Source organism: Podarcis filfolensis, assembly GCF_964270895.1.
Source record: "Podarcis filfolensis genome assembly, chromosome: 17".
Lineage (NCBI taxonomy): Eukaryota > Metazoa > Chordata > Lepidosauria > Squamata > Lacertidae > Podarcis > Podarcis filfolensis.
In genome coordinates, this window is record NC_139621.1 from 34,366,494 (window position 1) to 34,619,753 (window position 253,260).

General features: G+C 45.9%; 2 protein-coding genes and 2 long non-coding RNA genes across 6 annotated transcripts; 2 read left to right on the forward strand and 2 right to left on the reverse strand.

Moving 5' to 3' along the window:
* The first annotated feature begins 1,405 nt into the window (after nt 1–1,405).
* On the forward strand, nt 1,406–15,639 carry LOC310752703 (perilipin-3-like). Of its 3 annotated transcripts, XM_083593620.1 has the most exons (8): nt 1,406–1,942; nt 4,996–5,077; nt 6,899–7,085; nt 7,896–7,972; nt 8,996–9,281; nt 10,800–11,002; nt 12,445–12,570; nt 14,537–15,639. In XM_083593620.1, the coding sequence occupies exons 2-8, from the start codon at nt 5,012–5,014 to the stop codon at nt 14,975–14,977; spliced, it is 1,386 nt and encodes a 461-aa protein (XP_083449746.1). In that variant the 5' UTR covers nt 1,406–1,942; nt 4,996–5,011; the 3' UTR covers nt 14,978–15,639. The 3 variants fall into 3 exon arrangements, with proteins under 3 accessions (XP_083449746.1, XP_083449744.1, XP_083449745.1); XM_083593618.1 differs by lacking the exon at nt 1,406–1,942 and having other exon boundaries at nt 4,862–5,077; XM_083593619.1 differs by lacking the exon at nt 1,406–1,942 and having other exon boundaries at nt 4,862–5,077; nt 7,899–7,972.
* Nucleotides 15,640–30,471: 14,832 nt separating this feature from the next.
* On the reverse strand, nt 30,472–183,701 carry SHB (SH2 domain containing adaptor protein B). The gene is given in 8 exon segments (XM_083593587.1): nt 30,472–35,949; nt 70,139–70,258; nt 72,082–72,256; nt 87,029–87,244; nt 126,460–126,577; nt 182,596–183,129; nt 183,131–183,166; nt 183,169–183,701. Coding segments are annotated over 8 exon segments (1,503 nt in total). The 5' UTR covers nt 183,289–183,701; the 3' UTR covers nt 30,472–35,765.
* Nucleotides 178,271–179,677, forward strand: LOC310753148. The gene is made up of 2 exons (XR_014543232.1): nt 178,271–178,321; nt 179,482–179,677. It is a non-coding gene; the product is annotated as an uncharacterized lncRNA (long non-coding RNA).
* A 45,919-nt stretch (nt 183,702–229,620) lies between the features above and the next one.
* On the reverse strand, nt 229,621–232,058 carry LOC310753047. Its single transcript, XR_014543113.1, has 2 exons — nt 231,905–232,058; nt 229,621–229,910 (listed from the first exon to the last, which is right to left on the reverse strand). It is a non-coding gene; the product is annotated as an uncharacterized lncRNA (long non-coding RNA).
* Nucleotides 232,059–253,260: the final 21,202 nt, after the last annotated feature.

Genomic DNA, 253,260 nt, shown 5'->3' on the forward strand with positions numbered 1-253,260 from the left:
GCATCTTCAAAATTCACATGATAGCACTGTGATCACACTGGTGATGTCACAGCACACACTAATGAGGTCATAGTTACTGTATCCAGACATCAGAAAGGCGACAGCTCAGTAAGCCCATATATGTTTGGAAATCATCTGGTTTCAATTTTTCGTGCTGGAAAACTATGTAATTCAAAATGAGGATACAGAAATATTGACAATTTGAACACTGCAAAAACTAAAATACTTTCGCGCAAATAAATACTGCTTGTTTAAATGTGACAGAAATGAGAGAGATGTTATTTCATGAGCAGTAGTTCTAGTGGGACACGGGTGGCGCTGTGGGTTAAACCACAGAGCCTGGGACTTGCCAATCAGAAGGTCGGCGGTTCAAATCCCCACGACAGGGTGAGCTCCCGTTGCTCGGTCCCAGCTCCTGCCAACCTAGCAGTTCGAAAGCACATCAAAGTGCAAGTAGATAAATAGGTACCGCTCTGGTGGGAAAGTAAACGGCATTTCCGTGCGCTGCTCTGGTTCACCAGAAGCGGCTTAGTCATGCTGGCCACATGACCCGGAAGCTGTATGCCGGCTCCCTCGGCCAATAAAGCAAGATGAGCGCCCCAACCCCAGAGTCGTCCGCGACTGGACCTAATGGTCAGGGGTCCCTTTACCTTTACTTTTAGTTGTTCTAGTATGGGGTATGTTTTTGCTGGTGCTCCTCAGCAGGTACCGCAAACACTCAGCTTTATTTTTATTACTTTTTATTTACAAAGGCAAGCCTTCAGCCTTCCTAGAAAGGGCTTCATATGCCAGCTGCGCCATTTCCTTCATTCGGTGTGGAAATTTTATTTTCAGTATAAACAGGACTCTGTTTTTGAACATGTACACACACCACTTTTAATTTTTCTCCCGGGTGTGGAGGTGAGGAAAATGGATAACTGGGACATTCCGGGATCAAATCAGAAACTGGGATGACTTCTGTAACTCTGGGACTGGAAAATTGGACACTTGGAGGGTATGGGACTGAGCTATAAGTTGTATGGAGTTCTGTATAACTTCCCATCTCCCTTTAAGGGGGGGGGGGGCTAATGCTGCAATCAGGCATAGATAGAAAGCAGGTGGGAAGGGGTGGTTAACCCTTTTCCTGCTGCCAGTTTCAACTCCTTGTTTGATGGGAGATATTTACTTGGGAGTAAGCACGCGGGTGGCGCTGTGGATTAAACCACAGAGCCTAGGACTTGCCAATCAGAAGGTCGGCGGTTCGAATCCCCGTGACGGGGTGAGCTCCCGTTGCTCGGTCCCTGCTCCTGCCAACCTAGCAGTTCAAAAGCACGTCAAAGTGCAAGTAGATAAATAGGTACCACTGTGGCGGGAAGGTAAACGGCATTTCCGCACACTGCTCTGGTTTGCCAGAAGCGGCTTAGTCATGCTGGCCACATGACCCGGAAGTTGTACGCCGGCTCCCTCGGCCAATAAAGCGAGATGAGCGCCGCAACCCCAGAGTCGGTCACGACTGGACCTAATGGTATGGGGTCCCTTTACCTTTAAGCACCAATGAATTTACTTCTGAGTAAACAATACACAGAGTTGGGCTGCATGACTGCACATTTACTTGGCAGTAAGTTCCACTGAACTCAGTCTTACTTCTGAGTAAACAGTGCATAGGACTGAGCTTTCCCTTCACCAGTGCCCAATGGATGCAAAGGGTAGTGCGAGACAGTGTCAAATTTCTGAGTCATCAGTTGCCAGGCAGAAAATGACCCATCACAGAGTCAACCCACCCTCTTTCTCAAGAAGAGCCACCGATCTACACAACCCCATATTTGCTGTGGTGGGGCAATTCTGATTGCTTTCTTGAGCTGTCACTCAACCATGGTCTGCCTTTGGATGACATCATCACAGGTATATAAAGAAGAGCTCTGCAAGAGAATGTTTGGAAGGTGTGTCAGTGTGGTATTTTGTGGTAAGTTAACATGTTTGTATGTTGTCTTTTGGAGTCCTTAACTAGTTTTTGTGATTCTGCAGCAGGGAAAACCAGGTTGTTGTTGTTTTAATTGAATACATGTTTAAGGCTGGCTGCTAAAATGGCATTAATTCTATAGAAGTTAGAATGCCACACCGTGGGGCTGGATGGCTAGGGAAGCAAGTTATTACTAGGGTGTGGCAACCTTTATGTGTACAATATTAAACACTGCATGCAATTACTTAGTTTTAGCCTGAGGCTGTGCCTCTCCACTTTCCATTCATGCCCTCTGCAGCAGTTAACAGGTGACTGTGTTTCCCCCATGCTATGGAAACCTTGTTTGTTATTTCAGCCTGCTCATATACAGTGCTGGATTTAATTATAAGCTAAACAAGCTATCGCTTAGGGCCCCACTCTCTTGGCCCCCCCCAAAAAAAATTTAAAGGAAAAAAACTGGATGTACATTTCCAGAATATAAGATAAAAATAAAATAAAACCTACTGTATTTTTTGCTCTATAAGACTCACTTTTTCCCTCCTAAAAAGTAAGGGGAAATGTGTGTGTGCGTCTTATGGAGCGAATGCAGGCTGCGCAGCTATCCCAGAAGCCAGAACAGCAAGAGGGATTGCTGCTTTCACTGCGCAGCGATCCCTCTTGCTGTTCTGGCTTCTGAGATTCAGAATTTTTCCCCCCTTGTTTTCTTCCTCCAAAAACTAGATGCGTCTTGTGGTCTGGTGCGTCTTATAGAGCGAAAAATACGGCACATACAGCGACAGTGTTTTGTGTTGTGTAGGCTCCTATGATGCAGCCTGCTAGCCTGCTCCCTAAAATATCACTGGTTTGCTCATTTCTATATATAGGGTGCCCACATTCTGCATGTGCAAATGGCTTTAGATGCCTTTTAGGTCCATAAATTACCATATAGCACATATTCAACACAAAAAACAGTGACAATAAAGGGCCCCATTGCCTTCAGTAGCACAGGGCCTCATCAAACCTAAATCCGGCCCTGCTCATATAAAGTACAGCTGCAGGAGTCAGCTGAAAAGCTGGCAACCTTTCTTGAGACCTCTGGGCAGAGAGGAAACACCACTTGTCACACTTTGCTAGGAGCTCAATACTCCACCCCATTTGCTTGCTTGCCATTTTGCAAGGCTTTAAAGGTAAAGGGACCCCTGACCATTAGGTCCAGCCGTGACCGACTCTGGGGTTGCAATACTCATCTCGTTTAACCCACAGTGCAAGGCTTTAGTTGACCCCAAATAAAGGCATTGCACAACTGTGGGTTTTGGAGCCTCTCCCCTCTTCCTGCCTCCTCTCCTTTTTATGGGCCCATATGGCTGCTTATACTAACTTTTTAAAGGGTCTGTGACAAGCAAATGCATAACGCTACCATGGCCAGGAAGCTTTGAGTGCCACCAGGTGTACACTTAGAGGAACTGCAGCAAATCCTAGGTTTGCCTCTGCTTTATGCAACATGGCATTTTTAAAAAAATCATAGAATCGGAAGGGACCCCAAGGGTCATCTAGTCCAACCCTCTGCAATCCAGGAATTGGAGGCCAAAATATCTCTGAGCTAGGCTTTACTAACTTGTTTTGCAGGGGGAAAACCACATTGCAAGTACTGTGATTGTGCTCATATTTTGAGTAGGTATTTAATTAAAGCCATATTGCCTTTAATTTAAAGATGGGATAAAAATTCAACAAACCTAAGCTGGGGGGGGGGGGGGAAATCAAACCCTAGATGCGTTTTTACTCTCAGTATATGCGTTTTTACTCTCAGATTGAATGTATTGCCCTCGGCTGTATATATGGGACGATTCCAATGGATTGCACACGAAAAACGCTTATGTCCCTATGGAGATGGCAGTGCCGAATCCGTACTTTATAAAGACTTGAGGAATGAGATTATCACCCCTCTTTTATTGTCCATTCTGGGTCGCCCAACCACTGCCACAGTGTCCTTTCCCTTGGCAGATCCAGATGAGCAGGTGACAGCAAAGGTTGCAAGGTTTTTAGCTGGGGCGATCAGAATAAGATCCACTATTTGACTATTGATTCAAAACCCTAAGATGTATTTTATATAATTGACTTTTTATTTCTATTCTTGTTTTATTGCTATGGCCGATGGCTGGCGCAAATAAAGATTCATTCATTCATTCTTTCAAAATCAAACTCTCCCCAACTCCTGCAGTAAGAAGTTCCAAACACCCCACACTCAGACTAAGGTGAGTTTAAATTGTGGGTTCTCAGTTACAACCGTGAAAGTAGGGAATCATAGAATCGGAGAGGACCACGAGGGTCATCTAGTCCAACCCGTTGCAATGCAGGAAACTTTTGCCCAACGTGTGGCTTGAACCCACAGCCTTGAGATTCAGAGTCTTCTGCTCTACCGACTGAGCTATGAAGACTTCCTTCTCAGTCACAGTGAGCCAGTTGTGGGGTCCTTTGTCCAGCAAAGCCCAAACAATTCTTTTCTCTACAGAAGATTTGGAGAAAAAGAGTTAAGGGCAGTTAACTCTTCTGGGAATAAAACAAATGGAGCTATTGTACTTCTTCTTTCTTTTTTAGATTTCTTGCATGCTTTATAGGTAATGCTTTATGGGAAATTATTTTGCATGGCGTATATCTTTTAATTGCTTCGGGAGTCCCACCCGATACAGCTTATGCACAATACACTTAAAGCTGCGTTTAAATTTTGGGAGCTGTAGTTTACCTTTCACAGAGCAATGAGTCCCTGCACCCTTAAGAAACCATAGTTTTCAGCAGTGCTTTTTTCTGGGTGTGTGTGTGTGCAGGGGTATGCATACCCCTAAACATTTTGTGAATCTTTGCACTTTTGTTCATTTACTGTATTTATTTCCCCCGATTTGAACTATAAAATGGTGATTTTCTTGAATCAAAATGAGAGTGCCCCAAGCATCTTCTTTAAGAAAAAAAGCACTGGTTTTCAAGAAATATTTGGAGGAAATGATGTGCTTTGAATATATGGCATGGACACACCCAGTCTAAGAGATGATAGGTATCGTTGGTCTTGCCTGTTCTTTCCAGAGTGACTTAGTTTATGCCATGGCATCGGAAAACAAAGACATGGCAGCAGCTGCTTCTGACCCCAAGAACAATGAAGATCAGCAGGTGAGTAGTTCTTGGTGATGGTCATTTGATGGGAGAAACCATTGATGCTCCGAGTTGAGCTCCAAAGCAGACATGTCATTCTACAGTACACAGTGGCGTAGCGTGGGGGGTGCAGGGGGGGCCGGCCGCACCGGGCGCAACATCTGGGGGGGCGTGCTCGCACTCGCAGCTCTCTGCCCCTACCTGGCTCACTCACTCTCTCTCACTGCAGTGCTGGCTGTGCGAATCCGATCCGAGCCGCCGGGTCGCCGCCCACTGTGGAGGGGGTGGGTGCCAGGCGTGCGGTGCAGAGAGAGGGCGAGGGACTATCTGGGGGAGGGACAGTGCAGCGGCCGCCCAGCGCAGCGCTGAGCGCGGGAGAGAACCACACCAGACCAGCCCAGGCAGCAGCAAGAAGAAGCTGGCAGCGGCGGCAGGTTAGGGGTTAGGGGGCGCAAATTACTTGCCTTGCCCCGGGTTAGGGGGCGCAAATTACTTGCCTTGCCCTGGGTTAGGGGGCGCAAATTACTTGCCTTGCCCCGGGTGCTGACAACCCACGCTACGCCGCTGACAGTACATAGAACACTCCTCCCTCTGCCTTAGGAAGGCTTTTGCCTTTAGTCTGCTGAGTGGAGTAGCAACACAGCACAAGTTGTTGCATATCTTAATATTGTGCAGTTTGAAGTAGCTGGGGGGGGGGAACTGACTCCTTTTGGAAGGAGTCATTGTCCAGGCCCATAAAATATTATCCAAACTTTACTAGCATAACCCTTTTAAAAACCGAACATAAGCGTTAAAGATACCCCTCCAAATATCCATACAATACCTTGTGCTTTCCAGCGCAGGCTCAGCATCTTAGAAAATATGGAATATAGTCGTACCTTGGTTCTTGAACGCCTTGGTACTCGTACGTTTTGGCTCCTGAACACCGCAAACCCAGAAGTAAGTGTTCCGGTCTGCGAACATTTTTCGGAAGCCGGATGTCCGATGCAGCTTTCGCTTGAGTGCAGGAAGTTCCTGTAGCCAATCGGAAGCCATGCCTTGGTTTTTGAACCGTTTTGGAAGTTGAATGGATTAAGTTCGGGAACCAAGGAACCACTGTAATCCAAACAGACCTATAAACAAAGGTCTCTCTTTAACAGCATCCAATTCCCTGGTGCTGTTTTCCTTGAGAGTTTCATTTACATCTTCTGTTCTCTGTTGGGTTCAGAGAAACAATATCAGCCACCACCCTTTGAAGATGGCAGATTTGCAATTTAACACCTTTGCACCTGATCTAATGTTACAATAGTTTAGAGCAGGCTTCCTCAATCTCAGCCCACCAGATGTTTTTGGCCTACAACTCCCATGATCCCTAGCTAGCAGGACCAGTGGTCAGGGATGATGGGAATTGTAGTCTCAAAACCTCTGGAGGGCTGAGTTTGAGGAAGCCTGGTTTAGAGTAACAGAAGACATTCAACAAATATTAACCCATTGAGAAGTTCAGTGTCCTTTTGAAAACAACTGTGGAAAACCCCCAACGTTAGCCATTTTCCATTTTAAACCTTCATTAATACACACGCATCTTTCATTTCTGTGTGAATTAAAGCAATTATACTTAACACAGATGAGTCAGACAAGAACTGGCTAGATTCTGCCTTAGCAACAACATCTAGAGGACCAAGGCTTCTTCATTCCTAATCTGCAGAGTTTCGTTCCCTTAAACCCATGTATTCCCAGTTCTGCTGGCCAGTCACATATCAAGAGAGGGGTTGGTTTCAAATGGAGTCTTTGTTGACTGCCCCCTGGCCTTGGGTTGCTGACACCGGTTGCCTTGTCTGCTTCACGTTCCTTTGCTTCTAGAACCTGGTGAGCAGAGTGGCCTCGGTTTCCCTGAGTGCTGCTTGCGAAATGGTCTCCACCACATACTCTTCAATCAAAGAGAACATTCCGGTCTTCAAATCTTTCTGTGATGTGGCCGAGACAGGGATGAGGACAATTGCTTCGGCCACAGTCAGCAGGGTGCAGCCTCTTTTCAGCAAGCCCCAGAGTGAGTAAATGGCCGGCTCTGTGGGATGGGGAGAGAAATTCAATTCTGTTCCCATTTAAAGGCAAACTACCGTAACCATTTTTTGCGTTTTCCGAAACAATGCCTGAACTGAAACACAGCCGTCTTTCAAAATTGCTGTGTATCCAAATTTTGCAGTGCAGCTCCCCAGATGTGTGTCCAAAAGTGTATATTATGTGGTAAAGCATGCATATAAATGCATATATTAGTGCGAGCGACATCCCAAAATATAGAGAAATTGCTTTGCAACCATGTGTATGTTAGGCAAAAGTAGTAGGAGAAATTTGCCCAGCGATGCTGATGGATTTTTTATGAGAACTTTTTAAAAATAAGATAAAAAACTGATGTGGAAATGTAGGGAATTGATCTTAAGATTTGAAGAAAAATGTGAAACTGCAAAAACCCCAAATGAATATATTCACCTATCCCTACCCTTTGTGGAGTGTTTTCCAGTGTCCCCATAAGTTCATGGTGGTGGTAGTAAGTTCCACACAGAGAAAAGGAGTGGAAATTAGCTTGCAAAAATCTAATGACCACATGAAATTTTACCTTCTGTTGCAGAACAATATTAAATGGTCAGTGAAACATCACAAAACAAATGTCATTGTCAGTATATATAGCACATTTTCCACAGGGAAACTCATGCTCAAAGCAGTTCACACAAAGATCTAAAACAATAACTGTACATAACATATAAGACGTAATAGGAGCATCTATTGTTGTTGGTGCAACTGTCTAAAATTGCACTGTGCCAACGATAACTATTTAATATCTATTTTTTAAAAAATCCAGCAGCAGATGTGCAGAACAGCCGAGATCTGGACAAAGTGGAGGAAAAGGAATTGATAGTTCAAGGACCAGCTGATCAGGTAACCACTGTCCAGACTTCAACTGGTCCCTATTATGAATTTGTCCATCTGATAATGGGGTGGTCCTGATGGCTAGGAGGTTAACAAAAGAACATGAATAGTCTTTGGAGGCTGGAAGACTCTCACTAGGTGATGACCTTCAGCTAGCTTAGGAACCTGTGGCTCTCCAGAGGTTGGCTGGGCTACAGATCCCATAATCCCGGTCCACTGGCCATATTGGCTGGGGCTGGTGTGTGCTGGAATTTAGCCGTGTCTGGCAGTGTCTTAGGTTCCCCATCCCTGAGTCAGCAGGAGATGTTGTTAAGCAACCTCAAGCTGGAGGAGAAGAGCTGTAAGTTAAGCAGTACTCAATGGAGAGGCTTTAGGCTTCACCTAGCTTCTAGGAATCTGATGCAGACGTCCATCTGTTTCTGCTGGGCTCTGGTTGCCTGATGTTTATTTACAGATGTGCACCGGGACGCGGGTGGCGTTGTGGTCTAAACCACTGAGCTTCTTGGGCTTGTCGATCAGAAGGTCGGCGGTTCGAATCCCCACGACGGGGTGAGCTCCCGTTGCTCGGTCCCTGCTCCTGCCAACCTAGCAGTTCGAAAGCATGCCAAAAGTGCAAGTTGATAAATAGGTACCGCTCTGATGGGAAGGTAAACGGCGTTTCCGTGCGCTGCTCTGGTTTGCCAGAAGCGGCTTAGTCATGCTGGCCATATGATCCAGAAGCTGTACGCTGGCTCTCTTGGCCAATAAAGCGAGATGAGCGCCGCAACCCCAGAGTCGGCCACGACTGGACCTAATGGTCAGGGGCCCCTTTACCTTTTTACTTGAAGTCTCCCATGTATTCTTTGCCAAAAAACTGAATCCTGTAACACTTTCCCCAAATACCTTCCTGCTCGGATGTAGGACGCATGCAACATGGTCCATCTTTGAAGGCTAATCTGTGGGCGGCAGATGAATACGGAAAGTTTTAAGAGCTACTTTTGTGAACAAGTTTTGCTAGGTTGCCCTGATGCTGACTGCTTCTCCCCTCCCTAGGGGAGCCCAGATAAAAAGGAGACGGCGTCATCTACGGAGACAGTTGCAACAGCAGCGGTTTGCCCAGCAGCTGCCGAATCAAAGGACGTGGTCCCCGGCATGCTGGACCTGGTTAAAGATGCTGTCCGAGGGAGTGTTGAGATGACCACGTCTGCGCTAACCAGTGGCATGAACACTGTGATGGGCTCCAGCATAGGCCAGATGGCCTCCAGTGCCGTTGAGGCTGTGATGGGGAAGTCTGAGGAGATGGTGGACCACTACCTCCCAATGTCTGATGAGGAGCTAGGTCAGTCGATGCTTGTCTGTTAGCCGCCTCTACCTGCGCACGAGTGGTCTGCGCCATGCTCATGCATGCACATGGTGTTATTTAGTATCTTCTAAGCACAGTTGTAGAATTGACGCGGGTGGCACTGTGGGTTAAACCACAGAGCCTAGGACTTGTCGATTGGAAGGTCGGCGGTTCGAATCCCCGCGATGGGGTGAGCTCCTGTTGCTCGGTCCTTGCTCCTGCCCACCTAGCAGTTCAAAAGCACGTCAAAGTGCAAGTAGATAAATAGGTAAACGAGAAGGTAAACTGCGTTTCCGTGCACTGCTCTGGTTCACTAGAAGTGGCTTAGTCATGCTGGCCACATAACCCGGAAGCTGTACGCTAGCTCCCTCAGCCAATAAAGCGAGATGAGCGCCGCAACCCCAGAGTCAGTCACGACTGGACCTAATGGTCAGGGGTCCCTTTACCTTTACCTTTAAGCACAGTTGAAGAGAGAACTAGGCTGAACCAGCCACACAATGTCCACTGCAGTGCAGATTCCTATTGCAAGCTCCCCCACAATCTGAAAACTAAAATTCTCCATCTGTGCAATCCACATTCTGTACTAAAACAGAATTGAGCAAATGTGTGCATTGTTCTGTGACTTTCCTGCTGTTCTCCAGCTTTGCTTAATTCGGGGTGGGAGAGCTCTTTGGAAGCCAGAGGGAGGCGTGGTAGCAAATGTCAATAGGCCTTGCCTTGGGAGGAAATGGGTAATCAAGCTCATTCTTGTTACAGATAGGTAGCTGTGTTGGTCTGCCATAGTCAAAACAAAAAAAAAATTTTTTTCTTCCAGTAGCACCTTAAAGACCAACTAAGTTAGTTCTTGGTATGAGCTTTCGTGTGCATGCACGTGTATCTGAAGAAGTGTGCATGCACACGAAAGCTCATACCAAGAACTAACTTAGTTGGTCTTTAAGGTGCTACTGGAAGAAAAAAAAATTTTTTTTGTTCAAGCTCATTCTTGTAATCTCAGTCTATCTGAAAAGTTCAGAATGTGAAGAGGTTTGAGCTAGTTGCTCCTGCTCATACCGCATGGCTCTCACCAGCCTCTCCAGAGTTCCTATACCAACAACCTAGGAACTTTTACCACTTTGTAAGTAAACTAAGTTTTGCTGCCTGTGCAACTATTCCAAAGCACCTGAATCTGACCTTTTGAGAGTTTGTAAGTAAACCATTTTTAACTTGCCAAAGGTCTGTCCCTATGCTGGGGGAAGAGGGAAACTTTGGAAAGAAGCTTTTAATGGGCATATTGGAACTCACTTTGAAGGACATATTTTAAAGCTTTAACAGTCTAGATTACTTTACCTTGCTGCATATTTTGTGACTTTATATCTCTGCTGGGGTTCTCCCACCCAAAAGTACATGCCCCAAACTTGGATCTTGGTATCCAGGAATTCCAGGATGCATATGTATATTTGCACCGACAATATTTAGGGCGTTCTGCATATTTCCAGGGCTTGCTAAGTTCTAAAGTGTGTAATGCCTTCCTTTCAGCTACTCTTGCAGCTGCTGTGGAGGAGACAGAGACCTCCTCTTCCATTGAGAAGCAAAGGCAGCAGCGGAGCTACTATGTGCGCCTGGGTTCCCTCTCCAACAGGGTGCGCCAGAGAGCCTACCAGCACACCCTGGGCAAGCTGCGCCAAACCAGGCAGAAGATGCAGGAGACTCTGTCCCAGCTCCAGCAAGCAATGGACTTGGTATAAGCACTTTTCTAGTCTCTGGTAGTGCTTGCTCTAGGTCAACCTTCTCTAACCTCTGCTGTTGCAGACTGCAACTCCCACCAGAGCCACCTGGCATGGCTGCATGATACAGAGGCTGCTAGTTGTGCTGGTTGATGGGAGCTGTAGTCCAAAACAGCCCCAGGTTGACAAAGGCAACTCTGGGGTGGTTGTTTTTTTTTGGAAAAATGTGCTGGGTTCAGTTGCACAATGCACATACCTATAGCTCAGGGTTGTGAATTCCAGATGTGATGTCCACCAGCCTTGATAACGTAAAAGAGGACAGTGCAACTTTAATAATAATAATTTAATAATGATAATTTATTATTTCAACCCTGCCCATCTGGCTGGGCTTCCCCAGCCACTCTGGGCAGCTTCCAACAAAGATTAAAAGTACATTAAAATGTCACACATCAAAAACTTCCCTAAATATACTTAAATCACTAACTGACCATTGAAGCTGAAGGGGGTGTGTCTGTTTGTTCAGATGTGGTGCCCCTGAACACCGATGTTGTGGGACAAACTGGGTGAAGGGTGGCAACTTTCAGGTCCTGCTCTTGAGCTTTCCAGAGGGGCTGGATCTACACGGACCTGTTTAACATTATTAGAACGATATTAGATATATCATTCTAAAACGTCACAGGGCATACTTGTAAATCAAAGTGGTTTTCTTAGCTTGTTCCCCCCCCCCCCCCGTCAAAACGCTGCTGGTAGATCAGCAGCACCCTCTGGTGTCACATTTTAATAATGCTTTAAGAACATTAAATGCGGTACACCTGATGTCCACCTGCATTACTATAATCCTTCCCTAGGTAAAGGTAAAGGGACCCCTGACCATTAGGTCCAGTTGTGACTGACTCTGGGGTTGCAGCGCTCATCTCGCTTTATTGGCCGAGGGAGCTGGCGTACAGCTTCCAGGTCATGTGGCCAGCATGACTAAGCGAACCAGAGCAGCGCATGGAAATGCCCTTTACCTTCCCGCCGGAGCGGTACCTATTTATCTGCTTGCACTTTGATGTGCTTTTGAGCTGCTAGGTTGGCAGGAGCAGGGACCGAGCAACAGGAGCTCACCCCGTCACGGGGATTCGAACCGCTGACCTTCTGATCGGCAAGTCCTAGGCTCTGTGGTTTAACCCACAGCGTCCCTTCCCTAACCCCTCCTTAATGTTAAAAACCATGTGTGTCAATCCACCTGGGTGCCGGTTGCCTGATCAGCAAGGCACGCCATGTTCTGTTGCCAAAGCAGACTGGTTCATTTTATTTGTGTGGCAAAAGTACCTCCCAAAATGTGAGATGTGATTGTCCTTGGGAGAGTCAGTCCCACTGAGCTTCATTTGAGAGACTTTCTGCTTTTTACTGTTTCGCTTGGAAGTATCTCTCTTTTCTAAATGTTCTTAATGTTCTCGCTGCTAATTTCCTAGATTGCATTTGCCAGACACACAGACCAGAAAGATCAAGGCGGGCAGGAGGAACTGCGGCAGAAGTGGTTGGAGTGGAGCAAGGATCAGTTGGGACAGAGCTATTCCACTGGAGAGAACCCAGCAGAGGTATGTTGTGTTCTTGGCTTCCTCGATGCATTTCCCAGAGAAGGGCCCATTGGGACACAGGATGGCTTGCTCTCGTGACAAAGCTCAGCAGACCATAGCCTGGATGGGGCGCCCTGCTAAGTAAATCATGGTAGCATAGCTGTCAACTTACAGATTTGAAAATAAGGGACCAGCAGCCTCGAAAATAAGGGATCAGCAGCCAAAATAAGGGATTTTCCAGGCACAGGTATGTTCAGCTTCTGAGCCCCTCCAAGCCAAAGGCAGAAAGCTGAGCCAGCAGCCAAATGAAGCCTTAAGCGGTGGTTCCCACAGCGCAGCAACCCAGCAAAGGGGATGCAGCAAGGGAAGCCACCGTCACCTCTCCGCTGGGAAGCGCTGAGCAAAGGCGAGTCCCCAGGCAATGAGGCCGATTTGATCGGCACAAGGCATGCAAGCTCCACCCCCCAGTTGTTCTTAGACTCCTTATTGGGTGAGCAATGCAGCCAAGCAACACAGTTGGAACCTCCCTCCTCCCTGGCTGGCAGGGAGGGAGGGAGAGGAGCTGCTTCCTTTGAAACCCGGGAAATTTAAGGGACATCATCAATAAGTGACAGCAGCAGGACACAGCGCTGGGATAAGGGACTGTCCCGCCAAATAAGGGTCGGTTGACAGCTATGTGGTAGCTAAAGGGAGATCAGGATGAATAACAATAGTCTCATATTGTTTGGGTTTTGGAGAGCGTGCCTGAATCACAGGTAGGGCAAGAGCCACAAAAATAAAACACAAAACTACAATATGGTCTGAACGGAGGATAATCAAACTTTCAGCACCAGTTTTAAGTGGAAGTTAAAGTTTCTGCTTACTTTATGATTTGTGTGGATGGGCAAAAGTGAGTGAAGTTCAGAAAAAGACAAGAACTGAAGACTTCCATTGCAGAAGACTGACCAATCTCTGCTCTGTGCCATATCCAAACCCCATTGCCTGATGCATCTGCTGAAGGTTTGCCATCCCTGTCTTAACTACAATTAATCCAGAATGTGGCCATATAACACTGGTCCTGAAAGACCTAAATTGGCTCCCAGGACGTTTCTGAGCACAATTCAAAGTGTTGGTGCTGACCTTTAAAGCCCTAAACAGCCCCGGCCCAGTATACCTGAAGGAGCGTCTCCACCCCCTTACTCAGCCTGGACACTGAGGTCCAGCTCCAAGGGCCTTCTGGCAGTTCTCTCATTGTGAGAAGTGAGGTTACAGGGAACCAGGCAGAAGGCCTTCTCAGTAGTGGTGCCTGCATTGTGGAGCACCCTCCCACCAGATGTCAAGGAAATAAACAACTCTTTATCTTTTAGAAGACATTTGAAGGCAGCCCTGTTTAGGGAAGTTTTTAATGTTTGATGTTTTATTGTGTTTTTAACATTCTGTTAAGGGATGTGGGCGCTGTGGTTTAAACCACAGAGCCTAGAACTTGCCAATCAGAAGGTCGGCGGTTCGAATCCCCACGACAGGGTGAGCTCCCGTTGCTCGGTCCCTGCTCCTGCCAACCTAGCAGTTCGAAATCATAAAGTGCAAGTAGATAAATAGGTACCGCTCCAGCGGGAAGGTAAACGGCGTTTCCGTGCGCTGCTCTGGTTCGCCAGAAGCGGCTTAGTCATGCTGGCCACATGACCCGGAAGCTGTACACCGGCTCCCTCGGCCAATAAAGCGAGATGAGCGCCACAACCCCAGAGTCGGTCACGACTGGACCTAATGGTCAGGGGTCCCCGTTTACCCCCCCTTAATATTCTGTTGGGAGCCACCCAGGGTGGCTGGGGAAACTTAGCCAGATGGGCGGGGTATGAATTCTTCTTCTTCTTCTTCTTCTTCTTCTTCTTCTTCTTCTTCTTCTTCTTCTTCTTCTTCTTCTTCTTCTTCTTCGTTGTTGTTGTTGTTGTTGTTGTTTTGTTACTACTACTACTACTATTATTACTAACACCTCTCTCTTTCTCTCCAGCAGATGGAATCCCAGGCTCTAGGCATGTCCCGCAACATTGCCCAGCAGATTCAGGCTGCCTGCCAGAGCCTCCTGGCCAACATGCAGGGTCTCCCTGCAGCCCTCCAAGAAAAGGTGCAGCAAGCTTACAGCTACATGGAGGAGCTACAGGCTGCTTTTTCCAGTGCCAAGTCATTCCAGGAGCTTCCTAGTGGCCTTTTGATGCAGCGCCAGGAAACAATGGGCAAAATCTGGCAGGCTGGGGATGAGGTCCTGGAGTACGTGATGCAGTCCACTCCCCTGAACTGGATTGTGGGGCCCTTCTCCCCAGAAGAGGTCTCTCCTCCTGAACCTTTGGCCGAATCCCAAGCAGCAGAGGTGCCTCCATCTGTGAAGGAATTGGAGGTAGATGTCCAAAGGATGGAAGTTCCTGGATCCAGTGCTTTGAACAATCAAGCCTAACCTGCAATCTGCAGCCAGGTTGCTTCAGTTTTTCCCAGTACACAGAGCTCAGCAATGCTTCATGTTGTTGAGGCCTCTTTGTTGCAGAACTTGCTAACTAAAATGTGAAGCAGTGCAGTTTTCTTAGCAGCTTGTAGGTGACAAAAACTGTACCTCCAAAGCAGTTTGGTCCATCTCCTATGGCAGTGCCAAGCTGACCTCTATAGAGGCTGTTCAATGCAGTTTCTCAGCAAAGCACCAAACCAATCTCAACAGGGCACAAATGAATGGATGCTACCTGACTAAGGACTGGTTCAGGGTCACTTCTCCTACTTGAATTAATATCTAGAAAAGGATGCATCTAGACCGGTGTTTCCCAAACTTGGGCCTCCAGCTGTTTTGGGACTACAATTCCCATCATCCCTGACCACTTGTCCTGCTAGCTGGGGATGATGGGAGTCGTAGTCTGAAAACAGCTGGAGACCCAAGTTTGGGGAACACTGATCTAGACGTTAACAGCAAACAACAGGTTAGCATCTAGTTTCAGCCCAGGACTTCTTTAGCTGGTGTTGACTAGGACTTCCCTATGCCTCATAAAATTTATGGTGATCTGTTATCTTTCAAGCTTCTTGACCACTGAACAAGAGCAAACACTTCATGTCAAAGATAAAGTAAACCAATTTGCATCTCAAACTGTGGCTCTGGATTTTTTCTTCCCTGTCAGAGAAATGCCTTGGCACTGCTGCTTAAGATCTGGCTTTTGGTACTAGAATATAAGGGACGTGGGTGGCGCTGTGGTCTAAACCACTGAGCCTCTTGGGCTTGCTGATTGGAAGGTCGGTGGTTCGAATCCCTGTGCCGGGGTGAGCTCCCGTTGCTCTGTCCCAGCTCCTGCCAACCTAGCAGCTCAAAAGCACACCAGTGCAAGTAGATAAATAGGTACCGCTCTGGCGGGAAGGTAAACGGCATTTCCATGCGCTCTGGCTTCCGTCATGGTGTCCCGTTGTGCCAGAAGCAGTTTACGCATGCTGGCTGCATGACACGGAAAGCTGTCTGTGGCCAAACGCCAGCTCCCTCAGCCTAAAAGCAATATAAGCGCTGCAACCTCATAGTTGCCTTTGACTGGACTTAACCATCCAGGGGTCCTTTACCTTTACTAGATTACAGTGGTACCTTGGGTTACATACGCTTCAGGTTACATACGCTTCAGGTTACACACTCCGATAACCCAGAAATAGTGCTTCAGGTTAAGAACTTTGCTTCAGGATGAGAACAGAAATTGTGCTCCAGCGGCGCAGCAGCAGCAGGAGGCCCCATTAGCTAAAGTGGTGCTTCAGGTTAAGAACAGTTTCAGGTTAAGTACGGACCTCCGGAACGAATTAAGTACTTAACCCAAGGTACCACTGTATAAAGATAACACAGTAGACATGAAATACGCATGCAAATAGAACATCTCTCCACTTCTACGTAAAAACAGAATGTGACAAACTGTGGCACATTGTTTAAATAGGAATGCAGCCACTGGGAAGCAAAAGTAGCAACTTCTGCTTACGTTTGGCATGATAAATATGTAATTTAAGTAGAATATGATCCATAAACAGCCCTTAACCTCAGCTGTCAACAAATATCTGTTTTCTCTGAAAGACTAATTAAGAACGTGGTGCTTCCCAGATCTATTTTGTCTTTCCCAGCACCAGAGAAGCGACTTGTAAAAATGATGACTGTCCTCTTACAGAGCTTCAACCTCTATTCTTGGACATGGGTTTTCTTTGTACATGCACTTTGTAATAAATCTAGAAAACATCCAGTCATACGCAGCAAGGGTGAAGGCCGAGCTTCTTCCCATCTTTGTATTTACCATAAAAAACACCAGGGAGCAGTAAGGCCTTTTCCCCTCTTGTGATGCATACTCAGTCATTTAACAGTTGGTACATTTTCCATGTTAAGTAAGGTAAAGGTACCCCTGCCTGTATGGGCCAGTCGTGTCCGACTCTAGGGTTGTGCGCCCATCTCACTTAAGAGGCCGGGGGCCAGCGCTGTCCGGAGACACTTCCAGGTCACGTGGCCAGCGTGATGAAGCTGCTCTGGCGAGCCGGCACCAGCGCAGCACACGGAAACGCCGTTTACCTTCCCGCTAGAAAGCGGTACCTATTTATCTACTTGCACTTAAGGGTGCTTTCGAACTGCTAGGTGGGCAGGAGCTGGGACCGAACGACGGGAGCTCACCCTGCTGCGGGGATTCGAACCGCCGACCATGCGATCGGCAAGCCCTAGGCGCTGAGGATTTACCCACAGCGCCACCCGCGCCCCTTGTTAAGTAAAGCCTCTATCAATATTTCACCCCAAAATTCCAATGGACAAAAGCAAGGAATTGCAAGCTAAGGAATGGTTCAGACAATTATCAGTTCTATTTTTGACTGTGGTTAAACTGTCCAAGCCAATACTTTCGTTGTGCATTAATTCAGAATAGCTGCCATATTAGTTTACAGTGCCAAAAAAAGGTGGGGTAAATCTCTTGATTTTTCTGTGCTTTAAAGAACTGCACAATTGAGGTTGCTAACTTGTTTTTCAACTGGTTTTATATCCTGAGAGCAGCCTGCTGCTGAGATTTAACCCATGAAGCTTTCCCTTACCCTGGAGGAAGCTTGCTTTAATTTCTCATTTCCAATATGAAACAGTTCTGATAAAAAATGATCAGGCCTATGTTCAGCTGAGTTTTTAAAAAAAGTAAGCTAAGATAGAGTAAACCTGTTGCATCGTCTGGTGTTCTGCACAAGATGACTCAATGGATTACCTAGATCCCTTGTTCCAAAACAAACACAGTCCAAAATGTTCTGGCATGTCTCTCTAAGCTTGCAAAATGAAGGTTCATACGGCAAACATACAAATATTTGGTATAAGTTATTTGCTCCAGTGCCCTGCTGAGACGGTTCGGACCATTTCCCCTTTCTTCCTGGTGGTTGGCATCCATTTGTCTCGAGAGACAATGGAGTGCACCTCCAGGGGTGAAGTCAAACCACTTCGATAGCAGCACCAAAGTGACCTTCCTGGGGTGAAAGCCTGGGCAGTGTGTATGGAGGCCCTGAAGTGCCCAGGCAACAAGACCCTCCTCTTGGTCTTGCTGGTGTGCTCCAAAGGAAAGCAGAGCAAAATGTTTGGCACCAGCTTAGCTGCAGGAGTTGCTGGAAGGAGGCATACAAGGTAATATCCAGCCATCTTAGGGGCTCCACTCTGGATTTGTGTAGGGTTTACTCCTTAGCCTTTTCTCCAGAAGATATCCTGCAGGGCAGCTGAGGTTTAGGACCAGAGTTTTCCTTCTCCTAGATTGGCTACCTTCCCAGGTAGACAAGGCTCATCTGCCCCTCACTTCCTTCCACAGCACGTCCAGAAACCGCCTGTGATGGCCTGGGAATCCGATTCAGAGGCTGAACCGGAGGAATCCCAGCCTGCACAGGAGTCCCCGCCTCCAGGGCCGGCTGAACTGGGGCAGGGCCTTGATTCTGAAGCTCCTGCACCTGTGCCGGATCCTCAGGAGCAGGCACCAGGTGAATCCACTCTGGCTCCAGAGGTGATTGAGGACTCAGTGCCTACAGGTGAGTCTCCCCCTGGGCCCAGTAACCCTTCAGCCTCTCCTGAACTGCAGAGGCTCAGGGCAGAGAGGCGAAGGGAACTGGTTTCTCCCAGGAGGAGTGCTCGCCTTAAGGCCAGGAGAGGCGGGTCTCCTGGGGGCCGGGACCACCCCTGGCCTCAGAGAAGATAAAGGCCAGTCAGCCCGGTCCCAGGTTGCGGGAGCAACGTCGTTGTTGAGTACCTGTTCCTGCCCGGACCCAGACCTGACCCTCCAGTGTTCCTGTCCCTGCCTGGCTTCCTGCTTCGAACCTCGCCCCGCTCCTTGTGAACTGTTTCCAGGCTAGTGACCCAGGACCGGACTCTGACTACGCCAACGGTGACCTTCCCCCCGGGACCAGCACACCGCCTTCTTGACCGTTGGACCCACTATTGGTCTCATCCGGTCAATCTGCCAGAGCCTGTCTTCACATGCAGGGAAAGACCCTAACTCACTGAGGGGTTGAGACCCATCAGCTACCCTCACCTGGTTTAGCTGGACAGTTCAAGCCATTCTCAAGGTGTGGCTGCTGACACATGTTGGCAGCTTCTAGGAGCCACAGGTGAGAAGTGAGTGCAGGCTCCCTTCAAACTTAACAACAAGAACTCACCGACAGCATATTAATCAATAGCTAAAAAAAGGTACAGTGGTACCTCTGGTTACGTACTTAATTCGTTCTGGAGGTCTGTTCTTAACCTGAAACTGTTCTTAACCCGAAGCACCACTTTAGCTATTGGGGCCTCCTGCTGCTGCCGCACCGCCGGAGCCCGATTTCTGTTCTTATCCTGAAGCAAAGTTCTTAACCTGAAGCACTATTTCTGGGTTAGCGGAGGGTGTAACCTGAAGCGTCCGTAACCTGAAGCGTATAAGTGTAACCTGAGGTACCACTGTATAAGTTTCACCACCCTCCCTGCTTTATTCCTTCCCGACCTTACACTGAATACTACACTAATGTCTCATATCTAATGTAACTGATCTGTAGGAAAGACAGTGCAACCTGGAAAAAAAAGATAATGCACGTAATTTGGTAAACCATGAAAATCTTTAATAAAAATTGTTCTTGTATGAAGTTTCCTTTGGTTGCAATAATGCTGAATGGCCGCAAGAGGACACCACAGTGTAACTGCTTTTTGGGGAGAAATACACTCAGGAGCATGGCAGGGTTAAGAAACTATGTGGATAGGAGGTGTCAGAGTAATGGAGAGGGGTCGCTGGGGTCAAACGGCGTGGTGTGGCACTGCGTGTTAATAAATCTCCCTCATGCATTTGCGAGGCAATGGCTGTTTGCCTGCTGGAAGGTTTTTTAACATAAAGGAAAGCGGCAGTAGCAGCAGCAGCTGTGCCAAAGATGGATATGTGGCCAATTCAGAGTTATGCAATGAAGTCCCCTGCCCCACCTTGCCCAAAGAGGATTTCCTACCAATAAATGCCAGAAAGGAGAAAACACCAGGCTCAAGATTGCTTGTTTGCCTGAGGGTCATTTCACACAGGGACGCGGGTGGCGCTGTGGGTTAAACCACCGAGCCTAGGACTTGCCGATCAGAAGGTTGGCGGTTCGAATCCCCGCGACGGGGTGAGCTCCCGTTGCTCGGTCCCTGCTCCTGCCAACCTAGCAATTCGAAAGAACAGTGCAAGTAGATAAATAGGTACCGCTCCAGTGGGAAGGTAAACGGCGTTTCCGTGCGCTGCTCTGGTTCGCCAGAAGCGGCTTAGTCATGCTGGCCACATGACCTGAAAGCTGTACACCGGCTCCCTCGGCCAATAAAGCGAGATGAGCGGCACAACCCCAGAGTCGGCCACGACTGGACCTAATGGTCAGGGGTCCCCTTACCTTTACCCTACATTTCACACTCCTTGAATCTGGGTACAAAGCGTCATTTGAACTGACGGCAGGATGGATGTGCAGCCGAATCACCTGCTCGTATTTTAGCTGCCTGGGTTTCTCAGCCCTTGACCCAGAAGCAAAGGAACACAATCTCTTTCCTGATCGCTGCTTCGTTGTTGACTGTAGGGAGATCTGTGCATCTTAATGCAGCTCTCTCATTCGGATGATGCCTGGCTTTCTGTTCTCCTTCTTTGTTAGCAAACAATTGCCTGCCCTGCTGGATGCGTTATTATACTTGCCCTGTGACTGGTTAGATTTCTGTTTGAAGGAGTGCTATACCAACTGCACTGGCTCCTGGTGGAGTACAGGGTCAGGTTTAAGGTGCTGGTTTTGACCTTTAAAGCCCTATGCGGCCTAGGACCCACATACCTACGTGACCACCTCTCCTGGTATGCCCCGCGGAGGACCTTAAGGTCCACAAATGACAACACCTTGGAGGTCCCAAGTCTCAAGGTGGTTAGACTGGTCTCAACTAGGGCCAGGGCCTTTTCAGTACTGGCCCCGACTTGGTGGAACGCTCTGTCACAAGAGACTAGGGCCCTGCGGGACTTGACATCTTTCTGCAGGGCCTGCAAGACAGAGCTGTTCTGCCTGGCCTTCGGTTTGGACTCAGTCTGACCCTTATGTTTCCCTCCCCTTATGGTTTTGATCTATGGGCTATTATTAAAATGAGGCTGCATTTAAAATTGTATTTTTAACCTGTATTTTAAATGGTTCCCGCGCCCATTATGTTTTTATTGTAATTTTACTCATGTTAGCCACCCTGAGCCTGGCTAATAATAATAATAATAATAATAATAATAATAATAATAATAATCTGTAAGGCTCACTAGAACCTTCTCTGGCTGATAGGTGGTTAAACTGTGATGTCCTCTGGGCTTGCCCCACAATTGGGGGGCTGGTACTGCTCAAAGTGCTCACTAGGGTTATAACTTTTTTTACAACGTCATGTTCCTGAGGCTTAGTTAGATGAACATTTGCCTAAAAACAAATCTTTTGGAAAAATGGTCACCCCGAAATCAATAAATTGATTTTTGTATATGTAACTGTATAATGTATTATGTAATATGCACAGTAGATACAGTGGTACCTCGGGTTACAGACGCTTCAGGTTACAGACGCTTCAGGTTACAGACTCCGCTAACAAAGAAATAGTACCTCGGGTTAAGAACTTTGCTTCAGGATGAGAACAGAAATTGCATGGCGGCGGCACAACAGCGGCGGGAGGCCCCATTAGCTAAAGTGGTACCTCAGGTTAAGAACAGTTTCAGGTTAAGAACGGACCTCCAGAACAAATTAAGTTCTTAACCCAAGGTACCACTGTACAGGAAAAAATAGAGCTTGCAAATTTTCTATTGTTTAGAATAAATCAAGGTTGCAGTTTGTTTTTGTTTCTGCTCAAGCACCATAAAGTCCCCGCATCACTTTGATTGCGCATTCTGCGCACTAATTATTCTTGGTATCTGGAGCGTGGAGGGCTCCTGCTTACAGTGATTCTCCAACACAGTTTTAGGAAGTTCCAGAGAGCTGTAAAAGTTCTAAACAGCTCCATGAAGCTTTTTTAAAAAAATGCTAATACTTATGAGTAATAACAGTACATATATGGTGATTCCAAGCTTTCATTTCGAGGTGAGCATTTTTCACAACTGAGAAGAATTATTCCCTTTTTCAGTGTTTCTAAGCAAAAGTTCATCCCTTTATGATACAGGAAATCTTTTTTTTTTTTAAGTTAAAAAGTTATAACCCTAGTGCTCATGCATAGCTGTCAACTTACAGATTTGAAAATAAGGGACCAGCAGCCTTGGAAATAAGGGATCAGCAGCCAAAATAAGGGATTTTCCGAGCACAGGTATGTTCAACTTCTGAGCCCCTCCGAGCCAAAGGCAGAAAACCCAGCCAGCAGCCAAACGAAGCCTCAAGCGGTGGTTCCCACAGTGCAGCAACCCGGCAAAGGGGATGCAGCAAGGGAAACCACCGTCACCTCTCCGCTGGGAAGCGCTGAGCAAAGGCGAGTCCCCAGGCAACGAGGCCGATTTGATCGGCACAAAGCATGCAAGCTCCACCCCCCAGTTGTTCTCAGACTCCTTATTGGGTGAGCAACGCAGCCAAGCAACACAGTTGGAGCCTCCCTCCTCCCTGGCCGGCAGGCAGGGAGGGAGAGGAGCTGCTTCCTTTGAAACCTGGGAAATTTAAGGGACATCATCAATAAGGGACAGCAGCGGGACACGGAGCTGGGATAAGGGACTTTCCCGCCAAATAAGGGACGGTTGACAGCTATGTGCTCATATTGCAGGCAGAGGTGAGGGTGAAAGATCTGTCATGTTCTGGACCTTGACTATTTTTTTTTAAAGCATTATAGTAAGAGGATCACCTTCCAGACAGTGACTAGGAAGGAGATTGATTTCAATGGTGCTGTTTTCAGCTTCTCCACTGGCACTATAATACACTACATTTTTAACTGCATTCTTCAACTGCGGTGCCATGTAGCAAAGAGAGCTGGAAAGCATAGGAGGCCGATGCGAGGAACCTGCCGAGCTTCTGCGCAATTTCTCCAACTTTGTCTTTACAATATGATCGCGCTGCTTCTCTGCCTCATTTCCTGCTCTTAGTGGCCCTGCTCCAGGTCCAGCTACATGTAAACAAGGTGTTAGTATGCAATTAGTTGTGCAAGACCGTAGGTGGGGAAGCACATTTTGAAAGCACATTGGAACATGCATCCCTTTCAAGGACACGGGGGCGGAAGAAGGAATGTGCATTTGGATGTGTATCTGAATCCAAAGCAGATTTCTGCTTGTCGTTCCCAGTAAGTTATCCACACCTGAAAGCCTGCCTAGGCCTGCAGCTCTCCTTAGCTTGATCAGGGTATACATATTTAAGGGCACGTTAATTTCATGGTAAAAATAAAATAAGCAAAATGCATCTCCAGCAATTTGACCTTCAGGTTCTTTCTTGGGTTGCCTTATTGTAAGCTTGCTCTCTGTATTTTATAAGTTTTGTCTAGACTTTGTATTCACTGTCTCCATCTTCCAAAAAAAGTCCTCTTGTATAGTCTCTAGATCAGACGGATACACTCTCAGTTTTGTTGATTATTACTCAGGTTCCATGGATCTGTGACACTCAAGAGTCTTTTAAAAACTGGCAAAACCAAACTCTTTTTTTGTCTCCCCAGCTTCAGTTCAGTTTGTGCTTCGCTTCAGCTCTCTCTCAATGCTGGTGGAAACCCAGCACAATGACCTACCATTTCAAGGTGCTAAACCCAAAGCCTTACATGACTTGGGACCTAAATACTTGAAAGAGCATCTTTACAACTACCATATGACCTAAAATCTTCATTCTGGGGGAAGCTGTCCTTCTTGGGGTTCCATAGATAGGAGCAGCATGAAGAGTGTGGGTCTGAAACAGGGCTTGCTTGGTGGTGGCACCTTGGCTCTGGATTTCCCTGGAGAGAGAAATCAGGCAGTCCCCTTCTTCACTTGTGTACATGCAATGACTTTCTTCTTCTTGTAGGCCTGTGTTTCTCAAACTTGAGTCTCCCACTGTTTTTGGACTACAACTCCCATCATTTCTAGCTAGCAGGAGCAGTGGTCAGGGGTGATGGGAATTGTAGTCCAAAACAGCGGGAGACCCAAGTTTGGGAAACATGGATGTAGCCTTTGGGATGGTAGTTTTGTGACTCTTTTGCTGCTTTCATTGCTGTCTGCAATGTTTTATAGGGCTGTTTAGTTTCCATGTAATTGTGTTATTGCAAGTTATCCTTCTCTTTTATCAATGTGTAAATAAGTAAGTAAGTACAGTGGTACCTCAGTTTTCAAACGTAATCTGTTCCGGAAGACCGTTCAGGTTTCAAAACATTTGAAAACCAAAGCATTGACTTACGGAAAACTCAATACAGAAGCCGCGTAGCATGTTTGACTTCCAAAAAGCGTTCAAAAACTGAAGCATTTACTTCTGGGTTTTTGGTGTTCGAAAACTGAAACGTTCAACTTCCGAGATGTTCGAAAACCGAGGTACCACAGTAAGTATGTAAATAAATAAATATTCAGTGCCTTCTGCTAGCCTAACTAAAATGTCCTTGGGTGTTCCCCTGCTCTGTTCTTGCTTCTCTCATCTGTATACTTGAAAGATTAGGAAATAGTTGCTGCTAGTCACCCTGTCACTCTCAATCCAGGGCAATAGCGCTATAAAATACGTTGGTCCTAAATGCTGTAACAACTCCTGTACAATGCCCTACGATCAATGCGTCCTTGCAATCACACAGGAGAGAATGGCTGGGAAACAACCATATTTAAGCTCTTATCCCTGCTCTTCTTCCTCATCCTGTTTCCCAAAGTGTTTCTCCAAAGGGACATGCTGTTGGAGGGATTCATCTCTGCCTCGCTCCCCTGTTCCCATAACAAAATGAAATTATAATTGGAATAGGACTAATTTCCTAGCCTCTCTCTTCCTTCAATGGCAGTGAAAACAAGTGCCAATTAAATATGAAAAATACCAACTGCCATCATGAATATTAATTCATAGCTCACGGTGATATATGTAGCATTCCTAGTCTGGGACTCCCAGCTGTTAATTTGGGAAATCGCTCCATGCATGTCAAGCAAATCTCATGAAAATGGAACAGACGATGAAGTGGGGTCCTTCTGTGGGGAAGACCTGCGGCAAAACAAATGAAGGGGGCCAAAGGATGGGCCCTTTCTAAGGAGGCTATGGGGGGCAGGTTGGCCCAGGCCCACACCTTTGTTGTTTAGTTGTGTCCGACTCTTCGTGACCCCCTGGACCAGAGCACGCCAGGCATTCCTGTCTTCCACTGCCTCTTGCAGTTTGGTCAAACTCATGCTGGTAGCTTCAAGAACACTGCCCAACCATCTCGTCCTCTGTCATCCCCTTCTCCTTGTGCCCTCCATCTTTCCCAACTTCAGGGTCTTTTCCAGGGAGTCTTCTCTTCTCATGAGGTGGCCAAAGTATTGGAGCCTCAGCTTCAGGATCTGTCCTTCCAGTGAGCACTCAGGGCTGATTTCCTTCAGAATGGAGAGGTTTGATCTTCTTGCAGTCCATGGGACTCTCAAGAGTCTCCTCCAGCACCATAATTCAAAAGCATCAATTCTTCGGCGATCAGCCTTCTTTATGGTCCAGTTCTCACTTCCATACATCACTACTGGGAAAACCATAGCTTTTACTATAGGGACCTTTGTTGGCAAGGTGATGTCTCTGCTTTTTAAGATGCTGTCTACGTTTGTCATTGCTTTTCTCCCAAGAGGCAGACGTCTTTTAATTTCGTGGCTGCTGTCACCATCTGCAGTGATCATGGAGCCCAAGAAAGTAAAATCTCTCACTGCCTCCACACCTAGAGGGGGCCAATACTGGAATTATTGCATTGTTGGGAGGAGAAGGTAACTACTGACTTGAGCTCTATAAACCTAATGGGGGAAAATGGCAAAATAAACTCTGCTATAGGGTGGTGGTGTCCTTTTGGCACAACAGCATGAGCAAGTATAAAGGCAGCCACCCCATCAGAAGCAGGATTTGAGGGTAACAGCCTTCTCCCTATGCCATGACATCACAGCAGCTCACCCAATGGCTGGGCAGACCTCATTTATTTCAGATTTTCATTATTTTCTTTCTGAGCTTCTGTGCTATTCTTGGGCCAAGTGGTTATTTCTCCTGCAGCTCTCTAGTGTTTGCCACCTCACTGGAAGTACAGTCGTACCTCAGGTTACAGATGCATCAGTTTACAGACGCTTCAGGTTACAGATGCCGCTAACCCAGAAATAGTACCTCGGGTTAAGAACTTTGCTTCAGGATGAGAACAGAAATTGCGCAGCAGCAGCACGGTGGCAACGGGAGGCCCCATTAGCTAAAGTGGTGCTTCAGGTTAAGAACAGATTCAGGTTAAGAACGGACCTCTGGAATGAATTACCGGTAAGTTATTAACCTGAGGTACCACTGTACAACCAAGAGCTCTGATCCTGCAAGGTATATCATTGTCCCTAAGGCGTTATTTGCGCATGCAGTCAGTGCAGCTGTCGATCGCTACCTCTGAGTGGTGATGCTCACCCAGACCCAACTGAAATGGTTGGCTTCATCTTTGGATGAAGCTGCTCAGCTCCAACTGGGTTAACCATTCTATACATGAATCATAGAATTGTAGAGTTGGATGGGACACTGAGGGTCATCTAGTCTGACCCCCCTGCAATGCAGGAATCTGAACATGTGGTCCCCCATCCCATTTGAAACCAGACCAGACCCTGCTTAGCTTTGCAATTGTGCTAGCAGTTATATTGCTATAGTTATAATGTGACTCATTTACCCAGGACTACAAATATTCCTGCCCACCTAGCAGTTCCTGCCCACCTAGCAGTTCGAAAGCACCCCTAAGTGCAAGTAAATAAATAGGTACCGCTTTATAGCGGGAAGGCAAACGGCGTTTCCGTGTGCTGCGCTGGTGCTGGCTCACCAGAGCAGCTTCGTCACGCTGGCCACATGACCCGGAAGTGTCTTCGGACGGCGCCGGCTCCCGGCCTCTTAAGTGAGATGAGCGCACAACCCTAGAGTCTGTCAAGACTGGCCCGTACGGGCAGGGGTACCTTTACCTTTACCTTTACAACTATTAGGGTTTATTAAGGCAGCAGAGTCAAGTAATGCAAAAGACCTAAAATCTTTCTACAGGGAAGCAAATTCCCTTCTTAATAATGCATAAATTTATATCCTATATTTTTAATCCCATTACATACATCATTCCCATTCTCATTGCTGTAGCGTTTCTAGCGCTATTTGAACGCAAAATTTTAGGCTATATACAACTCTGAAAAGGTCCAAACACAGTAGGGCCTTTCGGCATTTTACAACCAATTGCTGATGGAGTAAAACTATTTATTAAAGAACCCATTCGCCCAACATATGCATCCCCTATATTATTTATCCTGGCACCAACTTTAGCCCGTTTACTAGCCCTCATAATATGAACTCCAAGACACTATCCTAGCAGCTCACCTACATGGCAGATTGTGCTCTACTTTTACAAAAACCGATGGCCTATTTTCATACACTATGATGTTTTGAAAAGGGTACAAAGCAAACTAATCTGTGTTCTGCAATGCCTAAAGGTAGGGGCATTTCTATGATGTGTCAGCCTTTGGGGAATTGGTTTCCTCCCCCCCATGGCAGGAGATAAGAAGATCAAAGAAAGGAACGGCTTACCAGTTAGAAACTTTAATAATAACAGCGAGAGAACAAACACATCTCCTAGAAATGGCAGTGCTCCCAGTTAAGGGTTCCACCCCACTCCGGCCCTATTAAACTACATCACTCCTACGTCTTGCAATCTGAGCTCGTCCCCTCTGTGCTTTGTGTGCTTTCTGTTCTGCCACTTTCTCAGCTCTTCTTGACCTTGGGGAGAGCGAAGGAATGTTGTCCAGAGACTGTGAGTCTGTTAACCCTCTTTCTTCCAGTGTTTCTTCTCCTAGCTGTTCCCATCCAATATTACCCACCTTCTGCCTTCTGAACTATGCCCCTCTGCAAACCACTGTTCTAAATCTATACTGTCCCACTGCTCCTGGGAAGATTCAGGATCCGGATCCAGAGCAGGGGGAAGGGGGAGGCTCCCACCATTCCTCGTCAATGCAGCCCTCCTCAGAGAGGTCCGTGACACTATGTGCTTAAAAAAAAGAAAATAAACAGTAGCAAACTTTCTTCTAAAAAACGTGACAATAAAAATAGAATTATGCAGCCCACATAAACAACACAAATTTGCATGATATCTTCATTTGCATTATTTATTTGGATTCAATTAGTTGTGGGAACAGGCAAAGATCTATACGGTGTAATGAAGCCAGCCTCTAACGATTGGAAATTTGCTTTAACAACTTCACCGGCTTCTGATGTTTCTCCAGCCATTGCCCACACAGTTTTAAGAATATCTTAAAGGACTAGAAACTTGCTTTTCTGCAGTGCATGGACTACTTAGTAACTTTTGTGGCCCCTAGCAGTGTGGCAAGCATAAACACAGCCTTGCCTAAGGATACAGTCTCATGAAGTAGGTTTGTCTTGCATCAGAACAGGTGGTATATTCTGGAGGAAGGCTGAGTGCTTTGAGTGGAAGGGCAGCCATCCTGGGCAGTGAGAACACCGTGTCCTGTCAGAGGTCAGGGTGATTCAGCAAGCAAGAAATACAGCCTGCAATTACCCTACCCATCTGGATTTTCCACCTTGCTTGTGGAAATGTTAGCCTACAATAGTCTTAATAGGCTTAGTTTTCAGCTCAGTGTAGAATTCGGTTTTAGGTTATAAAGGGCAGCATATAAACCAGTGCTTGGAATGGACTACAGTGGTATCTTGGTTGTTGAACTTAATCCGTTCCAGGAGTCTGTTAGACTCCCAAAACCATTTGAAAACCAAGGCACGGCTTCCGATTGGCTGCAGGAGCTTCCTGCACTCAAGCGGAAGCCGCGTCGGACGTTCGGCTTCCGAAAAATGTTCGCAAACCGGAGCACTTACTTCCGAGTTTGTGGCATTCAGGTCCAATTTGTTTGGGAGCCAAGCTGTTCAAGAACCAAGGTACCACTGCAGTTTGGTTTAACAAAATTCGCTGAATTAGTTCAAAAATCTCTAAACTGCATCTGAAAGTAGTTTCCATTATTGCTGAGTTAACTGAATGTGAATTGTGTTCATTTTGGGGACCATTTCTACTGCAACTTCAAATAGATTCTCTTACTTGTTTTTCCCCCTATTTAAATTTACAGGCCCAAAGTATCTAAATATCACAATGGTTGGGCCAAAGAAACAAATCACATCCCACTGTGTGTGCGTTTTGATGTTTTCTTCATCTTAAGTATATTTACAGCTTTTTTTCTTTATTATTCTCTGGAATTTGGTCAACCCAGTCACTCCGTGAAATTATCCTTAAATAGAGGGCTCTGGAACTGGACCTCTGTCTGAAAATGTTCATTGCAGAACCGGCAAAGTTCCAAGACTTGTAACAATTGCAATATTGGGCAAATAAAGACCCAAATTTACCTATTTCATTATCTGAACCCAGTATTTTTTACTTTTCAGGTAAAAACTAGCAATTTTAGTGACTTGAAATTTGTACACTTAAGAGCAGAATCCTACACACGTTGAGGGAGTTCATTCTCTTTCTATCCTGGTTAGTATCATTGTTTCCCTGGAAGCTACTATCTTCCTTGCTTCCCAAATTACTCACATATTTGATACCACCCAATGAAGGTTCACCTAGGGAACAGGACGACATCACGACGTGGCGTGACCAATCAGGTTGGGATGTAACAAGGTCATTGCGTAGTTTCAGAGAGGGAAGGAAGGAGAAAGCGAGGGCAATTTCAGTGAGTAAGCAATCGTTTTCTCAGGAGCGTGCCAAAAATCGTTGAAAAGGAGAGGCAGCTTTTGGCAGTGCCAAAAATTATTGCAAAAAAAAGAGTAAGTGGCAGTTTCGGCAGAGTCCTGGTTGCGCATAATTGTCAAGAACTGAATGTATCCCTTCATCCCCAAGGCAGGATGGGAGAAATGACCTGCATGTTTAGGAATTTCAACCACAGCCGAAGTTTCTTCAACCCAAACAACACAGTGTTGCAGGAGATGGTCTTCTGGGCTTTTCTGGCTGATGTATTATCCCCAGCTTTTAATACTGGGAACTTTCCTAGCTTAATGCCATCCCATTTTCTCCCCAGAAGGTGCTAATTGACTTGCCAAGCATTTGGATATAATTAGTCGATGCAGTTTGCTTGTCGAAAGCTATTGTATTGGGATGAGCAGCAGAGAGAAAACAAGCAACTCTCTCCGGCAAGCTATTGAATAGGGCTGAGCTGCCTGGCACAGATTCCATTAAACAAAACCCACAGCCTAATTCTCATTTCCACTGCCATTGGCTGACACAACAGCCTTACAAAAGCCAGGGCACCTCGCAATGGATTGTTCTGTGGTGGAATAATAGTCTCAATTGTTTGCTGCTCCAGAAAATATGAATACACTCTGACAGGGAGGAAACTGCTACAATGAGAGGAAGAAAAGGGAGAGGTTTATAATTTTTATTTAAAATAAACTTTTTAATGGACTACACAGGCACGGTTGCTGCTCAATCTCTCGACCAGAAGCAATGGCGCAAATAACTGTGACATTGTTTTGTGTGGGTTTCTTTTTTCTAAAGAGGAAAACTTTGAAAACCAGAGGAGACGGGGAATAAGCATCACACAATCACTTAAATAAAACAAGAGACAATATTACAGTGCAAAAGAACAGACAGGCTCTGTTTATGCTGCAGCTGTGCTGCACCTCTGAGAAATCCTGTTAAAAAATAAATTAAAAACACTTTCTAAAGCCCATTGCGTTCCCTTTAATTGGGATTTATACAGCTGTGCACACTCACAAACACACAATCACACACCTTAGTTTATACGCATGCGTGTGCCATTAATTTGGAAAAGGCCGACACATGCTAAAGTCCATGGGAAGACTCTTGTAAGGCCCTCGGACAGGAGGCTGCAAGTTAACACGTAACACTTTTCACCTGTGCGAAACACATTGAGAGACTGCAGGGGCAGACATAAGCCACACAATATTAAGGACAGTCTCCCGGTTAATACCCTGTGAAGTTTCACTGCAATAGATGGAAAAGAGAAATCAGATCTATGGCTAAAATAGCCCCACATTCAAAGCTAGCATGGGGTGGGGTGAGGGGGGGATGCAGAGTAAACCAGCTGACAGCTCACGAGTCCTAAAATAATTGTCTGCCAGGATGACAGCAGGCTCCCATGTTGAGAAGTGTGGTTTGCTTTGGCTGACTTGGAAAGATGGCGTACTGGGACTTAGGGTCGTGTCCTGTGACAGAAGCACCACCCACATCAACCTCCTCCTGCAAGAAGGTGGAAGTTGCTCAAATTTCCACATGCAGAGTTCTTCCTGATTCCTCCACAGCAAATGTAAAAAAAGAGTGATATTATGTGCAGCTTGCATCAAGCACTAAATACTCTGGACTAACAGCATGGTTGTGGCGCCTAGGGAAGTTTGAGGACTTTGATCTTTTGTGAATTCTGATCTGAAGGGACCCGATTCTCACATCCCAGACTTAAATTATACTTCCAAATCAGAACGTTGTTCCTCGCTTTCCACTTGCCTAGATTTTCCAACGCAGTTCTTTGCTCCAAATGATAAAAATAAAATCCAGCTTTAGAACCTAAGTATTTTTACATGAACTGTATGTAGTTGAGGAGGGCTAAGCAACATACACCAACATGTAATCCAGTCACGGTTGTGGAAACCACCACTCTGGATCGAGTGTCTGTCTCATGGAGTCTATTCTCCTTGGGTCAGTTTAAACATTAAGTCATTTGAGGTGGTACGGTCCTTCCAGATTTGAAACATGAGGAATCTGGAAGCACCTGGTATTAAAAAAAAAAATAGCCATCTTAGAAAAACAACTAGGTCAGAACTCTTCTCAGAGAGATGGTAAGCTTTGATGTGCGACATAATTTTCATACCAATATATGAGGTGGCATAATTACATCCATCTCAAGGGTCCCTGAGGCAGCTGTGGGAAGCTCTTTTGCTGATGGTGCAGAGAGCTTAGCTGGTTTGTTCTGGTTTCTGTACATGGGTTCAAACTCGCTCTTCTTTGCAAGAAAAAATGATAGCATATTTGAGTAGCAGCTGAAACCTCTTGAGGGACTCACTGATGATGAGCTGGTTGAGAGCTTACCTGGAGCTGCTTCTGGGATAGATGGCATGAAGGGCATCAAATCAATGCTGCGGAAAAATACATCTACTTGGTTTCAACCAGAAAGTAATGTTAGAAAAGATTAGTCCAACATCTTGTTCTCAGAATGGCCATCCAGAGGCCTATGGGATGCTCACAAACAGGACAAGAATCTCTCATATCGTACGACTGAAAGCATATTATTGCTGCGAAGAGATGCTCAACTGCTAGTGGTTGGTGCTCGGGAATAACTCTTCTTGAGATCAGAAAAGGTGTGGAAGGAGCAGATTATGAAGCATCAAAAACCATCAAGAAACAAGAACCATGTGACAGAGCTCTGAAGATGGGACCCTAAGCTCTGTTCTGCAATGGAAACATCTCCATGTGAATTGCTACTCCAAAGTATTAAGAGATGCACATACATCACTCATGAAAAGCCACAGGATATTTCCACTCAATGCCATCCGTGGCCAAGTGACCCCCAAGTGAGTTCTCCTTTTGTTGCTTGGGTAAATTCTGTTGTTTTCTGTTGAGGCTTTGAAGGTCCAAGAGCTATAGTTGCAATGACGTTCTCCTGACTATCAGAGGCACACAAGTGGTAATTGTTCTGCTGTACCCAGTGGCTGCAAGCAATTGTCACTGTGAAAATGCTCCACAACCAATCTTCACAGCTAAAGAACTGAGCTGGGGCTTGGCTGTGTAAATAATCCTGTTGGTAGTTGAATACAATCACTGGTGAATCAACAGGCGCTACACCGGTCAAAAATGTCAACAGAGGACTATGGAGCAAGTATTTCTAAGCTCAGTGGTGGGCACCCTTGTAGCTCAGTGGTAGGGCATTTTCTTTGGGGTTCGGACCCCAGAATCTTCAAGCAGGGTTGGGAGAGACCAGTTTCTGAAATCATGGGCCATTGCTGCAAGTTAGCATAGACCAGTGTTCTTCAGTCTTGGATCCTGAGATGCTAGAATACAACTCCCATCAACCTCAGCCCGCTTAGCTAATGGTCATGGATGATGTGAGATCTGGGAACCCAAGGGTTGCAGGACACTGGTGCACACTGAGCTAGATGGATCAACTGATTGGACTCGGTATAAGGCAACTTCCTGATATTCTCAGATAGCGGTAGTCTAGCAATGCACCACAGAACATAGCCCACCTTTGAAGTCTTGGTGGTGCCTTCTGGCCAATTGGACTGGGGAACATGCAGCAGGGGCAACACTAGAGGCACAGAGAGGAATATAGGCTGGACTCTATGCCATAGCCAGGCCCACCAGCACTCTTGCTCCTGGCAAGGTATACTGCAACATCCTCGTCTAGCACCCGGGTCACAAGTTGGCAACAGATGATTAATGCAACAGTGAGCATCTCTGAGTCAACTGTAAAGGACTAGGGCACATGCTATGAAGGGAGGAGGGACTGTAAAGAAGATAAAAAAAGGGAAAACTGGTTGTTTTTATGCTTTTTTTTAAAAAAGGATTATTTTACTCCATTTAGGGAGAAAACCCCACAATATTTGTAAAAAAACCCAAACGACAACAGACAGACACTTGGCATGCACAGTTAGTTTGAACATTTCCATTTAGATTATCGGCAGCTGATTCCACAGACACTTTTACAGAGGTTTATTTTTTTGTCCTCAAAACAGGTAAAAACAGAACCTTGGAATTAATACCAGCTTGGAAACTGGTCCATACGGGGCTAAAATGAACTAGCCAACAAGAGACACCATGTATATGACTTCTCTTTTCACATTTGTACAGTACAACGAAGCAGTATTTTACATAAGTGTAGAATTAATGAGTATTCCATTAACACTTTCAAACCAGCACAAAAATGAAGGGAAGTTGTATGCTTGAAAGAGTCCAGTTGTGTGTGTGTTGTTTTTTTTTAAAAATGGGCCAATTTCACATCCATGTTGAAAGTCTGAAAAGAGAGAAAACGGCAAGTCTCTCAACTTGGATCTCCAATGGAGAAATGCACAGTGCTATGGGAAGGGTTAATGCAGTGGACCAGCCTCAAGGTTTGTTGCAAAGCCCATATTATTGGAGCAATGTGGACACAGGGAAACATGGGGCTTGAGGCTGAAGATGGCAGCCCAGCCCAGCCTTGAGTTTCAGTTCCATTACCCCATGACCCAACCCCAATGTGTGGTGCACATTCACCCCCTCTGATCTGCTTCACTGGCTGCTGTTGCCATGAAAACACACACCCTTGGGATCTCAGGGTAAGCAACAATGGTGTCAGAAAGGTAGAGGGAATAATCTGACCAGGGGCTGCTGCTTTGTGCTGTGGCCCTGGCCTTTTCTTGTTAAGTTCTGCTCTTAAGTTACAGCTAAGCAGTCGTCCTGTTCAACAGGCACAGAGAATATACTGGATGGGGAAGGGACCTAGGCTTTAAAGATGAGGTAGAAAGCCAACTGCACTTGCACTGTGGACAAGAGCTTTTCCAATTGCTTACGAAGGCAGAAGAGGAGCAGTAACAACAAGACACATTTTGCGCATGTGCATAACAGGATAGCCCCAGTTGTACGACTGCGAGTCGGAAAACAGCCCCAATTTATATTACGCTACATGATGAACTTGCACATCTCAGCTGGAGAAGCAGAATCATGTTCTTCAAGCGCTTTCCCCCACACCACCCCTGAGACGGAAGAGAATCCAGCTTGTTGGATATCTAGATGGAAGGCTACTATTGGCTTAGGTGCCATCATCAGCTCAAGGAAGATTGCTCTGCAAAAGCCCTTTTGGGTCCGAAATCTGGTCGTGTAAACATCAACTCCCTCCGTAGTGACCCCACCCTCCCCAGAAACCACTGAACCACCACAGCTCACATTGTACGTACACAACAGAAAACAGAACTCACTGCCTTTAATCTAGAAATCAGCACAGAAAACCCTTAGAGCTTTATTATTGTACCAAAAAAAAGGGGAAGGGGGATAAAAATATATATATATTAAACCACTATTTTAGTACATACCCTATTCATAAATAACTGAACTTTTGTTTGTTTGTTTCCGTTTCGCTGTCGCAAAATTACTCCTCGAGATTTTCAGATCACATCATCATTGTAACAAAACAAAACGAAAGTGAGGCTCTCGTATGTTGAATTAAACTGTGCAGAAAAAACGACGACACAAATTTGGGGTTGGGTGCATAATAAACAGTTCTCAGGCCTTGAGGGTTTGAGGAAGGACAATGGGCCGTTTCTCGCTCAGCCTTCCTGCCACAAGAGTTTGTGTCCATTTTGCAGGTTCTGCTTCGATACGTGGAATATTCTGCACACACGGGCGAGAAGATGTCAAGCTTGCTGATCTCAGGAAAGTTTGAAGGCCATTCTTTGGATTTGGCAACTTTTCCATTGACGTGGGAGAGGGTATTCCTGCATTCCTTTCAAGCGGCTGAACGCCATTTCTTTCTCATATAAATAGAAACCAATATTTCCACACAGGACATGCAAAGTAGTGCAATGATTACTATACAACAGCCCGCTACTGGGAAGGCTGGACTGGACATCTGTCCCAAGAAGCATCGCTGTAGACGGCGCAGGAGCACTTTTGCTGCTGCACCCCTCATCTCCAATCCACAGGAAGGAGGAGCACGGGCCAGAGCGCAAAATTATAAGGTCCGGACAGCGACAGGGTAAAGGAGCGACAAATGTTCGGCTCCTTTTATTGGGAGTTTTTTTGCCGTGTAATAGTGGATCACTTCCGGAACACTGTCAAACGGGGGGCTGTTCTGGCCCAAAATGTATTTCTCTTTGGTTTTCGCCAGCTTCATATGCATAAACCCTTGGTTGCTCCTGCGGAAAGAAAGAAAACCAGAAAACGATTCAGCATGTGAAATCTCTCTCTCTCTCTCTCTCAGCCAGTTTTAGAGAACTCTTAACCAAATTCACGCGCCTGCTTGACAAAACCTTTCCGTGGTTTACAAGAAACAGAAAAATTGTCAATTAAATTGGTTAAAAACAAGTAAATGACAAAATTTAAAGAACAGTTAAAAGGATTTGTAAACTAGATTAAATAGATTAAAGCACATCAATGTGTCTGGATAGCCTTGCCTAAACAGAAATATTTGAAGCAGGTGCTGAAAAGGGGATAGCGAAGTTTCCTGGCCGGGTGTCAAATTTAAGTGCAGAAAATGCAGTTTTGCAGAAAACTGGCTCTGACAATATGAGCCTTGCACCAGATTAATTAACCAGCCAACCAATCCTGATGCAAAGGCAAGGTGGGTGGACTGTTTTAAACCCCCACAGGGATCTGCAGTGAGAGTAATGGGAATGAGTTTCAGGCTGACTGAAACAAGCTGTAGTTGCTAAGATGTTATGGAATGTTTATGGACATTCTAACTCAGAAGATGAGGACACGGGTGGCTCTGTGAGTTAAACCACAGAGCCTAGGACTTGCTCATCGGAAGGTCGGTGGTTCGAATCCCTGCAACAGGGTGAGCTCCCGTTGCTCGGTCCCTGCTCCTGCCCACCTAGCAGTTCGAAAGCACGTCAAAGTGCAAGTAGATAAATAGGTACCGCTCCAGCGGGAAGGTAAACAGCGTTTCTGTGCGCTGCTCTGGTTCACCAGAAGCAGCTTAGTCATGCTGGCCACATGACCCGGAAGCTGTACGCCGGCTCCCTCAGCCAATAAAGCGAGATGAGCGCCGCAACCCCAGAGTCATCCACGACTGGACATAATGGTCAGGGGTCCCTTTACTTTTAACTGAGAAGTCTACTGTCTGCACACAAGGGCTGGAGATAACAGCAGATGAGGCTGTGTGCCATTTGTAGGCATTGATGTGAGAGAAAAAGGAGCAAGGACGGTTGCAGTACTGGACAACCATTAGTGCTTTGTGTGGGAGTGTATGTGTTGTATGTGTGCGAGTGACATATATATGGGTGGCAGTTGCATTATACCCAATCACACAAACCAATGAAGAAGCGAAGATCACCCGTGTTGAAGCAATGATTCTTCAACATCAACTTCATTGGACTGGTCATGTTGTGTGGATGCCTGATTATCGTCTTCCAAAGCAACTACTCTATTCTGAACTCAAAAATGGCAAGCATAATGCTGGTGGTCAACAAAAGAGGTCTAAAGACTTTCTCAAGGCAAATCTTTAAAAAAATGTACAGTGGTACCTCAGGTTAAATACTTAATTCATTCCGGAGTTCTGTACTGAACCTGAAATTGTTCTTAACCTGAAGCACCACTTTAGCTAATGGGGCCTCCTGCTGCTGCCGCGCCGCCGGAGCCCGATTTCTGTTCTTATCCTCAAGCAAAGTTCTTAACCTGAAGCACTATTTTCTGGGTTAGCGGAGTCTGTAACCTGAAGTGTATGTAACCCAAGGTACCACTGTAGTATAAACACCGACAACTGGGAAACACTGGCCTTCAAGAGCTCCAGTTGGAGAACAGCCTTTACCAAAGGTGTCATGGGCTTTGAAGACACTTGAACTCAGGACGCAAGGGAGAAACGTGCTAAGAGGAAGGCACGTTTGGCAAATCCACACCGTGATCAACTCCCGCCCAGAAACGTAAGTCCCCACTGTGGAAGGATGTGTGGATCCAGAATTGGCCTCCACAGTCCCTTACGGACTCATTGTTAAAACCGTGTTTATGGAAGACAATCTTACTCGGCTATGAGTGTTTGCCAAAGAAGAAGAAGATACCTAATCACACAAACTAATGCGAGTCTACAAATGTATACACCTACAGTTAAAAAGACAGTGATCCAACTCAACTAGTGACATTATAAACCAGTCCCACTAGCCACTGGCCCCCTGACTTCTGCATTCGGCTAGTGGCAATTGTTTGTAAGGTCTGAAGAGGCCATTGTACATCAAATACTTGATCCCTCTGTAGGAAAACAAATCATGCTTTAAGTATTATGCCTAAAGAAGGCTTTCGACAGCCCCCATCCCATTCAAAGCACAAAAATCCGAAATATAAAAAAATCTGATGAGAACCCTGGCTGTGTAATTGAAAAGGATCTTCCCATTTTGTGTCAATGGGGCAAAGAGATAGCAGTGAGTCATGCATTCCATTCTGCACCTGAAGAGTATGCAGAGATGCAATTTTAAGTTGAGAATAGTTCCTTTATCCCCTCTGAAATTGCCAAAGAATTTTATTTTTTAAAAAGTGAATGTTTCCTGTGAAAAAGCTGAAGGAAATTTCAGGCTCACATTATTCAGATATTCAGGCAATTTTGCGATGAAATGACCCTTCTCTGTAGAGCAGAAATCACTGCAGGCATTGTAATTATAGCTCTGGCAAGCTTAAAAAATCTTGATTTAAATTTCAATTCTTTACAAGAATGAATCTCTTTTGAAACATAATTGCTCTCTAAACGATTTCCTTTAAGCCAAGGGTGACATCTCTAAATACATTATTATGAGCAGATATATTGTTCTGTGCTTTCAGTTCATTATGTTTTCCCCCCTCTGCTAGTAAATGCTTTAAGAGTCTGCCACTAAATTAATGGGATTGCAGAAATAGGTGCATATTAATTCAAGGCTAGAGTGGAGGGCAGTCTGTTTAGATGCCTTTTCAGGCTTAATGCAAGAACGGGATTTACTGGTGAGAATTTCTTGTCAAGTCTGCAGTTTTACTGATTGCATAGGGGTCTCTAAAAAAGATGTTTGCGATTCATGGGACTATCAAAGACATGCTGCAAATTGCTAGCCAACCAGTAAAAATGCATGAAGGTTAGTAACTGTAATGGATTTATTTGCAGGACTGAGTTTTGAGAGGGAACAACTGAAAATCCTCACATAAGCCTCTATAAAAGCAAGTTTAATGTCTTGCAAGGGCTCAAAGCTGCACTGCGGGGGGGGGGGGGAGTTGTGATTTTTGTTTCTTACTGTGAGGATGAAAATGACATTGAAGGGCCTGGAGGAGGATCTGAGGAGAAAAGCTTGCTCAACATTCAATGCGCAGGATAGGATTACTAATGGCAGAACATTACAGAGACATGGGGCTGCCACAGAAAATGACACTCCCAGACTGATCTGTCCCACACCCTTCTTCAGGTGTCTTTCATTGCCATCACAGTGTGCACCTCCTTGCCATATTATAGTAGGGGTGGAGAAATGAATGCCTTGATGTCACATCACAGGAGAAGTGTTATTAGATGCTAAAGGGTATTAGAACTTGACATAAGAGATGCAGTTTTCACCAGCCATCCCAGCAGTGTCTCCTGCAGCATGCAGGAATCCAACAGAGTGCAACAGGCATTGAAATGACACTCCCTTGAGTTCCCTCTCAGGCCCTCCACGTCCATCTTCAACTCTGCACAAAGAGGCAAAAACTACTATACAGTGGAACCCTGGTTCTCAAACGCAGTTAGCCAGGCAAAGTTTACAATCTTAAGGAGCAACATGAAAAGGCACACTTTTGTTTGGCTACATCACGCTAAACCACTTAAACTTTACAACAGCTGGATCCTTCCACAAAAGCAGTGGACAGCCTGTATTTTAAAGAGATATGCCGAAAGGCAAAAAGCATAGTTAATGATTGACCCAGCAAAGATTAACGGGAAATATCTGGGCGGGTAACTGAATGCTCTGCTAAACTGGAAGACAGCTTTTTGGCCACCAATGACCAGCACAGGTTGGTGTGGGCCATCAGGCTAGCAAAGACTTTTGTAGGCTAGTAAAGGTCTGTATAGTTAAAGCTATGGTTTTCCCAGTAGTGATGTATGGAAGTGAGAGCTGGACCATAAAGAAGGCTGATCAACGAAGAATGGATGCTTTTGAATTATGGTGCTGGAGGAGACTCTTGAGAGTCCCATGGACTGCAAGAAAATCAAACCTATCCATTCTGAAGGAAATCAGCCCTGAGTGCTCACTGGAAGGACAGATCCTGAAGCTGAGGCTCCAATACTTTGGCTGCCTCAAGAGAAGAGAAGACTCCCTGATGTTGGGAAAGATGGAGGGCACAAGGAGAAGGGGACGACAGAGGACGAGATGGTTGGATAGTGTTCTTGAAGCTACCAGCATGAGTTTGACCAAACTGCGGGAGGCAGTGGAAGACAGGAGTGCCTGGCGTGCTCTGGTCCAGGGGGTCATGAAGAGTCGGACACGACTAAACGACTGAACAACAACAACAACAACAACAACAACAACAACAACAACACCACCACCACCACCACCTCTGGTTGTGAAAGGGATCGGACACGACTAAATGACTAAACAACAAGAACAACTTTTGTAGCCTTGCTTGCCTGGCTGAATTAAAGCACAGCCGTTCTCCGGTAAGAGCAGGCTTGAAGAATGAAGTCAGGGTGAGCTATGTGCTTCCCAAATGAACCAGAGCAGTAGCTTAATGATTAACCTGCTGAAAGCACCTATTTGATGCAAGAGCTGTAATGGAGATGTATGTGGGAGAATGCTGGCAGAAAGGAAGCCAAACGTGGCATCCTTGGTGGAGGAAACAAGCTATGTGATGAGATAAGGGCAGAATTGCACAAGGTCTTGGGGGAAGAAAGAGAATGACTAAATAAACTTATGAAATCTCCCCTTGTTTTGGTAATTAAGAGAGTCTGACTAACTGGCAAAGGATGGATGCGGTCTCGTAAATTCCATTGCCATGCACTCGGTGACTCTGGAAATTCCTTTTAAGACGAAGGCAGGACAGGAACTCTGTGATCTTCTGAAATGGTTCTAAGTTCTCAGCCTTGGCCTTCACATACATAGCAGGTGAGATTGTAAAACTGTTCCTGGACAGTTCACCTTACAAATGAGGAACGGTGTGCTTGAATGCTCTCTGCACCAAATTCCTTGCACATAGAAAACCAGTGTCGGGGAGAAGGGTTCTATCCTAGTCTTCTTCCTGAGGTTCTATTTTTCAGTGCGCAGGGAATGTGCATTGGAATATTCAGGCTTGCGATTTCCCGCCTACACTCTAAAGTACAGTGGTACCTCAGGTTACACACGCTTCAGGTTACATACACTTCAGGTTACATACTCCGCTAACCCAAAAATAGTGCTTCAGGTTAAGAACTTTGCTTCAGGATGAGAACAGAAATCGTGCTCTGGCGGCGCGGTGGCAGCAGGAGGCCCCATTAGCTAAAGTGGTGCTTCAGGTTAAGAACAGTTTCAGGTTAAGAATGGACCTCCAGAACGAATTAAGTACTTAACCTGAGGTACCACTGTATTTGGAATTGGCAGGATGAGACATAGGTGAGCAGAGAGGCTTGAAGCGGGGTACAACTAGGAGATGTTGATGCCTAATTTAAAAGGCACATACACTGGAGAGAGTTTTCCCTCAGTCTGTCTTTGTTAACCCCAGAAGCCCAGAAAAATAAAGCTTTCTGTAGCCTAGTTAAAGGGTTTCTCAATACCAGGTATCCGTAAAATTGGTCAGCGAATCCAATGGCAGTCAATAGATCTTTGTGGTGATTGCTTGCCACTAGACCTAAAAACAGAAGGCATAGCCTTCAACCTGCCTTACAAACTGCTCAGAACTACTCATAAAAAGTAGGCTATGATTCCGTCAAGAAGATAGCCAAGATCCAAATAGTACGGGAACCAGCCCTACTAGAAAAATTAACCAACAAACTGAAACTGACACGGGGAAAAATAGAAGAAGACACCTTCATCCCGGTATGGCTCCCCTTTATCACATACACAGCCCAACAAGACAACGACAAAAATCCACCAACAGCATACAAATCAATATGGCTAACCTGATCCAAAACACCCACTCACACATGAAAACAAAGACCATCACAGCCAACTACAAATGAATAACCACACCCTAGGCCAATCCCAACCTCTCTCACCACCAAAGGAATACAAACGAACAACAAAGAACCTGCACAAGCAACGCTGTAAGTAAAATAGAAACATCGCCACCCAATCCCACCCCCACCCATCTTCCCCCCCTTCACCTCTTTCCCCCTTTTCTTCCTAATGTCTCAACAAATGAAACTGATTTGTAAAAATGTTACATGGGGGAAAATACGAGAGAGAGAAAATACAAGAGAGAGAAATTGCAAACACTTTTGTAAATCAAGAAAATATTTAATAAAAAAAAGAAGATAGCCAAGATCTGCATTTTTCTAACATAAGCACAATCAGATGCAATAGGCACCCTGTTAAGCTCTTGCAGCCTTCTCTGTAGCTACTGAATTTTGTACTTGCACCTGACTCTTCCAACCTTAAGCATGGCAATAAAGCTTCAGCTGTTTCCAGGCTATTTCCCTACAAATTATCACAAAATGAAAATAAAGAAATATAACATCAGCAACATTATGTTTCAAGAGCTGATTTATGCATTATGCAGAATGAAATGGTAGAATTTTCTCCTTGTACCACCACTTTAATATGCAGGTGGTGGTCATATCACTTTTTTGTGTGTGCATAGCCTAGGAGGTGCAAGATTATAATTATCTTTTTAATGGAGCAATTGTAATCAGGATCCCATAACGGAAGTGGTACAGTCCAGAATTCGGCCACCTCCATTTATGTATTCTTGTAATGAAGCTCAAGGATTTCTGAAGTGTGCACCTGAAAATGTAATGTGTGAATGTGACGAAACACATTTGCAAACATGTGTTACCGGAGAGGTTTGCTCAGCAGAGAGCTGTGATTGGCCACAGCTCACCCTGTGGTCAACACAAGGGTAGGAAGCGATCCAAAGTCATCCTGTGTCTGGAAGCCAAGTCACATGGTGCGTGGAAGTGTCAGCTATCATATGAGAATCCCCTCACTCGGAAAGCTTATCTTTCTGGGGGAAAGGGACTGTGCTGATGTGAAAAGGCAGCTCTGTCCATGAGTGCTGATTTGCAATTAGATGTCTCGCACAGCCAAACTATCGGACGACCTTAGCAAATGGCCAAGGCGCAGTGAGAGTTAGGTGTATAATATATTAGGAGCTGTTGCCAGAGTCTTTCACTGGAAAGGAGGCTGAGAAGTGGTCTCCCCCAAGTGCTACCTTTTATAAGCCAAAAGCTCCTAAGAGCCCTTAAGGTTAGCCCTTAACTGCCACCAACTTTCCCCTTTGCAATCCCCGGGCGCATGCGATTGGCCAACAGCAATGTCAAACCGGTGTGTCAGTGAAGCCCTGCAGGATGGAATAATGGGGAACAAAGCTCCAGGCAAGGCTTTTGATAAGAGCACAGTGTGCATGTGTGTCATTCCTGGTTCCTTTGATACCCCATGCAGAAGGAGCAAGCCACAATTAGAGGGCCTCCTGAGCAAAGGAACCTGCCCAGTTTAACACTGCCAAGCTGCACAACGCACTACCTTTGGGGAAAAAAAATACAATCCTGTCCCACCAAAACAAGAAGAAAATTGATCACCAAGAGGATTATCAAACATTCTCTGTCTGGCAGACACCCCGTCCCCTTAATGGGAACCACCCCCTTCCTAATAATCAAGGCATTTAATAATACATCACACATCCTTCCAGCTGCCGGGGCATATTGCCTACAGCAGTGTGTTGCTTCCCTAAGACCTCTTACTTTCGGTTGTAATTGCTTAATGCATTTTTCATGAAGAGCACAGGGTAATAGTTATGTTAAATTGCCTCCTTTTTCATGATAAAATGACTTTAAAACACTTGCATGTAACATTTATGCAATTGCAGGCAGTGCAAGTGCCCAGTGATTATGACCCTATTACTTGGAATCCCCGTGCATTGTGTCAGGTTCACTTCATCTTGAAGAAGAAAGGGAGGATTGTCGCTCCCAATCAGAACGAAACTGATTTTTTCTCTACCGAGCTGTATTTCTGAAGCAGCTCCTGCTCAGCTTCATCATGCCCAGAGGCTGCTTTTGACCACCTCAATTTGGCACCCACTGAAATCACAGGCTCTTTGCGTGGAATCGTCAATGGCAGTGGACCGGGGGTCCTAAGCACTGATTTCTTAAGATCGCAGCTAATCCTGCTGGGTTCAAATGGAAGCAAAAGGCACTGAAAGCGCCCCCAAACAGCAAGTGTCTTGTGGAACTGAACACAGTTATTTCCTCGGTTACGGTCCGCTTCAGAAACTGAACAGGAATGTCCATGCATGTTTCTCGGACCATCACCCTGTTGCTTTTGTAGAAATCAACGTCCTTCCCCGGACAGACATGGGAGTTACTGGCAGCTTTTGGGACTGCAAAGGGAAGATGCTTCATGGGATGCTAGACAAGGAAATGCTGCCCAAACCAGCAAGCCTCTAGAACAGCCTTTCTCAACATGTGGGCCCCCCGAGATGTTGTTGAACTACAACTCCCATCACCCCTAGCTAGCAAGGCCAGAGATCGAGAATGATGGGAGTTGTAGTCCAACAACATCTGGGGACCCACAGGTTGAGAAAAAAATCTCTCCTCTCACTCTTCTTGTGGCAATTAGTCAATTCTGCAGGTGTCATTTACCTTCCTATACTCTGTATTACCAGCACCAAGTTTTTTTGGGGGGGACACGAGGGGCCAAGGTCCCCTCCAAATTTTCAATGAAGGGGCCGGGGCTCCTAAAGTTCTTTGGTGGCCATGCACATATGGCACAGAGCATCCGTGTGACATGTCGTCATGGCCCGCTGTGTGTGCAAGTGATGTCAGCATGCCATGGACCTTTTGACACCACGTGCGCATGCCACGCGGATGTGCAGACATCATGCATGCACACTGCAGGGCCTGGACGCACAACGTGGTATGTCACGTGGCCCTGTGGCCCCTCAATCATGGGAGCAAGGCAGAGCAGCAGCTCTCTATTATTGGCTGCCTCATGTGGGGCAGGAAAACCACTTGGGCAAGTCTAGTATGAGAGGGGTGAGAACTGTGTATGGGTTTTTGTTGTTGCAGCGGCCCTGTGACCCCTGGTGTCTCCGAAAATTGTTACACATCACTTGGGAAGACAGGCAAACTAATGCCAGTGTACTGGAAGAAGCAAAGATCACCAGTGTCGAAGCAATGATTCTTCGACATCAACTTCGTTGGACTGGTCATGTTGTTCAGATGCCTATCGTCTTTCAAAGCAACTACTCTATTCCAAACTTAAAAATGGAAAGAGTAAAGCTGGTGGTCAACAAAATAGGTTTAAAGACTCTCTCAAGGCAAATCTAATGTAGTATAAACACCGACAATTAGGAAACATTGGGCTGCAAGGGCTTGAATTGGAGAACAGCCTTTACCAAGGGCATTGAAGATGTTTGAACTCAGGACGAAAGGGAGAAACGTGCTAAGAGGAAGGCATGTTTGGCAAACCCTCACTGTGACCAGCTCCCACCCAGAAACCTATGTCCCCAACTGTGGAAGGACGTGTGGATCCAGAATTGGCCTCCACAGTCACTTACGGACTCACTGTTAAAACCGTGTTCATGGAAGACAATCTTACTTGGCTACGAGTGATCACCAAAGAAGAAGGAGGAGGAGGAGGAGGAGGAGGAGGAGGAGGAGGAGGAGGAGACTGATTGCCAAATAAGAAGCCCCACCCTAAGTGTGAGGGCCTGGAAGACCCTGGTTCAAATTCCACCTCCACTATAAACTCCCAAAGGTGACCTCTCAGTAGCTCACTATTTGCTATGGAGGACAATTATATTACTCTACCTTTCAGGACTGTTTTAAAGTTTACAGAGATCATGTATGTGATGCACCCTGAAAGCCTGAAATGTGCTACTCAAGAGACTATTAGTAGCTGGTAGTAAGTACTGCTGTGAGGGACACCCTTCCTTCTGTCAATAAATTGTCTGGGTAGACTGTCAGTTCCGATCTGTTAAAAACAGCCTGTCTTCTCTAGCAATCCTGACACAGGCCTTGGAACATCTCACACTGCCTAGTCTAAAATGTAGGACCAAAATGCCACAATGGTGAGAACTGATTTCCGTGGCCTGCTTGGTCTTGCTGTTATTCCACGATGACACCCACAGCCGCATTTGGAACACGGTCAAATGATGGATTTCTGTCTTGAGAAAAGAATGATGGAAATCAGGAGGCTATCCTAACTCATTCTCACCCTGTCTTTCTTTCTCTGTTGAAAAAAGACTGACATCTCTATTTGCCCAATCCATTTACTTCCTGGAATTTACAGCTCTCTTCTTGTTTGGTAACGTGCCGTTCTCAGCCGGAGAATGCAGCTGATATTCCCAACAAAACAGCCTCCAGTTAAGTAAATGGCAACGATTTCTCTCTTTCTTTCTTTCTTTCTTTCTTTTAAAAAAGAGAGATCAAGTGAACGTGAGTTTGTTCTCAAAACAGGGTGGAAGAACAAGAAGGATTAAGCTTTCAACAGTAAGTTTTGACAGCTAAGTCATAACTGAAATTTATTTGCCAGATTTTGTAGAACTTATCAGAAAGACAAAAGGTAGTGGCAGCAACACACATGCGCAGGTGTGTACACATCCAAATGTTCTGCATTCTAGATGCTGCATTAACTGTCTGCAAAAGATGATGCCCAGCCAAGGTTTGCTTGCAAACTGAATCCACATGCTTTCCTTTTAGTCGACTCCCAAGTTCATTTAAAACTGTTGCTTGTGTTTCACTGACTAGAGCAAGCGAAGTGATCAAGTCCTGGGCTAGGAAGACCAACAAGCAACCTGTTTCAATATGTAACATAAAGGTTCCTTCCTTCAAAATGAATGCCTGCTTATATGAGCGAAGTCCCCCTTGTGTCAAAAGCAGGAAAGCAAAGGGGAAATGTCCACAGAGACCCTTCGTTGCAACGTAAGAAGAAGAGTGTGGATTTGATATCCCGCTTTATCACCACCCTAAGGAGTCTCAAAGCGGCTAACATTCTCCTTTCCCTTCCTCCCCCACAACAAACACTCTGTGAGGTGAGTGGGGCTAAGAGACTTCAGAGAAGTGTGACTGGCCCAAGGTCACCCAGCAGCTGCATGTGGAGGAGCGGAGACGCGAACCCAGTTCCCCAGATTACGAGTCTACCGCTCTTAACTACTACACCACACTGGCTCTCTACATAGGAGTGGATGGGCATGGGCCTACATGAAATATGTTGAACGGCAATGAAAACTGGGAACCTTGCCAGGGGGAAAGTCCCAGGCTTGTACCTGAGCGTTTATACCTTACAAAGACATCCTTCCAAAGCCATTTTCTGGCTGCATCACTTTCAGAACGTAAGTAGAGGAAAGTCAAGTCAGAAGCAGCCCTCCTGATGATCTCCTCCTAATTGTAGCACCCACAACTGGAAGAGGTAGCAATTCAGAAGATGAAGCTATCATTGTAAGAAGGCGAATGAGAAATAATTATGTTGTTTTTTTGGGTTTTTAAAATCTATGCAAGTGCTTGATGGTTTGATTCTGCTGCCTGGAGTGCTCAACTCATTGATCTGGGGTTGGGTTGGGGGGCACGAGGTTCTTTCCAAGAGCCAAACGTGCAGCAATATTTCATTCCATATCTGACAGCTACTATCTTTGCCGAGCAATTAACACAGTGCCTCTCCTCTGGCTCTGGTTGACATCATGCAGCTCTGTAGCATCACCCCCAACAAGTCAGGAAGCTAAAGCACTAGTGTCAGCTGCTTTTAGTAAGAAAGGGTTTTCCTTTTTTTAATCAGCTGCTTTGAAAAGAGGGACAAAAGATGGAGAAACCTGGTGGACAGCATCAAATGACAGGGCTTTCGGCAGAAAGCCAGCTTGCAGACAGCAGGGGCCCCTGTCACTTCTGCTTAAATGCTAGGTGGACTCAGAATACGGTTTTAAACAAAAGCGCTTCTGATGAGATATTTATTTGGAGAGAGGCGAGGCACACTCGTCTTGAAGTTCAAACAACTACACTGCTTACCGGTGTGTCCAAGCAGACACTGGCTGCAAAACTTTTAAGGCTTTGTGGGGTTATAAAAGTCTGTTGCCAATGGAAGATTCCCCTCCCCACAGGAAAAGGCTGTATGTGAAAACAAGATCAATGCACATTTTTTGCAGGACAGAAATGGGGAACAAGGGCAAGCAAGAATGGAAGCTTAAATTCACACATTTAAGCTTCTGAATGCAGCCTCATTCTCTGGTGTTTCAAGCCTTGTTATGATTTCATTGTCCTCCAAGTCCCAGTGGAGGGAAAGGAGAGTCTGACTCACAGAACCACAGAATTTCAGAGCTGGAAGGGACTCTGTGGATCATCTAATCCAGCCCCCTGCAATGCAGGAATATGCAGCTATCCTACAGGGTTCGAACCTGCAACCTTGGCATTATCAGCGCCATGCGCTAGCCAACTGAGCTATCCATATCATATTTCTTACCATCTTGAGATGCTGAACCAATAAGTCAGACTCACATTCCATTCACAGAAGCCTGGAACTGGAATGTGTTAGAATGTAGGAATTTTAAGAGCAGCCCTGCAGAATCAGACTAAAGCTCCCATCTAATCCAGTATTCTGAGAGGTCAGTCCCTAAGCCTTCCCCAGCAGAAAGACTATGCTCAGTTTCTTGCCTCCAATTGATGCTGCAGACCCTCCAAGTGTCCCTATTTTCCAGGGATGTCCCCGATTAAGAGAAGTTGTCCTGGTTGCTGATTTGATCCCAGAATGTCCCATTCTTCCTTAGGATGTCCCTATTTTCACTGAAGAAACGTTGGAGGGTATGGAGTTATCTGGCCCCCAAGTTGTCTGAAGGAAATCCTGTACAATCAAACCTCGGCTCCCAAATGCCTCCAGTATTGTACATTTTGACTCCTGAATGCCGAAAACCCGGAAGTAAATGCTCCATTTTAAAAAATATTTTTCGGAACCTGAATGTCCCACGCAGCTTCCACTCAGTGCAAGAAGCTCTTGCAATCAATCGAAAGCCGTGCCTTGGTTGTCAAACTTTTTGGAAGTCAAATGGTCTTCTGGAACAGATTACGTTCGACAAGAGAGGTTTGACTGTATAGGAAAGGTTTTTTTAAATGTTTTATTATGTTTTTATATATGCTGAAAGCTGCCCAGAGTGGCTGGGGCAACACAGTCAGATGTGTGGAGTATAAACAGTAAAATTATCATTGTGGAATGGAATGTCCCTATTTTCATCAGAGAAATATTGGAGGGCATGATGCTGTTTTGAAAACAGAGAGGGGAAAGGGCTACAAAGACTCACATTAGGATGTAAGACTTATGCTTAGACGTCCTTGCAACCTTGTGGGTGGTGCTGTGGTCTAAACCACTGAGCCTAGGGCTTGCCAATCAGAGGGTTGGCGGTTCGAATCCTCATGACGGGGGTGAGCTGCCGTTGCTCGGTCCCAGCTCCTGCCAACCTAGCAGTTCGAAAGCACGTCAAAGTGCAAGTAGATAAATAGGTACCACTCCGGCAGGAAGATAAAAGGCGTTTCTGTGCGCTGCTCTGGTTTCGCCAGAAGAGGTTTAGTCATGCTGGCCACATGACCCGGAAAAACTGTCTGCAGACGAACGTCGGCTCCCTCGGCCAGTAAAGCGAGATGAGCACCGCAACCCCAGAGTCGTTTGCGACTGGACTTAATTGTCAGGGCTCCCTTTACCTTTTACCTTGATTGGTTCTTGAGTTACCAGAAACAGAGAAGGAGCACCCCCACCATCAACAACACGGCCAGTTTGCACAGTTCTCTTCACTGCTGCTGAAGGATCAATCTCTCTCTCTTTCGAGACTTTCCCTAACACGATGAATACATCAAACAAGATAAATTTTGCATGAAGCTGGAGGTCAGAGCAGCTTTCGCAACATGGTTTAAACACGGCTGAGCTGCAGCTTTTTCTAAGCCTGTGGGACAGAAGTTCCTTACTGCAGCAAAGCAACATGCATTTGTTGGAGAACACAATTCTGAGCAATGCCTGGCCCCTTTCAAGTTTCTTATGGATATCTGAATTGTGGTTTGGAGGAGAGGAGAAGCTCCTGGACTGTACAGCAAAGAGCTTGTTCACAATGCACTGCAGCCGACCAGTCTTTGCTGGACAGAAGAAACTCCACGTTGGTCAATATTTCACGAGGCCAAGCAGTTTAGCTGTTGGAATACCTCCTTTTTATCTGGAGAAAAGGATCTTCCTGGACCTTGGCCAGAGCTACTGTCCTTGCATTTCTACAAAGTGAAGAAATGCAGTCCCCAGCTGATCTGCAATTTTCATGGACTGCTTTATGCTGGTGCAGAAACTGCATCTGAGGGCTGAATACTCTCAACACGTTTTTTTTTTATTAAATGGTATAAACAGATTTGAAAAAGGGTTGGGGGGTGAGTGTAGTGGGCATCTTTTAAAAGGACAGTGGGAAAGTCCCAATTGCTTCTTCTTCTTAGAATCATACGATTGTAGAGTTGGCAGGGCCCGCAAGAGTCATCTAGTCCATCTTTCTCCTTCTCCTCCTCTATCAGACTGATGCTCAAAGCTCATCACATAAACTAGTTCACTGTCTTCAGGGGTTTCTGCAAACTTTGCTTTGCCAATGCATCAGCTGTTGGGAGGGAGGTCAAATCCATTCAGTGGATTTATTTACTCTCTTGAATGGACCTCCATTTCATTTGTGCTCTGCATACTGATCTCTTGCATTATGCGGCCTTTTGGCCACTCTTTATGAAAAAAGCAAATACTTACCGCTACTATTCCCCCACCCCCATTCTCTGTACTGATGGGATGTAGGTGGCGCTGTGGTCTAAACCACTGAGCCTCTTGGACTTGCCGATCGGAAGGTTGATGGTTCGAATCCCTGCGACGGAGTGAGCTCCCATTGCTCTGTCCCAGCTCCTGCCAACCTAGCAGTTCAAAAGCATACCAGTGCAAGTAGATAAATAGGTACCGCTGCGGCAAGAAGGTAAACAGTGTTTCCATGCGCTCTGGCTTCTGTCACTGTGTTCCGTTGTTCCAGAAGCGGTTTAGTCATGCTGGCCACATGACCCGGAAAGCTGCCTGTGAACAAACGCCGGCTCCCTTGGCCTGAAAGTGAGATGAGCACCGCAACCCCATAGCCACCTTTGACTGGACTTAACCGTCCAGGGATCCTGTAGCTTTCTTTTTACCTTACTGATGGCACATATACTTTACCTACCTAGGTGACCACTTCATGCACTGAGAAAATGGGCTCTAGACCACAAAAGAGTATATACCATAATACCTTTGTTAGTCTTTAACCTGCCAGAAGACTCGGCCTTCTAGATAATGATACTACTACTACTATTACTACTAATCTGTATGACGGGGTGGAGGTGGAAGTTTCCTTGTCCTGTAGCCAGTTAGCTCAGCTGGTTAGTGTGGTGCTGTTAACGCCAAGGTCACAGGTTCGATCCCCATAAGGGCCACCTGCATATTTCTGCATTGCAGGGGGTTAGACTAGATGACCCCAGGAGCCCTTCCAACTCTACAATTCTACGATCCATATTTCTATGAGTTTTTTGGTAAATAGCCCCAAAATATTAAAAAAAATAAAATAAAAACAGAATAAAGAATTTCTACTCTGCTGGAAGAATTTATAGGCTGAAAGGTTGCATGTGCTTCAATTCCAACGTTTATGGTGGGAGTGTCATTCTATAGAGAACTAACTCTAAAATGTGCTTTGCTGGTTATATGGACTGGGCAGACACTGTGCTTTAGAAGAAAATGAAATGTAGTCAGTGTCAGCAACTGTTCCTTGGGGGAGCTACATGCTGAAGCTTCTCAGGGCTATCGAAAGGTCTTCAGCTACTGAACTGAATATGAAGAGTGCTCCTTGTGGAAAGGTGTCTGTGTGTGTGTGTTTACGTTGCGGCTCCAAAGCTTTCTAACCAGACAGAGACTTTATGCAGAATTTCTGCAGAGTGGTTACGTAATTTTGCCTCCAATACTAAAGCGACAGCATGATTTTTTTACTTGCTGAAATATGGATACCACTGCAACTGAAGTATCGGCTGCTCGAATGTTATGTTGACTTTGTCTTATGATGATAATCACAGATTCATAGACTCGTAGGGTTGGAAGGGACCCAAAGCTTCATGTGGTCCAACCCCCTGTGGTGCAGGAATCACAGATGACGAGTCCTGTCCTCACAGTGGTCAAGAAGGTGCCTGTGTGTCAGGAGTCCAGGTTCCCAGCTTGATAACACAGTAAGCGTAGGTAATTAAAAAGGAGGATTTATTCCAAAAACAAACAGATATCCCCGGACTGCTCTAGCAAAGCCTCAGGCATCATTACTCACAATGACCCTTCTGAAGACTCCTTCCGGTGTCTACAGAACATATTGAACTTTCACACCTTACGTCTCTTGTTTTGCTTCCTGTCCAGCAGCCCTCCCATTCGCCGACTGTGTGGACTTATTGGCTCAGCTCCAACCTCTTCCTTTTCAGAGAGGCTGTCTCTGAGTTTATTCGTGCCGTTTAGTGCTTCCTGCGAGCTTTGGCTGTGTTCTAGCCTGCTCTCAGCTACTGTCTTATCAGCTTGCCCATCAAGGTCAGGAAGACCAAGTCTGCAGCTGCTGGCTCTCCCCTGGCTAACACCTATGCCTCTCTGTTCCTAGCTGCTTTCTGCTGTTGGCTGCAAACCTTCGCTTGGAGCTGGCTCATTCCTGACACTGTGGGAAGCCCTCGAGCAGGACCCGAGAGCAACTGCATTTCCCCATCTTCAGCCTTCCAGCAACTAGTATTCAGAACGCTGCTGCCTCCACCACAAACTACAAAGGTGGTACAAAGCCATCATGACTTAGTAGCCATTATCCTCCATTAATTTGTCTACTCTCCTTCCAAAGCCATTCAAATTGGTGTTCTCTACACCTGGTGGGAAAAAATTCCATAGTTTCGTAAATTCTTTCGCCTGTCCTGAATCTTCCAGCGTTCAGTTTCACTGGATGCTAGTCTGAGAGGCTGTCCACTCTTTGTACACCATGCAGAATTTCATATACCTCTATCAAGTCTGCTTTTACTCACCGTTTTTCTAAACGAATAAGCCCCAAATGCTGTACTCCCAGGTGAATCTTTCCCAGATCTATAATGTTGTTCTGAGGGGCATGGCAATATGGGCATAACCAGGATTTATGGGGTTTTTTTGGGGGGGGGGTCACCACCCTCTGTCTGGCTCTGTCTAGCAGATTCGGAATAAAATGTCTCAACAATAGTTCTTCTAAATCACATTCTTTTGACCCCAATCGCTCAGAAATAAATCTGGCAAAATCTTCAGTCATTTGAAAACTAGGAAGTTAAATTTAAAAAATCACAACAGGTAGTACCATCCATGCGGTTTAACGAGTCTGTTTTGCAGAATCGCAAAGAACATGCTCCTTTCCGTCTTATTTTAAAATATCTGAACTAAAACAAGTTTTCTTGGATTTGCTGAAAACCTTTTCAGCACTTCCTCCCCCAAAATCCTCCTTTTCCTCCAATGCAGTTTTTCTGTGCACACAGTAAGCACAGCCCATTTCTACTTTTAGTTAAGTGTTTTTATTTATTTATTTGATTTAGGGTGGCAGCTGCCCCCTGCTCCCTGGCTATGCACATGCTTGGCAAACAGAACTGCACACAATATTCTGAGTGCAGGAGCACCACAGATTTCTTTGAAGGCCAATGGTTGCCTGTCAGCCCCTTTGTTTTTCAAAGGTCATAGTGGAGCCCTTGAAATTCCTGATTCTTCAAATTCAGTCCTATGCCTTAGTTACCTGTAATACTTGACCCTATACCTACTACAAACTAACAATGTCCTTAACTGATTCATTATCCCTCATGGTCCAATGTTTTGCCTTTAGGCGCCTTGCAGGATAAGGTCCTTTCTTTTGCCCTAGTAATGCAATCCCTTGGCTCTGGGTGTCCAAGCGGTTTGGCGAACTGCAGACAAAATCTGGCTTACAAACTGCCTTAACCTGAGGAAAAGGTGCCGGTAGTTTAATGAATAAAAAAGCAGGAAAAGGTAACACACTTAAATGAATTCATATGCAAAGAATTCCTGGCTTCAGCGGCACTTAAGGCAGCTTGAAAAATGCAATTTACAAAGGTCAGCTTCATCTCTTTGTAATTTGGTCTTCAGATAGCAAAATCTCTCAAGGCTGGTATTCTATCAATTTCTTGACAACCCATTTCCACAGGGTGAAATTTTTTCCTCTAAATTAAATCTCCATCTCTGTGCTCCCTAAATGCAATTGATTTATGTACTGATACATAACAAAGCCCTGTGTTTTATTATTTAGACCACACTGTGCCCACATTAATTACAGGTTTCGGCAGTCTGGTTGCCTGAAATACAGTTCCAAATTTTTTTTGCTTTATCTTCAGACTGATTTGTTTTTCAATTTTTAATCAAACGCAAAACAGAAACCACCAGCAGTTTATGAACTGCAGCTATTTCCTATGCTCCTAACAGATTAATGGCTACATCCTCATTGCATGGGTACATTTATGAGAACTGTTTTTTAAATCTTTAAATCAGGCACCCCCAAACTCGGCCCTCCAGATGTTTTGGGACTACAGCTCCCATCATCCCTAGCTAACAGGACCAGTGGTCAGGGATGATGGGAGTTGTAGTCCCAAAACATCTGGAGGGCCGAGTTTAGGGATGCCTGCTTTAAATGGTATCAAGGGACAGGTCAACATTCCTTATATTCTTTCCCTTCCATGGACAGATCCTTGCCAATGAAAGGTAATGCACTGAAATATTAAATTTTGTTTTCCTGAGAAAAGGTCCAAGGCTCAAAGAGGATGGCTTGCTACCTGATAATCCCAAAACCATGTTTGAATAAACAGGGATGGCTGCTTAAAGCAAATAGTTAGGCACCTGCCTGTATTGCCAAGGGGAAAGGAGGATATCGAAGGGAAACCTTCACAAAAGTTAGCAGTTTGCCCAAAGACGTTTAGCCAGTTCATGACTCACAAGTGAACCAAGAAGGCCTTTCTGGCTTGTAAGATCATCGCTAAGCCATTTTATGCTATTCTAACTATAAAGGTAAAGGGACCCCTGACCAGTTGTGACCAACTCTGGGGTTGCGGCACTCATCTTGCTTTATTGGCCGAGGGAGCCGGCGTACAGCTTCCGGGCCATGTGGCCAGCATGACTAAGCCGCTTCTGGCGAACCAGAGCAGCGCACGGAAACGCCGTTTACCTTCCCGCCGGAGCGGTACCTATTTATCTACTTGAACTTTGACGTGCTTTTGAACTGCTAGGTTGGCAGGAGCAGGGACTGAGCAACGGGCGCTCACCCCGTCACGGGGATTCGAACCGCTGACCTTCTGATCGGCAAGTCCTAGGCTCTGTGGTTTAATCCACAGCGCCACCCGCGTCCCTTACACTAACTATATCATGCTCTAAATCTTTAAGTTGCTCCGGGAGTAATGCGGCAAAGGCTTTTAAGATGGAGAGCCAGTAACCTTCAACATGTGTGATGTGGCATAAAAGAATGCTCTGAGAAATAATCTGGCTAAATGAGAGTTCAAGGTATCAGTCCAGAGAGGAGGGTTCCTGTTGCAACTCTGCTTGAGCCACAGCTTTGGAATGACTTCCCTCAATTAAGAAAAGACCATGTAGAGATGGAGGCAGGAGGCTTCTCTGAAAATGAATAATTTAAACTCTTTAAAATTAATCGGTGTTGGCATAAGAGGGCAATGTACCTATTATTTTAGTTCACTAGCAGGCCTCAGCTATATCAGAAGTTTGAGAAACATTTAGGAAAACCCAGCCAGATGGGCAGTGTAGAAAATAATAATAATAATAATAATAATAATAATAATAATAATAATAATAATAATAATTTGCCATGAGCACTTGGTTCAGATTAACCAAAGGAGGCAAGAAAATGAACTTCAATGCTTTGGGTACTGTTTTCTACCCTTTAAAAAATATTGGCTCTGGGAATAGTAATTGGCTTATACCAAGATGTACCCATCAATCTGTTAAGAACATAGAGAAACTTAATTGTTCGTGGGGATACATATTAGCTAAGTGAGCAAGATGAGCTTCTTAGCAAGTCATTGTGCTGTAATAACTAATGGACACACAACTTGGTAGACACGACAAGCCAGTATCTCTGAATAAAGATTCCTCTCACAGGAGTAAAACTACCCACTCTATAAATAACCCTGCCATCTTCAGAGCATATTAATTAAAACATGAAGAGCCATTGCGGGCATTTAACGTCGTTTTCATTACGCGGGTTCCACCATGTAGCATTTATTACTGGTATTCCTATCTGGGTGAAGTAATCTCAACAACAACAAAAACCTATTAGCCCTAGAAGGAATAGCCGCAAAGTGTGACACTTGACTAGACAACACAGAGAGGAAATTCAATAAACTACGCCTTTGGGAACGTGCTCTAATGGACTGCAAGAGCTGACAGGCTGGTGCATTGCTACGACAGGAGCACTGATGGGCTGTTATACTGCTATCTTCAGAAGCTAAAGGGTAGAAACAATGTCTGCTGGATAGCTCAGTTGGTAGAGCATGAGGCTCTTAATCTTAGGGTCCTGGGTTTGCGCCCCACATTGGACAAAAGATTTCTGCACTGCAAGGGGTTGGACTAGATGATTTCGGAGTCCTCTACAATTCTACGGGTCAGATCTGCACTGGAGTAGCCTGGGGAGAGTCCCAGCAGCCAGGTAGGGGAGGATATTTGGCACCCCAGGCCTGAGACACCCCATCTTGTTCTAAATGAATGTTCACACCGAGAGTTCTGGTAGCACAAGGATGGAAGACTGAAGAAACCCCAACTAAAGAATCATGGCAAGAAAAATTGATGGACTATGCAGAACTGGCAAAACTGACATATAAGCTACGGGACAAGGATAACTGTGAATTTAAGGATGAATGGGAACCCTTTACAAAGTATCTGAGGACGCAACAAAGTGAAGTGGACTCCCTGGCAGGTTTTGAATAAACATTCACAAACTTTTTATTGATAATAATCAGCTAAATAGTTTGAGGATCTATACAACTTTGTAACATGCAGAAAACAGCAGCCTCAGAGAAACCAAAGACTGGAACTGAGGGAAGTCGGGGGGTGGGTGGGTTTTGTGTGGGAGGGGGGTAGGGAGGAAAAATGGGGAGAAAAACAAGGATGATATGTTTTTGGATAATATGTCTTGTTATAATTTTGAATAATTTTTTTTAAAAAAAAATAAAAATAAATAAATGAATGTTCACACCTGTCACATTGAGATTGATCCACGGCCCTTGCTACTGCAGTGGATTGCCACAACTTTCTCTACAGCTATTTATAACCCCTTTCCACAGAAAAGTGCTCCAGGCAAAAGACCAAAGACCAGTACAAAACACAGAAACTTGCTTTGGTTTTAAAGCACCCCAAGGCCCTGCTTTCTGGTCTCACGCTGAATGAGAAGTTGTTTGGATAGTGCCAGAGACGGGGACTTTTTTGCAGTGGCACCCAGACTACGACATGCTCTCCCTGGGAAAATCCGGGCAGTCTGCTTTCTTTGTGCATTTAAACACACGTTGGAAGCACTTTCATTCAGGAGGTTCTTTTAAATTTGAATGTGCTGGCAATATCTTTTTTTCATAAAGGCTCTATGCTAGTTTATTATGTTGCATGTTTATTGGTCTAACTCAGGGGTGGATAACACCTGGCCCAATAAAGGCCATATTAAGGAGACTTTATTATATGTATGCTAAGCTTTGCTTTTTTAGGGACGCGGGTGGCGCTGTGGGTAAAACCTCAGCGCCTAAGGCTTGCCGATCGCATGGTTGGCGGTTCGAATCTCCGAGGCGGGGTGAGCTCCCGTCTTTCGGTCCCAGCTCCTGCCCACCTAGCAGTTCGAAAGCACCCCCAGTGCAAGTAGATAAATAGGTACCGCTTTCCGGAACTGCGTTCCGTGTGCTGCGCTGGCTCGCCAGAGCAGCTTCGTCTCACTGGCCACGTGACCCGGAAGTGTCTCCGGACAGCGCTGGCCCCCGGCCTCTTAAGTGAGATGGGCGCACAACCCTAGAGTCAGACACGACTGGCCCGTATGGGCAGGGGTACCTTTACCTTTAGAGCTAGTGTGGTGTAGTGGTTAAGAGCGATGGACTCGTAATCTGGTGAACCGGGTTCGCGTCTCCGCTCCTCCACATGCAGCTGCTGGGTGACCTTGGACCAGTCACACTTCTCTGAAGTCTCTCAGCCCCACTCACCTCACAGAGTGTTTGTTGTGGGGGAGGAAGGGAAAGGAGAATGTTAGCCGCTTTGAGACTCCTTAAAGGGAGTGAAAGGCGGGATATCAAATCCAAACTCTAAGCTTTGCTTTAAGTAGTGATTTTCCCCCTGGGGATACTCAATGGCACCCAGTACCGGCACTTTTCTGTTGTTAAAAAGTGTGGCACTTACTGTAACAACTTCATTGAGTACCGGCACCTATTTTTCTAGAAAAAAAGCACTGGTTATAAGCTATGAAATATGTCATTGTATGCGTGTGCGCATACTGTGGATGGGCAGGAAAGTACATCACTTTAACAAGCAATAGAACTTCCGCTAAGTTTTCTTTCTTCAAAGGAAGGTGTTTTCCCTTGGGTGCTCATGAAAAATTGGGACTGGGCTTTTGAGGTATCATGCGCCCTTCATGATCTTTCCAAATGTTCATCATTACCTTGCAACAAGATTATTCCCTCCCTTGCTAAGTTGCAGATTTTAATGCCAGATATGTCCGTAATGAATACTTCATCCACAAGGGTAGCTTGGTTTCTAATAACAAGCAAACAAATCATTTTTAAAACTACACATGGGTTAAAATAAGATAACGTGAAAGAGCTACTCGACCAAAAACAAATGGAACCCCAAAAAGGTGGGTAGCTAGTAGAAGCTTGAATATAAAGGTCACCGTATTAGCGCCCTGCTAATACACAGGGCCTAAACCACAGAGCCTAGGACTTGCCGATCAGAAGGTCGGCTGTTTGAATCCCCGCGACGGGGTGAGCTCCCGTTGCTCGGTCCCTGCTCCTGCCAACCTAGCAGTTCAAAAGCACGTAGATAAATAGGTACCGCTCCGGCGGGAAGGTAAACGGCGTTTCTGTGTGCTGCTCTGGTTCGCCAGAAGCGGCTTAGTCATGCTGGCCACATGACCCGGAAGCGGCCAATAAAGCGAGATGAGCGCCGCAACCCCAGAGTCGGCTACGATGGACCTAATGGTCAGGGGTCCCTTTACCTTTACTAATACACAGGGTGCAAAATTTGCAGCGCATTTTCTACAACGAGCTGATGATTACTAGCTGAGATGGTTTTACATTAACTGTACAAATTCAGAGGGTAGTTCAATGCATGGCTATAAACCGTAAAAGCTAAAGGGAACCTCCATCTTCAGAGGCACTCTATCCCTGAATACCAGTTGCTGGGGTCAAATAAAAGGGCAGGAGGAGGCGGAGGAGAAAGGACTCCTGTTTTCATGCTCCACTGTTGAGGCACCGGGCACACTTGAAGACAGAACAGTCTGCCCAAGCAAGATGAATGGCAGGGCACGGAGGGGTCATCTCCCTAAATAATCCACACACTGGATGTGTCATGCTGATTACCGGTCTCCAGCAAGTGTCAGGATACGCCTGCCATTTCAAAAGCCGGCTGCAGTAAAACTTTCTATATCCCTTGCCTTTCCTTGACAAAGGAAGTATGTGAGCAACAGATGAAAAGGGAGGAATGATCTTTCGGTTATCATTTAGGAAAATATTCCCTGGCACACCATCTTCCATCTGTGGAATGTGGTCAGGAAGCTCACTCCCTACTCGTCAGCTCTGATTTACTAATTGCCAGAATTATGCTCCTGGCTCCAAGAGGAGGCTAGAGAAGGGCATTTCCCCAAGGCTACGCAGAAGAGCAGCACTAAATCACCCCAGTTTCCTGACCAGAGTTTTAAATAGACACTCCCAGAACAACAGCTCCAACTACAGTGGTACCTCGGGTTACATACGCTTCAGGTTACAGACTCCGCTAACCCAGAAATAGTGCTTCAGGTTAAGAACTTTGCTTCAGGATGAGAACAGAAATTGTGCTCCGGCAGCGCAGCGGCAGCAGGAGGCCCCATTAGCTAAAGTGGTGCTTCAGGTTAAGAACAGTATCAGGTTAAGAATGGACCTCTGGAACAAATTAAGTACTGAACCCGAGGTACCACTGTATTCCCACTGAACAGGTTCAGGCAGTGAGCCAGTGTGGTGTAGTGGTTAAGAGCAGTAGACTTGTAATCTGGTGAACCGGGTTCTCCACACGCAGCTGCTGGGTGACCTTGGGCTAGTCACACTTCTCTGAAGTCTCTCAGCCCCACTCACCTCACAGAGCGTTTGTTGTGGGGGAAGAAGGGAAAGGAGAACGTTAGCTGCTTTGAGACTCCTTCGGGTAATGATAAAGTGAGATATCAAATCCAAACTCTTCTTCTCTTTCTGCCTACGAGTTAGCACTGTTCTTTCACTCGTCGATAGCTCAGTTGGTTATAACGTGGTGCTGATAATGCCAAGGCTGCAGGTTCTATCCCCGTTAGGGGCAGCTGCACATTACTGCATTGCAGGGGGTTGGACTAGATGATCCTCAGGGTCCCGTCCAACTCTAGGATTCTATGATTTATCATGGTGACATGCTGGCAGCCGACTTATACAAGCAAAGCCTTGTCATACAGGCAGCTTGTTGGCACGACCAGGGTAACACCAGACCCAACAAAATCACTTAAGACTGGTGGTCATGCTGCGAAAACAACCAGCAGCGGCACAGCCACAAGTTAAATTTGTGACTCCAACATTACAGTGAGCACCGCAGGGATTTTGTTTTGTTTAGCACAAACCAAGGCTGCTGAAATACTGCTGGAACCAATCCTCATGGCCACTTCTGTAATTCAGTCTTGTGAAGTCCTCTGTCAACCTCCATCTGTCCTGGCCTGAGCACTTGCTCAAATTTACCGTATTTTTTGCTCTATAAGACGCACCAGACGCACCTAGTTTTTGGAGGAGGAAAACAAGAAAAAAAATATTCTGAATCTCAGAAGCCAGAACAGCAAGATAGATCACTGCGCAGTGAAAGCAGCGATCCCTCTTGCTGTTCTAGCTTCTGGGATAGCTGCGCAGCCTGCATTCGCTCCATAAGACGCACACACATTTCCCCTTACTTTTTAGGAGGGAAAAAGTGAGTCTTATAGAGCGAAAAATACGGTACTTTTGGCCGCTTCCTCTTCCTTCCGGAGACCATTTCAGCACCCAGAATCTTTGAATAAATGCTATGCTCACAATAAGGCACATACTGGTCTTCCCATGTCAACATCAGGGCTGGCTCAGCTGCAGCTCAGAGCAGAAGCTCAGGAGATGAGCAGGAAGGTTGGTTCTTTATTCAGAGGGACAAAACACACAGAGAACCCCACAGGCAGGACTAGCCTGATGAAGCAGTTGCTGGAACTGAGGATCTGAGCTTCCCATTTCCTCCAAAGGCTCCTCCCCAGCTGGCTACCTACCCAACAGTCGCAAACTCCTTCGAAGACGGGTTCTCTGTGCTTTTTGTTCTACTGCATGTAACATCCTCCTCGTTCTTGGGGACAGATGATCTGCCGCAGCCTCAGTCTCCTCCTTGGCTTCGCTCTCACTTAAACCTACTGCTTCCTCAGCCTCTGATATGTCCAGCCACTTCCTCCTCCTCTGACCTTTCTTCTGTATCCCGAGACCATAATCCTGGCTCAGAGCCACACCACTCTGATGCTTCTCAGGGGGGTTCCCCAGCTGTAGCCTCCTATTCATTCATCCTTGTCTAGCCACTCCCTGACAGTCTACAGAGTACCATGGAAAAAGAAGCGGTCCTTAGGGCAGGAATGGGGAACCTCAGGCCTGGAGGACCCTCCATGCCTCCTCCCTCTCTCTGGCCCTTAGGACTTTTCTCAGACCACACCCTTTCCCCTAGCCACACCCCCTCTCCAGGCCACACCCTCCCCTGCTCTGCCCTGCCCCCTCTTTTGAATGTAGACTGTGCCTTTGAACTCTGATAATTCTTCTTGCTTGTCCAGAGGGAGGATAGAGGTCCCAGTAGGGGGATGCAGGTTTAGACCACAGTGCCTCTTGGGCTTTCCAATCAGAAGGTCGGCAGTTTGAATCCCCGCAACGGGGTGAGCTCCCGTTGTTCTGTCTCAGCTCCTGCTAACCTAGCAGTTTGAAAGCACACCAGTGCAAGTAGATAAACAGGTACGGCTGCAGCGGGAAGGTAAATGGTGTTTCCATGCGTTCTGGTTTCCATCATGGTGTTCCGTTGTGCCAGAAGCTGTTTAGAAGTGGCCACATGACCCAGAAAGCTGGACAAACACCGGCTCCCTCGGCCTGAAAGTGAGATGAGCGCCACAACCCAATAGTCGCCTTTGGCTGGACTTAACTGTCCAGGGGTCCTTTACCTTTTTCTTTTTTTACTATGGTAGGATTTACATTGGTTGCTCTACGCACTGGCTCCCGAAAAGTATATCTGAAGGAGCGTCTCCACCCCCATTGTTCTACCCGGACACTGAGGTCCAGCACCAAGGGCCTTCTGGTGGTTCCCTCACTGCGAGAAGCCAAGTTACAGGGAAACAGGCAGAGGGCCTTCTTGGTAGTGGCACCCTCCCTGTGGAATGCCCCCCCCACCAGATGTCAAAGAGAACAACAACTACCAGACTTTTAGAAGACATCTGAAGGCAGCCCTGTTTCAGGAAGCTTTTAATGTTTGATGTATTACAGTATTTTAATATTTTTTTGGAAGCCGCCCAGAGTGGCTGGGGAAGCCCAGCCAGATGGGCGGGGTATAAATAATAAATTATTATTATTATTATTATTATTATTATTATTATTAGGCTCTCAGGCTGCTGCAAATGTTTCTCCACTCTTGCTCCAGGGTCTTAGCTTCCCTTCAGAACTAAAAATGGCAGATGCTTCCAGAAGATGACTTTGGCAGAATTCAGCTTAAGCCAGCCTGATGCAGCAAAATGACTGAAGGAAATGCAACTGACCTGCACTATGCAAGGAGGTCAAAGTCAGATAGCTCAGCTGTGCTCCCTGACCTTACTGATGTTAAGTTTATCCTGCGGTTCTATTATCTACCTCATGCACTGCAGACAAAGCGGAATCTTGCAGCTTACCCTTCTTATTTATTACCATGCAGGCTTTTTGTCAGCTTGCAGAGTGTTTTTAATGAAGAAAGCCTTGTTTTCTTGTTCTCTAGGTACCAGAAGCTACAAATCAAGATTTATTGCCATGTGTACATAAACGGAACAGAACGTGTCTACCATTTGGAAGAAGGAGGAGAGCAAAGAAAAGAAAAATCTTTTCTCACTACATAAATCAACACAGAAAGCATGGACTGGACTGTTGAGCAGCACATCTTGAAATTGCCACAGCTGATTCTTCATGCCTAAAGCCAAATAGCAAACTTGTCAGCTGAGGGAGAAAAAAAGGCATTCCAAAGGGAAGTCCGCCACAAACATGACTTGCATTGAAATGACAAAGAACATCTGATTTGAAGCAAGAGAATCTTATTCCAAAAGTTATGTGGTCCTACTAAATTCTGCCATGTTTTTGAGTATCCAAACAAGGCTTTTATTTCATAGTTATCAGTGAGTATTATATATTCGGTGATATTAACATCCTTATGCTATGTTAACTGCTTGGTATCGTCATCTTTTGTCATCTTAACAAATCCCTTATTAAGAATTACTTTCTTTTATTGTTTAGCTTAATGTCCACCTGACAATTCTGGCATTGACAATCACCAGGAATGAGTTGTTCCCTGACTAAGGAGGTACTGAAATGGATTGTTGGACTGGCCAAGATAAGAATGTTCTAGAAATCAGGCCATATCAGATGAGTTTTATTCGATGAACTTTTACACAGTAGTTTACCTGTCTGTTATCTATGTTCACAATTTCAGTTCATGATGCTATACAGTAGCTATGAGCTGTTTTGGCACATAATGGTTGCTGGGGGACAGAGAAAAGAGAGAGAGACCGACAATGCTCTCATTTCTAATTTGCTATAAATCCTGCATTGTGTTGTGAGCATGAAATATGCAACTGCATATGCCACAATGGTTCCACAACATAAACACTATAAATCCCATGATACAATGAGCACGTGCATATAGATCCTCTAAATATTAGTGTATACAGTGGTACCTCAGGTTACATACGCCTCAGGTTACATACGCTTCAGGTTACAGACTCCACTAACCCAGAAATATTACCTCGGGTTAAGAACTTTGCTTCAGGATGAGAACAGAAATCGTGCTCCGGCGGTGCAGCGGCAGCAGGAGGCCCCATTAGCTAAAGTGGTGCTTCAGGTTAAGTACAGTTTCAGGTTAAGAACGGACCTCCGGAACGAATTAAGTACTTAACCCGAGGTACCACTGTATAGCCAGAAATACATTATATACACGTGATTCTGGATCAGCATGGCTTGGATCAGATTTCTCCAGGGAAATTCAGATCAGCAGTTAAGTGCCCTTAACAAAAACGGGGCAGAAGACTGTTGTGCGCTTTTTAAGGAAGTTGCTTTTTCAAAGCTAAGACCTCCTTGCATTTCTGTAGAAGATCTCTCTCGTTACCCTTATGGCCAAAGGATGAATTTATCTCATTTGTGAAGTGAGAAGATCTCAAGGGACGACTATTTACTGTCACGCGACACGGCTTCCTGTGAGATCACACCATTCTGCAAAGTCTTCTCTGTGTGGCTTTATTTTCGCCCTCGTTAAAAATACGACTCAAACTGCCCTTCTTGTTCTCTGAATGCCAGGCTCGTGAAATCACAAGGCATGCTTGTCACGTTCTGTTGTAAAGCTAAGCGACTGTTTGACGAGACCAACAATACTCTGGGGCTAATAAAACAACAGCTCCAAACTAAACTCTTATACGGCCCTTCAGAGAGTCAACGGCACACACTCCAGATGTCATTCATGGCTTTAATGAATCAGGAGGCTAGGCTTTTTCTAGCCTAGTTGCCCTCAAGCTAGAGAGCCAAAAGAAACACTGTGTGGCAAGTGAGGAGAGCACACAGATTTCCCCATTAGCCGAAAGAAACGAGAAGAGACGCAATTCAAATTAATACACTTAATTAGAAAACAACAACAACTCAATTGTCAGAATCTATTATCAGAAATCGACAAAAGACAAACAAAAGGAAGAAAGATAACTCTGCAGGATTTCACGTTTAGCAAATTGCAAACTTCAGTACTGACTCCCTGCTTTTTAAAAGGAGGAATATTTCTGTGTGCGACAAACACCTTTCATTCAAAGCCATAACCCAGAGGTCAACTCAAACCTCCCCGTTTTCTTTACTGCCCCTACAGGCCGACACCACTAGCAGCCTTGTCATGTGCCATCCATGACATGAAGGGCTACTGAAAGTCATTTCTTAAAGAGAGGGGGGGAAACATTCAAAAGATACACCTTTCACTGAGCAAATATGGATACACTGAAAAATCCTGTGGCTCAAATATAAATTTGTGAATTGTTGGTGGAAGCACAGTTGCACCACTATGAGCAAAAAAACGTTTAAACAAACAAAAAAAGCAACTAAGAGCATTTTAGAATGATCGGAGGGCTGCTGAGTTAATGCATATTATTTATCAAGTCTGTATATCAGAATATTTTGCAATTGTACTGCCAGTAAGATCATAATCAGAGCTTAACACTGTTTAAGGAAACTACTGTCTGCAACCCGAAAGGATTGTGTTGGGGGCTGGGGGGGAATGAATACCTGAAAGAATTATGATTACTAATTTATACTGCACATCACGGCGCATGGATTTCTTCAGCATTTCTGAAGAAAGCATGTTCCTGCCTTGAAGAGCTTACAATAGTTTTGACAGTAGGGAGAGAATGGAGGGATGGCAGAAGCAAGGGCAACAAGAGATGAATGCACACGCTTGCAATTAAAATGAACTTAGGAGGCCTCATTTCATTTGAGAATGAAGATGAATGAAGATTAAGGGGTTGTATAACTGGAAACACTCTGCAAAGCAGCCTAAGATACAAGCGGCAAGTGTCACGTCTTATCAGCAATTATCGGCATACGTGCCACGTTGAAAGAGAAACGTCTCTGGAAACCACGCAGATTACCTGGCCTGGGGAGCTTTGTTCACCTGGAACTTCAGGTGTGTGGAAGAAGAATTTATAGAAACACTTGATCTCATCACTATTAGAAGGAATATTCACAATTCCACTGTGTGGTAAGGAGGCCTTTTTGAAACAGCTTTGAGTCAGGAAACAATACTGACCTGTTCAATCCCTAACTTACAACAGAAGACATAATTTTTATAGGTTGAAGCATTGCTATAAAAGTCCATCATTGCAATGGCCCCCTGAGGGCAACCATAATGTATCCTCTGTTGGGTTTTACTCTCTGCAACTCGGTGTTAGAAGTGGGAAGAAAGAGTTTACCCCTACAGAAAAGGTGCCACCAAGGGCAGCTCCAGCTCTTTCTTTTTAAACACACACACACACACACACACACACACACACACACACACACACTGTGTATATGTGAAAGAAAAGCAACAGGGGGAACTCAGATACATTGTTGGGTAGATGTCAAACCTACTTATGCTGATTTAAGATTTTTGGATGGCGAAGATCAGGTGTAACCTGTTCAACTTAGAAGCGGGTGAGAACTTCAACAAAAAGCATGATATTTCCCTGAACCCCATAAAAAGGTAAAAGGTAAAGGATCCCTGGACAATTAAGTCCAGTCAGAGGTGACTATGGGGTTGTGGAGCTCATCTTGCTTCAGGCCAAGGGAATCAGTGTTTGTCCACAAGACAGCTTTCCGGGTCATGTGGCCAGCAGGACTAAACCGCTACTGGCGCATGGAGGACCATGACGAGTGCCAGAGCATATGGAAATGCCAGTTACCTTCCTGCCACAGTGGACCGATTTATCTACTCGCACTTGCATGCTTTCGAACTGCTAAGTTGGCAGAAGCTGAGACAGAGCGCCAGGAGCTCACCCCATCACGGGGATTCGAACTGCCGACCTTCCGATCTAGCACAGTTCAAACCCAAAGCCCTCCAAGATGCAGGAGGAAAAGGCTTCCTCCTCCCCAAACCTGCTGTCCAGAAGTCCTTGTGTGCCTTTTGGAGCAGCCTACCTTGCACAGAGCCTAAGACTTGCTGATCAGAAGGTCGGTGGTTCGAATCCCCACGAGGGGGTGAGCTCCAGTTGCTTGGTCCCAGCTTCTGCCCACCTAGCAGTTCGAAAGCACGTCAAAGTGCAAGTAGATAAATAGGTACCGCTCCAGCGGGAAGGTAAACGGCGTTTACGTGCACTGCTCTGGTTCACCAGAAGCAGCTTAGTCATGCTGGCCACATGACCCAGAAGCTGTACGCCGGCTCCCTCGGCCAGTAAAGCGAGATGAGCGCCGCAACCCCAGAGTCGGTCACGACTGGACCTAATGGTTAGGGGTCCCCTTTACCTTTACACTGCACTCTAAGGCTTCACTGGTCTAAAATACAAGCTAGCTCTTTCCCCACCCAGCTACTAACACACTTCACCCCTCAGTCACCTTTCCTTTCAGCTCTTATTGACATTCCAGTAGCCCGGCAGACTCCCACCCGACATGCCTCGGCGCTATGAAAACCATGCAATAAAACTATCAGAGCGCTTTGTGGTGCGACAGTGGGGAACGTGATGGATTCATTTATGAGCAAAGGTTTCTTCATGTGGTTGATTCTAGAGACATGGACCACCAAAGGAGAGATCTTGTCACACTTCAAGGCACCTCGGAAACTTGGTGGGAAAGGCGGGATTCCTTTTGTTCTAAGCCGAACAACTCAATAATAATAATAAAAGCTTTGCTTTGCTTTGCTTTGTTCTAACAGAGAAGCTATTTTTTTAAAAGAAAGAGTTCATCACTAGCACCACAAACCTGCAGCTGTTTAGCTATGTGGTATTTGGGGGGTGGGGTGGGCGGGTGAGAAACTAAATCAGGCCTGTACAACTTGTGACCCACCCAGTCAACAAGAGCCCACCACCCATGTATGATGCGCCACTCGGTCTCAGTACACGTCCTGGTTCTGCCGTCTGCCTGGAACTGCTAAAACAGACTTGTGAAGCACTCAGAAGTCCGTACATGGCTGGTTGGTTGCATTTGGCTTAGGGAGCTACACGCTGTGCACAGGGCCTGCACTATCTGCTGCAATGCTTTTCAGAAACATATCAGTCTAATTCATACAAACAGTTTAAAACCCAAGGCAGGGCTATAGCGTTTAAGCAAATAAGTCTATGTGACACGGTGGAATCCTTCGCCCCCCAAAGAAACTCCACCATCCCCTGTAAGTGTGAGCATAAACAGCATTCGTTGCGCGTTTAAAAACAAAACGAAAACACCATCCACTGAGAATCAGCATAGCGTCGATTTCCATGAGCGGCTTCAGGGATGCCAAAGCGAAATATTGGGCTGCTGCCCAGTAAGGAGGAAATTTGATCACAGAGGAAGAAGAAGGGTAAACTCAAAACAAATACACCGCACTTTTGTTTCACTCTTCAGCCAAAGAATGACGGAAGCAGACGGCTCAGTAAGATAAACACTGAAAATCTGGGAATGCACGACCAGGAATAAGTCCCTGAATGTGGGGAATCACAGTAAGGGAGCCATCTCAGTAGGGGGAACCCTGGCAGTGCATGCAGGCTTCATGTAAGGCAGAGGAACCATTCAGGTCAATGTGAAGAAATCACAGCTAGCTGGCTGCATTGCATTTCTCTGCAGGAACACCAAAGTCCCTGGGATGCGGTCCAACTCCACATCCCTTGCCCTCTCCCAGCTGCGTCTTGCTTCCCATTTTCACAGTTCCTTGGAAGAGGAGAGGGCAAGCACTGGCAGGTTTGGAAAGGTCAACTCTCCTCAAGGACAAAAGGCTTGGTCCTCAGACCTCCAGTTGCTGAACCTCGATTAAAAAACTACCTGAATGCACAATATATATATATATATATATTAGTACAATTCATGCTTTTTTGCACTCAACATCTTATGGCAGCTATTTTCCCTAAAAACATGAGACCAGGGCCCTGCAGGATCTGATTTCTTTCTGCAGGGCCTGTAAGTCAGAGTTGTTCCACCTGGCCTTTGGCTTGGAGTCAATTTGATTCCTTCCCCCTCTTTCTTTTTCCTTTCTCCTCCTGTGATGAGGCTGCATTTTAATTGTTTAATGTTTTAATGTTGTATTTTAATCTTGTTTTTAAGTTGTATTCATTCAACTTGTTTTTATTATTGGTTGTTAGCTGCCCTGAGCCCGGCCTTGACTGGGGAGGGCGGGGTATAAATACAATATTCATTCATTCATTCATTCATTCATTCATTCATTCATTATTAGCAAAGTCTCAAAGAGTTGAGCCACACAATCCCATGGTACAACCTCCCTAGGACTGTATCACTTCAGATTGCAGGTAGGGAATTTAATGCTGAGTGCTCCTCAATATTAAAACAAAACAAGAACTCCCTGCACACACAGGCCTCCTCTTTGAAAAGCTACTTTTCCAAAACCACCACCACCACCAATATATATTTGTATCATAGCAATATTCATATTTGTATTACGGCATGTAATATTATAGTTGATCTCAATAGTTGAGTATGTCCTAGTTTTCATATCCCTTATTGTTTAGCTTAATGACCACCCTAACAAATCTGGTACAGATGATCACCTGAAATGAGTCATCCCCGGATTAAGGAAGGAATGAAACTGATTATCAAACTGGCTTAGATCTGAATATTCTAAAATTCAGAACAGATTCGATTCGTTTTATTTGATGAACTTTCATATGGTACGTTGCCAGTCTATAGGAGGACTGTTGATGATTTCTACACTTGTTACTATTCTTGTGCCGCCTCATTACAGAATGGTCGGGCCTTGGGGAGAGAAGAGAGAAAGAGAGAAAAACTAGTAAAACAATGGGTTTATTAAATGTTGAGGCGGGTGGGAGGGAGGAACGAAGAGCAGAAACAATTTAATCAGCAGCTAGAAGAGATAAAGTGTATTTTGTTAAAAGGGGCCAGGCAAACACTAAAAAATCTGTGCACGTCCCTGGAGCATTACAACCAAATCTAGTAACTGTCATTCAAAGCCATACAGTCTGATATTTGGAATTCTAAAATTCCTATCGGGCATGGGGTAGGCCATTCTAGTGTCGATGCGAAGGAATGCTTTCTGTTTGCTCTTACTGAACCCAAGAAACCCCCGCTTAAATTAAGTCACACCCATACAGTTTTAAATATATATATATACTTACTTTAATGAAAGTGAATAGTCATGCTTGCTGGTTTGACTATTCCTCACTAGATAGCTACATTCTTTGCACAACCGCAAGAGGTTTTCTGCATCTGTCCGACTGATTGCTCCATGATACCATCTGCAAGAGAAACCAAAAGCCACACAGCAATCAAGCATTCGGGTAAACATGCCTTGAGTTTACAAAACATCTCACAATATAATTGTTCTAGGGTAATGTAAGCGCGGAGGACACAATTCACAAGAAGTTAAGCGCATGGATTTCAGTGGGAGAAGATCTACAACACGTAGGGCAGGCAACTCTGGGGACATTCGTTTTATAGAACTTCCATTCTGAACAGAACGTTGTTTGTGTGTGCGCATCTATCTATTGCAAATGCTAATGCCATATTTTCCAACCCTTTCCTAATACCCATCCTTTCCTTTTTCACTGACCTAGCAAGACTGGGTTTTCTGAAAGCTTTTCACTATAATCCCAAATTCTTCCTGATGATCACAAATAGTTCAGACTACGTATGTAAAGTTTGCATTTTGTCCTCTCAATGTCCAATACTTCTTAAACAAACGTACTATGGCATAATGATTACATACTGTGCCCAGAATCAGTCTTATGTGCTTGTATTCCTGCCCTCCTATTCCTTGATACACTTTTGAAAAGGCAAGAGTCGCATTTTTAAAAAAATTAAAGTTGATTACACTTTGTGTTAGGGCTATTTTTTCTAGAGTGCCGGAACTGAGTTCCAGCGAGTTCCAGCTGAAAAAAGCCCTGCTTTGTGCAATAATGTAGGTGGTCACTGTTGGATGAAATCCTACAGAAGCGGTAAGAGATGCTTATTTCAAAGCCAGAGTGATAACTACAGATTTCAAAGTAGATCTCAAAAAGGGGGTGAGAGACACTTTTGATACCCAGTTGTGCTCTCAATATCCCTTAGGACAGCCTGAGTTGCTCCAAAACAACCCTTTTCATGGCAAACACCAAGGCCCAGATTTAGGTTTGATGGGGCCCTAAGCTGCTGAAGGTAATGGGGCCCTTTATATGTCCAGCTGTCCTTTGTCAACAACAAATTGCTGTTTTTTTGTGTTGAATATATGCTATATGGTAATTTATGGACCTAATAGGTATTTGAACATAACAAAATATGTATTTTATCGAAGTCATTGTTGAACTGAAATACAATTAAGAAGAAGTTTATCTTATATTTTGGAAATGTACATCCAGTTTTTCCCCCTTTAAATTTTTTTTGCCCCCCCCCCAAGAGAGTGGGGCGCTAAGCTATAGCTTGTTTAGCTTATACATGAATCTGGCACTGCAAACTCCAGATGTTCCAAACGCTATTTCCTGTTGCATTTTCTAGGTAACCACCTAAAGCTTGTTTTAAGCATGCACTGATTTATTTAAAATGTGGTATGGCGCTGTGGGTTAAACCACAGAGCCTAGGACTTGCCGACTGGAAGGTCGGCGGTTCGAATCCCCATGACGGGGTGAGCTCCCGTTGCTCGGTCCCTGCTCCTGCCAACCTAGCAGTTCGAAAGCACTTCAAAGTGCAAGTAGATAAATAGGTACCGCTCCGGTGGGAAGGTAAACGGCATTTCCGTGCGCTGCTCTGGTTCGCCAGAAGTGGCTTAGTCATGCTGGCCACATGACTAATGTACGCTGGCTCCCTCGGCCAATAAAGCTAGATGAGCAACCCCAGAGTCGGTCACGACTGGGCCTAATTGTCAGGGGTCCCTTTACCTTTAGGTGACCAGGCAGTTTGTAACGCATACCCTAATTGTTACACCTTTACAGGTCAAGGAGTTGTGATTGCAATGCAAAGCAGACACCGGTGAGAAAGGTCTGTTGTTAATCTGCAATGCAGGCACCATGGCCTTGGACACCTCCTGCAAACAGACTTCTGCTGTTCCCCTCATCCACCTACACAGCAAACCTCCAACTTGACTTACATTTGTTTTTCCAGCGGGATGGTCGGATCCACTCTCTCCCCCAGGATTCCACAGAATTCTGGGCTCCCATGCTTGATAGGTTTGAAGCCTCCCCCTGGTGCTCGGAGCTGTCGACGTCGATCGTTTGAAGATGGGGAAGGTGAAGACTGCCTCATTTCTCCCCCATTGAACTGGGCTGAAAGAAACATTCAGGCAAAGCGATTACCTCCAAATCAACCAACTCCCTGCAGATAGAAGGGCCCCGCAAAATCTTCAGCAGCACCCAGTCCCAAAGGAAGTTCTGATCAGCCGATTCGCTTAAGGAAGCTCATGAGCAGAAACTCTGTGCAAGGGTTTCCACTAGTGTGGTGGGGCTTTCCTCCCCCCCCCCCCCACAAAGGCTCTGGGGATGAAGTGAAGGACACGAGGCAGGAGTTGATAATGCAGGTGAGCTGTGCACAAGCAAGCTGCCAGCTAGCTCTGTAGAGGCTCCTTTTATTGACACAATATGCAAAACCAGGCAGATACATTTTGGGCTGTGACAATAATAATAATAATAATAATAATAATAATAATAATAATAATAATAATTTATTATTTATACCCCGCCCATTTGGCTGAGTTTCTCCAGCCACTCTGGGCGGCTCCCAATCAAGTCTTAAAAACAGTACAGCGTTAAATATTAAAAACTTCCCTGAACAGGGCTGCCTTCAGATGTCTTTTAAAGATAGGATAGCTGCTTATTTCCTTCACATCTGAAGGGAGGGTGTTCCACAGGGTGGGCGCCACTACCGAGAAGGCCCTCTGCCTGGTTCCCTGTAACCTCACTTCTTGCAATGAGGGAACCGCCAGAAGGCCCTCGGCGCTGGATCTCAGGCTGAACGATGTGGGTGGAGACGCTCCTTCAGGTATACAGGACCGAGGCCGTTTAGGGCTTTAAAGGTCAGCACCAACACTTTACACACCTTCCAGTCCTGAGATCGTGGGGTGGTACAAAGTTATTTTGGCACCTGTTTCCACCGCGTCATTTTCCCCTTGCACAATGTATGACGAAGGAGACAAAGGTCACAGACACAAAAGGTCACAGACAGGACACGGAAGACTACTGAGACCGCAAAAGGTTAGACAGAGGGCAAGATGTTCAGACAGCTGTGGCCTTATCTGTGAGGGGGAGTGTGCTCCGCACCCCAAGGTCATGCGGGCAGACAGCCGAGGCTGCCTGCGGGCAGGATGTGCTCCACAACCCAGTGGTCATTCCTACAGAGGGGATTGGGAGAACCCCAGAAAAGTGTGCAGTGGGGAGGAGGGGGGTTATTCCACTTTGCAAACTGCAATGCTCGTCTTCACCATAGGGCAAGGAGGGCGCTCATGGGTGAGCTTCTCCTCTGCACGGTACAGCGTCGAAACAAGACACGAACCATTTCCCTTTGCAATCGCGCCGATTTCATCAGCAGTTGGAATAGACGATTAGGGTGGATAAGCAGATTTGTAAAGACAATGTGGGGGTACACTGATTTGCCTTGCTGCCAACTGCAGGAGGCAAAGCTGGGACAATATTCCCTTGGCTTGTTATTTGTGCTGCAAGCAAGAACAACACCCAGCTTTATTAAACAGAGACAAAGGACATAAATAAGGGACGCGGGTAGTGCTGTGGTCTAAACCACAGAGCCTAGGACTTGCCGATCAGAAGGTTGGCAGTTCGAATCCCCGTGACGGGGTGAGCTCCCGTTGCTCGGTCCCTGCTCCTGCCAACCTAGCAGTTCGAAAGCACGTCAAAGTGCAAGTAGATAAATAGGTACCGCTCTGGCAGGAAGGTAAACGGCGTTTCCGTGCGCTGCTCTGGTTCGCCAGAAGCGGCTTAGTCATGCTGGCCACATGACCCGGAAGCTGTACGCCGGCTCCCTCGGCCAATAAAGCGAGATGAGCGCCGCAACCCCAGAGTCGTCCACGACTGGACCTAATGGTCAGGGGTCTCTTTACCTTTTTTTAAGGACATAACTATGTTACAGATTTACACTAGTTTAACAGCCATTCCCTCTCTGCAGGTTTCAGGTTTAATCACCGTAAGGGACAGCTGCATATTCCTGTGTTGCCAGGGGTCAGACTAGACGATCTCAGGGTCCCTTCCAACTCTATAATTCTATTTAAAAAGGGCTCATTCCCCAACACACAACAATGGTGGACGATAGTTAAGAGTGAGAAGAAATGCCCTAATACCTTAACAAGGGAGATATATATATATATATATATATATATGTGTGTGTGTGTGTGTGTGTGTGTGTGTAAAGAAAACTTATCACATATCTTAGAATGGTATTATGCAGTGCTTTCCCCCCATAAAATTTTTTAGGGGTACTCTCATTTTCCTACTCATATTGAGGCCAGACTTAGAGTCAGAAAATGTTTAGGTGTACGCGTCCCCCCCCCCCCGGAAAAATACACTGGTATTATGGTAAATTATTTTCAGCATACGGACATCAGTTGCTGGAGACAAGACTAGGCATCTTTTTAGAGGCTAAAGCCTTTCCTGTATCTGTAGACTTCTTCTCAATTGCTTTATCATGTGTAAAACTATAAAACAGGGAACAGCAGCCCTAAGTATTTATATTATTTCCTGGCAAATAACAGTAGACTTATTTGACAGAGAAAAAAACAACCTCTATTTCTTTTAGGAAGCTAGACAGACTCCTATAATACTCATCAAACCATATGCCAGAGTTTCTTTACTGAACCGGCAGCTTAGTTTTTGGGAGATTTTTTGGGTGCAGCAGAAGGGAGAATGAAAAGGGATTCACCTCCTGAGTAAAACCACCCCCCTCTTATTACAGATTTACCCTGCTGTTCACAGCAGGAATCTCCCGACTCCTTCCTCACTCTCCCTGCACCCCGCAAGTAGAATTATGGTAAGCTTGGAGGCTTTACTTTTACTTCCATTCCCCCCCTCAACATCTGGATCACCAATGTACCACAAAGCGCTTCAAGGATTAGTACCCTGCTTTGGCTAGTACCAAAGGGACGCGGGTGGTGCTGTGGGTTAAACCACAGAGCCTAGGACTTGCCGATCAGAAGGTCGGCGGTTCTAATCCCCGTAACGGGGTGAGCTCCCGTTGCTTGGTCCCTGCTCCTGCCCATCTAGCAGTTCGGAAGCATGTTAAAATGCAAGTAGATGAATAGGTACCACTCTGGCAGGAAGGTAAACGGCGTTTCTGTGTGCTGCTCTGGTTCACCGGAAGCGGCTGAGTCATGCTGGCCACATGACCCGGAAGCTGTACGCTGGCTCCCTCGGCCAGTAAAACGAGATGAGCGCCGCAACCCCAGAGTCGGTCACGACTGGACCAGGGGTCCCTTTACCTTTACCTGGCTAGTACCACCTCAGAGAGACCCTGCTTTGCCTCTAGCAAGCCACATATCTTTCCAAGACGTCCCACTTCACCTCTGTGGTCATCTGAATCTCATGCACATCCCCAGTGCAGAGAGAGAGAGCTTCAGACCAGCTTGTCACCTTGCAAGCAGAGAGGCTGAAGCGTTGAGGCAAACTGTGTTTGCTTGGTACATATACAGCCTTTAAGGTACAGTCGTACCTCTGGTTAAGAACTTTATTCGTTCTGGAAGTCCGTTCTTAACCTGAAACTGTTCTTAACCTTAGGTACCACTTTAGCTAATGGGGCCTCCTGCTGCCGCTGTGCCACCGGAGCACGATTTATGTTCTCATCCTGAAGCAAAGTTCTTAACCCGAGGTTCTATTTCTGGCTTAGCAGAGTCTGTAACCTGAAGCGTCTGCAACCTGAAGCGTCTGTAACCCGAGGTACCACTGTAAAGGTAAAGGACCCCTGGATGGTTAAGTCCAGTCAAAGGCGACTATGGGGTTGCGGCGTTCATCTCGCTCTCAAGCCAAGGGAGCTGGCGTTTGTCCACAGACAGCTTTCCAGGTCATGTGGCCAGCATGACTAAACCGCTTCTGGTACAATGGAACACAGTGACAGAAGCCAGAGAGCACAGAAATGCCGTTTACCTTCCCACTGCAGTGATACCTATTTATCTACTTGCACTGGCGTGCTTTTGAACTGCTAGGTTGGCAGGAGCTGGGACAGAGCAGGAGGAGCTCACTCTGTCACAGGGATTTGAACCACTGACCTTCTGATCGGCAAGCCCAAGAGGCTCAGTGATTTAGACCACAGCGCCACCTGCGTCCCATTAACCAGATTTAGCCAGCCTTTAACCAGATTTAATATAAATAATGGTAGGCAATCCCATTACAAAGCATAGTTTTACATCCCAGCATGCTGTTTATCCTTTTACCATAGTTATATCATGCCTGCACTGGGTCAGATAAAAGAGACAACATGCAGCCAACAATTAAAAATGGGACACATCTTGCAGTATTGGGACGTACATTTCTGTCTACATCACCCTGTGTGCATGGAGAAAAAAGGCATGCATGTGTTTGCTGTAACATTACAGACTTTTTTTTTTAAGTGTGGGTGCAGAACACATGTAGAGAGTCTTATCAGAGGGGGCCTTTAAATGGCACTGCATGAAAGGTATAATTACAGAATTGGTTCATGAATATTAAATGTGCAAAAGCTCATGGAATCATAATCGAGAAGCAAAGGTGCTGGAAGGAATTAACCAATTTAAATGGTTCATAAAATTTAATTATGTTTCACTTATTTATTCTGCTAAATAAGAAATATCTTTAAGGTTGTTGATCTTTGGTGAGAAACCCGCACATAATCCTTTGAAAGAATATTTGTGTTGAGACAAATCACGTGGCCAAACACCATGGAAGGAACCCAATTCATTTACAACAACCTGCAAGTAATTAAAAGCTGCAAGCAATTAAAAGAAGCCTTATTTAACATGTGAGAAGTCAAACAAGAAACTCTCCTAGGGGTGGGTGTGTAGATGGGAAGGAAATGACACACTGAAATGACAAAATACTGACTTTAACATTTATCAAGCGCAGCATAATTTTTACTGGGAAATTTGGTCCGTCAAATATGGGCTAAGTCCAGAGCACTTTCCACCCAAACCTCAGTTAACCGAGACACACTTTTTAAGATCAAAACTGGAGACACATTCTAAACGGCCTCGGCCCAGTATACCTGAAGGAGCGTCTCCACCCCCATCGTTCTGCCCGGACGCTGAGGTCCAGCGCCGAGGGCCTTCTGGCGGTTCCCTCATTGTGAGAAGCAAAGCTACAGGGAACCAGGCAGAGGGCCTTCTCGGTAGTGGCACCCGCCCTGTGGAACACCCTCCCATCAGATGTCAAGGAGATAAGTTACTATACAACCTTTAGAAGACATCTGAAGGCAGCCTTGTATTGGAAAGTTTCTAATGTCTGATGTTTTATTGTGTGGTCCAGCTCCGAGCGCCTACTGCTGGTTCCCTCACTGCAAGAAGTGAGGTTACAGGGAACCAGGCAGAGGGCCTTCTCGGTAGTGGCGCCCGCCCTGTGGAACGCCCTCCCATCAGATGTCAAAGAGATAAACAACTACCTGACATTCAGAAGACATCTGAAGGCAGCCCTGTTCAGGGAAGTTTTTCATGTGTGACATCTTAGTGTATTTTTGGTCTTTGTGGAAGCCGCGCAGAGTGGCTGGGGAAACCCAGCCAGATGGGCGGGGTACAAATAATAAATTATTATTATTATTCTATTCTTACCTGCTTGTTGCAGCAGCAGGAGGAGACATGTACTTTCACCAGTCTGACTAATCTCTGTCTCTTGGCCTCCCTCCTCCCTGTTGCCTGCTTCCTGATTCTGGACTTCTCTCTGCTAGAGACTCTCCCTTTTCACCAAGCCCTGTTACCTCTTCAGCTTCTGACACCTTCTCTTCCCAGTCTTCTCCCTCTGACCACTTGTTGTCATCCCACCATCACCCTCTGGGCTCTGAGCCTTCATCCCTTGGGGTCTCCCACCTGGTTCCTCCCACCATTCCTCTGTGTCCAACCTGTCAATGACATCTATGGACGCCCCAAGTTCAATCTGAAATATGAGGCTGTGTTATTTTAATGTGCACTACAGTTTAAGTAAAAGGACGTGGGTGGCGCTGTGGTCTAAACCACAGAGCCTAGGGCTTGCCGATCAGAAGGTTGGTGGTTCGAATCCCCACGATGGGGTGAGCTCCTGTTGCTCGGTCCCTGCTCCTGCCAACCTAGGAGTTCGATAGCATGTCAAAGTGCAAGTAGATAAATAGGTACCGCTCCAGCAGGAAGGTAAACGGCATTTCCATGCGCTGTTCTGGTTCGCCAGAAGCAGCTTAGTCATGCTGGCCATGTGACCTGGAAGCTGTACGCCGGCTTCCTCAGCCAGTAAAGTGAGATGAGCGCCGCAACCCCAGAGCTGCTGGCGACTGGACCTAATGGCCCAGTTTACTTTTACAGTTTAAGTGCAGTTTGCTTTCCCCAAATTGCCTAATGTTATGGTGTGGTTTTGCCCCTAACCTATTGTCAGGGAATGGTCTCAAGACGAGGATTGGAGAATGCATTCTATGGCAGACCAGCTACTCTCCGATGGAGAGCAGGAGGGGGAAGAGTCCCTTGTCCACAGCATGTTCAGAAGAAAAGAGAGACAGAAGCTGAACAGCTAAGGGAGGATTCAGGTAGGTAGCCATGTTGGTCTGACGCAGTCGAAATAAATAAAAAAATAGTTCAGTAGCACCTTAGAGACCAACTAAGTATACCCAGAACAAACTTAGTTGGTCTCTCAAGGTGCTATTGAACTTTTTATTTATTTATTTCGAGCTTAGGGAGCAGTTATCCAGTTATGAGATGATGACAAGGGAGCCAGAAGGGAGGGGGCAGCTAGTTGAGACGTCACTTGAGAGTGTGGGTGTCGACATGCAGAGGGCCGGGAGGCCAGCTGGCAAGCCCCAGCTCAGCCGACTCCTTCTCTCGGCCCGTGCTCTGACCTAAATCAGCGACCCGTGCTTCAAAGTCAGGGCACGCTATCAGCAGAGAGAAGTGTGAACACAGAATAGGCATGAGGCTCGTGGAAGCATACTACAACTACAGATTTATTAATCATAAATCAGGACAAAGAAACATGTCGTCTCTCTCTCTCATGTCGTCTCAGAGAGAAGGGGAAAAGCAAAAGCTATACACAATGGAAGTTCCCAGCGTGTGTGGAATGTAAACAGACATGTGACACGTAACAATCCTATGTCTGTTCCTTAAGGTGGAACGGAAATCTCAACAGTGACTGACCACGGACTTGGAGGTCCAAACGTTTCAGAGAGCAAAGGAGGCAGAAGGGGGGGGGGGGAGGAACATCCCATTGGCGTCTTGACTGCTGCGGAAGTCGGATTTAGAGTAGCCAACTGCCCTCCTTGCGGAGAGCTGTATATTTGTGCTTGAAACATGATGCTGTAATAAAAGGACTATAAATCTATCAACTGCTTGTTAATCCTTATCTGTGAAGGGAGAGGAGGACTCTCCATGCCTGACACCTATTAAGAGGGAGACGAGGCAAAAGGTGCAGCAACAGGGAGGTGAACAAGGATGCAAGCCTGATGGTGCCCTATATCCAAGCCCATGGGTTCTGCTGCTCCTGTCCAGGAATGCAACATGTCCCCATGGCCTGTGCCACTTCTGGTACCCAAGCCATAGGTTGGGTACTCTTGGGTTTATTTATTGAAAGCTATTAGAACTCTGGGGAATATATTCTCCGGCTTTTGCAAACAAGCCCATAGCTGTGAGGCCAAGAGATTTCATATATTTTGTTATTCACAGTTCACGAGTATTTTTCAGCACACAAATTTGCCCTCCAGCCGGAGGTGTTTTGCTGTGGTAAGAATCATGCGCTAAATATTCAGGTTGCTGTTTCGGTGTCAGACAGACAACTGAGCTACTGTTTTAGCTTTTCATATACCGCCTACAAAACGGGGGTGGGTGGGTGGGGGGAACATGTCTAGATTGCACATAATCACCACACCTGTGTGGGAAGCAGCAGCAGCAGCTCAGGCATTCACTGAATTTGGAAAACAATCAAAACTAATAACTTCAAAGAAGTTCAAACACGTTTACAGTGCAGTTCCTATGCATCAGAACAAGAATAGCAATCAACCCACGGAGTAGCAGCAGACTTTGAAAAAAACTGTTGCCCACTTTGATGAATACACAACTCATATGAGGATTTTAAAAAACACAGAGACGCACACACGCAGAGGGAGTCTTCCTATAATGAAATCTGTAACAGAGAATACATTCTGAAATACTTCACAATGGGTAGAGGGAGCGGCGCTTTCTTAGATACCCACTGGGCAAAAACCTGCTTTTCCCCACACTGATAATGAGATGTTTTTTGGTAGAGAAACCTTGCATTTTACAATTAACATTTGTACTCCAAGTTATTTCAATATGGTGAGTGGAATCTATGGAAACCTCAATATCTGAAGACTTATTGATGAAGCTGGAAAGAATGGTTGTCACTAGGAAAAGCTTAGCATGACTGACAGACCGGTCATATGTTTGCTGACTTTGATGGAAGCTCCAAAGAGAACCATGGGACTTGCTCCCAAGTAACTGTACAAGCCTGAGATGGCTAATTGCCATTTCTAAAGATTATCCTACTATTTCTTAGGGCCTTGCCTGATGAAAGGCTTGCAGGGAAATGTCTGTCAGAGACTGGTTGGTTTTTACCAAGAGGAGGGAAACATGGCTCGATCTTGTGTGGAGAGTTTGAAAGTAGGCCTGAGGTTCATCTGCTTCCTCTACCCCTATGAAGTCTCTGGGTTTCACAACTGGGGTTAAAAGATACCCCACATTCATATAAATGTTGCACCTTGCAGTTGAAAAATTCATTTCTAGGCCTAGTGAGAGGAGCAGGAGAAAAGTATGTGAGCCCATGCAAGGGAGGAAGGAGGCTGAGGAAGATAATGGCCAAAATGAAGTACTGAGTGGAACTCTAGCTGAAGAATGGCTGGTATGGCTAACAGTAGACTGCATAGCAAAGAGAGGACATCCTTGGGCCACAGGACTAAGACTCCTATCATCCCTAACCACTGGTCATGCTGGCTGCGAGTCAGGCGTCCAGCCACATCTAGAAAGCATCTAGAATCTAGAAATTTGTCACTCCCTGCTGCTGCTGCTGCTGCTGTTGATGTTCATGCTTTTTTATTTTATATGCTAAAGCTGCTTGGATACCTTCTTGAAGTTTAAATAAGCTTTAAGCCTTGGGGCTGGGGAAACGAACCTCAACTTCTAATCCAAGGATAGTCAACTTGGTGCCCTCCAGATGTTCTGCACTACAGAACCATCATCCTTGACCATTGGCCGTGCAAGTGGGGACTGATGGGAGTTGTAGTCCAAAACAGATGGAGGGCTAAGAGAAAAAGATTTGGCTAGATGGGCTGCAAAGGGGTAAAGATTCTGCACTCGTCGTCCACACTCCCCTTCTCAGCCCCCCCCCATAACCCCCCAACTTCTGGGTATCTGTGACAGGTCAAGGTTAAACAGTTTAAACACACACCTGAACTTGCTGCCATCGCATCCAGGTTGATCCTTAAGAGACTGATATTTTGGGGGGAGGGGGTTCATGATTTAAAGAAAAAATCGAGGGAGGGTGCACCTGTGTAGTTTGCAGACCTAGGTACCAGATATTTCTGGGTTAAAGAAGGCAACAACATTTCTAGTCCTGATTCTCTCTGGGTATTGTGGGATCCTCAACTCCCATTACCTCTCAGTGAGCATGGCTAACCATCGAGATGATGGGAGTTTTAATTCAATGTCATCTGAAAAGCCCCACATTGGCTACCCCAGTTTTAGAGCTACATTGCCTTTGTAGATAAAAATAATAATTTAGGTATCATAGCTAACATGGTCCTCCTCCCGTAGCTAGCTGTCTTGACATACAGCAATATTTTAATACCATATCTCCCTTTACTAGACAGCCAGGCCCAACATCCATTTGGGTAGATAAAAAGTGTCTACTCATCAGCAGCCGAAGTTTTCTGTGTGTACATAATTCCTGGCATCATACAAGGATGCCATAATTCATTCAGCTGCCTGGCTTGTCTTCCCAAATAACTTTCAAAGTCTGCTGGCAAGAGGGAGGCACCTCATCTGTTTGCACAAAAGTAGTGACAGTCTTCTGTCCAGCAGTCTAATGAGAATAAATAACCCTACTACTGAGCAAATGCAAACAGCCGAGATCATAAAAGCCTTCTGATCGCCAAAGAGCAAGTAGCAACCTTTTCCTGCAGCTGCTGTTTTGCTCATCATACATGATCAAACCAGGTATGGGGAATCCAAACAGAGGTCTATTCAGATACATACTACCAGCTGGGTACAAACTCCTCAAGGTATTTACTTAAGTCATTAAAATATGAAATTGGCTTTAAGAGCAATTAATGAGTGTCAAGTAATAAGCCCAATGCCTGGTGGAGACTGCACAGCAATAAAGAAAAGTTCCAGCTGGCTGTAGCATGATAAGAGAGGTTTATTCTAGGCCAAGGTATTTTTTTAATCCACTTCAAGTAAAAAGTATCATGGAGTTACATATGGTGCATTTTTTCCCTTCCTACTGGACACAAAATGTGAAACTTAAACTTTTTCTGCCTCAACAGTGTGGTTGTATTTGCACATCTGGTAACCATAAACCAATAACAAACCTTGGCTTATCATTGTGGCTTGTTTGGAGCAGAACAAACCACGATCTCTGGCTTGGATGCAACCCTAAACAAGGGATTGTGGTTTGCTTCTCCCCAGCATGAACTAGGAGGAGCAATATGGGCATGGACAGCTTGTGCATGGCTCATCTCTTACTCTGATCTGCAAACAGGCTTAGTGCGCCAATTTAGACATCACAGCAAGGCATAGTTCAGGAAGTTTAACCATGGCATGTGTGGCGCTTGAACTGATAAACCATAATTTGAGATCAGATAGCAAAGTAGAATCGGGACTCATTTACCTTGATCCTCAACTGCTGAGTGGGAGTTGTGAACCATGGCTTTCCTCATGCATAGGAAACATGGTTTGGCATGATGTCTGAATTGAGCAACTATAAAGTGTAGCTTTTGCATGAGAACTCTTCCTCCCGCACTCAAATATGAAGGGCAGAGGATGAAGGCTTCCTTCTGCCATCTTTCGTGCTCAGCAATATGCCAGACTACAACTCAGCATCCAATGTCCTCTGCTCCTCACATACATAGCATCAAAGAGAATTTTCTGGTAGAATATTTCGGTTGAGGATTTAGGAGTCACTGATCTGTTTTTTAAATTGTCTTCACTTGGATGAGACCCTCTATATTGTGTGTTAAAAACCAAGCTCATTGTATTAATTTATGTCACAGACTGAGCTTGTCCAGTTGGCAGATTAAGACTCCTACATTTTCCCCTAAACTGATGTGGATTTTTTCTGTCTCAGTCTTTGCATTGCACTATATTAAACTATCCAGTCAAAATCTTACGCAACAGTTCACGTCTATTATGCAAACCACACCTCAATCCAGTTTGCTCTCCAAGAAGGCAACATTGAAGCTGCAGAATCGCTTACGAAAAAGGGTGGTTTAGTTTGACTAAAACCAGCGTCACCTGAGCAAAATAAATTCCCCTTCCCTTGTGTAAAACAAGATGGGGGGGGGGGATTACAGGCCCTTCCTTCACTCTAGGTGCTTGAATGTTTGATGAGCCAGTGTGGTGTAGTGGTTAAGAGCGGTGGACTCGTAATCTGGTGAACCGGGTTCGCTTACCTGCTCCTCCACATGCAGCTGCTGGGTGACCTTGGGCTAGTCACACTTCTCTGAAGTCTCTCAGCCTCACTCACCTCACAGAGTGTTTGTTGTGGGGGAGGAAGGGAAAGGAGAATTTTAGCCGCTTTGAGACTCCTTTGGGTAGTGATAAAGCGGGATATCAAATCCAAACTCTTTTTCTTCTTCTTAAAATCTGACAGCAGGTTTGCCTTGAAATTTGGCAGCAGGTTTGTTAGGTGGGGGTATATTTGGTTAATAGCAGCACCCGAGCCTGAAATGTTGGGTGCAAAAACCTAAAATACATGTGTTAGAGGTATTGATTGCTTGCTCAAGAGCAATCAGGCAATATGCTTCAATAGTCTGCTTTAAAGGTTTCTTATTGGTGATAAAAACTGTTAGAATGCAGAGTGCCTCTATTCCGTGGCTGGCTCATTCACTGGCAGAATCTGAGAGTGGGCGGTCCTTAAACCTTCCCTAGCAGAGTAGTTTCTTGACGCCCAGTCTGCGCCTCCCCTCTCGGCGTGGAAGCCTACTGCGCAAGGAAGGCGTGGGTAACGGGGGACCTCTCTCCTCCCCGCTTTGCCCAGGCAAGGTGTCCTGGCACGGCCTTGCCTCCTCCAAGCCCTGCAGCTCCTCTCCACTGGAGGCGTGGTTACTGTCCTCCACTGAGGAGGAGCTGCTTCCCACGATCTTTGGGGGCTCTCTGTAATCCATCCGGCTTTCCCCCTCTCGCCCCTGAGCCAATAGCAGTTCCCTGACAACACGTAAACTAATCTGGTTGAATTTAAAGTTCTCCAATTAGTAAAAAGTTGGTTAATATCTTTTTTCAAACAAACAAACAAACAAACAAACAAACAAAAAACTAGAGGGGGCTCTGGAATGCAACAGGTGAAGTAAGCAACTTCAGTTGGCATGGCATGGCAGGGAAAGGAAAGACAAAGGCAGAATTGGTGTTTGAGTGATGGGAGTAAGAGTTTTTAAGTTGTGGCCCTGATGGTTGTGTGCACACCCATGCGCATACCTGTGTCATCTGGGCTCCACCTCAGGCAGCAAAGTATCTGTAGCCAAGGGCAGATCCATGCCATACATTTAAAACACATCCAACACACATTTAAAGCACATTCCCCCCTTAAAATAATAATAGGAACTGTAGTTTGTTAATGGTACTGGAAATTGTAGATATGTGAGGGGGAAACTACAGTTTGCAGGATTCTTGGGTGGGGGAGCTGTGTGCTTCTAAATGTATTTTGACTGTGCTTTAAATATATGGTGTGGATCTGCCTTGACAATGAACAGACAAAACCCCTGTCAAGTGCTTGGTAAGCGTCCAAGTCTATTTGCCTTCGTTGGCTGAAACGCAGAAAGGTGGGGCTTAGTCTGAAAAATTGGGTTTTCTCTGCCTACCCCCCCAAAAACGGTAGAGATAATTTGTAAAAGAAAACAAACCCAAACCTATAAATTTAGGGAAGAGAATAGGAATACTCCCAGGAGCATCATCTCCCACCCCCTGTCTATGGTTCTTGGTGTTAGCTACACCTGGTTGTTATTCTGTACACAACGGATGGAAGAAGTGTGTTAATTAGGTTTTTCAATTTACGTAGAAAACTAATGAAGCATAAACATACAGTGGAAAAGTGAGGGAGGCATAAATTTGCTTCCCAGCCACAGCCTCACACAGGCAAAAAAGGTACATTGGGGGACGTAGAAGAGCATTTTCTAACACACAGGTTTCTCCTCACTGACTGAAGCCCACTTTAAGTAAAACATTTAAACTCAACACAGGAACAGGCAGATAGGCTAAGGAAACCCCCCCCCCCCGTTCTTTTCTTCTTTTGCAATAGCAGCCACTTGTGCCAGGAATTCAATTAGCGATAAGGAATCATTCCAGCATCCGGTTACACAGTTATGAGTAAGCACAGCATTCATTTTCAGTGAAAGGAAATGGGGTAACATCTCCTGAAGGCTCCAAGCCTGTATTCACGTTCACAGAATGGCAAGTGCCCTCGAGGAACAGCAGAACCCACAGACCTTGCCTGTATTTCGGTCTGCCTCAAACCAGGGAAGAACGGCTGGTTTGAGAAGATGGTTTGTTCCTCACCTCTCCCCAATGGTTACTGGAGCTTTGGCTGTCGGGTTTTGTTTCCAAAGAAAAGGTTCGAAATTTCATAGCAGCTCAAGCCCTGTTTGGCCACAGAGGGACATGGACCAGAAGGCGCAAGCCTTTATGGGCTACAACCTCCTCCTTTTGACATTTCTCAACTATGGCAGTTAAAGTTGGGGTGCCCTGGACCAGGGGTTGCCAGCCTTTCTAGGCCTGTGAGCACATTTGGATTTCTGAACACAGTGCTGCGGGGGCCGATAAACAAACAAACTTTAATATGAATCAACCTGGACCCTGTGATCATCACCTGAGGCCTGTCTTCGTGTGTCTCCACCACATGAGGTCTGGAGGGTAGCAACACAAGAACGGGCCTTTTCTGTGGTGGCTCCCCACTTGTGGAATGCTCTCCCCAAGGTAGCCAATCGGGAGCCGTGGAAGCTCCGTCGGATGTTCAGGTTCCAAAAGAACGTTTGCAAACCGGAACAATCACTCTCGGGTTTGCGCCATTCGGGAGCCAAAACATCCAAGTTCCAGGGCGTTTGACAACCAAGGTACGACTGTATACAAATTTAATCACATGATAATGATAATAAATGATAATAATGGTAATATTATGATGATGATGATGATAATAATAATAATGATATTAAATGATAATAATAAATGATAATAATGGTGCTGGAGGAGACTCTTGAGAGTCCCATGGACTGCAAGAAGATCAAACCTCTCCATTCTGAAGGAAATCAGCCCTGAGTGCTCACTGGAAGGACAGATCGTGAAGCTGAGGCTCCAATACTTTGGCCACCTCATGAGAAGAGAAGACTCCCTGGAAAAGACCCTGATGTTGGGAAAGATGGAGGGCGCAAGGAGAAGGGGACGACAGAGGACGAGATGGTGGGACAGTGTTCTCGAAGCTACCAGCATGAGTTTGACCAAACTGCAGGAGGCAGTGGGAGACAGGAGGGCCTGGCATGCTCTGGTCCATGGGGTCACGAAGAGTTGGACACGACTAAACGACTAAACAACAACAATGATAATAAATAACAGCCTGTCCAGTCAGAAACGTCCAGCGCTCAAAACCACTGAAGCTCCTTTGCCCTGTTCTAAAATGCTCTTTGGTGTGTCTCTTGCAAGACATAAAAGCAGAGCTGAAAAGATTCTCTCCAAAGGGCCTCACCTGCTAAAGCTGGAATAGAGACTTTGTTCCACTCCCACGGCTGGTCGTATTCGTCTGCAGGCCTGTCGTCGTCCTGTGGCAACTTGCTCTCTCTCAAGCGCTGACTCACGACGCTTTCAGAATCCGACTCCACGCCGTTGCCTTCAGGTTCGTAAGGTGTGTCGTACAGCTGGATGTCTTTCTGCTGGGGTTTCACACTGTCTTGCCTCTGGAATTCTATAGGGAGGTAAAGAAATAATTGGGTTAATTTGCTTGCTTACGGCAGCAGGCAAGCAACATGAGGTCAGGGCGTGGGGGAGCCCTACTAGATGGCGGATGAATGCAAACGGCAAAACGGCACAGTGCAGAAATAGGAAGCTGCTAAAAGGTTTTCATATTTAACTTTTCCTCTCAAGCAGAAAAAGACAAGAAACAGATCAATGATTTCAATAACAGTTTACTAGAACACGTGCAACATTTAGTTGTTTCTCCCTCCCTCTCTATTTCGCCAGATGGCAAAATAAATCAACCAAAATAGCAGTGAAGATAAGAAATGTTATCCCAATTAAAGCAAGAATTTAGAGAAAGCACCACCCCACAATTTCATGTACCTTGTTTCATGAACACCTTGTGAGTTGAACATTTTGGTTCCTGGATGCTGCAAACCCAGAAGTGAGTGTTCTGGTTTGAGAACGTTCTTTGGAACCTGAATGCCCGATGTGACTTCCGTGGCTTCTGATTGGCTGCAGGAATTTCCTGCAGCCAATCAGAAGCCGCGCCTTGGTTTCTGAACATTTTGGAAGTCGAACGGATTCCATTCGACTTCTGAGGTACCACTGCATTATGGCATCTCAGGGGCTCAACAATCTCTGTGAACAACACCATCTTATATGAAATCTGGGGCAGAACTTTAATACCCCATTTCTGAAGTCTGCTCATCTTAAGCTTTCATAGAACCCTCCCACCAATTCACGCTTAATCATTATGCGGCTTCATGTTTCTAAAATTCACATATGAAATCAGCTTTAGATGGTCAATATTGGGCTGGCTAAGACAGGATTTGTTGAATGCTGGAAGCTCACGAACTGGAGGTTGAATAAATACTTGAAATTCCTAAGGGCCTGAATCAAACTGTAAGCGGCTTGGGCAACTTCAGGCATGAATTGCAGCCTCTTGCCTTAGAAATCCATAATACGGAAGACTTGTCAAACATTTACCTTAAATCACAAGCTATTTTTATTGTTTGTCAATGAAATCGGAAAGTGGCAGGGCAGGTAGAGTTTCTCTGTCTTTTAGAGAGAAATTGTGAACATTACACCTAACAACAAAAAGAGAAGAGACTTGTTGTTGTTGTTGTTTAGTCATTTAGTCGTGTCCGACTCTTCGTGACCCCATGGACCAGAGCACGCCAGAGCATGTATGGAAGTGAGAGCTGGACCATAAAGAAGGCTGATCGCCGAAGAATTGATTCTTTTGAATTATGGTGCTGGAGGAGACTCTTGAGAGTCCCATGGACTGCAAGAAGATCAAACCTCTCCATTCTGAAGGAAATCAGCCCTGAGTGCTCACTGGAAGGACAGATCGTGAAGCTGAGGCTCCAATACTTTGGCCACCTCATGAGAAGAGAAGACTCCCTGGAAAAGACCCTGATGTTGGGAAAGATGGAGGGCACAAGGAAAAGGGGACGACAGAGGATGAGATGGTTGGATTGTGTTCTCGAAGCTACCAGCATGAGTTTGACCAAACTGCGGGAGGCAGTGGAAGACAGGAGTGCCTGGCGTGCTCTGGTCCATGGGGTCACGAAGAGTCGGACACGACTAAACGACTGAACAACAACAACAACACCACCTCTGGTTGTGAAAGGGATCCGTTCCGGAGGCCCATTCGCAACATGAAAAGAGCGCAACCTGAAGCGCCGCATTTGCGCAAGTGCGCGGTGCAATTTGGTGCTTGTGCGCATGCACGAGCGGCGAAACCCGGAAGTAACCCTTTCTGGTACTTCTGGGTCGCTGCGGGACGTAACCTGAAAGAACGTAACATGAAGCAAACGTAACATGAGGTATTAGCTAAAGCAAACTTACTTCAAGCAATGATCTCACTTTCAGTTTTGCAGCCAACCCTTAACCACGGTTTAGGTATTTACATGCAGTGCTGAACCATGATTAAAGGGGAGAAAAGAAGCACTATGGTTAGGCATTATGTTTCCCATAAGGCCATTGTCTAGGCGTACCAATATTAAAACACCTTTAATTTGTTTTGAGTTTCAATTTTACTCAGCCGTGGTCCATGGAAAGGATTTCCCTGAAAGTGAAATCAAAATACACTTCCCCCTTCACAAACTGTGCTGTAAGAATAGCGCTAACATGATGGACTCTGACAGCTCTGCCTGGACCAGAATACCTAAGTATCAGCTGTACTTAAGAGGCAGAACTGGGGCATTTTCCATCATGAAAGCTGTAATTGCTACTACTGCTTTAAGCTTTAAAATGCAGCTTGGAACGACCAAGGAATCAAACTGTGTGTGCTAACTCTACTAACTTGGGAGCCTAGCTTTGGGGATTACAAGGCCATGAGGAGTATATATATATGAGAGAGAGAGAGAGAGAGAGAGAGAGAGAGAGAGAGAGAGAGAGAGAGAGAAAGAGAGAGAATGACTGGGGGTGGGGAGAAGAGCAATCGAGAGACTATCCTGAACAAAAGGCTTCAGAAAGACCATTCAAGCTCTCTTTGAAGATTACATTATAATGCCCTGGTTTTGTGACTATTAATATTATCCTTTGATCTCTTAATGCCAATGAAAAAAATGCCTTTTTGTTGTAAAATCATGCTTGTTGATATAAGTTCAGCGACAGTACAGCCCCCATCTAATTTTCAGTGTCATATAAAATGTTATTAACAGATAAGAGGGGCTAAAATGGAAAAGTATAAACCCCAGCCAGCACCTCTTATTATATACAGTGGTACCTTGGGTTACATACGCTTCAGGTTACATACGCCTCAGGTTACAGACTCTGCTAACCCAGAAATAGTGCTTCAGGTTAAGAACTTTGCTTCAGGATCAGAACAGAAATCGTGCTCCCGCAGAGCGGCGGCAGCAGGAGGCCCCATTAGCTAAAGTGGTACCTCAGGTTAAGAACAGTTTCAGGTTAAGAACGGACCTCCAGAACGAATTAAGTACTTAACCCGAGGTACCACTGTACAGTGGTACCTCGCAAGACGAATGCCTCGGAAGACGAAAAACTCGCAAGACGAAAGAGTTTTTCGTTTTTTGAGTTGCTTCGCAAGACGATTTTCCCTATGGGCTTGCGTCGCAAGACGAAAACGTCTTGCGAATTTGTTTCCTTTTTCTTAAAACCGCTTGAAGAGGTGCAGTTGCGGCTGACCATGCTTCGCAAGACGAAAAGACTCGCGGAACGAATTAATTTCGTCTTGCGAGGCACCACTGTATAGGCTGCAATCTGATATCCACTAATTTGGGAATAAACACTACTGAACTCAGTGGGGTTTTATTCTGCGTAGACATGTAAATAATTGAACTGTTAATTTTAGTGCTTGTCCCTTGCTGCCCTGCCTTTCACCTCTCCCCCCAATTCCCATCCTTTTCTCAAAGGACAGCAATCTCAAGCAGACCACCCATCTTACTTTACCCTTACAACAACATTGGGAGGAAATTGTGCAGCAAGACACATCTTTCCTAAGGGCATCCTGCAAATTGCATGACTGTGGATTTCAGCCAGAATTCTGTTGGCTGGAGGATAATCTACAAATAGGCCCCGGATCTACAAATAGGGACTGCATGCTCCTTGAAGACACAGACTTGAAGCTGATCTGGCTCAGGTGGTGACAGTCACTGGCATGCCTTTTTATTGGGTTTGAGTGGCATGCCATCCGCACCCCTTCCTGGATAAATTGAGCCTGGCCATGGTCATTCACGATCTTGTGATTTCCAGATTGTACTTTTGCAATGCACTTTACACAGGCCTACTTTAAGCAAGGACGTGGGTGGCGCTGTGGGTTAAACCACAGAGCCTAGGACTTGCCGATCAGAAGGTCGGCAGTTCGAATCCCCGAGATGGGGTGAGCTCCCGTTGCTCGGTCCCTGCTCCTGCCAACCTAGCAGTTCGAAAGCATGTCAAAGTGCAAGTAGATAAATAGGTACCGCTCCGGCGGGAAGGTAAACGGTGTTTCCGCGCACTGCTCTGGTTTGCCAGAAGCGGCTTAGTCATGCTGGCCACATGGCCCGGAAGCTGTACGCCGGCTTCCTCGGCCAATAAAGCGAGATGAGCGCCGCAACCCCAGAGTCGGTCACAACTGGACCTAATGGTCAGGGGTCCCTTTACCTTTACCTTACTGTTAAACTAAACTTCAAAAGGCACAAATTGTCACTGCTAGATTTTTTATAATGATGGACTGTCTGTGCCCAGTACAGTGGTACCTTGGGTTACATACGCTTCAGGTTACATTTGCTTCAGGTTACAGACTCTGCTAACCCAGAAATAGTGCTTCAGGTTAAGAACTTTGCTTCAGGATGAGAACATAAATCGTGCTCCGGTGGCGCGGCGGCAGCAGGAGGCCTCATTAGCTAAAGTGGTGCTTCAGGTTAAGAACAGTTTCAGGTTAAGAACAGACCTCCAGAACGAATTAAGTTCTTAACCCGAGGTACCACTGTATATGTTTATGTATTCTCACAGATTCCCATGGTCTGAAATTCACATTGTTTAAATGTTAAATAAGATAGCTAGTCTTTGTTGGTAGAACCCAAATTTATGACATGCCAAGTCAGATTCTGCCATGTTTCATTTGTGATATGGCAGCAGCTTATGAGATATGTGTACTAGGGTCTGGACGTTTTCCTAAAATGAAATTCTTTGCAAGCTTACTAGGAAGAAAGTCCCAGTTAATTTAAGGGATTTATCCCCCATTTAGTATGCACAGATAGCAATTGTAATTCTCAGAAACTAGTTGCAACAACGTCAGAGTAAATACTCTTGGGTCTGTTTTTTTTAAAATTAAAAAAAAATATTTCATATGAAATCTGGAAGGAACACAGTCCCTACTGCCTTTAAACTAAACCGGGCCGACCCATCCTAGAAATCAGTGAGGATTCTCAAAAGCTGGGTTTAATTTTCGCTGTTAAAAATACACTCAACATACTCATTTAATACAGAAACTGAAGAAGCTATCTTTTGTTAGGCACTGGGGGAAAGAGGGAGCCAGTTTTAGCTTATCATGATTAATCCCTGTCTTTCCAAGCCCTAAGTATGAAGAATGTGAAACAATATGTACCAGAATTTGGAAGGAGTTTAGGAGATCTGGCACGGGAAACTTCTGGCACACTGTCTGGCCACACCAAAAAATAGAAAAACCCCAGGGGAAAAAAGAAAAACAGGACACCCAAGTTGGTTCACCCTCAAGAATAGCCAGGACAACCCTATCTGCTTGTTAAAACTCTGAGAATCAAGTTATATGTGACAGATGTTGTTGTTGTTGTTTAGTCATTTAGTCGTGTCCGACTCTTCGTGACCCCATGGACCAGAGCACGCCAGGCACTCCTGTCTTCCACTGCTTCCCGCAGTTTGGTCAAACTCATGTTTGTAGCTTCGAGAACACTGTCCAACCATCTCGTCCTCTGTCGTCCCCTTCTCCTTGTGCCCTCCATCTTTCCCAGCATCAGGGTCTGTTCCAGGGAGTCTTCTCTTCTCATGAGGTGGCCAAAGTATTGGAGTCTCAGCTTCAGGATCTGTCCTTCCAGTGAGCACTCAGGGCTGATTTCCTTCAGAATGGACATGTTTGATCTTCTTGCAGTCCATGGGACTCTCAAGAGTCTCCTCCAGCACCATAATTCAGAAGCATCAATTCTTCAGCGATCAGCCTTCTTTATGGTTCAGCTCTCACTTCCATACATCCCTACTGGGAAAACCATAGCTTTTACATATGACAGACAGAGAGGTCTGAAGATAGAGCATGGTGAGCCTTTTAAAGGTGGAAATTCCACTTTCTGGGGAGCAAGTAAAAATGGGAAGTGGGAAAGGCACCCACTTTACCTGCTAGCCTCTCTCTTTCCAATCCCTTCCATGGGATCAGCTTCCTCCTCATGGTCAGTAGACTCCCATTACCTATATACGTGTTAGAGTAACATGCAGCTTGGATCGCTCAGTCCTCATAGAAAACCATAGTGCTGGGATTCAATTCATTTCACTCTTTCCCTTTAGCCTATGGGAGCAACAAACCGCGGTCCTCACACTTAACATTGAATGCAACCTAGAAAATATGGTCCGTTTCCATTCAAAACCACGGCAGGTAAGTCAAGAACAAACCATGGCTCAACAGACTGGTTTGCCTGGGGTGAAACAAACCATGATCTCCAGTATGGATGTAATGCTAAGCCAGGTTAGCTGCCTCAGCTTACTAAAAAGAAGGAGTGAAGGAGGAGAGTCCACTGCATTCATGGCAAACCATCTGCCACACAGAGGGTAGTGGGGTTGGAACAAAGATTTGCAGTATACCTGAAGGAGCGTCTCCAGCCCCATTGTTCTGCCCGGACACTGAGGTCCAGCGCCAAGGGCCTTCTGGCGGTTCCCTCACTGCGATAAGCCAAGTTACAGGGAACCAGGCAGAGGGCCTTCTCGGTAGTGGCACCCACCCTGTGGAATGCCCTCCCACCAGATGTCAAAGAGAAAAACAACTACCAGACTTTTAGAAGACATCTGAAGGCAGCCCTGCTTAGGGATGCTTTTAATGTTTAATAGACTATTGTATTTTAATATTCTGTTGGAAGCCGCCAGAGTGGCTGGGGAAACCCAGCCAGATGGGCGGGGTATAAATAATAAATTATTATTATTATTATTATTATTATTATTATTATTATTATTAGCTGGAAATACATCCAGTGGCATCTGATGCTGAAAATGAAATGCATTCTCTCTCAAGGCAACCAAAAAGATGCAGCAAGGAAAGGTTAATTCAGAAGACGGGAGGTAACTGGGCTCTTCCACCCCACTTGACCAAGCTAGGCTGTAGAGTTAGATGCCACAGTACAAACTACTGAGATAATGTGTTGGCATTTCAGAATGCTGGATTCAATTCAGCTCTGCTCCACAGGCCTTTAAGTCCCCCTGGGGATTAAGGGACAGAGATGAAAGGTTATGCAGTTGCTCCAGGACCCAGAAGCGACTAAACAGCTGTTAGAATGTGGCTTAGAGGGTTGGTGCCTCCTCGCTGTGCCAACTCCCCCAAAAGTCCTATGGGTAGAATACCTGTGCTTTGGAGGAAATGGGAAGGGGGCCCTCTGGGAGCAGTAACTCTGGCTGTTTGCCCAGACTTCTGAGTCACCGGGGACTGGGCTCTCTTGAGAAATAGATCAACTTTGATCACCCTTTGCTTGCTTAAATTTGTCGTAACCAAGCTTGGTAACTGGCTGAGGGCCCAGACGACAGCTGGGAACTGACATGCAGTATACTCAGCCTCTCTCATGGCCCCATCTCTGCCAACCGGCATTGGGAGGGCTGTTCCACAAAACACAGAGACACCCATGCATATATATTTTTTGCATCTGCAAAGGTTTCCAGCACCATAAAAGTGATCTACTTCACAAGGTCTGGGAGAGCTTTGAACTGCAGAAATTCTACAGAGACAACCATGAAGAGTCTGTCTCAGCACGCTCAGATTTCTTCCTATAAACTTAAAAATGTAAGACTGTCATCATGCAGCCCCCATTGAAGGAACTGTTGTGCTCTTCACAATCCTGGATTTGTATGAAGTCAGGGCAGGGTTGCCCAGCAATGGGAGTATACTATAGTTATGGTCCTAATGAAAGGGACCAGAAAGCAACTTTTATGTGACAGCTATGATCACAATGCCTCATATTTGCTTGTGTTGATCCTGTGCCTGCTACTTTTGTGCCTTCCATTTCTTCCAGCAATCAGTTCATAGCTGTCAACTTACAGATTTGAAAATAAGGGACCAGCGGCCTCAATAATAAGGGATCAGCAGCCAAAATAAGGGATTTTAGTCAACCAGCAGCCAAACGAAGCCTCAAGCAGTGGTTCCCACAGCGCAGCAACCCGGCAAAGGGGATGCAGCAAGGAAAACCACTGTCACCTCTCCGCTGGGAGGCGCTGAGCAAAGGCGAGTCCCTCGGCAACGCGGCTGATTTGATCAGCACAAGGCATGCAAGCTCCACCCCCCAGTTGTTCTCAGACTCCTTATTGGGTGAGCAATGCAGCCAAGCAACACAGTTGGAGCCTCCCTCCTCCCTGGCTGGCAGGGAGGGAGGGAGGGAGAGGAGCTGCTTCCTTTGAAACCTGGGAAATTTAAGGGACATCATCAATAAGGGACAGCAGCGGGACACGGCGCTGGGATATGGACTTTCCCGCCAAATAAGGGACGGTTGACAGCTATGAATCAGTTGCCATTCCTTGATTTGTAGCTGCGGCCTTCCCACTGACAATACATAGGCTGAAAGATCTCTAGGACAGGAACCTGTCTTACTGACTTGTGTTTCTTTGCAAAGTGCCCTATAATGAATATATCCTGGTTCCAAATACTCCTCCCTACCATGGCATGACCAAGAAACAGAACCCAGGTTGTTTTGCATGGAATGCACATTTTCAGGTGCTTTCAAATATGCATGCAAACAGATGCATGCTAACAGCTTATTTATTCGTCTTGGGTTGGGGCACTGTTGAGGGGGTTTTGTTGGAGGGGGTACTGTTGCTGTTGATACTAATTTTTTGGTATCTTTATTTTGGATTTACGTGGAAATTGTTCAGTTTGGTTGTATACTTTTTGAAGTTTTGTTTATTATTTATAACTGCTTGTATGTTTGTAGTTATGTGGGGGTTTTTATACGTTGTAAGCCACCTCGAGCAGAGTTTTAACTTTGGAAAGGCGGCATACAAATAAAATGATTGATCGGTTGACTCCAAATAGGAGGCATCTTGATTTTGCAATGGCCAGGATTTGCCATGGTCCAGGAATGGATTTAAGCCCCATTCCCAGCTTCTATTTTGTGGTTCATCTCAGGTGCCCAAATGCCATGGGCCAGTGGCGGACCTTGGCACCTCAAATTTCAGCAGTGCCCTGTGCAACGCCAAAATCTGCTACCCCCCAGCTGTTGGTCCATCTAGATCAGGGGTAGGTAAACTAAGGCCCGGGGGCCAGATGCAGCCCAATCACCTTCTCAATCTGGCCCACGGATGGTCCAGGAATCAGCATGTTTTTACATGAGTAGAAAGTGTCCTATTATTTAAAATGCACCTCTGAGTTATTTGTGGGCCTGCCTGGTGTTTTTACATGAGTAGACCGCGTCCTTTTATTCAAAATGCATCTCTGGGTTATTTGTGGGGCATAGGAATTCATTCATATTTTTTTTTTTCAAAATATAGTCCGGCCCACCACATGGTCTGAGGGACGGTGGACCCTGCTGAAAAAGTTTGCTGACCCCTGGTCTAGATGAGCACTGCCTACACTGGCTTTGCAGGGTTGCAGGCATCTCCCAGCCCTGCCTGGAAGTGTCTGAAGATTCACTCCAATCTGTTTTACGAAGCTCTCTTCCTCTGTGTACATTCTGCCCCGTGATAACAGTAGTCATTTTGCTAGTAAACAGTAAGAGCCCCACTCTCCGCCTCTCCCAAAGTCTGGCTCTTCACAGCTGTGTGTGTAAAAGAAAAAAAAACCCTGCAGCCTCTTTGACAGCAATGCAGGCACGCAAGCAAGCACCCAGCGCAGAACCGAGTGCGTGGGAAGGTTTGCATGCCTCACTGATATAGGGTAATTAAATACAGACATACATTAACCAGCAGGCTAATCAACTGTGCCATGACAAATCTGGCCTGATTCAACCCTGTGTCAAACTCCAAGGAGTGCTGACCCAAATAGATCGGCAATAAAGAAGACAAATGGATTCGCACATTTTGTCCTCAGATTCAAACCTGGAGCCTTACTGCTTGCTACCTGCTCTCTTACTGTGATGATTCGGTCAACCTTCTGTATTTTTTTGTTTGGTTTTAGAAAATCCATGTTAACCGAGCTTTTGTTTAACCTGATCTGACAGTGCTGATAACATGCTGGAAATTAAAGCTTCTGTGCAGCAGAAGTTTCTGAACAGCTCGCCAATGAAATCAATTTCTAGCTGGAGCACAACCGACTGCTATTTATGCTTGCCTGTTTTTAAAGGGCTACGATATAGCAATGGGGGGGGTGCAATAGCAGCTATGGGCATTGTACTTTAACATGCATTTGTGAACACTGGCTACTTTATGATGTTCTGTGGCTGCGCAGAGGGGTTCGTGTGACTGTATATTGCTGAGACCCTTTGAGGGATAAGGTGTCTCTCGTGCGTCATTCCTCATAAACGCATTAGCTGCCAACCCCAGAGATCTGGCTATTCATAGGCTATTCTCACACCTACAGAACTCCCAAATACACCTATAGCTAATTCCTGATGGTAGAAACTGGACTGGCCGGTTTCACAGACGGTGTGCAAAGCTTGCCTGTTGCAATGTTGGATCCAAGTGCTGGGGTGTCGTCCCCCCCACATGTGGATGAATGGAAGTCCGTCACAGATATGGGAGAACGTGGAGGGGGAGGGCGGTAGTGCGATGGCTAAACCAGGTGACCCCCCCCCCCCCGTTTGGGATACCTTAGTGTCTGGAAGAAGAGCAAATTCTGTCCATTCTCAACATGTGCTAGACTGCAGCTTATTTACCATATTTTTTGCTCTATAAGACTCACTTTTTCCCTCCTAAAAGTAAGAGGAAATGTGTGTGCATCTTATGGAGCGAATGCAGGCTGCGCAGCTATCCCAGAAGCCAGATCAGCGAGAGGGATTGCTGCTTTCACTGCACAGCGATCCCTCTTACTGTTCTGGCTTCTGAGATTCAGAATATTTTTTTTTCTTGTTTTTCTCCTCCAAAAACTTGGTGCGTCTTGTGGTCTGTTGCGTCTTATAGAGCGAAAAATACGGTGCTTTGTCGCTGCAGGTCGACCACTTGTGACACCTTGCCCATCCATGAGGCAAGGTGAGGCGACCGCCTCAGGTGGCAGGACCCATGGGGGCAGCAGGTCCAGATGTATATCCTTCTCCCCCACCACAAAATTATTTGGATCACAAATAATCCCTGTGTCTTTCATGTTACCCGTTCAATTTACCTTTTCAAAAAGTCTTCCTAACAAACTTCCCCCCCACCCCAGCAACAAGAGACAGAGACCCAACTAACCAATCGATGCTCTGACGCTTGCAGATGTTTGTGGAAGAGTTGCATTTTGTACCCGGAGTATTAATTAAACCAATAAGCAGCTAAGGAGGAAAGGCAGCAGCAACGCTTTTCAGACTGTGTGCTGGTGTGCACTAGTTTGGTGTGAGGCATTCATTAATTTCAAACTCCTAAGAGCCCCAAACACCCACCAACAAAGGCGACACCCGCTTGGTGTCAATGTGTTTTAATGCTTCAACCTTGCCTTCTCCCACTCACTTTTCGCTCTGCCATGCGGATGACTGGATCATCCCATCACTCCTGATGTAGAGACTCAGCAGAATGATCTGCCCTCTGAAGAGGCTGTCCGTTGCTTCTCTGCATGAAGCACTTATCTGTGATTGCCGCTTTTCTTTTTAATTTTTTTAAAATTAAATTTTCTAATTTACATTTCAAAATATTCATTTAAACAACCTTAAATCCATGACTTCCCTTCTTCTCTTGCCATGGTTCATTTTGCATACCATACATCTCTGCATATTTTACATGAACTAAGCCATTCAGTAATCCATTGTAACATCCATCAAAACTTATTTACACTGTTGAATTTATCTTAAGGCTACCAGCGTTTTTAAATAAACACAATTTTCACCCATATATTCAGTAAACATTTTCCAGTCTTCTTTAAACATACATTCTTCTTGTTCTCTTATTCTATATGTTAAATCTGCAAGCTGCATGTATTCCATCAGTTTAAGTTGCCATTCTTCTTTGGTTGGGACCTCGCTCGTTTTCCATTATTGGGCTAACAAAACATGGGCCGCAGTAGTAGCATACATAAATAAATAGTCTTTTTTGACCCCTGGGAATTTTCCTCTGAATTACCTCCAACAAAAGGACTCTGGGTTTTTTTAAAAAGGTACTTTTAAACATTTTTGTGATTGCCGCAGACACAGAACAGCGGCTCGCAGAGACACAAAGGGAATGGGGGCTTCATTGTGGGTATGCAATTCTTACTCTGTTGTGTTCTAAATGTAAGCAGTGTGTTTGTGTGTAAGACTAAAATGTAACTATTATTATTATTTAATTCAGAAAAATGTGCCTAAGCTTGGGAAACTCTGTTCACAGATGAACCAAGCCAGACGGTAATTATTATCATTTTTTAAAAAAGGAAGAGAGTTATTTCATTAAGAGGGGCTGCAGGTTATTCCGGACTCCAATGTTGCATCTCAAGGACGTAGGAGAAGCTTTCCTTGAGGGGAAAGCTACAGTCCTCAAAGAGAACTGCTGTTGAAGAATTAGTCATAGCATTACAGAAGCCAGCAACAGCTGGCAAGGGAAGGTTGACAGAAGTCTGACTGAAGCCCACTGGCGACAGATTCCTGTTGTGTTCTTCTTACTTCCCTGCCATGACTTTCCCCAGTTCCCTGAGATTTCCCTTCTGCCCAGAGGTTTGCTCTGCAAATGGTTATGCTTAAAGTCCTGGCCTAAAGCATGGTACACACACAAAGATGGATTCAAGCATTTTGACACACAGATTGGCGTCAACTCAGGTTATGTTTTCTGACAAACGAACAGGAACACAGGGAGCTACCTTATACCTAAATCAGATCACTGGTCTTAGCCTAGAGCTCAGAATTATCTACAGCAGCACTTCCAAACATAGCTGCCAAGCGTCCCTTATTTGGCGGGACAGTCCCTTATCCCAGCACCGTGTCCCACTGCTGTCCCTTATTGATGATGTCCCTTAAATTTCCCGAGTTTCAAAGGAAGCAGCTCCTCTCCCTCCCTCCTTGCCGGCCAGGGAGGAGGGAGGCTCCAACTGTGTTGCTTGGCTGCATTGCTCACCCAATAAGAAGTCTAAGAACAACTGGGGGTGGAGCTTGCATGCCTTGTGCTGATCAAATCGGCTGTGTTGCCTGGGGACTCGCCTTTGCTCAGCGCTTCCCAGCAGAGAGGTGACGGTGGTTTTCCTTGAGGCTTGAGGCTTCGTTTGGCTACTGGCTGGGCTTTCTGCCTTTGGCTCGGAGGGGCTCAGAAGTTGAACATACCTGTGCTTGGAAAATCCCTTATTTTGGCTTCTGATCCTTTATTTTCGAGGCTACTGGTCCCTTATTTTCAAATCTGCAAGTTGACAGCTATGCTTCCAAACTTCCCTCCACCCATGGACCACATGAAAACTGCTGAGGGTCTTGGTGGACTACTTCTTCTGTCTGTTGCGGCAATTGCAATGCACTGTGCTAGATTTTTAATTGCATTTTTTACAAACACGCTGCCGACTACCTGGTTGAAGCTCCTGGGCTGCTGGTGATCTGTGGACCACAGGTTGTACCACTGAGCAATGGCCTTTCCCCCTCAAAATGCTTTTCGGTGTCTATTTGCTCTATCCTGGCATATTATGCAATTTGCTGTAGCCCTATGTACGCACATACACCACAGCCTAGGGACTCATTTTCACTTCCAGGGATCACATCAACCATATCACTGGCTTTATTAGCAATTTCTGAGCCTTTCCTGCCCAGAAAGCATATTTAATTATCTGCAGAGTAGATTTCCCTTGCTAATATCCACATTTCATGTAAAGGGTAGCCAGAACAGGCATGAGCTCTGTAACCTCCTATTTAGGGTAGCAGGTCATCTGGAGCAACAAGCAAATATTGCATGAAGGTTCAGTCCATCAAAGAGGAAGATTCCTCTTTACATACCACTCCCCACTCCTTTAAAATTAACTCCTGGCTACCAAAGGCAAGTACAGAGGCAATTCTGGTTCTCTCTTATGTGAGATTAAGAGACTGGGAGCTGTAGGATCATGTAGTCCCCCCCCCAACTTAGTTCCTCCCTCTCTCCTACTTTAATCACAGTTAAGAAATACTGGCCAGTCCCTATTTTCCAGGGACAGTCCTGGGTTTACAGAAGCCACCCCAGTTTCTGATTTGATCCTGGTCCCACTTTTCCTTAGGACATCCCTATTTTCATTGGAGAAATGTTGGAGGGTATGGAGTTATGTGATCCCTGAGCCAAAGAGATAAATACAACCTTTAGAATACAGCCCTGTATAGGGAAGGATTTTTTAAAAAAATGTTTTATGTCTTATTATGTTTTTCTGTATCTTGGAAGCTGTCCAGAGTGGCTGGGGCAACCCAGTCAGATGGGTGGGGTATAAATACCCCATCCACCGCCATCGTTCTGCCCGGACGCTGAGGTCCAGCACCAAGGGCCTTCTGGCAGTTCCCTCATTGTGAGAAGCAAAGCTACAGGGAACCAGACAGAGGGCCTTCTCGGTAGTGGCGCCCACCCTGTGGAACGCCCTCCCATCAGATGTCAAAGAGATAAACAACTAAACAACTACCTGACATTCAGAAGACATCTTAAGGCAGCCCTGTTCAGGGAAGTTTTTAATGTATGACATATTAGTGTATTTTTGGTCTTTGTGGAAGCCGCCCAGAGTGGCTGGGGAAACCTAGCCAGATGGGCAGGGTAGAAATAATAAATTATTGTTGTTGTTGTTGTTGTTGTTGTTGAATAGGATGTCCCTGTTTCAAACTGGTTTTCCAGATAGGAATCCTAGCTAAGTCTTACCCCAGTTAAAACACCAGTGTGGAAGGACCCTAAAAGCAGAGTTAAAGCAGCAAGGGGAAAGTCTCCTCTCAAGGAGAGCAGAAAGCATGTGAGCCACGGATGGCTCTGAATCTTTTAGCCTCCATGGAGGAGCCAGTGTTATGTCTACATTGTCAGTGATGCAGGAGTGTCCAACCACGCAAATCAATTCACCAAGAGCAAGCTTGGTGGATCACACCAGCTAGCACACAGCATACCACAAGAGTATAACAAAGCTCGATTTGTGATAATGTTCTTAGCGGATGCACTCTCAAAGGGCCTTTTCAGGAGGCAGAAAATATTCCTGCTGGATTACTTAGATAAGAGTCACTTCCCTGTACAAAAGGCTGGGGTGTTTTGTTCATTTCCTTAGCTGGAGAACTTGGCTCACCTTCTCCTGAGGAATATAAAGGAAAGCTGGTTTGCAGTGGAAATTATGTGACAGTATTTCCTACAGTCTTCGGGGAGGAAACCATCTCTAAGGATTAAAAAAAAGAGGCCCTGTGTAACCACTTGGTACTGGCCCAAGCACACAATGAGTGAACAGTGTAGAGGGGTTCAAAGTACAATACATATCACATGTCTCAAGAGCTGGGTTAATATTAAAGAGAGTGCATGGACCAAAAAACTACTTCTGAGCACATAATGTATACATTACATACAAGCTACTCATTACTTCATTCTGGAAGCTTGGCATAGTTAGACAAGTCCAGCATTCAACAATAATATCTTTAAGCTTCTAGTCCTTTTATTTATCACTTGCTATTCCATCTCGGGAAGCGGGTGGTGCTGTGGGTTAAACCACAGAGCCTAGGACCTGTCGATCAGAAGGTCGGCGGTTCGAATCCCCGTGACAGGGTGAGCGCCCGTTGCTCGGTCCCAGCTCCTGCCAACCTAACAGTTCGAAAGCACGTCAAGTGCAAGTAGATAAATAGGTACTGCTCCGGCGGGAAGGTAAACGCGTTTCCGTGCGCTGCTCTGGTTCGCCAGAAGCGGCTTAGTCATGCTGGCCACATGACCCAGAAGCTGTACACCAGCTCCCTCGGCCAATAAATCGAGATGAGCACCACAACCCCAGAGTCGGGCACGACTGGACCTAATGGTCAGGGGTCCCTTTACCTTTTTTATTCCATCTCAGGCCCCAATGTCCCTCAGTCTCCTCGTGCCTCTTTCCTTCCCTGCTCACCCCATTTTTAACAAAGGAATCCAAAGATAGTTGGGCCAATAAAATAACACAAAACGTTGTGGACAGGTAGCTTTTGCTAACTTATCTCTGAGGCTGACATATGCCAGTCATTTTAGTTATGTTCAGAGCCTGTGTGTCACTGCACATTTAGCTATGTGTGGAGTTCAGGCAGGTGGCAATAGTGCAAGACAGCTATTGCCTTCGAGCTCTGCTTGCGGACTCCTCAGAAGATACAAAACAGGAGGCTGCACTGGTCTGATCTGGCCAGACTGCTCTCACTTTCTTAATTTAAAAAAAGCAACAGCGACGGAAATGCCATAGCCTGTCCATTCATCACAGTTCTGCTTATTATAAGGGGAGAAATGACAGCCGCCATGAAATTGCAGCTGATCAACCTTGCATCTTCCTTCAGATATTAAAATCATTAAAATCCTTCTCTGTTTTCTTTTCTACATGCCTTGTGCATCACCCTTTCCTAAGCTCGTGTTTTTCTTGGCCCAACTGGTCCCACCTTTTCCTGCTTCTTCTACTAATACTCAATCCCCCCCTACCCCCAGAACAGAGTTTCTTGTCACCCCATCTAGCCTTACCTTGGGTTCAAGTTTCTTAGCCTCCTCCCTATCTTGCTCCCTTTCTTCTGCCATCCTCCCAGTCCCAAAGCTCAGTCTGCTTATGACACAAGTGTACATAGGAAGTATAGATGGGGACGCAGGTGGCGCTGTGGTCTAAACCACTGAGCCTTTTGGGCTTGCCGATCAGAAGGTTGGCGGTTTGAATCCCTGTGACAGAGTGAGCTCACGTTCCTCTGTCCCAGCTCCTGCCAACCTAGCAGTTTGAAAACACTACAAAGTGCAAGTAGATAAATAGGTACCGCTGCGGCAGGAAGGTAAATGGCGTTTCCATGCGCTCTGGTTTCTGTTGCGGTGTTCTAGTGCACCAGAAGCGGTTTAGTCATGCTGACCACATGACCCGGAAAGCTGTCTGTGGACAGACGCTGGCTCCTTCAGCCTGAAAGTAAGATGAGTGCCGCAATCCCATACAGTGGTACCTCGACTTACAAACACCTCTGGTTACAAATGCTTCAAGTTACAAACTCTGCTAACCTGGAAGAGTTACCTTGAGTTGAGAACTTTGCCCCAGGATGGGAACGGAAATTGTGTGCCGGTGGCGCAGCGGCAGCAAGAGGCCCCATTAGCGAAAGCATGCCTCTAGTTAAGAACAGTTTCAGGTTAAGAATTAAGTTTGTAAGTAGAGGTACCACTGTAGCTGCCTTTGAATGGACTTAACTGTCCAGAGGTCCTTTATCTTTACCTTTACCATTTTACATGGGAAGAGCCTGATGGATCAGACATCCAGATGCTTCAAGGAAGACAGTGGCTTCATCATAACTTCATACCGCCTTGGCAGTTTGAATACTGCCAGTGAGACTAGTTCTTGTAAAGGTAAAGGGACCCCTGACCATTAGGTCCAGTCGTGGACGACTCTGGGGTTGCGGCGCTCATCTCGCTTTACTGGCTGACTGAGCCGGCGTACAGCTTCCGGGTCATGTGGCCAGCATGACTAAGCCGCTTCTGGCGAACCAGAGCAGCGCACGGAAACGCCGTTTACCTTCCCGCTGGAGCGGTACCTATTTATCTACGTGCTTTTGAACTGCTAGGTTGGCAGGAGCAGGGACCGAGCAACGGGAGCTCACCCCCTTGTGGGGATTCGGACCGCCGACCTTCTGATCGGCAAGTCCTAGGCTCTGTGGTTTAACCCACAGCGCCACCTGCGTCCCCTAGTTGTTGTAGAGGGGCAAATTTCTGCCTGGTCTGTACATCTACACTTCTGCGGGTAGGGGGATCCTGGGATGGAATGATCCTCACCCAACAGAAAGATTCCTACGGAGAGAAAACTAGCCAGCCAAGAAGAATAGTCTGAGCCTAGCCTTCTTCCTCATGTATGGAAGTGAAAGCTGGACCATAAAGAAGGCTGATCGCTGAAGAATTGATGCTTTTGAATTATGGTGCTGGAGGAGACTCTCGAGAGTCCCATGGACTGCAAGAAGATCAAACCTCTCCATTCTGAAGGAAATCAGCCCTGAGTGCTCACCGGAAGGACTGATCGTGAAGCTGAGGCTCCAATACTTTGGCCACCTCATGAGAAGAGAAGACTCCCTGGAAAAGACCCTGATGTTGGGAAAGATGGAGGGCACAAGAAGAAGGGGACGACAGAGGACGAGATGTTTGGACAGTGTTCTGGAAGCTACCAGCATGAGTTTGACCAAACTGCGGGAGGCAGCGGAAGACAGGAGTGCCTGGCGTGCTCTGGTCCAAGGGGTAACAAAGAGTCGGACACGACTAAATGACTAAACAACAACAGCATTCTTCCTGGCAAGAACCTGCTTTTGTATGAAGGATTATTTCGTCAAGTGAGTTCTCACCCGTGGTACAATCTAGACACAAAGTGAGACCTCCTCTATGCAAACTTGGTCTTTAGCCGTCACTTGCTTTCTGCTGCTTGCAGGCAAGGCTGGTTATCAGTGTTCGTCTCTTCGCTTCCACACACCCTGCCCACCAGCCCTGCATTCGGATACACTCATTCCAGAAAGCAACCTTTGCTAACCTGGTCCCCTTCCAGATGTTGTGGAACATGACTTCCAACTGATGAGAGAGTTCTGGTCCTAAACATATGGAAGGGCATCAGCTTGGGGGAAAGCTGCCATACAGTGCCTGCCCCCCCCCCCAGGCACAACATTCTACATCAATGTACGGACAGATTAGAAACATCTGGAATTATTTATGCAAAAGCTAAGACGACGACGATGTTTTTGTTTCGCTCCATCATTCTTATGGAAAGGTAATTGTTTGGTTTCATATTCCATGCGATAGCGTCAACCACATTGCTGGGTTTTGTCTTTTTCTTGCTGCACTTCAGTCAGCAACCACATTTGAACAAAAGCAAAACAAAAAAACCCACAGTCAACATTACATATTAGCTCTAAAAGGTCTTGGCTCACCAGCCTTTATTCTTTTTTTTTTTTTTCATTTCAAACTGCATTATGATCTTAGAAACAGTTTGTGGTATGGCTCACTCTCCTTTTATTTCTGTCCCCATAAAAAAAGCAAAAAGAAAAACCAGAAACCACCCCAACTGTGACAATCGCAATATGTCACAGAGCTCAAACTTCTTATGCAATGCTGGATCCTTCAGCTTTGCAGGTACAATAACCCTTCTCCTCTTCAATGGCTTAACCCGCTCTTCCCTCCCCAGCTGCTAATACCCCCACCCCTTCCTGCTCTGCTGCTGTCATTCTTATTTTCTATGAAATGACAGGGAGGTGGAAGGGACTTCCCCAGAGGAAATGCATGGTGGTGGGAAAGGCCTGGCTGCAAAAGTGCATTTAAATCATTTACACCCGGCCTTTTCACAACCGCATGAGTCGGCTCTTCACATCAACTGGAACAATGTGCAAACTCCGTACAATAAAGCAAACATTAGACCTGTTAAACATTAAACAGCATCAACAAAGGCACAGCCCTCCAAACCGACAGGCCTTTTCAAAGGTATCTAGAGACCCTGAGCGAGAAACTCTACTGAATCTCTTGGGCGAGGGCAGTGGAGACTCCACAGAACCAAAGCAAATAGCTGAGGATGCCTTGCTGGCAATCTAACCTCATGAGACAAAAGTATCTTCGAGCAGAGGTCTCAATGTTGGGACATGGGTGGCGCTGTGGGTTAAACCACAGAGCCTAGGACTTGCTGATCAGAAGGTCGGCAGTTCAAATCCCCATGACGGGGTGAACTCCCGTTGCTCGGTCCCTGCCCCTGCCAACCTAGCAGTTCAAAAGCACGTCAAAGTGCAAGTAGATAAATAGGTACCACTCCGGTGGGAAGGTAAACGGCGTTTCCGTGTGCTGCTCTGGTTTGCCAGAAGCGGCTTAGTCATGCTGGCCACATGACCTGGAAGCTGTATGCTGGCTCCCTTGGCCAGTCGGCCACTACTGGACCTAACGGTCAAGGGTCCCTTTACCTTTACCTTAGAGGTCTCAATATCCTCAATTTAAAAGAGCCTCCCTCAACCTGGTGCCCTCAAGGTGTTTTGGACTACAACTCCCGTCAGCCCAAGCCAGCACCTCTAAGAAGTTATGGAAATTACAATCCAAAAACATACAAATGCACCAAGCTGGGGAAGGCCACCTTAGAAGGTGAGTTGACTCATGCAGGGAGATGCCCCAGTGTTCAAAATTAGCCAGGCACATTTTGCACCTGGCTTTCAACCACTTGTGACTAAGTGAATATGCCTGGGCACCAGGATGGCACCTGACATCTCCACCATCTGGAGGGCAATGCCTGGGGATCATTGGATCTGGACTGTTTTCACACACTAATAACCCATCCTGTGGAATTCTATCCTATATTTTACCTGTACAATCAGAGTGAATTTCTGGAAGCAAAATGCTTTCTATGTGCAGACTGAGCAGGAGCAGTCATCATTAAGAAAAAAAGAGGTCGGCAGCCTTTAAATTAGGTGAATTAGGTGAATTATTTGAATTATTGCAAAAATGGATAAAGAGGAGGATTGTTAGTTAAGATAATTAAAGGCAATATGAATTTAAGAAATGCAGAAGAAATTATAAGAATGGTGGATCATCAGAGGTGCCGATGGAAGTCCAAAAAGATTGTATAAGATATGAAATTTTGTGGTATGTATGATAATTAATATGCTAAAATTAATAAAAAAATTATTATAAAAAGAAAAAAAGAGGTTGGAATCGGACAACAGATACCGTATTTTTCACTCTATAAGACGCACCAGACCACAAGATGTACCTAGTTTTTGGAGGAGGAAAACAAGAAAAAAAATATATTCTGAATGTCAGAAGCCAGAACAGCAAGAGGGATCGCTGTGCAGTGAAAGCAGCAATTCCTCTTGCTGTTCTGGCTTCTGGGATAGCTGCGCAGCCTGCATTCGCTCCATAAAACGCACACACATTTCCCCTTACTTTTTAGGAGGGGAAAAGTGAGTCTTATAGAGCAAAAAATACGGTATATGGACTGTCCCTAGATCAAGTGATTTTTCCTCTTTATTAAATTCTCAAATTTCTGAACTGAGCTCAAGGCTGTCATCTGAACTAGCCAGATGTTTAACTGAGAATCAATCACAGTCAGTCCATCGTTGGAAAAATAAGACTTTAGAGCCATCCTGCCCCAAAATGGCAATGAGACACTGCATGTTGTCAGCTGCAACCTTTGTTTAAGGAGCCATTTATCTAACACTGCTCTCTCCCGTGTGCTAATACAGGGTATGAAAGGCAAGAGCCAGCACATTAAATTTGATTCAGATTCTCACCAGCAACCAGCCCAGTTGGCACAGAATTAGCTGGGTACCTGATTGCCAGCCAAGGCTCACTAGCACTAAGACTGAAGCATTCTTTGCCCACTGGGCTGTCTTCAATAGCAACTCCTCGCAGAATGCATTCTCATAGTCAATGGTCTACAAAAGACAGAGATAACTGTCGCAAGGTCTTGGCTCCCAAAAGGCACGTAGCCGGTGTATCGGATGCAACTGATCAAAAGCATTCCTGGCCACTTCTGCCACCTGCTAATCCAACCTCAGTTTCAGGAGGATGCCTGAACTGCCGCCTGCCTGCTACACAGATGCCAGTGGGCAGGTTGCAAGGTTTTCTCTTTCTGCCAAGGCAGGCTGCACCAGAAGGCTGCAGCGTAATTGAACAACTGCTGTCTGCTTTTCAAAGCAGTGCCAAGGAAGGTGTGGGTTGCAAACAGGGGAAGAGAAAATAGGCAAGCTGTCTGGGGGAGAGGCAAAGAGGCAAATAATGTGCCCTATTCACGGTCTACTGTGGACTGAAATAGTATCTCTGGTTTATGACACCCTAGTAGAAAACGCTTGATTGCCGAAGAATTGATGCGTTTGAATTATGGTGCTGGAGGAGACTCTTGAGAGTCCCATGGACTGCAAGAAGATCAAACCTATCCATTCTGAAGGAAATCAGCCCTGAGTGCTCACTGGAAGGACAGATCCTGAAGCTGAGACTCCAACTTTGGCCACCTCATGAGAAGAGAAGACTCCCTGGAAAAGACCCTGATGTTGGGAAAGATTGAGGGCATGAGGAGAAGGGGATGACAGAGGACAAGATGGTTGGGCAGTGTTTTTGAAGCTACGAACATGAGTTTGACCAAACAGCAGGAGGCAGTGGAAGACAGGAGGGCCTGGCGTGCCCTGGTCCATGGGGTCATGAAGAGTCGGACACGACTAAACGACTAAACAACAAGTAGAAAATGGGAGAGACCACATTGTAGCACTAGAATCCACTACAGCCTGATATCAAGGAACATCTCTAGGCATAGCCTAAATATCTTGGGACTCAGAATCAAGATATTCAACCGTGGCAGAATCTGAAATACACACTATAGATAGATACAGTGTGTGTGTGTGTATGTATGTATGTATAGATATATTACATAGATATTACATACAACAGCTTTAATTCATAAAATGAATACTGGTGGTTAAGCTATCGCCCCTCTCACCACAATCCAGAACACTATCAGAACTTTTATGGAAAATGTATTGGATTTTGAAGTTTGGAACAACTATGGTGCGGTGGTGTCAATGCAACAAAGAAGTAGGACAAGCCTTATCAGGGTGGGAGAGGGAGCATGTTTGAGACGGCAGCACCATCACAAAACCAGTGGGTTATGATCTTTGTGCACAATCCTGAAGCTGCTTGCTTTATATAGCCTGCCATAAACACATGGTTCACCTCTGAAGATGAAAAATAACATCCCTCCCATGGAAAGAACAAAAATTCCTTGTACTTTCCCCCCTTCAATCTTGGCTTTGGCTTTGAGTCCATAATTGCTAGTTTGAGCATCCAGCGCACACTTTTGCAAGCAAAGCCCTGCCATGTATTGCGAAAACCACCATGAAACCAGCGTTTCCTCTAACCTGCTGCTTTGCTGCCTGACTCAGCTGTGACAACACCAGACAGGTTTAGCCACATCGTTCAGACTGCAAAGTTGGGGAGCGTAGTAAACAATGGCCCTTCTCTCTCAGCCAGCTCCCTCCCCCCGTCACCATCATCCGCTGTGGCTGGCTGGCAGAGGAAAAGGCCCACTGGCTGCAGAAACGGTGCCAGGCAGTGGTGGGTGTTGCCAGAGTCAAAAGTGGGCAGAGCCACAAATGTAAATGTTGCAGTAGGCTACTTTCTACATCCAATCGCATGCCCATCCATCATGGTCTCCATCTGAGAGGAGGCAAGAGGCGTCATCAGTTTTCAAAGACACATGAAATCTGGGTGCATCATCTAAAAATCATGAATTATATATATTTTTCATTCAGACTTGTTTTGTGCATATGTATATATATAATAGGGATGCGGGTGGCTCTGTGGGTTAAACCACAGAGCCTAGGACTTGCCAATCATAAGGTCAGCGGTTCGAATCCCCACGACGGGGTGAGCTCCCATTGCTCGGTCCCTGCTCCTGCCAACCTAGTAGTTCGAAAGCACATCAAAGTGCAAGTAGATAAATAGGTACCGCTCCAGCGGGAAGGTAAACGGCGTTTCCGTGCGCTGCTCTGGTTCGCCAGAAGCGGCTTAGTCATGCTGGCCACATGACCTGGAAGCTGTACGCCGGCTACCTTGGCCAATAAAATGAGATGAGCACTGCAACCCCAGAGTCATTTACGACTGGACCTAATGGTCAGAGGTCCCTTTACCTTTCTATATATATACTAATAACTCATGTGTTATGTTTTTTTCAACAGGGTTTCAGTCCCAGCCCTTCATGTGAAGCTGGAACGCCTGTCTGAAAATGGCTTCCCAATCTGGCCCCCGAAATAAGGCAAAAATTATCAAGTCAAGACCCAGAGACTGCAGTCAAAAGGAGGATAAAACGACACCAATTTTTCCATTATCACAGCACAGGAAGCAGACATATGGTGTCTGGTAGGCCTTATCTATACAACGGTAATGTAGATATATTGCATCTTTGACAGCACAACCTAAAACTATCTTTAGTTTCTTCTCCAGAACTCAGAAACTAAATGAGCTTATGCCAGCAGACAGCTCAAGCCAGTATCTCTAGGAAAGCACACTGTTAAACAGAGAGACAGACAGGCAGAGAGAGAGAAGGAACAGAAACCATCAAATTACAGATGGTGTCAACACAGACACACAGTAAGGAGGGAGAGTAGCAGCTCATTCACTTGAAATTTCACACATGTCTCATTCACTACCTGAAAGCTTCAGTATCCAGGGACCACAAGACCACTGTCAAATTCAATGCATCCACCACCAGAAAAGTATCACTGAGACGGCAAATTATTTAGCTAAAAGATGGCATTCTAAGCAACATCTTCCAGTCCAACACGCATAGATGCTTACAGGTCCAACCAAGTCGAAACAAAAAACTAAAACCTCTACATCTCACTTGCTTTGTCTGTACTAAGCCATTGTAACTAATAGCAGCTTCTAAAGCAGGCATAGGCAAACTTGGCCCTCCAGATGTTTTGGGACTACAACTCCCATCATCCCTACCTAACAGGACCAGTGGTCAGGGATGATGGGAGTTGTAGTCCCAAAACATCTGGAGGGCCGAGTTTGCCTATGCCTGTTCTAAAATGTGGGACATGCACAGGGGATCTTCTTGGTTTTTGTAACCAAAGACACTTAACAAATGTAATTTTGACTCAGATTTTTTTTCTTCCTTGGCCCTTTCTTCCTCTGACCATTGGCTTAGATGGTCGTTTCTCGGAACACTGCTTATCGTCATTTCGCTTCTGGATCCCAGCTTCTCTTATCTCCTGGAACCTTTTCCAATTCCTCAGTCTGCCCAAGAAACCTACTCTTGTCCCAAACTTTCCCTACAGAAGCCAAAATAGCCTTTGGACATTCTGACAGCTCTGGATGTCAACGGAATATTCCACAGAACCAGTGTCAGGGGCTTCGTTGCACAATATAGGAATACAACACAAGATGTACCAAGCATTGAAAATATTGTCTGGACTATACATGGGAAGATATTCAGGACAAGATCAAACATTTCAAAAGAAAATGCTGAGAAGGTTTGGCATCATATACTGACAGTGCAGGGACGCGGGTGGTGCTGTGGGTTAAACCACAGAGCCTAGGGCTTGCCGATCAGAAGGGCGGCGGTTCGAATCCCCGTGACGGGGTGAGCTCCCGTTGCTCGGTCCCTGCTCCTGCCAACCTAGCAGTTCGAAAGCACGTCAAAGTACAAGTAGGTAAACAGGTACCACTCCGGCGGGAAGGTAAACGGCGTTTCCATGTGCTGCTCTGGTTCGCCAGAAGCGGCTTAGTCATGCTGGCCACATGACCCGGAAGCTGTACGCCGGCTCCCTCGGCCAATAAAGTGAGATGAGCAACGCAACCCCAGAGTCGTTCGCGACTGGACTGAAAGGTCAGGGGTCCCTTTACCTTTACTGACAGTGCAACGCAAACATTTTAATCTCCTTGTTCTCTACCTCCAGTTTCTGTATAAAATGTAGATTGTGTGTGACTGAAGCATCAGACAGTCCCTTTTTGTGGCATGTGATGACCACGTTGCTCAGCTCTCATAAATTCCCAAACAATGCAGCCTTGTTGGTTGATAGACATACCCAGAAGGGCACTACCCCACTCTCTCTGCCCTTGTCAGCAGTGAAAAATTACAGGCTCTTGCGGCACCTGTCAACTTTCATGGCATTAACCCCTCAGAGCTGACAAGGGCAGGCACATTTCCAGGAGGTGGACGGCGTGCAAATACAACACCCTGCCACCTCCGCCTTCGCCATGTGATCCAGGCCTTTTGTAGCTCTAATTAAAGGAACCGGGAGTGCGTGGAAACAGCCCTTTAGTTATTATAATCACAACACCACCTCAACGAAAGGTAATAAGAAAAGGAAGGGGAGGGGGAAAAATTGCTTAATCTTTTCCTTTCACAACAGCTAAGGGACGACCGGGTTCAGACCTGCTTTTGCTCATTTATTATTATTATTTCCAAATTCCTCCTTTCTAAACATGGCGCATTAGAAAAGGCAAGCTCAGAAAGGGGGCAAGGGTTCCATCCAATTGCACAAAATTCTGGTTCTCTGTCCTGTTGATCCATATCATAAGCCTACGCAAGAGCGCAAAAGAAAAAAAGAAAGAGATTCAGCATCCACACACACACCAGTCTTGAGTATTTACGTCTTCCTGAGTGTTTGGGTGGAATAATGTCCGCAACTATTCGTCGGGGTGCAAGAGGGGGTCAGTTTGCCCCATAGCGCCTCCTTGGGACAGTGCAAGAAGTCTCTGTAAACATTCCCTTTAAAATCCACGGTGCGTGGTAGATTGCTTTTCCTGCTCAGTTCCTATTTGTACTGGCCCACCCCTTAAAGATGTCCACAGGCTGCTTCATGCCAGGACATCACAGGGTTCCCTCTCCCTTGATGTAGAGCTCTGTCCATGTAAGGGAGGCAGTGTGCTGGCCTAACCAGTGACCCTCCCCAGGTGGAGGACCAGAACAATGTAAAATGTACACTGTGTGCGCAGAATGTCCACGTGCCGGTTGAATATGTGGCTTGTGGGAGGAGAGCATGGCTGATGTGCATCCGCAGTGGTGGTGGTGGTAATAATAATAATAATAATAATAATAATAATAATAATAATAATTTATTATTTATACCCCGCTCATCTGGCTGGGTTTCCCCAGCCACTCTGGGCTTCCAACTGAATATTTAAAACAACACAGCATCAGACATGAAAAACTTCCCTAAACAGGGCAGCCTTCCACAGGGCAACCTTCCACAGGGCAAGCACCACTACCGAGAATGCCCTCTGCCTGCTTCCTTGTAACCTCACTTCTCGCAGTGAAGGAACCGCCAGAAGGCCTTCGGCGCTGGACCTCAGTGTCCGGGCTGAACGATGGGAGTGGAGACGCTCCTTCAGGTATACAGGACCGAGGCCGTTAGGGCTTTAAAGGTCAGCACCAACACTTTGAATTGTGCTCGGAAACGTACTGGGAGCCAATGAAGATCTTTCAGGACCGGTGTTATATGGTCTCGGTGGCCGCTCCCAGTCACCAGTCTAGCTGCCGCATTCTGGATTAATTGCAGTTTCCGAGTCACCTTCAAAGGTAGCCCCACGTAGAGCGCATTGCAGTAGTCCAGTGGTGGTAGGCTGTGTAGCCCTGTATTCCCATCACACAGCCATTGGATGCAAGGGCAGAGAGGCTGCCTGAATCTCCATTTCAAGGGCTGTATACCTTGAATGGGAGAAAGAGGCTAATGCGACCAGGAGTGTTTTTTGGAGTCTCAAGGGTAACGTGAGGGACCATCCCATCCCAAGTCTAGCTGCTTGCTAGATCCTGGAAAGCTGCTAAGATTCTGCAAGCCAGAGAATCGGGCCTCTCCCTTATTTTGCACTAGCTCTTGTTATGCCGCTGGCCTAATTCTGTCTCCAAGTAATAGTGTGACTTGTGATATAAAGAGATTTATATTATCATTGTCATGTTAAAAGCACATCACCACCTGTACATTCTTGTTAGGTTTTGAAATTAATTTTTGAGCAAGTTTTTTTTAAAAAATCCACTTTATACTTCGCTGATTTGTGAGAGGCAAGTTGTACATGAATATTTATAGGTTATTTAAAAATAAAACGACACTACTGATTCAGAAGAAGAATTGCAACCGTCTATAAGCATACTGTACCTTTATTGCAGTGTGTGTGTGTGTGTGTGTGTGTGTGTGTGTGTGTGTGTGTGTGTTGGCCTTTCTAGATCTGAGCTTCTGAATATACTCCTTCTGTATAAATGTTTGGATTGCAAGAAGACATTTGTTCTTCAAAAAATTCATTTAGCACCAGGAAATCCATGCCTGCAAGAGCATATCCTCAGGCTGAGCAAAGGAGAAAATTGTGGATCATCAAGGCCTAATGTTAGAGGAATTGTCGAAGGTGAGGGAGAATGTTGATATGCTTCTCCTCAACCAGAACAGTCAGCTCCAGGTTCTACTCCATCTGTACGGACTATTTCATACAACTCCCTGGGATAGTTTATTGTTGCACATTGTTTCTAAATTTATTGTTGTACATTGTTTTAATTGTCTGTTTTAACCATATTTGCACATCAGTTTCTAATGTTGTGAGTGTCCTCTATTTCAGAGGCTTCTACTCTGCAGCCTCTTATAGTTGTGTTAACTGTGAGTCTTTTAGTTCTTATGCTCTTACAGTTGTTTTAACTGCGTGTTTTTATTTGTTTTTAGTTCTTATATGTTTTAATTATCGGTTTTTATCCATCCATTATCCGTGTTTAATCTTGTATTTTATTCAGATGTTTTCTCCTACGCTTGTTTCTTTGTCCTTATTTGCTCTAATATTTATCAGTTAAAAAAAATCCTAAGTGCTATTTTATTTATATGTGTTTTTTGTTTGTTTGTTTGTTTGTTTGTTTTTTACCCTGGTCTGTGACCGTAATAAAGTTCATTCGTTCATTCATACCAGCAAGCTAGTTGGGAAGCCATGCTTCTTTCATCCTCTTACTTAAACTTGCTCCAGCTTTGAAGGGGATCCAAACAGAGGTCTGATCAGCTGCTAGTGTTAATGGAGGACCAGTTTAGGAAGAGGGTAAGTGGGTGGAAAGCCAGGGTCCTATATCACCCCCTGCCAATGGAGTCGATGGCTGCAGTTGCCACTCAATACTCATACATCCCCCTTACCTCTAAGCTGGCAACTGGGGCTGAACAAGACCCACCAGAGGGTTTGATAACTAAAATAAAAGCACTTGAAACTAAGCTGGTCTCTTGCTCACATTTGATGCTGTGTAAAATTGCCTGATGTTGGGAAAGATGGAGGGCACAAGGAGAAGGGGACGACAGAGGACGAGATGGTTGGACAGTGTTCTCGAAGCTACCAGCATGAGTTTGACCAAACTGCGGGAGGCAGTGGAAGACAGGAGTGCCTGGCGTGCTCTGGTCCAGGGGGTCACGAAGAGTCGGACACAACTAAACAACAACAAAATTGCCTTCTTTCTCCTGAGGCCCTAGGAGCAGAGAGTGGCACTTAGGCTCCTTTGGACCTAAGGGGTGTCCAGAGTACTGCGAGAGATCTCCTTGCTCAGGATGGGTGGACAAAAGATAGGAGTGGCAGCAGCTTACGACCTGAGAAGGTTGGTTTAACCCATGTATTTTATTAACATCTGAACTCTCAAGAAATCAATTACCTGGATTTTGGTTCAGGCTTCCTGGACCTGTCTTTTATTTGTATAGATGATTGTTGTTTACTGTAATTGGCTTTAGTGTGTTTATTTTGTTTGCAAATGGCCTTCTAGACATTTTTATGAGCAAAGTGACTAATAATAAGAATAAATGCAACCCACCTCCAGCCACCCAGAGTTGTTGGTTATAAAACTGCCTAGGGAACATAGGCTTCAGTGTTTGAGTCCCTCATTCTGCAGCTTGTCATTTTCATGAAATATAGACTATTGCATGCTCTTGGGGAGCAACATTTTATGTTGTCGCTGAAGAAGTGTCCAGGGAAATATGAAATATTGATGCCAAGCCAATTCTCTCTCCCTCTCTGTGTCCCCACTATCCCTTGCCCTTTACTGGAGATGATGCAAAACTGCACTGCTAGTAAACCACCTGTGCAGAAGGAGGATTAAGGATTTTGCAAGAACTGAATCACCGCGGCTTGAAACATCCGTTGTTACCATAGTGCATGACATTACATGCCCAAACAAAGATGAGTTACAAAAGGAGCTGGCACTCAGAAGCTTGCCTCAAGTAGACGCAGGATCATGGGAAGGCCAGGTCTTCAGCACTCCCAGGATATCTGGAATCCAGTTCTTGAAAGGAGCTGCTACAGCTGCTACAAACATTGTACGTGGGCAAACCACAAGGATGATGCTGTCAGTGCACTGAGCCAACCCCTTTGCCAGTAACATACGCTGTTAAATTGCTGGTCACATCAAAAGCGTTTAGATGATTCAGCTGTGAGGAGACCAGGCACACTCCTTCATCTAATCCCCACAGTTCAAATATAAAGGGCTCTGGCCTTCTGGTGGAGAAACAGGTTCAATATAGCCACAGATGTGGTTGGATGTGTTTCCAATTCAGGGCCACTGAGATGACTTGTGTCAGGGATTGGCTGGATGAGGAAGGTGCTTGCTGCCTACGTAAGAGCCATCCAAGGAAGACATAGAAGAAGAAGACTTAGACCCTGGGTTATGGTAGTGGGACACTGGGGAGCAGACGGGGGAAAGGACAAGCTGGGAGGTGCTAGAAGCAGGTTTGAGCCATCAAGGTGAGGTGGGTGGGTCAGAAGATAGAGGTTCTTACAGGACAGGGCTGGAGGCTGAGAGTCTGTCTCCATGTGAGCACAGACTCAGATAGAGAGGAGTCAGAGGTTGAGACTGATACCCAGCAGCAGGGCACTCCCAGTCTTGCTGGCTCTCCTGCTCTCCTGACACTCCACTCATGGAGAGTCCTGCTGAGCAACGGGTCAGACAAGCCCAGAGGAGACCACCCCCTAGCTGCAGTCTCCATCTGCTTGGAAGGGATCCAGAGTGAGAGGCTAGAGGGGAAAGGTGGGGCCAGAGGTCAGTTTCAGCAATGTCTCCAGCTAGATGAGCTGAGGTGGAGGAACGACGCTGTGTTGTTACTTTCTGTGAATAAAAGCTAATTGCATATCATGTCTCAAGTTCTTTCCTGCCCTGTGGATGACCTGTGCTCGCCTGACAGCTCCTTGACACTTGTGCTTGGGCTCCAGCAAGTGAAGGCTTAGTTGTGAAACCTGTAGTTGAGCAGGTGTAGAGCTACAGCTCTGTTGACCAAGCAACGCCAGAGGGCCAGGCTCATAGAATATATACTGGGCCTAGCCAATCAAGAAGCTGCATACTGCTTGTCAGTTGCGAGGGTTGATGTTGCATAACCCATATTACCTGTGCCCGAAGAGGGCACTGAGACCTGAAGAGGTAGATGTCAGGATTCCATCTCACCTGAAACCTGGAGAATCTTCTTTGGGGGAAGAGGGGTGAGACCCCATGAAGAACCCCATGACCATGGATGATTGGGAGGAACCCACAGCAGCCCAAAGGGAGACTCAAGAACCCCATCTAGGGCAGCCCTCCTCCAAGTGCATCCTAATTCCAACCTTGATTCCTAATTCTTCCTCTTTGTTTCCTAGGCCTCGGGACCAATGGCATACCCAGTAGTCAGCCCAGGGTGGCTGAAGGAGTGTCCACCTGGCTACCAGAAAATTTTGTTGCCGGGAGTCTGCTCAGGAGAAAGGTAGACGAGGAACAGCTATCAAGTATATAGTTTTCTCAGTCTTTTCTGGAAGTTAACAGCTCACTTTTGAGCTCACTAGTGCATTCAGTCTAGCACACTTATCCTATCTCCAGAACTCCTTGGCTTCCTGGTCTAGCTCTCAAACCAGGTGCTGGTCATGGAAAACAACTCTCTAGACAGGCTAAGAGGAAGGAAAAAGTACTTTCCTTTCCCAGAGAGACTTCCTGCTGTGTGCTACAGCTCCAAACATAAAGAACAGGAAGCCACCACTATCAGGAAAGCAGTGTATTATTATTATTATTATTATTATTATTATTATTACTTTTCAGATTTATACATTTCGCTGATTATACAATCATTTTGACATTTCAAGACCTGACTTCCTTCCCCCACTTTCTGCGGTTCCTTAAATTTATTTTTAATATCTTCTGCATATCCAAATTAATTTAATTTGTTCATTTATTCATCTACTTTAAATAGATACTCTTATGAAACGGCAGGCTATCCAACCCGGAAGTCCAGGCAGACAGCGTAAGTAGCTACAAGGAATGGAGCAGGGCCAAGCCACAGTTCCAATTCAAAAGTGAATCCATTTTGAATCACTACCAAGAAGGAAAAAGCCCACTCGTAGCTGGAGATTTTCAAGCTGCAACAAGACTGGGACCAAGAATGCTTTGAGTTCAGGCAAGCTGTAAGGTTAATGATTCAGGAATGAAGGAGACAGAAGCAAAATGGACTTCCTGCCTCTCCAACCATGACTGTCCCTAGCATTTCAGGAATAAAAACAGGCCACAGTCTCCCTTGCTGAAAACTGTTGTGCGCCAGGCTCTGATCAGAAGCTAGTTGGACTTGAGCACAACAGTAACTAGAAAGTGAGCTATGTACTAGGAAGCCTACGATTAAAATCTTATCTCAGCCAAAAGATGGCCTTAGGGAAGCCACAAATCGTTCTCCCTGTCACCTCCGTCATTATGGAGATACAGTCATACCTCGGGTTACAGACGCTTCAGGTTGCGTTTTTTTGGGTTATGGACCGCCGAAACCCGGAAGTACCGGAACGGGTTACTTCCGGGTTTTGGCGGTCGCGCATGCGCAGAAGCATTAAATCACACTTTGCACCTGCGCTTGCGCAGATGTGCCGCTGCGGGTTGCGGACGCTGCGGGTTGCGGACGTGCATCCTGCATGGATCACGTTCGCAACCCAAGCGTCCACTGTAATATTACTGACCTGCATTACAGGGCTCCTGTAGGATTAAGGGTAAAGGGGACCCCTGACCATTAGGTCCAGTCATGGCCGACTCTGGGGTTGCGACGCTCATCTCATTTTATTGGCCGAGGGAGCCGGCGTACAGCTTCCGGGTCATGTGGCCAGCATGACTAAGCCACTTCTGGCGAACCAGAGCAGCGCATGGAAACGCCATTTACCTTCCTGCCGGACCTATTGATCTACTTGCACTTTGACGTGCTTTCGAACTGCTAGGTTGGCAGGAGCAGGGACCGAACAACAGGAGCTCACCCTGTCGTGGGGATTCGAACCGCCAACCTTCTGATCGGCAAGTCCTAGGCTTTGTGGTCTAACCCACAGCGCCACCCGCCACCTGTAGGATTACCAAGATAATATATGTGACATGCTTTGTACACTCTAAAATGCAACATACAGTAAATGCTACGAGATACATAAGAGATACAGAAACTTCTTCCCCTACCGCAGTGAAAATGAGAATCTTACAACACCCACACAGGGGAGAATCCAACAGTTCCAGAAGCTTTGCCATCTTAAAACTCTACAGCAGGGTTTCCAAAACTTGGGTCTCCAGCTGTTGCTGGACTACAACTCCCATCATCCCTAGCTAGCAAGACCAGTATTTAGGGATGATGGGAACTGTAGTCCAAAAACAGCTGGCGACCCAGTTTGGGAAACCTGGGAGGCTTGGGTCGATCGCGGGCTCCTTTTCCTTTGTGTGGATAGCCCCGTCCTCCATCCATGCATGACCTGCCCCTCTATAAAAAGGCCAACAAATTAGACCTGAACCCCAAAAAGTCTACATACCTCCTTAAAAAAAGCTCAAAACTTTGACCCGAACCCCAAAAAAGCTCAACAACTTTGACTTTCCTCCCTGAAAAAAGCTCAAAAACTTTGACCTGAACCCACCCCCCAAAAAAGGGGTAGATCGCTGCCAGTTTTTTATTCTGTGAGTAGATCACAGTCTCTTGGGAGTTGGACGTCCCTGCACTAGAGGAAGCAGTGGGCTGACACACAGCCACTCACGCCACCGATTTCCCATTTCATTTATGGCTTCAACACAGCTTTGCAAACAGCAGCACTCGTGTTTTAAGTCCCGCTGATTATCAGAGGGGAAAGGCCCACGCAAACACATGCCCCTCCACGGTTCTCCACTGTGGAGTTTGTTTCAAAATCCTCTTGACTCTTTGATCCCCATGAGAAAGCCCTAGCAATGAGTTCATCTTCTTGTCTGCGTTGGCTTGGAGTCAAGAGATGCCGATTCCCAAAATTCCAGAGTTCGTTTGCCTTAAAATTATGCCAAGTATTAAGAGATTATTTCAAAGCGTAGAGAAAATTAAAAGCACCGAGGGAATGAACACGTCCTGGCACAAGACTGTGCTACAAACCAGGAGGAGGAGGGAGGTATAACATATTGTGCTGGAAAAATCATTATGACTTGGCCTACTTACAATATTGAAATTCCAGACATACACAATCATGTACGTCAGGTTCTGCTCACTAATTCTGAAGAAGTGCAGATATGGATGAGGTGGCGGCTGCACCTAGGCCAGGTAAGCTCAGCCTGGGACATGTGAAAAGAGTAGGAAGTGGTGGGGATATGTAAAAAAGTCAGAGCAAGCCGGCAAGGTTTTGACTCATGGTTAGCCACTAGTGCAATTTTCACTACACCCCAGGTAAAAGCACCAAGTGACGTTCCGCTTTCAGGTTTTATGGTAGAATGGTGAGCCTCTCACTAAAAACTAATTATGAACTTCCCCACAATGTTCCACATTAGCGATCTTCAACCTTTTTTAAGATCTAGGGTGCACTTTTAAGCCAAACATGCATTTGGGGACCCATTTCTTAATCTTTTGCCGTAGATTTGCATGATGGTAGTGCTCCCAGTAGTGATGTATGGAAGTGAGAGCTGGACCATAAAGAAGGCTGATCACCGAAGAATTGATGCTTTTGAATTCTGGTGCTGGAGGAGACTCTTGAGAGTCCCATGGACTGCAGGAAGATCAAACCTCTCCATTCTTAAGGAAATCAGCCCTGAGTGCTCACTGGAAGGACAGATCCTGAAGCTGAGGCTCCAATACTTTGGCCATCTCATGAGAAGAGAAGACTCCCTGCAAAAGACCCTGATGTTGGGAAAGATGGAGGGCACAAGGAGAAGGGGACGACAGAGGACGAGATGGTTGGACAGTGTTCTTGAAGCTACCAGCATGAGTTTGACCAAACTGCGGGAGGCAGTGGAAGACAGGAGTGCCTGGCGTGCTCTGGTCCAGGGGGTCACGAAGAGTCGGACACGACTAAACGACTAAACAACAACAACAAAGTGCTCCTATTGTGACCTACCTTGGATCAGGTTGTGACCCATTAGTAGTGGGTCCCAACCCACACTAGTAGGTTTCTGGCTGACTAGTGCTTTTCATGTTGGTGACAACAGGGCCGTCTTAAGCATATCCTGCACCGTGGTGCAAAGATCCCTCTGGCGCCTCACCCCCAGTTTCCCAGAGTTGTTGATCTTTTCCCGAGCCTCTACGGGGATCACTCTCCTCCCACAGAAGCCTGGTAGGCAAGCTGCACGCCCGCCAGCCATATGGTTGACGGAGCGCAGCTGCCGGTCGTGCAGGAGGGAAAGGGGAAGCCACCGGAAAAGCCGTACAGCTCCCCCACTCGCTGGGGCGACCCTGAGAGGCTGGCGCCCTGGCACAATGCGCCAGTAAACAATGGGAAAGATGGCTCTGGGTGACACACTTTTTAGAAATGCATCACTTTGCAACACAGTAATTCAGATTTACTAGAAAACCGGAGGTTAAACTAACCCCTTTCCAGCCCCAGGAAGAGCGCGGGGAGCATTCGTGCTGCATATTGCAGCCAACACGCTAACATGTCGCGACACACAGTTTGGAAAGCTCTGCACTAGTGGCTCACAGCCTGAGGTCACAACAGGGGCACCACCACCGCGCAGCTGAAGGCCAGCGGTCTGCATGATCTGTAAAGGAAGAATTCACAGGGAACATCAGACCTGCTCCCAAAGAACAGCCAAGCGCTTATTAATTTGTGGCTCTGCTAAGTAAGTAGAGCTCCAGTCTGCCTCCTGAATCTGATCCATTATTCCCACCTGCAGATCTGCCTTCAACAAGAGACATCAGCAGCAAATCTTGCTGGTTGGGAAGGGTTCCATTTCAGGAGGCAAGCTGGAGAGCTCCTCTCCAGCAGCTGTACAAGAAAGTCCTTGTTTGCTGTTCCACATGGCATCCTGGGATGTTTGCAAGCAATTACTGTGCTGTTCTCCGTAGCCCCACACAAAAGGAGGATGGGAAGAGTCTGCGAGGAGGGAATACTCCAACAAAGGGCTTTGCTCCATATAGAAACAACCAAGGTTCCCCAGATGTTCCGTTCAAGCACTCTCCACACCAATGAGAAATATCATGTCATGTCTACCCCAGGCCAACCATATTTTAAGTGTTTCATTAATAATAGACATGGTAATTTTACATCTGGACTTTTAGTTGAGAGCATTGTAAGTCTTCCCATTTCATGGATTCTATATCTCCCTGAAGGGCTGGAGGCAGATCCCATGACACGGCCTAAGCTAACATCCCATTGTTGGCGGGGCTTGAGAAATGCATTAGAAGAGTCTTCAAAGCACCATATCCATTAAACTTTGCGCCCCCAAGGGAAAAACTAAAAGCAAATCTGGAATAAAGTAAAGGGCATAAATTTAGCAAGAATAAGATTGCTGAACACATTTAGAGGCCTAGGGCCCAAGGAGAATTTTGCGCAGCCTTAACCAAAGATTAGCTGGCCATAATAAGACAAATGAAAAAATCAGTTTTATTGTTCTGCCCTGCTGTTCAACCCATTAAATAATCTTATCAAGGCTATTGCCTAAGTGCTGCTGTGACATAATTAAACAGCAGGCTATCTAGTTCTACAGAAATCAATAGAGACATTAACATTAATTTCTCTCTTTTATACACTGCTTTTGTACTTGCTTAAATATGCACAGTATTGCTTCAAGTGACAAAAAAAGTCTTATTCACCCAAACGTTCATTTCTAACATTTCAATGGATAAAAATCTACAAGGTTTATTTTCAGATAGTAGTCTCAAAATATTAGTTTGTTGCATACACATGCAACAGTTTTAATTTAATTACAGGATTTACATGTAAATCTGAGTAAGAAAATATGTATCTCTGTTTTTTAAAAAAACTGCAAGTGGATATTTCTTATTCTTATGTGGCAGATTCATATAGAGTGTCAAGGCCCCAATTAGTGGCACCAAAGTTAACTCAGGAGGAAAGTATTATGGTTCCAGACCAGACCCTGACCTGGTGGACTTAGAATGGGATAGTGTGCATGTTTCTACAGCAGCCGTGTGTGTGCGCACGAGAGAGAACAGATTATTGTGCCACAGCACAGACATGAACCAGAAGCTCAGGCCACCTGAGCAGTCAACTACCTATTTGTTCATCCATGTGTTCAATTTATGTCCTGTTTCATCTCAAAGCTCTCAGCCGCATGCTCTGTCTCTGTCTTTCCCACATACACATATATACACCTAAGCAACATGAACCACACAGGCAGGAAAAAGTATGCATGGGGATCTATCAGGAACAAAGAAATGGCAGGCAGGGAAAGAGGTAATCATACCACTACTACTCCTCACCCAATTCCCTCCCCATGAAGCACAATTTTTCCCCCTTTAAAAAGGGTTGGGGCGGTGCTATTTTTCTAGAAAAAAGAGCTCACCATGAACTTCTCCCTTGTTCTCTAAGAATGGCAATGGTGCCCACCTGAGAGGCGCCACAGCTGAGCTCTGGCTAAAAAAGAAGCTTTGGGTTGGGGCTCTCTTAAACACATTTGCCTATAATATGTAAAAGGTAAGCTAAAGGTAAAGGACCCCTGGACGGTTAAGTCCAGTCAAAGGCGACTATGGAGTTGTGGCGCTCATCTCGCTTTCAGGCTGAGGGAGCCGGCGTTTGTCCACAGACAGCTTTCCGGGTCATGTGGCCAGCATGACTAAACCACTTTTGGCACAATGGGACACTGTGACGGAAGCCAGAGCGCAAGGAAACACCATTTACCTTCCTGCCACAGTGGTACCTGTTTATCTACTGGGACTGGTGTGCTTTCGAACTGCTAGGTTGGCAGGAGCTGGGACAGAGCAACGGGAACTCACCCCATCACCAGGATTCAAACTGCCGACCTTCTGATCGGCAAGCCCAAGAGGCTCAGTGCTTTAGACCACTGCGCCACCCACATTCCGTATAATATGTAGTTAGCCACTGAGGAGAGAGCTCCGACCTCTCTGAGGAGCCACCTCATGTAGAATGGCCCTTTTCTTGATAATACAGCAGAGACTTGCCACAGAATATCTTTCAGGGGAAACAGTCCCTTACTGACTACAGAATGTGCTCCAAAGCTCTAAGATGCACTGTAGTCCTCTAAGACAGGAGACGCTAACAGCTGGATTGTATGTAAGCTTTGTGACATTACAAGTTCTCCATCATGCATATCTACCCTTTGAGGAATATATAAATGTTTCATCTTTGTAATCAGAGTGGAAACTGCAATCATTCATCGTATTGCTGGATATCCTTTGAGTTTGCTAGACAGCGTTATGCCTATACATTGAAGACTTGCAGAACCTTGAAAATAGATTGGCTGCGCAGCCAATTTACTCAAACCTCATAAAATGGCGATACATTTACATCTGTTGTTTTGTCTGACATGGCTGCTAATGCGCATCATAATTAGCAAGGCAATTCCTGTGCCTTTCCCTATATTCTGTTTACTATGGAACTCCTATTCAGAGAAATAAATTAGCATTCATGAAGAAAGAGAAGTTCAGTCCATTAAGTGTTATTATCTGTACTGAATGAGAAATGCTGAATTAAGACAAACATCAAGAATCTATTCATACCATCTTTTTTAAAAGCCTCGAAGAGTGTATCCATTAAACAATTACACGGTAAAAATAATCAGAATAAATAACAATAATAACAACAAAATAAATACATAAAAATAAATACGTTTGTAAGGAAGAAAACCAAGGCACCAATGAGAGACATACACCAAAATGTTTCAGATTAACAATGAATCCATCCGAAACTGTTAGTTTCCTTGAACCTGGATACAGTTTTTTCCTTACATGAAACTAGCACTCCAATGCTGAACAGGTTTATTTGGAAGTTATGGAAATCTACAGAAGTCCTAGAGGCTCTAAATCTCATTTAATAAAGAGGCCCATTTGTGTAATTTACTGCAAGCAGTTTGAAACAAAACCCTGCTATAGAAACCTTCTCAGTGTGCACAATACATTAAACAGTAAGTGTTCTCATCTGAAATTAAATTCAAGGATCCAAAGCAAACTACCATCGAAAATCAGTAGGCTGTTTGCTTGTTTCAAGCTCATTGCCATGGGATCAATGTGCCACAAACAAACCCTAATGCAACTTCAGCCAAGCCAAACAACCTCTCAAAAACCTCAAGGAATCTACTGAGTGCCATATTCCACATTAGGATACCATTCCTCTAAATCAAGGCTGCTTACTTCCTTTAGAGGAAAACACATACACTATGCATGCAATGCCACACACGAAGAATGTGCACGTGACAATTTATTGCCTCTACAAAGATAAAGAAGGAACCCAATGCCAATCGCAGCTTTCTGGCAGGTTTCAATCCTGGGCTGAGCCTTGAAATGGCAAGCAGACAGACTGCAAATGGCGTTTTGAGCATCATCCAGTTCTGGAAAAGGAAGGGAAGTACACGTGGGGAAGCCAAAAGCACTGGTTAAAGAAGTCTGCTGGCTTACGTCAGCAAGGCTCGGCAATTCTATGCATGAATAGTGCGGCCAGCCTGAGTGCCGCTCTCAGGTAAATGACCAAGAGTGGAAAAGCAGCAGCACTGGATGAAACGTCACACCCATAACACGGCATATGCCACTCTATATACATCCTTACCTGTCATGATCCTCTGGGCTTCATACGGTTCCATGTAGCCAGTGTTTTCTCCTTTGCCTGTCTTGCTGCCCTCGCTTTTGGCATCAAATGGGTCTGAGTAGTCATCGGCTATTAGGACCTGGAAAAAAATAAAATAAGGACACTCTTAACCAGAGGAACTTCCCAATCACTGGACACATTGCCAATTTCCACAGCTCTAAAATCACAAGGGCTAACCTCCAGGATAAAAGGTAAAGGGACCCCTGACCATTAGGTCCAGTCGTGACCGACTCTGGGGTTGCGGTGCTCATCTCGCTTTATTGGCCAAGGGAGCCGGCGTACAGCTTCCGGGTCATGTGGCCAGCATGACTAAGCCACTTCTGGCGAACCAGAGCAGCGCATGTTTACCTTCCCGCTGGAGTGGTACCTATTTATCTACTTGCACTTTGATGTGCTTTTGAACTGCTAGGTTGGCAGGAGCAAGGACTGAGCAATGGGAGCTCACCCCGTCACAGGGATTCGAACCGCCGACCTTCTGATCGGCAAGTCCTAGGCTCTATGGTTTAACCCACAGAGCCACCTGCGTCCCTTAACCTCCAGGATACTGGTACCCATTTTCTTCTAACAAACTCTGTAAAAGAAAGGCCTGGTTAAGTAAGGAAAGGTATTTACACTGTTCTTACTCAGGATCTTCATTCGCATCCACTTAGTCACGCTATGACCTTGCAATGCCCCTCAGGTCCTTGCACATCTGACATGTTTGGACCAGCTTACAGCCATGCATGAAATAAGCAAATCGGTGCTAGATAATATATGTTCACGGCAGAAGCAATAACTCCACACACATACCCCTTTGGTCCTATGTCGGAGACACAGAGATAGAGGCTGAGAGCAAGGGAAAAATAGTGTCCCCCTCTGAAATCTGCTGCTGCTGCCGCACAACGGGATACTGGCAAGCTGTTGCAGGGAATGTTATTGCCCCATTTCATCTGTTCACATTGCCCGCATATCAGCATGTACACCAGGAGATCAGTCCCCACTGTATATACTTTGGGAGGGAGGGATCAGCTTGGAGTTGCATTGACTAAAAATAAGCGCATTAAAATTGCAGCCCCTAAATATCAGAATGCTTTGCCTATTGACACAAGGCAATGGTGCTCTTAAGACTACTGCCGAGAAGGAAAAATGTTTTCATTCCAGCTTGCATTTGGCTGATATTTCTTTTCCTGGCTTTATTTCCTGTCCTATTTTTATCTTTGCTTAATCAAATCATCTCACTCATTGAAAAGTGCTAACTCAAGTTTAGGTTTACTGCATTTATTGTATTTTACTGGGTCTGGGTGTGAGAGACAGACAGCTTATACCACAAAAGTTTACACCACAATGAGTTCGTTTGTCTCAAGGAGCCACAAAACTCTGCTGCTTCAACAGGTATTTTTTCCCTATATTTCAGTTCATTGCTATAGCACTTTGTAAACTACCTTACAGGGTCCCCTCTTCTCTTTCAAAACATTTGTACTTATTTCAGTAGTACAATCCAATGCAAGTTTATTCAGAAGGAAGCGCTACCTCGGTTCAATGGAATTTACTCTAAGAGCAGTGGAAATAGGATTGTGCTCTAAGGCTAACCCCACTTACCTGGGAATAAGCCCCAATCAATTCAATACGACTGACTGCTGAATAGACACGGTTAAGATTGCATTGCAGGGTCAACTTAGATGGCCGGTTCAATGTCAATACATTTCGTACGCAACACGCAACCAATACGACTTACTAGGAACAGTGCACACCTTGCAGGTCTAGTTAGGGAAGACATGACGCACAACTCTGTAGCATATTTCAAATGTTTACTTAAGCATAATCCAGCACTTTGCCCTCAAGAATTTGCAGAACTCTGTACCAGGATCACGCGCTATGTGTCTACTCTCTGACACATCCATTACCGAGACACACAGACAAACACACAGAGCTGGAAAAATCCCAGATGTAGTTGAAGCAGACGCCTAAGAATTTTGATTCTGGAGCTTGATTCTGAAGGTTTGTCAGAGCAGTGGTGTTTTCAAACATGTTTCGGTTTTAGCACGTGACACCTCCCTACAAAAAGTGGGGAAAGCAAAATACATGGGAATCCTCACTTCTGTTACTGACCACTACGTGCATCAGTGGGGCATGCGTAAGTCCCTTCTGGTTTGGTCCACCCCTGCCCCACCCCCTTTGGGTGCTAAAACTAACGTGAGTGTCAGCGTTAGCATGTGTGCTGGTCATGCGCAAGTGGGGAGTTGCCTGTAATGCAACCAATTAAAGCAGGAACTATCTGAGCATGTTGGCTGCATTCGTCAGTGAAAGGTAGGAGCATTTTTACCAGCCAATGGGTTAGATTTGTTCTGCATATATTTTGAAGCATTATCACAGAAAAGCCATTTAATTTTAAATCCATTCATAAATGGATATGCTCCAATTCAGCTAAGTCTAGTCTAGGTAGTAAGTGTTCCATTCAACGGTCTATACAACTGACTATTCCTATGAGCTGTCTTTCAAGACTTTTCAGAAGTTAACCTAGGACCGTGGTTTTCAAACGGTGCTCTAGACATGGTTCCTTGGAAGATTATCTGGGATTCCCTAGTTAGAATACCAGTAATGTCTAACAAATTCCTTGACGCATGGAGAGACCTGGTCTGAACCATGGAGAGACCTGGTCTGAACAAAGACATTGGATTCTTATCTCATTATACATGACAAAGCCATTTTTCACCTTCTCACCCCTTGCTTTTTCCTGTAAGACCTATTGCAGTCGTTAAGAGTCGTCAACAGGCTCATCACAGCTATCTGCCAACCACCCATTCCCACCACCCTTCTGAGTAATACCCCTCCCCTCCTTCTCACTATATAGAAGGATCTGGCAACTTCTGTTTCAGTGTATCTGAAGAAGTGTGCATGCACACGAAAGCTCATACCAAGAACTAACTTAGTTGGTCTTTAAGGTGCTACTGGAAGGAAAAAATTCCTTGACGGTGTACCTCATGCAATCCACAGCCCCAAAAGAGCTCTGGGCCCATTCTGGGGGCCTGCTCAAGTCACACAGGGTGACAGCCGGTGCTAAACAGGCCTTGCCAATGTTCCCCATGAACTGGTACGAGAGTCTTCTGTGATGCACAGAGATTCTGTCGTAGATGTTCAGAGGTTCCTCAGCAATTATGAAATGGGCTTTCCAGAGAGAGAGAGAAAGTTTGGAGAACACTGACTTGGGAAACCCAGTTCTGAAAGCAAGCCCCTTTCCCTTAGTAAGATGACAAGTTGAAATGCATTGGGGAGCAGAGGGACAAAAAAAAAATCAAGGCATGGCTGCAGCTGTTCTAGATGAGACCTTTGTCTGATCAAGCAAGACAGTTTCAAACACCCTTATGTACTTAAAGAGCCCCTGCCAACTCCTCCCTATTGTTAGGGGATGACAATCCCAGAGTAATTATTGCTTCATCTTCAGGGGTTTTTTTTGGGGGGGGGAGTTATTTTGGACCACTCAAGTGTAAGCCAACTCTGCCCATCATTTGAGGCGCAATTTATGGTTGCATTCAAGGGCATCATTAAATGTAAATGGCTAAAAATGACATGTGCAAAATGGAGGGAGGGGGAGAGGGGTCTCCCACCCGTCCCCAAATAACTGTAATGAGTCGCTTGTTATTGCAGCTCTAATGGTGAGAGAGAGAGAGAGAGAGAGAGAGAGAGAGAGAGAGAGAGAGAGAGAGGGAGGGAGAGAGAGAATTGCTCCGTATCTTCTGTCTAATGTGGGGCCAGGCTGTAATCAACAGCCCTGTCAGAGCAGTGTCAGAGGCTGGGGGTGCTTAGCTCAAAGACAACAGTGTGCATCAGGCAGGAGTAATTTCTCCTCGTAACAAGGGCAGGTTTTATCTCCGAAAGCCCTGCAGCTGAAACATCATCCATTTACTTCCCTGATGATGACTTGTCAGCTGCTGATAGATACGTATCTTGGGCGCCCCGCTGTTCCCCCCGATATGGGGGCTGACGCTGTAATAGTTGCCTCTTTGGAAAAAATAACCGCACTAAAATGACATGAGATTTGGCAGCGGAGGCAGCCTGGGGGGGGGGGTTGGGGGCAGTGGTGGGGAGAGAGAGAGAGAGCCTAAGGTAGATAATGTATTTTTATTTGATATTTCGCCTTTCCCATTTGGACCCCCCCAAAACACAAGGGAGTAAATTAAACATATAAAAACCTGTCAAACAGAGTAATGTCAAACGCTGGCTTTGTTTAAGTGCATCTGTAACGTATTCCAGACTGAACACAGCACAAGGCACAGGGGTAGAGATGCATTCTATAGGAAAGGAAACATTTGTATATATATAAAAAACCCCAAACGTTTTTGCTACTAGAAACTCTTACCAGATGGGTTTTTGTTAGGGCTTAAGTCAAGGTCGAAAAGTCTCATCACCTGTAGCAAGTGAAGGGAAGACTTTTAAGTGGAAAACCCGATGGGCAGAGTTACAGGCTCACAATTAACAAAAAACGTATGCTCTGGGAACTTATTTGACCTCTTTGCTAGGGGGCTGGAGCAGTGCCAGAGTTGTGATGCGTGAGGGTCATGCATGCAGGGTCTCCACAAGGCTTGAATGGCCCACTTGAGTCATAGCAGAGGCCACTAGAGAAGGGAAGGTGGTTTGTACTGGGGGCTGTATGTGCTCTACATGGATACGGGTGGCGCTGTGGTTTAAACCACTGAGCCTCTTGGGCTTGCTGATCAGAAGGTCGGCGGTTCGAATCCCCGCAACAGGGTGAGCTCCTGTTGCTGTGTCCCAGCTCCTGCCAACCTAGCAGTTTGAAAGCACGCCAGTGCAAGTAGATGAATAGGTACCACCGCGGCGGGAAGGTAAACGGCGTTTCCGTGCGCGCTGGATTCCATCACGGTGTCCCGTTGCGCCAGAAGCGGTTTAGTCATGTTGGCCACATGACCCGGAAAGCTGTCTGTGGACAAACACCACCTCCTTTGGCCTGATAGCGAGATGAATGCCAGAACCCCATAGTCGCCTTTGACTGGACTTAACCATCCAGGGGTCCTTTAACTTTACCTTTTACCTATGTGCACTGCTCTCCATGCACCCCTATGGAGAAAGCAAGGCCCCTTTCTGCTTAAAGATACTCATCAGTGATTCCAATGCTATTTATTTCAGCATCTATCTCACCTATCCAAGCATGCTTCGATGCAGATTGTCTGCCTTTAAAATGTTTTTTTTAACGAATATCGCTTGAAGGAATTTTTCTTCCATTGTTTCATTTTTTTTTAAAAAAGTAGCAAGGTTATTCTCTTTGGATCTGGGCAGAGGGTTTGGTGGTCACAGATGCTAGCCAATCAGTGCTGTATACAGCCACCGTTTCTGCTGCAAAGTGGCAGAAGCAGTACTTTCAAGTTCGTTCTCAGGAAAAGAAATTGTTCATCTGACTACAGCACAGCACAGAAGCGCAACTGCCAAAACTGCAGGTTTACATTCCACCTCAGATAACTCTTGTTATGAATCAATTAAATTAAAAATGGTTGTAAGTCAATTACTGCTTACAGCTCACAATGTTACTGCAAATATAAATGTTATGCAAATGATGTTGAAGACAGCGAGCAACTCTTCTTGGCTTTAATCCTAGAATCCCAGAGCGAGCCCAAGCAGTTACAAATTTTGCTTTAAAACGAAATTAAGCAAAATTAATAGCAACTATAAACCACAGAATCTGTTGCCGGGGATGGTGATAGTGAAGGGATGGGTGGTGCCTGCTCATAAAAAAATGTTTGTGCTTGGAAAGGAAGGAAGAAAACATGCACATATACGTGATACACATACAAATACTCTTGTGGCATAGGGGACGGGGAGATAAAGCTTTCAAACCTGCCTCTGCTACCAGATGATACCATCAAGCAATTAACACAACCTACCAGAGGGCATATTTTGTTTTCATGGAATATTTGATCATATCTGACTGTGGTCAAGTAATAAGCTGCCAATTGACCGGTCAATTGACAGTATTTGACTGGTCAATTGACCGGTGGAGTCCCAGCCCTAGCACAAAATCAATTAGAGGCCTTGCGATTTGTGGGAATCATAGATCCATGCAACCGGATCTCTTCTTCAGACTCACAAATTAGCAAGGTTTCCAAGCCCAGCAAAGCAACAAAGCCAGCCCAGATCTATGCTGCAAATACTGTATACACGGTCTATCTCTAACTAGAGGAACGATTAGACGGCCGGGGTGATAGGTGGTTCTGAAAAACTATCCGTCATAAATTCCAAAATCGATATCTGAAATAAATCAAGGGCTTTAGCTCTCGTAAACACGGAGCGCTGCAGAAAAATCAGCTAATCCGGTACCTGGACAAACACGGCAACCTGGTTTATTTCAAAAGCAGACACATCCCTAAATTCTAATTAAGATTAGATATACAACTCGTGGGCTGTCAAAAGAGCCTCCAGCTGCCCATGATGCTATTTCAGTTTAAATTACAATTTGGCATTTTTTAGCCTAGATAAAGCAGCTGGCCTGTGCTGACACATGGTTTCTTTTATCCCTGCTGACAGGGTCTTTTTTTAAGTTTAGAGTATTTCAGGGTTTGTTTAGTTTTGTTTTGTGTGTGGCTGAGCTTCAACGCTGCATTTTTATTTTAGTTCCCCCCCCCCCTTCCTGAAGTAACATCCTAGATCTGAAGTGAGACCAAAAAGGCCCTTCTGGTCCAGCACTCATCGCCAACAACAGGTGACCAGATGTCCCTGAGAAACATTTTATCCCTAGCACCTGGAATTCAGAAATGTAAATGCACCAGAAACTAAAATGCTACTGTCACTAGACTGTTGTCTAGAAATGGCTGGCCAGTCACTTTTGATATTCAACCGCTACCCATCTGTATCCAAGGTCAGTTCAAAGTGAAGGTTTGTAAAATCCTAAAGGGGTCAGGAGGACACGGGTGGTGCTGTGGGTTAAACCACAGAGCCTAGGACTTGCCGATCAGAAGGTCGGCGGTTTGAATCCCCGTGATGGGGTGAGCTCCCATTGCTCGGTCCCTGCTCCTGCCAACCTAGCAGTTCGAAAGCACGTCAAAGTGCAAGTAGATAAATAGGTATCGCTCCAGCGGGAAGGTCAACGGCGTTTCCATGCGCTGCTCTGGTTCACCAGAAGCGGCTTAGTCATGCTGGCCACATGACCCGGAAGCTGTACGCCGGCTCCCTCGGCCAGTAAAGCAAGATGAGCGCCGCAACCCCAGAGTCAGTCACGACTGGACCTAATGGTCAGGGGTCCCTTTACCTTTAAAGGGATCAGGACCAGGGCCCCAACAATCAGCCTTCTTGCTCCACATAATGGACGCGGGTGGTGCTGTGGGTAAAAGCCTCAGCGCCTAGGACTTGCCGATCGAAAGGTCGGCGGTTCGAATCCCCGCGGCAGGGTGCGCTCCCGTCACTCGGTCCCAGCGCCTGCCAACCTAGCAGTTCGAAAGCACCCCCGGGTGCAAGTAGATAAATAGGGACCGCTTACTAGCGGGAAGGTAAACGGCGTTCTTTGTGCTGCGCTGGCTCGCCAGATGCAGCTTGTCACGCTGGCCACGTGACCCGGAAGTGTCTGCGGACAGCGCTGGCTCCCGGCCTATAGAGTGAGATGAGCGCACAACCCTAGAGTCTGTCAAGACTGGCCCGTACGGGCAGGGGTACCTTTACCTTTACCTATGGTTTAACACGGGACGCGGGAGCAGGGTCTTTTCAGCTGCCGCACCTTCATTGTGGAATGCCATAGTGAGCTTCAGATGCGCGTGCTCCTCTTCCCTCATTTCCTTCTGGCATGTCTGAGAAGAGTTCAGAAGCCTTCGCTTCCACAAACCATAGCTTGCTGTGCCATCTGAACCCAACAAACCTACATAATCTTAAAAGCAGCTTGTTAAAACGAGTCAACTTCAAACCACAGCTTAAGAAGCCGGCTTGTTTCAACATAGGACAGTTAAGATTAACCGCAGTTTAGGGTTCTGACAACACAACAAACTGCGGTTAATTTAAAATGGTTGTGGAGGCTTCCTGCCTCTTCCGTGTCATTATGCCAGGGGAGAGAGGGATCGTGTGTGACTAAGGTTCTTTGCAACTCATCTATGTAGTGTTAAACCAGCAACTTGGCCCTCCAGCTGTTTTGGGACCACAACTCCCATCATCCCTAGCTAACAGAACCAGTGGTCAGGGATGATGGGAACTGTAGTTCCAAAACAGTTGGAGGGCCGAGTTTGGGAATGCCTGTGTTAAACCATAGGTAAAGGTAAAGGGACCCCTGACCATTAGGGCCAGTCGTGGCCGACTCTGGGGTTGCGGTGCTCATCTCGCTTTATTGGCCGAGGGAGCCGGCGTACAGCTTCCGGGTCATGTGACCAGCATGACTGAGCCGCTTCTGGTGAACCAGAGCAGCGCATGGAAACGCCGTTTACCTTCCCGCCGGAGTGGTACCTATTTATCTACTTGCACTTTGATGTGCTTTTGAACTGCTAGATTGGCAGGAGCAGGGACCGAGCAAAGGGAGCTCACCCCATCACGGCGATTCGAACCACGACCTTCTGATCGGCAAGTCCTAGGCTCTGTGGTTTAACCCACAGCGCCACCCGCGTCCCGTGTTAAACCATAGTTCAGCATTATGTCTGAACTCTGCCTCTGTAGCAGTGGCCAGACTGTGAAACACTGTGGCTTATGGATTCCTTTTGCCCTGTATTTTACGGTTTTCTGCTGCCAAGACTTTTTGTTGTTCAGGCAAGCATTTGATTTGCCTTCTGTCTGACGGTTTTCAGCCTCCTGGGTATATTGTTCTCTCTCTGTTGTGGTTTAGTTTTAAGCAAATTTCAATTATATATCCATATATCTATCTAGCACTGCTTTTATTATATTGCAAAACAACTTAAGCATTCAGTTGGAACAGAAAGATGGGATATAATTCCCGTAAACACTCAAATGGACAAGAAGAAGCAACCTGAATATTCAAATGTTGCCTTTATGCATTACTTGAGCATCCAAGTGAGATCTGGACACCACTGGGCTAGGGGGACAGGACAGAGGTTTATAAAAGAATGCAAAATGGAGAGAGGGAATTTCACCCCTAAGACCTGGGGTCATCCACTGAAACTGAATGAGAGAGCAACCTACTTCCTCACACAGCACATGATTAATGCATGGGATTCGCTGTTACAGGATGTAGTGACAGTAGCTTAGATGACTTTTAAGATGGACTAGACAAATTCATTGGGGTGGGGGAACATATCAGTGGCATACTCCAGTCATGATGGCTCTATGCCAGCGGTTCTCAACCTGTGGGTCCCCAGATGTTGTTGGACTACAACTCCCATCATCCCTGACCACTGGTCCTGCTGGCTAGGAATAATGGGAGTTGTAGTTCAACAACATCTGGGGACCCACAGGTTGAGAAACACTGCTCTATGCAGTGCCTAAGGTTTCAGAGGCAGGATGCTAGGAAACAAGGCAAGGTGAAGACCAGGGAGGATAAAAATCAATGTTTTTTTTTAAAAAAGTAATTTTTTTAAAAAAATTAAATTGGATTTTTAAAATAAAATACTTTTGGAAGAAAAATCTTTCTAAAGATAGTTTTCTATTTAAGTTACATTATACATTACATTTCTATTTAAGTTATACATTACATTTCTATTTAAGTTACATTATAGTATGGAAGTGAGAGCTGGACCATAAAGAAGGCTGATCGTTGAAGAATTGATGCTTTTGAATTATGGTGCTGGAGGAGACTCTTGAGAGTCCCATGGACTGCAAGAAGATCAAACCTATCCATTCTGAAGGAAATCAGCCCTGCGTGCTCACTGGAAGGACAGATCGTGAAGCTGAGGCTCCAATACTTTGGCACCTCATGAGAAGAGAAGGCTCCCTGGAAAAGACCCTGATGCTCTGAAAGACTGAGGGCACAAGGAGAAGGGGATGACAGAGATGGTTGGACAGTGTTCTCGAAGCTACCAGCATGAGTTTGACCAAAATGTGGGAGACAGTGGAAGATAGGAGTGCCTGGCGTGCTCTGGTCCATGGGGTCACGAAGAGTCGGACACAACTAAATGACTAAACAACAACAACAACAATAGTCCAAAGGCTATTCATCAGGAAATAAGGATTTGTTTAAGTTTTTCACGTGTGCAAAAACTCAGTCTAAGTTTATATACACACACACACACACACACACACATGTATGTATGTATATGTTTAACCACATCAGTTAACAAACATGGATACATATGCTATAATGTTACTGTTTTACTTAAATAAATTGTTAAAAAAATTTTTTACTTTATTTTAATATAGTGCACCTCTGAAAATTTATTATTCCAAAAAACAAAACCTTCATCTGCTTGTAAATATGAAGATGATACCAGCAAGAATGAGTCTTTCTGTGAAAAAACGATTTAAATCAAGTCTTACTGACTAGTGATTTAAACCGTGATTTAAATCTGTCTGATTTAAAATCAAATCCACCCTGGACTGAAGACTACTACTGCCTTTCGCGTTCTACTTGGGGGACTCCCAGACACATCTGTTTTTGCAATAGTGGGAGAAAGGATGCTGTGCGAGATGAATCTCTGGTTTGCTACAGCAGCTCTTTTCATATGTTCATAGTGTACATAAGGGTCCCACTGGTTATAAATATCCCCATCAGTGCAAAAGGCATGTTAATGAATTTGATTGCACACTTGAAATTCGCAACACTTTTTCTAAAAAACGGGGGAGAGAGAATCCGTCTCGTCAAGGTTTCTTTACACTCCTGTGAAAACACAAGAGGGAAGGCGGGTGGGATGGGGAGACAGAGCGAAAAGAGGAAATCAATGCCTAATTGTTTTGTAGTCAATAATGAGGCATTTGGGTTCCTAGAAAAGGAAGACTGAAGAGCGAAAGAGTAGCCCTCTGCAAGAAAATGTGCCGGGAAGCAGATCTACAATTGCTAAGGGGTTTTAGCTGGAGGTTTATTGCCGTTCTAAAAAGTTCCCTTGCTCGGGTGTGCAACTGAGCCACTCTGCATCCAATTAGAAACTTTTACAAACATGAAAACCCATCACATGTACGTAAAAACTCAGAGGGCTTTTTTTGTGGCAGGGGAGAGATTTCTACGGTGTCACTGATCTGGCAAAAAACAACATGTCACATAGAGGAGGGAGGAAGGTTGTTTTCTGCTGCTCCAGAGAAGCGGACATGGAGCAATGGTTCCAAACTACAAGAAAGAAGATTCCACCTAAACATTAGGAAGAACTTCCTGACAGTAAGAGCTGTTCGACAGTGGAATTTGCTGCCAAGGTGTGGTGGAGTCTCCTTCTTTGGAGGTCTTTAAGCAGAGGCTTGACAACCATATGTCAGGAGTGCTCTGATGGTGTTTCCTGCTTGGCAGGGGGTTGGACTTGATGGCCCTTGTGGTCTCTTCCAACTCTATGATTCTATGATTCTGTAACTTTTGTGGAGGTTTTTGTTTGGCATGGGCCTCAAAAAAACAACAATTCAACCCAGCTGCCACAAATTGGGGCACTTCAGACTGCTTTTTAAGCGACTCCCGTAACATGCCTTTGGCTATGGCAACACTCCCCCAGGGAACAACAGTGCTGGGTGACTTTGTGCTGTGCCACGGAAAAGAACTGGGGAAAGAGTCCGTCCTCTTCAGGAAAGCCTCAAGCATGCTGGGTTCTCTTCCCATGGTGAGCAAGACAGAAGCACTTTGGCGGTTCGAGCCCCACGTTGGGCAAAAGATTCCCCCATCACAGGGGGGTTGGACTAGATCAGGGTTTTCCAAACCTGGGTCATGAGCTGTTTTTGGACTACAGCTCCCATCATCCCTGACCACAGGGATGCTACCTAGGTATCAGGTGGTGGTGTGGTTGCTCGAGAGCAAACAGGCAAGACTCCGACCTGTCTTTTCCAAGCTTTTTTTTTGGTGCCTGGGCCATATGCCTGCATGGTGGCGATAGATGTTATGAGGAAACACACGGATCCCAATACAACGCTGTTAGGGGGTAAGCTGATGGGGTGGTGGTGCAGTGGTCTTTGCAGATCAAAATTCGTGGTGGGGTGGGATGCTTCAACTTTCTCCCCCATTAATTCCCCAGCCGTCTTTCAATCATGTTTTCCAGTGGCGTAGCGTGGGGGGTGCAGGGGGGGCTGGCCACACCGGGCGCAACATCTGAGGGTTAGGGTTAGGGGGCGCAAATCCACGGGTTAGGGGGCGGGTTAGGGGCACAAATTACTTGCCTTGCCCCGGGTGCTGACAACCCACGCTACGCCACTGATGTTTTCTCCTGCTGAAGGGAATCAGAAGTATGCCTTGCTGGGGTCCTTGATAGAGGAACATTTGCAGAAGAGAATTAGCACTGGACGCGGGTGGTGCTGTGGGTTAAACCACAGAGCCTGTGACTTGCCGATCAGAAGGTCAGCAGTTCAAATCCCCGCGACGGGGTGAGCTCCCATTGCTCGGTCCCTGCTCCTGCCAACCTAGCAGTTCAAAAGCACGTCAAAGTGCTAGTAGATAAATAGATACTGCTCCGGCGGGAAGGTAAACAGCGTTTTCGTACGCTGCTCTGGTTCGCCAGAAGCAGCTTAGTCATGCTGGCCACATGACCTGGAAGCTGTACGACAGCTCCCTCGGCCAACAAAGCGAGATGAGCACCGCAACCCCAGAGTCGGCCATGACTGGACCTAATGGTCAGGGGTCCCTTTACCTTTTCCTTTATTTATAGTGAAGAGCGTCGCAAGTTCATGTCTGGCTCAGTCGCTAGCAGAATCTGGGAGTGGCCAGTCCTTGTACCTCCCCCAGCATAACAGTCGTGTGAGCCCCATCCTTCTACGCCGAAACCCACTGTGCAGAGTGGGCTCTGGCAAAGGGGTACTTCGCTCCCCTCCGCTTTGCTCAGGATCTGTGTTGATGCTCTCCCTAGCATCTCCTGGTCCCTGCACACCCTCCCCACTGGAGGCGGGGCTTTCCTCCTTGCCAGAGGAGGAACTGCTTCACAAGATCTTCGGAGGTTCCCTATAACACAACTGCCCTTCCACCTCTCGCCTCTGAGCTGATGGCAGTTCCCTGACACTAGGGATGATGGGAGTTGTAGTCCAGCAACAGCTCGTGACCCTAGTCAACAGATATCCCATAATTACATCTCACTCCATCCCTGCCCATTGGCCACAATACCTGGGGCTAATGGGAGTTGCAGGGGGCAACAGCACAGAGAGAGTTAGACAAGGCTGGGGAAAGAGAGAGAGAGAGACAGAGAGAATGCAGGCACACTTTTAAACTACTGCTTGATCCAAATTTGGTGAAGCCAGACGAAATTGCGATCCCTAGATCAAGCCGGTTCCAACCCTTTGGAAATTTTAAATAAATAAATAAATAAAATACCTTGTTTCCTTTTAAATAATGTTAACACCTATTATAATTTCGGGGGCTTGCAATGAATCTATTTCACAGTTCTAGTTCCAGTCCTGCCATCTTTCCCTTGAGACGTTTTAGCAGTTTTTAAATACTTATAACAGCAATATATTAAGCTGAAATACGCAGGAAGTCTTGCTCAAAGTGCGAAGTTTTCACCCAAAATAGACGTGGGGAGAAAAAACCCCAGAGGCTAAGAGATTTACACTTACAAGTTTCTAGAGTGCCTAGTTTTTTCTGGTTGCTGCTAAATTCATAGTACGTACTTCAGAAAGGGTGCAGCACGGGGTCAGTACTATTCACTTCACAGAGAGCAAATCTGCAAGTTAGCTTCTTAATGAGGGAGCACATGCATTAAGGTAAAGGTAAAGGACCCCTGGATGGTTAAGTCCAGTCAAAGACCACTATAGGGTTGCAGCACTCATCTCGCTTTCAGGCCGAGGGAGTCGGCGTTTGTCCACAGAGTTTTCAGGGTCATGTGGCCAGCATGACTAAACCGCTTCTGGCACAACGGGTAAAGGTAAAGGTAAAGGTACCCCTGCCCGTACGGGCCATTCATGTCCGACTCTGGGGTTGCGCACCCATCTCGCTTAAGAGGCCGGGGGCCAGCGCTGTCCGGAGACACTTCCGGGTCACATGGCCAGCGTGAAAAGCTGCAACTGGCGAGCCAGCGCAGCGCACGGAAACGCCGTTTACCTTCCCGCTAGTAAGCGGTCTCTATTTATCTACTTGCACCCGAGGGTGCTTTCGAACTGCTAGGTTGGCAGGCGCTAGGACCGAGCGACGGGAGCGCACCCCACCGTGGGGATTCGAACCGCCGACCTGATCATCGGCAAGTCCTAGGCGCTGAGGTTTTACCCACAGCGCCACCCGCATCCCATCGGGCACAACAGGACACTGTGACAAAACCAGAGCGCACAGAAACGCCGTTTACCTTCTCGCCACAGTGGTACCTATTTATCTAATTTATTTATCTACTTGCACTTTGACGTGCTTTCAAACTGTTAGGTTGGCAGGAGCTGGGACAGAGCAACGGGAGCGCAGCCCGTCGTGGGGATTTGAACCGCTGACCTTCCAATTGGCAAACTTAAGGGGCTCAGTGGTTTAGACCACAGTGCCACCCACATTGTTGCATTAGTCCTGTGCTGAAGGGGTCCGACGCCCTGTTGTTACCACATGCTGCTCTCACTGCTGCTCATCCCCATCCCCAGTCCATTACTTCTCCCCATATGCCCTGGTAGTGGTCACTTTCTCTTGAACAAGTGGGTGAACACTCTTTTTCCTGCTGCTGTCAACCAAAGCAAACGGGAAGGAATCAGCACTGGTGAGGAAGGGCAGCAGCTGTAGACTAGGGCTAGGTGCTATCTGCTTTCCAACATCGCAATATATTGCAATATATCGCCTAAACTTCGCGATACTGCGGTATACAGTCACACCTTGGGTTGAAATTGCTTCAGGTTGAGCGTTTTCGAGTTGCGCTCCACGGCAACCTGGAAGTAACAGAACGTGTTACTTCCGGCTCAAAGTGACATCATGCACATGCACAGAAGCGGTGAATCGCTACCAGCGCAGATGCAGGTTGCGTTCGCTTCAGGATGCGAACGGGGCTCCGGAACAGATCCTGTTCGCATCCAGAGGTATCACTGTATTATGATGTTGGGGAGGAGGTGGGGAGGAAGAAGGCAGTTGCCAGCCATGGTTAGCGCCATCATGCGCAGCTTCTGCCTCTTCCTAGTGATGCCAGGCAGGCGGCGCTGCCCCAGGGCGGAGCACATCAGCTGGGATGCCGCATGGCACGGTACTGCAGAGCCGTAGGCCTCCCCCAAACTGCAATAGTCTCACCAGGCAAACAGCGGCTATTGGGAGCCACTGTTCTACATGGCACGAGGAGGAATGGAGGGAGGAGGCAGCCTGCCAGCGCTCACGTGGCCAGGGAAAGAAGCGAAGGCGCAGGCTGGCAGGCAAGCAAGTCCCACTCCTGAGGCCGGTGGCTGGGCTGCAGAGGGAGGGAGTGGGCAAGCTTCAGACGGCCTGACTGAAGGGCGTGTTGCTGTCTCGAACGAGGCTGGAGATTTGCGATACAGCGGTACCTCTGGTTGCGAACGGGATCCGTTCCAGAGGCCCGTTCGCAACATGAAAAGAACACAACCCGCAGCGGTCCGTCTGCGCACACGCGGGTTGCGATTTGCCGCTTCTGCGCATGACGTCATTTTGTGCTTCTGCGCATGCGCAAGCGGCGAAACCCAGAAGTAACCCTTTCCGGTACTTCCGGGTCACCGCGGGACGTAATCTGAAAGAATGTAACATGAAGCGGACGTAACATGAGGTATGGCTGTACACTGCCTGATCAGAAATTCTGAAATCACTCTCACGATTTTAACTTTGAATCGGTTTCAGCCAATGCATCAGTACATTGCACGGGTCTACTGTAGACATGCCAAACAGGATGAGGCAATAATGCATGCACCATAAATTTGGTTAGACACTTCTGTCTGAGAAAGGACAGAAGACCTTTCTGTTATGGAGGGTGGGTTCTTGTTTACGCATGTTCTTCCACCAGGAAGGTAACATGAACTAGCCCACTTTAAAGAGATAATGAACTATATTTAACCCACCGTATGGAAAAGGTTGTGCATAGCAGAGATCAGCAGGGGCAAGTAAGGAAGCCAGTAGCTGTCTTCAGATGAGCACAGCAATATAACTTGATGTAAATGTCAGTTTAAAAAATGAGATAATTTCCGTATCACTAGATAGCCAGGGTGTGCCAACTCAGAACATGAACATTTAATGGAAGAATTGATCCCAGCTCAATTTCTCTGTAAGCCAAATCACATTCCCACCTGACAACGGAAAGGAAAAAACCCATTAAGATGCTTGCCAAAAAACATGGAATGCATTGGATAATGCCAGTAAGAAGGAAACAGTGCTAGACCCAAGTGCAGCACAGCATTCATTTATCTATATTGCCTCGAGGGGCACCCCAAGTCGTTTAAGATAATGAGAAGCACTATTCATATCTGAAGGCTAGGAGAATACATTTAAGAATAACTGGTGGTGATTGGGTAATTATCTGGTTACTGCCAAATCCATGCTTCTTCTCCCTTCCAATCATTCACACATGCTAATGTTTCTTGTGTGTAATCATCAATGGGAGACCTGCTTCGGAATGGACAAAGTAAGTCTATTTGGAAAGCAGTGTTTCTCAGGAGGATATGCAAATTCTCCCTGCTCTGCTTTGACTGGCGAGGGCCTGTCCACAAATAAGAGTGATAATCTGACAGTGCAGTGATCAAGTAATAAATATAGGAGCATTTGGAGGAAGGGGATCTGCAGCCACTTGGATTAATATAGAATGTGAAAGTAGCCAAAGCTTTGTCTAAGAGTACTGTCACTTCCCATTCCTTATATAGCAATATCTAATTTTATCTATGGCTGTGAGGAGGAATTAAAGAACCTTTTATTGAGGGTGAAAGAGGAGAGCGCAAAATATGGTTTGAAGCTCAACATCAAAAAAACGAAGATCATGGCCACTGGTCCCATCACCTCCTGGCAAATAGAAGGGGAAGAAATGGAGGCAGTGAGAGATTTTACTTTCTTGGGCTCCATGATCACTGCAGATGGTGACAGCAGCCACGAAATTAAAAGACACCTGCCTCTTGGGAGAAAAGCAATGACAAACCTAGACAGCATCTTAAAAAGTAGAGACATCACCTTGCCAACAAAGGTCCGTATAGTAAAAGCTATGGTTTTCCCAGTAGTGATGTATGGAAGTGAGAGCTGGATCATAAAGAAGGCTGATCGCCAAAGAATTGATGCTTTTGAATTCTGGTGCTGGAGGAGACTCTTGAGAGTCCCATGGACTGCAAGAAGATCAGACCCATCCATTCTTAAGGAAATCAGCCCTGAGTGCTCACTGGAAGGACAGATCCTGAAGCTGAGGCTCTAATACTTTGGCCACCTCATGAGAAGTGAAGACTCCCTGGAAAAGACCCTGAAGTTGGGAAAGACACAAGGAGAAGGGGACGACAGAGAACGAGATGGTTGGACAGTGTTCTCAAAGCTACCAGCATGAGTTTGACCAAACTGCAGGAGGCAGTGGAAGACAGAAGTGCCTGGCGTGCTCTGGTCCATGGGGTCACGTAGAGTCGGACACGACTAAACGACTAAACAACAACAAATTTTATCTATGGCTGTATCTAAGTTGGAAAGCCAGCTTCATGGTAGCCTGTAAATAAGCCCACAAAAATGGCAAACAGAAGTTGGCCTGAAAATCCATGCTGTTGACAGAGACTGGCAGAGGAGGGACAGGTCTCCCCATCCCTCTTCCACCAGCTTGCTTGGTTTCCACACTGGCCACAGAGGAAAGGATGGCGGATTCATCCCTCCACCGTCACTTGCAGCCACCAGGCAAGTTGCTGTATACAAGGCTGGTCCATGCTATGGGCGATTCTGCAGCAAGAATCTAAATGCCATGTGTGCCTTTGCACAGAATTCCAAAGGTGCCAAATCTCACTTTGCAAGAATTCTAGTGCACAAGGCAGGCTAGACATTCCCATTCCTTGTTCCTTGGTTTGCTACTGCTGCAACAAATTAATTCCTAGACTGAAGGATCTTTGCCAGCTATTTTCCAAGATAAAGCTCAAAGCATTTAAGGTAATCTAATTGGCCTGAAAACATAAAAAAAATTCAGCCAGTTACTGTTGTGTTTTGTTTTACAGCAGCTATCACCTTTCCTGCACATTTCCATAACCACAAAACACCAGGCTGCAACACTTGGCAGCAACCCTCAAATGTCTAGTTCCTGCAGAGATTTTTTCCTTTTCCGTTACCTTAACGCAAGCATAAACACAGTGTGCTTTTTCACTTGCAGTTGGTAGAATGGAACCTAATCCTACATGGCTGGAGCTAAGCTACATTTTACAATGCTGTCATGGTGTAATGTTTTGCACTTTTTTGCAAAATGTATATGAACCTAAATTTGTCATTGTTGGTATCTGTTTGTCTCAAGAGACAATGGAGCAGGGGTGAAGTCAAACCACTTCGTTGACAGAACTGAAGTGAGCTCCCTGGGGTGCAAGACTGAGCGGTATGTATGGAGGTCCTGGGCTGCCCAGGCAACAAGACCCTCCTCTTGACCCTCTAAAGAAAAGCAGAGCAATACGTTTGGCACCAGCTTGGCTGCAGGAGTTGCCAGAAGTGGTACAAGGCACCACCCAACCATCTTAGGAACTCCTCTCTGGATGTGTGTAGGGTTTATTCCTTAGCGTTTTCCCCCCTCAGATATCTCACAAGGCAGAGGAGGTTTAGGACCAATGTGTTCCTTCTCCTAGATGGCTACCTTCCCAGGTTGAGAAGCCCCATCTGCCCCTCACTTCCTTCTATGGCATGTGCAGAAACTGCCTTCTTGACCACTGGACCCACTATTGGTCTCATCCGGTCAATCCGCTGAAACCTGGCTTCACATGCAGGAGACGTCACTAACTCACTGAAGGTTTGAGCCCCATTGGCTATCCTCACCTGGTTTAGCTGGCCGGTTGAAGCTGCTTCCGGGGTGTGTCTGCTGTCACATGCTGACGGCTTCTAGGAGCCACAGGTGAGAGCTGAGTGCTCAGTGGGGACCAAAGGTGGACAAACTACCCCTGAAGGACCATGACATGTCCCTCATCAGGAGGTACAACCCCTCCCCTAACACTCCATACACCTAAATATGTAGGTATTATACAGTGGTACCTCAGGTTACATACGCTTCAGGTTACAGACTCCGCTAACCCAAAAATATTACCTCAGGTTAAGAACTTTGCTTCAGGATGAGAACAGAAATCGTGCGGTGCGGCGGCAGCAGGAGGCCCCATTAGCTAAAGTGGTGCTTCAGGTTAAGAACAGTTTCAGGTTAAGAACAGACCTCCAGAACAAATTAAGTTCTGAACCCGAGGTACCACTGTACCAGGCAGTTACCTAGTTTTCTTAACCATTTTCATTAGCCATTTTAATTAGTTTTCCTAACCATTTTCATTAGCCTGCTTTCCCCCCACCCCCAAAGTTTCTGGGGAAACCCAGCCAGATGGGCGGGGTATAAATAATAAATTCTTATTATTAACTGCAGTTGCTTACAAAGGTGGGTAAATGGTATGTATCAGGGCTGAAATGATCCAAGCTTGTTTTCGGCAAAGGCCTGAGGCCGTGCAGCAGAGGAAACAAGGACCATCTGCTGCAATCTGGAACAAGGGTCAGAACCAATAATCCTGAGTTTATGAAGCCACTTCGGAGAAATCCAAACTTTCATTTTCTATGAAAAAAAATTCTTTTAAAAAAAATCACTGCTGGAGTATCAGAGCTTATCTTGGGTAAATCCAGTATCTGGGCTGACAACTACACAGTGTCGTAACTACAAATCACTTCTCAGTGATTATAGTTCTTTAAACATGTCCCATCTCTCTGCAGCAACACCCTTCCTGCTTGAGTTCTCTGAGCGAGTTCCTGAAAGCAAACATCGCTGAGTAGCTTGGGCTGCAGACAGATGGTGGGTCATTGTTGCGAAGATATCCCACAGGTTTTACTGGCTCTTGGGCTTGTAGGCCCCTGCTAGCCATATGCCCACTTTTGGTCTGCTTCTGTTGCAAAACTAGGCACTTAGAATTCTCAAGCCTAGCAACTAGATTAAATTTACCTTCACATACAGTTGCTCTCCTAATCACCAGGATTAGTTGGGGTATAATCCTATCATGATTAATTACCGGATAGCAGGTGGATTAGGACAGTTCATTACACAGAAGGCTTCACATACAATCCACATTTCTGGCCCACAGTGCCAAAAACACATCTACGCTTTCACTCACCAAGCATCATCTTTTTGCCGCTAGATATTTTCCCCTGATGCAAATCCTTTCTATATATATGCATTCACTGGTTTTCATTTTTTTTTCTTTTTCAGGTTGGTATCAAACAAACCCAATTTGTTCCGGCTGACATGGAAAACGCCCCTGAAGGCAAAAGCAGTGCAGGTTTTAGTCCTTAAAAAAAAGTGGGAAGGAAAAAAGAAGCTGAAACCACCAATAACTTCCCTATCAAGTTTTGAGTCAATAAAGAATTCACAAATGCAGGTTAGAGATCCAGTAAGAATTACTTGCCTCAGCATTTCTGGTAAGGAAGGCACTATAAATTTCACATGAAACGCTTCTTAATGGTGGAAGCTAAGGACTGCATTTGCACTTGAGCGGACAGACAACTTATACGCACTGCTACCTGCAGCCCCTGAAAAATCTAGGCACATCTGGATTGCGCAATCACAGCGCACAGGTGCTCTGCCCCTTCCAGGAACATTTCTCTGAATTTCAGAGGAGCAATTTCAGCACCCACCAACTCTTTTTTCCTGGTTCTTAAGACTGTCACAAGATGGTTATACAGATCGCTGTGTAGCACAGAGAAGGAGGAGAGCCACTGGCAGATTTCCAAGGGAGAAGGACAGAAGATAAAAGATTCCATGTGCAGATTTATGTGCAAAGATTCAAACTGAGAAATAAATACTACTAGTCATACCTTGGGTTGAAGTAGCTTTGGGATGAATATTTTCAGGTTGTGCTCCACAGTAACCCGGAAGTAACGGAGTATGTTACTTCCGGGTTTCGCCGGTTGCGCAGATGCTCAAAATGACGTCATGCGCATGTGCGGAAGCGGTGAAACGCGGCCCGCCCATGCGCAGACGCGTGTTACGTTTGCATCAGGATGCAAACAGGGATCCAGAACGGATCCCGTTCGCATCCAGAGGTACCACTGTACAAGCAAAAATACCATAGTGGAGAAGACTGCGACCAGGTGGCCTGTATGTATTCTCTCTGTCTGCTACTCAGGTGAAAACTGTTGGGATGCAACTTCAAGGTCCCTGAGCTCCCTTCTCCCTTTAAAGTGGGGAATGGATCAGGCAGCCCTTCAAATAGAGGGCAGTAAGGAAGGATGTAGAGACGCAGGTGGCGCTGTGGTCTAAAACCACAGAGCCTATGGCTTGCAGGAAGGTCGGCAGTTCAAATCTCTGCGACAGGGTGAGCTCCCATTGTTCAGTCCCAGCTCTTGCCCACCTAGCACCTAGCAGTTCGAAAGAACATCAAGTGCAAGTAGACAATAGGTACCGCTCTGGCGGGAAGGTAAATGGCATTTCCATGCGCTGCTCTGGTTCACCAGAAGCAGCTTAGTCAGGCTGGCCACATGACCCGGAAGCTGTCTGTGGACAAACGCTGGCTCCCTTGGCCTATAGAGCGAGATGAGTACGAACCCCAGAGCCGTCCATGACTGGACCTAATGGCCAGGGGTACCTTTACCTTTTAAGGAAGGATGTGAGCCTACCCCTACAGTGAAGCCCAGCATATTGGGCTTGCAGACTAAAAGGGCCCCCAAGAAAAGCTGCTAGAAATGGGAGACTAAAGTGTAGATAGCACTGCTCTGTTGACTGGTGAGGACAGAAGCCAAACCCCTATCATTTATACCAGCCTCATCAATCCAGAGGCTTCAAATTGACTTGTCAATCATAGGGACTGATGGTGGATGGCCCTGTGCCTGGAGAATGCTCCGAGGCCTGCACAGTTATTCCAAGGAGCCTCACGATGCCAATTCCCATCCTCAGGCCACAAGGCAACCTGAACCATCTCTAGCATCCCTGCCAAAAATAAAAATCAGTAAGTTGTCAAAGGAAAGGTAGAACAACTACTTTTGAAATATTTGGAACTGCCTGCTTCCCAGATCTCCACTCGTTTTAACACGAAACCAGACCGGTGTCTTTGACAAGAATACAAAGGAAAAGGCTTAACACAAATTGCAAGGGGCAAAACAAACCCAGGAGCCCACCAAAACACAGCGCTCTCAGATTTCCTGGTTTCTAAGCCCTCATTATTTGGACCATTTGTCACCCACAATACCAAGGCCCTTTGGTTTTCCAGATGGTTAAAGGCGGCCATTTGCGGGGTGGGGTGGGGGAGAGAACCTGTCACACTTTCCGTCCTGACGAGAATCCATATTTTGACAAACACAAAGCAATGCAAGGCATGGAGGGAACGATACATAGCTCACGTGGAGAAACTGTGTTTCAGTCTGCGTGGCAGCTGTGCCAGTTTAATGAATGACGCTGCCCTGTGCTTTAGAGATCTGCTTCGTTTGCCACCTGAGTATGCTGAACTACCTATCTACAGATGTGCAATAAGACAAGAGGGCCTGGGGGCCTGACATGCTCAGATCTTCTACAGGGCAATGTGAATTCTTCATCTCCTGCCAAAAAATGCTAAATGATAACCAAGTGGTTTCTGAACGCGGTTGGAATAACTAGTTATACAATGCCCAAGTAAGAGCCAGCTTTGGTTGCCAAGACAGGATAGCCAAAGTTTCCTAACAAAAATATGTTATGCTTCAATATTTATTGGTTTTTTATAGAGCACTGTTCCTAGAATCCAAAGTATATTTTCACATATATTTTCTCAAGCAATCCTTTCAGTCACCCTGTAAGTTAGGCTACCTGAGCATCACTAAGGTAAAGGTAAAGGACCCCTGGCTGGTTAAGTCCAGTCAAAGGCGACTATGGGGTTGCGGCACTCATCTTGCTTGCAGGCCAAGGGAGCTGGCGTTTGTCCACAGACGGCTTTCTGGGTCATGTGGCCAGCAGGACTAAACTGTTTCTGGTGCAATGGAACACCGTGACAGAAACCAAAGCACACGGAAACGCCGTTTACCTTCCCGCTGCAGCGGTACCTATTTATCTACTTACACTGGCATGCTTTCGAATTGCTAGGTTGGCAGGAGCTGGGACAGAGCAACGGGAACTCACCCTGTTGCAGGGATTCGAACTGCCAACCTTCTGATCGGCAAACCTAAGAAGCTCAGTGGTTTAGACCACAGCGTCACCTGCTTCTCTGGAGCATCGCTATTCCCACTGGCGTATGCCAGAATGAAACTGATATGATATGGACTTCAAACTGGTTTTGGGTGATATAACAATATATCACCCAGCCTATTCCCTGTCCCACGTCTCTGAACGGGAGGAAGGGCAGAGACTTACTTTGACTCTGAGCTTGAAGGTATTTGGCAATTCCAGCAAGACGACACAACCAAAACAATTCTAGGATTCCTCTGTTCTCAGTTGCTTTGACCTCAGGGACATACAGTGCTTAGCAGAGGCTGTCCACGTACTGTATTTTTCCATGTATAAGATGAGGTTTTTCCCTTTAAAAATGATGTTTAAAATTGGGGTCGTCGTATACACAGGTAGTGGTGAGGGGAAAACTGGTGATTGGTTGCACGAGCAGGAGATCGTCAGCAGGTATTGGGCAGTTGATTGTTGGCTACGGCAAGGGCTGTTGTCGATTGGCTGCCCCTGCGGAAACTGGGAGGGCGATTGGCCATTTTTGTGTCGCTTGCGTCAGTTGGGTGAGCGATTTCCGGCATCTCCCCCAAAAAAAGTTCAACAACTGTGGGCAACCCCCCCAAAAGCTTAACAACTCTACAACTCTTGACAATCTCCCCTCATTTTCTTAATTTGGAGTCCCCAAAAACAGGGAGGGTCTTATACATGGGGGCGTGTTATACATGGAAAAATACGGTACTCACTATGATGAGTATAATTTTGGCTCCCTGTGAAGAGTCATTTAACAAATTTAATTCCCAAAGACATATTTTTTCCATATGGTGGTGAATCTCCAACCCCCCCCTTTTTTTTTTACTTGACCAACTGTGTTAACTATTATTTAACAAGGAACTGATGGCTGAGGCAGCTTTATGCAAACTGTAAGCCCACTTTATTTTGTAATTCTCTGCAAGACTCACAGATGCTTTGGCAATGGACATCGATAAACATTTCTAAAATAAATCTGTGTGTGCCAGCATAAACTTTAGGAATTACAGGCACAGTAGCTTAGTTACAGCTGTGAAGAAAAACACTTGGCAAATCTGAAGATGAATGAAACATGCACAAGGGTATGATCCTGCTGGAAAGAGCCACACACAGGGGCAGCACCCGCATCTCATGCCAAAAGCAGTCCTTGAAGGCCGAAAAAAATATCAAAAAAACCACTGGGGAACACAGTAGTGACTGTTTTGTTTTGAAAATGGAGTCAAAGATAATGAAAACTGCTCGTGTTGCTAAAAAGTACTGTACTCCCCATACTATTGCTAAAGAGCCACAATGTTTTTTCATGTAAGTAACTTGTCCATTGGATAGATAAAAACCAGATGCCAAACCAATGAAGGTGTGAGGTGCTTGGCCACAGACTTTGGGGAACATTAAGAAGAGGACCCCAATCCTCACCACATGTCTTTTAAATGTCCATTCCAGAAACATGGAGGGTTGCCATACATGAGCGCACAATCAACTTTTTGCTATTTCAAAGAACTACAAAAGATTACAAGTTAACGTATACATTTATAGTAACTATACATAGACTGAAAGTTGCCATTTTAAACAGCTTTCTTTTGCTTTCACTCACACCACACCATGTTGAAGAGACCTTTAGAAAGTTCAGGATGTAGAAATATTGCAAGCATGCGCGGATTGCGATCTGGCACTTCTGCGATTTAGTGTTTCTGCACATGCACGAGTGCCGAAACCCGGAAGTAACCCATACGGACCACGTTCACAACCCGAGCGTCCACTGTAGTTCTCCAGACACAGCAGGGCACTCTCCTTCTGTTTCAGCTGAAGACCCTTCTATCCCCCGTGCACTGAAGGTAGAGGCAGCACAGCTAACTCCCTCCCATCCCTTACATGTGAAGCCAATAATCCCTTTGAGTTGGGATTAACTTGCCTGCTACACAAAGGCAAATTAAATCCCAACTCAAGTTAACTCTAGTTAATTCTGTTCTACAGAACAGAAGCAGCAAGTTCTGAACTGATCATCTAGCCAAATCCCCGACTAAACCTTCCCTTTTATGTTATAATTTGAAGAAAAAAGGGGCCTATTAAAATTCACTCAGTCTGCTGCATGACAGTTTCTGCTTCTTCTTTCTTTCTTTCTTTTTTAAAAAAGAGGGAATTGAAAGCAAAGCTAATTTGATCAAAGTTAACAGAACGAAGATATTCCATAGATGGAGAATCTCTTCCCAAATGCAGATATGTATCCCTAGAGCGTTAGGAGACAGGGACACTAAGATCAGAATAAGGAACTTTTCAGCCTAGGGGCCACATTGCAGTGATGAGTGGGGTTAGAGGGAACAGTGGGTGGAGCAATTCTACAACATTCTGTGGGCTGCATTTCATCTACACAGAAGTCAGAGGTCTCTATTTGCCCTCCACCCCTTTATATGAGAAGAGAGACAGATAGCGGGGAGGGGGGGGTCTTACATAATGTTCCTCAGCCCCAAGCAAACCCATCCTCCGTCCAGATCCATAATGAAAAGGAGAGTCACACCAGCAAACTGGTCCCAACCTGTTAAGAGCTTTATATACTAACATCTTGAACTTGGCCCAGCAGCAAATGGGTAAGCCATGCAGATCTCTGAGCAGAATAAGAATAAGAATAAGAAGAATTTATGACTATCCCACCCATCTGGCTGGGTTTCCCCAGCCACTCTGGGCAGAATATTAAAAACACAATAAAACATCAGACATAAAAACCTTCCCTAAACAGGGCTGCCTTCAAATGTCTTCTAAAAGTCAGATAGTTGTTTATTTCCTTGACATCTGATGAGAGGGTGTTCTACAGGGAGGGCACCACTACCAAGAAAGCCCTCTGCCTGGTTCCCTGTAACCTCACTTCTTGCAGTGAGGGAACCAGCAGAAGGCCCTCGGAGCCGGACCTCAGTGTCCGGGCTGAGCGATGGGGGGTGGAGATGCTCCTTCAGGTATATTGGGCCGAGGCTGCTTAGGGTCCCACTCCTGTCAGAAACTGTGCTGCATTATTCTGTATGAACTGAAGTTTCTGGGTCAAGCGTAAGGGAAGCCCCACATGGAGTGCACTGCAGTAATCCAGTCTTAAAGTCACCAGCTACTGTTCCGTCAGCGATACCTTCATCTAGCAATACATTTCCGAATGCACCAAAAGCATGCAAGTTGCATCACAGAAATGAATTGTGCTTCTTAGAGCTGGTGCTCTAGCAATTCCTAAGTGGGAAGCCAAGCTGGCCAGGGGAACTGTGTGTGCTATCACCTTTCAGCAACACTGTGACAGCAAGGAATTCATACTCGCAAGACACATGTTTCCTGGGTGCTGGTGGTGGTTGTGAGTTGAGGAGCAACCACCAAGACTCCAACAACATGCTGCACGTCATCTTCATTTGACTGCCAGTAATCATGACAAATATACAGTTAATACATCATGATTGTAGTCCCTGCAGCCTGGATGTGGGAAACCCAAGTTTTAATCTCTGCTCAGCTGCAAGGCTCATTTGCATGGCCTTGGGCAAATCACACTCTCTCAGCCTAACCTACAGTACTTTCCATGGTTGTGTGAATACTATGTCACTTTTGGAGGAAGAACGAAGTACAAATTAAGGACGTATGACTGATCAATTTGTTATAAGACAGTGAAGCAAAAGTCATCTCGGTCGTTTCATGAGCTCTTCTATCAGACAGAGCCAATGGCATTGAGCCATAAGGCATTCTGTTTCTGTACAGGCCTGTTTTCATCCCAAGGAAAAGCGACGTCTATGATTAAAGAGATCACAGAGCCTTGGGCCAGCTGCTTAGGAAGACTAGAATCAGAATGGTTTCACTTTCAACCATGCCTTTGATTCGTGCCTGCAGAAGAAGAGCTCTGTCTAACAAGATACTGCAACGTCCTGCACCAGAAAGGGCCAAAGACTGACACAAGAAGCAACTCCAAAGGAGTCCGTCAAGAAAGCATGGCAGACTTTCCTATCAATATCCTCAATGTCAGTGTTCTATCAGTATCCTCTGCATATTACTCACCTTCAGACTGAAACCTACTAAAATCTTGAACATCAGTGACATGGGGATGAGCATAAGACATGCATTAATCACTCGTTCTTCCCTCACGCCATGTATTGTCTCCCCCTAAAGTTTAGACTGTGAGCTCTGTAGGGGTAGGGGCATGTCTTGGTTCTAAAGCACCATGTATAACTGATGACACTTTTGTGAATTAATGCTATTAGTCATTTTGCCCAGCCATTGCACTACATAACCACATAATATGGTGGTGGTGTGTTTTTTTAGCAATGGCAATACTCGTCTGGAGCCAGTTTGGTGTACTGGTTAAGAGTGCTGGTCAAGGACCTGGGAGTCAAGGCTTTAAATCCTCACTTAACCAATAAGCTTATTGAGTGACATCCAGCGTTTGAAATTAGCCAGGCGCCAGGAGCATTTTTCACATGGCTCTTGGCAACTTGTGACCAAGTGAAGGTGCCTGGGTGCCATTCAGAGGTGCACGTCTGGGGATCATTGGATCTTGACTGTTTTCATACAATAATAGCACATCCTGTAGGAAGAGGCCAATATATATGCTGGATCAAGTGACTGTGATGGCCTGGGATTCAGACTCGGAGGCTGAACCTGAGGAATCCCAGCCTGCACAGGAGTCCCCACCTCCAGAACCAGCTGAGCCGGGGCAGGGGCTTGAGCCTTGAAGGGTCCTCACCTGTGCTGGATCCTCAGGTGCAGGCACCAGCTGAGTCTGCTCTGGCTCCTGAGGTGATGGAGGACCCATTGCCTGCAGGTGCTCCACTCTCAGCTTTGTCAGGGGAAGCTGAGGTTGCCTCTGGGTCCGGTAACCCTCCAGCCTCTCCTGAGCTGCAGAGGCTCAGGGCAGAGAGGCGGAGGGAACTAAGTTCCTGCAGGAGGAGGGCTCGCCTCCAGGCCAGGAGAGGAGAGTCACTTGTGGACCGGGGCCACCCTTTGCCTCGGGGCAGATAAAAGCCAGCCAGCCCAGTCCCAGGTTGCGGGAGCAACATTGTTGGTAGCCTGTTCCTGCCTGCACCCTGTCCTGCTCTTCTGCCAGAGTTCCTGACCTCACCCGACTCCCTGCCTTGGACGCAGCTACAGCTTTGACGGACAGCCTCCATACTGCACCCTCAACCTTGGACTGGACTCGGACCTCGCCGCACGGTTAACCCTCGGGACCAGCACAGTGACGTCCAGCACAGTAACGTTTCTTATTTTAAGTTCTCAAGTTCTTAACCTGGCTCATGGCTGTCATCTGAACTGGCCAGATGTTTAACTGAGAATCAATCCCAGTCAGTCCATCGTTTGAAAATCGACTTTAGAGCTGCCTTGCCCCAAAACAGCAACTAGACATTCAGTTTTGACAAATGCAACCTTGGTTTAAGGAGCCATTTGGTGCCAGCTTATATATCTGAGTTTCTAACACCGCTTGCACCAGTCACCAGCCTATCCTACCTCACAGGAACGTTGTGAGCACAAAATGTGGGGGGAGAACCACTTACACCCCACCTTGAGCTGCTTAGAGCAAAGGTGGAACATAAACATAATTGTAAATTAAATAAATAATACTGCAGTACGGTTTTTGCTCTCTGAAGTGAACACTGATTTCACCCGGAACCAACCCTAGCATCTTGTAAGCCTTATATGTTTAAAAGGGCTCATATATAACTTCAGTAAGTTTTCAAGATGACAGGCAAGGCTATTGAAATTCCTTTTATGGTGCTTTCCAAACCACTCTCAAACTTCCAAGGCAGATTGTAGGAGGCAGCTAACGCACTGACAAACTTGGAACTGATCTCTTTTTCCCTCCCTCCCTCCCTCCCTCTCCCCACCCGATTTTTTTTGTTCCTTCCCCGAAGCCGAATGCCCAGGCAGGCATCAGTGATGCGATAGAGCGCTTTGGCTGAGAAACTGTCTCAGCCGGATTTGTTGGTGTTAACTTCTGAGGGGATTGCTAAAGCTTCGCTCATCTTTGGCCAGAGATATGTAGCTGCCAGGTGCAACAAATCCCTTCAGATGACTTTCAGGCTTCAAGCGCCCCACAAAGGGGGAGGGGGGGAGAGAGAGAGTGTCTGCATCTCTGAGAGATCTGATGCGGGAGATTTTTGGCTCAAGTTCCAGACAGCCTGTCAAACATAAGCCAAAGTCAAGCTCGTTACTTTAGGAGACACATTAAAAACGGAGGAGTGGGAGAAGGATATATCACAGAAAGTTGACAGTAAACTTTCACTGACCATCTGCTTCAGTTAAGTCTCAACTCTTTCCAGCTTTGTGGGACACACACACACACACACACACACACACACACACACACACAGTATTCAGAGCAGCAGGGTTGCAAAGCATCCTGTACAATCCAGGTTGCTTCTAATTTTAGTGAAATTTTGGAAGGCCCCTTTTGGAACAATAAAATCAATAAAGGAAGTTTCCTTTATCCACTGAGGTTGGGGTGGGGCAAGAAAAAGTGGACTCATGTGGTACGGGGAAGAAAATCTGGGAGAACGTCCTTGAAGACAGAAAGAGATAGGAAATGGACTGGAAGCGAAACAGCAGGAATCCTACCGCTATTACATAGAGCTATGGTGGCACTGTGGGTTAAACCACAGAGCCTAGGACTTGCCGATCAGAAGGTCGGCGGTTCGAATCCCCACGACGGGGTGAGTTCCCATTGCTCGGTCCCTGCTCCTGTCAACCTAGCAGTTCGAAAGCATGTCAAAGTGCAAGTAGATAAATAGGTACCGCTCCGGCGGGAAGGTAAACGGTGTTTCCGTGCGCTGCTCTGGTTCGCAAGAAGCGGCTTAGTCATGCTGGCCACATGACCTGGAAGCTGTACACCGGCTCCCTCGGCCAGTAAAGCGAGATGAGCGCCGCAACCCCAGAGTCTGCCACGACTGGACCTAATGGTCAGGGATCCCTTTACCTTTTATGATGCAACAACATTTGAAATATAGTGGTACAGTGGTACCTCAGGTTACAGTGGTACCTTCAGGTTACAGACACTTAAGGTTACAGACTCCGCTAACCCAGAAATAGTACCTCGGGTTAAGAACTTTGCTTCAGGATGAGAACAGAAATCATGCAGCGGCAGCAGGAGGCCCCATTAGCTAAAGTGGTACCTCAGGTTAAGAACAGTTTCAGGTTAAAAACGGACTTCCAGAAAAAATTAAGTTCTTAACCCGAGGTACCACTGTACCTCGGTTTTTGAATGTAATCCATTCTGGAAGACTGTTTCAGTTCTGAAACGTTTGAAAACTGAAAACTCAATAGCCGACAGTGAGGCCTCAGGATCTTGCGCTCAACGGAAGCCTCGTGGTATGTTCAACTTCCGAAGCATTTACTTCCGGGTTTACAGCATTCGAAAACCGAAATGTTTGTCAAGGGAGATGTTCGAAAACCAAGGTACCCCTGTACATGTCTGGAAACCCGAATCAAGTTAGAAAAGGAGTAGAAAAGGAGAACCCAAATGATTCAAGGAGCTGGTGCACTCTCTTCGTGACAGAAGTCCAAAGCATTTGGGACTTTTTAAGAGTAATTGAAAACAGACAGCTGTGAGGAGACACAGGCTGACAACTGTGAAGCTTATAAAATTATGAGGAACCATTTCTTCACACAATGCATAATGGACGGATGGAGCACACCACACAACTGAAATCCTTCCTAGTTTGAATCGGTACGGATTTTAAATGTTTTATGCTGTTTTGTCACTTGTGGCTTGCTGTCCTGGACTCCTTCAGAAGGAAGGATGCGATGTAAATAAATTTAATAAACTCATAAGGCAAGATATATCACAAATTCAGGCTTAGACAGCTTTGGTTCAGCGATATCACAGAGAATAGGTCTATCGACGTCTGTTAGTCATGTTGGCCTCCACAGTCACTTATGGACTCACTTTTAAAACCGTGTTTATGGAAGACAATCTTACTCGGCTACGAGTGATCGCCAAAGAAGACGACGACACTACTGTTCAAATCCTCATGGGCATTCTTGGTCAAGTGCAAATTGAGCACCATCAGTGATACTTTGGGGCTTTCTGGTGCACTGTGCCTGCCACTGCGGTGGTGAGCAGTGTTTGAAATCTGCCATGCGCATTTTGCACCTAACTTTATCAGCCACTTGCAACCCAGTGAAGATACCTGGGCGCCATTATGGTGCCTGACATCTCCACCATCTGGTGGTGCATGCCTGGAGATCCTTAGATCTTGCCTGTTTTCATACACAAACAACACATCCTGTAGAGTTCTATTCCTTATATTTTACCTGCACGATCAGAAGGAATTTCAGGAAGCCAAAAGTCATATTGAAAAATACAATTTTCAAGCCGTCTGCCCCCAAAATGGCAACTAGACATTCTGTTTTGGGCCCTTTGATCTGCTAGCCTCTGAGTCTCTGCAAAATGTTGGATCCTTTAACTCCAGTGTGATGGGAAACCACCCACGGAAAACCCTGCATTGCTGTGAACTCCCCAGAAAGTCTGCCTCTGGCCATGCCAGACTCTCTGCAGCAGACTTCTGGTGTCAGCTACTCCAAGCCCATGATGTAACTCTGCAGACACATTTTTGCAAGAGAGAGGATGGTGTCACCTTCGCTTTTGAATAAATTACATCCTTATTTCAGCTTTTCCTCTGCCAAATCTTGCAGCGCCGTTCTCCATGTCAGACAAACTCCGCATTAGGAGGCAGAATGATTTTATTTATTTTATTTTCCGTATGCATAAACTGCTTTATAGCCCAGGGCTCTCTCATTACGATGATTCATTAGCAGCTTAACAGGAATTGTCTATCTATATTAATGGGCTACATTATGGGAAGCAAAAATGTATTTTCCTTAATTCCGAGAGGGGGAGGGGGGATTTTTAAATTCTGGTCCTTGTTTTAAAGCATTCTACTGCAGCCAATCAAATAGGCTGTGGTGTGTGCTTAGTTTGCAGTGGGTGTGGTTTTTGCGCCCGTGACCATTTCCCTGGTTTGCAAATATGCTCAAGGGCATAAAAATGGTTTGTAAGCCTCTGTCTTGTAGTATGTGGATAAAAAGCGCCCAGCGAAACCCACCCCCAATTTCACAGCTGCTCCCTTAAGCAGATATACAAAAGCATATGGGCTGCACGGCCTGAACATTATTATTATGCTCCTTTATTTAATTGCAAACAGATATGTTTTCAATCATCACAGCAAACAATTAGTATGCACGCCTTTTCAGGAAGTATCTAGAATTGTAGAGTTGGAAGGGAACCCAAAGGGCATATAGTCCAACTTGGTAAAAAATCAGTTCCCCCCCCTTTCTTTGTTTAACAGAAGAAATTGTGAACCAGCTTAAATCTTTTCTGCCAACGAATATATTTCTCAATGTTAATTTGGGGGTAATGGTGGCCAGTTGGATATCTCAATGTACATCTATTTTTAAAAGTACTGTCAGCGAGTCTCTTACAGTGGAAGCTAAAATCATTCGCTGTGGTTTGTGTCATTCCAAAGTTTTTCCGAGAAGTTCTCAGTAGGCTCCGCAAAACTGAAAATTTGAAAGAAGAAGAAGAAGTGGGATGAAAAAGTGCCAGAACTGGTTTCGCTAGGAAGATGCATTCGAAGACAGCTCCAGAAGACAAATGGTACATGCTGTAGTCCTACTCACTGAACCACTCCACGAGGACTCAACCCTACAGCCTTTCAGAAAGCAAAACCACATATAATCCAGACACAGAACACAAACACCAAGGCACGGCTGAACTGCAAACCAGTCAAATCTGCAAATGAAATTGCAATGCTACTCAGAAAAGGTACAACAAAAACTGCCTAAGCATTACACTAGTGTTTCTGCCTGCACAGCTCATGCTATTGTCATTCTCTTTAGAGCATCACCGTGTTTTCTGCTCTATAAGACGCACCAGACCATAAGACGCACCTAGTTTTTGGAGGAGGAAAACAAGAAAAAATAATAATTCTGAATTTCAGAAGCCAGAACAACAAGAGGGATCGCTGCTTTCACTTTTGCTGTTCTGGCTTCTGGGATAGCTGCGCAGCCTGCATTCACTCCATAAGACGCAGACACATTTCCCCTTACTTTTTAGGAGGGAAAAAGTGAGTCTTATAGAGCAAAAAATACAGTAATTTAACTGTTGTTAGATACTCAGTTCCAACATCATCTTCTTCTTTGGCGATCACTCATAGCCGAGTAAGATTGTCTTCCATAAACACGGTTTTAACAGTGAGTCCGTAAGTGACTGTGGAGGCAAATTCTGGATCCACACATCCTTCCACAGTGGGGACATAGGTTTCTGGGTGGGAGTTGATCATGGTGAGGGTTTGCCAAGTATGCCTTCCTCTTAGCACATTTCTCCCTTTTGTCCTAAGTTTGAGTGTCTTCAAAGTCCATGACACCTTTGGTAAAGGCTGTTCTCCAATTGGAGCACTCGCAGGCCGGTGTTTCCCAGTTGTTGGTGTTTATACTACATTTTTTAAGATTTGCCTTGGGGGAGTCTTTAAACCTCTTTTGTTGACCACCAGCATTACACTTTCCATTTTTAAGTTCGGAATAGAGTAGTTGCTTTGGAAGACGATAATCGGGAATCGCACAACATGACCAGTCCAACAAAGTTGATGTTGAAGTCCATTTGAAGTTCTGGAAGTCCATTTGACTCCTGAAACGTTCGAAAACCAAGGCACGGCTTCCAATTGGCGCAGTCGCCCCGGAAACAATAGCCAACAACTGCATCAGACATTCGGCTTCCGAAAAATGTTTGAAAACCAGAACACTTAATTCTGGGTTTTTGGCATACGGGAGCCGATTTGTTCATCAACTAAGCCGTTTTGAGAACCAAGGTTCCACTGTACTATTTCTACAAAGAATATATAGTTAATGTGAAGCTAACAGTGACAGTCCCGAGCTTTTTCAAAAAGCACTAGCAAAATGAGAGAGGATATATGTCTACCAATAGTTAATTAGTGACGTAGACTAAACAGAACCTCCATTTGCGGAGGCAGCATCCTTCTGAATCCCATACAACAGGCAAGGGATGTTGCCTGCTTGCAAATTCCCCCACAAGCACCTGGCCAATCAGATGCTGGATGAGATGAGCCCATCACCAGGCACTTCATAAATTCTAATTGTCCTACGTCAGGTCCCTGGTGCTGGCAAAAAAACAAACCACTTCTCAATTTGCAAAGAGCATCACAATGCAATTGAAAAACCTTTAAGCCATGAGAAGCACAACACAAAGTTTCCTTATTCAAACACTACGTGGCATCATAACACAAATCTTCGAGTCTTGAATACAATGTATTTTTTATCAAAGATTCATCATCCCAAGCGGTTTGTGTTGTTGCTTCTCATCACCATCAAAACGCCCAACAGAAATTCTAATAATTCTGATAGAAACTCCCTAACACAGGGCCATTTTTTGCGTGACAGTGGGGTGTTCAGGATGAAGGCACTGAATATCAAGCCATTTAAGAGCCATTATATGGTGCAGTTCCTGAAATGGTGAACTTGGACTTGGGAAATCTGGGTTCAAACCTGCTTCAAGTTCACTGGATAGTGCCCCAGTGAACCTTGAAGGGTGGTGGAAAGATAAGCCCCAAGTAAGCACCTTGGAGACGGGGTGGACAATAAATAGGAAATGGACAACATCTCCCTCTTCTCCACAACTTTTGAGGGCACAGAAAACCTACCCTCCATGGCACCTGGTCTCCCAGCACATAGGACTACATGCATGATTTCCTTTACAGTAAAGAGAATGGGAGCTTGCCACCATGAAACCACAGGGGGAAAAAAGAGTAGATGAATATACTGTATCAGATTTCTCACTGAAACCTCAAGTAGCAAATTTGCTTGTTAACTCAGAGTCTGAGCAGCCACAGGGCTGAAGAATCTGCAGCTGTGTCCCTCCCCACACCCAAAACATTCCAGGCCAAAGAGACTGACTTGTAAGAGATGGTGAAAATAAAGGACTCCAGGAAACTATGAGTTTCGGATTAAGGAGTTTGTTGTTGTTGTTTAGTTGTTTAGTCGTGTCCGACTCTTCGTGACCCCATGGACCAGAGCACGCCAGGCACTCCTGTCTTCCACTGCCTCCCGCAGTTTGGTCAAACTCATGCTGGTAGCTTCGAGAACACTATCCAACCATCTTGTCCTCTGTTGTCCCCTTCTCCTTGTGCCCTCCATCTTTCCCAACATCAGGGTCTTTTCCAGGGAGTCTTCTCTTCTCATGAGGTGGCCGAAGTATTGGAGTCTCACTTTCAAGATCTGTCCTTCCAGTGAGCACTCAGGGCTGATTTCCTTAAGAATGGACAGGTTAGATCTTCTTGCAGTCCATGGGACTCTCAAGAGTCTCCTCCAGCACCATAATTCAAAAGCATCAATTAAGGAGTTTAGCTGCCTCCTTATAGGAAAGGGAGCAGTCGCCATTTCTTCAAGGGCCACTGAACCCCCAGTCAGAATTCTCTTTTCTTCTTACTTCACCAGATCTAGAACTCAACTCTGGAATGCCACAGAATATCGACTTCAATGCCCATCACTTCTGAACTGTGACATTTCTCTTAACAGAGTACTTGCATCTATCCCATGTTACTTGATATTTTAAAATCAAATTCTAAATGCTCTGGCCAAAGTCTGCAACGCGCTCTAATTCTGCTCGTGTCCTCCAGGTAAACTCTTCAAGCCCAATGATGCAGCTGGATGGCAGAGGTGGGAGCTGATGGGTAAATTCTCCCCTCCCCTTTTCCAGCTGCTGATTGACAGCGCTTAAAAACAGTCAATGGCTGGAGATGGAAATCAAAAGCAAACCACTGGGGTAAGACCAGACTCTAGAGCAGTCATGTCCAAAGTCCATTTTGGGGGCCTAATCCGGCCTGCCACTCGGTTAAATCTGGCCCCTGTAGCAGTATATGTCCTTGGGTAAAATCTTAAAAAATGCTCAGCAACTCCAATCCTTAAAAAAGCTCAGTATCTTCGGTCGGCCCTCATGCATGTTCACTTCATCAAATCTGGCCCTCTTTGAAAAAAGGGGTGCCCATGCTCTAGTTAAGGAGTGTCTCCACCCCCTTCGTTCTGCCCGGACGCTGAGGTCCAGCGCCGAGGGCCTTCTGGCGGTTCCCTCATTGCGAGAAGCAAAGCTACAGGGAACCAGGCAGAGGGCCTTCTCGGTAGTGGCACCCGCCCCGTGGAACGCCCTCCCATCAGATGTCAAAGAGATAAACAACTACCTGACATCCAGAAGACATCTTAAGGCAGCCCTGTTCAGGGAAGTTTTTAATGTATGACATATTAGTGTATTTTTGGTCTTTGTGGAAGCCGCCCAGAGTGGCTGGGGAAACCCAGCCAAATGGGCGGGGTACAAATAATAAATTATTATTATTATTATTATTATTATTATTATTATTCCAATATAAGTGCAGTGACAGAAGTTTGGTGGAATTCAACATTGTGCTAAAGCAGCTATTTCGCTGAATCAGCCCACAGTGTTTGTGGAACAATACATAGGGTGTGTGTACCCCTTGATAGGTGAAGTCCAGTCACACTCCTCTTGATACTCATCCCAATGGCATTCTGCGGCAAGCTCCCCCACCCCACCCCATGCCCTCTAGCTGCTTTGGAATATAAGTACCATCATGCCTGACTGTTGGCCATGTTGGCTGGGTTGGGAGTCCAATAATATCTGAAGGGTTGGGGAAAGCTGTTCTGTTGGGCAGCAGCCGAGCTAAAACCAAAAGGATTGTTGTTGAAGTGGTACAGTGGTACCTCAGGTTACATACGCTTCAGGTTACATACGCTTCATGTTACAGACTCTGCTAACCCAGAAATAGTGCTTCAGGTTAAGAACTTTGCTTCAGGATGAGAACAGAAATGGTGCTCCGGCGGTGCAGCAGCAGCAGGAGGCCCCATTGGCTAAAGTGGTGCTTCAGGTTAAGAACAGTTTCAGGTTAAGAACAGACCTCCAGAACAAATTAAGTACTTAACCCGAGGTACCACTGTATTTCCCTACTGCATGCAACATGAAGGTCATGGTCAGAAGAGGAAACTGCAGGCAATTCTCCCTGAGGTACCTAGGCTGCGTGTGCATTATAACTTTAATGCGCACTCAAACCACAGATCCTTGAGGAATTCTGGCCGTTGTAGTTTACCCCTCACCAGCAACCTTTAACAAACTACAGTGCCCAGAATTCTTTTGAGGGGGGAAGTGCTTTTTGAATGTGCTCTAATGTTATAATGTGTACACAGCCTTAGCCCTTCTAAGGCTAGGAAACGGACGACACAAGAGAGCCAATTCTGTGCCACTGCTTGCTATAAACCTCAAATATCCATGGCAGGGCGGTCCAGCATGCAACCCTCAAGACTTTTTTAGGTGACCCTCAGCTGCGTTTCCGGTTCGACTTCCGAGGCACGTTCAAAAACCGAAGCATTTACTTCCGGGCTTACGGGGTTCAAGTTCCGAAACGTTCATCAACGGAGATGTTCAAAAACCGAGGTACCACTTTGTTAGGATAGCATTGGAAGATGGTTTGTTCCATTGAAGGGTGGAGCAGAAACCTATTAAGGAGTACAGTATAATCAGGACCGGCCTGCCCAAGAGGCAGACTGCGCCAGCTGCCTCAGGTGGTGGAAACTCAAGATGCAGCACCTTCACGACCACCACACCAGCTCTGCTGGCACCAGAGAAGAGGTGCCAGCAGTGGCTTCTGACAAGTTCATGTGCACTTCATGAGATCTTGCGAGAGCTCTGCAAGATCTTGCTGGAACCTGCCATCATCACCTCTGCTTTGGGACGACACCTTTCCATTTTGCCTCAGGCAGCAAAATGGGACATACCGCCCTTGAGTATGATCCCAGTACTAAAAGCTCAGAAACTATTTGAAAGCAGAAAACACTGACTCTTGGCTGCCACTGTGTTGGGCTACTGGTGGGTCAAGGTTTGGCATCCCTGGGCTTCTGGAAGAAAAATACCGTATTTTTCGCTCTATAAGACGCACCAGACGACAAGACGCACCTAGTTTTTGGAGGAGGAAAACAAGAAAAAAAATATTCTGAATCTCAGAAGCCAGAACAGCAAGAGGGATCACTGCGCAGCGAAAGCAGCAATCCCTCTTGCTGTTCTGGCTTCTGGGATAGCTGCACAGCCTGCATTCGCTCCATAAGACGCACACACATTTCCCCTTACTTTTTAGGAGGGAAAAAGTGAGTCTTATAGAGCAAAAAATACGGTACTTTTTCTGTGCAGCCTGAGCAAGAGCAGTAACCATGAAGGAAAAGAATAGGCCAGTATATATGTGGACTGTCCCTGAATCAAGTGACTTTAAGTTCTCAAAACTCTTAACCCAGCTGAAGGTTGTCATCTGAAGTAGCCAGGTGTTTAACTGAGAATCAATCACAGTGAGTCCACTATTTGAAAAATAAGACTTTAGAGTCGCCTTGCCCCAAAATGGCAACAAGACATTCCGTCTTTGCAAGGGCAACTTTGGTTTAAGGAGCCATTTGGCATCTAGCTTAAATATCTGAGTTTCTGATACTGCCTGGGGAAACCCACATTTTACTGCTGAATCGGAGCAAATGACAATCAGGATTTTTGTGGGTTGCTGTTTGCTCCGATTCAGCAGTAAACCATGGGTTTTCCCATGGAAAAAACCTGCTCAGACACAGACCTGGAAACCCCAGACATGTGCCTCGAAAATGTGGTGCAAAGGTAAATGTGGATGACCCCTTAGAGAGCAAAACACCAGTTTCTTCCACCAGCTCTTTATAATACTGGTTGAAAGGACCTTTCTCCAACCTTCCACTGATTTCTAAACAGCCAGAGGACTTAAGTCAACACGATGGAAAGAAAGTATGAATCGGGGCCCTCTCTTATCATATTGAGTCACATGGCAATTGCCCACAGAACTTGGTAACCTGAATGCTGCTATTGTGATAATTATGGTGATGAATCATCTGCGTTCATCTTATCTTGTCTCTAGGTCCTTACACAACAGGACCAAGCTGGGGCTTATCTTCTGCCATGTATTACCTATTGCAAATCATTGAGATGGTTATCTCTTGAGCTGAATGCTAAACTGTGTTGGCGGGGTTCTGCTCATTAGAACAGAGATTAAGCATCTAATAAAATGTCTCTGATTGGTATCACTATCTTTTGTCACATGCACTGGTTAGCTCAGCGACAGTCAAGATTCTGCAGTCTAACTGAGGATGTACCTTTATGCCACACCTCTGTCAAGCGCTCAGCTCTGACTGATGTCATTGTTCTGCATCCCACAGTCCAACATACCTGGAGTAGAGTGGTTAACAAGTAGGCTAGCTGGAAGCACAGGGGCAGGTAGCCCTAGTGCCTTTTCTCAGGGATGAGTTTCCTGGATGGCAGTAAAAGGTAAAGGGACACCTGACCATTAGGTCCAGTCGTGACCGACTCTGGGGTTGCGGCACTCATCTTGCTTTACTGGCTGAGGGAGCCGGCGTACACCTTCTGGGTCATGTGGCCAGCATGACTAAGCCGCTTCTGGCAAACCAGAGCAGCGCACGGAAACGCCGTTTACCTTCCCACCGGAGCAATACCTATATATATACTTGCACTTTGATGTGCTTTCAAACTGCTAAGTTGGCAGGAGCAGGGACCGAGCAACGGGAGCTCACCCCGTCACGGGGATTCGAACCGCCGAACTTCTGATCGGCAAGTCCTAGGCTCTGTGGTTTAACCCACAGTGCCACCCGCGTCCAGTGCTAATTCTCTTCTGCAAATGTTCCTCTATCAAGGACCCCAGCCAGGCATACTTCTGATTCCCTTCAGCAGGAGAAAACATGAATGAATGACGGCTGGGGAATTAGTGGGGGAGAAAGTTGAAGCATCCCACCCCACCACGAATTTTGATCTGCAAAGACCACTGCACCACCACCCCATCAGCTTACCCACTAACAGTGTTGTATTGTAATCCCTGTGTTTCCCCATAACATCCACTGCCACCATGCAGACATATGGCCCAGGCCTACTGCTTGAGCCCCAAACTACCTAGAGAACATTTGTTTGAGTTCTTCCAACCCAAGTTTAGTTTGGAATGCCTAATGTATACACTGGAGAAGAACAGTTGAGCCTCCGTCACGGCAAGAGCAGCATAAGGAGGGCAACATCTGCGCCGTTCTGCGCATTTGCGCCTTTCAGAAATAATGTTGAGATCTCGGCCTCTCAAGCAACGGTCCCCTTTTTGATTTATTTATACAGGACCACTTAAAGTTACAGATGATGCCTTAGTAATTGCAGACATCAGAGAGAAAGCAAATGCCATCTGAGGGAGGTTTTGACATCCATCCCAAATTACCACTTCCTTTTGAGAGGAGGCCAGTGGCTGTGGCATTAAATCAGGCCAGCTGCTAACAATATGGAACCCAAGCACAAGATGGATCAAGGGAACTATGCACATGCCACAAACCTTAAAGGACGGGATTGGGAGTGGGGGAGGCTGGAGGGGTGGAAGAAACCCCTAGACATTACTCAAGCTCTTGCAGCCAAATGCGAAGACCCTGTCGAAGGACAGCTGCCGTGCGCCATTTTAAGAGCATCTCCCACATGACTTGCCAATCCCTCACACATTAGTGGAATTACTTAACAGAGTACAAGAGTGACTCACTTGCCTGTCCAGTGTACATACAGCCAGAGCCACAGATTGCAGGAACAAAGGAGGACACCATTTCATTTCCCTGTAATAGGAAGTTTTTAATGTTTGACGTTTTATTGTGTTTTTATATGTGTTGGAAGCCGCCCAGAGTGGCTGAGGAAACCAACCAGATGGGCGAGGTATAAATAATAAAATTATTATTAAAAGTTATTCTTATTCAGTGAATCTTTGTTTTTTTAAAAAAACATACGCACACACCAAGAGCTGGCATTCGATAAGGTTATCAAAGTGAGTGATAAAAACACAGCCTTTTAAAATTAAGGGGAGCATCTGTTGTTTGGGCTTTGATATTAAATAAAATTGTATTTGGTTTCCAGTCTCCTGGCTTTGGGTTCTTACTTCCTCGGATGCAAAAACAAAAGTCAGTCATACCTGCCTGAAAGCTCAAAGACACATTTAATCCACAGCCAAGGCTTTCAAGCAGAATTTAGCACGGCCGGGATCTGAAGAGGTACTTTAAACATGCCCAAGGGCTAGGGGCAGGCCTCATGGGATTCTCGACTTCCCTCCCCTCCTTTGAACAACAACACACAGTATCAGAATCTGCCACTGGAAGTCCCTCTCAGTTTAATTTGCTGCATGACATGAAGGGAATCGGTTCGAGAAACCACGGGTGATGCAGAGCTAGTTGTATGGATCCTTGGTTATTGTGCCTTTTTATAGCAGTAAAGACCAGGAGCACTTTTCCACAGAATCCAGACTTCATTGCGGGTATAATCCACATGTTGCAGACTTCCCACAGTCAAGTAGCACAAGATCACAGCCTTGGTTTCAAAAGAGCAGAATGAAATGTGCTTTTAGGAGAAAGGGGAGGGGTAATCTTTTGAAAATCTCATGGTGTTCACCGAAAGTGATTTCTCATCTTTATTTTTCCCCAGTCCAAATACAGTGGAACCTTGGTTTTCAAGTGTCTCAGAAGTCGAACGTTTTGGCTTTTGAATGCGGAAAACCCGGAAGTAACTGCTTCAGTTTTTGAATGCTTTTCGGCAGCCAAACATGCCGCATGGCTTCCATATTGAGTTTTCAAGACGTAAATGCTTCCAGAAATGCAGGCTTCGGTTTTTGAACGTTTCGGAAATGGAACAGTCTTCCGGAACGGATTATACTGGAAAACCGAGGTTCCACTGTATTAGGAGTGTGTTTCAGAAAGCAATCAAAGATGTGTGACTTGGTGGATTCCAAACTACATGCAAATCTGTTTGGCTCAAGTCAACACAGGTTGGTCAAATCAACCCAGGAGATCTGAAATGCCCTTGTTGACATGCATCTCAATATGCAATTCAGGGCAGTGCCGGGGACAGAATACCTTTTTCTTTGGGGTGGTATTCAACTAAGTTTTATTCACAGCAGACCCTCGGAAATTAACGGAACTATCTTAGTCACGCTCATTCATTTCTGCGGGTCTTCTCTGTGTAAAACTTAGAATCCAATGTTGCACACCCAGGGTCTTCCGTGGGCAAACAGAGGCCTTGAATGCAAATAAAAGACTCCTGAACAGCTCATTGTGCTAGATCTTCGCCACAAGCCAAGTAGTTCCAGGTTCAAGCCTCCAGATTGTGCGACACATGAAAAGTGCTCCTTCAGAACCAAGGTTTCCTGTTATGCTAACAATGAGCAAGAGATTTGATTGGCTTCCTCCACTGTCTCCCCATTCTCCTGTACATGCAAAGGAACTTTAAAGCTCTCATTTCTAATTTAGAACAAACTGCAGTTTTTCATTCATTTAAAGGGGGGGGAGGGCCTGAAATCATGTTTGGTCTTGGTTTGAACAAACCAGAGTTTCCCACACTCAAACATGATGGGGAACAGTAAATGGGAAACTCTGAACCTCCTCTGTTTGCACATGAAGAAAAGGATTTGCCACAGCCTGTTCTAGCAGGAGGAAATCGTGGTTTTGCATTACTTCTGAAACCAGGCCCCAGACAATCAAGGAGATCTCGGTCTCCATTGCAACACAGTTCTGCAAAGTGCAAGGAACTGTTGAATGAGCCAGCCACTATGAGTTCCTAACATTTTTGGTCAAAAAGATAATCTAAGAGATTACAGTTCTGCAACTGTGCTCAAATTCCACTTGGGAGACCTGTGCAGAGATCGTGCAATTGTGAACATCTGGAATGCCTCGCTGGGATGTCTTAGATGTTTGGGCCTGGCTATTCACCCAATACCTGTTTTTCTTGTACAGCTTCATTTCCCAACAAGTTTGGATTCTTTAGCTGTTTTAAAAAAGAGACAGGTTATTCAAGGCCACCTTATAAACCTGCCACAAGCACAGTTTCCTTGTCAGTGAAGGATGAGTATGAATTTTTTCACTGCTAAATCAAGTCACATATTCCTAAAGGAACCGTCTTTCGCCTGTCTCAGCATTTGAAGGATTTGCCTTTCAAGTAATGGGGAATAAATCAGTACCTAATAAAAGAACTTTCAAATATTATATATGGCACAGTGATCTAAATCCCTGAAGACAGACTCTAATCGGTTCATACAAAAAGTGTTCGGGCAGTATGGAGCAATGGGTAGTGTTGAACTGGGAAGACCTGTGTTCAGATCTCAGCTCACTGAATGCCCATGGCCAGTTATTAACTCTGCATACACACCATACATTGAAAGTACATTTAAAGCACCTTCTTTCCCACAAAAGAATCCCGGGAACTGCAATTTACTGCTCCTACAGCTACAATTCGCCCACCCTGAGCAAACCATAGTTCCAGGATTCTTAGCTAGGGTATGTGTGCTTTAAATGTATTGTGTGGATGGAGCCTCACAATATTGTGGTGAAGATAAAATGTGTGTGTTTGAGGTGAGGAAGATCCATTTAAAGTTCCTTAGAGGAAGAGTGGCATTAAAAATGTACCGTATTTTTCGCTCTATAGGACGCACTTTTTCCCCTCCAAAAATTAAGGGGAAATGTGTGTGCGTCCTATGGAGTGAATGCAGGCTCCTTGGCTTCAACGATAGCAACGCGAAGCCTCCGAAGTGCAGAGGGAGCGCTCCTTCCGCGCTCCGGAGGCTACGCGTTGCTTTCGCTGAAGCCTGGAGAGCAAGAGGGGTTGGTGCGCACCAACCCCTCTCGCTCTCCAGGCTTCAGGGATAGCCGCTTGAAGCCTCCGGAGCACAGCAGGAGCTCCCGCTGCGCTCCGGAGGCTTCGGGTTCCTTTCGCTGAAGCCGGGAGAGCAAGACTCTCCTGGCTTCAGCAGAGAGGGAGAGCTGCGCAGCGCCTCTTCCGCAAAGCGGGAGGAGAAATGGAAGGGGCTCTGTTTCTCCTGCCGCTTCGCTGAAGGGGCGCTGAGCAGAGAGGGGGAGATTTTTTTTTTCTTGTTCTCCCCCTCTAAAACAAGGTGCGTCCTATAGAGCAAAAAATACGGTGATACATGGCTTCCTCTACGCTCTAAATCTCACAAGATTCATGGGATATAATCAATCATTAAAGAAATACATGGGGACCTGGAGAAAGGTCTAGGTCCTGGTAAATAATAAACACCCCTTTATTCTGAACTTCATGTACTGTGTGTGCTGCAGCGGTATCCCTTGTTCTATCTCTCTGGCTTATACAGGACTCCTGACCCGTTAGAGAAATTATTGATTAAGGAAATGTATTTATGAATTTAAATACTTTAGATTGTCTTTCACATGGCATCCCCAGGTGGTGTACCAAAACAACACCCCAAAGAAATAAAACAAATAAGCCAAATTCCACATTTCTTTTTGCACCTGTGAACCTAAACTCATTCCTTACAACATACTTTTACAGTCACACCTCATGTTGCGTCCGCTTCAGGTTATGTCTCTTCAAGTTGCGTCCCGTGGCAACCCAGAAGTAACTGGCACGGTTACTTCCGGGTTTCGCCATTCGCACATGCGCAAAAGCGCTAAATCGCAGTTTGCGCATGGGCAGAAACACTAAATCGTGCAGCGCGCGCAGACACGGCACTTCTGGATGTGAATGCTTCGAGTTGTGGACGTGCCTCTGGGACAGATTGTGTCTGCAACTCGAGGTTCCACTGTAATACCAGGGACGCGGGTGGCGCTGTGGTCTAAACCACAGAGCCTCTTGGGCTTGCCACTGAAAGGTTGTTGGTTCGAATCCTCACGATGGGGTGAGCTCCCGTTGCTCTGCCCCAGCTCCTGCCAACTTAGCAGTTCGAAAGCACCAGTGCAAGTAGATAAATAGGTACCGCTGTGGCAGGAAGGTAAACAGTGTTTCTGTGCGCTCTGGCACTCGTCATAGTGTTCCGTTGCGCCAGAAGCGGTTTAGTCCTGCTGGCCAGATGACCTGGAAAGCTGTCTGTGGACAAACGCTGGCTCCCTCGGCCTGAAAGCGAGATGAGCGCCGCAACCCCAGAGTCACCTTTGACTGGACTTAACCGTCCAGGGGTCCTTTACCTTGCCTTTTACTTTCATTACCACTTGCATTTTGGCATTGCCTGCCAGGCTGCCCCACTTCCCCCCGCTCGGCACTTTCTGGGCACTAGAAAAGCCAGAGAGATCTCACTGCCACAACTGGGGCGGAAGCAGATAAAACCTCGCTTTGTAGTTCTCCTTTGTAATAGCTAACGCTGAGGAAGTCCACTCCTACAAAAGTTAGCAGAAATATCATCAAAAGTCCCCGAACAGGAAAATAAGGAAAGTTCCATTGTTGGATCTGTGTCTTCAGAGTTCAGAGAAACTTTGCTCAATGGTTCAGAGAAGAATTCAACTTTTCTCTTTTTTTAAAAAATGTCCTTGGTCTCAGGCAAAAATAAAATGCTAACAGATGCCTCATTCATACCTTAATAGCGTGATAGCAGATTTATTTTCAAGAAATGTTACTCTATAGCCTTTGTACCATCTTGAGTCCTGAGTGAATGTTTATTATCACGGCTAAATAGCCAGCGTGTGTCTTGAGGGGGATTTGAACCTGAGTCTTTTCACTCACAGTCCAACACTCTAACCACTATACCACACTGCCTCTCACAGGACTTCAGTTTTGTATGACATTCACCCATTTCTTTTCTGAAGCTGTGCTATGTATCCAGATGCTCTAGAATTTCACTAACCTGCCAATGGCACTGCACTTTAAAGTAAAATTTAAGTCTGTTTTTTTAAAAAACACACACACACTGCAATATGAATGAATATTTCCAATGTAATCACTCACTTCCCTGAAAGAATTAAGTGTTTCCAGTCAGTGACTCAAAAGGTAGACGACTGACATGGCAATAAATATTTTATCAGAGCTTTAATCTTCCTTCACCCTGACAAGGTGATTTATTTTGGAATTACATGCAGACAGGACGTAATTTATCGCCTTAAAAATGTGCCACCACCCAATACTTTCATGTTCTGCACCCCAAGACATGTGGGTTTATACCATTTGCCACGTGCGATATCCACAGGGAACCCCAACTAGCGCCAAGCCCCATTGAAAGGAATGAGAGATGAGTGCAAGAGAGTTGTCATGTGTGCCCCATTCATTTCAATGGGGCTTGCACAGGAGGGTCTTCCCCACTGAATCTGTGCCCCAAGCTCGCACTGGTGCAGAATATATATACAGTCATACCTCGGGTTGAGTGCCTTCGAGTTGCGCTCCGCGGCTACCCGGAAGTAACGGAGCGCGTTACTTCCGGGTTTTGCCGCTTGCGCATGCGCAGACGCTAAAAATGACGTCACGCGCATGCGCAGAAGCGGCGAAAAGCGGCGCGCGCGGGCGCAGACGTGCCATCACTAGTTACGTTTGCTTCTGGATGCGAACGGGGCTCCGGAACAGATCCTGTTTGTATCCAGAGGTACCACTGTACTGTATTTCCTATTAGTCCTGTAACATTCTTTCCTTTCCTTTTCCTTGCCATGGACCTTTTCTTTCTTCTTTTTAAAAAGAGACTACTGGAGACCTTTTCAAAAATTGTGTTCCTTAAATCAGGGGTGAGGAGCTTATGATGTTCTAAATGTTGTTGGAGACTCAGGCAGCACAGCGATGGGGGTGGCAGCTCAATAACATATATAGAGGGAAACAAATTTCCCCATCTATGCCTTAAATCTCAAAAGGAATCTCTTTTTTTCTGTTTTACAATTTAAAAAAACACAACGATCACAGCCCATTCTTTTATGAAGACCTCTTCCTGATGCTCCCTCACGTAGCCTGGTCTCCTTTTCTGCCCCACTCCCTACCAGTGATGGTTCCAGATATTGGGGAGTGAGTGGGGAGTATAAGATGCCTTCAAAAGCCCCTTGAGGCTACAATCACACCGTGCATTTAAAGCACTATGCCACTGCTTTAAACATTCGTGGCTTCCTCAGAAGAATCCTGAGAACTGCAATTCTCCGAAGGGTTTAGCAATCAATCCTTCTTCCTAGGAAACTGTAAATTCTATCTCTGCGGGAGAGTAAGGGTGTCCTCACAGCTCTCTGCAGCCTTAAAAACCTGCAGCTCCCAGAATTCCTTGGGGGTGCCTTGAATATTTAAAGTGGCATCATAGCACTTTAAATGTATGGTGTGAATGTGGCCCATGTGGCTCTCATCGGTGTTTAGGGCTGCCTCCGCCTCCCTTCTGCACCTCCCTGGCAGCAGTTCGTTAAAGACAACACAAGGCATGACATCACAGCATTTCCACCAATCCTGCAAGCGCCAGCTAACCAAGTGGTGTGAGGTCAGGGAAATATTGAACACTATGACATCAATATGACAAATGAACATCACTGGGGAGATGGAACTCTGCAGCCGATACACATTCACAGTAATGTATAGTTAAGCTGTTCAGCAGCAATCTTTTAAGCAGGGATGAGTCTCTTTAAACTGCTGTAAAACCAGGGTTTTTTTCAGCTGTGGGAACTCAGTTCCGGCACCTCTCAGGTGGGCACCATTGCCATTCAAAGATAGCGAGGAAGGTGTTTATAGTGAGTTCCGGCACCTCTTTTCCTAAAACAATAGCACTGCGTAAAACACTCAGGCTAAAATCCATTGAACTGCATAGGATTTAACCCCAGGTATTCTGAGTGGGGGGACACAGGTGGCGCTGTGGGTTAAACCACAGAGCCTAGGACTTGCTGATCAGAAGGTCGGCGGTTCGAATTCCCGCGACGGGGTGAGCTCCCATTGCTCGGTCCCTGCTCCTGCCAACCTAGCAGTTGAAAGCACGTCAAAGTGCAAGTAGATACATAGGTACCACTCCGGCGGGAAGGTAAACGGCGTTTCCATGTGCTGCTCTGGTTCGCCAGAAGCGGCTTAGTCATGCTGGCCACATGACCCGGAAGCTGTACGCCGGCTCCCTTGGCCAGTAAAGTGAGATGAGCGCCACAACCCCAGAATTGGTCACGACTGGACCTAATGGTCAGGGGTCCCTTTACCTTCTTATTCTGGGTGGACAAGGTTAGGACTGCACTGTTAGCTAGCTTCTTTAAAGAAATGCACAAATGTATATTAATGACGGTACAGCATAGTGCCTAGGAGATGGCCTCACATGTCCCTGCTCCAAATCTTGCTTCTGCTAAGAGCTAATCAGCAGCAAGCCGTTTTTCTTGGCCTCAGCCCTCCACTTGTAACACAGAGGAAATATTACTGGCCTACCTTGAGGGATTGTTGGAAGGACAGCAGCAATGTAATTGCTGCATGTGTAGCGCTTTGGACACTAAAGTGCAATGTAAGGCATAAAATGTAAAAGGTAAAGGACCCCTGGACGGTTAAGTCCAGTTAAAGGCAACTATGGGGTTGTGGCGCTCATCTCGCTTTCAGGCCGAGGGAGCCGGCGTTTGTCCACAGACAGCTTTTCGGGTCATGTGGCCAGCCTGAGTAAATCGCTTCTGGTGCACGGAACACCGTGACGAGTGCCAGAGCGCACAGAATCACCATTTACCTTCCCGCCACAGCGATACCTATTTATCTACTTGCACTGGTGTGCTTTTGAACTACTAGGTTGGTAGGAGCTGGGACAGAACAACGGGAGCTCACACAGTTGCAGGGATTCAAACCGCCGACCTTCTGATCGGCAAGCCTAAGAGGCTCAGTGGTTTAGACCACAGCGCCACCTGTGCAATGTAAGTGCTAACTAGTAGTGGTAATAGTAACAGCAGCAATAATATATTTCTTTCCACCCACCAGTGTTAGTGAATAAAAAGTCGCTGCTATAGTGTGAGGCCACCCAAAAGGGATTAGAACTACGTACAGAAGATCGGAAGCTTTTTAAACTGCAGGAACCTTCCCACACCCCTTTGTCTGTTGTGAAACCTCTCGGCATCAGCCAAGCCACAGAGTCCCCTGCGTATGGCAAGAGGATCCCGGGGCAAGCTCTAGCATGAACACTCAGCTTGTGTGGGGTGGCAGCCACCCCACTGTTGCCCCATACAAACCGAAAGAGCATCCGTGAACACACCCAACACTTCCGCATGGCAGCACGTCAGAAGAATGTTAATGGCTACCAGCCTGTTGCTCCAGCAGTTTTCCCAGTTTGCTCCAGTAGTGCTAGCTAGCTAGCTTCCAGGCACACACTTCAGAATTCTGGTTTTCAGTTTTCAAATCAGCCTCCCCCAATGTGAAGTTTCAGACTACAGTGGGACCTCGGGTTACAAACGCTTCGGGTTACAAACGCCAACTCCGCCAACCCGGAAGTAGTACCTCAGGTTGAGAACTTTACTTCAGGATGAGAACAGAAATTGCGCGGCGGCAGCAGTGGAAGGCCTCAGGTTACCTCAGGTTAAGAACGGACCTCTGGAACAAATTAAGTTCTTAACCAGAGGTACCACTGTAATAACTCTGTACAGTGGTACCTCAAGTTGCAAACGCCTCAGGTTACAAACACTTCAGGTTACAAACTCCGCTAACCTGGAAGAGTTACCTCGAGTTGAGAACTTTGCCTCGGCATGAGAACGGAAATAGTGTGCTGGCGGCGCAGCAGCAGCTAGAGGCCCCATTAGCGAAAGCACGCCTCTAGTTAAGAACAGTTTCAGGTTAAGAACGGACCTCTGGAACGAATAAAGTTCGTAACTAGAGGTACCACTGTACAACTCTCAGCGGTCCTAGCCAGCCGCAGCCCTATCAATGATCTGGGCTCCGTGTCTCTCAGCAAAGGCTTGCCCCTCCATTGACTGCAACCTTCCACTGAGGACTGACTTCGAAATTCTTTAACAGCTCAAACAGCACTGGCATTAACTTCAACAGGACCTCTTCCACAGGGGGCTCTGAAATTAAGATAATGTGGGAACCCAGCAGGTGTTATTTCCAGTGTTGGAGTTGGAGTTCCACCATTGCAGGATGATGATCTGATATTCAAATTCCAGTCTGATTTCCTTCCATTAATTTCAGGTAGGGAAACAAATAATTAGCAGCAGGATGTGTAACTCTTGTGCAAGCTGGCTAGAAAGGGGATGCACATTCAAATATGCATCCAGATGTGGATCCCATTGAAAGCAGGAGCTTCTATGTTCAGGGCGACACTGGCTTTCCAGCTGCAATTTCTAAAAGAAAGCGTATCCAAGATACTCTACGGAGTTTCCTAGATACCTGATGTGAGAGGATAAAAAGAGCAGAAAGCTCCCCAAAAATAAAGGGCCAGATTTTGCACATCTGAAACACTGCAGCTGCTGGGACAGGATGTAAATTGGGAAGCTTTAATAAATAAAATGCATGCTGATATTTTCACCAAGGAACTCTGGAAAGACTTCTGTAGTAGACCATGATTTCTAGAATGCACAAAACACAGTGCTATAGATTAGATCTATTTCCCTCGACCAGAAATGGGGAGCCACCAGAACTGTTTTTGGAGTCCCAGCCAAGATGCCCAATGGCCAAGGATGATGGCAGCTGGAATCCAGTAACATCTGGAAGGTGATAGGTTCCCTGTTCCTGCCCTGGACAAAAATCACCAGTTATAAAACTACTTGTCTCTCTTTCCACATCAGCAGTACCGTATTCACAGCTCCAGAAAGGGACTGCATCTTCACCTCCAGGCCAGTTTGGACATTGCTGTCCTAGACCTATAGGCGATTGCAACATTGGGTAAACATGTAGAAATACTTCTGAACAAAGCAGATGCTTTCTGCTTATGCCTCTAGCGTTTGCTTGCTTTGATATGATACCTTCCCTCTGCAAGAGCCCAGCAACATAAATATGTTGCAACCGATAACAGTCCTTTCAACTTTGATCTCTGCCTTACCTCTACAACCGAGTTTCTTCCTCTATTTACGCATATTTCTATCAAACTTATCGCCATCTGCTTCTCCCTTGCTTTTTTATCTGGTCCGACTCCCAAACCTCCACGACTGCTGGATACAATTATGCGATCGTGTGCGCACAGTCCAAATATTTACATCCACTTGAGCCCTCTGAAAACATGTGTGCACATGTTTGTCCCACCCCCCAAAAACAGAGCAATGTAAAATGATTGGGGAGGAGGGAGCAGGGTTTGAGCCACATAAGCTCAGTGCCTGAGCAGATGTTTTGTATCAGGCATAGGCAAACTCGGCCCTCCAGATGTTTTGGGACTACAACTCCCATCATCCCTAGCTAACAGGGGTCAGGGATGATGGAAGTTGTAGTCCCAAAACATCTGGAGGGCCGAGTTTGCCTATGCCTGCTTTGTATGCAGAAAGACCCGGATTCAATCTCCTATGGAAGGATCTCAAGGGAAACCTTGCAGGCAACTCTAGAAAGGCTGTCAGTCAAAGCCCTGAGCATCAGGTGCCATGTGCAGTTACAGGAGGATTATTGGGCAAGAAATACAGGGCACATTCTCCTTTCACAGAGGATGGTGGTAAAAGGTACAGCAAACCCAGATGTAGAAAGCACAGAGGATGCCTACGTAGGAACAAAGAGTTTAAGAAAGGAACTGAAAACATTGCCACACCATTATACAAATCTATGGTGCGACAGTTCTGGTCACTTCCTCTTCAAAAGGATATTGTAGAGTTGGAAAAGTTTCAGAGCGACTCCCCAAGAGGAAAGGTTGAAGTGTTTGGGAGGTTTTCCTTTAGAGGAAAAGGTGAGTAAGAAACGAGACGATAAAAATTCATAATTCTATGCATGGCCTTCAGAAAGTAGGCAGAGAAAGGTTCTTGTCCTTCTCTCGTAACGCTGGTGATCGTGAACATCCAATAAAATTGAACATTGGAGGATTCGGGGCAAATGAAAGAAAGGACTTCTTCATGCAGCACACAGTTAACCTATGGAACTCACTGCCACGGGAGGCAGTGGTGGCCAACAACTTGGATGGCTTTTTGAAAAGATGAAACAAATTCATGGAGGCTGTCAATGGCTACTAGCCATGATGGCTACTCTCTGCCTCTATGATCAGAGGCTGCAATGCTTCTGAATAACACTGCTTTCCCACTAGAATCTGGGTGGCCACCGAGAGAACAGGATGCTGGACTAGATGAAGAAGAAGAAGAGTAGAAGAGTTTGGATTTGATATCCCACTTTATCACTACCTGCAGGAGTCTCAAAGCAGCTAACATTCTCCTTTCCCTTCCTCCCCCACAACAAACACTCTGTGAGGTGAGTGGGGCTGAGAGACTTCAGAGAAGTGTGACTGGCCCAAGGTCACCCAGCAGCTGCATGTGGAGGAGCGGGGAAGCGAACCCGGTTCACCAGATTACGAGTCCACCGCTCTTAACCACTACACCACACTGGCTCCACTGGCCTGATCCAGCAAGCTCTTCTTATGTTCTAAGGACCTCAGAGGTGCACTGGAAATGTTCTGTTTAGCCCAATGCATTTTGAGGCTCATGACTCTGAAAGGGAAATTAAATGCAACCCGCTTAACAACTCCAAAACTCCTAACTTTAAAAAGCCACATGCACCATGAGAAATGAACATCAAAAACTAAAGTGCAACATACAGTGGTACCTCGGGTTAAGTACTTAATTCATTCCGGAGGTCCGTACTTAACCTGAAACTGTTCTTAACCTGAAACACCACTTTAGCTAATGAGGCCTCCTGCTGCCGCCGCGCCGCCGGAGCACGATTTCTGTTCTCATCCTGAAGCAAAGTTCTTAACCTGAAGCACTATTTCTGGCTTAGTGGAGTCTGTAACCTGAAGCGTATGTAACCTGAAGTGTATGTAACCCGAGGTACCACTGTATCTGTGTTTTTCAGATATGAGTTATTGATGCTAACTGAATTTTTATATTATTTTACTTTTAGAGAGTCCTTGAAGAAGGGTTGTAAGAGTGTCGCCTTCTTCATCCAGCCCTGTGCAGGAACTGGGGTGGGTCACAGGACTCCCCAGAATCCTTTGCAGCACAGCAGACATGCAACAGTTCCTCAGCAGATAAGTCAATGTAGAACGGGTTTCCCTGAAGGCACAACATATGTTTCTCAAAGAAATAAATGTCAAAAAGGAATTAAGAGACCCTTGCCTAAAGCTGCTCCTTGGATCCTGCTCAAGCAGTGATGAAACCGTCCATTACTTCAGATGGTTTCAGAGTTATCTGCATGATTACCACCTTTCGAAGTCACCTGAATCATCAGGGCCAACAGGCCACAAAACTCCCTCTCCTGGGATATAAGCATGTTTTGAAAACTTCAGATTCGAACCTCAAAAGCCCAGGGCTGGTACTGTGAACAGTCCTCTTCAAATATGCCCCTGATTCTAAGGTTTTCCTTAAACTGCAAGAGATTACATGTGCCAGTTTACCATAATACCCAAACCAATTAAATCATTTCTCTCTTACGTTTGCTGGCACAAAAATTATACACAATCATGCGACAGCAGACCTACCCTTAAAAAGCCTGGATGCTCACACCTTTTTTTAAAAAAACCATCCCTGAACAGAGAGCGTCAGTACTGACTCAAGCAGTCAGAAATGCTTTGCATATGACTCAGGTTATTGCCGTACAAACAAGCCCTATTTCCTTAGTGCTTTATCCGAGGGATTAAAATGTCTTTTCTCTTTTACAGATCTGAAAACACAACCACTATCTGTTGCATGCCCTTGACACAATTGCAGGGAGTCACGCTGGCTTTCAGTTGGCCAGATATAAAAAGCGGCTGAGTCACAGGGCAATTTGTCCTCCTAGACAGAAGAGGCCAAGGAATCACTGGCCATATACCATTCTCCCTCACCCGTCCTGTCCCCCTAAGACTGTCTTAAGAGCTGACCAGAGTAACCCCAGCATCTCGCGCTCTGTGTGGTCGGAAAGTTCTGAATTCAGACCTATCCAATCACAGTGCGAAGGAAGGCAAAACTGGCAACAACTGTAATTTACCCATCACAAAACTAGAACAGTTGCTCAAAGACCTGCTAAGCCTGAAAGGTCTAGGTCTGGTTCCCAAGCTGAGATGCAGCACCTTCGTGAAAAGAAATGCCACTTAGAAGCTCTGCTGTTAACATGGGTCCCCCGGAAAAGAGAGAGAGGAAAAACAAATAGTTGAAGTGCTCTCCTCTTGCTTCAGGAACGGATGCAGCCAGAGGAGGGCTGGGTCAATAAACAAGCCACACATGTATGCACACACTACACAATAGAGTTTCTAGATTTGACAGCTGTGTAATAGGTGCTGGTGCTGGAAGTGTCTGGGTGGGTGTAACAGACTTAATAACCGGCACCTACTTTAAGAAAGTGCGCTTGGGAGAAAACTGACATCTCTGCTTTGAATGCTCCACCTTGGAAAGAAAGCGAAGAACAATAAAGGGAACTAGTCACTAATGCTCAGAAATTGCCAGTGCTAACTGAGCAGCTGTTCCTCACCAATTATGATTGTTTGAATTGTGTTTGTTGAAAATATATATACAGTGGTACCTCGGGTTACAAACGCTCCAGGTTACATACGCTTCAGGTTACAGATTCCGCTAACCCAGAAATAGTACCTCGGGTTAAGGACTTTGCTTCAGGATGAGAACAGAAATTGTGCTCCAGCGGCACGGCAGCATCGGGAGGCCCCATTAGCTAAAGTGGTGCTTCAGGTTAAGAACAGTTTCAGGTTAAGAACAGACCTCCGGAATGAATTAAGTACTTAACCCAAGGTACCACTGTACATATATTTAAAAACAGATTCTTAAATACAGAAGTCTCTATTCCAGCACAAAGGCAACAACTGTCGCCTGCCTAATGCACACTGCTCCACAGAACTGACGCGTGCAAATAGAGGAGTTTAGCTGGGTGACCCAGCATGTGAGATAGCGAATAGTATGCTAGACCTGGGCAGGGAAGGCTATGGCCATAAATTCTGACTCAGCCACGAGCTTGCAGGATGGGCCTGGGAAAAAGTCACCACCTCTCTGCCTAAGCTACCCAACAGCAATTGTGAAGATCACTTGGGACAAACCGTGTCAGTTCCTCAAGGAAAGAGGGTTACTAAACTGATAAAATACAGAGACAGATTATTTCCCCGTCTGTTCTACACAAAGAGCTGCAGGGAAACCTCACCAAGCAGAGCCCCTTCTTTGAGCAAGTTGGGGTCTTTCTATGTTCAAAATCCACAATAGGTTATTGGTGTTGTAACTGGTCTGTCACAAGCAGAGAGTCTCTGAATACATTCCCTGCCACGTTAATCCTCTCTGTTCATTTCTGTCTGGTGGGTATCACTTTTATGTTCCAGAGTGTGCCTCCATGCCACTGACACTAGATAAGAGTGAAACAGCCAGAGGCGGATGCACAGCACTGGTTCACACAAGCATGCCAATCATCTGATGAAAGCCACAACAAGGAGGGCGGATTTACACATACAAATGGGCACCCAACAGAGTTATCACCACGGAATGGTTCTTTCACATCGCCTCAAATGCTCTGCTTTTCAACAGGAGGTCTCCCATCCAGCTGCCATTCAAGAAGAACAGGGTCAGGTATGCAAGTCCCCCTACGACTATGCACGTGCGAATGTGCCATCACTAAACACACCACCCCAGACGGAAGCAGGGGTGCCAACTTGAATGAAACATGCGGGGGGGGGCAGGTGCCCTGCATAATCGATCATGTGACGCAGCGCGCGCGCGCGCACACACACACACACACACACACACACACTATTGGAATGGCAATGCCCATCAACTTGGGGGAAAGGGGGCTCAAATATTTTATTGGGGTGGCGGCGAAGGCACCTCGGCCCCTAGTTGTCGTTGGTTCCTATGGACGGAAGCTTCCGGGTCACCTCACTCCCCATGAAGCCCGTTCCCACATTCACCTGCCAATCAACAAGCGCGCCGCGATGGGGGAAGGAATGCACGTGTGAATCAGCGCCAGGTGCGGAAACATCAAGCGCCACTACTACCCTCGCGAACCAGGCAGACGGGTTTCCACCAGGCTGACAAGCTCACTTACTTTCTCCTTCTTGGTGCCGGAGCCGCCACTGCCGCCGCCGCCGCCGCCCTCCGCTTGCTCGGGGCACTTGTTGAGCTTCTTGCGTCCGCTTCCCGACGGGCTCCAGGTGACGGGGGACCCGCCGCCGCCGCCGCCGCTGCCCTTGCCGCCCTCGCCGCTTTCGATCTTGATCAGCCGGTGCTTGGGCGAGATGTACTTGACGGCGGCGGCGGCGTCGGGCGGCGTGGCCGCTCGCCGCTCGCTGTGGCTGCGGAAGAGCTGCGGCGAAGCGGACGCCACCGCCGGGCTACTGCCGGTGCCGCCGCCGCCCTCTCCGCCGCAGCACGACGCCGACGAGAAGGGCTTGGGGCCGGCGGCGGGCGGCTCCACCAGCAGCTCCTCGGGCGCGCAGTACTCGGCGCGGCAGAGCGCTCTCAGCTTGCGCAGCGACGAGCCGGGCCCGCTGTAGGGGTCCTCGAAGTCTCGCTCCTTTTGCGCGCGGTAGGCGCGCAGCAGGTCGCTGGTGTCGTGGCGCGGGAAGCACGGCGACGTGTGGTGGTGGCTGTGGTGGTGGTGATGGTGGCCGTGGTGCCCTGCGCCGCCCGCGCCCGCCGTGCCGTTGCGCTTGTCCCGGTAGTCCGGCCTGGGCGGCTGCGGGGGGCTCTTGGTCTTGTTGTTGCCCAGGCTGAAGTACTTATTCAGCCATTTGGCCATGGCGACGAAGGGACACCATGGAGACGCCTCGGGAACCGGTCGCCGCTCAGGGCTGCGCGCAGCCGCCGCCGCTGCTGCTGCCTCTCTCCGGCTCGGGCTGCGCTCCCTCCATGGGAAGCCGGCGCCACCGCTCCGCCGCCCGCGCCACAAACTTTTCCTCGGCGCGCTCCCCGTGCGCGCCGGGGAAAGCGCCGTGCGTCCTGCTGCCCGAGCTCCGGCTCGCTCTCGGCTCGCCTCCCGGGCGCCGCTCGCCCAGCCTCGGCGGAACTTTGCCGAGTTGCCACAGCTGGGGCCTGACGCACGCAGGCGCGGCTCCGCCTTGGCCGACCGGCCGCCCTGCCCTCCGCGCCGGGGCTGCCCGAAACTCTCTCTGCGCCCTCGCCGCCGTCGCCTGCCGCTCTCTGTCTCTCTCCCTCGCGCGCGCACGGCGCTCGCTTGCTGCAGCTTGGCCTGCGCTCAGCGCGCACCGGCGGCGGGGAGGCGCCTCTTGCACCGAGAGCCACCCCCCTTCCTCGTGGCGGCGGCGGCGGCGGCGAGGGGAAGAGGCCGGACCAATGAGCTGCCTGGCTGGGTGCGCTTTTTCGCCAGCCAGTGGATTTGCTTCGTTGCTGTTGGGATTGCCACCACCTCCCTGCCGAAAGGCTGCTGCCCACCCGCTGCCATTGCAGGTCTCCGGGATCTCTCTTTCTCTTTCTCTCTCTCTCTCTTTATCCGAGGTGGAATGTAAACCTGCTGTTTTGGCAGTTGTGCTTCTGTGCTATATTCAGATGAACAATTTCTTTACCAGTTACAGATAGGTAGCCGTGTTGGTCTGCCATAGTCAAAACAAAAAAAATTTTTTTCCTTCCAGTAGCACCTTAAAGACCAACTAAGTTAGTTCTTGGTATCAGCTTTCGTGTGCATGTGTGTATCTGAAGAAGTGTGCATGCACACAAAAGCTCATACCAAGAACTAACTTAGTTGGTCTTTAAGGTGCTACTGGAAGGAAAAAAATTTCTTTACCGGCATTGAACTCGAAGTACTGACTCTGCCAAGTTGGATGTATACAACAGTGATTGGCTAGCATCTGTGACCACCAAAACCTCTGCCCAGATCCACAGAGTAAAGGTAAAGGTCCAGTCTTGGACGACTCTGGGGTTGCGGTTCTCATCTCGCTCTATAGGCCGAGGGAGCTGGTGTTTGTCCGCAGACAGCTTCCAGGTCATGTGGCCAGCTTCTGGTGAACCAGAGCAGCACACAGAAATGCCGTTTACCTTCCTGCAGGAGTGGTACCTATTTATCTACTTGCACTTTGACGTGCTTTTGAACTGCTAGGTGGACAGGAGATGGGACCGAAAAACAAGAGCTCACCCCTTCACGGGGACTCGAACCGCCGTGGTTTAGACCACAGCGCCACCCACAGAGTAGCCTTGCTATTTTTTGAAAAAACTAAAACAATGGAAGAAAAATTCCTTCAAGTGATATTCCATTAAAAAGATATTTTAAAGGCAGACAGTTCATTGAAGAATGCTTGGTTAGGTGAGATAGATGCTGAAATAAATAGCATTGGAATCACTGATGGGTATCACTGCACTTTAAGCAGGATGGGGCCTTGCTTTCTCCATGCATGGAGAGCAGTGCACATACTTCTTCTTCTTTGGCGATCACTCGTAGCTGAGTAAGATTGTCTTCCATAAACACAATTTTAACAGTGAGTCTGTAAGTGGCTGTGGAGTCCACACGTCCTTCCACATAGGTTTCTGGGCAGGAGTTGATCACAGTGAGGGTTTACACCAGGGACCTAGAAGGTGCAGGGCTTGTCAGTCCAACTCATGCACAGTCTCATCAGGGCTGACCTTAAGGCAATTGGAGCAACTGGGCCAAATTGGGCCCCGCGGGCCGCTCCTAAGGGGGCCCCTGCACCAGGACAATCTGGATGGATTTTATTTATATCTATAAGATTTTGCAGACTTTGGCTGTGAACTGGGGCCCTACAAAAAAATAATAATCAAGTTGCACGCCACTGCTTCAAACTGAGCCCCACTGGCTAGCCCTGAGTCTCATAGTTGCTAGGCCTGAGTTGCCCTGCCCTTGCATGAAGTCTTGGGTTTACGTTTTGGGAGAAGGGAGACCGCCTGCTGGGGAGCGGGAGGGCTGGCGAGGCCCCCTAAATTTAGAGGCCCTAGGCTTCAGCCTACTTAGCCTATACATAAATCCGGCACTGAGCACACCTGAAAGATGATATTAATCAGCCGCCAGGTAACGCTCTTTACCACATTGGCAGAAAATTGGATTTGCCTGGAAAGCGATGTTGGCTATTTACCCTCCATGCACTGAGGGCCAGTGTGGTTCAGTGGTTAGAGTGTCAGACTAGGACCTGGGGAAGCCAGGCTTCAAATCCCTTCTGGGCCTTGAAGCTCACTGGGTGGTCTGGAGTCAGTCACTTCCTCTCAGCTGAGCTACATCACAAGGTTGTTGTACGGATTAAATGGGGCGGGGGGGAGAGACCCATGCACTCCACCTTGGAGGAAACGATGGTGTGTAAATGCAATAAAGAAATAATTTAAAACACCCTCCCCCGCAAAAAAATCCTGGGAGCTGTAGTTTACTACTCACGGATCTGCAATTCCCAGCACACGTTACATGCTACAGTTCTCAGAATTATTAGGAGCAGGGAGAATGGGCTTTAAATGTATGGTGAGCATGCGGCTGGTGATGTCTGCAATGGCCATTCAAGGGGGCATAAAACTGAAGGGCAAAGGGTATATTTAGCCTTTCAGGACTGCCCCCGAGAGTGAAGGAAGGTTGCAGTTGAGCTACTGGGAATGCGAGTATAGAGGTCAACAGATTCAGGGTGTTGTGTTTTCTTACCAAATTTAAGAATGGTGAAAACTGCACTTGTGTACCGTTGGCAGAAACAGGGGACCAGCATTTAGAATGGAATGCTAGTAGAAAAACAGTTTCTGAACTGGAACAATAATCAGAAAGGAACTGCAACTGACTCACTCTCCAGTCTTCTGCGGTTCCCCATCCCCTGTGTGTCGGTTTCTTCATATGAACTCTGTGCCCCACTTTTTAAAATGCCTTTTGCATTTTTTGTTGAGCCTTGGTAGCTATCTCCCAGTTCATTTGCCTTCCTCCACCATCCTCTTCTTCTGCAGCAGCGAGCTCTGGCCTTTGCCTTGAAAAAGCTTCTTGAGTTTAATTTGGTGGTAATTCTGCCTGCGATCGCTTCTAATGGATGCTCATTCTTCTGCCACTCACTCAGTTTAGCTTGCGCTCTTTTCAAACCATTACTCTCTCATAAAATACTCAGAAGCTGCTCTAACAACGTTGCTTTCCTTTTAGAGCTCATTTTGTCTCCTTCGATTCCCTCTCTTACTTCCCATCATCTCTTGCGCTTTCTCTGGCCCTGAAAATGAAATTAACAAATACCAGCTCTTGACGGAATTAGGCAAATGCTGCTGAGAGTGTATTCTTTAATCGTGCACCACAGCAGTGATAGACTTCGTGAAATGCAACTGAAAACCCAAAAGGCATGCATATTTAAAATGGAAGAAAAAGCAACACATAGGCAGAAAAACAGTGCAAGACCAGACTTCGATGCAAAGGTTACTTTGTGCCCTGGGGCAGCGGGTAATGTGAACTGCGCTGGACTATTTTATTTGGGATGGTGTAAAAATAGACCAACTCTAAAACCTCAGAAACCTAACAGGTGTCTAACAGGAGAAGGAACTGCTTAGAACAACATCTGCTACCCCTGCCCAAAAAACCCTGCATATGTTCATGGTTCTGTTTGAAAAGGGCTTTGTGGAATTATACTAAAGCATGAACGTGGGTGGTGCTGTGGGTTAAACCACAGAGCCCAGGACTTGCCAATCAGAAGGTCGGCGGTTCGAATCCCCGCAACGGGGTGAGCTCCCATTGCTCGGTCCCAGCTCCTGCCAACCTAGCAGTTCAAAAGCATGTCAAAGTGCAAGTAGATAAATAGGTACCGCTCCGGCGGGAAGGTAAACGGCGTTTCCGTGCGCTGCTCTGGTTCGCCAGAAGCGGCTTAGTCATGCTGGCCACATGACCTGGAAGCTGTACACCGGCGGCTCCCTCGGCAAATAAAGCGAGATGAGCGCCGCAACCCCAGAGTCGGTCATGACTGGACCTAATGGTCAGGGGTCCCTTTACCTTTACCTTTACTAAAACATGAAAATGTGAACCCCTCTGCAAAAAATAAAAAAATAAAATGAAGGGCATGGATGACACTCATGGCGCAATCCTAACAAATTAAGTCAGGAAAGTGATCAATACAGCTCCCAATTGCTGTGTGGAAGGACTCAGGAATGTGTTTCCTTCCAGATGTTGTTGAACAACAACTCCCCCAATCTCTTTCCACTGGGTATGCCAGCTATCACTGGTGAAAGTTGATGAGTCTCCATCTCCGTTGCATATCCAGGGCTGAGATATGCAATAGATGCTCCATGGGAATGCCACTGTAACATTTAGGAATACCCCTATGACAAGTGTCCTTGCTTATCCAATGGTAGCCCAATGACACGGGAGCATCCATCTGTCTTGAGAGACGTGGGGGCTAGCCGGAGAAGAGAGGGCGAGCCCCCTCCGCTCCGGCCCTAAATAGGGCAGGCCACGCCCCCCCCAGCCAGCCGATTGGCTGGCTGGGAGGCGTGGACGGTTGGGATTCCCCTGTTCTCGCGGGGGCTGAAAGCAGCCCCCGCTCACGTGGGGAGGGCGTGATGCCCGCAACCCCACCTCCTGGGGCAGGCCTGGAAGTGGCTTTATCCAATGGTAGCCCAATGACACGGGAGCATCCATCTGTCTTGAGAGACAATGGAGTGGGCCTTCAGGGGTGAAGTCAAAGCACTGCGTTAACAGCACCAAAGTGACCTCCCCAGGGCGCAAGTCAGGGCAGTGGTTTTGGAGGTCTTCTGCTGCCCAGACAATAAGACCCTTCTCTCGGTCCAAAGGAAAGCAAAGAAATACGTTTGGCATGAGCTTGGTTTCAGTAGTTGCCAGAAGGAAGCGTACCAGACGTCATCTAACTGTCTTCAGAACTTCACTCCAGATTTGTGTAGGGTTGTCTCTTTAGCCTTTTCTTCTGCTGAAGATGTACAGCAGGGCAGTGGAGGTGGGAAAATTCACAACACGATCATATCCTTAGATAAGTGTTCCTAAACATTACAGGAGAAAAGAATGGAAAGCTTACTGCATGGATAATGCCAATTTTTACAGCAGCACCACTTTACAGTGCAACCAACCAATGCATGTGTCGTAAGAGAGTCAGGGTCAGAGAGGGGAATAAAGGAAAATGACCCTACCAATATCAAAATATAGTATTCTGCCTTAACACCCTACAAGAATGTGCCTTGGAGAATGTATTTTTCTGAATGTATCATTTTTCGCTGTTGGGGAATGTCTTTTTCTGAATGTATTGTTTTTCACTGTATCTAATTGTATTGTTTTTGCTGTATCCTTCTCACTGACTTTTAGAATAAATAATAATAATAATAATAATAAATTTTATTTATATCCTGCCCTCCCCAGCCGAAGCTGGGCTCAGGGCGGCTAACAACAATCAAAATAATCCAACGTTCTATAAACATTCATTATAAAATTAATTAAAATCAAATTAAAATCAAATTGATGGCATCCATTAAGCAAAATTCTGTGCAGATTGCCAGAGGAGGGGGTCAGGCTGCGCCCTGACCAAAGGCCTGGTGGAACAGCTCTGTCTTGCAGGTCCTGCGGAAAGATGTCAGGTCCCGCAGGGCCCTAGTCTCTTGTGACAGAGCGTTCCACCAGATTGGAGCCGTGGCCGAGAAAGCCCTGTATCAAGAATGTATCTGAATGGGTATTTTTCTACTCAAATGTATTTTTCCTCAAATGTTGTACTTTTCTATGTGTATCCAACTGTATTCGATATGTATTCAGTAAATGTACTCATAGGATTCCAGCCTCATCTTGAAATCGCATCTCACTTTACATTATAATTTGTACATTACTATCTGTTTTACTGTTGGCAGTCAGCAAGAAGGCTTGAAATAGACAGATCAAGAATGTGGAATTGTGTGTTAAGAAAGTAAGAAGAGCCTGCTGGATTGGGTCAATGGTCCATCTAGTCCAGCATCCCATTCTCACAGTGACCATCTAATTTATTTCTCGAATAAAATGTATATACCACTTGATTAGAAAACAACAACAACCACCCTCAAACCAGTTTATAAAAAGATCAAAGCAGTTGAAATTGCTTTTAGCTTACAAAAGCCACAATAATGTGTGTTAATCTTTAAGGAGCTCCAGGATTCTGGCTCTCCTGAAAGAGACAGCAGCAACCCTTTTGAAAGTTAACAAGGTGAGAACTAAGGCTATCAGGCATCCGAAGAATGAATTCTACCCCGCTACCCCCAGCTAGGGTGTTAAACAGGAATACAACACTTAATCCAAACATTTGCTGAAGTGTCAATGTGTAAACATCAAACAATTGCTATAGCACCAAAGGGAAGACAATTCTTTTTGGTTTTTTTTTTTGGAATTGAGGGAATCCACCCATAATCCCCATTCAGTTTGAGCTGCATTTCAATTAAGAGTTTAGGAACAGCCAAGAATGAATTGCTCTCTGCTGCTGCAGGACAATAAAGCTTTGGCTCCAGCTGAAAACTTCTAGGTGTTACTGTAGGAGGAACAAAAAAAGTTGGCAGGCCACAAAGAGCTCCTTCCAGCCAACATGAAAAGCTTTTCAATCTTATTGGGAGAGATTTAGGCACATACTTAACTCTCTCCTGACTACCAGTGGGGCTTAATAAATGCTTCATTTTGGGCTTGATCACACCCAAAGGAACCAAAGCGTTAATTTCTTGGGCAATTTATGGAATTGATAGAAGGAATCCCCAGGATCATTGTTTTCCCAGAAGAAACAAAAAAATTTTTTTCCTTCCAGTAGCACCTTAAAGACCAACTAAGTTAGTTCTTGGTATGAGCTTTCGTGTGCAGAAGAAAGCATTAGTATATGGCTAGAAATTCAGCTTCCCTTTGGATTTTTTCTTGTTTTGCATCTAATGTGTTAGCAGAGTTCTAATAATCTATGGTATTTATATAGCATATTCCAAGCAAAGCACTTAATGTGCATAATCTCAGCTACCTACCTACAAGCTGCAGCTAATGGATAAAAAGGTAAAGGGACCCCTGACCATTAGGTCCAGTCGTAGCCGACTCTAGGATTGCGGCGCTCATCTCATTTTATTGGCCGAGGGAGCTGGCGTACAGCTTCTGGGTCATGTGGCCAGCATGACTAAGCGACTTCTGGTGAACCAGAACAGCGCACGGAAACGCCGTTTACCTTCCCGCCAGAATGGTACCTATTTATCTACTTGCACTTTGACGTGCTTTCGAACTGCTAGGTTGGCAGGAGTAGGGACCGAGCAATGGGAGCTCACCCCGTTGCGAGGATTCGAACCGCCGACCTTCTGATCGGCAAGTCCTAGGCTCTGTGGTTTAACCCACAGCGCCACCCAACACTGAAGGGGATAAATGAACTTTCTTTACATGAGCTGCAAGGCGAACGGTTGGATTTTTAAAAAGGCAGTTAGGGCAAATGAAATCCCCATATTGCACAGTAAAATAAGGGCAGGTTGATTCACTCATACATTGTACATCACTTGGTTGTCCTGTATTTCATTACTGTTGACTTAGTAACCAGCAGCTGACTTTGTGAACTTACCCTACTGAAAAGCTTTGTGACTGTGGTGACAGAGCCGGGTCACATGAAAATGCTGTCAGTGGTGTTGCTGCAATGGCTCAGCCACACCTGCAAGAAGTACCTTGACAATGGTGACATCAAGTTGCATGCATGAGCCAGGCTTTTGGATTAGCTGCAAAGCTTCTGAATCCAAGAGCTGCCATAGAGATGAATGAATCTGTCTTTCCAACCTGTGTCGCTTTTGCCTGTGTTCATTCATAAATCCCTTCCATCCTGTTTCCACCTTAATTTATACAGTGGTACCTCAGGTTACATACGCTTCAGGTTACAGACTCCGCTAACCCAGAAATAGTGCTTCAGGTTAAGAGCTTTGCTTCAGGATGAGAACAGAAATCGTGCTCCAGTGGCGCGGCGGCAGCGGGAGGCCCCATTAGCTAAAGTGGTGCTTCAGGTTAAGAACAGTTTCAGGTTAAGTATGGACCTCCAGAACGAATTAAGTACTTAACCCGAGGTACCACCCTACTTTGAAAACATAATCTGCGCCCCTCCCCAAAAATCAATTTTAAAAATGCATTTCTAAACTGATGTTCTTTCAAAATATGCATTTTCAAATGCATTTTGATATATTTTGGCATGAGGAGTGCAAAAGTCAGAGGGTAACAATGTTCTGATCTGCACCTCGGTCCAGGAGATGCGGATCAGGCTAGTTTGTACAGGAATGTGCAAAGATTGAATTCCTCAGGCATGTGCCACTGTGGTTTATCGCAGCTTACCTTTGTAAATAAGTGCTTCTGCACGGACGCCTGGCCTGCTCCGTAGAGCTGTGTATTGACTGAAGAACGGATAATGTTTTGATTTGGGCTTCTTCAATCATAAATAAGTTGTTTGTTTTTAACCGCAGTAACTGCTGCGATCTTCTATGATCAGAAGAGTTGCTGTCTCGAACTACCTAAACTGTATAGAAACTTATTCATGTATGCAACTACAGCAGCAAGAATGTTACTTGCCCCAAAACTGAAAGAAGCAGAAGTCAAGCAAAGGAAGAATGGATACAAAAACTTGTGGAATATGCATAAATGGCAAAACTTACCAGAAGAATAAGAAATCAAGATAACAAACTTTTTATAAAAGAATGGAAATAGTTTATTGAATATTTACAGATAAATTGTAAACAGATAACAACAACAACAACAATAATTTTATTATTTATACCCCTCCCAGCTGGCTGGGCTTCCCCAGCCACTCTGGGCAGCGCTCAACAGAGGACTAAAAACAGAATAAAACTTCAAACATTAAAACCTTCCCTAAACAGGGCTGCCTTCAAATGTCTTCTAAAACTCAGATAGTTGTTTATTTCCTTGACAGATAAGAACATTGGCAGCATTATTGTACTAACCTGCAGTTTCATAAGCGTATATATTTAAAGAAGATGAATAAATGAGCAAATGAAGTTAATTTGGATAGGCAGAAGATATGAAAAATAAATTTAAGGAGCCGCAGAAAGCGGGGGAAGGAGGTCAAGTTTTGAAATGTCAAAATGATTGTCAAATTAGCGAAATGCATAAACCTGAAAAGTTAAATAAATAAACAAATAAGCTGCTGTCCTCGTAGCTGAGCAAGTTTACTGCTCTCCTAAGTTTTCCAAAGGTCATTTCCCCCTCCTGAAATAATGTCTTGCACCAACTCAAAGTCAGAAGCATAGGCTGAACATGACAGCTGTGGCTACAAATCACATGGTAGGGTAGAGCAATCCGTCTCATGCCAGCAGTTGGCAAGCAACAGCAAAGTTGTGCAATCCAGTAACAACCAGCCCCGTGTTGGTCTGGTCAAACAGGCACTGTCAGAAGACTCAAGAGCTCTTCCAAGACTCTTGTGTTTTAATCCTCAAATCTCTCCCTTCTCAGTCTTAACCTTTCAGCTGTGTGTGTGTGTGTGTACGGGTGGCATCTCCTGCAGGTAACTCTAGTCTTGGTGTTGTAGCCCCACCCCTCCTCTCCATGAACTGTGCCCATTTAGCATCACTGTTCCCATTTTGGGCCATGCCCTTACAAAGAAAGAAAGAAAGAAAGAAAGAAAGAAAGAAAGAAAGAAAGAAAGAACATGAGTATGAAGCAATAACATTGTATAACAAAGCGCCTTTGAGATTGTACAAAATGCCTGGGCGTCTAGGTGCTTTCCCCTTTGGAGAAATAAATTAAACACCCCACTGCTGCCTAATCCTTTGACTGCCCTGGTGGCGCAACCGGTCAGTGCATTTGGCTGTTAACCAGAAGGTTGGTGGTTCAAGCCCACCCAGGGATGGCTGGGGGCAGGATTCCAGCATAGTAGGGGGTTGTTGACCCTCAGAGTCCCTTCCAAAAGCTCCACAATTCTATGCTACATCTGCTGCTGTTTTTAAAGCATGCAGCTAATGATGTTATTCCAGCATCACCCTTTAGGGGAAAGTGATAAGGGAAGGCCTGAGACTCTGTGCTCAGCATTCCCAGGTAAGAATGGGAGAGACTTCCTGTTTGAAATAGAAATAATAATAATAATAATAATAATAATAATAATAATAATAATAATAATAGATCATGAAGCTGAGGCTCCAATACTTTGGCCACCTCATGAGAAGAGAAGACTCCCTGGAAAAGACCCTGATGTTGGGAAAGATGGAGGGCACACGGGGAAGGGGACGACGGAGGACGAGGTGGTTGGACAGTGTTCTCAAAGCTACAAACATGAGTCTGACCAAACTGCGGGAGGCAGTGGAAGACAGGAGTGCCTGGCGTGCTCTGGTCCAGGGGGTCACGAAGAGTCGGACACGACTAAACGACTAAACAACAACAACATCTGGCTGGGCTTCCCCAGCCACTCTGGACAGCTCCTAGCAGAACACCAAAAACACAATAAAGCACCAAACATTTAAAAAATCCCTAAACAGGGCTGCCTTCAGATGTCTTCTAAAAGTCAGATAGTTGTTTATTTCCTTGACATCTGATGGGAGGGCGTTCCACAGGGTGTGCGCCACTACTGAGAAGGCCCTCTGCCTGGTTCCCTGTAACCTCACTTCTCGCAGGGAGGGAACTGCCAGAAGGCCCTTGGATGAGGACCTCAGTGTCCGGGCTGAATCATGGGGGTGGAGAAACTCCTTCAGGTATACTGGGTCCAGGCTGTTTAGGTCTTAAAGGTCAGCACCAACACTTTGAATTGTGCTCGGAAACGTACTGGGAGCCAATGAAGATCTTTCAGGACTGGTGTTATATGGTCTTGGCAGCCACTCCCAGTCACCAGATGGAGTATTTTGAGCTAGATGTGCTGATGGTGTGAAAGACTCTGTATAAGGCAGCTCTCCATGTTTCTTATCTTATTCAGAACAAGTCCTATTATACTCATAGGGCTGGAAGAGACGCTGTCCAACAACCTGGCTAGCTGATTCTAGTCAGTGTGAATGATATAAAGCTAGGTGCAGGGGTGCCAACTTGAATGAAATATGGGAGAGAGGGAAAGTGGCATAGCATGCATTGCTGGCACCCGGGGCCACACAGAGAGTGGGTGAGTGGGAGGGAAACAGATGAAGTATGCCTAAGGGCATCTGCGTCACCCAGGGGATTGAAGCCACAGAGATAAGAAAAGCAGAGTCATTCCATTGTCTGGAGAGGTCACTTCCTGGTTCACAGGAAGAAGCATTTTTCAACGTAGTCCAGCGACTGAAGTGCCTAGCTGTATTTTGCGCCCCTAACAATTTTCTGCCCGGGGCAACCTCCCCTATAGTCCTCCCATGCTATGACACGAGGGGTGGGCAGGTAAGCCCTCCCCCACATAATCTATCACAGAGCCAGTGTGGTGTAGTGGTTAAGAGTGGTAGACTGGTGAACCGGGTTCACTTCTCCGCTCCTCCACATGCAGCTGCTGGGTGACCTTGGGCTAGTCACACTTCTTTGAAGTCTCTCAGCCCCACTCACCTCACAGAGTGTTTGTTGTGGGGGAGGAAGGGAAAGGAGATGGTTAGCCACTTTGAGACTCCTTAGGGTAGTGATAAAGCGGGATATCAAATCCAAACTACTCCTCCTCCTCCTCTTCCTCCTCCCCTTCTTCTTCTTCTTCTTCTTCTTCTTCTTCTTCTTCTTCTTCTTCAACAGCTTCCCTATAAGGAGTGTGATCCCCGTTCCTGACCTTAACATCCTGAGCCATTTACCACATGTAGGTGAAAGGAACTAAATATGCCAAATGGGCAGGCCAAATGGGATGCCAGGCTCAATTTGGCTCACAGTCCAGAGGTTGACCACTGCTGGCTTACCCTAACTATTCTGTTGTGAGGTCTTGCATTCTCTGTCTGCATTCCTGGTAGTTACTACAGGTAGTAATGAATGGTGGTCAAGCACAAGACAACTGGCGGTCTGTTAAACAGAAATTAGCTCCAGGTTAGGGTTGAGGAACCATTTCAGCTCCATGGGGTAGATCTGAATCAGGATTGACCCCGCTGGCCAAAGTGTACTGGTGGGAGTCTACACCCACATGTCAATCGCATGACAGTAATATGAGATCACAGTGATTGACAGGTGAGTGGCCCTGCCCCACCTATCAAAAGCTCTTCTCACTTGGGAAACTGCCGTGATGCCAAAGTTCTTTTGTTGTTTGCAAAGGGCTTTAAGACAGCTGCTGTGCTCCCGTTTGAGCCTCTGAGGGCCTAAGTGGGAGTATGGGGACTGTCTTAAAGCCCTGTGCAAAAGCGCTCTTTGAAACAGCCCCTCATTTGCCCCCTCACTTAAAGGAGAACCATGGAGTTGCTTCAAAGAGTGTTTTTGCATACGGCTTTAATACCCATTAATCAGCTGGTGCACGCACACACACACACACACACACACACAAATCCATATTCTTCTTCATCATCACAAAGCACGCCATTTGAATGACAATGCCCATCAACTGGAGTTGGGGCTTCAAATATTTTATTGGGAAGTCCGAAGGGATCTCGGTCCCTAGTAGTTGGCTCCCAACTTTGTTTGTTTAGTCATGTCCGACTCTTCGTGATCCCATGGACCACAGCACGCCAGGCACTCCTGTCTTTGGCTCCCAACTAACTAAGGTCTAATTCGGTATAATGCTGCTCCCTATGTTCCATTAGGCCTCAGTTTGGTATTTGATTATAGTGGCTCATTTTCACAAGTGCATTTTAACCCTTTGTGGGGTTGGTAGCTCCTCGCACTCCCCATTCCTTGCTCAGCTGCTGCTTTCATGCCAAGTGATTATTGACTGCACCGCCGGCTGCTTAAGTGCTCGCTGAGTTTCTCCACCCACTCTTAGCAGCAGAGATGGGAGAAGAAGCAAAAGCCCACGAATGGTTTGGATATCTGAAACTTCATGGCAAATACGGCCCAGCTGACGGGGAAGGGAAGGAGCTGCCTTCACAGTCCACAGTCAAGGTTAATCAATCTGAACCACGACTACCTTCATGCAAGAGGGAATTTAGAAAGAGTAATTACATACACAAAGGCAGCACGTCAAAATACTTTGACTTAATCCTGAAAATATCATGCTGTTTGGATTTACACACAGCCAGTGGGAGCCTGGTGCAAAAACTAAAAAAAAATAAAAATCAGATTTTTTAAAACTGCAGGGAAGTTTTGTACTGTGTCTTACCTTGTCAGTTCATTGCAGTACTTTGGATATTGCTAAGGCCAAACAACCGGCAGAAAGAGGCTCAGAGGAGTGTGTAGACCGCCATATACAACATAAAGAAGCCTACGGATGCAGAGAACATGTAATAATGATTGGCACGGCTTGCAAAATCTGAGAAGATCTGCACTTGGCACTGCACTATGTGAGTGTTGCCTGTTTTATGTGGTTAAAATTTGGCATCAATCCCCCCTCCCCCAAAAAAAGGCTGCTTTGGGGCATTTGCTTCATTTATTTAATTTCCAGCAAACGTTCTGCCCACCTCTTGTTGTCTTTTTGGGCAGCATGAAAACACAACTCAAGAAAGTTCAGATTTGTCCTGTACTCTGCTCTGTGGCTGCTGATTTTCTTGTACATGGGCTTAAAGAAACAACCATTTGAAGGTGGAAGAAATACTTGGAAGCTCTTCTATATTAATGTCACGCAGGCAGTGTGCTATATTGAAAGTATTGAATCATAGGGCTGCCGGGTCATGACCCAGGAAGTGTGCCTACACCTTTTCAGTTCCCCAGATGCATTTGAAAACCGTTTTCTCGCTGGTCTTGTCACCTTTCGCCTCCCTCTTTTGCCTGCTGTGCAATACTTGTGGAGGGAGAGAGATGGAGCAACAGCAGGACTTGGCAAGGAATGAATGGGAGAAGTTCTGGTTGCGCCGTTTCCCACTGCATGGGTCTACTTTGTTTATTACCAGAAGCTAGTAATATTTTTATTATAGTTTATTACTAGAAGCCATCTGGAGCCAAGTGCCAAAGACAGTGCTGTGCCGGATTTATGTCTAAGCTAAACAAGCTATCTCCTGCCAACCTAGCAGTTCGAAAGCACATCAAGTAGATAAATAGGTACCACTCCGGCGGGAAGGTAAACGGCGTTTCCGTGCGCTGCTCTGGTTCGCCAGAAGCGGCTTAGTCATGCTGGCCACATGACCCGGAAGCTGTACACCGGCTCCCTCAGCCAGTAAAGCGAGATGAGCGCCGCAACCCCAGAGTCGGTCACGACTGGACCTAATGGTCAGGGGTCCCTTTACCTTTAAACAAGCTATAGTTTAGGGACCCACTCTCTTGGGGGCCCCAAAAAATTTAAAGGAAAAAAACACCTGGATGTACATTTCCAAAATATAAGATAAAAAAACAAATAAAATAAAACCAACATACAGCAACAGTGTTTTGTGTTGTGTAGGCTTCTATGATGTAAGTCATGGGCCCTGCCTGCTATCCTGCTCCTTAAAACATCACTGGTTTGCTCATTTCTATATATAGAGTGCCTACATTCTGCATGTGCAAATGACTTTAGATAACTATTAGGTCCATAAATGACTATATAACATATATTCAACAAAAAAACAGCAACAATTTGTTGTTGACAAAGGACAGCTGGACATATAAAGGGCCCCATTACCTTCAGTAGCTTAAAGGTAAAGGTAAAGGTAAAGGTAAAGGGACCCCTGACCATTAGGTCCAGTCATGACCGACTCTGGGGTTGCGGCGCTCATCTCGCTTTATTGGCCGAGGGAGCCGGCGTACAGCTTCCGGGTCATGTGGCCAGCATGACTAAGCCGCTTATGGTGAACCAGAGCAGCACACGGAAACACCGTTTACCTTCCCACCGGAGTGGTACCTATTTATCTACTTGCACTTTTGACGTGCTTTCGAACGGCTAGGTTGGCAGGAGCAGGGACCGAGCAACGGGAGCTCACCCCCGCTGCGGGGATTTGAACCGCTGACCTTCTGATTGGCAAGTCCTAGGCTCTGTGGTTTAACCCACAGCGTGCTTAGGACCTCATCAAACCTAAATCTGGCCCTGGCCAAAGATATAATAATAATAATAATAATAATAATAATAATAATTTATTATTTGTACCCCGCCCATCTGGCTGGGTTTCCCCAGCCACTCTGGGCGGCTTCCATAGAAAACCAAAAATACACTAAAATATTACAGATTAAAAACTTCCCTGAACAGGGCTGCCTTAAGATGTCTTCTGAATGTCAGGTAGTTATTTATCGCTTTGACATCCGATGGGAGGGCGTTCCACAGGGCAGGCGCCACTACCGAGAAGGCCCTCTGCCTGGTTCCCTGTAGCTTTGCTTCTCGCAATGAGGGAACCGCCAGAAGGCCCTCGGCGCTGGACCTCAGCATCCGGGCAGAACGATGGGGGTGGAGACGCTACTTCAGGTATACAGTTAGAATTAAGAACAGGGTAGCTCTGAGCACCTTTGGAGCCCAGTTCCTGGGGCTGAACTACGCTCACAGTCTTGCACTGAAAAACACATTACTGGGATTCAGCTACATTAGAAAAAACAACAACACAGAACAGCATTTAAAAAGCGTTACAAACACGCAACACCAGATGGCGCTGTAGAGCACAAAACTTTTCTACACAATTTCCCACAGAGATCTTTTTCTTTTGTTATAACAATTTAATTTATTAGTTATTTATAGCGTCCCCCCCCCCCGTGTGTAGATCCATCCCTGGTTAGCGTTCGGCATTGCTTCAGCCTAATTTAGATGGGAAATTATGCCATTTTGCCATTGCTGCTACTACTAAACAATTGGGCATCAGACACCTTTGCCAAACTACGGGGGGGGGGGGAATCACTCAGCGTTCTCTATCCATAGTCCCTGTTCTAGCTTCTGGAGGGTCAGTAAAAGTATATGCGCACAGTCTTGCTTCTGAAACATCTAAAAACGGATAACAGCCTGAAAATCATGGGAAGAGAATGTACGGGTGGCCAAGGCTTGTTACTTGCTCCCACATTAACAGCGCATAACACAAGGAGATGTTATCTCTCCCTGGTGCGATAAGGCAGTGACATTTCTCATAAATGTATAATTACAACATGTTGCCTTTCAGTGACTGTTCGGTGATACATCACACCAATTACAGCACAACCTGCTTATTATTGAGCAGCCAAAAGCTGCCCAGTAATTAAGGAAACCCGATGTATCGCTTTGAACTCTGGAAGTTTGTTTCTGTTACAGCATGGAGTCATGCGTATAAGGAATCAAACCGGAAGATGCACAGGAAGGAAGACTTTAATTTTGCATGCGCACGATTTGAATGATGAAATCAGTGACTCCGTATAGCAGAATTTAAAAAAGTGAGCCAGCTCCATCACATTTCCAAATTTGGTTGATAATGCAGTCAGGGAGTGAAGCTTTCTGAATACAGTCCAGAAAGTACTACAGGGGCTTAAGAGAGGACAATGCAAGGTATTCATTGCTGGCCCTACTCAGAGTAGACCTGTTGAAGTTATGAATAGACCTGTTGAAGTTATGAATATGCATGAATAGCTTAAGTTGGTTAATTTCAATAGATTTACTTTGAGTTGAATACAACCCAATATCTCACTACAAAAGACCAATGCAAAATCTGTTTCTTTTTTTGTTGTTACCTTATGCACCAGCACAAATTGCATTCTTCTTTACAAAACTGCACATATTTGTTGTTTATGCTGTTCTACAGGCCCACATTCTGGACTCGGCTACACTAGTCAAAAAACAGTGTTTTGAATGCGTTATAAACATACAACACCAGATGGCACTAGAGAGCAAGCAAAATGTCTTTGCCATTTTCCATAGCGGTTCCCCCACCCCTTTTGTTACAACAATTTAATTTCTGACTTATTTATAGCGTGTTTACCCCCCCTGTGTGTAGATCCACCCTCAGTCCCATGGGCGGCTGTTGGGTTTTACACAGGAACTAAAATGGACTTAGTTTGGTTTGGTTTCTTAGGCTTTGGTCAGGGACAGCACGGTTCCCTGCAGCCTATAAAACCGTGAACATTTTTGTAAACCACTTTGAGGGTTTTTTTTTTTAAATCAAGCAATGTATAAATTTAATGAAATAAATAAACGGCCTCCTGGGACTTCTTGCAATGGGTTCCTTCCCCATGGGAAGTGGTTTGTGTCCAGGACTCAGATGAAACACTGGGAAAAATTCAAGAGGGCTTCTGGAATACCAGACAGCTTTTATTTTAAATAATATATTTGTAATTATATAATGTATACAATGTGGTACAATGAAGATATATATAAGATATATATATTCTTATATATATATTAGATATATATATATTGTAAGATGTGGGATTTATCTTTAGAATATATATATATATATATATATATATATATATATATATATATATATATTCTAAAGATAAATCCCACATCTTACAACAAGCACTTGACAGTTATACAAGCTGATAATGGTCCCTCGGAAAATGTCTTGAATAGGTTGTTTTGATGACATCTGTGTTAAATATAGTTGTACCTCAGGTTAAATACTTAATTCGTTCTGGAGGTCCGTTCTTAACCTGAAACTGTTCTTAACCTGAAGCACCACTTTAGCTAATGGGGCCTGCCATGCTGCCAGAGCATGATTTCTGTTCTTATCCTGAAGCAAAGTTCTTAACCCGAGGTACTATTTCTGGGTTAGCAGCGTCTGTAACCTGAAGCGTTTGTAACCCGAGGTACCACTGTAATGGTAAATGATTTGAAGTGTTAGTAAGTTTGGATTAACTACGTGTAATTATTAGGAAATTGGGTAAATGGATATGGAAATGTAAGAGAATTTTGTTTATATAAAGAACCAGAAGAGGGATGGAGGGAAGTCCGGAGATTCCTGGAATCATGAAGAAAAGGTGATGGGGATGGGGGGGTAAAAATGTTCTTTTTTACTGATGTTAACGTGGAATTAAATTGCGGAAAAAAATTATTTAACAAACAAAAGAGAAAGGTTATTTTGAAAACTTTTATTTTCAGTTTTGTACTGTTCTTGCTTTTCAACATCACGATAAAACAACTTTAGCCATGAAACAAATAGGTTCGGTACAAATTCCGTCTCTTAATTCCTCTCCCCCCCCCCAATAACCTGAACAACAATTACTATATGAAAGCATCTGTCTCTCTATCTTGAAGATCCATATCCTGATACTTTTGTGCTGCAGGGCATCGAAGATGAAATGGATTTGCACTGACCAGATTACATTTCCAGCGGCCATTTACGTCCTGGGGAAAACATTTGGGTCTGTCGGGGGTCAAATGTCAGTGTTGTAAAAGAGATTTTCAGGGGCAACAGGAATGGAGAGTTTTTGCTCAACCTTCCTCTGCACAAACAGTTGACAATATCTTCCCTCCCCCCTGGGAAAATCGTAATACATTCTGCTGAGATACAGAACCAATATATTTCCCCTTTTGCCAAAGGTTCCTTTCCTTAGTTTGTCAACTTGCCTGCTTTTGCTAGATCCAGCCTTCTGGGATTTCCTCAAAATCTCCCCCAGTTTAATGTAACCTAGATAATTTCACGTCATCAGCAAAAATTTGCCAGCTCACCAGTCATTCTGTCTAACAGGTTATTACTGTTACTGAACATCAGCATTCCTCAATCTGATCCCACAGGCAGCTTAGCTCATTATGAGTCTCCTTCCAATCTCGGACTATTCCCAGCCTTTCCCTCCAATCTCTTAACCAGCCCCTAATCCCTCGGCGGACTTTTAAACTCCCACTCCAGAGTTACTTCATTTTCTTAATGGCTATGTGCGAGGAACTTTATCAGAAGCCTAAATAAATTATATCCGCAGGTTCTGCTTATTCCACAAGACATAACGCTTTCGGAGGAACATCGGAGGAAAGAAGAGATTTATGCCATAGGCCGTCTGGGTCACATGAAGGGCAAATGGCCAGACTGTTCCCGGGCAGCACAATTCAGTCAGTTGGTCAGGAAAGAAAGAAAAAGCATGTACCTTGCTCTCTCTTTTTGTAATAACTTTGTAGCTTTGTAATAACACGTTACAAGCATCATGTCATAAAGGCCAACTATAAAGGGAACGGTAGGAAAACGAAGAAGCAGAGAAAAATTCAGTCAGATGTTTCCAAGCATCTGTGTTTTAACCAAATGCCTAGAAAAGCACAGCATGATCTCACTTGGAAGAGCATTTCGCAGGGTGGGGGGCCATCATGGAAAAGGCCCTGCCCATAATAGGGTTTAGAAATCCAAAGCAAGGCTTTGGAGCCACATTAGACATTTACTTCATCCACAGCATTCAGCTATGCTAACTTGTGATTCCTGAAGTCATGGAAAGATTCCATCAATGGTGTCTCCAAAACTTTTCTACACATCACTTGGGAAGACAGGCGAACGAATGCCGGTGTACTGGAAGAAGGAAAGATCACCAGTGAACACGGTTTTAAAAATGAGTCCGTAAGTGACTGTGGAGGCCAGTTCTGGATCCACACATCCTTCCACAGTAGGGACATAGGTTTCCAGGCAGGAGTTGATCACGGTGAGGGTTTGCCAAGCATGCCTTCCTCTTAGCATGTTTCTCCTTTCCGTCCTGAGTTTGAGTGTCTTCAAAGCCCATGACACCTTTGGTAAAGGCTGTTCTCCAATTGGAGCACTTGCAGGCCAGTGTTTCCCAGTTGTTGGTGTTTATACTACATTTTTTAAGATTTGCCTTGAGAGAGTCTTTAAACCTCTTTTGTTGACCACCAGCACGACGCTTTCCGTTTTTAAGTTCGGAATAGAGTACAGTGGTACCTCAAGTTACAAACGCCTCAGGTTACAAACTCCACTAACCTGGAAGAGTTACCTCAAGTTGAGAACTTTGCCCCAGGATGAGAATGGAAATTGCGCAGCAGCGGCGCAGCAGCAGCTAGAGGTCCCATTAGCTGCTGTGAAAGCACGCCTCTAGTTAAGAACAGTTTCAGGTTAAGAACGGACCTCCAGAACGAATTAAGTTTGTAACTAGAGGTACCACTGTAGTTGCTTTGGAAGACAATAATCAGGCATCCGAACAACATGAGTATACCTTTAAGGGCACCTCCTGTGTCTATGAGGTTATGCCCAAGCAGGAGGCGGAGCTAGGAGCAGAGTGAGAACACAGCTAACGAATAGGAGACCTGTTGTACATAGTTCTGTAATAAACTTCCTATTATTCAACTCCTCTGACTCACTCATCATTTAAACAGAGAACACTAGACTTGGGGAGCTGTCTGCTATTCCGCCTAAGGCAGCAAAATGTCTAGGGCTGCCCCCTGCGCTGGTTTTTTGAGCAACAGATTCTGAGCTGGAACAGTCCCTCTGAGCAGCGAGAACTTGTCATCCCTTGCAGGGGTCAGCAAACTTACCACGTCTCGGGCCGGTGTCTCCTGCGCCGATCGCTCGGCAGGCCGGAGGGCGGGGGAGCACATGCCCATACACGTGCATACATGCTATTTCCAGCGCACTTCCAGGTGGGAGGAGCACCGGAAATAGCTTGTGCGCATGTGCACGGGCCTCCTCCAATCTGGATGTGCACCGGAAATAATGCTTGCGCATGCGCACAAGTGATTTCCGGTGCTCCTCCGACCCGGAAGTGGGCAGCCGCACAGCACAGCACTGGTAAGAGTGGGCGGCGGCAGTGGGCGGCGGGGGTTGCAGTGGGCTGGATAAGCAAGTCCCTCGGGCCTTATCCGGCCCACGGGCCTTAGTTTGGGGACCCCTGCTTCAATGGCACCCTGAACATAGCTGTCAACTGTCCCTTATTTGGCAGGAAACTCCCTTATCCCAGCGCCGTGTCCCACTGCTGTCCCTTATTGATGATGTCCCTTAAATTTCCCAGGTTTCAAAGGAAGCAGCTCCTCTCCCTCCCTCCATGCCGGCCAGGGAGGAGGGAGGCTCCAACTGTGTTGCTTGGCTGCGTTGCTCACCCAAGAAGGAGTCTAAAAATGACTGTGGGATGGAGCTTGCATGCCTTGTGCCAATCAAATCGGCCGCAATGCCTGGGGACTCGCCTTTGCTCAGCGCTTCCCAGCAGAGAGGTGACGGTGGTTTTTCTTGCTTCATCCCCTTTGCCGGGTTGCTGCGTTGTGGGAACCACCGCTTGAGGCTTTGTTTGGCAGCTGGCTGAGCTTTCTGCCTTTGGCTCAGAAGTTGAACACACCTGTGCCCGGAAAATCCCTTATTTTGGCTGCTGGTCCCTTATTTTCAGATCTGTAAGTTGGACAGCTATGACCCTGAAACATCCACAACTGTTTGCACTGGGTCCTGGTGAGGAGTGGTTGAGTGCCCTTGGCTTATTCCAGTGCTGAGACACATGTCTATGTAAGTCCACCCTCCCTTTTCAGACGCAATGCAGTTCAACCGAGAGACAACGGTCTGGCATTAACTGTGAGATCTTGGAAGAGTTGCTTTCGTAACTCTGTGATGAGAAGAGAAAGTGGCATTCTGTGGCGGGCGCCACAATAACAACGCAATTTATCATCATTCTCCTGGCATAACATTCATGCTGTGACAACTGTTGCTAATAGAAATAGATTGTGTTCTCTCTCTGCAGTTTGTATTCATTACTACACTAACACAAACACTGGGATTCCAAACCCTTCCTGGGGGGAAAAAGTGCACATAATATCATCATAACTCTGGGGTAACTTTTGCATGCTGAGTGTTCACCTCTGTTTCCTCAGCAAAGGGGGACCAAGAGCTCAGGGTTCTAGGTCAAAGAGAGCTGGTATGAATACCCCAAGTTTAGTTTGTATACTGTGAACCTTTGCAGGTAGAAATCTTAGAAAAGCACACTATAAATATTTTTCCCTGGGTAAACTTACTCTTGTCTCTTCCTCTCTAGGATGACTATGGCAACAAACACTGCAGACAGCACTCTACAACTGCACTACGCGATATATATATTTTTTGGGGGGGTAGAATAACCCCCCCAGCAATTCTCCCACCCAGATAAGGATGCAAGCAGGGTTTAAACAAGCATTATGGGGACTTGATTATGGAGAGATGTGGGAACCTTGGGTCCTCATTTCATTCAATTGTGAACTTACGATCACTAATAAATATCTCAAAATCCACTGCAGTGTGGTGAAATGGGGGTAAAAAAGGTAGAGGACCCCTGGAAAATTAAGCCCGCAACTATGGGGTTGCGGCGCTCATCTCACTTTCAGGCCAAGAGAACCAGTGTTTGTCCACAGACAGCTTTCTGGGTCATGTAGTCTGCACGACTAAACAGCGTTTGGCACAACGGGACACCACGACAGAAACTAGAGCGCATGGAAATGTCAATTACCTTCCTGCTGCAACGGTACCTATTTATCTACTTGCACTGGTGTGCTTTCGAACTGCCAGGTTGGCAGGAGCTGGGCCAGAGCAATGGGAACTCATCCTGTCGCGGGGACTTGAACCGCCAACCTTTCAATTGGCAAGCCCAAGAGGCTTGGTGGTTTAGACCACAGCAGCAACTGGGGCAGTGGTGGGAGGGGAGATACAGATTCCAATCCCTACTCACTCAGCAAACCCATTAGGCAGCACTTTTGCTATTTTTGGAAGGGAGTCAATCACATACCAGCAAATTTGGGTTGCACAATATCATGTCTTAGGAGATCTAGTGCAAGAAACCCATGTCCCCCCCCCCCCCACCCAAGATCAGAGTTTTTTGTGACAAGAAAAGTAATGGGGAAATGCACTCACAAACAAATCAGAATGTTGGCATCCATCTGTCTTGAGAGACAATGGTATGTTTGTTAGCAGCATTGAAGGGACGTCCCTGGAACACACATCTGGGCAGTGTGTGTAGAGGTCCTGGGCTGCCCAGATGACAAGACCCCCGTCTCGGCTTCGCTGATGTGCTTCAGAGGAAAGCAGAGCAATATGTTTGACACCAGCTTGGCTTCAGGAATCGCCAGAAGGAGGAATACAAGGTGCTATCCAACCATCTTAGGGACTCCACTCTGGATTTGTGCAGGGTCTATTCCTTAACATCATCTATCTTAGGAATAGAACAGAAACAGACAACTCCCGACTTCTCGAGATACAACTACCGTATTTTTTGCTCTATAAGACACACTTTTTCCCTCCTAAAAAGTAAGGGGAAATGTGTGCATGTCTTATGGAGAGAATGCAGGCTGCGCAGCTATCCCAGAAGTCAGAACAGCAAGAGGGATTGCTGCTTTCACTGCGCAGCGATTCCTCTTGCTGTTCTGGCTTCTGGGATTCAGAATCCCCCCCTTGTTTTCTTCCTCCAAAAACTAGGTGTGTCTTATGGTCTGGTGCGTCTTATAGAGCGAAAAATACGGTAAGTCTAGGGCCACCTAGTGACTAAACTATATAATGACACTATCCACATTCACGTTTCACCTTAGTGGAAAAAAAGGAAACATTTTTATTATGTTGTTTCAGGATAGATGGGCTGAGGTGCTTTTGTAGCATTGACTGCAGTAGCCCAATTTGCAGAGCTATTTTCTCCTGAGGTTGGCCTTAGATGGGAAAAGGTACATTTGCAATGAATGGAGCAACTGTGCTTTTGAACTAGTGCCACAGCTCTGCAAATGTTATGTCTGCCTGCCCTCTTTGTTTGGTTTCTGCTCTACCAGCTTTCCACTTAGCTCTGGCAGTTCCACCCTGTCATCTTGCGGCATGGATTCTGCTTTGAACTTCTGAACCCAGCTCTTCTATATTGCAGTACAATTTGGACTTTCGCAGAGCTCGTCATATGCCTGACCTGGATTGCCTCTGGCCAAAAGGCCAAGTCCACATCCTGGGAGCTCAATTTATATTTGAGCAAAAAGCGGGATACGATCTTGACATCCAATTGCACACGGTGTCACACAGAACCTAATTGAATATAATCCGCCACGGCTAAGGAAAGAAAAGGTGATTTCAAGATTTGCATTAGCAGGAAAGATGAGCTTTGAAATGGGGTCCAGAAACAGCCAGCGCCTTTAACGAACAAGATGTGACACATGGGATGAAAGGAATTACCCAAAGGGTCAATAATAATAATAAATAATTATTATTTATACCCCACCCATCTGGCTGGGCTTCCCCAGCCACTCTGGGCGGCTTCCAAAAAAATATTAAAATACTGTAATGCATCAAACATTAAAAGCTTCCCTAAACAGGGCTGCCTTCAGATGTCTTCTAAAAGTCTGGTAGTTGTTTTTCTCTTTGACATCTGGTGGCAGGGCATTCCACAGGGAGGGCGCCACTACCGAGAAGGCCCTCTGCCGGGTTCCCTGTAACTTGGCTTCTCGCAGTGAGGGAACCGCCAGAAGGCCCTCGGTGCTGGACCTCAGTGTCCGGGTAGAACGATGGGGGTGGAGACGCTCCTTCAGATATACTGGACTGAGGCCGTTTAGGGCTTTAAAGGTCAGCACCAACACTTTGAATTGTGCTCGGAAACGTACTGAGAGCCAATGTAGGTCTTTCAAGACTGGTGCTATATGGTCTTGGCGGCCACTCCCAGTCACCAATCTAGCTGCCGCATTCTGGATTAGTTGTAGTTTCCGAGTCACCTTCAAAGGTAGCCCCAAGTAGAGCGCATTGCAGTAGTCCAAGCGGGAGATAACCAGAGCATGCACCACTCTGGCGAGGAAGTCCGCAGGCAGATAGGGTCTCAGCCTACGTACCAGATGGAGCTGAAGTTGAAAACACTGATTTGGAACAGGAAAGGCATTAAGAGTGGCGTAGCTAGTTGCTCGGGTGTCCGGGGCAAGGCTAGCTTCCAGGGGCGGCGCTAGCTGCCCACTAGGCGGGGATAGCTGGGACAGGGCACACTACACAGAGCCTGCAGGGAGTCCGCCAGCCACCTCCCCTTCAGCTGGAGGGGGCAGGGGGGGCAGCGGCTGGGGCACCCTGCAGGCCACATGCCCCACGTGTCCCACTCCCCACGTTGGAGGGAGCCCTGTAGCCCCAGTGCCGCCTGTGGCCCCTGCCCCCCTTCTTTCACTACTGGGCATTGGGCTGATTTACAACAGTTTTCTGTTGGTTTAATAGTCATTTCCATGTCTCAGAGAATCCTGAGGATTGCAGTCCTAGGAGGTTGTGGGGGGAGCAAGGGAAAATTCTCAGCATCCTCACCAAACTACAGTTCCCAGGATTCAATGGGAGGAACCATGACACTTCCCAATAAATCATTATACATCTACGCTGTACGGAAACTGTGTTTACCTTCCCGCTGCAGCGGTACCTAGTTATCTGCTTGCACTGGTATGTTTTTGAACTGCTAGGTTGGCAGTAAGTACTGTAAATAAGCTGATTATGAAAGAACATACATTCTTGTAAATGTAGTATGTCTTAATTTCTTTAAATTATGAATTTTTAAATTGTTCCAACTTGCCCAGATACTTGCTGGTGTAGATATAAAATAAAATAATAAAATAAAATATTATTTATTGTGCCATAGCACAAAACATGGCCATATCAGTCTTGGGTCAGATAAAGAGGACTTTCAACATGATTAAAGAGAACCGTTGTTTGTGGTCCAGCTCCGAGGGCCTTCTGGCGGTTCCCTCACTGCGAGAAGTGAGGTTACAGGGAACCAGGCAGAGAGCCTTCTTGGTAGTGGCACCCACCCTGTGGAACGCCCTCCCATCCAGATGTCAAGGAAATAAACAACTATCTGACTTTTAGAAGACATCTGAAGGCAGCCCTGTTTAGGGAAATTTTTTAATGTTTGATGTTTTGTCTCTTTATTATTATTACTAATAATAATTTGTTGGGAGCCACCCAGAATGGCTGGGGTATAAATAATAATAATAATAATAATAATATATTATTATTATTATTATTATTATTATTATTATTATTATTATTATTATCTTCCTCCACTACTGATTTTGACCCACAATGCCTGGCACACAGTGCCCCACTGAACATCATGTTTCTAAACTGGGGCTAGGCATGGAATGGGACTAGATCCTGGCAGCATTAATTTAAAAGTGATGTGTGTGCACAGGGGGAACCTAATTAATACCTGAGCTGGAAGCCAGCTCATCCTCTGAAGCAGCTGAGCTTGTGTTGCGGTTCTGTCATCACCTGGAAATCAAAATGTCAAATATGATTAACTGTGTCAGTGAAGGAGACTCCTGAACTCACCCTAGAAGAGCTTGGCTCATCTAGCAGGTCACAGAAGAGGGGTAGCCCTTCTTCGATTCTTTCAGCAACGAATGCTACTAAGGAGAAGGAGTGGGTGATGTTCCCACCCCCTTCCTTTTCTGCTGTGCTTCTTATGAGACAGGGCAAGATTGGGACCCTGGCACCTTTCCTTCCTTACTCAACAATGGGTGGTTGCCTAGGTGTGTTCAGGGTAGACCTGCTGCTGATGTCAGCACAACGTAAATGAGGACTTGGCTGCTTTGCGTTCCCTTTATGTGCATCACAAAGCCCTCCAGGCTGAAAATGGGCTTGATCTCATTTCGGGGAAGTCCCCGTTTGAAGACAGCCGGGTTTGACCTTGCCTTCCAGAAACTTTCCTGACAGCCATACATAACACAGCTATTCCTTTTTTATACACAGTGGTATCTCAGGTTACAGACGCTTCAGGTTACAGACGCTTCAGGTTACAGACTCCACTAACCCAGAAATAGTACCTCGGGTTAAGAACTTTGCTTCAGGATGAGAACAGAAATCGCATGGCGGCGGCGGGAGGCCCCATTAGCTAAAGTGGTACCTCAGGTTAACAACAGTTTCAGGTTAAGAACAGACCTCCAGAACAAATTAAGTTCTTAACCCGAGGTACCACTGTATATATAAAATTTTTACAGTGGTACCTCAGGTTACATACGCTTCAGGTTACATATGCTTCAGGTTACAGACTCCGCTAAGCCAGAAATAGTGCTTCAGGTTAAGAACTTTGCTTCAGGATGAGAACAGAAATCATGCTCCAGCGGTGCAGCGGCAGCAGGAGGCCCCATTAGCTAAAGTGGTGCTTCAGGTTAAGAACAGTTTCAGGTTAAGAATGGACCCCCGGAACAAATTAAGTACCTAACCTGAGGTACCACTGTATTTGATTTTACAAGTGTAGAATTATAACAAAACAAAAATACACAACCATATTTAGAGATTTCTCTTATTCTCCAGACTTCCCACCTTCTTCTCCATGGGTCCTACTGTCAACCTTTTCAACTGCATATTATTTCATAGTCCATATTTTATATCTTTCTATATTGTCCATGATATTTGCTACATTCCAAGTATTACTAAAATCCTGCTAATGTTTTCATCTGCTTACAGTGGTCTCCTAAATAAATTATACCCCCCATTCTTTATTAAAGTTTGGGTTTTCTTGGTTCCTGAGCTTTCTGGTCAGCTTTGCCATTTCGACGTAGTCCATCATCCTAGTTTGCCATTCCTCTCTGCTAGGGACTTTATCTTCTTTCCATTTCTGGGCTAGTAGCATCCGTGCGGCTGTTGTCGCATACATAAAAAAAAATTCTGCTCCTTTGGGATCTCAGTACCTTTAACACGGGTGGCGCTGGGGGTTAAACCACAGAGCCTAGGACTTGCCGATCAGAAGGTCGGCGGTTCGAATCCTCGCGACGGGGTGAGTTCCCGTTGCTCGGTCCCAGCTCCTGCCAACCTAGCAGTTTGAAAGTGCAAGTAGATAAATAGGTACCGCTCCGGCGGGAAGGTAAATGGCGTTTCCGTGCACTGCTCTGGTTTGCCAGAAGCGGCTTAGTCATGCTGGCCACATGACCCGGAAGCTGTACGGCGGCTCCCTTGCCGCAACCCCAGAGTTGGTCACGACTGGACCTAATGGTCAGGGGTCCCTTTACCTTTTTACCTTTCACAGCCGTCCCTGCGTGTCGAAGCCTTTTCGTGCAGTACTATGAGAATGGCCGAAGTGGAAAAAAGAAGCTATTGTGTTGGATACACAATATGCCCGTTGCAGGAGGGAGACCTCGTGCAACATGGGCAGCTCCTCTCCCCCGCCCCAATCGATGTGCAGAGGAGCATCATCCTATAGGTAGGAGCAACACAGCGGTAGATGGCAACCATTGGTGCTGGTCAAAGCTATTTTTCTAGAAAAAGAAGTGCCGGAACTCACCATGAATGCCTCCCTTATTCTCTTGGGAGCAATGGCGCCCACTGAGAAGTGCTGGAACTGCCTTGAGCACACCCACACAACCACACATTGTTGGGTAAGGAAGGTTCCAGCTAGCTCAATTTTGTTCACTCTACGGCAAGAATGTTACTTGCCCCAAAATGGAAAGAAGCAGAAGTCCCAGCAAAGGAAGAATGGATACAAAAACGTATGGCATATGCAGAAATGGCGAAACTTACCAGAGGAAAAAGAAATCAAGATAACAATTTTATATATATATATATATATATATATATATATATATATATATATATATATGAATGGAAATGGTTTCTTGAATATTTACAGTTCACGGAAGTTTTTAATGTGTGACATTTTAATGTACAGTCATACCTCGGGTTAAAGACACTTCAAGTTGAGAGTTTTCAGGTTGCGTTCTGTGGCGACCCGGAAGTAACGGAACGGGTTACTTCCAGGTTTTGCCGCTCATGAATGCGCTCAAAATGACGTCACGCGCATGCGCAGAAATGACAAATTGTGACCGGTCATGCGCAGATGCGCAGACGTGGGCTGTGTTCTGCTCAGGATGCGAATGGGGCTCTGGAATGGATCCCGTTCGCATCCAGAGGTACCATGGTATTTTTAATCTTTGTTGGAAGCCGCCCAGAGTGGCTGGGGAAACCCAGCCAGATGGGCGGGGTACAAATACTACATTACCACTACTACTACTACAGATAAATTATAAACAGATAAAAACATTGGCAGGATTATTGAAACAACTTGCAGTTTTATAAGAGTATATATTTTAAGAAGACAAATAAATGAGCAAATTGAGTTGATTTGGGTATGCAGAAGATATTAAAAACAAATTTAAGGAACCTCAGAAAGAGGGGGATGGACGTCAAGTTTTGAAATGTCAAAATGAACGTAAAATTAGTAAAATGTATAAAACTAGTGAAATGTATAAACTTGACAAGCATAAATAATTAAATGTAAGAAACCCCCAATATTGTTCACTCTGGTTCACAGTGGCTGTCCAGAGGACAGGGGAGAAAAGGGCCTTTCCCATCACCTGCTGAACGCTTTGAACTGGAGGTGCCTAGTACAGAACTGGGGACCTTCTGTATGTCAAACACCATGCTCTACCTTAAAAAAGGAAGGGAAGGTAAAGGTAAAGGGACCCCTGAGCATTAGGTCCAGTCGTAACCGACTCTGGGGTTGCGGTGCTCATCTTGCTTTATTGGCCGAAGGAGCCGGCGTACAGCTTCCGGGTCATGTGGCCAGCATGACTAAGCCACTTCTGGCGAACCAGAGCAGCGCACGGAAACGCCGTTTACCTTCCCGCTGAAGTGGTACCTATTTATCTACTTGCACTTTGACGTGCTTTCAAACTGCTAGGTTGGCAGGAGCAAGGACCGAGCAACGGGAGCTCACCCCGTCGCGGGGATTCGAACCGCCGACCTTCTGATCGGCAAGTCCTAGGCTCTGTGGTTTAACCCACAGCGCCACCCGCGTGCCTTAAAAAGTGAAGGTGGTGGGGATCAAACCCAGAAATTCAAAGCATTTGCTCCATCCCTTTCAAGGAGTTGCAGTAAGGACACATGAAAACAAAGCCTGGAATCTAGCTCCCAAAATTGGACCCTTCTTAGTCCTGTTGATTTAAAACACACACACGCAACAGTCCCTGTGTTTGTGTGTGGTTTTTTAAACCAACAGGACTAAGAAGGGTCCGATTTTGTGAGGGCTGAGACAACCAAATGAAACAGCTAATAATCTTGCTCTGCTCATTCCCCTCCCAAGCTGAATCGGGTGTTTGAGGGTTTGAACCGAGTTGTATTGTGTTTAGATGACATTTGGATAACAGGAACGTGGAAACAAATCTTCAAAATGTGTGGAGCGAGTGACAGAAAGGTAGCTTTGAGGCAAACGAAAGAGAAATGTTCATTCCGCCCCCCTGCCTGAAGGTTTCTTACTTGACACCTTATATAGATGCTGAAGGCTAATCTTCTTGAAGTGGGGGGGGGGGGTGGATGGAAGGAATTGCCAATGCCCCGGTATCCCGCAATGTTTTGGAATGGAAATAATTTGTGGCTTATGTAAAACTATTAAGATCCGGCCATTTTAATTAACCCCCTATCAGTATTCTAATGCAAAAAAATTAAAAAAAAAAGTAAAGCATGGGGATGGGGGGGGAGGAGGGAGAAAAGTAAAAAAAAAAAAAAGGTCAGCTTTCATGGAAGCAAAAAAAAAGATACGGAGCGTTTCAGATCTGCGAATACCTTTCCATCCAGAATTTGCCTGTGGTGCCTCATTTGTGGAGCTGCAATCTCCCCACATATATCCAGGTGAGGCAAAAACATCAGCAGCTCAAATTCTTGACTGCATTCTTGGAACAATAAGTGTTCCACAGACATTCAGGTTGCTCTGAGGAACAGGTGCACGAAACCCCCACACTACATGGTCGCTACCTGCCTGCATTAAAATAATTAAAAACCATAAACTTCCTGTGCTTTCTTCTCCCAAGGACATTGGCACTAGCAGGGGGAGGAACCCCTGAGGGCAGATTTGTTTATTATGGTTTAATAGATTTGTTTATTATGGTTTAATATGGTCTTTCTGGACAATGGCCCTATACATTTTAGCAGGTAAAAGTTAAGGCACATTGATCTAAACCACTGAACCTCCTGGGGTTGCCAATCAGAAGGTCGACAGTTCGAATCCGTGCGACAGGGGGAGCTCCCGTTGCTTTGTCCCAGCTCCTGCCAACCTAGCAGTTCGAAAGCATGCCAGTGCAAGTAGATAAATAGGTACCACTGCAGCCGGAAGGTAAATGGTGTTTCCGTGCGCTCTGGTTTCCGTCACGGTGTTCTGTTGCACCAGAAGCGGTTTAGTCATGCTGGCCACATGACCCGGAAAGCTGTCTGTGGACAAACACCAGCTCCCTCGGCCTGAATGCGAGATGAGCGCCACAACTCCATAGTCGCCTTTGACTGGACTTAATGGTCCAGGGGTCCTTTACCTTTACCCTTACTTCTTAGCACCTGAGGGGAGCCACAAAATAGCGCTTCCCTCTGCCAGGGAAGAAGGGGTAAGTGAAGATCTATACTGGGAACAAAGAAGGAGTAAAGTTCTACATTGAGATTTGCTGTCCCTGTGGATTCTGCTGCCAGAGGCAGTTGCCTTACCTTGCCTCGTTAGTGGGCCGGCTCTGCTTCCAGGGACCACATGCCAATAGAGGTGCAGATAGATGCAAAAATGAATGTAAATCTTAATGTTGTACAGCAGACTAGTTTGGACCCACCCTCTGAGACACTCTGTCCTATATCTTGGCATGGAAGAGGTGATCTTTTTTTTTAAAAAAATAATCTTTACTGGTTTAAAATCAAAACATACACACACAACAAAAGTTTAAAAAAGAAAAAGAAAAGAAGACAACAATATTCTGACCATCAACACCAGGCTTCCTTGATATGGGTTCTTTGTTTTCCTAATTACTTATTTTTCAACAAACTTTGTCTTTATTAAATCTTGTTTGACTTCTTTATACCTTAACCAATTCCGAGAGTTATTTGAAGCATTCTAAAGTTTTTATATGGGTACACTGTTCTTTTAAATATTGTCTATAGATCTCCCATTCTCTTTTGAACTTTTGGGTTGATCGATCTCTGATCTGTTCCGTCATATATGCTAGTTCCTTGCCAACAAAGGTCCCTATAGTTAAAGCTATGGTCTTCACAGTAGTGATGTATGGAAGTGAGAGCTGGACCATAAAGAAGGCTGATCGCCAAATAATTGATGCTTTTGAATTATGGTGCTGGAGGAGACTCTTGAGAGTCCCATGGACTGCAAGAAGATCCAACCGATCCATTCTGAAGGAAATCAGCCCTGAGTGCTCACTGGAAGTACAGATCCTGAAGCTGAGGCCCCAATACTTTGGCCACCTCATGAGAAGAGAAGACCCCCTGGAAAAGACCCTGAAAGATTGAGGGCACAAGGAGAAGGGGACAACAGAGGATGAGGTGGTTGGACAGTGTTCTTGAAGCTACCAGCATGAGTTTGACCAGACTGCAGGAGGCAGTGGAAGACAGGAGTGCTTGGCATGCTCTGGTCCATGGGGTCACGAAGAGTCGGACACGACTAAACGACTAAACAAATATGCTAGTTCCATGTATTCAAGCATTTTAACTTGCCACGCCTTTTTTCAAGGACACATTTCAACCAGGCAAAAACTCTCAAGAAGGATGCGATGCATGGCCAGTGAGGGCTATAGCTGTGGAAGGATGAGTGGCTGAAGAAAAGCCCTGAGGACCAGATGGAGATGGTTGGGTCGTGACACCATCTGCAGCCCCTCCAGGTGTCCCTATGTTCCAGGGACAGTCCTGGATTCACAAAAGCTGTCCTGGTTTTTTAAATTTGATCCTGGAATGTCCCGCTTTTCCTTAGGCTATTCCTGTTTTCATTAGAGAAACGTTAGAGGGTATGCATTTGGGCAGACAAAGAGGCCATTTTGAAATATCGATTTGGGTTTGTCACTTAATTTCCCTGTCTTTTCCAAAGCCCCGAGGGCTTATTTGGGAAGGGAGAGGACAAGGGAAGAGACTTGCCTTGCTTAATTTGGATATAGATCACCTTTTGAAACCGGTAAAGATTCAGTGCTTTCATTTGCCTTCCCTACGAGATTGTTTTAAGGGATTGTTTCTGGGAGGCCTTAATATATTTCACATCTGCAAAGAGGAGAAGGTCCATAAATTATCCGAGAGGACTTGAGCGTTTGAAGAGAGATGCAAACAGCACATGCCATCAATAAAGACTCTGAGCTATTATACATGCACCTTTCTTTGAGACAACAATTTGATTTTCTTTGTGGCTCGCATTCCGATTTAGCCTTCGGAAACATAAAAGCTCATATATGAATGGAAAGATAAAGTGTGAAGTTAGTCAGGCGGAAAGGCTAGCTACTGAATGAGCTATTTTCAAATGAAGCTCTCTTTCTTTTCTCCCAGCAAAGGAACAGCTAGGAGCCCAGTGCTCATAAATAAAAGTGTTTGCGTACAATTTTAAGTTGTTTCTACATCTCAGCCTCTCCAGAGGAAGAACGTGCCTGTGATGTTATTCTCTATCTTGAAAGATGAATATTTACAGGAATGATCTGCAAAGGGGGGAAAAAATCCCATTATGAACCACTGTGATTAAAACTGAACCCATTTGTATGCTCGGCACAATCAAAGATTTTCCTGGACTCAGCCATAAAGTGGCTGTTTATACATAGACGAAAGAGAGAGAGAGAGAAAAGGGGGGGGGGGAGCATAATCCCATCCCCAAAATATGACAAAGAAGGACACAGGTATGCATAAATTTTGCATGTGCTGATTTATACACACATAAAATATTTAAATTTATAAATAATGTATGGATACATATATGGAGATGCAAAATTTGAAGTGATTACTGTAACTTAAAACAGAGATATACAAAATATCTCACCATGGTGGTGACGGTTGTGATTAGGTGGCTAGTCTGCTGCCCAGGTGCATTTGAGGGGTGGCTTCAAGGTCCTTGCTCTCCCATCTTATGGTTTTTCTTTAAACTGGGTAGCCCTTCAAACATAGGAATATTGTTGGGCTGGCTGGATGCAGAGGAATGGTGGGAGGAAGCAGCTGGGGAACCATCAAGGGAAGAAGGCTCAGAGCCTGGGGACTGGTGGTGGGACAATAATGAGTGGTCAGAGGGAGAAGAAGAGGAGGTGTCAGAAGCTGGAGAGGTAACAGGGCTTAGTGAGCTGGGAAAATCTGTGGCAGAGATAAGCCCAGCATCAGAGGCAGAAACTGAAGCAGGGGAGGAGGAAGGCCAAGAAGCAGAGATTAGTCCAGCTGTTGAAGAGGCACAGGTGTCTCCCCCTCCTGCTGTGTCAAGCTCCCCTCGCAGCTGATCTCCCAGAACCAGAAGAGTCATGAAGAGGGTGGAGGCAAAGTTATCTTCACGTAGGCAGTGTCTCAGATTGCTTGGGAGTAACAATGGGGAGGAAGGGACAGGCAGCTGTGGAGAGGCAGGGACCTTCAGTCTCAGCAAATGCTTCGTGGCAGCAAGACCTGTCGGAGATGATTTGCTTTGCTCATTAGGGCTGACATCCCTGTGTAGATCCTGTGTTTGTGAATAAAGAGTTGACTCCAACTTGCTCAGTGTGATTTACTGCTGGCTTACTCCTGTCACTGCCTCACTCTGCTTAATGGTAGGTCCAGTCTTGATCACATAGTGCCCCTCCCCAACTTGCCAGGAGCAGCCACAGCTGTGAGAGTTAAGGAAGCGTATATGATTGTGAAATCACTAGCACATGACATTGCTGGCATGTGACATCACAAAAGTGATACTGCTGGTGGGACAAGAATGAGCAAGCTTCATTCCCCTCTTGTTTCCCAGAACCAGAAGAGGCATTAAAATGATGGAGGAGAGGTTGGCTTCACAGAGGCGCAATCTCAGATTGCTTGGGGGAAAACTCTGGAGGCAAGGAAACTTAGGTGACTGTTAGGCCTGACATTCTGCCAAGTCTGCACAGATCATGTTCTTGCAAATGAAGAGTTAACTTCAACCTGCACAGTGTGATTTACTGCTGACTTGCCCGTGAAAATTACCCTCTGTGAAGCAGAACACACTGCCACTGTTGTACTAAACAGCCTTCTGTTGGTCTGGTTTTAAGGCCCAGTATACCTGAAGGATCCTGCCAACCTAGCAGTTCCAAAGCATATCAAAGTGCAAGTAGATAAATAGGTACCGCTCCGGCGGGAAGGTAAACGGCGTTTCCGTACGCTGCTCTGGTTCGCCAGAAGTGGCTTAGTCATGCTGGCCACATGACCCGGAAGCTGTACGCTGGCTCCCTCGGCCAATAAAGCGAGATGAGCGCCGCAACCCTAGAGCTGGTCATGACTGGACCTAATGGTCAGGGGTCCCTTTACCTTTACCCTTTTATACCTGAAGGAGCGTCTCCACCCCCATTGTTCAGCCTAGACACTGAGGTCCAGCTCCAAGGGCCTTCTAACGGTTCCCTCACTGTGAGAAGTGAGGTTACAGGGAACCAGGCAGAGGACCTCCTCGGTAGTGGTGCCCGCCCTGTGGAACACCCTCCCTTCAGATGTCAATGAAATAAACAACTATCTGACTTTTAGAAGACATCTGAAGTGAAGAAAGGAGAGTGGGAGCCTTGAAGCTAGCTGCCTAATGCATAGATAGCAGACTAGTGATGATAACTATTTTTAATTAGCATCTATAAATAAAACTTAGCATATGCATTTGTTCTGCAAATCTGTCTCCTCTTTTACTCTCTCCCCCTCTCCCTTTAATGGGGGAAATCTGTCAACTCTGGTTTCTTGTTTTCCCAATCTTAACTTTAGCTACATTTCCGCATCAGTTTGTGTTTTTTTTAAAAAGGCCTTGTGAAAATTCACCGGCATTTTAATGCGAATTTATTTTTGTATGCATTTTTGCATCCAATACACACATTTTTGCAAAGCGGTTCCCTCTAACAGAATGCATTTTTGTATGTAGTTTTAAACAAGATGTGCATTTTATGCATACTCTCTCCCAGTGCAAATTAATTGGCTGGAAAACTGCACTGCAAAATTTGGAGATGTGCAATTTTTGACAGATGGTTGTGTTCCGGTTCATAGATAACTTTGGAAAGTTCCGATTAGGTAGGTTTGCCTTTAAAATGTGACCTGAATCTAATTTCTTCCCTTTCCTCTGTTGAAGTTGCCACCCTAAGTTGAGGACAGGCTTAAATCTCTCCTTCTGAAACCGGCGGCATTGAAGCTAATATTTCTAGCATATTTCCCTTCATCTCTCCTTAACTTCTTTAACAACACCATAAACATTCGGAGCCTGAGGGATAAGGCAGCGTATAAATTGCTCTAAATCGAAGGGACGTATAACTGTAACTTGATTAATCTGCTCATTAACTAAATTTAGCACCTGGCACAACATAGCCTCACATGCAGTAAACTGGGTGGAATTATTAAGGGCTGCATTTGAACCACTCTTCACCCCATACCTCAAACATTTTGAAAGGTGGGTTTATATTCGCAAGGTTATTCTAAATGATTTGTGTGCTAAAACATGTTCTTCTGTATTTAAGAAAGATTGTTGTACAGGTGTACCTTGGATCCCGAATGCCTTGCGAGTCGAACGTTTTGGCTCCCGAACACCGCAAACCCGGAAGTGAGTGTTCCAGTTTGTGAACGTTCTTTGGAATCCGAACATCCAACACGGCTTCTGATTGGCTGCAGGAGCTTCCTACAGCCAATCAGAAGAGGTGCCTTGGTTTCCAAACATTTTTGAAGTCGAACGGACTTCCGGAACGGATTCTGTTCTATTTCTGAGGTTGTATTTCTTATTCTTGCAATTTAAAACAATTTTAGCAGTTTCAAGGTTTGTGCTTTTCATTGTTTACTACATCTGTTTTTGAAAATTGAAATTAGCAGCTCTGGGTGGGTGTGCAAGTACTGGTAGTTAACCTTGCCTAGGGTGCATCTGTCTCCTGAGAAATCTCTATGTGGGACAAGAAGCTACAGTTAGAACTGGATATGGAACAACTGACTGGTTCAAAATTGGGAAAGGAGTATGACAAGGCTTTATATTGTCTCCCTGCTTATTTCACTTATATGCAGAATTCATCATGTGAAAGGCTGGGCTGGATGAATCCCTAGCCGGAATTAAGATTGCCAGAAGAAATATCAACAACCTCAGATATGCAGATGACACAACATTGATGGCAGAAAGTGAGGAGGAATTAAAGAACCTTTTAATGAAGGTGAAAGAGAGCGCAAAATATGGTCTGAAGCTCAACATCAAAAAAACGAAGATCATGGCCATTGGGCCCATCACCTCCTGGCAAATAGAAGGGGAAGAAATGGAGGCAGTGAGAGATTTTACTTTCTTGGGCTCCATGATCACTGCAGATGGTGACAGCAGCCACGAAATTAAATTAAAAGACGCCTGCTTCTTGGGAGAAAAGCCATGACAAACCTAGACAGCATCTTAAAAAGCAGAGACATCACCTTGCCAACAAAGGTCTGTATAGTTAAAGCTATGGTTTTCCCAGTAGTGAGGTATGAAAGTGAGAGCTGGACCATAAAGAAGGCTGATCGCCGAAGAATTGATGCTTTTGAATTTTGGTGCTGGAGGAGACTCTTGAGAGTCCCATGGACTGCAAGAAGATCAAACCTATCCATTCTTAAGGAAATTAGCCCTGAGTGCTCACTGGAAGGACAGATCGTGAAGCTGAGGCTCCAATACTTTGGCCTCCTCATGAGAAGAGAAGACTCCCTGGAAAAGACCCTGATGTTGGGAAAGATGGAGGGCACAAGGAGAAGGGGGCGACAGAGGACGAGATGGTTTGATAGTGTTCTTGAAGCTACCAGCATGAGTTTGACCAAACTGCGGGAGGCAGTGGAAGACAGAAGTGTCTGGCGTGCTCTAATCCATGGGGTCACAAAGAGTTGGACACGACTAAATGACTAAACAACAACAAAGAGTGCAAAATAGCCTGGCACCTACACGGCTGCCAGGCCACACTTCTCATCAACCCCAGAAGATTGCCCGCATGGGTTATCGCCCCTGGTCTGGGGCGTTTGGTGTCTTTTCTTCCTCCAGTAGCTGTGATTCCACCATAGAATCCCTGGAGAATACAGTCTTGAGAATGTTGTTGCATCTCACACAGGATCAGATCACTGGGTTGTGTTCTGTAGCCCAGTTCACAAAGGCCAATGAGCTGGTGGTTTCAAGGAGAAGAACAGGATCCATTAATCATGTAAGTTTCTTTCAAGATGGAACCCAGAGATACGATACTTTGAATAAAGGCAAGGAAGAGTCCTAGTTTGCCAATGCAGCGTTCCAAGATCAATGCGGTCGAATCAAAGGCTGCCTGGTTGATGGAAGAGATCCAGAGCAGGTGTGTGTGTGATATCACTGCAGGTGATCAAACTGGAAACCACACAACTAGTAGCCTCCATACCAGGAAGCAAGTTGGTGAGAAAGCCTCTAGGGCCCAGCAGGGTGGAGTTAATCATGCCATCTCAAAGAAGCCACACGGTGACATAAATTAAGGGTGACCAGATGCAATGGAGGACAGGCCATCTCTGCTTTTAGGAATTGTGCAAAAGAGAAGGTCTGGGGGAAGTTCTGTCGCCTATGTGTGAGACAATGCCCCTGAAACAGTTGCCTCTTCTGCACAACTACTAACTCCAACCAGAAGGTTATTGTGAGAAACTGGGTTGCCAGATCACTACTTGGGGAAGCCAACTTTTTCCTTTAGTATTAGCACATGGAATCTGCAACAAAATGCTGCAGTGTGGAATTCTTTTCTTTAGGTTATTTGGGAAGAGCTGTAGCTTAGTCATTTTACAGGAATGTTTCCAAGCACAGTTCAAAGTGTTGGTACTGACCTTTAAAGCCCTAAACGGCCTCGGTCCAGTATACCTGAAGGAGCATCTCCACCCCCATCGTTCTGCCTGGACACTGAGGTCCAGTGCCGAGGGCCTTCTGGCGGTTCCCTCACTGTGAGAAGTGAGGTTACAGGGAACCAGGCAGAGGGCCTTCTCGGTAGTGGCACCCGCCCTGTGGAATGCCCTGCCACCAGATGTCAAAGAGAAAAACAACCACCAGACTTTTAGAAGACATATGAAGGCATCCCTGTTTAGGGAAGCTTTTAATGTTTAACAGACTATTGTATTTTAATATTTTGTTGGGAGCCGCCCAGAGTGGCTGGGGAAACCCAGCCAGAATGGGCAGGGTGTAAATAAATAAATAAATAAAAATTATTATTATTATTATTATCCCGTTCAGGTTTTTTTTTATAATTTTATTTTTCATTTTTTCATTTTGAACAAAAAAAAAATCTTTACAAATCCAATTTACTTTCCCTTTGACTTGCCTCCCCTCCTTTCTGCAGTTATTTCTTTTATATCTTTTTATTGCTGCATATCCAGTTAAAATCTATTTACTAATTCCCCCTTAGGTTCTCCCTAGCTGACTCTTGCTGCACGGGTCTATACATCAATCCTGCTAATGTTTTAATTTGTTTGCAATGTGCATGAAGGGAGTCCAGATCTTACAGCAGGTCCTTCATTGCAAGAGGGGCTTGTCCCCCACAGCAGTGCAGCCAGCCTTCAGCTAGCCTGCCCAAGATGGATCCCAGTCTTTCTTCTTCTTCTTCTTCTTCTTCTTCTTCTTCTTCTTCTTCTTCTTCTTCTTCTTCTTCTTCTTCTTCTTCCCAGCACCCCTTGCTCAAAAATCTCTCTTTTCCAGTCACTTCAACCCCCTTTGTCATGTTAACAGAGTTGCTCTTCGCTAGGCCGGCCCAGCTGCTTTGCATAAGCCAACCCAGGGATTCCTTGTTTGGCTCAGTTCTGCAGCTTGTCCTTCCTTCCTTCCTTCCTTCCTTCCTTCCTTCCTTCCTTCCTTCCTTCCTTCCTTCCTTTTTCTGCAAATTTATTTATATGGGTTTTTCAAATTAAAAAAGTATCTCCTGGACTTCCATCCTCCCCATTGTGGGTCCTAATGCTAGTCCTTTCCTCCTGCATCTTTTATAATAATCCAAATCTTTTGCATCTCCGTTATGTCCAAAATTCCCCATTAAACTACAAGTGTTATTCCAATCCCACTAACGATTTTAGCTGTTTACAATGGTTTTTTAGATTATAAATTCCCCCCATTCCGCTTGTACTTTCACCCACATCCCAATTCATCAAAATCCTACCACTTATCAGTTTCTAGGGTTTAGAGGCCCCCCCCCAAACTCAATAACACCTCTAACTGTATAATGTGGAGATACCTTTAGTGGCAAATCTTCTCATGTTGCCTCTCTTCTCTTGGGAGTGCCATTGCCACATTCCAGCAACCCAAGACCAAACATGCAGTGACCGTGGACAGCTATAATTTAAAAAGCATTAAACCTGGAATCTTCCGAGCTTCTGAGAGCAGTAAAGGAAGTGGAAGAAAACGTCCCTTGTTCTCACTCGGTGTGTTTCTCCCTGTGTGTGTTTTTAATGGAGCGACGAGCTTACTTAATGAGGATCCACCTCTCTTTTAATAAGTATCACTGTGCGGTTTGTTGCACAGCATGGGAGAGGCATCGCAGAACCTCCCAGGTTTACTGGAGAACTCGAAACACATTTATAATTAACTGGTGGCAAGATCAGGGCTTGCAGGATGTGATTACTTTTATTGCTCTCAACTGGATTAAGAACAGAAAGCTGTCAAAGGGAACTTCCTGGGGCCGTAGGATTGCCAACTTTACAGCTGACAGTCGTAGCTGGTGCTTTTAACAGGGGCTTCTTGCACAAAAGTAATCGGGTGATCCTCTTTGTCTCTGTGACGTTCAAAGCTCCCCCTGCTGATTTATGCACTTCAGGCTGCAGTTAGGGGCACAAGAGCAGGCTGGGCTGGGAGAGCTCAGTTGGTTAGAGGGTGGTGCTGATAATGTCAAGGTTGCAGGTTTGATCCCTGTTTCAGACAGTGGCATATTCCTGCATTGCAGAGGGTTGGACTAGATATACCTGAAGGAGCATGTGACGGCCTGGGATTCAGACTCAGAGGCTGAACCTGAGGAATCCCAGCCTGCACAGGATTCCCCGCCTCCAGAACCAGCTGAGCCGGGGCTGGGGCCTGAGCCTGAAGGGTCCTCACCTGTGCTGGATCCTCAGGTGCAGGCACCAGGTGAGTCTGCTCTGGCTCCTGAGGTGATGGAGGACCCATTGCCTGCGGGTGCTCCACTCTCAGCCCCATCAGAGGAAGCTGAGGTTGCCTCTGGGTCCGGTAACCCTCCAGCCTCTCCTGAGCTACAGAGGCTCAGGGCAGAGAGGCGGAGGGAACTAAGTTCCTGCAGGAGGAGTGCTCGCCTCCAGGCCAGGAGAGGCGAGGCACCTGTGGACCGGGGGCGCCCTATGCCTCAGGGCAGATAAAAGCCAGCCAACCCCAGCCTCAGGTTGCGGGAGCAACATTGTTGGTAGCCTGTTCCTGCCTGCACCCTGTCCTGCTCTTCTGCCAGAGTTCCTGACCACACCCGACTCCCTGCCTTGGACCCAGCTTCAGCTTTGACGGACAGCTTCCATACTACACCCTCGACCTCGGACTGCACTCGGACCTCACCCTCTTGGTTAGCCCCCGGGACCAGCACAGAGCGTCTCCATCCCCATTGTTCAGCCCGGACACAGAAGTCCAGCTCTGAGGGCCTTCTGGTGGTTCCCTCTCTGCGAGAAGCGAAGTTACAGGGAACCAGGAAGAGGGCCTTCTCGGTAGTGGCACCCGCCCTGTGGAACGCCCTCCCATCAGATGTCAAAGAAATAAACAACTATCTGACTTTCAGAAGACATCTGAAGGCAACCCTGTTTAGGGAAGTTTTTAATGTTTGATGTTTTATTGTGTTTTTGATTTTCTGTTGGGAGCCGCCCAGAGTGGCTGGGGAAACCTAGCAAGATGGGTGGGGTATAAATAATATACAGTGGTACCTTGGGTTACATATGCTTCAGGTTACATACGCTTCAGGTTACAGACTCTGCTAACCCAGGAATAGTGCTTCAGGTTAAGAACTTTGCTTCAGGATAAGAACAGAAATCGTGACTGGCAGCGCAGCAGCAGCAGGAGGCCCCATTAGCTAAAGTGGTGCTTCAGGTTAAGAACAGTTTCAGGTTAAGAACAGACCTCCGGAACGAATTAAGTACTTAACGTGAGGTACCACTGTATTATTATTATTATTATTATTATTATTATTATTATTATTATTTGATCCTCAGGGTCCCTTCCATTCTATGGTGCTTCTTTTTGACCATGTAGCACGTTGTTCTGTGTAGCACATTTCTTTAAAAGGATCTGAGGTAATGCGAAATCTATTTCAATTAGGCCACAATCCTGTATCGACTTCCCCACTTTAACCCCTCCCCATTTATGGGATTTTCTTTATATGTATGTACAGGGCTTTTGTTTTAGCAGGAACTCACCAGGACTCAGTTCCAGTACCCCTCAGGTGGGTGCCATTGCCATTATAAGAGAACAAGAGAGGTGTTCATGGTGTGTTCCGGCACCTCTTTTTCTAGAAATAACAGCACTGTTAGGTGTATGTGTGAGGATAGGAGTACACCTACCCACCCACACCAATGATTTATTTCATTTATTGGCCATAACAATCTATATACCACTTAGCACCATAGTCTCTAAGCAGTTTAAAAAAAAGGTCCAATGAGTATTCACAAACTGAGGCGGAAGATTGGAAAAATGAGAAACTGAAATTGATATATTTGCCGATCCATAACCGAGGATTTTAAATAAAAGAAAACGGTTCTCAACCGATTTCATGTTTAAATCAGTCATATATTTATTGCTAATCCCTTTAAAAAAACAACACCACACACATCATAGCCCTCAGGTTCTATGAACCTGTTTCTCTCCCATAGCTTCATTTCTCCTGATAATCTATCAATAGATAGATAGATAGATAGATAGATAGATAGATAGATAGTCCCAGACTATGCTTGCTTAGGGGACGACAGAGGACGAGATGGTTGGACAGTGTTCTTGAAGCTACAAACATGAGTCTGACCAAACTGCGGGAGGCAGTGGAAGACAGGAGTGCCTGGCGTGCTCTGGTCCATGGCATAGCTGTCAAGTGTCCCTTATTTGAAGGGACAGCCCCTTATTCCAGCGCCATGTCCCACTGCTGTCCCTTATTGATGGATGTCCCTTAAATGTCCCTTAAATGATGTCCCTTAAATATTAAAGGAAGCAGCTCCTCTCCCTCCCTCCTTGCCGGCCAGGGAGGAGGGAGGCTCCAACTGTGTTGCTTGGCTGTGTTGCTCACCCAATAAGAAGTCTAAGAATGACTGGGGGGGTGGAGCTTGAATGCCTTGTGTGTGGCTAGTTAATGCAAGCTGAGGGGTTTTTTGAATGCTGGACGCCATTTTGTTGCACGTGCTGCTGCAAACTTTGCAGTGCAAAGCCAGGCTGGGGAGCCATCTTAAGTTGAGGATGCGTAGGCCTTGTGGTGCATGTGATTCAAGATTCTATTCAGTTGAACCTCTGGTTACAAAGTTGGTTGGACAGTGTTCGCGAAGCTACCAGCCTGAGTTTGACCAGACTGCAGGAGGACAGGAAGACTGGAGTGCCTGGAACAGGTGAGGCTGCAGGTCCCTTATTTTGGCTGCTGGTCCCTTATTTTCAAGGCTGCTGGTCCCTTATTTTCAAATCTGTAAGTTAACAGCTATGGTCCATGGGGTCACGAAGAGTCGGACACGACTAAACGACAACAACAATGCTTGCTTTTAAACTTTTCAAAAACCGCACAAACATCCCTGATAGGGTTTGGATTTATAACTGTGAAATCCTTCCTTCTAATACCAAAGATTTATTTTTCAGTAGACAGACCAGTTTGTTCACTTTTTCCTGTAACAGCTGAACTTTCAAGCCGCATCTTTAATGTCCAAGCACAGCAGCACAATAATATTTTGCATTAGGAAATGCCAGCCCTCTGACTATTTATTTATTTATTTATTTTTGCTGACAGAACATTTTGGGTGTAACTCTAAGGTCCTTGCCTGCCCATAAAAAGATAAACCTCTCTTTATTTATTTATTTATTTATTTTTGCTGACAGAGCATTTTGGGTGTAACTCTAAGGTCCTTGCCTGCCCATAAAAAGATAAACCAGAGATCTTGCCATTTTTAAATTAAACAATCATTTACTTTTAACATTATATTTAATCATAGGAAGAAAATATGAGGCTTTATATTCATTTTTATAACCAGGCCAGCCACAAGAGATTTATGCCTTCCCAGCTGGATCAGTCTTTTCTTACTTCCTGCATCAGTTTGGAGTGATTATATTGAATTAAATCTTCCAGATCTTGAGTAATCCAAATCCCCAGGTATCGTTTGGGGGTCTTTCTCCATGGAATTCAATATCTTTTCACAATATTATCTTTCATATTCCTCTGGCATATGATAAGCAAACCACTCCGATCTTTGCACGTTTACAGTTTGAAATCTGCCCAAATTCATTGAGCAAGCTTGTTTCAAATGATTTCTCTGAATCCCTCAAAATTATTTGCATTTTGAATGATTACCTATTATTTGCATCCTTGATAATTATCAGGTCCATTTTGACAGCCTCCTCCGCCATTAAAAGGTAATGGGACCCCTTATCATTAGGTCCAGTCATGACCAACTCTGGGGTTGCGGCACTCATCTCGCTTTATTGACTTCCGGGTCATGTGGCCAGCATGACTAAGCCGCTTCTGGCAAACCAGAGCAGCGCACGGAAACGCCGTTGACCTTCCCGCCGGAGCGGTACCTATTTATCTACTTGCACTTTGACGTGCTTTTGAACTGCTAGGTTGGCAGGAGCAGGGACTGAGCAACGGGAGCTCACCCCATCGTGGGGATTCGAACCGCTGACCTTCTGATCAGCAAGTCCTAGGCTCTGTGGTTTAACCCACAGCGCCACCCACGTCCCTCCTCCGCCATTACTTATATCCAAATGTTGAATCACAGTGGTGTCAATGAGCCTCCTTGTTGAGTCTGCAGTTTAAAATGTTACCTTATTTACAAATATTGAGGCTGTAGGATTAGTATAAATCAGTTTGATTAATGTGATGAAATTCTTAATGACATTTTCCTTTGAGTAGATATGTACAGGAGTGCACTGCTCTCGGTTGTCAGTGTTTTTGGGAACCTGGATGTTGATAACATCAAATTCCTGGCAAGGTTAAGCAGAACTGAACAATGGGGTCAGGGAAGGCTGATTCAAGCTGTGGGGCCAAGCAGTGTGTGCGGGTGGTGCTGAGGTCTAAACCACTGAGCCTCTTGGTTTTGCCGATCAAAAGGTCGGCGGTTCAAATCCCTGCAATGGAATGAGCTCCTGTTGCTCTGTCCCAGCTCCTGCCAACCTAGCAGTTCGAAAGCACACCAGTGCAAGTAGATAAACAGGTACCGCTTCGGCGGGAAGGTAAACGGTGTTTCCATGCACTCTGGTTTCTATCATGGTGTCCTGTTGTGCCAGAAGCGGTTTAGTCATGCTGGCCACATGAGCAGGAAAGGTTTCTGTGGACAAGCGCTGGCTCCCTTGGCCTGAAAGCAAGATGAGTGCCGCAACCCCATAGTTGCCCTTGACTGGACTTCACTGTCCAGGGGTCCTTACCTTTTACCTTTTTAACTTTCCTTGTAACACTAATCTGGGGTGAGTGGGTGATGGGGAACTTGCAGGTGTGAAGTAGCACATGGGAGGGTTGCTTAACCCTCCACCCACCCACCCACCCACCCACACCTCTCCTGCAAATACCATTCCTAGGTTGTTTTCTAAAGTTTTACCCTCTGGGCTTTGACACTGAGAGTGAGCCAGGTGGTGGTTAAAGAGACCTGGGGGTGGTAGGGGGATTGCAGAGGATGACCAGTGAGCACAAGAAAAGTTAAGCACCCCTTCCTCCACTGATCCTCCCCCTGAAAGCCCCCCCCCCCCAATTCCCATTATATCTTAGCAGACTGGAATCATGCTTTTTCCAGAATTGCATTTTGTTCCACCCTGAGTCAGATTTGAGAAGAAAACATGAGGCAACCAACCTCATATAATCAATATGCTTGAGTCTAATTAATGCATGAAAGGGTTAATACCACAGAGTAAGCTGTCCTGCCAGGCTTAGCTATGTCACTTCCCTAACCTTGAGAGGAAATTGAGAGGTTTGCACTGGCCGTTTCAGCTCAACCGCATGGCTCTCACCAAGCCATTATTGAGTTCCTACACCAATAATTTAGGAACTTATACCACTTTGTAACTAAGCTAAGTTTTACTGCCTATGCAACTTTTCTGACTGATGTATCGAAAAGCCCATGAATCTGACCTTTGGAGAGTTTGTAAGTAAGCCATTTTTTAAGTTACCAAATGTGTGGTCTTTCCCTATGCTGGGGGAAGAGGGCAACTTGAAAGGGCATATTTTAATGGTCCAACAGCCAATAGTTCCATGTTTTTCTTTGCTGCATATTTTGTGATTTTAAATCTCTGCTGGAGTTCTCTCACCAAAGAGTACTTGCCCCAAACTTGGATCGTGGCGTCTAGAGATTTCTCCCTCCCCACACCGCCCCACAGTTGGCACCAAAAGAAAAGGGCATATTTCTTAAGTATCTCAACAGCAAAGCAAAGCAATAAAAACTCAGCACATAGGTAAGCATTAGACATTATATCTGATTCCACTCTGCCAGGATACAATGCTAAGTTTAAGTTACACCGTAAAAGCTGTTATTGAGCAGAAACTATGCAGAGTCCAAACCACAACCATTTAGAGAGTTGAGTTCAGTGTCCTTTCCATTATCCTCTCTGCCTGTGGACTGGTTTGAGCTGGAGGTTATTAAAGTGGGGAGAGGCTGAAGTTTTCATGCTGGAGGCTCTGTGTGCAGTACAGTTTCGATAAGTAGCCAGTGGACCCCTCCAATGTGCTTTCAGACAATTATCTGAAAGGAACACACATAAAAATCACCTGACTGCACCAACGGTGGTTGCAAGCGTTTTGTGCAAATTTTGCTCTGACCCTTCGTCTCATTTCGCACAGAAGTCACGGAATGAGCCTAGGATTGCTCAAAGCAGCACATAGCTGACACAGCAACAGACCTAAGCAGTAATAAAAACACGGATGCTGAATTCCAAAACACAGTGGCCATATCAGCCATTAGTTAAAAGCCTTGGTAGATCAATGTGGGTGGAATGCAAACTGCAAGAACAGAAATCCCAAAACGGGGGCCAGTGCTGAAAAGGTCCTGCTCTGTCCCCTGACAAATGCCACTCAGTTTATCTCAATGAACAGGGCAGTGTGTCCTGTTTCATTGTCTGAGTCCAAATGGGAATGTATCGTCCCAAAGCAGTGCTACCATCGAGTCCCGGCTAGATCTCGTGAGATTTCAACAAGATCTTGCAAGATCGCAAGAGATTTTGGCAAGATCTCGTGATATCTCACCAGAAGCTGGTGCCACTGCCAGACCACTTATCTGTTGATGGTGGAGGTGACGGCTGTGATGGTCAGGGGGGGACCAGCTTCGACTTCAGGTGCCTGAGGCAGATGTCTTATCCTGCCTCAAGGGTAGGCCAGCCCCGTCAATGAAATGAGAGCAGATCCTTACTGGACAATCTAAACCAGGGTTTCCCAAACTTGGGTCTCCAGCTGTTTTTGGACTACAACTCCCATCATCCCTAGCTAGCAGGAGCAGTGGTCAGGGATGATGGCAATTGTAGTCCAAAAACAGCTGGAGACCCATCTTTGGGAAACCCTGATTGAAACATAAGGAAATGCTTCAGTTGTTTATCTGAATCAATTCATTCCGTAACTGAAAGAAAGAATGAATGAAAGAGGAAAAGTTTTTCCTGTACTGGAAGAATGAGGTAGAAGAGCCCTGAGACTGTAGAGCACAGGTGGTTAACCTGTGGCCCTCCAGATGTTGTTGGACTGCAACTCCTGTCTGTGCCAGCTGGCAGGCCCATGGTCAAGGTTGATGGGAGTTGTAGTCCAACAGCATTTGCAGGGCAACCTCATCCTTGTAAGAGGGCATTTCACCATTTCAGATTGCTGGTGGAGCATATAATTTTTAAATGCTCCTTCACATGAAAAGATTCCCGGCATGTAGAAACTTAGCACACAAGGATGGAGAAAGGTTCTAACTCAGTGCTTCCCTTGCTGTGAGAATTCTGCGTGTTTGTTTTATGTGGAGGGACTCTCAAAGTGTCAGGGACTGTGCTGAGGAGGGCTGCACTGAGGAAGAATAGTGAGAGCCTCTCCCTCCCCCTGCTCCTGATCAGGGCCCTGAATCTTCCCAGGAGGACAGTATAGATTTGGAATAGTGGTTTGCAGAGGGGCATAGTTCAGAAGGCAGAAGCTGGGAAATACTGAATGGAGAACAGCTAGGGGAAGAAACACTGGAAGAGAGAGGGTTAACAGATTCACAGTCTCTGGACAGCATTCACCCCCATTCTCCAAAGTCACGGAGAGCTCAGAAAGTGTCAGAACAGATGGGTACAAGCTCAGATCACAAGACGTAGGAGTGACATAGATTAATAGGGATGGAGGGGGGAGTGACCCTTAATTGGGAGCACCGCCATTTCTAGGAGACGTGTTCTTTGTTTTCTCACTGGGATTATTAAAGATTGTAATTGGTAAGACGTTCCTTTCTTTGATCTTCTTATCTACTGCCACAAGGGGAGAAAGCCGATTCCCTGAAGCCTGACAGCATCCCAGCAGACCCCGTTGTTGATAATGGTCCCTGGCCACCATCTCCCCTTTAAAATAACTTGTCCTTGTCTGACATGAGCAGCCTGATTTTAGCAGCCATTTTAATTTCCCACAATGCTCCTGACATCATATGGGGCACTGCTCTGAGTGCTGCTGCCTACCGCCCCCATCACCAGGTGAGCCTTCCAGGGGCCACCAATGGACCACTAAACTCAAGCCTCTTCATACCTGGAGCTGGTCCTGCACTTCGCCAAAGCACCACCTTCCTCTGCCAACCAATTGCACCCTCTTTCTGCCAATTCTGACACTTACGGTTGCATCCTCACACCCTGCCCATTGAGGTCTGTTGTACAGTTGCTGTCTCCATCACTTTTGCTGCTTCCTCTGTCACAAAACCTGACCCAACACTCATGGCTTTGTGACATCAACAGTAATGTGGCCAATGCCCACCCTCTGTTCAGAAAACTCTGCATACCTAGCAACCAGCGCACTTAAGGCATGGGAGGAAAAGAGATTAGGGTTCTTTGTTCTTTCGCTGTGATTATCAAAGTTTCTAATTGGTAAGAAGACTCCTGTTCCTTTGTTCTGCTTATCTACTGCCATGGGGGGAGGAAGCCAGTTCCCTGAAGCCTGACACAAAGATGTGATTGTTGTACCTGCAGTCTGAAGTGGTACGGTCTGTTCTACTATCCCAGGGCTCTCCCACTTCATTCTGTTGTGGGTTTAGATACAACCTGGTTTTCACTGCCAGCTCGTTACATAATTGTCAAAGTTATTAATTTGTTCAGGGCGCTAGCCAGTCTTATCTTCTCTCTGGAGGCTCTCTGTCCAATCAGTAGTAGGTCTGGAGCTCAGCAAGGCATTAATACTCCGTGCCAGGACTTGGATAGAAGAAGGGTGGCAACTTTGCCTGACAAATCTATCAAAACAGAGTTTGACCTTTGATGGTTATTCATTGAGCTGATCGTCTTTGTAAGTGACTAAGGTAGTTAACGCATCATAAAAATCTACACAAGCGACTTGGCAAGTGTCCTCTTGGTTGCCTTGGCCAATTACCACATCCATCACTTAGGCTGATCGAATGAAAGAGCAATGTTTTATATGTAAATCACTCGCTGTACCATTTTCATTTTTCATGGGAAGTCTGCACAAGCCTTTTAAAATATCCATCTCCGGCACCCAGAGATTTGCTTTTATCTTTCACCATTAATATTTACCACCACCCAGGCATAGGAGATAGTCGCTGGGAAGTTCCAGTTTCCTTGCCAAGACAGACTTTTGTTTAAATTTATAATGGTCGCTCTTTGGGGAATTGCTGAGAAGTTAAGTCTGTGCTTTGTTTTTGATCGGCTTGGATTTGGAGCATCTCAAGTAAGAAAAAGGGTATCACACATCTGGAGAGTATCATGTACAGTAGTGCTTTGAGTGTTTTGCTAAGACTGGGGAAGAGACCCAGGTGCCAATCTCCACCACCCATTTATGAAGCTTACTGGGTGATCTTGGATGAGTCTCTATCTCTCTCAGCCCACCCCACCCCACAGGGTTGTTGTGAGGGTAAAAGTGGAGGGAGATAATGTTTGAATTTGTAGGCTACCCTGTGTGCTGGTCCCGGGTGTGTGTTTGTGTGTTACCATGCGGCATGGTCTGTGTCCGGTCCGAGGCTGAAGCGGGGTCCAAGGCAGGGAGTTGGCCGTGGTCAGGAACTCTGGCAGAAAGCAGGACAGGGTGCCGGCAGGAACAGGTAACCAACGATGTTGTTCCCACAACCTGGGACTGGGCTGGCTGGCCTTTATCTCCTCTGAGGCATAGGGCGGCCCCGGTCCACAGGTGACTCTCCTCTCCTGGCCTGGAGGCGAGCACTCCTCCTGCGAGAACTTAGTTCCCTCCGCCTCTCTGCCCTGAGCCTCTGCTGCTCAGGAGAGGCTGGAGGGTTACCGGACCCAGAGGCAACCTCACCTTCCCCTGATGGGGCTGAGAGTGGAGCACCTGCAGGCAATGGGTCCTCGATCACCTCCGGAGCCAGAGCGGATTCAGCTGGTGTCTGCTCCTGAGGATCCGGCACAGGTGAGGGCCCTTCAGGTTCAAGCCCCTGCCCCGTCTCAGTCGGCCTTGGAGGTGAGGACTCCTGTGCAAGCTGGGATTCCTCAGGTTCAGCCTCTGAATCAGATTCCCAAGCCATCACACCCTGAGAGCATTTGTGTGGAAGGGTGGGATTTAAAACATTGCACAAATAAGTAAAGAAAAAAAGGAGGGACAGAACAGAAGAGAATATGGGTCATGCAATTTAATTGAACAGTAATCAGGATCAGAGCTGAGTCGTAACTGGTTGCTGAGTAGAACCAGTCAGGAACTCGAAGTCAAGATGACTCAAGTCCCTGGCCCTCAAGACTTTCCCCAAGCCATGCCATGCTCTTCCCAGGTGGTTACATTCTGTCCTACAGGGAAGTGGGTGGCGCTGTGGTCTAAACCACTGTGCCTTTTGGGCTTGCTGATCAGAAGGTTGGTGGTTCAAATCCCCGCAACGGGGTGAGCTCCTGTTGCTCTGTCCTAGCTCCTGCCAACCTAGCAGTTCGAAAGCATGCCAGTGCAAGTAGATAAATAGGTACCACTGTGGTGGGAAGGTAAATGGCGTTTCCATGCGCTCTGGTTTCCGTCACTGTGTTCTGTTGTGCCAGAAGTGGCTTAGTCATGCTGGCCACATGACCTGGAAAGCTGTCTGTGGACAAACGCCAGCTCCCTCAGCCTGAAAACGAGATGTGCACCGCAACCCCATAGTCGCCTTTCACTGGACTTCACTGTCCAGAGGTCCTTTACCTTTACCTTACATCCTGTCCTGACGCTTATCTGCATCCTTTTCATGTGCTGGAATGTGCCCTTGCCCCGTGACAGTTCCACTTGCTTGTCTGAATGAAGGCTGAGGGAGGGTGTAGTATCCTTGAACTTTTAAACACACACACACACACAAATTCATTGGTTTTTAAGCAAATACAGATACAAGAACCATTAAACACTTATCCAGCAGTACACCTAATGGTGTTTGTTCTATCCATTGACTTTAGACACAAGCTTACACATTCCATGTTAAAACCTATTACTTAACCTCTCCGCTGAGAAGATTGAGCAGTTAGTATAACAAGTTCTTGATGTGGGTCATTAACATACTTAAAGCAAGGGGTTCACCTTGGACAGTGTCTCTATTTGTCATGCCTTTAATTTCCCTTCTGTGTCTGGTGAGGGGCTAAGACATTGCTATATCCTAGATATTATTTCCCCTATCATCTTCTTCTTCTTTAAATATATTTTTATTTGCTTTTCTGTTATGTCTGATAATCAACACATGCTATGTTACAGTCATACATAAAAAATAGCATAGGTATAAAACATAAACATATGATAGTGATAATAACGTATCTAAATTCTAATGTATCCGGGAAGGGTGGGGTATAAATAAAAAAATATTATTATTATTATTATAAATTCTTCCAAGATTATTTAAATCCTCTACGTGTTTTTTTTTAAAAAACATTTTTGAATTTTCTTTTCTTTTCTTTTACAGAGTAGTCATCATAAATAAATGAGAATAAAAATGTGCACCTCACTATCCAACCTCCCAAAATTTCAACACCTCTTACGATGGTTTGACCCCTTTCCGTTTTAACAGTAGAAACACCCTCCATATCTCCTCAAAATCATTTCTCCTGCATATTCCCCATCTTACCTTAATGGCACATATTAATTTATCATTAATAGCTATATCCCATTCCCTTATCTTCTGTCCCTAACATCTCACTGCCTCTCCCCAGCATATTGTCAGCAGAGGCAATTGCCTTACTTTGCCCAATGACAGGGCTGGCTCTGACCTTTATGTATTGCAACAGCAGCAGCAGCAGAGATCCAGACTTCAGGTCCACCCAGGCACGCCAGAGTTAAATTTGCTGGTGTTCCAAAGGGAGCACCTTTCTTCTAACCTAATGAATGGAAGAGGGACAAAAGGCAGGAGGTAAACAGTGAACCCAGGCGCCAGGCCCACAAACTTTTGTTTTGGTCCTCCGGTGAACAAGCGGCCTTTTGTTTTCTGCTTGTACCAGCCTACGGAGCGCATCTCCAATTAGTGTAATTCAGCCCAGCTCTTCCCTGGAACTCTGCTGACAGTCACCACCCGCAGATGTCCTTTTAACAAGACTTGGACTGCACTGCCTGCCAGTTACATCGCTCTGCCGTTTCATTATATTTTGCAGATTATCACTGATATTCATTTTAAACTAGGTATTCATCCCTTGGCCTTCCCATGCAGGAGGCCACTGCATTTAGCTCAGAAAAGCCTATTGGCATAATCAATTCTTCCAGTGATTCAAGTTCTCATTTGTTCCTCTTGTGTGCACCGTGAATCCCCAAGGGACTAGAGCAGTCTTCCCTTCTTCTTCCTTGGCGATCACTCATAGCTGATTAAGATTGTCTTCCATGAACACGGTTTTAACAGTGAGTCCGTAAGTGACTGTGGAGGCCAATTCTGGATCCACACATCCTTCCACAGTGGGGACATAGGTTTCCGGGTGGGAGTTGATCACGGTGAGGGTTTGCCAAGCGTGCCTTCCTCTTAGCATGTTTCTCCTTTTCGTCCTGAGTTTGAGCGTCTTCAAAGCCCATGACACCTTTGGTACAGGCTGTTCTCCAACTGGAGTGCTCGCAGGCCAGGGTTTCCCAGTTGACAGTGTTTATACTACATTTTTTTAGATTTGCCTTGAGAGAGTCTTTAAACCTCTTTTGTTGACCACCACTTTCCATTTTTAAGTTTGGAATAGATTAGTTCCTTTGGAAGACGATAATCAGGCATCTGAACATGACCAGTCCAACGAAGTTGATGTTGAAGACCACATTATGAAAGACGGCAGAGGCCCCTGGGTCTAGCAGCACTTTTTGTGATGTCACATGTCAGCAATGTCATGTGCTAGTGATGTCATAATGATCTATGCTTCCTTAACTCTCACAGCTGTAGCTGCTCCTGGCAAGGGGGCCACTATGTGATCAAGACTGGATCTACCATTAGGCAGAGTGAGGCGGTGAGACGAGTAAGCCAGCAGTAAATCACACTGAGTAAGTTGGAGTCAACTCTTTATTCACAAACACAGGAATGTCAGCCCCAGTGAGAACGGCAACTCACCTCCGGCAGGTCTTGCTGCCACGAAGCACTTGCTGAGACTGAAGGTCCCTGCCTCCCCAGGGTTTCTCCCAAGCAATCTGAGATGATGCCTACATGAAGATAACCTTGCCTCCATCCTCTTCATGAGGTTCTGGGAGAGAAGCTGTGAGGGGAGCTTGTCACAGCTGGAGGGGGAGACACCCGTGCCTCTTCACCAGCCTGACTCACCTCTGCTTCTTGGCCTCCCTCCTCTCCTACTTCAGTTTCTGCTGCTTATTCTGGACTTCTTTCTGCCACAGAGTCTCCCTTCTCACAAAGCCCTGTTACCTCTGCAGTTTCCAACACCTCCTCTTCCCAGTCATCCCACCACCAATCCACTCCTCTGAGTCCTCTTTCCTTGGAGGTTCCCCAGCTGGTTCCTCCCAACATTCCTTTGCATCCATCCAGTCCATGACAGACAGCTGTCTCAGGTGGAAAATGCTGGGAGACAGGCAGTAGTGGATAGGATGGTGGTTCGGTAGCAGGGAGGCTGGTGCAGTGCAGATGTACTAGTTCAGCCATTTTGGCACTCCTCCCTGCGCCCTGATACCCACAGCTCAAGTGGATATTCCCCGTTTCTGCCAAACCATTGTGACAGGTGAGGTTATAACTCAGTCTAGTTACCATTGGTATTCAACTCCCAGTAAACTCGCAAAAATCTATAAAACAGGGTGAAATATATGTTGGAAATGTATGGTAAAAGAAGGCACCTTTTATCATATTTGGTGGATGTGTAAGGTAGGAAAATAATTTTGGGAAATGATATATAATGAATTGAAAAAAATGTTTAAAATAACTTTTTCTAAAAAAACCCCAAAGCCTTTCTTTTAGGACTCATAGGTGCCCAAATATCAATAGAGCAGAAAATATTATTTATGTATGTGACCACGATTGCGCGGATGTTATTGGCCCAGAGGTGGAAAGAAAATAAAGTCCCGACTAGAGAAGAATGGCAGATGAAGTGGATAGACTATGTTGAAATGGCAAAAGTAACCGGAAGGCTCAGAAATCAGGAAGACCAAAACTTGAATAAGGAACAGGGAAAATTTATAATTTATCTTAGAAATCATTGTAAACAGTTATAATTGTTAGCAGGATAGGAATAACACTTGTAGTTTGATGGTGTATTTTGGATATACAGTCATAGCTCAAGTTGAATGCGCTTTGGGTTGAGCGCGTTCGAGTTGCGCTCCGTGGCAACCCGGAAGTAATGGAGCATGTTACTTCTGGTTTCACCGCTCGCGCATGCGCAGACGCTCAAAATGATGTCACGCGCATGTGCGGTAGCGGCGAAACGCGACCCGCGCACGTGCAGACGCGCCGTCGCATCTTGCGTTCCATTCGGGATGCGAATGGGGCTCTGGAACGGATCCCGTTCGCATCCCGAGGTACGACTGTAATGGAGATGTAAAAGATCTGGATAATTATAAAAAATGCAGAAGGAAATTATTAACAATAGGACCCACAAAGGAGAGGAGGGAAGTCCAGGAGATTCTTTGGAATATTGTTTCTATGATGTAGGATATTTGATGGTAAAACTTTAATTGGAAAAACCAAATAAATAAATTTATAAACAACAACAACTCAGTCTAGTTTGAATTCTCAGACTGCCTCACTCTTCTCCTTCTGGCTACCAGGACTCTGTCGACAATTTTTTTTCCTCTTCCCAGAGGCAACCTGAGGTTATTGTTGACAGGGCATTAGAGCGAAGTTTATTGTACGCGCTGCAAGACAGATTACGGCAAAATCAAACATCAGATTTTCTACCTTGGAAATAAACCGCCAAGTGACTAAGAAATAAAATGTACTTTTCCCGGAAATATGTAAACAACTATCATTCATGCTGAAGTTCCAATGGCAGTATATGAGTTTTTCAATTAAATTCAAGTCAGCCATGCAGGGACTATGACATCCGTAATTAAAATGTGTTACTTGGGAACTAATAACTTCGAAGCCGAGAGGACGTTTTTGTAAATCAAGTGTGAATACCATTCGCTGCCTCGGATGCTAGAATTATGCTCTCAAGTTTATTTCTGATTAACCACATTGCATATGTCTGAACTAGGACTATCATCCATTTTTATTGATCAGTCATCTGCTTTTTAACCAACTGATCCATTAATCACATAGATTTAAATAATGTGCATGTTGATGCAAACCTCAATATAAGTGTCTTTTGAGACACGGATTGAACGATAACTTACAACCGAACAAGGAAAAATCAGCTGTTGCTGATTTGTTAGAGGAAATATTAAAGCTGAACATTTGTTTGTTTTCATTCATTGCCACAGTAACTCACAGTAACATTGCCACAGTAACTAAAATAGCGGGGGGGGGGGGAGAGATGAATACTTAAGGTGCAGTCATCACCAAAGAATGTAAACTAAAATACAGCCCCTTGCAATTCTCCACCTTATTTGTGGCCAAGAGCCACAGGGCGAACCATATCACCAGATTTCTCCAGGAGTAGCAGAAATTCCCAAGTGTTTTTAGGAGTCGGGCTCCCCATTAGCAATGGCAGTAGCACAAGTGCTTTCTTAAAAAAAAACACACATTTTCCTGAAGAAGTATCAGCACAGCCTGGCAGCCATTTTGAAATTTCCACGAATCCTTCGCCTCCACATTACCTAGGCTAGGGGCATGGGTGTAGCCGGGATGGGGGGGGGCAGTAAATAAATAAAAATACTTAACTAAAAGCAGAGATAATCAGAATATTTGAAACTGAAATGCTCGCTTGAGGCCACTTGTACTGTAGAGCAGTCATTCAGCACCTTGCGGAGAGTAAAGATCTGGTTAAAGTTGAAAATGGCAAGCATCTCAATGGGCTATGCTTACTGGGTATGCAGAAAAACTGCATTGGGGAAAAAGGAGGAATTTGAGAAGGAAGTGTTGAAAAGTTTGTTTTAGTTTAGATTTTTAAAAAAGATCAGATGAAAAAAGTGTGTTCTTTGTAATTTTGCAAAATATACTCATTGACTGCATGAAAGGTACTCCCTGACGTTGTTTTTTTTTAAATTAACTTTCTAGTTTTCAAATGACTGAAGATTTTGACAGATTTTTCTGAGCACTTGGGATCAAAAGAAAGTAATTTATAACAACTGGGTGTTGTTGTTTTTTAAATTATTTATGCTCCTCGGGTTTATACATTTCACTAATTTTGCAAACATTTTAACATTTCAAAACTTGACTTCCTTCCCCCTCTTTCTGTGGTTCCTTAAATTTATTTTTAATATCTTCTGCATATCCAGATTAACTTAATTTGTTCATTTATGCATCTACTTTAAATATATACTCTTATCAAACTGCAGGTTATTACAATAATCCTGCCAATGTTCTCATCTGTTTGCAAAATGGTCAATAAACCATTTCCATTGTGATTTATTTGTAAATAGTCAAGAAACAATTTCCATTTTTTAAATAAAAAGTTTGTTATCTTGACTTCTTATTCTTCTGCTAAGCTTTGCCATTTCTGCATATTCCATAAGTTTTTGTATCCCTTTGCTGGGACTTCTGCTTCTTTCCATTTGGGGGCGGGTAACATTCTCGTCACTTTAGTCGCAGACGTGAATAAGTTTCTATACAGTTTCGGTACTTCTGTCCCTATAATTCCCCAAATTATAAATTGTTGAGACATTTCATTCCAAATCTGCTAGACAGAGGATGCTGACAGGTGGGATCCCCTTACTGTGGGATGTGATACACAAGGAGCAGTCAAATACGACATTCCTTGTTTTCCTAGAGTGGACATGCAAGGGGATGTTTGGTCCAGCCATTTGGAACTTTCTGTTTCCTCCTGGGCTGGGACATACTTCCTTTGCATGTGACCAGAGGTGGGTGTGACCTTACCTGTGCAGGTAACAAAAGCACAAGGCATGCAGCACTCTCTCTTTCTCTTTGACTTCTTCCGTCGTGGGAGCAACAGCTTTTTAGCTAGAGATGCTCTATTGGCTTTCAGCCAAAAGAGGACACTGGGATTATTCCCATATGGAATAGTTCCGCATGTACCGTAAATACTTTGCAACTAAATCTGCCTTCAGGGAGCCAACTGTGGACTGATGATGTTGTGAGTAAACTTCTTTAATTGACTTTAAATAAGATTGTCATGTGTTTATTCTTTTGAGAGGGATAAAATGGGGAACTTACCAGGAACATTGAATTGTATGATAAAAGGTAAAGGTAAAGGGACTCCTGACCATTAGGTCCAGTCGCGGACGACTCTGGGGTTGCGGCGCTCATCTCGCTTTATTGGCCGAGGGAGCCAGCGTACAGCTTCTGGGTCATGTGGCCAGCATGACTAAGCCGCTTCTGGCGAACCAGAGCAGCGCACGGAAACGCCGTTTACCTTCCCCCTGGAGCGGTACCTATTTATCTACTTGCACTTTGATGTGCTTTCGAACTGCTAGGTTGGCAGGAGCAGGGACCCAGCAACGGGAGCTCACCCCATTGCGGGGATTTGAACTGCCGACCTTCTGATCAGCAAGTCCTAGGCTCTGTGGTTTAACCCACAGCGCCACCCGCGAATTGTATGATAGTGAGAGGCTTAAACAAGCCTGCAACCAGCTACTCGCTGTGCGTTTGAAAGGGGAATGCACTCTGCTAACTAAAGGGATTTGCTAACACAAGTTAGGAAGGATATTAATAAACAATATATCCTCTCCTGACTTCCTGAACATTCCCACAGAGACAAGGCAAATGGATACCTGATGCCATGAAGACCACTGAATTACATTACTGGAGAGCATCAAGGGACTACATATGATCAGAATAGTAGAGAGAACCCTTCTGTAGATGAGGACCAGAAAGTTTTCCTGCTAGTCGCCTCTAGTTCAGTATTCCAAATCTGCCCACAATCCTGTGTGCCAGTTCATCTCATTCATGGCTTGGTGTTTGTTTGATAGATTGAGCTTTATTTAAGTTAAAAACACCACCCCACATTATTTAATTAGTGCTAAAACACTAAGCATGATTGCCCAATTATTGCCTGCAAAACATCAAAAGTGTTTAACTTTTTTTTTTTTTTGGGATAGGAATTGTAGTTCAAAAGTGGTTAATTTAAAAAAGGGTGGGCATTGTTACATTGGTGGATAGTGGAAATGCACCAAGCTTTTGAAAATAAAATAAAAAAATCAATTCTTCAATTAGTGCTATAATGCTCTTTTATTTCAATGCTAATTGTGCATATATTTCACTATATTAAAAAGACAGCCCTGGAAAGCATTTTTTAAAATGTTGATTAAAAACAAGCATGGCACCCATAGAAATAGTCTTAAATATAGCAAAGGGCTGTGCCAAGAGATGATCCTTTTGCTAGCTCAATACATCACTAGGCACGTTGAAACCATTCCATTTTTTCATTTTTCATTTCACTTTTATTTGTAATATTGCCTTTCTACATTACTATACACAAAATGGTTTATAAGCTGAAGAAACAACGAAGATCATACACCTTATAAATAACCTGTACAAAAATGTCTTCTAGGGCTGGAGGTTGGGGCAAGGCTGGTGGAAAAAGACTTTGCCTGGTGGCCAAGCAGAAAGTCTCTCTCCTTCATCATGACTCTGGGAAGGGCAGAACAAGAGGCAGAACAATGGGTTCCTTTCCCATTCCTTCCAAAAGCGTTTCCTGCAGTTGGGGGGGGGGGACTGTGGGTGTTATGTACTGAAGTTCTCACCCTGGGCCAGCAGGGGGATAATGTAGATAGCTATGCAAATGAAGGATCGAAAGTGACGTTCAGTGATTGGATAGTTTTGGAAAGTTGCTACAGTAACGTTGTACTGGAGCTCTATGTAAGCAGGCTGACTGAGCCCTTCAGTTCAGTTCTGTTCTGGCCTGTGAATAAACAAGAGCTGTTAGAATAATTGTTGTGTCGTCTGATATGTTCACCCACAACTTAACAGTGGGGGTGGAAAAACTGCAGGGAAAACACAGGAGGACAAATATTTGATTATAATGTCTGTTAGATGACCCAGAAAAAGTGAATGTTTGGCCCACTTTCAGAGAGAGTGCATCTGATGAATATTCTGCATTTGTGAATATTAATCCCTCCCCTGCTGAACTTCCCTCTGCTGTATCTCCCTCCCTTCCCTGTTTTGTTGTTTCTTCCGCTGCTAACAGTTAAGATTTGTAGACCTATTAGGGCAGGAGCAGGCATTTTGCTGATATCAACACCGCCAGGGACATCAACATTTGCAGCTGAGAATTCCAAGGAGAATTTGGGGAACAGATTTCTGTTGCAGTACATGACATGAAGGGAATTCTAGGCGAACAGGAGATACTGCAGGGGGTACTTGAGTAATTTCCAGTGCTGCGGCAGAGCTCTGCCTGATAAGATGGCATCTGCAGGAGGGGTGAGATGATATTTCAGGTATGCTGAGTCCAAGGTGCATAGCAGGAGTTTATATACCAAGATCAGCACCTTATAGGTAAAGGTAAAGTACCCCTGGATGGCTAAGACCAGTCAAAGGTGACTATGGGGTTGCGACACTCATCTTGCTTTCAGGCCGAGGGAGCTGGTGTTTGTCCATAGACAGCTTTCTGGGTCATGTGGCCAGCAGGACTAAACCGCTTCTGGTGCAAAAGGACACCGTGGTGGAAACCAGTGCACACGGAAACACCATTTACCTTCCCACCAGAGCAGTACCTATTTATCTACTTGCACTGGCTTGCTTTTGAACTGCTAGGTTGGCAGGAGCTGGGACAGAGAAATGGGAGCTCACTCCGTCATGGGGATTCGAACCGCCAACTTTCTGATCGGCAAGCCCAAGAGGCTCAGTGGTTCAGACCACAGTGCCACCCGTGTCCCAACTCCAACTCCAAGGAGCGAGTGGCAATGGCAGCAGCAGTGGGCAATGCATTTGTTGGAGGCCAGATCTGCTGCCTCTGTGGATTCTGCCGCCTGAGGTGGTTGTTTCACCTTTCCTCATGGGTGGGTCAACCTGGGTTGGAAAGTTCATAGTAGGTGCCACAACCCATCTCTTCTGTCTTTCTTTCTTTCCTCATTCCAGTTATATATATATATATATATATATATATATATACACACACACACACAGTGGAACCTCAGGTTGCGAACGTGATCCGTGCAGGAAGCACGTTCGCAACCTGCAGGGTTCACAACCCGCAGCGCCACGTCTCCTCACGTGCGGGTCGCAATTCGGCACTTCTGCGCATGTGCAAAGCACGATTTAGTGCTTATGCGCGAGCACCAAAACCCAGAGGTCACCTGTTCCGGTACTTCCGGGTTCGGCATGGTGTGCAACCCGAAAACGCGTAACCTGAAACGTCTGTAACCCAAGGTAGCACTATACCGTATTTTTCGCTCTATAGGACACACTTTCCCCCCTCCAAAAATTAAGGGGAAATGTATGTGCGTCCTATGGAGCGAATGCAGGCTCCTTGGCTTCAGCGATAGCAACGCGAAGCCTCCGAAGTGCAGAGGGAGTGCACCGACCACTCTCACTCTCCAGGCTTCAGGGATAGCCGCCTGAAGCCTTCGGAGCGCAGCGCTCCGGAGGCTTCGGGTTCCTTTTGGTGAAGCTGGGAGAGCAAGACTCTCCTGGCTTCAGCAGAGAGGGAGGAGAAATGGAAGGAGCTCCATTTCTCCTGCTGCTTCGCTGAAGGGGCGCTGAGCAGAGAGGGGGAGAATTTTTTCCCCTTGTTCTCCCCCTCTAAAACAAGGTGCGTCCTATGGTCGGGTGCATCCTATATATATATATATATATATATATATATATATATATATATCTACACACACACACACACAGACCTTTTTTCTTTATGCTCTACAAATTGGAGAAGACAGGAGATTATTTGGATGGCCTCATGGCTTGATTGTGAATGTTATAATTGCACTTGAAACATTATGCAAGTCTCAGCCATGAGGGCAGGCGCTTTTATTACATTGTCTAGCGCGTGACTGGCGAAGGCTCGTTTTGAGCTGGCCAGCCTTGGCCAGATGCTGAGCTTCATAAAGCACCGATATTTATACAATATTTATTGGAAGCAGATTTTGGCTCGGCATCAAGGCAGCCGCATCAGAGCAGATGTGTGAGTCACTGAAAGGCTCCTTCTACACTCCGGCAAGTCGCCGCAGCTGCTTTGGTTAACCGACAGCTCTTTAGATTATAATGAATAATTGGCAGTCAGACAAAACAACGGCTCTTCCGACATGAACTCATTAGCCTAAACTGTTCAGCAAAAGTATACAGAAAAGGGAGAGCCTTAACCAAACAGTGGTGGAACTAGGCCAGAGGCCTCGGAAATGGCAAAATACAAAAGTGATCTGTTTGCTCTGCCTTTGCTTGCTTTCAGCTAATGGCTACTGAACCATAGCTGTCAACTTATAGATTTGAAAATAAGGGACCAGCAGCCTCGAAAATAAGGGATCAGTGGCCAAAATAAGGGATTTTCAAAGCACAGGTATGTTCAACTTCTGAGCACCTCCGAGCCAAAGGCAGAAAGCCCAGCCAGCAGCCAAACGAAGCCTCAAGCGGTGGTTCCCACAGCGCAGCAACCCAGCAAAGGGGATGCAGCAAGGAAAACCACCGTCACCTCTCCGCTGGGAAGCACTGAGCAAAGGCGAGTCCCCAGGCAACGCGGCCGATTTGATCAGCACAAGGCATGCAAGCTCCACCCCCCAGTCGTTCTTAGACTCCTTATTGGGTGAGCAATGCAGCCAAGCAACACAGTTGGAGCCTCCCTCCTCCCTAGCCGGCAGGGAGGGAGGGAGAGGAGCTGCTTCCTTTGAAACCTGGGAAATTTAAGGGACATCATCAATAAGGGACAGCAGCGGGACACAGCACTGCGATAAGGGACTTTCCCACCAAATAAGGGATGGTTGACAGCTATGTACTGAACCTATGAAGGTCCTTCTGGCTTTAAGGACTGCAATCCTCAAGACATTGATATGACTGGACCTAATGGTCAGGGGTCCCTTTACCTAAAGCAGGTTTGGTAGGGGTATGGCTGGGGAGGCGGACTCTGAAGTGCTGCATAAGTACTATAATGCAAAGCATGATAGTTATGCTTATCTGGCTATTGGTTCCACAAGATCTGGGCACAGAGGGGAAAAACACCCTAGAATTTGAAGTCTGGTGTTGTTATCTGGGGGATGTGAATGTACAGAATCCATTACAGTAGATGCAACGAGGCCCGTTCAAAGCTACATATCCATAGAATGTGGTTATGTCATAATGGCTCAGTCGACCACTTTTCTGTAGGGGATGAAACCAGACAGTTACATCAGAATTAGTCTGCTGGCTTCTCCAAAGGCTATAAAAATTGGTGGCTGTTCCACCTGGCAGGTGTCTAGAAGGGAGAGACGGCTCAGTTTCTCCATCAGTCTGGCTGGGTCCAACCGCCACTGGGCCCCTCTAGAACCTAAAAGCTTTCATATGCAGCCATTCCACCCGGTCATTTGTAAAGTGATCTTGCCCGACCTTTGAATGTGCATTTTTTCCACTTTCCCCCACCATCTTTTCTTCCCGGTGTGTCCTGTTGATTGGGCTGCAAACTATTCCACCAACGACCGGCCTATTACATTCTCTGCACAGTTACTTGATGCAGCTTTAAGTCCTTAATTGAGATTGTCTAGGACCAACAAATCCCCACCTGCCCCCCAACTCCATAACAACAGCTTACCTATGTGATACGATATGATACGATATGATACGATACGATATGCGATGGCCTGGGAATCGGATTCAGAGGCTGAACCTGAGGAATCCCAGGCTGCACAGGAGTCCCTGCCTCCAGGACCAGCTGAGTCGGGGCTGGGGGTTGAACCTGAAGGGTCCTCACCTGTGCTGGATCCTCAGGAGCAGACACCAGCTGAATCTGCTCTGGCTCCAGAGGGGATCGAGGACCCATTGCCTGCAGGTGCTCCACTCTCAGCCCTGTCAGGGGAAGCTGAGGTTGCCTCTGGGTCCAGTAACCCTCCAGCCTCTCCTGAGCTGCAGAGGCTCAGGGCAGAGAGGCGGAGGGAACTAAGTTCTCGCAGGAGGATTGCTCACCTCCAGGCCAGGAGAGGCGACTCACCTGTGGGCCGGGCCACCCTATGCCTCGGGGCAGATAAAAGCCAGCCAGCCTAGTCCCAGGTTGTGGGAGCAACATTGTTGGTAACCTGTTCCTGTTGGCACCCTGTCCTGCTCTTCTGCCAGAGTTCCTGACCACACCCGACTCCTTGCCTTGGACCCCGCTTCAGCCTTGACAGACAGCCTCCATACCACACTCTCGACCTTGGACTGGACTCGGACCAAGCCGCACGGTAACCCCCGGGACCAGCACATGCTATCTTTATTGTCATTGTCCCATACAGAACAATGAAACTGAAAAATCTACATAAGACATTCAAAAACCCCTAAACTCTGAAACCCCATTTTAAAATACAATATACTATAGAGACTCCTTATGCTGCATTTAGAACCAGAATTGCATTTGGGTAGAAACTGTTTCTTAGGCGGCTAGTCCTGGTCTTTATAACCCTATACCTTCTTCCAGAAGGCAGAAGCTGAAAGAGATCATTTCCGGGGTGCGTACTATCCTGCGCTATCTCTGCAGCTTTCTTATGGCACCTGACAGCATAGATTTGATCTAAGGTGGGAAGAGTGCACCCAATTATTCTCTCTGCAGTCTTTACAACCCTGGGCAGCATTGTTTTTTCCCTGGCTGTGCAGCTCCCAAACCACACACAGAGACCATAAGTTAATACACTCTCCACAGTACAATGGTAAAATGCCATCAACAGGTCCTTTGAGAGATTGTTTTTACGGAGGATTCTCAGAAAATATAACCTCTGCTATGCTCTCTTCATCAGGTCTTTGCTGTTTTCTCCCCAGGCTAGGTCATCTCTCAACTCCATTCCCAGAAATCGAAACACCGAGACCTGTTCCACGCACTTCCCCTCAATAATAAGTGGCTGAATATTCAATTTACATTTCCTAAAGTCCATAATAATCTCTTTTGTTTTCTTTAAGTTAAGGAGTAAGTTGTTTTTCCTGCACCACTCCCCCAACTGCTCAACTTCCTCCCTATAGGCCGCCTCCCCCTCTCCAGCTGTGATTAAACCAACCACCCTTTTATCATCTGCAAACTTAATGATCTTATTACTGGGGTATTTGGGGGCACAGTCAGCTGTATAGAGTGTATATAAAAGCGGGCTCAATACGCACCCCTGCAGCGTCCCCATTCATGATGAGATCTGCAGAGACGTGGGAACCCAACCTGACCCTTTAGGAACGGTTTGATAGAAAATCTAATATCCACCTGCACAAACACGGTGGAAGTCCCAGGTCTAATAATTATGGGGTGAAACTTGAGGAAAACTTAAGACTCGAGTTAAACACCGTGTCTAATAACTAGATTGCCAGCTCTGCTGGCTATGTTCACAACTCCGTCATTTACGCAGACAGCTAGGGAGGAATTGGACAGCCGTGTCAGATCAGCCCGAAAGAGCTAATGAGCGCTTGTATGTTTCCCTGTGCCTGGGGCGAGTGTCACTGCCATGCCCAGGGGGCAGAGGATGCCAGCAGCCAGCCAACGTTGTATCCCATCTTGTGCTCACATATGCTTCATTCTGGCATCTGGTCCTCTCCTTTAATTAATGCTCGTTTCTATGTGATAGAATGTGTCCGGCCACAGCTGAGAAGGTTGAATTTGCATCCCAATGTTTGAGGCAGTGAAATTCACTATCTGTTACCAGTATGGGACCAGGAGCTATTTTTTTCATCAGGTCCAGTTGGCTGTCAATCATACTTTTTGTTTGGCTTTTTCCCTGCAAAAGATAATATGTCATGATGGCTCAAGATGCCTGGAGATATTATTTAAGGACGCCACTTAGTTTTGCTGGGCATTATAGAAATACGTTTATATTATTGTAACCTGTTTTTATTGCAGTTTAAAAACAATGTGTATTCAACACAGCGCAAAGGGGACTTAGCTGCATTTATTGTTTACATTCACATATATTTATATTAATTGAATTTATATACCACCCTATACCCAAAGGTCTCAGGGAGGTTCACAGAAAAGATCACAATATATAAAATCAAAATAAGAACAATAACCCAATAACACGCCCCAAGAGCCACATTTTAAAAGGGTATAGGATGTCAGTCAGTTCAACCAAAGGCCTGGTTAAAAAGGAACATTTTATCTTCTTTTGAAGGTAAAAGACTGTTTATGTATGCAACAACTGTGGCAAGAATTCTTTTAGCCCAGAAATGAAAACAACAAGAAGTACCAGTGAAAGAAGAGTGGCAAATGAAGATGATGGACTTTGCAGAACTGGCGAAGCTGACAGGAAAAATCTGAAACCAGCATGATCAAGTATTCCAAAAGGACTGGAGTAAATTTATACGATATCTGAAAGATTATTGTGTACGCAATTAACATCACTAGCAGGGTTGTCTGAAGACTGGCAACAAGAAATTTTCTACCTTTCTATAGTTGTATAAATTTTGAGTCATTCTGTAATGAGTGTAATTGGAAAACGTATAAATTGCAATGATATAAAGGTTAATTTTGAAAGCCATGAGGTGGGAGGAATTAAACAGGCTCTAAGAGTCAGAGCGGTATACAGTGGTACCTCGGGTTAAGTACCGTATTTTTTGCTCTACAAGCCTCACTTTTTCCCTCCTAAAAAGTAAGGGGAAATATGTGTGTGCGTCTTATGGAGTGAATGCAGGCTGCGCAGCTATCCCAGAAGCCAGAACAGCAAGAGGGATTGCTGCTTTCCCTGTGCAGCGATCCCTCTTGCTGTTCTGGCTTCTGAGATTCAGAATATTTTTTTTCTTGTTTTCCTCCTCCAAAAACTAGGTGCGTCTTGTGGTCTGGTGCGTCTTATAGAGCGAAAAATACGGTACTTAATTTGTTCTGGAGATCTGTTCTTTACCTGAAACTGTTCTTAACCTGAAGCACCACTTTAGCTAATGGGGCCTCCTGCTGCTGCCACGCTGCCGGAGCACGATTTCTGTTCTCATCCTGAAGCAAAGTTCTTAACCTGAAGCACTATTTCTGGGTTAGCGGAGTCTGTAACCTGAAGCGTATGTAACCTGAGGTACCACTGTATATGGAAATGTATTTGCTTGTGTTATAAATTTATATTTGAAAAAACAAATAAAAACATCTTTTTAAAAATAATAATAATAATCTCAGATAGGAAAATAGCTCCACCCCAACCTCAATTCTCTTTCCACCATCACTCCACCTGCTGCCTAAACCTACCTGTCGAATGCGCAAGACACTCTTGCCTGTCACGTTTCAAAATATGAAATTCAAACAAAGGCATTCCCCTGACAGCGCCAGTTTCAGAATGTTCCACTTCATCCTTTGCTTTGTTATTTGCAGCTCAGCCGCAACCATCTGCTTCAGGAATTTGCATAACCCTGGAGCGGCTGCCTTGGTATGCAGATTAAGCATTCAAATAAGGCAAGGGGGTCTGCCTTCAAGGAGAACCGCAAGGCTGGATTTGAGGCTCAAACATCACTCTCAACATTGCTCACTACGGGAAACCTCTGGGTAAAAAACACGACCATCCCTTGCTCAGTCGATGGTCTGATCCGATGAGCTGTTGTGGCAGAAAAAGAAGTGGATTTTTAGGCACGACGGCTGATGATCCAGATCAGTGACCCAGCGTGGCCTTGGACACGTGTCACGAATGACCCAGGGCTCTTTGCCAACTCAGAAACTTGGGGTTATTGCCTAAATAATAATTTTAAAAATGGACACATTAGTAAACTGGCTTACAGTCTAACATAAGAGGTAAAGGGACCCCTGACCATTAGGTCCAATCGTGACCGGCTCTGGGGTTGCAGCGCTCATCTCGCTTTATTGGCCGAGGGAGCCAGCATACAGCTTCCGGGTCATGTGGCCAGCATGAGTAAGCCGCTTCTGGCGAACCAGAGCAGCGCATGGAAACGCCGTTTACCTTCCCGCCGGAGCGGTACCTATTTATCTCCTTGCACTTTATGTGCTTTCGAACTGCTGGGTTGGCAGGAGCAGGGACCGAGCAACGGGAGCTCACCCTGTCGTGGGGATTCGAACCACCGACCTTCTGATTGGCAATTCCTAGGCTCTGTGGTTTAACCCACAGCGCCACCCGCGTCCCACAGTCTAACATAGGTAAAGGTAAAAAGGTAAAGGACCCCTGGACGGTTAAGTCCAGTCATAGGTGAATATGGGGTTGTGGCGCTCATCTCGCTTTCAGGCCGAGGGAGCCGGCGTTTGTCCCCAGACAGCTTTCCGGGTCATGGCCAGCATAACTAAACCTCCTCTGGTGCAATGGAACACCGTGACAGAAACCAGAGCGCACAGAAAGGGCATCTACCTTCCCACTGCAGTGGTACCTATTTATCTACTTGCACTGGTGCTTTTGAACTGCTAGGTTGGCAGGAGCTGGGACAGAGCAACAGGAGCTCACCCTGTCATGGGGATTTGAACCGCCGACCTTCTGATCAGCAAGCCCAAGAGGCTCAGTGGTTTAGACCACAATGACAGTCGCATCCCTAGACACTCCTAAACAGAACCATGTATGTAACCATAACAAATTCACTTCCTTTGGTGTATTCTTGGAGACTGAAATCTCTCTCTCTCTGTATTTTTACATCATGCTTGAGGTGGCTGTCAAACTGGTTGCTTCCCTATTGATGAGAGCTTGTGGATTTTTCTTTACACACCTTTTCCATCCTTATGGAAGCCTTTTTTCCTCTCTTGTTCAATCTCAACACCTTCTGCAGCCAGAACTCCTTTCGCCCATTGTGATCACCAATGGACTCTTCATGCTCCCTGGTCATCCCATATTTCAGTTACGCTTATGTTGGCTATGGTTTTAAGACAAGACTGCCCCCTTTCCCTTATGGGGTATCCAAGAGCCTGTATAGAGTCCTTATGTAGGTTCTTTATCAGTAGGAGAAGATAACAGAGGCCAACCAAAGAATATTGAGAAGCAAGGCAGCTAGCCTGATCTTTATTAACTGTTGCAACAGGGTGCTCGTTCACCACACGGAGGAGGCAGGAGGGACCCTGAACAATGGTGCGCAAGCCCTTATATAGACTTTTGAAATTGCCCATCCTGTAGCTCAAGACCACCCCCCAAAACACCATACATACATCACTGAAGGAGGCGGTCTCCAACAGAAATCCTGTTTGTCAGGCTACCTGATAATGGTCACTGATTGCTTTACTTGGGCAGCCTGGCCATTTCTTTTGAGATGCTAAACACTTATTTCCTGAATCCAGGTCACAGGCTCACCCTATTCCTACACAAATATGTCCTTAAGACAGGATTTGTGAGCAAAGAGACAATGGGGAGGCTTTTCTCATTTCTTTCCTCACTGCAGAGGAATATTTGAGGTCACTGGGAGAGTCAAAATGGTTTCAGGATTGTTCTCCTGTACTATTTCAGACACATGGTTTATATACTTATGTATGTGTTTGTCTTGTACATTTATGAACATTTAATTTATATATTTGAGACCTTAAATTCTTATAACACTATGATTATTAATGTCTTGCTTGCTTAACCTGACTACTGCCATTTTCTTTTTAAAGCAGAAAATGCCTTTGGGAGATGGGAATGCTTTTGAGCCTGCAAAGTCAGCCATTTGTAATTGATACGCACGCAACCGCTAAAGTCTTGTTGCTTTATCAGCCTCTTGCAGAGTTCTATTATTATTAGTGATGAATGTTTGTCTTTTTTTGAAAAAAAAAAGGCAATCGTTGTATCAGACACCAAGGACAAAGCAGCCAAAGGAAAAATGAACCAACCCCCCCATTATACTTACATCTCAATGTAAAAAACAGCTCATCAATACAGTAGCACCTCAGGTTACGCAACCCTCAGGTTTGACCGGGTTTCGTGGTGTGCGCATGCGTAGAAGCGGCCTACCGCCATGCACATGCGTATAACAATGATCCCCAGATTGCGAAAACCTTGGAATCCAGCCGGACCTCTGGAATGGATCCCATTCATAATCCGAGGTACCACTGTACAGCCCTGGCTATTATGAGCCGTTGTTGTATTGGGTGTGTGTGTGTGCAGTAAGTGCATCCTTCTAACAGAAACAGAATAATAATAATAATAATAATAATAATAATAATAATAATAATAATAATAATAATATCTTTATTGTCATTGCCCCCTCTCAGGGACAACGAAATTACTTGACTGCTCCATAAAAGCACTAATTAAAACAATACAGTATAGTACAGCAAGGAAGATTAGATGACTTTCAAAGTCCAGGCTTCCCATTCAGGGCCGAGATCGCTGGAGAAGAAGCTGTTCTTAAGACGGCTGGTTCTTGTCTTCATCGTCCTGTATCTCCGTCCCGACGGCAGGAGCTCGAAGAGACAGTGACCAGGATGCGATGGATCTTTTACTATGTCCAGTGCCTTCCTATGGCACCTTGT

Excerpts from the sequence above, each read along its gene's own strand:
- LOC310752703 (XM_083593618.1), top strand. The coding sequence starts at position 4,958 with ATGATAGGTATCGTTGGTCTTGCCTGTTCTTTCCAGAGTGACTTAGTT. Across the intron at positions 7,086-7,895 it reads TCTTTTCAGCAAGCCCCAGA|CAGCAGATGTGCAGAACAGC; the intron begins GTGAGTAAATGG and ends TAAAAAATCCAG. Across the intron at positions 7,973-8,995 it reads TTCAAGGACCAGCTGATCAG|GGGAGCCCAGATAAAAAGGA; the intron begins GTAACCACTGTC and ends TCCCCTCCCTAG.